The sequence below is a fragment of the Triticum aestivum genome, chromosome 3D (assembly GCF_018294505.1).
Source record: "Triticum aestivum cultivar Chinese Spring chromosome 3D, IWGSC CS RefSeq v2.1, whole genome shotgun sequence".
Lineage (NCBI taxonomy): Eukaryota > Viridiplantae > Streptophyta > Magnoliopsida > Poales > Poaceae > Triticum > Triticum aestivum.
The window spans coordinates 229,587,037-229,875,394 of record NC_057802.1 but is presented as its reverse complement, the minus strand read 5'-3'; the positions used below and the strand labels follow the sequence as shown (position 1 = coordinate 229,875,394).

The window sequence follows — 288,358 nt, the reverse complement described above, 5'->3', positions numbered from 1 at the left end:
CCAACCAGTCAGGCGACATCTCGGCGCCCCGCTCGTCCAGTTCAGGGATGAAGATTGGTGTTGGCATACTCGGCGAGCGCCGCCGCGCGTTGAGAGAGCGTGCGCCACCGCCGCCAGCTCTAGCCCGGCCTCAGCCCGGAAAGTGGCTAGCTGGGCAAGATTCAGGCTTGGATACCACACCTTGGCAAACTCCAAGGCCGTCCGTGCACCCACCCGAGCCGCGGCGCCCTTTCCAAGCCTCGAGGCGGCCGACCGCTACGTCCAGCCAGTCTGCAGTCCGACTGGGAGTGCACGACACTTGAGCGTTCAGCCAGAGGGCAGCCAGCACCTGGGACCCGGCGCGCTGAAGGCGGCGGAGTAGGTGGTGGGCCGGCTGTAGGCGCGTCCTGACGGCCAGAAGCTACTCATTGAGGTTCTGAGGCGCGTTGGGCGGAATGTTCACTCCAAACCTCCTATGCCGCTCGCGCCACACCTCGATGGCCTGGCTCATGACGACGGAGTAACTGGGAAAGAATTCTGCGCAAGAAGAAAATCAAAGATTAGCAGCCGGAAGCCGACTCCTGCTGCAGTCGGCGTTTGTTCAAAGGAAAAAAGGGACTTACCATCGATCATGTCCTCGATCTCGCCATAGCCATTGGTGAGGATTTTCTCCTTCTCGGCCCAGTTCGAGCGTTGAGTCTCGAACTCGGACGTGAGGGAGTCGTCCTTCTCCTTCAGCTTTTGGAGCTCCACCTTGTGTCGCTCCGCCTGGTCCGCCAGCTCCTTGGTCAGGCGGTCGCACTCCCGAGCCGCCTTGCTGCACTCCTCTTCCTTGGCGCACAACTCGGTTTGGACCTCGCCCAGGCACTGCTGCAGTTCGGCGGCTGCCCATGCAAAGATAAGAAAGAATGGACATCAACAATCAACAAAGAAGATAAGTGGTTGCCGGGAGATCTGGCCTGACTACTCAACAGTCGGCCCGAATCTCGGGGGCTAAACCCAGCGGGTGCGCTGACACGCCCCCGCGAGAGAGAAGACGGAGTGCTTACTCTGGCTCTCGGTCAAGTCAGTGGCCCGCTTGGCCAGCTCTTGGACATGGGAGTTGAAGGCGGCTGTGCGGATGTTGTGGTAATCCTGCAACAAAGACAACAGAAGAGGAAATAAGTTAGCACTCAGAACTTACCTTGAAGTTCCGAGCCGCCTGCTCAGCAGCCGGCCCGGAACTCGGGGGCTAGACCCAGTGGGTGCGCTGGCGCACCCCCACGGAAGATTACAAGAATAAAAAACAAGAAGCATACACGGACGGCCGTCCACGTCGCCAAGAACGCCTGCGTGTACTGCTGGAGGGCGGCGCCTTGGGCCTAGAACCGGGCCTGGATGTCCTGCGCGGCCGTATTCAGAACACCCGTTCCACCCCCAGGCGTCCACTTTGGTGCGGCAGCGCTGGTAGCCTCGGCATCGTGGGCCGATGAGCTAGCGGCCCTGATCTCCAGCGGCCGTGGCGCGGAGGCCGTCTTCTCCGCATGACGGCACACCGGAGTTTGGACCGCGGGGGTCGGACCCACCACCAACTCGCAACCAATTGGCGGCACCAGTGGCGCGTCAGGCCGACTGCTCCGGGTGTCGGCAGTCGGCGTATGCTGGGGCACCTCCGCCTACAAGATAACGGGGTTGCCTCCTCCCCTCTCCAGGGCCGACTGGTCGCCGCCGGCTCCTCCAGTCGGCGCCTGGCCATCCGGCTCTTGCCGCTCCGCATGCTGCAGGACGGAGGACTCCGGGGCACGGCTGTGTGCCGCCTCTTCCGCCTGCGCCTTGGCGGCCGCGTCCGCCCGCTCCTTGGCCGCTGCATCGGCCTGAGCCTTAGCTGCGGCATCGGCCTCCGCTTGTGCTGCCTTGGCCGCCTCCGCCTTCTCCCGTTCTTCCCGCGCGTTCCTCTCTGTCGCCTCCTAGAGGTCGGTCAGTGGATCCACGCGGCGGGGGCCCGCGGAGCCGTCTGCCGCCCCAATCACCGAAGCATACGGGGCCCGCGCGAGAGAGAGAGAGAGCGGGGCCCTATAAAGACACAACAACAAGAAAAACTACTAAGAAAATTGCGAAGAAAGAAGAGCAAGCGCAAAGCGACAACGGAAAGATCAAAGTACTTACGCAGACACCATAGGGCGCTGCTTCGAGGCCTTCTGGAATTGGGCCGCCTTCGCGGCAGCCTCCTGCCGCCTGGTCGAAGCGGGCGTGTTCTTGGGCTTCTTGGGCCAGCTGCCGTACAACCCGACGTCGGCTCGGTGCTTCGGTGCGCCGCCTGGCGCAGTCGGCACGGCCGAGGAGCTGGCATCCGCCCTGTCGGCACCACGGTTGTGGCACGACTCGTGGTCCTCGTCATCATCTGGCCAATCCTCAAGGTCGCCTCCTGAGGAGACGCCTGCTCCATCACCACCGCCGCCAGTGGCGTCGTCGTCCTCCATGGCGGCCGCCCCCAAGTCGGGGTCGTCCACATCACTCACCGACCGGTCTGGCAGGTACTGATGACCCAGCTCCAGGGCATCGGCTGCTGACTGGGTCGAGAAGATCTGCACCACGGCCGACTGGTCAGGCGGCAAAAAAAGAACTCGGACGAACGAAGAAGCAAAAGAATTAAAAGACCCATCGCAGGCGGCGGGTGTGCGCGGCTGTACGGCGGCTTGCCGAACTGCCACTCCTTCTCCGAGAGCTTGCAGTTGGAGAAGTAATTCACCAGCCGGACCACCTCCACGTCCGGCAGCTCCTTGGTGCACATCCGGCATGGGTCCTGGTGCCTGCTCATGCGACTGATGATATGGGGCCGGGCTTGGAGGGGCAGCACCCGGCGCGCCATGAAGGCGGTCAGGAGATCCGAGCCTTGAGGCCCTCCGACTCCGTCATCACCTAAAGCCGGGTGAGAGCGGCGGAGGAGGCGGCCGACAGGTGCTTCGAACGAATTGCCAGTTGGAGCGGGGCACGACCGGTGGGACGACCACATAAGGCGGCAGGTTGACGTAGTCCATCGTTGGGTGGATGTTCTTGGCGGAGAAGTAAGATTTCTGCCACAGCTCGGCTGACTGCAGCAAGGCGAGGGAGGGGAAGCGGACCCCGGTACCCGAACACTGCACTGCGACGTAGGCTCCGCACTGGGCCGCCTCGTTCTTGGCGGCGGTGCCGAGCTTGAGGTAGAAGAACCCCCCCCCAGAGCTCGAGGGTGGGGTGTGCCGAGGTAGCCTTCGCAGAGGGTGATGAAGGTGGCCAGCGGCACCACCGTATTCGGTGTGAGGTGGTGCGGCTGGACTTTGTAGAAAGTGAGGAAGGAACGGAAGAAGCTGCTCGCCGGCAGGCCGAAGCCGCGAAGAAAATGCGACCGGAAGACGATGTGTTTGCCGTCTCTGGCGCCGGCGAGATCTCCGCCTTGGGAGGAACATGCACCTTCACGTGCGTATCGCGAGGCAGCCGCCACGTATGGCGAAGGAAAGTGAGGTGGTCTTCATGGACGTTGGAGCCATCCCAGTCGCCGGCCCGTTTGCCCGCCATGGATATAGATGCTCGACGGAAGCGCGGCGTGGTGGTGAGCGGGGGAATCTGCGGCGGAGCGAGGAAGCCGTGGTGCGAGGAGGCCCGGCAACGGCAAGCTGCTGCAGCGCCTCGGTAAGAGGAAGGGGCGCGGGGACAGCAAGGAGAAGAGAAAGGCAAGGATGAAGGGAGAGGAGGGTGCGCGTGCGTCTGCCTCCCCCTCCCCCTACTTATAGTCCCCTGGCGGCGGAGCCGAGGGGGCGAGACGTGGGGGGTCGTGGGATTAACTACGCCCACTCCTCCACAACCCCGCACCTTCCGCGCCTTAACAACATGCGGTTAATGCGCCATAGAAGCCCAACCGCCCGCCTAGGCCGCAGCAGATCCGCGCGCCCGCCGAGGCCCTGTACTGGCGGGCCCCGGCCTGCGGCAATGTCCCGTCGCGCGCGTGGGCTGGCAGGCCGGCCTGGCCTGCTGGCTCCGCGTGGCGGGCGAGCAACAGGCGGCTAGCCTGTCATCCGGCTGGCGTGCCTCCCGGCCCCCACCACGCCGTTTCGAATTCACCAGGCGGCCAGCCTGGCCACGGCCGGCTCCTAGCTGCCGGCGCCTCCAGAAGACGGACGAAGCAAAGCTACCAGACAACTCAGAGTAGGAAGCTGCTGAGGCTCCTCGCCTCTTTAGCCACGACGCCCCACCAGCTTCGGGCACTAATGTCGGAGTAAATGAGCACGGGTGGCCTCATCAGCCCCCCATGGTATTTCAAGACATCGGGGCCGAGTGCGCCCCTCACACCTCCTGGACGAACGACTGCATTCCTGGACCGGCTGTTCCAAGCGGCCGGCTGCTAGAAGGTGGCGGAGCTCAGAAGGCGGCCACGAGGGAGCCCGACTCCTAGCAGGCGGCCCATCGTCCCCTCAAAGTTAGCACCTCATTACCATGAAAAACAGGGCGTGGCTACAGTACAACCTGCCACCCCTGAATCCGGGGCAGATAGTGGCCACAGTGCGGTGTACTAGGCGGACACTCCTCGCCCGACGCGGCACTGTTGCCATGAAGCCCATGACATCATCCACGCTAGAGGGAGCCATGCTCCCCACGACGAGCGGTCGGTACGGCCCGCAGGCGACGGGCCCTACCTGTCCGAGAGCCACCAAAAGGCGGCGAACCCCGAGCAGACGACGCGGGGGTGGCCGACTCCTAGCAGGCGGCCCTCCCCCTACATCGGAGTCTGTGCGCCATTAACCAGATAAGACGGGATGTGGCTACAGTGAGCGCCCGCCAGGCGGTAGGACTGTAGCCACGCTCCCCCGACAAAGCCTCCGTCATCAGGGGCGAGGCTACAGTACAGAGCGGCCGACACGACCCGCAGGCGGCGGGCCCTACCTGTCGGCCGAGAGAACGACAGTCGGCGGGACCCAGCAGCCGGCGGAGAAGCCGGCGACCAGAGACACCGGCCGGGTCCTACACCCGGCTGGATTACCATTGTACCCCTGGGGGGTAGGCCTATCTAAACCCCCAGGTTACCCATGCAAGGGGTTCAGAACCTTAGTTGCCACACACCCACGTAGAGAGAGTGAAGTAGGGCTAGCCTTGTTCTTCTTCCTTCTCTAGCCAAACAGCTCAAGGAGCAAGCTTGTAGCTACCTTGTTGAGATGGTGATCATGCGGAGACCCCGCAGAGCAGGACTAGGGGTGTTATCTCCTAGGAGAGCCCCGAACCTGGGTAAGATTCGCAGGCGTATGCGGTTTCGCTCACTCCCGCCTCTAGAGCCCGACGACGTACTCTTGTCCCCATCCATGATAAGCCACCCCCTGGCATATGTCGCACGATATCCCCGATAGTTGAATAAGTTGAATTGCAATTGTTTGGTGACTAAGAATATAGGTTGTTGAGTTTCAAGAGAATTGATTGTTTGAACCTTAACATGTGAATTGGTTGCTAGTTTAACATGAAAAGTTATATGATAAAGAATTGCTGTTATGATGCTAGGAAAATTGGTTGAAATTATCATTGATCAAACTTATGCACTTTCCTAGCATTCACACTTCATAAATTATTTATTTTATCATTTACTTACCCGAGGACGACTAGAAATTAAGCTTGGGGATGTTGATACGTCTCCAATGTATCTATAATTTATGAAGTATTCATGCTGTTACATTATCATTCTTGGATGTTTTACAATCATTTTATAGCAACTTTATATCATTTTTTGGGACTAACCTATTGACATAGTGCCTAGTGCTAGTTGCTGTTTTTGCTAGTTTTTTACATCGCAGAAAATCAATACCAAACGGAGTCCAAACGCAGCAAAACTTTTTATGGATTTTTTTATGGACGAGAAGACATCCAATGGGCCAGAGCAGCACCTGGGGGGTGCCCCGAGGGGCACAACCCACCAGGTCGTGCCTAGGCCCTCAGGCGCGCCCCGGTGGGTTGTGCCCACCTTAGTGGCCTCCCACACCGCCTCTTCGCCCTATAAATTTCCAAATATTCCAAAAACCCTCAAGAGAATCCTAGATTAGAAGTTCCACCGCCACAATCCTCTGTAGCCATGAAAAACCAATTTAGACCCATTCTAGCACTCCGCCAGAGGGGGAAATCATCACCGGTGGCCATCTTCATCATCCCCGCGGCCACCATGATGAGGAGGGAGTAGTCCACCCTCGGGGCTGAGGGTTTGTACCAGTAGCTATGTGTTTAATCTCTCTCTCGTCTTCTTGAGATGGCACGATCTTGATGTAAGTGGGCTTGGTTAATATATTTGGATCATATGGTGTTTTTCGCTCTCTATCTTGTTGTGATGAATTGAGTATTCCCTTTGAGATTTCATTTTGTCGGATTGAATACTTTTATGAATTTGAGAACACTTTATGTATGCCTTTCTATGAATACCCGTGGTGACAATGGGGTATCGTACTGATTCACTTGATATATGTTTTGGCACTCAACTCGTAGATTCCTGAGGTGACATTGGGGAAATCTATGCATAGGGGTTGATGCACGTTCTTGTCTTTGTTTCTCCAGTAGAAATCTTGGGGCATTCTTTGAGGTTCTTTGGGTTGGATTGAGTATTATGAATCTAAAATTATTTGGTGTTATTTTAGTACGAACTCTTGGATAGATTGATCGGAAAGAATAGCTTCGAGGTGGTTTCGTACCATACAAACAATTTCTTATGTTCTCCGCTAGATAGGAACTTTGGAGTGATTCTTCATCACACTTTGAGGGATGGTTATATGATCCAATTATATTAGCATTGTTGAGAGATTGCACTAGCGAAAGTACAGACGCTAGGCCTCATTTTCAAGCATTGCAATACCGTTTGTGCTCTGTTTTATCAATTGCTACCTTGCTGTTTTTATTGTTCTTATTACAAAAATTAATATCTAATATCCATATTACACTTGTATCACCATCTCTTCACCAAACTAGCGCACCTATACAAATTACCATTGTATTTGGTGTGTTGGGGACACAAGAGACTTTTTATTATTTGGTTGTAGGGTTGTTTGAGAGAGACTATCTTCATCCTACGCCTCACACGGATTGATAAACCTTAGGTCATCCACTTGAGGGAAAATTTCCACTGTCCTACAAAACTCTGCGCTTGGAGGCCCAACACGTGTCTACAATAATAAAGTTGCGTAGTAGACATCAGGCTCCAGGCCAGCTTACGTTAACGGCCCTAGAGGGATGTCAGATAATGAGAATCCCAAAGATCTCGAGGATAGAGAGGATAGTAACTACCTCCCTGAGTCTGAGGAGGATGTTAGCCTTGGACCTGAGGACTTCATAGTCCCCAAGGACCCATATGAGTAGGAGAGATTTTGGTGGTGCCTCGTTGCAACCACCCGCGGCATGAAGAAAAAGCAGCACCATCTTCAAGATGATTAAAACATGCTAAATGATAAGTGGGTATAGATCCTCGTAGTTCAACAATACCTCGAGTTACGACATGAAGGCCAAGCTAAATCTTACCCACATCGGCTTCTACTTCCAGAATTTGATGATGAAGTCGCCGAAAAACTGCCATTCAAGCACGGCCGAGCTGATCAAGCTGACTGTCCTCCTAGGGGAAGGGACATGCCAATGGGGGAAATAGAACCCCCCCATAATACCTCGCCGTGAAGGGAAGGACCTGGACCAATACCCTGAGCCGTATGATTCCCGAAAGGAACTAAAGGAAAATCTGGCACCGGCGCAATCCATTTACGGATCACGAGGATACGCGCCTGCTGGACAGGTCCGCTATGGGGCCTGGCTAGACAGGCATTGTAGGGCTCGGGAGAAAGCACATACCCGGATGCCAATCGATATTCGAGATGAAGCGGCTCGTTTTTGAGAGCCCGTGGACCCAATTTTCTTTATAGACGAGGTCATGGAACATCAGTTCCCGAAAGGGTTTAAAACCGTAAACATCGAAGCTTACGATGGAATAGCTGACCCGAGTATGTTGATTGAAGACTTCCTTCTTCACATTCATATGGCCCGTGGAGACAATCTCCATGCCATCAAGTACCTTCCGCTAAAGCTTGAAGGACATACGAGGCATTGGCTCAATAGCTTACCCAAAAACTCTATCGGGAGCTGGGAGTAGCTCGAGGATGCCTTTCGAGCGAATTACTCCTAGTTTTATTCTTGCAAAGTAGTTCTAGCATTACACCTACAACGTACTTCTAGTTTCGTACTTGTTCTAGGTAAAGCGAACATTAAGTATGCATAGAGTTGTATCGGTGGTTGATAGAACTTGAGAGAATAATTTTTTTACCTTTAGCTCCTCCTTGGGTTTGACACCCTTATTTATCGAAAAATCTACAATGGATCCCCTACACTTGTGGGTTATCAAGACCTTTTTCTGGCGCTGTTGCATGGGACAATAGAGTGGGGTGAATATTCTCTTGTGTGCTTGTTTGGTTTGCAATGGAGAGGTGCTTTGTGATGGGTTCGATCTTGCGGTGCTCAATCCCAGTGACAGAAAGGGACATGACACGTATTTATATCGTTGCCATTAAGGATAAAAGATGGAGTTTATTCATGCACGAGTTTACTTTGTCTACACTACTGCAGGATGCTGCTAACACGACACTACAATCGGAGACCCTTTGACGAAACTGTGTGCAATGCATTAATCGCAAACGGGGATGTAAAAAACCCGTCAAAAAAGATGCAAAACGTTTGCGATGGCAGAGACATCAAACACGGTTCATATTTTAATTATGTGTGCGATGTGGGGCATACGGTTGATCCATATGAACTGTTTGCGATGAGTCAGAACAACAGAAATGGGCAACCTTATCAATCTATGTGCGATATACGACATACAGTTTGCTCGGATGATCCATACGAACTGTTTGCGATGTGGGGCATACGGTTGATCCATACGAACTTTTTGCGATGAACTGTTTTCTATGAGGGAATGCAACAGGAACCGTCAGCCAGATCAAGGTATGTGTGATATATGGCATACGGTTCACTCGGATGAACTGTTTTCGATTAGGGAACAGAACAGAAACGGTACTTAACAAGATGTGTGTGATATGCGGCATACAGTTCACATAGATGAACTATTTGCGATGAGACAAAAGAACATCAACAATTCGTGTAAACAAGATGTGTGTGATACGTGGCAAACAGCCCACTCGGATGAACTGCTTGCGATGAGATATTATAAGACAGACGGTTACTACAGTTAGTTCGTGTGCGATTCTGTTTGTACAAAAAAATTTGAAAAATGCAAACTAGTTGCTTGCGATGGCTAGGAGTATCGCACACGATGCGTCTGCGAGTACTCGTGTGCGATGATTAGTAAGTTACACATAAGGTCAAACAAACCCTAAATAATTTCAAAGTTCAGCGCGAATCTCCCATTGTTCCATGTTGCGTGTAGAAGAAAATACAAGGTTAGAAGAGGGAGCGATTATCGTTTCACCCACAGGGGACACCTTTCCCTATCGAAACCACGCGGGTTCTTGTGACAGGCTCCGGTTTGTAAGAGGTTTGTAATAAAGCTTGGCCCAAATTGGACAATGTTTTACCATTGCATATATGTGCCATGACGTGACACCATGCCAACTTTCACGACTTTCTGGTGAGTTTTGGATTTACGGGGATTTAAAAACCGATATTCCAAATATTTGAGGACGAGCCAGGACGCCGGTATGGTTGTAACTCATTCCCGTTACTTGCATGGGACCTAAACATGGACCCAAAGGACACACGTATGATTTTTCTAGCCATTTTGGTGAACTGGAGCATGTATTTCTAGTTCAGATTTGAATTATGGACATTAAATGCCTAGGAAACTCAATTAATGTATAAAAGGCCAAATGAACCCTGAATAATTTTAAACTTCAGGACGAATATCCTGTGGTTCCATGTTGCCTGCAGAAGAAAATACAAGGCGAAAAGAGGCGGTGATTATCGTTTCGCCCACAAGGAGGACACGTTTCCCTATCGGAACCACGAGTCTTCTTGAGAGAAGCTCCGGTTTGTAAGAGGCTTGTAATAAAACTTGCCCCAAAATGGACAATTTTTTTAACTCCACATATATGGGCCATGTTGTGACACCATGCCAAGTTTCACGATTTTCGAGTGAGTTTTGGATTTACGAGGATTTAAAAACCGAGATTCTCACGAAATGTTTTCAAATAGCACATAGTTCACTCACGAAAGCTGTGTGCCTACCAAATCGTGGCCGATGCTCCCCTGCTGCACGCGCGATCTGAGTCGTGCGTTCTGATTGGCCAGAACCCAAACCCCACGGATTGTACGTCTGCACCGCTGGATGCTCCTAGATCGAGTGGCAATCCTTACCCCTTTCAACAACACATGCAGTTCCGGTTGTGATTTTATTTATATGGGTAAGCACTGTGTGCATGCGTCGTGCTAGCTCACGCTTCCTTCTCTACTAAGTTTTCCATATTAATGTTGTTATATATCCAAACACGCTACCGTTTCCCGCCACTCCTCCCATCAGTTTCCCGCCTATTCTCCCATCGGTTTCCCACTGCCTGTGTCAGTTCTCATAGAAGGCTAGGCGGCGACACACCGGCCATGTAAATATTGCACACAGTTTCTAAAAGCACAATCGTGTGTGATAGTAGGGAGTAGGTCCCATAGGCTGACCAGCGTGAAATGGCTTAAAGGGAAGGAGGCAATTCCTATCAGCATGGGGAGGCTTCCCATCCGCTAGCCTAGTCGAATAGAACGCAAAAGTTAAGCATGCTCGGGCTGGAGTAGTCTAAGGATGGGTGACCCGGTGGGAAGTTGCATACCTCAAGATTCATTTAAATTCTATGATACAGTCATTATAGACATTTAGACGATAAATTTCTCTATAGTGACATGCCATGAAGATTATATAAACCCTGGGATCCTAGTTTTTCTAATTTGTAGAATATGTTTTTTATTGGTTATTTTTTGTTCTAAAAAATCAAAGAATGATCAACATTTGTAGGCCCACACAAATTATACCTTTGACCCAACGCACGAGAAGGGTTTACTCTTTGCTCCATGTGCTATGTGAGAACAAATCAAGTTTCAGCACATGCGCTAGACGACACCCGACCCCTAACCCCCCCACCCGCCTCGAAGTTGCGTTCTCGACATCGTAGGTCTTTAACCTGGCCGCGGGGGTACAATGTTTAGTTTGTAATGTTACTGATGTAGTTGGTGCCCCATCGAACTTTTGCCTTCGGGATTTGAACAAATCACACACCAGACCCATGCATTTTTTGGGCCGCATGAAGGGTATAGGGGGGCGGGTGTTCTAATCGAGCATGTCTCCCTTGTGCAGTTTATAGACACCGCACATATTTGTGGGCTCCCCGAGGTATATATCTATACCCCTATATAGTGTGCGAATAACTTTGAAAGATGGTCGTTGCCAATCCGATAGTGCAGAGATGGCTATGTGTGCCATGTTAGACCAAATAAAGTTTGAGCACGTGCGTTAGATGACACCCCCCGCCTCGAAGTTGGGAACTGACATCGTACGTATTGAACTTGGCTCGGGGTCGGGTATGGTGTTCGGTTTCTAATGTAGTTGGTGCCCCATCGAAGTTGTGAATTCGGGATTTGAACACATCACACACCACCCACACATATTTTCGGGCCACATGCAGTCTATAGGGGGTCTTCTGATCGACCACATCTCCCTTGTGCGGTTTTTTTGTGACGACACGCATATATGTGGGCTCCCCGAGTGTATATATATATCATCCCTTTGACCAATAACGAGGGGTATTTGTTGGCCATGAATGGATTCCTCCTAGTTCGTGTTAGGGAGTGTCACCGCCAGATGTCGTTCAACCAAAGATCGAGCTCATGCGTTGTCAGGATTCCCTCCCACACGCTCGGATTGATGGGTTCGACCGACACCATACCTTGCGTATCTCGTCCTTAACTACCTAGCTTTCATGGTTGTTGTCTGTATCGAGAGGCAGGTGTCACATCTGAATTGTACATTATTCGATATTGAAAACACACATCACCCCTTCCAACGTACATCATTTTGGGCCGCATGCAGGCGGTGCTAGTTTTGTGGTCCCTCTCGTGCGACTTTTTATGATGGTTCAATCTATTGGCCCAAGCGGTTTATATATATAATCCATTTTTATCGACAACAATAGTTGTCGTTTGACCAAGTGATAGATTCACTTGTCCGTCTTATGGTAGATCATGGCGACATGCATGTATGACCAAAGTATCATTACGTGCATCCGCCCCCCTGACATGAAGTGGGAGGTGGGGTCAAGCACCCTAGCCAGGTAGCTACGACATTATGTCATTATAGATATATCCAAGGGTGCTCTCGGGTTTGTGAGGTAGGTGCCACCAAAGTTGTGCATTGTGTATTTAAAGTATTAAACATCACACCCTATTTTCCTACATATGTTTGGCAACTTTGAGGTGGTTCTTGACTTCTGGCCCCTCTCATTGATCTTCGACGACGCGCCCAAGCATGGGCCTACGCGGTCAAAGTTGTGCATTGGAATTTTGAACATCACAGACCACCCTTTTCACTCATATATATTTGGGTCACATGCTAGTGTGGCTGTATTCTGACCCTCTCCGACGTTTTGTTTTGCTGCAAAGACTGGGATGACGGTCAACGGACACGGGTGTACTGGATTAACCATGTGCGATGCAAGTGCGTTGTGAAATCACCACGGCTGCGCAAGCGCAATCAAGGGTGTAGGTAGTGATTAACCGTGTGCGATGCTAGTGGGCTGGGAAATCACCATGACAGCGCAAGCGCGAGTCAGGAGTCGGTCTACCTGTCTCGGACGTGATGCCTATATACATGATCATTGCCTTGGATATCATCATGATTATTCACATTTCTATCAATTGCCCAACAGTAATTTGTTTACCCAACGTATGCTATTTTCAAGAGAGAGGCCTCTAGTGAAAACTATGGCCCCGGGTCTACTTTTATGATATATTAAAATCCTAAAAATACTTTGCCACAATTTTTGTTACTTTATTTTATTTTGTATTTTTTGTTCTATCTATCTATCTATCTATCTATCACTACACAATTTAATATTGCAATTAACTGCCAAGGGATTGACAACCCCTTGTTCGTGTTGGGTGCAAGGATGTGTTATTTTGTGTGCAGGTTCTACTAACGAGGTGTTGTGTGGTTCTCCTACTGGATTGGTAACCTTGGTTCTTAACTGAGGGAAATGCTTATCTCTACTATACTGCATCAACTTCTCCTCTTCGGGGAAATCCCAATGCAGCTCACAAGTAGCAGTCACCACCAACTCTCTCCCCCTCTATGCAGCGGTGTAACACCTCTTCTCCCCACTGTAATATCTACTTAAACATGGTGCTTAACGCTATATATTATTACCCAATGATGTATGGCTATCCTATGATGTTTGAGTAGATTCATTTTGTCCTATGGGTTGATTGATGATTGTGATTGGTTTGAGTTGTTTTCTTTATTTTGGTGCCGTCCTATGGTGCCCTCGGTGTCACGCAAGCGCGTGGGATTACCATTGTAGAATGTTGCAATATCTTCATAATTTGTTTATTGTGGGTGGCGAGAGTGACAGAAGCTTATACCCAAGTAAGGGGGTTGTTGCGTATGGGAGTAAAGAGGATTTGTTACTTAATGCTGTGGTTGGGTTTTACCTTAATGATCTTTAGTAGTTATAGATGCATGCTAGAGTTCCAATCATAAGTACGGAAAGTATGTTAGCTCATGCCTCTCCCTCATATAGAATTGCAATAATGATTACCGACCTAGTTATCAATTGCCTAGGGACAAATCTTTCTCTTTGTGTTACAAAAAACTTTCTACTAAAGAACTAACTTTTATTATCTCACAAAGTACTCCTAGTTTTATTCATGCAAAGTAGTTCTAGCATTACACCTACAAAGTACTTCTAGTTTCATACTTGTTCTAGGTACAACAAACATTAAGTATGCGTAGAGATGTATCGGTGGTCGATAGAACTTGAGAGAATATAAATTTTACCTTTAGCTCCTCCTTGGGTTCACATTAAAATGTTGCGTTGGTATGCTTGGAATTTATGCTTAAGATATGATTATTCTTGTTGCTCGAAGTTGAAGGCTCCACACCTTTCCTTTCAATGTGAATTTAATGATAATGAAACCTTGCCTCTTATGCTAATGGTGTATATGATTACTATGATGTAGAACAAATAGAAGCATTTGTTACTTTTAAGGGTGCTTATGAAATTGATCCTTTGTTTGCAAAGTATGAAGATTGTGATGATGCTCTTTACAGATCTAAAAATTATGTGATACTTATATATTGCTATGAAAATTATGAATACAATGCCCATATTGATGAATTTACTGAGAAAGTCCGTACTGCCCAAGAAGAGATCAATATTTTGGAGGCTCCTATGGAAGAAGAAATTGCTAAAACTGTGAGATCATTAGATGAAAAAGTTGACGAGGAGCGTGAAGAACAAAAGGAGGAAGAGCGAATTAGCTACCTGTGCCCACCTTCTAATGAGAGTAACTCTTCAACTCATACATTGTTTAATTTCCCTTCGTGCTTACCGAAGGATGAATGCTATTATAATTGCTATGATCCCTTTGATTCGTTTGAAATATCCCTTTTTGATGAAACTGATGCTTGCTATGCTTGTGCCCATGATGCCAATTATGCTTATGGAGATGAACTTGCTATAGTTCCTTATGTTAAACATGAAATTATTGCTATTGCACCCACACATGATAGTCCTATTCTCTTTTTGAATTCTCCCAAATACACTATATCGGAGAAGTTTGCGCTTATTATGGAATATGTTGATGGGTTCCGTTTTACTATTGCACATGATAAATTTTACAAATATAATATGCATGTGCTTGCTGATCCTAATTGCAATTATTATGAGAGAGGAACTACAACTCCACCTCTCTATGTTGACAATATGATAAAATTGCAAGAAACTGTTTATGCTATGTATCGGCTTTATTATGTGTGCATGAATTGTTCTTTTATGACATGCCGATGCATAGGAAGAGAGTTACACTTCGTCATTGCATGATATATGTTACTTTGTGCTCACTACTAAATTATAAATCATTATTAATTAAAAGTGGATTTGATATACACTACAAAAAAAAGACACATCCGTGACATTTTGGGCCGAACGTATTTTTTTCTATCATACTTATGACACTTCTATGACGATAATTGTGACAAAACCCGGTATCATCATAGATGTGGTGGGGTCCTACTTCTATGACAAAAGATCATGACAGAAAATGGGCTTTTCGTCCTGGGCGGGCCGGAGACGCAACTGCATGGCATTCTTTCGGTCGTCCATGACAGGAAAAACCGTGGTAGAAGCGAGGGCGAGGAAAATATCGTGGTGTTCCCGGTTACGGTGGGTGGTCGGGGGCCGAGCGATGCGCGTTTCTCTCGTATGTACATGCGTGTGTGTGAGGCGTTGGGCTCTAACTGAACCCGAGCAAGGCGTTGGGCTCTAACTGAACCCGAGCGATTGCACTGCAGGCTACGCGTTACTGAACCCGAGCGATCGATCGATCCCTTGCTGTTAACTGAACCCGAGTGATTCCTTCTCTACTGCTGCTAACTGAAGCCGATCGAACACTGCTGCCTCCTTCCCTTGATGAACAGTGAGCGTTGTTGAGGGGGTTTGGATGAACAGTTCCCGATGGGGGGTTGGATGAACAGGACCCCGTGGTAGTAGAGGCTGTTGCCGCTGGATGAACAGTACCCCGATCGATCAAGCCGGTGGATGAACAGGACCCCGTGGAGGGCTGGATGAACAGTAGCCGGTGGAGGGCTAGTTGAACAGTAGCCGGTGGAGGGCTGGATGAACAGTAGCCCGTGGAGGGGTGGTTGAATAGGACCCCGTGGAGAGGGCTGGTTGAACAGTAGCCGGTGGAGGAGCGTGCGGTGGAGGCTGGATGAACAGGAGCCCGTGGATGAACAGTCGCAGGTGGAGGCTGGAGGAGGTCGACGGAGGATGAACAGGAGCCCGTGTAGGCTAGAGGAGGTCGACGGTGGGGATGAACAATATCCCGTGGAGTCCTGTTTTGCGGTATGCCACACCCCTCCCGATGAACAGGACCCCCCTTCGACCGTAGCGCTCCAACACAAGTCTGTTTCCTCCGTTTTGCGGTATGCCACACCCCTCCCGATAAACAGGACCCCGTTTCGACCATAGGAGGTCCGTTTCCTCTGTTTTGCGGTATGCCAGACCCCTCCCGATGAATAGGATCCTGTTTCGACCGTGCCCGGTCGAACACAAGGCCGTTTCCTCCGTTCTGCGGTACGCCAGTCCTCGTTTCCATCGGCTATTCCGTCCAAGCCGGTTGGCTCCCGATGAACACGACGACGCATTCCGTTCCGACCCAGCCGGTTGCCTCCCCATGAACACAACGACGGCGCAGCTTCTCTGTTCCGACCCAGCCATGTACACGAGCCCTGGCCGTACGTATGCGGGAGTAGGCATTCGAGACCCCGCCCGTATGTACATACGTGACCGTATTTTCTTTCTTGCACCCTGGCCGCTGTACGTACGTGTACATGCTATGTGCGCGCCTCTATGATGACACGTGCGCGCCTCTACTACGACACGTGCGCGCCTCTACATCGACCAGCATGTACGTACATGTTTGCGACCATAATGACAACGCTACGTACGCTTCGACCAGGTGGGTCCCGACTGTCAGGCACTTCCTTCCGTGCGAAGATGTAGCTGGTGGGTCCCAGCAGTCAGGGGGGAACATTTTTTTCATGAAATACGGTGGCCCATTCGGTGGGTCCCTTTTGTCAGGTGGAGGAATCATTATTTTCCACGTAATAAGGAGGCACTTCCTTACTGCGGCCGTGGATCCAGCTGTCAGCCTCTCCATGTATAGTACTCTTCCGATGGAAGTCGTTCCTTGACCATGTTGACCACGCCGCGCCGAGAGCACCAGTGCAGTGGACGACGGCAAGGCCTAGGAAGGGGACGACGCGGAGCCAGGGAAGATGCGGCAGTAGTTGCCCTCGCGGAGAGGAGTACGAGGGTTCACTGGTTCGGCTGCGGTGTGAGGCTGCCGTCGCCGCAGAATAATATGGGGTGTGGGTGAGTAGAGGGATGGCCAGGCCAGCGGCGGGAGTAGTAGGGGGCGGTGAGGCCTCCGCGGCATGACAGCCAGCCACGGGAGGCAGGAGCACGCGGCACGACCGGCGCTGCTTTGGGTGGCTAGAGCAAGAAGACCAGAGGTTGAAGAAGCACTAGGGCCGTTGGATGGACATCGTACGGTCATTGGAGCTAGAATCGTTCATATTAACTAAGTTGACAAAGCCCTCCGTCCCCGTCAACTTAGCAGGCCCACAAGTCAGCCTCCCATTATGCTGTGTCCCACCTAGCAGGGGGAGTATTCATTTTTTGTGCGTAATAAGGAGGCACTTCCTTGCGTGCAAAGATATAGCTGGTGGGTCCGAGCTGTCAGCGGCAGGAACATTTTTTTCACGAAATACAGAGGTCCTTACGGTGGGTCCTAGATGTCAGGTGGAGGAATCATTATTTTGCGCGTAATAGGGAGGCATTTCCTTGCGTGCGGCCGTGGACCCAGCTGTCAGCCTCTCCATGTACAGTCCACTTCAGATGCATGTCAGTCGTTGACCACATTGACCACGCCGCGCCGAGAGCACCAGGGCGGTGGACGACGGTGAGGCGAAGGGAACGACACGGAGCGAGGGAAGACTCGGCAGTTGTTTCCTACGAGGAGGGGAGTACGAGGATTTACTGGTTCGTCTGCCGTCGCCAGAGAATAAAAGCAGGTGTGGGTGAGTAGAGGGATGGCTAGGCCAGCGATGGGAGTACGGTGGGGCGGTGAGGCCTGCGCGGCAGCACAGCCGACCGCGGGAGGAGGGTGCAGGCAGTATCGCCGGCTCTTGTTTGAGCGGCTGGAGCAGGAAGAGCAGAGATTGAAGAAGCACGACGGCCGTTGGATGGACATCCAACAGTCACTGCTTGTGCGTCAACCTTTTTTTAGGAAAGCCTCAAATCTGTGGAAAACATCATACAACCCATCTGCCATTATTTCTAATAATTTACAGCCCATTTGCTAATTCTTAAGGGTTTTTTTGGAGCCCATATTCTTTTTGTTAGCATTAGAGCCCATATTGTGGCCACAGTTAAAATATTATACGAAATTTTGCATATTTCGGTGCGGTCCGAACTGTTTTTAATCCCGAAATTTCGAGTCACATTCAAACTGATTTTAGAAATAAATTTATATCAATATAAAATCCAACAAATTGTCCACGCATAAAAATCAATGCAATTTAAAATCTCGAAATGAAAAAAAAATTGAAACTAATTTCCCGTTTGATGTGTTTTAAAAATGTACTACCCATTTCTCATTGCTGATAGGCCATTTTCTCGGCCAGCCGAATGAAGCTCTCCTCGTCTTGAAAGATTTGCAGCCCAACAGGCCTGACAAAGCGACTTACTTGACAAATCACAAAAAAACTGGGCTAGCCATTTTGAGAAAGAAAGAAAAAAACTAGTGGCTGGTCTGTGGTAAACATAAAAGAAAAGGTTGTCTAGACAGGCCAGAGTGCCCTGCACAGCCCAGTTGACACCCTGCTTCCGTCTCAAAAACAAATTAGATAAATGCCACTCCAATTATGGCGATTCATAAAAATGCCACTGCAATTTCCAAACTTTGAAAAATGCCACTGCAATTTTTGCAAACTTTGAAAAACGCCACTGCAATTTTTGCAAACTTTGAAAAACGCCACTCCAGACTTCGAAAAATGCCACTGGAAATGGCAGGAAATGGCATTTTCTAAAGTTTGGAAATTGCAGTGGCATTTCTCGGAATCACCAGATTTGGAGTGGCATTTATGAAATTAACCCAAAACAAAAATAACTGGGCGAGCTGCTGGGTCCCTGGTGTCAGCCGCTTGTTGTGCAATTCTCTCGTTTATTGACTACGTTGACAATGGCATGGGACCCAGATGTCAGAAATCCATTAGGAGGAGCCATTTTTTTATTGGCTTGAAATAAGGAGGCACTTGCTTGCGTACTGCCATAACCTTGGTGGTCCCTGCTGTCATCCTCTCCACGTACAATAATCTCTTGATTGTGTATGCGTCAACCTGGTAGGCCCACAAGTCAGCCTCTAAACCTGTGGCGGACAAATACAACCCATTTAAAAAAATAACAGCCCATTCCATACGTTCAAACGGAAAGTTCAACATTCAGAGCAAAGTAACAGGTCTGATCCAGATATAGAGTACTGAACTTCCAGGTTGACAACCATCATAGCCAAGTTAACTATCTACTCCCACTAATACTCTAGTAGTGTACAAGTACTAACTTACTCTTAACTAACTAGACGATGCCGGCCGCCATCTGCGGTACACGCTAAACGCCGGCACCGGCGTCCTCCGCCTTGCCTCGGACTTGCCAGAGGTGCAATAGGGCGCGCTGCTCGCGCGCGTTGGCCCTTTCCATGCCGGCGTGGTCCACCGAAGCTTCGGCTTCTAAGTGGGAAACCCACTTGACGAGCTTGTAGTAAAATTTGGCGTCACGAACGCGTGCGTGCCCGACAGCCTCGAGGGCTATTTGCCGGGCGCCAGCCTCCACGTAGTCGGCCCAGTTGCGGGCGCTCTACTCACGACTCAGAGCGTCGGTGCGCTGCTACTCCATGTCCCGCTGGCGGCGCAAATCGGCGATACGCTGCTCCTCCGCCAGGCGGTCGCGCTCCAACAACTCCTCATACTCCGCATTGCCATCTAAAGACCGATAGAATGCCTCCTCCCTCCGTCTGCCTTCCAGTGAAAAACCGAACACTAGTTCCGGAGGTGACCGCCTCTGGCGTCGCCTATCGCAGACGGGCGGGGGCATGGCGGACGTGGCGAGAGCGAGGATAAGTGGCGAGCTACATTGGCTGGTGGGGGCTTATGAGGATAGGGCGAGTTCGGTGATGGTGCCATCGGAGAAGCCTGGGAAACAGTAATTATAGGCGGAAGGTAGGTGAACCAGCGTGTCGCGGGAAACACGACGGTCATCGGAATTCAATGCATAAGCAGGCATGGTTTAGCGCGCCAGCTTGACGTGGAAAACTAGAAAAACTGAAATTATGACTGTGCCGTCCCGTACCGTCAGTGGTGCGTCCCGTCCATGCTGGGTCACACGCCGGCATGATGGTCAAACGAGTGCACTCGAATCATCCAGATGAGGTACTCCATCCTTGTCAAAAATGATACCACCACTCATCATCTACCGTGGTTGGTGAGATTTTTGAATTAAGCCCTGCAAACCGGAAAGGAGGTAGTACGTGCGTGATCCGCTATTTATTCCTGTAGGATCGAGTAGGTCCTTTTTTAATTGAGCCCTGCAAACCGGAAAGGAGGTAGTACATGCATGATCCGCTATTTATCCGTGTAGGATCGAGTAGGTCGGATAGTGTACGTGTAGGATCGAGTAGGTCGGATGGTGTACGTGTACAATTACATTAGCTGATGAATGTTCGCTGGGAGATATGGCATTTGCGAATGTTTTTGCTGGCAGTTTCTTCAGATTCGCATGGCATTTTCTTCAGAGCAGCTTGTCAGTTTCTTCAGAGGTAGGCATTTTTATTCAAAAAACTGCCACTTCGGATCTTGCGTCGCAACTAAAACTGCCAGGAGCGCATTAGTAGGCTAGCTAGTGATTGATCAGTAACTTGTAAACACTGAGCGAACAGAAATAAGGAACTCTTAGTAACTTGTAAACACTGGATCATGCTGTGCACAACAGTAAGAGAAGATCTGTTCGAAATGTTCACATGACACTCACAGGCCTGGCATTGTAATATGTTCACATTAATACCCCAAATTCAAAACCAACTAGTACGATTCCTATACATAAGATCAACATGTTAATGCATCTCAATGATTCATAGATCATATAAAAATATGTAGCTCCAAAAGCAAAGATCTAGAAAAAAAATCTGTTCTTCCTACTAAGATGGATGATTCGCTTGGCCAACATTCAGTACAGAGTGAAAGACAAATTTGTTTGTGAAGTCTACAATTCCTCTTGCAAACGTAACTAGTTTCACCAACAGCTGGAGTGACTATGTTGGCCAATAAAGCACTGAAGCTCCAAAAGCAATGAAGCACCTAGTGTTGGCCAACAAATAGTACAGTACTACTTTTCTGCAGTCCATGAAGTGACTATCCAATCTTTCTGTGTCTATTTTCAAATGGCACTGCATGCAGTGACTATACTATTCTCTTGTGCAGTTCAACCAAAATTGCGGTCACTTTGTTTGTTTGCCAAATAGCAACGGGCAGACATCTCTGTCTGCACAAATATCAAGCAGCTAGTAAACATATACCCCACCTTGTATTTTTGGTTTAAACACGTCTCTTCGCTTAGCATCTGTCATGTTTTGCACTGGACAATTTGATAGAGTCATGTTTTGCCCTGGAAAATTTCATACTGAATTAATTTGCTGGTTCAGAGCAGAAATATAGTGCCTATTCTTCATCAGACCAAGTATATCCATGTTCGCAGTGATGGAAGAGGTGAAATCGATACAACCGAAATAGAGCATCCAATCATTGAATCCTGTCCTGCACCTCCAATGTAGGTCCACCCTGTCAATAAATTCACATGCAAACCACTAGTATTACTATCTAATATCAGTACAAAAAGAGTAGCAAGATAGTAGCAAACCATGTACCTTCGTAATGAACAGCTCATAGTGCCACCAATTGGATATAACAGCTCGTTTGGCTCCCCTGATTTCATTTCATTTGGCTGAAATGAAATGAAATGAAATCTCTATCAAGACTTCATTTGGCTGAATCTAGATTCCAAATCCAAATTTCATGTTTGGCTGTCACTAGGATTTTGAAGTCAAATCTGTACCAGAACCAAAATGAGCATGAAACTATACCAGCACCAACGCACTAGCCTTTGTGCTAGGAATAAATAGTATGAACAAATCTGTACCAACACCAACATTGACAGCTCGTTTGTTCACACATGGCAATGTTTTGCATTAAACTGAACCATGCCAATACATATAACTTAAACATGAGACTTTGTAAAAAGTTAATCTTTGTAATACGACAAAGGTTCACAACAACATCAAATGATCATAATCTAGTCAAGGTTACATAAAAACTGAATCTTTGCATTATTAGCACCATCCAAGAAAGATTTTCATTGCTCAAGGATATTCATTTCTTTGTTTTGTTTGTTCAACATCACACTTCACCCAATATTTCCTGCAAAATATGATGAGAAATAGTGACATATGGTCTCATAGGGCAATAAACAATCCTTGAATACAATGGTTGGTTGAAATTGCTCAAAGTGAAAGATGAGGATAGCCAAGAAGACAAATCAAAGTGTCACACGATAAGCTTTAGCTTGCAACAATCTCTAGGAAGGGTAAGAAAACTCAACTTGATATAGAAATTTTTCAAAGGTTAACTTGCACTTCATTTGCACAATTATCATGAATCGAAAGGTAATAGCAAAAAATCATCAACTACCGAGTAGATTAAGTAGGACCGAAACTAAGTCGATAAAAGACTACAACCACTAAATAAGCAGATCTGGTTGATGTATTCTAGACTAATAATGCCACCTCTTAACCGAAGAAAAAAAGACTAGTTCATAAGAGTCCTTCAAACACACTGAATATTTATGTGCATGCAAAATATGTGCATAAAACCTTGTTTCGGGAGACATGGCAGATCAAGTTGTTCTCAAACATGGCAGGAAAACGTTGTTTTATCAAGCCATGTTTGGGAAGACCTGGCAGGAAAACCTTATTAAGATGATAACATAAAACCTTCTATCATGCTAATCTCAAACATGGAAATAGGTAAGTACATAAATATGATGAAAAGCAAGCAAGCTGCTGCCTCCTCTGCTCCTTATTGGCATGACAAAATTCAGGACACCCATAATATTGTACTATAACAAACAACTAAGGACAAAATGCAGCAGAGCTTGCTAGCTGGTAACTAATCACAGAACAAGAAACATACCTTCATTGGTTGATTTGCTTGAGGATCAATTTCTTCTTCATCCTTTCAGGCAGCGCCATAAGAGCCTTGAACTTGCGGTCATCTGCTATGAGGATATCATAAGCTGCTAGCAAGCCATCATCATCCAGTCCCACAATTGCATTGAGAGCATCAAGTATTTCTTCAGGAGAGGAGGGTTTCTCAGGAGGAGCAACTTGAGCGATATCAGCTTTGTAGGCACTGGTAAAATTATCCAGTTTCTCTCCAAGCATAGATGCAATTGAGTCATCCGATCGATATCTTTTCCTCTTCTGTTCCTCGCCGGTTTGGGTTGAAGATGTTGCGGCAGAATCAGTGCTGATGTTGTTGACATTCTCTGCAGCCATTTCCGCTGCACTTTCACCAGTAGTTCTGGCTCCGGTTCCGGTGGCATGATCCTTCGAGAAGACAAGGCTGATAGAGTCCCAAAACTTTATGACCTTGTGCCTGTAGCATGTGGCATCTTTGTTTGCCTGCAACCCATGAAGACAAATAGTCTCATGTCATGGTGGAAAATGACCACACATCCATCCAAACACCAAACATCCAAAGAGAAAATCGTAGACTACAGCTAAGATGTAACTCATGTCATGGTGCAAAATCACATAAATAATGGGGAAAACAAGTGCACTGCTGCAAGTTGTGATTGTTTCTCAAGAGAAGGCTGATTACTAATATAATAGCAAAACATAGGGGAAATGATGAGTAAACTACTGATTAGAAGGCTATGCATGAACAATTATAAGTGCATGTTTTCAAATAAACTTGGCTGAATTCCACATCATGATGGAGAAGGTGTATAAGTGCATGTTTTCGAATAAACTACTTGACCACATGAATCATGAAAATGAATCTCGTGGCCATGCCATGAATACATAGATGCTCAAGATGTAGTGCTTACCTTGACATAGTTGCTCCACACGTCCTCACTATCAACCATAAGCTTTTTATGGATCCAATCCCACCCAAAACCACTCGTTGACAACATCTTGCTGACATTGACATTGTGTGTATCAATAGTCTTGCACCTTGATATGACATTCTCCTTTGTGATATCCACATTGCACTTGGCTCGAACATTCTTGACAACTGCAGTGTAAACATGTGGCTTCCACCCATTTTGAGCACGATCCCCTCTATTGTAATGCTCCATGAACACATTCAGCATTGCTTCATCCATTTCATCCGTCCAGGTAAGGTAGTTTCTACCTCCTTTATTCTCCACATCCATATCTTCCTGCAAGCAACAATACATGTATGAGACAAACGTAGAATCCCAAGAGAGAGAGAGGGTTCAAAAATAGGCATATGAAATATATGAACATACAAATGAATGAATTCAATGATTGGCTCCCCCGCGTCTCCTTTGGTAATCTGCCCACATTTGATTAGCTAAGGTATCTCGCTTGTTGTTCCACTCAGTTGTTGATTCAACATGTCTAATCATGTTTGGTTCTTCAGGATGTTCGATGGCATCAACATTTAACTGATTATCCACGTCAATTAGCATTATATCATCCATCTCTCTCTGCCTATCTCTTAGAAAGTTATGCAATATGCAGCAAGCATTAATGACATGGATCTGTGAGATGGTATTATTGGCGTGTTAATAAAAACTAAAAATAAACGGAGGCTTGGTTTTGCAAAATACTATGTGATACCTGATTCCGTATGCGGAAAAATGAACTAGTCCTCAAAATAGCCCATCTCATCTTTAGTAGACCAAAAGTTCTCTCTATGACATTCCTAGCTGATGCATGTCGCAGATTATATAACTCTCTTGGAGTTTGTGAGTTATTTCCATTAGCCGCCCATTCTTTCAAATGGTACCGGACTGACCGGTATGGAGCAAAGAAGACCAGACCATTAGTGTACCCAGCATCTACAAGGTAGTATTTTCCTAATGTTTGCAAAAATAACAAGTATTAGATATTATATTTACATTGAAATATCATAACTTAGTTGTTCTACCATACCAAGACAGAGAATTACCATGTGGAACTCTAAAAGCGTGTTGTCGTGACATTGCATCTCGCAACGCTCGTGAATCAGATGCAGAACCTTCCCATCCAGCTAAGACATACAAAAACTTCATATTCCGGTCGCAAACACCAAGCACATTAGTGGTCACATCTTGCTTTCTATTCCTGTATCTGCCTTGCTTGAGAGCGGAAACATGGACATCAACATGTGTGCCATCTAAAGCTCCTAGCCCATCTGGAAACCATTTCCATCTACTATCCTCGGGCTGCTCAGCTGAAGGGGTTGGTAGCTTTATAAACTCATGAGACAAGGAAAGGACAGCTCTTAAGATCTCATTGAAATGCCTACTGATGGTCTCGAGTGCCCATCTGTATGTGCTTTCAATTAACTGGTATTTCATCCCATGGCTTAGCACTAGCAGAAACATTGTGACTGATTCTTCAACCGACACATAAAATGTGTCCCCCAAACCACATCTTTCACGCAAGATAGCGCACAGGTCCACAAAGGACCGTTTAGTTAGGCGCAAACTATCAAAACAGTGCTTGTTAGAACCCTGATAAATTGATCTAAGCATCTGCTTTCTAATCCTAATCTTCGCCTCATCCTCACTGAAATCATCAAGCTCTCTAATCTTCCTCTGACAATACGTGTGTTGAACTATCGCAACAACCGACACAAAAAATCCAGCAGCTGCCCTCTTCCTTTTCTTTCTCCTCTCATCGCCATGCAATGTGTTAATGTACAAGTCCGACATCTATATTAAGATGAAGAAAATAACAATTGAGAAAGAACTCAAGCTCAATTACTAGTGATACACAAAAAACTCATGCTTATTACTAGTGATACACAAAAAAACTCATGCTTATTACTAGTGATACACAAAAAACTCATGCTTATTACTAGTGATACACAAAAACAGATGCAGTTGCTTGTCAAGAAAGCTTAGATGGGGGAAAAAGATGGGCAAAACCCAAACAGGGTTTATGCTACTTTCTGTTCCACTTTTTTCAGGTGGAGGAACAGACCTGTGCCCCCATACTTTTTGCAAAAATAGATCATAACAAACAAAACCATCAAGCATTAGAGTTTCACATAAAAAGAAGCTTCAATCGCCATATGATACAATTGACACAGTCTTACAAACATTGAACATGCTATTGACACTCTCTCCTAAAACGGAGTGAATCAAAACTATGCTGAACTTGTATTTCAAAACACTATGCTCAAGTATCTAGCTTCAATAACAAGCCCGAATATAAAAATCAGCTCAGTCTGAAAAAAACCCAGTCTGATTCAGACAAAAAATCATTATGCAAGCACACTGAAATTGTTCTATACTGAATTCAGACAAAAAGTGTGCAAACATATTGAAATCAGGGGTCCATGTCTGCTTGCGGCCCATACTGAATTGTTCTATACTGAATTCAGACAAAAAAATCACTGTCCAACCACACTGACTTTGTTCTGTACTGAATTCAGACAAAATAAGCAGTGTGCAAAACGCATTAAATTCAGAGATCCATTCTGCTTGCATAGAGGGGACGTAGACACGCTAACCACGTACCACAAAAAGGTCGATCTTCCGGGGTGTGGAGCTGACCGACCGTGGGCTGGCGGAGGAATCGTTAAGAAGTTGATCTTCTGTCCGGATCGGGTGGCTGGATGGAGGTGGGTTCAGGTTAGGGTTAGGGTTCAAGCAGAAAAGATCCACCAGAGAGAGGGAGGGGGAGAAGAGAGGTGGAGGGAGAACCTACCAGGATTTGAGAGCTCGACGACGGCGCTGTGGTCACCGGAGGCAGCACACCATCGAACAGAAAGCTTCGCGTGTAGAGGGGACGGGGGAAGAGAACTCGGCGAGAAGCTATTCACCGGCGGGGGGGTGCATCACCGGCGGCCGAGAAGGAGGGGCTCATGGCGGCAGCGGCGGTGGGCGTCGGGGTAGGGTGGGGGAAGGGGCAAGAGACGAAGGCGTCGGGGTAGGGTGGGGGAAGCGAGCGAGTGGAATCCGGGAGAATGACGGGCGAGGGGCTGGGATTTGGCCTAGGCCAAGTTTACATCCTCTGGAATCTTAGAATGAAATCCACCGTCAATTCCGTGGCAGCCAAACAAGTATATTCCGGAATTTGCAAATGAAATCCACCAAATCCGACCCAAATGATGGGTACCAAACGACCTGTAAAGGTTTTGAAGAATACGTGCTCCTAATGTTGAAACATTTGGACTTTTTGTGCAGTTCCACTAAAATCGAGCATCCCTGTTTGCATAGATATTGAAAGTGTGATTACTATAAAAGTGGGACTAGTTGAAGCATAGGCTCACAAATATAAGCATTCCAATTTCTTAATGGGAAAAGGTAGCAAGACTGTTTCTAACCACCTGTTTGAAGGAATAAATAAGGCAACAACGGATGATGTCACGAAGGCATACATAGTTTTTTCTGAAAAATTGAGCCATTCCTGACCTTTCCTCTTCTTAAGCATATTTTGTGCAGTTCAACTAAAATAAAATGCCATCACCGCCTTGACAATTCAGTGACATTGTACACAAGGAAATGACTTAACATTACATCATGATGTCAGGTATGTAGTCGGCAGGCATTAGAGACAAACATACAGACCTCCTCCGATAACATAATGAACATTAATTTTAACAAAGGTGTGACTAGCTTTACCGGGATAATTTGAGTGAACTCCACACCCTCTGTTCCTTAATATAAGACGTTTTCGCAGTTCAATTTAAAGTACCAAACGTCTAGTATTTAGAAAAACAGGTAGTACTTTTCTTGAGCACATATCTGGGAAAGCTTGCCACACATTGTATACGTCCATACGCTAATGCAACACCATTCGAATAGTACAAATATACACTAATCCAGTGGCTAGTGCAACAGTAGACTAGTTATTTTATTACAGGGTATAGTACAATGGTTTTACTGAACAGATTTCCATAAGCTCTAGCACTGGAAGATTTCTATAAGAATTAACAATACAAAATGTAAAGGTAACAAGTTTCAGCATTGGTATACTAGTTGTGCAAGAGCATTAAACCAAATACAAAAGTCTGAAGGTAACAAGCATTATTAACTAATGACAGTATAAAAAATTTGCAAACCATGTACCTTCAAGGTAAATATCATTTCGAACTCGAAGGGACCTAAAAATTGCTATCCCAATCTTGATAATCGATCAAACATAAAATCTTGATCGAACGAATCAAGAGAACAGCCAGAGGAGGAGGTTCCCAATCTTGACCTTTCCTCTTGACACTGTACAAAAAAAATTGAGTTATCTCATGAAACTGAGGTTTGTAATCTATAAGCATTAACAGTGCAAAAATTTGAAGGTAGTAACAAGATTCATCGTTGGTATACTAGTTGTGCAACAGCATTAGAATACCTTAGCTGAAAAATCTTTAATACATCCACAATCAACAGCTAACCCTGAAATAATCCAGTGACATTAAATGGCATTGCTTAAATTTATCGATGGCATTAGACTGAGTGCGGTATTAGTTAAATGTGGCATCACTTTAGCAGTAGCATTGCTTGACTTGACCTATGGCGTTATACTAATAGCAAAAAAGTGGCAATAAGAGCATGGGAGGCCCATTTGGACAGTGGGCGCACCAGTATGATGTACCTCCACGGACGCATAGAGTGGTGAGGGAGGTATGGTTGCCCAGAGCAACAAATATCCAGGAAGCATATGTGGATTACGTCCCATTTTTGTTCTCTTTAGCTACTGATTTTCCCCTTTCCAACCTAGATGCGGGTTCGATGCCTAGTCTCTTGGACAGTACAGTCTCCCTTCCTTTCCTTATTCAACCCAGCCATGGATTAGTCTGCATGAAGTAGGGTTTCCTTTAATAGTGCAAGTTAAGGTTTTTGTCTGCGTGACCAGCAGAGCAGAGGATAGCAAATTGGGAAGATGGTGGAGTGGAAAAAGATCCACATGCAGTGACGTGGCAGATGGGGCAATAGAACAAGGGTATGGTTCGAAAAGAGGTAGCATACCTGAGGGTCGGCGGGAAGTGGCTTCGCTCGTGGTTGTCGTCCTCCGCACACACTACGGCAGCGAGCTTCAGGACGGAGGCCATCCCGCGTGGGCGCTAGGTTTGAGAGGACGGCCTTGTCGTCAGTGCGTGACCTCGCTCGCCGATGATGAGTGCGTCAACGCTGCACGTCCTTTTCTTCCCCGGTGGATCTGTGACCAACGGTGAGGAGGGAGAGAGAGGCCGTCTTTTCTAGATCTGGAGAGAGGGTGATAGTGTGAGAAGCAAGTGGGCAGCCCTTAGCAAGAAAGCGCCGAAGCTCCAGCCTATATATCTTTTTTATACTACTAGTACTAGAGGTGGAGTAGTGGTAGAGTAGTTTATATTTTCTCTGCATACAGTACCAGTTAGTCGTGCTTCAAAACTAAACGACAGGCCATTAAAAAAATAAAGGTCGATAACTGATGCGGCACCTCGGGCCAACATGGCCAGATAGCATTTTGCACGAGAAATTACACACCATGTTTCGTTGACATGTGGCCCCGTTCCAACATGTCAGTGAGACGACGGCGAGTCCTTTTGTACAATTTCTGAACGGACGTCTATGTAGGCCGGGTCGCCTCTTCGTGTACCGTGGCAACCGTCCACCGACTCTTCGCCTTTCCCTCTTGATTTGGAACTGTTGTCGCATGCTCTTCCTCCCTCCTCCATTTGCATTCACCCTGCCTTCTGCCATTGTTCGATCGTCTTCTCCATGGAGGGAACAGGCCGGAAATGACCCCGTTATTCTTGCCCTGATCTAAAAGATGACGTGGTGGAGGAACTCATTGATCGGTGCGACGTCATCACCTCGGCTAGCATGGCAGGTTCGTTCAAGACCATTCTCGACTCAACTAATAACATCATTACAACGAACCCAAGGGTCCAGGAGCGGTTTGATCTCCCCTATCTTCTTCACCGTGACCCTGTTGACTGGCGCGCGGACGACGGGGGCATCGCCTTGTGCAAGTTGGTGCCGCTTGATAATGATACGTGTGATGTTAAGATGCAATCGCTTGAGGGTAAGGCTTGGGCATGTGCAAATGGAGATTGGGTTGTTTATATTGGGTACAACTGCGAGTGGGAACTTGTGAATGTGTACACTCGTCACCGGGTTCCACTTCCAAAAATCCCAGACCGCCCAGAGGTTGAGCACACCGGTATTCTACGTACGTTCAACTACGATCATGGTAACTGTCGTCTACAGAAGATAGCAATTTTCGAGTTCCCGACCACTCTTGGGGTTATAGGAATGCTTGTGTTGTTGCTATCTTCGACAAGCTTGTTGTCGTCCTTCATGGTTCGACTCGATGGATATTTCTCAAAAATCAGTTTCTATACACAAATGAGTATTGTGATGCAATTCAATATGAGGGTCTTGTGTTTGCTGCCACCACTCGTGGCACTGTTTTTGCATGGAATCCTTATGCTTTCGGTACGTTTGTCTTCCACCGTAATTATAATTGTTTCATCCACATGCATGCGGGTTAGCTAGTTTCCCTTTACTAATTTACCTTCTTGTCTTTCCAAGGTCCTGTGAACATTCCACCACCTATACTTGAAATTTTTTATAACCAAGGGGGAGATGACGATGATGATGATCAAGAGCATGAGGACCCATATACTCAGTGGCGCCTGGCAACTTATTCCGATGGATCACCTCTTCTTGTCTGTATATAGGGCACTGCTGATATTACTAAGGAAGTAGGTTTTGTCTCCCATGGTCGCACTCTCTGGACCTATTCCAACATCCGTTGCAGGGTATTCGGGATGGATACTACTGTGCTAGTGCCAACACCTTCTCCCTAGTTTAGTATTAATACTCTTGGAGGAAACTCGCTCTTCCTTGGACAAAACTATCCAATGATGGTGAAAGGCGATCCAACTACTGTTGACACAATGTTACTACCATTTATGAGAAGCAACTGTACTATACCTCGGACATTGCTATGGTTCCCTGCCGTGGCTATCACAATATGCGTCCTGACATAGGCCGCTTCAGCCTGGATGAGCAGTCTTGCGTTGGTCTCGAGATTGACAGTAGCTGCCCCTTCCCAGAGAATCACTTCTGGTTCAAAGAAAGCGTTTCCAACGCCGAGGATTAGTTGAGCTGAAGTTCATTTCATTGCTTGTTATTGTTGTGTGATGAAAACTTTAGTATTTACCAGAATGTATCGTCGTTGTCGTTGTGGGTTCATGACCTGTTGTATGTAATAAAATGATATGCATGTGATAAACTTACTAAATTTATGAATGGCTTTCGAGTCGCTTCTCTGAGTGGGTGCTGCGACGAGGCAAAAAAATATTTTCCGAATACATAATTGTACGTGCATTGCAACAGGTTATCGAATGAGTCCAATCAACAATAGTACTACTACTATTCATACTAGCTTCACATGCTTCGCGCGTCGGCCGGGTGTTTTTACTGTAGCTGCAAATCCCATCATCCTAGGTCCTCGGATGAGTCCAGTAGAAATTGCATTCTGATGTTTGGGTTCAAACTTTCAAAACTGCTGCACTATCTCTACGTCTACGTATACGTATACGTAATACAACAAGTTTTAAACTTGAGACCAGCCACCCACCCTCACAAAGAACACTTTTTAACCTAGCACAGACTCCAGGAAATTTGGCCACAGTGTGAGGTGGTCCATATGTTAATATTTTCGCTGTACGTAACCAGCACCTCAAATGCTCGATATATGTAGGAGGGTGGCATGGGCCAGAACAAGCGTTCACGTCCAGGAGTACGACACACGCCACCAACACGACTTCCATCTGACACCATATTTCTTGGAGTCGGTGCTACAACTATCTCTTCAACCTCGTCGTTTCTCTAACTCAGCCAGCGCACGGCGGGCGAGGTGGGGGTTTGCCGATAGTCGGTTTCCTCAACTGCGGTCCCACTTGTAAGGCCAACTCCAATGCACGACCCCAAACAGACCTCCATTTTTCCCGGATTCTGTCCATTTGGGTAGGGCAATGGGGTCGTGTCCGGGCCATTTCTCGGATGCGGTGGCCGTGCGTCCAACGCGCGGACGCATCCTGGCTGCATACATTTTTCTTTGCAAACACATATCTTTTTTTCATCATTTGATTTTTGGTACATGGAAATACATCACCAAAATTTGACTAGAAAAGCAAGACCAAAGAAAACAAGAACCACAAGAATACATTTTAGAAGATTTCCAACTTCCATAACTGCTCCTGTAATTGGATTAGTGCTTTCTCGATGCATTCATTGTTGATCTGCGGAGGCTCGATCTTGCGTGCTTCTTTCTTCTTCGAGTGTAAAGAAGTAGACGTTGCTTCCTCACATCTAGTCTCATGTCTAGCCTCTATTCTATCAACAAGTGCACTGGTCTCATCTCTAGCCTCTATGCTAGCTAAAAGTGCTAGAACATCTACTAAATTGCGCTCTATCAATATATCGATGTACTCTTCTTCCCAATACCAAAACTTGCATCCATTCTACACAATAAAATTTTAAGTTAGCACAACTAGTCTAATCCGAGAGCACAACCGAAGCTAAAGTAGCACATACCCCATCGGTCGAGCACTTGATGAACATCCATCCGGGATTTTCCGGTGTTGTAGACACGAGGCGCAAGACCTTCTTTGGGCAGTCGTCGCACGTAATGAGTGGCAACGGTGCGCCAACGAGCTTTTGGGCCAGCACCGAGCCCGGCCGACCGCCATTCATGTATCTGCAGGCGGACCACCGATGGTGTAGATCCAAGCGGCTAGAGGAGGAGTCAGTACCTGCATGCGGCCTTGCTGTGGCCTTCCGACCTGGTCCCCGGCCAATCCATGGCGCGGCGCGGTCTCCCATAGCCGGACGAGCTCAAGCCTGACCGTATCCGCTCCAAATCCGGCCGCCGGGTGCGCAAAGCACGTAGCCGTGGTTGGGTAGATCCGGGGTGTCGAGAGTAAGGGGGCTGAGCGAGCACGCGTCCGAGCTGCACGCACTGGAGTTGGCCTAGCGGCGTGGCGGACCAACCGTGTGGGGGTGCGAAGTGGCTTCGCTCGTGTGGGGGACGGAAGCCACCCCGCGCAGGCGCTATGTCCGATAGGACGACCTTGTCGTCAGTGTGTGACCTCTGTGGCAACCGTCCGCTCCCCACTAGCCTCTTCGTTGACATGTGGTCCCGTTCCAATATGTGAGTGAGACGACGGCGAGTCCTTTTGTACAATTTCCAAACGGACGTCTATGTAGGCCGGGGTGCCTCTTCGTGTACCGTGGCTACCGTCCACTGACTCTTTGCCTTTCCCTCTCTATTTGGAACTGCTGTCGCATGCTCTTCCTTCCTCCTCCATTTTCCTTCACCCTTCCTTCTGCCATTGTTCGATCATCTTTTCCATGGAGGGAACAGGCCGGAAACGACCCCGTTATTCTTGCCCCGATCTGAAAGATGACGTGGTGGAGGAACTCATTAATCGGTGCGACATCATCACCTAAGCTAGCATGGCAGGTTCGTTCAAGACCATTCTCGACTCAACTAATAACATCATTACAACGAACCCAAGGGTCCAGGAGCGGTTTGATCTCCCCTATCTTCTTCACCGTGACCCTGCTCACTGGCGCGCGGACGACGGAGGCCTTGCCTTGTGCAAGTTGGTGCCGCTTGATAATGATACGTGTGATGTTAAGATGCCATTGCTTGAGGGTAAGGCTTGGGTAGCCGCAAATGGAGATTGTGTTGTTTATATTGGGTCCAACTGCGAGTGGGAACTTGTGAATGTGTACCCTCATCACCGGGTTCCACTTCCAAAAATCTCAGACTGCCCAGAGGTTGAGCACACCGGTTATGACCGTACTTTCAACTACGGTCATGGTGACTGTCGTCTATAGAAGATAGCAATTTGTCAAGTTCCTGACCGCTCTTGGGATTTAATGGAATATGTAGTTGTTGCTATCTTCGACAAGCTTGTTGCCTTCCTTCATAGTTTGACTGGATGGATACTGCTCAAAAATCAGTTTCTATACAAGGATGAGTACTGTGATGCAATTCAATACGAGGGCCACTACTGCAGGATGCTGCTAACGCGACACTACGATCAGAGACCCTTTCACGAAACTGTGTGCGATGCATTAATCACAAACGGGGATGTAAAAAAACCGTCAAAAAAGGTGCAAAACACGGTTCAGATTTTAGTTGCGTGTGCGATCCAGGGCATACGGTTCAGTCCAATGAACCGTTTGCGATGAGGTGGAACAAAAGAAACGGGCAGCCTGATGAAGTCGTGTGCGGTATACAGCATACGGTTCACTCGGATGAACTGTTTGTGATTAGGCAACACAAAAGAAACGGTCAGCCAGATCAAGGTGTGTGCGATGTATAGCATACAGTTCACTCAGATGAACTGTTTGTGATTAGGCAACACAAAAGAAACGGTCAGACAAATCAAGGTGTGTGCGATGTACGACATGCGGTTCACCCGGATGAACTGTTTGCGTTGAGACAAGAGAACAGAAATGGTTCAATATAACAAATACCATAAATATTGCATGGTTCACATTCAAAGATTACAATGCCCAAATTCAAACATTGCAAGCTGCGTCATTTCTGAAAAGGGATCAGCCGCTGACAAGTCATGTATGGGTTTGACACAATAACTTCCAATTGCTTTGCCATATGCTCTTCCAATACGAAATTTGGTATTTTTGGAGGCACTTCCATTCCACAGTACCAGTCGCCTCTGATATCATACCATTGATCTTTCCTAATTAAATGCGTGTTCAACCTCACTACCCTCAGCACCTTTGCTCTGGCAAGAAAGAACATGGCAAGTGTAATCTCTGGTGGGGTCCCTTGGTAGGAGTTCAAAGTAATATTTGAGAGATGCAGATCCAGGCATTCGATGTGATTGTCGTTATCAACATATTCCACCCGGACTAATATGCACCGCTAAAGAAGAGAACGTGTTAGTGCCTACATGCAGTTTTGAACACTGCTACGTGCCCATTTGGTTTGCAGGATTTGTAAAATGCACCAACGTGCCATCTTCGATCTGTCATGATTAACATGGGCATTAATTTGATTACAATCTAGAAACATGTAGCCTTCTTCACAAGAGGTTGGATTGGATGAAAAATTCCCTAAGAAAACTAGTACAGATGAATCCAAAGGAGAAATGCTTATGGACGATTGTAAGCATATGAATGAAGCAACCAATATGGGGTGGGGGTGTATGTCCTAAAATCCTCCAAAATTCCTTCTAAAATCGTAGTACATAGTCATTGTAAACTTGGGAAAAGGTGCAAAAAATTGAACTCCCTTATGGTTAACATTTAACTGGAAAGGAACATCACCTCAATATACAGCTTCTTCAGGCACGGAAAGCATCTCAGGCAACTGAAAACTTGGTCCAGGTTGGGGACGACAGATCCTAGTCCCAAGACCTTCACTGTGCCCAGAGTCTGGGTGAAGCTTCGCTGGATGATAGACGAACATACGTCTTCAAAACTAGAAATAACGTTGATATAAAGAAGGAGAGGTATATAAGGCGACTGGTGTACCTGAAAGTTGTAGTATTTGATAGACGAGTGGCCCACCACTTTCAATTTCGGCGCAGAAATGACATTGATTCTTGTTGGACCTTGTTGATCAACTACAAGTAATCTCTCAAGTGATAGTGTGTCCTGGATGACCATATTGTGGTCCACCTTTTGTGATCTCTCATTGCAGCACCAGCAACACACATAAATAGTGCGGAGAGTCCTGGAGGTGACGTGCAAGGTACTCGACCAATTCATCGCCTGAAGACAAAGGAACTCGAGTGCAGTACAACTGTGGAGCAGGCGTTCCATGTCATCCTTTGGGATGCGGACAACGACGAGCTCGAGGTGCTTCAGTCGTGGTAGAAAAAGAGCGGGCGCGTCATTAAGGGGGGGTGCAGTTCATGAACTTGGCGAGGCGTAGCATGGGCGCGAAGCGGAGCGCAGACGTTGGCAGCAAGCTCATTATAACTTAGCTTCTCGAGCTGATCTATGGCGCGGGATCGGAACCACTCGTCAAGCTTGGCTCGCTCCTTGCCATTGGAACGGAACTTACCCGCGATAAGGCCTTTGATTGGGCCATGGTGACTGCCGAGGATCTGGGAGAACGCATCCATGCTTTGGCGATAGCCATGGCAGAGCTTGTGGGCGTGGAGGAGGTCGGCAGGGGTGCGGAGCCATAGGGTGCGCCACTGCCAGGAACGGCGGCTGTCCTTGCCCGATTTCTGATTGGGAGGAGGGATATGATGACTATCAACATGTCATCGGGGAGGTTGTTGATGAAGTCTAGGCCTGCTGGAGTTGCTTGCGGTTCTTTCTCGACCCGCCTCCGCTTGTTGGCAGCCTCGTTCTCCACCTTGTCGGCGGGGACGGGAACCTCTGTCTCCATATTCACGCTGTGCTCCGGTGCTTCAGCAGCCCCGGCGTCACCACTCCCTCCGATAGGGCGCTTCGGCGGCATCCTCGTACACTGACGGCTTTGAGGACTCAGAGCGGCATCGAGGATGCGGGCGGAGAGAGAGGAATTGTGTGTGTGGCGAGGATGGGGGGGTGCGGCCACTCGGCGGCGCCATTAATATAGACCAGTGGGAGCGAGGCGGGCGGTGGTCCAAGATTTTCTCGCTTCCCGGTGAGAACGACTGCTTAATCTCTAGTATGAATGAAATCTATGCTTAATTATTGAATTTTAGTTGCAAAAAATAGATATTGATATTGATTTTTAGCTGCATATTTTGACAAATCGCAGTGTCTCCTCGATTAGCGCCGAAGTCTGGCTTTAATTTACATACCGTAATCTGAACCGTTTGCATTGAAGAGATGCACAGATCCTGTGCTGAACAGCTTGTACGCTTCCCGGTGAGCCTGCGCACCGGACTACGCTCGCACACGTCCCGTTCAGTCAAGCAGCTGTCCACACGGCACCTCCTATAGCCATTAAAACCAAGACACGTGGTGCCACGTGAATGGTTAACCGAACGCACACGGTTTAAATTATACAAACGTTTGAGATATTAAAGTGGCAGCTATTTTTTTCAAAATGCCTTTGTTGGCTGTCATTATTAGAGTGCCCCTTCTCTCAAAATGGACATGAAAAATACCACAGCATGTCGGGTTCCCTTCCGTGATAGCATGCCAAGTTTCATGAATTTCAGACGAGTTTTGGATATACTAGAATTTAAAAACCAGGAATCTCAATGTTTTGTCGGCAATCAACAGTGCCCTGGTGTTTGAAATTCATTCCCATTTCTTGCATGGGACCTAAGCATGCACCGAAGGACACAGATTTGATTTTTTCAACCAATTTATATGCACTGGAGCATGCGCATGTAGTTCAAATTTGAATTATGCACATAAATGCATTTAAAACTCAGTTAATGCATAAAAATGTCCAAAAGAACCCCGAAAAATCACAAAAATTCACACAACACTCCTATTGTTCTATGTTGACATGAGAAAAAAACTTGAAAGCAATAAGAGGCAATGGATATCGTCTCGTCCCCAAAGGTGGGACGTTCCCTACCGAAAACCATCATGCTTGTTGTGAGAAGCTCCGGTTTGTGAGAAGCATATACCCAAACCTACCCCAAATGGGACAAAATTTGTACCATGGCATGCGGGTGCCCTTCCACGATAGCATGCCAAGTTTCATGAATTTCAGACGAGTTTTGGATTTACAAGAATTTAAAAACCAGGCATCTCAATGTTTTGCCGGCAATCAACGGTGCCCCGGTGTTTGGAATTTGTTCCCATTTCTTGCATGGGACCTAAGCATGCACACAAGGACACATATTTGATTTTGCAACCAATTTATATGCACTGGAGCATGTGCATGTAGTTCAAATTTGAATTATGCACATAAAATGCATTGAAAACTCAGTTAATGCATAAAAATGTCCAAACGAACCCCGAAAAATCACAAAAAATGGTGACGTTGCAGCAGCGACTAAGCAAGTATGGTGGCTAACATACGCAAATAAGAGCGAGAAGAGGAGCAACGGAACGATCGTGAAGCTAGCAATGATCAAGAAGTGATCCTGAACTCCTGCTTACGTCAAACATAACCCAGAAACCGTGTTCACTTCCCGGACTCCGCTGAGAAGAGACCATCACGGCTACACACGCGGTTGATGCATTTTAAATAAGTCAAGTGTCAAGTTCTCTACAACCGGACATTAACAAATTCCCATCTCCCACATAACCACGGGCACGCCTCTCGAAAGTTTATACCCTGCAGGGGTGTCCCAACTTAGCCCATTATAAGCTCTCACGGTCAACGAAGGATATTCCTTCTCCCGGGAAGACCCGATCAGTCTCAGAATCCCGGTTTACAAGACATTTCGGCAATGGTAAAACAAGACTAGCAAAGCCGCCCGAATGTGCCGACAAATCCTGATAGGAGCTGCACATATCTCGTTCTCAGGGCACACCGGATGAACACTACGTACAACTAAAACCAGACCTCAAGTTTCCCCGAGGTGGCGCTGCAAGTGGCTCTAGTTCGGACCAACACTCAGAGGAGCACTGGCCCGGGGGGGCTAAAATAAATATGACCCTCGGGAGCGCGACTCCCAAGGGAAAAAGGCTTAGGTAGGCAAATGGTAAAACCAAGGTTGGGCCTTGCTGGAGGAGTTTTATTCAAAGCGAACTATCAAGGGGTTCCCATAACACCCAACCGCGTAAGGAACGCAAAATCAAGGAACATAACACCAGTATGACGGAAAAACTAGGGCGGCAAGAGTGGAACAAAACACCAGGCATAAGGCCGAGCCTTCCACCCTCTACCAAGTATATAGATGCTTTAATTAAATAAGAGATATTGTGATATCCCAACAAAATTCATGATATCCATGTTCCAACATGGAACAAACTTCTTCATCTTCACCTGTAACTAGCAACGCTATAAGAGGGACTGAGAAAAAGCGCTAACATAGCCAAACAACGGTTTGCTAGGAAGGGTGACAAAGGTTAGAGGTTCATGGCAATTTGGGAGGCTTGAAGAGCAAGTGATAGGTGGCGCATCATAGCGGTAGAACGAAACAACTAGCACAGTAATGATAGTAATGAGATCCAAGGTGACGGTCATCTTGCCTGAAATCCTGCTAGGAAGAAGAACGAGTCCATGAAGAAGATGAAGCCACGAAGACGAACCAAGCGTAGACGAACGAATCCCCACGATCGCAACGAAACGGGAACTATCGAGAAGAAGCACACAACATGGTAAACACACCACACATGAACAAGGCATGATGCTCAATCAAGTATGATGCATGACAAGGCTATATGAGGCTACGCATGGCAAGAGATGATGCATTCAAGAACAACACATCAAAGCAAGTTTAAATGAGGGCGGAAACAACATATAACAATTTCGGTAAGTCCTCATATGCAAATTTCGAAATTGGTCCAGATCTGAATAAACCTTATGTTCAAGTTGTTAAACAGCAAGTTAATATGCACCAAAATGATCTACACGAAATTCTAGTCAAGTTACATATAAAGTTCATTTAGTTCGGAGCTATGGCCTAGAAGATATGAGCAAAACAAGTTACACATGACATTGATGCAAAATGCATTGAAACATCAAGCAAACACCTCAAAACAAGGATGCAACAAGGCAATATGAAACTACATGCAAAACTAAGCAAGTTTAATATAGAGCATGCTCAAAACGGAGCAACGGTGCAACACATACACTCCAAACAAGACATAACAACAATCTATCCAAAACAGCAACTAGGCATTTTGCACGCATCAAAACAATATGCTACAGCATCCTAATATGAGAGCAAAAGGCATGGACATGATGTACAGGTAAATCATCACAAAATATGAACACTGAGCTATCTCTAGAAATCACAAGAGCATGCTCAAAAGGACATGGAAAGATTGCAAATAATAACAGTTTCATAGACTTAGCAGAAATCACCGGACATGGCAGAAATAACATCAGGTTGCTAAGTTTAGAGCTATCAAACAACATACTACAGGAACCGATCATAGTAAAATAGGAAGGGAATGAATCTACTAATTGGATAGAACAAAAGTCCCTTACTGATCACGAGCAAAAAAGGAACAGAATATATGATGGCACCCATGTAAACATAACAAGTTTCATAAACCGATTCAGACAGCAGAAAAACTGAGCATGGCATAAACAGAATTATGAAGGCATCTTTGCGAGCTCAAATCACTCATCACAAAGCCTTTCATGGCATGTGAAGGAATCCAACAGTAAGATGGCATAATTATAAAGCTAATAATGGCAATAGCATAATCATAGGGTGCATGGATCACTAGCAAAACACATGGCAAAACTGAACTTAATGTTAACAGGCTGACAGCAACATTATTTAGCAATTTTGGAGCAAGATAATAACACGCTACATTAGGCTATAAATCAAACAAGGGCATGGACGGATAGATCATAATATGTATAACATAACATCCTTAGTGAACATCTCCATATTATGCATAGAACTCATGGTGACAGCAGGTTTACATGGCATCACAATGTTACAGCTACAGACTTAGTAGAAATGACTAAGTCACAGAAATAAGCAACATCAATGAGGCTACTTTGCATGCTTGTGCTAGTCACCACAAAGATCACAAAAATACAAGACAAGCACCCCTGTAAAGAAGGCATGATGTAGTACAAAGCACATGTAGTGCTCATGCTCATAGGATGCACACACAAAACGCAATGAAAAAGACAAATCATCAAGTTCTGTTAACAGACAGCAGATAACATCATATAGCACTCTTGCAACGATGATTTGGGCATATAGATGTACTCAAATATACATGACACAATGGAACAAAACTAAGAGCAGATCATGAGGAACATTTTGATATATAATGCATGCAAAACGGAGAACCGAGAATCCTGTTAGGACAGGTCAAACTATGCAACATAATATGAGTTTTTGGGGACTTGGACGAAAATAACCACCTCGCAGAAAAGTCAACGGGATGGAGCGGTTCGGGACGGAGAGATCCAGGCCGGGGATGGCGTGTTTGGATCGGGGGACGGGTGGATCTCATCCACCCCGGCCCGATCCGGCGAGGAGACGGCGCCGACGAGCTCCTGGGTCCAGCGAGGAGCGCCAGGCGCTGGCGGGGAAGACCGCGGCGGAGCCGGCGAGCTCTGGCGGCGGCGGGGATGGAGGACGGCGGCGGCGGGGCGGCGCGGTCCGGTGACGGGCGTGCGGGGCAGCGCCGGCAAGGCGGCGGAGCGGGATCGGCGGCTCGGGCCCGGAGGCGGAGGCGCTGGGCGGCGGCGGGCTCGCGGGGGCCCTACCTAGGCTCCGTGGGCCGCGGCGGCGGTGGGCGGCGGAGCGCCACGCGGCATGCCCGGACTGGCCGGGAGCGACGGCGGTGGACGTCCGGCGGCGGGTCGGACATGTCCGGTGTAGGATTCATCCGTGATTTGGGGAGGGGAAGGCCTTTATATAGGTAGAGGGAGCTAGGAGAGTCCAAATGTGGTGCGGTTTTCGCCCACACGATCGTGATCGATCGACCGAGAGCATGGAGGGGGTTTGGATGGCTTAGGTGGGCTTTTGGGAGGGGTGCTGGGCTGCAAAGAGAAGGGGTTTTCGGTTAACTCGGTTAACCGTTGGGGCATCAAACGACCTCCAAATGGAACGAAATTTGACGGGCGGTCTACCGGTGATATACCAAGGCCACTCGGCAAATCTCGACCCATTCCGAGAACGTTTTTCTCCCACACACGAAACAAGGTCTGAGAGGGGCGACGGGTGCGGCGAGTGTGACTGAACTCCGAACGGACAACGGAGAAAATGGGGGAACCCGAACGGATGCAATTTTTTGAAAAACATGCAGAAGAAATGCAGATGATGACATGGCAAAATGCAACACGCAAGCAAATGACATGGCAACAACAACGAATAACTGTAAGACACCTGGCGCATCGAATCCGGGGCGTTACAACACTCCTCCACTAACAAGAGATCTCGTCCCGAGATCTTAGGACCGAGATGGAAGGAAAAAGGGATGAGGTGGAATAAGAACAAAAGAGGGAGGATGAACAAAGTCAAGAACACTCGAGTAGGAAAGAGGAATGTTGAAAGAGAGAAGAAGCAAAAGCTCAAGGAATAAGACTGAATTTGAAACCACACTGGTTAGAACAAGATAGAAGCGGAATAAGAATGAAAGAATTTAAGCAGAAGTCTGGCTGAACAGGGAAAGAATAGAACATGAACTTAAGAAGATGGAATGATACTTGACGAGAGGAACAATACAATGCCTCCGAAATACTTGAAAGATTGGAATGAGAAGAACAAGGAAGAAGATGACAACTTCTACCACGAATGAAATAGAAAGCAACCTTAGAAGGAAGGATTGAACGGAGTTGTTGAGAAAATCCACAACGAAAAGAATAAGCTTGTTATGGACTTATGGATAACATCTCAAAAAAATTATGAGGTGATAACCGACCACAATCGAAAAAGATTGAATCGCTGAGGAGAACGAAGAAATGCAAAACTCCACTTCAAAAGAATACGGAGAATTAAATGCACTTCGAGATGCAAGAAGAAAAGATACTTGAGCTCCCACTAGAATCTTGATGAACACTTGAAGAATGAATTAAATACTGACGAACCACCGTGAAATTCTCCGGTAACAAAGGATGACGTGATTGAATTGAGGGGTGGAAAGAATAAGATAAAAGTCTTGTGATGATTAAGATGGAGCTTCGCGACGAGACATGCGAGAAGACTAGGGACTCTGGAAAATAAAAGATGAAAACACTTTGAACCGAGAATGTGATAAGATGAACAAACTCCGAAAAGAAGAGATTAATCCACTTGAAGGAAGAAGAATAAGAATTATGTTATGCTTATCCTCCATCAATTATATTGATGAGAAGCAATGAATTGCATACAACTTATTCCCATTGGAAAAGATTAAGGGGGGGATATAGCACGAAATTTGGAAAAATCTTCAAGAACCACCGGTAGGGCTGGAAAGAACGAATGAATTGATATGATAAGAACATAAGTGAAATTCTCAAACGAACCACCATAAGAATTGAAACAAATGATGAAAAGAGAATGAATCTCCGGGAAGAATTAGAAAAGCACGAAGATACTTGAGGGAATTTAGAGACAAGAGAACGAAGAGATCGCGAACTGATTGAAGATACTTGAACGAAGCACCGGAAGAATATAGGGACGAACGAAGGGGCAAGAATTTTTGAATAATCGGAGAACTAATTTGAAAACTTAGAACGAAGAAATCTTTTGAAAAGATGGCCTTCAGATGATCGAGAGAGAAAACAACTCCTGAAATACTCCGGATGTATGAAAAGAATTGCACGACTAGAAACAGTTTGAGAGGATAACATGAAGCTAGCACCACGAATCTCCGAGAGAACGGGCAAGATTTAAAAGAAACTCTTCTTCGGTCCTCAAATGTTGAGAATGACGACGAGAAACAACACCAAAATTGATGAGATACTTTGGGAGAATGAAAAGAGGAAAAGGTTGACCCGATCATGAAAGAATTTGAAAGCGATCTTGGAGAAGCATCTGACTGATGAAATTCATACTTACGTCAAACTTCGAAAAGGATTTGAGAATAACTCCGGGAAACTTAGAAGAGTGAGGTAAGATCCTGGGAAAAGACCTGTGCGTTAGGGCCCACTAAAAAGAAACACCGTTGAAAAAGATTGTTGCAGAGATAGATGATGCACCGGAACAATTGAAATATTTGAATGAGGTGACAACCTCGAATTAATTCGAACACAGCCGAATCTCCTGAGATGTCTTGAGCACTCCGGAAGGATAAACTGGCGAGAGGCGAACGAGCAAGGAAAACACTTGATCCAAGGAAAAGAATATGATCAACCCAAAAAACTTGAATTGAGTCCACCGAAGAAGAAACAAGACGAATCAATGATGAACTTGACAAGAATTCACTGGTTGAAATGATTGAGGAAAGACTGAAGAAGCTCCGTACGACTGAAAATTGATGCTCAAAAGAGACTCAGACTCCGGGAAGAAGAGGGTGGGAGGGCGGGAAAAATAAAGGCAACTTCGAAGGGAGAACCGACGAATAGCGTGAAGAGAAAACACCGATTGAAATAATGCAAAGGCTTCGCACGAGTAGGATGGATACTCGATTACGGACTCCGGCTCCAAGAAGAAGAAGGGTGTGCGGGTGGGAAAAACAAGGACAACTTCGGATGGGGAAACAACGTCGGTTGAGAAAGCACCGAGGACTGATCTTGCAAAAGATGCGAGGAGCGAAACCACTCGAAGAAAAATGCGCCGGATTGAAAAGAGGATGGACAACGAACGAAAACTATCCGCGTGATCCTAAAGAAAAAATTGAAGGGGAAGAGAAGTAAGTCGAAACACCTACGTCAAGATTCCTCACCAGAGCGACGAAAGGGGCTGAGGAGTAAAAAGAATTCCTATTCTATGATATAACTAGACTCAGAAATAGTTTTCTTCTAGACTCAACAACGGCCAAACTACACGATCAATCAAGGGGGGCTCCTATAGTCGGTCGAGGCTCTGATACCAACTTGTCACGCCCAAAATGCGACCCTATCCTAAAGGAACTCGAAGGTCCCACCAAGGATAGAAGCGCATCTTGAAGACGCTTTTGTAAGGTGGATATCATTACATCAACATTACATAATAGATGGGGATACATACAAAGCATACAAATGCTGCAAGAATACATCAATATACATGAGAACAACATCCGACTACGGATGAAACACAAACAGAAGCTCAAACAACATCCACCCTTCTAGCCTAGGCTGCCGACCTGGAACCTATCCCCTGATCGAAGAAGAAGCAGAAGAAGAACTCCAAAACAAGTAACATCGCTCCCGCGTCATGATGATCGCAAAACCTGTACCTGCAACTGTTGTTGTAGTAATCTGTGAGCCACGAGGACTCAGCAATCCCATTACCATGGGTATCAAGACTAGCAAAGCTTAAAGGGTAAGGAAGGGGTAAAGTGGTGAGGTTGCAGCAGCGACTAAGCAAGTATGGTGGCTAACATACGCAAATAAGAGCGAGAAGAGGAGCAACGGAATGGTCGTGAAGCTAGCAATGATCAAGAAGTGATCCTGAACTCCTGCTTACGTCAAACATAACCCAGAAACCGTGTTCACTTCCCGGACTCCGCCGAGAAGAGACCATCACGGCTACACACGCCGTTGATGCGTTTTAAATAAGTCAAGTGTCAAGTTCTCTACAACCGTACATTAACAAACTCCCATCTGCCACATAACCGCGGGCACGCCTCTCGAAAGTTTATACCCTGCAAGGGTGTCCCAACTTAGCCCATTATAAGCTCTCACGGTCAACGAAGGATATTCCTTCTCCCGGGAAGACCCGATCAGTCTCGGAATCCCGGTTTACATGACATTTCGACAATGGTAAAACAAGACCAGCAAAGCCGCCCGAATGTGCCGACAAATCCTGATAGGAGCTGCACATATCTCGTTCTCAGGGCACACCAGATGAACACTACGTACAACTAAAACCAGACCTCAAGTTTCCCCGAGGTGGCGCTGCAAGTGGCTCTAGTTCGGACCAACACTCAGAGGAGCACTGGCCCGGGGGGGGGCGGCTAAAATAAAGATGACCCTCGGGAGCGCGACTCCCAAGGGAAAAAGGCTTATGTAGGCAAATGGTAAAACCAAGGTTGGGCCTTGCTGGAGGAGTTTTATTCAAAGCGAACTGTCAAGGGGTTCCCATAACACCCAACCGCGTCAGGAATGCAAAATCAAGGAACATAACACCGGTATGACGGAAAAACTAGGGCGGCAAGAGTGGAACAAAACACCAAGCATAAGGCCGAGCCTTCCACCCTTTACCAAGTATATAGATGCTTTAATTAAATAAGAGATATTGTGATATCCCAACAAAATTCATGATATCCATGTTCCAACATGGAACAAACTTCTTCATCTTCACCTGCAACTAGCAACGCTATAAGAGGGACTGAGCAAAAGCGGTAACATAGCCAAAAACAGTTTGATATGAAGGGTGACAAAGGTTAGAGGTTCATGGCGATTTGGGAGGCTTGAAGAGCAAGTGATAGGTGGCGCAGCATAGCGATAGAACGAAGCAAGTAGCATAGCAATGATAGTAATGAGATCCAAGGTGACGGTCATCTTGCCTGAAATCCCACTAGGAAGAAGAACGAGTCCATGAAGAAGATGAAGCCACGAAGACGAACCAAGCGTATACGAACAAATCCTCACGATCGCAACGAAACGGGAACTATCGAGAAGAAGCACACAACATGGTAAACACACCACACATGAACAAGGCATGATGCTCAATCAAGTATGATGCATGACAAGGCTATATGAGGCTACGCATGGCAAGAGATGATGCATACAAGAACAACACATCAAAGCAAGTTTAAATGAGGCCGGATACAACATATAACAATTTCGGTAAGTCCTCATATGCAAATTTTGAAATTGGTCCAGATCTGAATAAACCTTATGTTCAAGTTGTTAAATAGCAAGTTAAGATACACTAAAATGATCTACACGAAATTCTAGTTAAGTTACATATAAAGTTCATTTAGTTCGGAGCTACGGCCTAGAAGATATGAACAAAACAAGTTAAACATGACATTGATGCAAAATGCATTCAAACATCAAGCAAACACCTCAAAACAAGGATACAACAAGGCAATATGAAACTACATGCAAAACTAAGCAAGTTTAATATAGAGCATGCTCAAAACGGAGCAACGGTGCAACACATACACTCCAAACAAGACATAACAACAATCTGTCCAAAACAGCAACTAGGCATTTTGCACGCATCAAAACAATATGCTACAGCATCCTAATATGAGAGCAAAAGGCATGGACATGATGTACAGGTAAATCATCACAAAATATGAACACTGAGCTATCTCTAGAAATCACAAGAGCATGCTCAAAAGGACATGGAAAGATTGCAAATAATAACAGTTTCATAGACTTGGCAGAAATCACTGGACATGGCAGAAATAACATCAGGTTGCTAAGTTTAGAGTTATAAAACAACATGCTACAGGAACAGATCATAGCAAAAAAGGCATGGCATGAATCTACTAATTGCATAGAACAAAAGTCCCTTACTGATCATGAGCCAAAAAGGTACAGAAGATATGATAGCACCCATATAAACATAGCAAGTTTCATAAACAGATTCAGACTTAGCAGAAAAACTGAGCATGGCATAAACAGAATTATGAAGGCATCTTTGCGAGCTCAAATCACTCATCACCAAGCATTTCATGGCATGTGAAGGCATCCAACAGTAAGATGGCATAATTATGAAGCTAAGCATGGCAATAGCATAATCATATGGTACATGGATCACTAGCAAAACACATGGCAAAACTGAACTTAATGTTAACAGGCTGACAGCAACATTATTTAGCAACTTTGGAGCAAGATAACTTTGGAGCATAACATGTATAACATAACATCCTTAGTGAAAATCTCCATATTATGCATAGAACTCATGGTGACAGCAGGTTTACATGGCATCACAATGTTACAGCTACAAACTTGGCAGAAATGACTAAGTCACAGAAATCAGTAACATCATGGAGGCTACTTTGCATGCTTGTTCTAGTCACCACATAGATCACAAAAATACAAGAAAAGCACCCCTGTAAAGATGGCATGATGTAGTACAAAAATCATGTAGAGCTCATGCTCATAGGATGCACACACAAAATGCAATGAAAAAGACAATTCATCAAGGTCTGTTAACACACAGCAGATAACATCATATAGCACTCTTGCAACAATGATTTGGGCATCTAGATTTACTCAAATGAACATGACACAATAGAAAAACATGAAGAGCCTCTTATGATGAACGTTTTTATATATCATGCATGTAAAACGGATCACCGAGCATCAAGTTATGACAGGTCAAACTATGCAACATAGTATAAGTTTTTGGGGACTTGGACGGAAATAACCACCTCGCAGAAAAGTCAACGGGACGGAGCGGTTCGGGGCGGAGAGATCCAGGGCGGGGACGGCGTGTTTGGATCGGGGGACGGGTGGATCTCATCCACCCCGACCCGATCGGACGAGGAGACGGCGCCGGCGAGCTCCAGGGTCCGGCGAGGAGCGCCAGGCGCAAGCGGGGAAGACCGCGGCGGAGCCGGCGAGCTTCGGCGGCGGCGGGGACGGAGGATGGCGGCGGCGGGGCGGCGCGGTCCGGCGACGGGCATGCGGGGCAGCGCCGGCGAGGCGGCGGAGCGGGATCGGGCGGCTCAGGCCCGGAGGCGGAGGCGCTGGGCGGCGGCGGGCTCGCGCGGGCCCTCCCTGGGCTCCGCGGGCCGCGGCGGCGGTGGGCGGCAGAGCGCCACGCGGCGTGCCCGGATTGGCCGGGAGCTGCGGCGGTGGACGTCCGGCGGCGGGTCGGACATGTCCGGTGGCGTGGAGGGGATTTGATCTAGGGTTAGGGTAGGATTCATCCGCGATTTGGGGAGGGGAAGGCCTTTATATAGGTAGAGGGAGCTAGGAGAGTCCAAATGAGGTGCGGTTTTCGCCCACATGATCGTGATCGAACGACCGAGAGCATGGAGGGGGTTTGGATGGCTTAGGTGGGCTTTTGGGAGGGGTGCTGGGCTGCAAAGAGAAGGGGTTTTTGGTTAACTCGGTTAAGCGTTGGGGCATCAAACGACCTCCAAATGGAACGAAATTTGACGGGCGGTCTACCGGTGATATACCAAGGCCACTCGGCAAATTTCGAGATCGTTTTTCTCCCGCACACGAAACAAGGTCTAAGAGGGCCGACGGGTGCAGCGAGTGTGACTGAACTCCGAACGGACAATGGAGAAAACCTGGGGAACCCGAACGGATGCAAGTTTTTGAAAAACATGCAGAAGAAATGCAGATGATGACATGGCAAAATGCAACACGCAAGCAAATGACACGGCAACAACAACGAATAACTGGAAGACACCTCGCGCATCGAATCCGGGGCATTACAACGGTACTAACTATTATACCTTGCCTTTTTGTATTCCTTTGCCCCATTTCCAATATAGAGAAGATATTTATGCACATCCTTGTTTTCAGGCTTCACTGATGATTACCTCTCAAACCACCTCTGTGGTCAGGAGGCAAGGAAAGTTTTCATACAACACCCACGGTTCAATATTGAAGTGTTCCTGAAGAGGTCGGAGGATGGCAGTCAATCATCCACAGGCACTGGCCTAAAGTTGCAAAGACCTTCAACATGAATGAAGGCTCAATATTCGCCTTCTGCTTCAGCAGTTTTCCAGATGAGATGCATCTCTCTATGTACCGTCTATGATGCTAATTTCGAAAGGTTCTAGATGTTGCATGTCAAACTTGCTGCTGGTGCAGTTGTGTAATGGGGTAGCTAAGTGCTGAAGCTATATCATGTTCTACTCTAATGTATTTCAATTATGAAATCCTGCTTCCTTAATATGGAATTGGAATATATTATGTCCTTAATATGAATGTCAATTAGATTAGTAAATGGATTATTAATAATAGGGCAATTAGCCCGCTAATTGCCCAATTACCTTGCTAATTGGGTTTTCCTATTGCAAACGGCTAATGAGAAACCACCGTGGGCGATGACCTCAGGCAACGCACACAGTTTCTAGGAATAAACCGTGTTGGATCAATGAACAATCACACACGACATTCTCTTCAAAACTGTTTGTGTTACGCCACCTTGCGCACACGTTTTCCTTGGAGCGACTGTGTGGGATGTACATACGAACGGAAACGTTTAGCGGGGACTGACTGTGCGGGATGTACTTGTGACCGGAAACAATTTTGCCGTATAATTGTATTTTTTTAACTCTACTGTACGTATTTCCGTATTTGAGCGCTCGTCGGTCGCACACGAACTCATTTTGCCGAGCATGTGTGCCAAGAGGGCACATCCCCAACGGTTTCTGGGTCGTGTGGGAAGGACCCCCTATCGCCCACACTCACTTGGCGACGGTTCCGAATGCCTTCGCAGAAAGGGGTTAAAAACCGTTTGTTTAGGACCGACGCGCACCAGTGGGTCTTGTGTTTGCTGCCACCACTCGTGGCACTGTTTTTGCATGGAATCCTTATGCTTTCGGTACATTTTTCTTCCACCGTAATTATAATTGTTTCAACCACATGCATGCGGGTTAGCTAGTTTCCCTTTACTAATTAATCTTCTTGTGTTTCCAAGGTCCTGTGAACATTCCACCACGTATACTTTAAAAAAATTATAACCAAGGGGGAGATGACGACGATGATGATCACGAGCATGAGGACCCATATACTCAGTGGCGCCTGGCAACTTATTCCGATGGATCACCTCTTCTTGTTGTATACAGGGCACCGCAGGAAGCAGGTGTTGTCTCCCATGGTCGCACTCTCCGGACCTATTCCAACATCCGTTGCAAGGTATTCGGGATGGATACTACTGTGCTAGCGCCAACACCTTCTCCCTGGTTTACTATTGATACTCTTGGAGGAAACTCGCTCTTCCTTGGACAAAACTATCCAATCATGGTGAAAGGCGATCCAGCTGCTATTGACACAACGTTACTACCATTTATGAGAAGCAACTGTATCTATACCTCGGACATTGCTATGCTTCCCTACCGTGGCTATCACAATATGGGTCATGAAATAGGCCGCTTCAGCCTGGATGATCAGTCCTGCTTTGGTCTCGAGATTGACAGTAGCTGGCCCTTCCGAGACAAACTCTTCTGGTTCAAAGCAAGCGTTTCCAACGCCGAGGAGTGGTTGAGGTGAAGTTCATTTCATTGCTTGTTATTTGTTGTGTGATGAAAACTTTAGTATTTACTAGAATGTTTTGGTGGAACTAATCTATAATCCAACATGTATCCTCGTTGTCGTTGTGTGTTGATGACTTGTTGTATGTAAAGAATGGTACATTTGCATATGCATGTCATAAACTCAATTTATAAATGGTTTTCGACTCACTTCTTGGAGTGTTAGTGTCGTAGTAGTATAGCCAGCATCCGTAGTACTATGAAGTTGCCACATCACATAGAGCCAACCAATAGTTAGTTCTAGTTAGATCAACTAGAGCTAGGTGTCGCACAGAGGCCGAGAAATATGGTGATAGCGTGACTGCGTGAGGTGGGCTTGTACGTAGTATGATGTAGGCACAGGTCTTGCCGTGTTTCCTATTCCTCTAGTCTAAATGTGGAGAAGATTTGGTCTAGTTCTTCCTCCTTATGCCGACACGTGGGACATCCAGCATCCAGGTCGTGTTATGCAAGAAAATGGAGTGGTAGTTGAAGCCACGTGATGTGCATCTTGGGTTAAACTGTAAATAGAATCTTACTACTCTTGAGTAACTCCAAAAGCGGCCACCGAAGATCTTTATTGGATTTGTTTTTCATCACCAGCACGTCGAGGTGAAAGATGTGCAGGTTCAGTGGGTCCTCGTGCGTTTTCACTGACATGTGGAACCGCATGTGAGCAAACAGACGATGGGCTCCGCGCGTCTGCTGGCTGGCTGAGAATAGAGATAGAGGAGGGCTGAGCACGGACTCCAGGAAGTTTGTTCTACGTAACCAGCACCTCGATATAGGCTCGATATAGTGGGGTGGCATGGGCCATAACTAGCATTCACGTCTAGCAGTACGGCACACGCCACCCACACGAGTCCCATCCGACACCAATTTTCTTGGAGTCCATGCTAAAACCATCTCTTCTCCCTCCTGTTTTCTCAGCCATCGCGTGGTGGGCGGGGTGGGGGTTTGCCGATAATCGGTTTGCTCAACTGCGGTCCCACTTGTAAGTGAAAATGCAACACAACACGCATTCCCCGCGTGCCGGAACAGCCGTGTGGGGGTGCGACGCGAACATGGCAGGCTTTTCCTTTTGAACTTGTAACTTGTAAAATTTGGTTCTGCTCCATGGCGCGACCGATAGATAGAAATAACGATTCCCTAGAGTAATGAGAAGTTTGGTTCTGGCGCGGTTCATGCATGGAGTATGTATGAAAATTATGAAGTTGATGCGAAAGGTAAGATAATTACTAGTAGTACCATATACTACTACATGGATTTGATGGAAAGATAAAGATACATACGGATCCATCAACGACATCCTCACGCCCTAGTGCGCCGGGTCACAAACTGACGTGTGAGGAGCAGCGGCGTTGGCGGCGAGCTCAACGTGCTTCTGAACAATGCCATCCAAGTTTGCCCTACGGCTCAAGAAGGCTAGCAACCTATCGTCCTCCTCTGGCATGTAGTAGTCCTTGTGGACGATTTGCACGTAGACATGGGTGATTATGTCGACGGTGTATTGCTGCGCAGGGCGATGCGTGACGAGCACGACCTCGAGGTGGACATTCTCCGGCATGACAGCGGGCAGTCGCAGGGCCACCAGTGCGTCGAAGAGGTTGTCACCATAGAGGCCGTTGAGGGTGGCGGGCATCGTAGAGCCTGGGCGCGTGGGCTGGAGGCGTACGTCAAAGTCGTCCGCGAGCTTCTTGACGACGGTGAACATGTCAAGGAAGCCGACGAGGACCTTGTCGAACAAGGAGACGAAGCTGTCGTCCAAGCGGCCTCTCGCCCTGGTGGCCTCAAGCATGACCTGGAGACATTCCTCGGTGCTGGGCCACAGGCCGGCGTCGTGGACCATCTGGCACAGCCGGCTGATGCTCGCGCTCATCGCCTCCATGGGTGTAGCTTCTAGTCAACTGATCCTGCGATTGGAGTGATCACTCTTGCCCTTGGTTAGGGTGCGTAGGTGCGTAGGATTTCATAGATTGGACTGGCGGGGAGCCTTTATATGAGAAGTGCAGACTGCGTTGCATTCACGTGTGTGTTGGCCATCTACTCCTCGGCCCTCTACTGCACCTGCCTTTGGCTGTATGACAGGTGGGCCAGCCACCTGTTGGGCCCACGTGTCATTCACCCAAACGAAGGTGCAGTAAGTCAATGAAGCTGCGTCCCCCTCCGTGCCAAAACACTTTGGCACGGTACATTAACTCCCTCCTCGTTTCTTATTTCGTGACATATCAACCAATGAGAGATGTGGGCCGTGCATGCTTTCAATGACTTGAGACTACCAAACATAACATGCAGTGGTTAGTTCATTGCATGTAATCCTATTAATTAGCAAAAAGACATTAAGTTCTCTCGCTTTCCCCTTTTGTCTTGGTCATGGTGCACAACCTAAGAGCATGGTTAATACTTAATAGTATCTCCAGCAGCTGGCTATATGATGTTGCCATGTCATAGTAGAGCCATCACTTGTAGCCACTCATACAATAAGGTTAGCTATAAGGCTGGCTATAAGAGTACTACTTTTTCTCATCTTCTCTCTCTCTTTCTCAATATTTATTGTATATCGGCCTAGGAATCTGCAAATAGCTAGGCTCTTGCATGAGAGCCCACTCCTCTTTTTTACTTGCTCTAAGATGACTTAGACTAGCCATAGTGGGAGTAACTTCAGCAGTAACATCGAGTCCAACTCAACAAATTTTCTTATGTGGCAATGAGTTATTGAGGAGAGAGGTAGTTTGAGTAACTTAGCTCGGTGAGTATAATAGTAGTCTGATTGTTGAGACTTCAGATTTGAGCCATCTACCGGAAGGAATAAAACAATACACCATGTATTTATTTACAGAGGGAGTAGTGCATTTTTTGTGACATGCATTACTAGATATTGCTAGTCAAATACTAAATCCAGATGGACGTGGTAGTACTACTAAATCCAGACGGTGGTGCTAGTACTAGTAGTAGTACTACCAATGTAGTAGCACTGTACTACCCGTTTGTCAAATTATTACGTGCTGCTCGTCGCAGTGAAGTGACAAGACCCTGCATCAGAGATGACACCTGAGTATAGGCACCGTGTTTGGCATAACATAAGTCAGCCTCACCGTCTACAGTCACTATCATCATGGCTATAGAGCTAGCCTGCTTACAACTAGCTGTGTTGGACATAATTTCCCGTGCGTAGATGCTCGTGCATTGCACAGAACACCAAGATTGGGGGTGGACGGTGCCGGCAGCGGCCATCGTGCCAGATTTTTCCATGGCCTTCTAGATGTGGTGGGAGGAGATAAGGCTGACTATGAGAGACAAGGAGTTGTTTGTAAATAGGGAACACGTGCGGGCATATTTTTGCAAAACTGGAGAAGTTTGGTTTGTATGCGTCAGATCTAGATCCGGCGGCTATTGGTGAAAGATGGCAGGCACAACATTCACCAACTCAGGACCTCTTTGATTCGCAGGATTTTGAAAACACAGGAATAGGACACAGCAATATTACAAGTTTCAAACTGATATTACAAATGTTAGGAGTAATGCTGCACCTACGAAGAGGGAATCTAGGAAGTTTATGTAAGAACTTTTGTTACTTTAGGTGGTGCAGCATTATCGTACAAACTAAAATCCACCGCCCTGACAAGTCACTAATGGGCAAATAAATTTTCGAGTCTCTGGCCACTTGATGTTTCAAAAACAAATTCACCTTCTGTGGAGACTTTGTCATTTAGGCTTAGACGCTTGCGGTGATCAACACGCCATTCATTGTTGTGCTAGAGAACGCCAGACCTCATTACCTTGAGCACACTTGCCTACAGAACAAAGAACCTTGCCAATTTAATCTCAGATGTGCTACCTCGGTAGTCGATCAAATCAATTTTTGTAAGATGGAGATAAAGGCATTCGATGAGATTGTTATAGTGCAACACTTTTGTGTCTTTTTTATCTGCAAAAGAAGAGAACATATTAGAGCAGGTGGTTGTATAAGATTGTCGTGTCATCAAGAGGTACCAATATCATTCGCTCATACGATAGGGTTGGCTGGCTAGTGATATTTTTTCACTCTCTCTTTCTCTTTCCTCTCATTTACCTAGCAGCATGTGAAGAGCTTGGGCATTTGTTGCCTTCCACTATGTGGTTGATGCCATATTTCTCAAAAGTATGCCACATAATACACATCGATGTCAAATCAAAAGATTTTGGCACCGCTCTCGTGATGTGAGAGAGGTGGCACCGCTGTGCACACATACCCACATGTATAAACAAATCAATCAAACCAACTACACCAGCCTCTCACTCTCCCAAACAAGTGTTTTTATTGCCTCAGTCCTCTCTCTCTCCCACGCAAGTGTTTTTTCATTGCGTGAGTTAATTTGGCACCGGAGCAAAGTAGGTGATCCAAATTGGGGCCCCGGGTGAGCAATGGAGGGGCATCGATGCCAAATACATCACAAGTGAATTTGGCATGTGTTTTTGGCCTATATAGTGGTGGGCTGTTATAGCCCACTTTTGTACTACCTCATATTTAGTGTAAAATTTTGACCATAGATTTACCTAAGATGCCAAGATGGCGGATTCAGGCATATTGTTGTTCTACTTTGTAAGGTCCTCGAGAATAATCAATAAAATGGCCGCATGCATCTCCTAGATGCAGAGGCCGGGGGTCATCCTCCTTTTCTAAAAAAATAGATTTACCTAAGAAAATGCCAATGCATGTCACCAAAAATTATACCATTTGAAATTATGTTCAAATACGAATCCAACGATATAATTTTTAGAGACATGCATTAACATTTTGTCTGTTAAATCTATGGTCAAATTTTGATACTACAAAATAGGAAGAATAAACCAGGACGGAGGTAGTACTTGCTCTTAGGGTAACAATGGAGTTACTAGTCTAAGTTACTTTCCACTATGACTAGCCTAGCCTACTATAGTAGTACAACAACAAAAACGATGCAGGTGATCACGTGAGAAAAAAATACTAAAAACATTTCTTTCGGTGCAGTGCGTACATGCAGTTTTGAACACTACACTTGTCATCGTAATATGGGAAATTTTCGAAAAAATTGAGCTACGTTGTGATTACCGTTTACTAATAGGAAAGAAGTTTCTCCTCGATGAGTAGCTTCTCTGTGCACGGAAGCATGTAAGGAATCCAACAACTTGATCCAGATTGGGGCCGATAGATTTTATTGCCAAGATCTTCACTGTGCGCATAGACTGGGTGAAGCTTGTGGGAATCATTTTTTGGATGACGGTTGTAAATACATCAAGAAGAAATTTAAAAATGTGAATTTCAAGAAGACGGAGAAGAAGATGAGTGTTGTACCTGAACAATTACGGATCCAATAAAGAGTTCGGAGAATTTGGCAGACGAGTACACCAACGCTGTCAATTTCGGCGCGTCAATGACCCTGATTTTTGTTGGACCTTCTAGATCAGATACAAGCAATCTCTCAAGGAAAGGTGCATTCTCAATGACCATAATGTGGAATAGCTGGAGTGATCTCTTCCCAATTGATGTCTTGTTGCGGGGCCAGCAAGACACATAAATCCATCAGAGATTCGTCGAGGCGATGTGGAGGCTAATGAACCTGTGGATCTGCTCAAGACGAAGGTACTCGAGCGCAGTACTGCTGCGGAGCAGGTGCTCCATAGCCTGCTTCGAGATGCCAACGTCGAAGGGGTCGAGCTGCTTGAGTTGAGGGAGAAGAAGGGCGGGCACGACATTAATCTGGGGAAGATAGCAGGAGCTGAAGCTGGCGCGGCGCAGCATTGGCGTGAGGCGGAGCGCGGACGGCGGCAGAGAGCGACATCGTCCAGCTTCAAAGCTGAGCTCCTCGAGCTCATCTAGGGCGGGGCATAAGAACCACTCGTCGAACTTGGCTTGGACCTTGCAGTTGGTACTGAACATGCGGATGTCAAGGCGTCTGGCTGGCCCAGGATGCGATTAAAGGATCTTGGAGACTGCGGCCATGCGTTTGCAATCCCCGTCGCAGAGGCAGCTGTCGGCGGTTAGGGTGAGGGGGACACGGCGCCAGAGGAGGCGCCACCGCCGAGAGAGTAGGGCGGTCCGCGCGGCAGATTTGGTGGGGAGGAGGCCGATGATGACGAGCAGCATGTCGTCGGGGAGGCTGCTGATGAAGTCCAGGCTCGCCAGATGCGGTTTTGGCTTGAGCCGCCTCTGCTTGTTGGCTGCCTCGCCGTCCATCTCAACCGGCGGCGACACCGGTGTACACGTGTGCTGGTGTGTGTTGTGTGCTGGCCTGCTGGGTGTGCGCGAGTGCGTCCTTTTGTGCATGCCGCCGCGCAGTGGTGACTTGTGTGCGAGTGCGTCCATCACGCGGAAGAAGTGTGTCCTTAGTGCGCCCTCAATTTACTAGCGTGCGGGGTGCTACCCCGAGTGGTTTCAACTTCGTTTACTTCACCGCGTGTCAGATGGGCCTCTAGTTTACTTATTTTCACCCACTGCCACATGGGCCAGCACAAGAAGATAGAGAACATGAGCTGACAAGGCAGCATGTGGACTGGTTGACCGGTCAACTAAACAATATACGGAGCTATACACTGACACAATGAGTGTATAATCCGTCGTTATAGAGAGTTCGAGTGAGAGGGGAGGATAGCAGAGAGAGAGAAAGAGCTACTCCCTCCCTTCGATAATGTAGTGCCAACATTTTTTTTAAAGTCAACCTTTTGAAACTTTGACCAAGTTTCTAAAGAAATTACTTATATCTACAATACCAAAGATAAATGATAGTGTGTAGTAAGTACATGTTGTGATGAATCTAATGATCGTTCCAGATGTAAATGTTTTTCTCCACATATACCTGGTCAAACTTTTATGACGTTTGACTTTTCAAAACATCCATATGCTTATGAACGTGAGAGAGTCCCTAACTAGAGAGAGAGCGAGTGTGTGTGAGAGAGAGTGTCTGTGAAATAGAAAGAGTGACCATCCTTAGATCTCGGGACGAGATCTCGTATAAGTGGAGGAGTGTTGTAACGCCCCGAGACCGACGCTTCAGACGCCTTCCAGCTATTTCGTTGTTGCCGTGTGTTTTATTTGCTTGTTGCATTCAGCATCACATCATTTGCATTGCATCGGCACTCATTGCCGTCATTGTCTTTAAAACTTGCATCCGTTCGCAGTTGCCGCTTCTTCCTCGTCTTCGTTGACCTTTATTGGGACCTTTTTTCTTTGTCGACCTCCCTCAGATCCCCTCTCGGGCGCGTCCGAAACTGTCCCGAACCCGACCCGGGCAGTCATCACCGTTGGATTCGGACCATCTCCAAACATCCCTCTAATATCTTCGGTTTATTATTTGATCTCTCTGAACCTTTTATTATCGACCGCCCGTTCCCGATCTGATGATCCCAAATACCCCCTCATACCTATCACCTACTATAAATATCAGCCTAACCCTAATTTTTAGGAGAGCTGTCCCAGCAATCCCTCACCGTCGCCACTCCTCGTCCTCCTCGGGATCCCTCACGATCCACCCATTCCACCAACCATTGACTTCCCTACTCGATCCAAGGGGATCACGAGCAGCTCATCCCCGCCGTCGCCCAACCACAGCAAAGCCGCGCCTCCTCGCAACCCGCCGGCGACCGGACCTCGCCGGAGATGAGTTCCCCGCCGTGCCCTGCTCCGTTCCTTCCCCATCTGCTCTCTCTTTTCTCTCCCTCTCACGCTTCTCTCTGTTGTCTTCGCAGCGCCGCTATGGACAGGAGCCCCGCCATGGATCTCCAAGTCTGCGGCTGCGTTGTCCCGCCCCCCCCCTCGTCGTCGTCCCCGCAGCCAAGTCCCGTGCTCCTCTGCATCCAGCAACGATGAGTCAGCCGCAGGACTCGTCGCTGCAAGCCCAGCCTCGCGCATAGAGCCCCGCACATCTACTTGTGCGCTCGCCCTGACTCTGCCCACCGAAGCCACCAGGATCCCGCCGCCGGAGCAAGCAGCTACTCCTCGCCGCCCCATGTGCTCCGGTGAGCCCTGCCGCCGCTTTCCTCTCCCTTCGCCTAGCGCTCTTTCTCCTTCCCTCATCTCTCCATCGCTCGTGTCTCTCTGTTCGAGCAGGACCACCGCTGCCACCATGGATGGCTATGCCCCATGCCCGAGCTCCGTCGGCCGCCGCCGTTGCCCGGAACCGATGCCGGACGACTCAAACCGCACCGTTCCGGCCAGTTCCCACCGACCCCGTCGCCAGAACCTCCCCTGGCGCCGTCTTCTGCATCGCCATGAACCTGGTGCTGCTTCTGTTCTTCTTTCTTCAGTAACAAGTAGCTCGCTTGGTAGAGCCGCACGTTGACCGCGACCCCAAGGCCCAGCTCCCAAGCCTGCACCCCTTCGACCTGTCTCCTCCTGAACTGGGCCGAAGCCCATGGTGAGCCAGCGCCCAATCCCCTCTATTGTGCACCCTAGGCGATGTTTTGTTGTGTTGCGCCCAGTGCTCTGTTCCAATTTCGGCCCAGTGTTTTTTTTCCAGTGCTGCGAATTTAGCTATTTATCCAGGAGTTTAGAGTTTTGCATAAAACCCCTCCATGTTCATGCATATAATAACTAATTAACCGTGCATTGGATTAAAATGTTTTATATATGTAAAATGCTTAGATTTCCATCTAGTTTCATAATATGCTGCTATCATCCATGCTTAAAATGTTTAAACTTGTTGTTTGTTTAATTTTGCATAAATGCCATGCTAAAATGATTTATTTCATATCTAATTAACCGTAGCTCCAAATTAAATAAACTATATATGTAAATGGGGTAGAAAAATGCATAGTTTAACTTGGTGCACTTTATTTCCCTGTTTAATAACATTAAAATGGTGTTTTAGTCAGAACAGTACCAACTTTGAAATATGCATATGGGGATTTTTCGGAATTGTTGTTTGCTACTTCCGGCCTCATTTAAACTTGCCTAGATAGGTAGTTTCCATATACTTCACTCCTTGCCATGTTTAATAACATTTAATATTATTGGGTACATAAATGAGAGAGAATCTAAATGCTTGTAGTTTTGTTTGTGCACTTTTCCATGCCATGCCTCATTAAACCGGACATGCATCATACTTGATTTTGCATCATGCCATGCTTATGTGATGGTTGTTTACCATGTTGTTTGCTTCTTTCCAGTTGTGCTTCTTCTTGATAGTTCCGGTTATGTTGCGCTTGTGAGGATCCGTTCGACTACATTGGTTCGTCTTCTTCTTGGACTCGTTCTTCTTCCCTGCGGGATCTCAGGCAAGATGACCATTACCCTCGATATCACTTCTATCTTTGCTTGCTAGTTGTTCGCTCTATCGCTATGTCGCGCTACCTACCACTTGTTTATCATGCCTCCCATATTGCCATGTCAAGTCTCTAACCCACCTTCCTAGAAACCCGTTGTTTGGCTATGTTACCGCTTTTGCTCAGCCCCTCTTATAGCATTGTTAGTTGCAGGTGAAGTTGAAGTTTGCTCCATGTTAGAACATGATGATTTTGGGATATCACAATATCTCTTATTTAATTAATGCATCTGTATACTTGGTAAAGGGTGGAAGGCTCGGCCTTATGCCTGGTGTTTTGTTCCACTCTTGCCGCCCTAGTTTCCGTCATACCGGTGTTATGTTCCTTGATTTTGCATTCCTTACGCGGTTGGGGTTATGGGAACCCCTTGACAGTTCGCCTTGAATAAAACTCCTCCAGCAAGACCCAACCTTGGTTTTAACATTTGCCACCTAAGCCTTTTCCCTTGGGTTCTGCAGACTCAAGGGTCATCTTTATTTTACCCCCCCCCCCCCCCCCCCCCGGGCCAGTGCTCCTCTGAGTGTTGGTCCAAACTAGAGCACCGTGCGGGACCGTCCCTTGGCAACTTGGGTTATGTTGGTACTTGTACGCTTAGCTTATCCGGTGTGCCCTGAGAACGAGATATGTGCAGCTCCTATCGGGATTTGTCGGCACAGTCGGGTGGTCTTGCTGGTCTTGTTTTACCATTATCGAAATGTCTTCTAACCGGGATTCCGAGCTGACCGGGTCTTTCCGAAATGTCTTGCTGGTCTTCTCGCTCTTATTTGCGTATGTTAGCCACCATATTTTCTTAGTGCTTGCTGTAGCTCCACCCCATTACCCCTTTCCTACCCATAAGCTTAAATAGTCTTGATCTCGCGGGTGTGAGATTGCTGAGTCCTCGTGACTCACAGATTCTACCAAAACAGTTGCAGGTGCCGATGATACCAGTGCATGTGATGCAACCGAGCTCAAGTGGGAGTTCGACGAGGACCTTGGTCGTTACTATGTTTCGTTTCCTAATGATCAGTAGTGGTGCCCAGTTGGGACGATCGGGGATCTAGCATTTGGGGTTATCTTCTTTTCTTTTGGTTTTGACCGTAGTCGGTCTATGTGTGTGTATTTTGGATGATGTATGTTTAATTAATGTATTGTGTGAAGTGGCGATTATAAGCCAACTCTTTATCCCATTCTTGTTCATTACATGGGATTGTGTGAAGATGACCCTTCTTGCGACAAAACCACCATGCGGTTATGCCTCTAAGTCGTGCCTCGACACGTGGGAGATATAGCTGCATTGTGGGTGTTACAAGGAGATAGTGTGTGGTTGTGTGCAACCGAGAGAGAAAGACCCCTAGCACATGGCCAAGAGGGGTCTGACAAACAAGGGAGAGAGGTCGAGAGAGACATACGGAGAAAATGTAGACATGGGGAGGAGAGAGTGTATGTTTGTCATAGAGAGATCCTCTGGAGATCATGATGGGACTACATGGGTGGGAGATCGAGTGACAAGGTGTGTGCGCGATACAAGATACCCCGAGAGATATCGAGATAGATGTATGGATGGAAGGAGACAATACATGTGTTCCAGATGGCTAGTGAGAGATAATCATACTTAGGGGGGGAGTGCGTACGCCTATGACGGAGTGAGGGATTACGGTACTTAGGGGGGTGCGTGTCACATAGAGAGAGAACAAGGGCAGAGAGTGTTGGATGGGTCTATATGTAGCGCGGGCGAGACATGTGTATGTGTGAACCAGGGAGATATAAAGTTTGAGAGAGATAGAGGAGCCCCGATAAGGCTGAGTCGTGCGTCAGATAGCTGAGAGGGGGAAAGAGATATTCCATCCGCTCGATAATGCAGTGCATGTAAATTTTTTAGAAGTCGAACTTTGGAAACTTTGATCAGGTTTACGCAAATGTTATTTATATCTACAATACAAAAGATACATCATATGAAACTACATCTCATGATGAATCTAATGGTATATGTTTGCCGTTCTAGATGTAAATGTTTTTCTCCATGTACATGGTCCAACTTTGTGATGTTTGACTTTTCAATAAATCTATATGCTATGGACCGAAGAGAGTGCGTAAGTCGAGAGAGATCAAGTGCGTGTGAAGGAGAATGAGTGAGTGTGCAGAAAGAGTATGTGTGTGAAAGAGAAAGGGACAACAAACGATAAATTAGAGAGAGTGTGTGTTTTTTCGTTTCCTATGCAAACATATCACGCATGCATCTCCGAGATAGAAAAGCGAGGTGAGGAGATACACGAAGATAGCTAGTGCATGATTGTTTGCAATGGAGAGAGACAACCCTATAGCACATGTCCAATAGAGGTCTGACCAACAAGGAACAAAGGTCGAGAGGGACACATGGAGAACATGGACACATGGGGAGGGAGAGAGGGTGTGTTTGTGATAGAGAGATCCCCTCGAGATCGTGAGGGGACTATATGGGTGGGAGATCGAGGGAGGTGCATGCGCGATAGAAAGATGCCCCGAGAGAAATTGAGATAGACCATGCACATGTTTGTGATGGAGACTAAGATTAGCTAGTCATACACATATAGGGGGGACTACGTGTGCCTACGTTTGAGTGAGAGACCATCATACTTGGCTAGGCATGAGATTGTGTGTGTGTGCTTGTGAGATGGAGAGAGAACGAGGGAGAGAGGTAGAGTTTTAGATGGGTCTATCGAGTTCGAGTGAGATATGCATGTGTATGTGTGACCCAGGTAGATGGAGAGTTTGAGAGAGAGAGAGAGGGAAGAGCTCCGAGATGACAGAGTGGTGCGTGAGAGAGTTACGGGCAACGAGCCAAGGAATTTGTGTGCGTACGATGAGTGCGCCCAAGATATTTAGCTTGGACTAGAGAATCATACATAGTGTGCGAGAGAGACCTATAGATGGAGTATATATGCATGCGAACTAGAAAGATCCCCCCCCCACACACACACACAAAGAGAGAGAGATGCGGAGAGAGAGGGATAGGGACCAAAAAGGTTTGTGTGTTGGATGCGTGCGACATAATTGAAGATTGTCGGCGTGAGAGAGAGAGAGCAGGAGTCCGAAAGAGGGGAGGTCGCGTTTTATGCATTAAAGACTGATATAAACCATGTTTCGATATATACTTGCATTCAAATATTTAAATTGGAGAACATGTTGTCTGCAATCCACACATGAACGGAGATATGCGTATATCAAACAAGTTCATTAATTTGACTTTCAACATGTTCATGGAGTACTATAATACTGTAAAACATGCTACTCGATTGAGGTGTTCAATTTTGGATTTAGTTCACTACTTTGACCTGGTGAACGAGCTATTTCATTGAATCGAGATATTTCATTTTGGGTTTGATTCTCGTTTTTGAGTGCGTCAACTATTTTTCATATAGTAAATCGCTAGCAACGAGCATGTAAAAACACATAACTCCCGAGCATCATCTCTCCATCTAAAAAAGAAGTTGCAAGCTAATATTTCAAAATTTGATTCGAATCGACTTGGTAAGGTAGACGTGCATGCTCGTTCTCCCAAAATTTGAATGAACCGTTAAACACCCTCTGCTCGGTGGAATTCGCCCGAGCAAATAAATGGGAGACGCGAAATTACAGGCCTGTGTGGGACACGCATCAATTGGCCCGTTGTACATCGAGGGTAGGTTCGTAACTTCATCCAAGCGCGCCTTCTCCTCGGCCGAAATGACATGTGCCGAATAATTCATAAACCATGGTCGGCAAAACACCCTCTCCTCGCCCGAAATAGCTCGCGCCCACTATTTCAAAACACGCTCTCCTTGCCCGAAATCGCTCGCGCCCACTATATTTGAAAACATGCCCTCCTCGCCTGAAATCGTTCGCGCCCACTATATTTCAAAACACGCCCTCCTCGCCATAAATCGCTCGCGCCCACTATTTGGGAGAAGCAAAGTTACTCTACTATCCCCGACCCTCAGTACACAGACCCAAGCCGAGAAGCCTAAAGGCAGGGTTTGAACTGTAACTCCCCCCCACATTTCAGACAAATGCGTCCGTAAGACATGGTTCCCCCTCCCAATTCCCCATTCATACCTCGTGGGCGCCAAATCACCTTCTCCCCGGAAGCTCCCTTCTCCCGAGCCGCGAAACCTCAGCCCCTCCTCCATGGCGCCCCCACCGCGCCTAATTCACAGCCGCCCTCCTCTCTAATCCCGGATACGCTGCCCATTTGCCGTCGTGCACTGAGCCGTGTGCCTCTTACTCCGTGTTGCCGGAGCTGCCTCGACGACGGCCGCATCAACCATACCGGACCCGATTCACCCCCGCCGTTGTTCACGGCGCCGGAGCGGCTCCAACTTTGGACCGTCCAGAGCCCCGGCGCTGCTTCCCCGTAGCCGTCAACCATCGCGACATCTCTGCTTCCCTGCCGCCAGTAGCCACCGCAATCGTGCCGGCCTCACCGACTAGGCAGCTGATACGTCTCCAACGTATCTATAATTTTTGATTGCTTCATGCTATATTATATTCTGTTTTGGATGTTTAACGGGCTTTATTATACACTTTTATATCATTTTTGGGACTAACCTATTAACCGGAGGCCCAACCCAAATTGTTGTTTTTTGCCTATTTCAGTGATTCGCAGAAAAAGAATATCAAACGGAGTCCAAACGGAATGAAACCTTCGGGAACGTGATTTTCGGAACGAACGTGATCCAGAGGACTTGGACCCAATGTCAAGAAAGCAACCAGGAGGGCACGAGGTAGGGGGCGCGCCTACCCCCCCCAGGCGCGCCCTCCACCCTCGTGGGGCCCACGTTGCTCCACCGACATACTTCTTCCTCCTATATATACCTACGTACCCCCAAACCAACAGAAGCATCCATGAAAACCTAATTCCACCGCCGCAACCTTCTGTACCCGGGAGATCCCATCTTGGGGCCTTTTCCGACGTCCTGCCGGAGGAGGCATTGATCACGGAGGGCTTCTACATCAACACCATAGCCTCTCCAATGATGTGTGAGTAGTTTACCTCAGACCTTCGGGTCCATAGTTATTAGCTAGATGGCTTCTTCTCTCTCCTTGGATCTCAATACAAAGTTCTCCACGATTCTTGTGGAGATCTATTCGATGTAATCTTCTTTTGCGGTGTGTTTGTTGAGACCGATGAATTGTGGGTTTATGATCAAGTTTATCTATGAACAATATTTGAATCTTCTCTGAATTCTTTTATGTATGATTGGTTATCTTTGCAAGTCTCTTCGAATTATCAGTTTGGTTTGGCCTACTAGATTGATCTTACTTGCAATGGGAGAAGTGCTTAGCTTTGGGTTCAATCTTGCGGTATCCTTTTCCAGTGACAGTAGGGGTAGCAAGGCACGTATTGTATTTTTCCCATCGAGGATAACAAGATGGGGTTTATATCATATTGCATGAGTTTATCCCTCTACATCATGTCATCTTACTTAAAGTGTTACTCTGTTCTTTTGAACTTAATACTCTAGATGCATGCTAGATAGTGGTCGATGTGTGGAGTAATAGTAGTAGATGCAAGCAGGAGTCGGTCTACTTGTCTCGGACGTGATGCCTATATACATGATCGTACCTAGATATTCTCATAACTATGCTCAATTCTGTCAATTCCTCAACAGTAATTTGTTCACCCTCCGTAATACTTATGCTCTTGAGAGAAGCCACTAGTGAAACCTATGGCCCCCGGGTCTATTTTCCATCATATTAATCTTCCAACACTTAGCTATTTTTATTGCCTTTTATTTTACTTTGCGTCTTTATCATAAAAATACCAAAAATATTATCTTATCATATCTATCAGATCTCACTCTCGTAAGTGACCGTTGAGGGATTCAAAACCCCTTTATCGCGTTGGTTGCGAGGTTCTTGTTTGTTTGTGTAGGTGCGAGGGACTCGTGTGTGGTCTCCTACTGGATTGATACCTTGGTTCTCAAAAACTGAGGGAAATACTTACGCTACTTTACTACATCACCCTTTCCTCTTCAAGGGAAAACCAACGCAGTGCTCAAGAGGTAGCAAGAAGGATTTCTGGCGCCATTGCCGGGGAGTCTTACGCGAAGTCAAGTCAAGATTTGACTCCCAACAACGAGCCATTTCTGGCGCCATTGCCGGGGAGATCAACGCCAAGTCAAGTCAAGTCAAGACATACCAAGTACCCATCACAAACTCATCTCCCTCGCATTATATTATTTGCCATTTACCTCTCATTTTCCTCTCCCCCACTTCACGCTTGCCGCTTTATTCGCCCTCTCTTTTCCGTTCGCCTCTTTTTCGCTTGCTTGCTTGTCACGCTGGCTCTACCTAGATTTGGTGATCTTCACCTTAAAAGGTTAGAAGAGATCGAAAGCAACGCCAGGAGTTTTATGGTTTTACAATTTGAGAATAATAATTTTTTAGGAACGAGCTTAAGGAACAAAAAAGCTTTATGGGTTACATGAATAAAGAGCTCGATGCTATGTCTTAAGAATTTTATGGTTTGAAATCTCAGATTGCTCATCTTGAGAAGTTAATAGCTGAAGTTTCGGATAAGCAGGCCACCTTAGTTAATAAGATGGCCACTAAGCCGGAAAATTGAAAATAAAGATGAAGATCTAAAAGTTATTGATGTGTACCCTATTAAATCTTTGTTTTGCAATATGAATCTTGATAAATGATGGGACTGAATATGATCCACCTTTACCTAGAAGCTGTTCCAAAAATTCAGAGTTTTTAGATCTTGATGCAAAAATTGGTAAAAGTGAGACTGAAGAGATCAAAACTCTAGATATTAATGAACCCACTATTTTGGATTTCAAGGAATTTAATTATGATAATTGCTCTTTGATAGATTGTATTTCCTTGTTGCAATCCGTGCTAAATTCTCCACATGCTTATAGTCAAAATAAAGCTTTTACTAAACATATCGTTGATGCTTTGATACAATCTTATGAAGAAAAACTTGAGTTGGAAGTTCCTATCCCTAGAAAACTTTATGATGAGTGGGAACCTACTATTAAAATTAAAATTAAAGATCATGAATGCTATGCTTTGTGTGATTTGGGTGCTAGTGTTTCCATGATCCCAAAAACTTTATGTGATTTGCTAGGTTTCCGTGATTTTGATGATTGCTCTTTAAACTTGCACCTTGGGGATTCCACCATTAAGAAATCTATGGGAAGAATTAATGATGTTCTTACTGTTGCAAATAGGAACTATGTGCCCGTAGATTTTATTGTTCGTGACATAGATTGCAATCCTTCATGTCCTATTATTCTTGGTAGACCTTTCCTTAGAACGATTGGTGCAATTATTGATATGAAGGAAGGGAATATTAGATTCCAATTTCCATTAAAGAAAGGCATGGAACACTTCCCTAGAAAGAAAGTAAAATTACCTTATGAATCTATTATGAGAGCCACTTATGGATTGCCTACCAAATATGGCAATACCTAGATCTATCCTTGCTTTTATGCCTAGCTAGGGTCGTTAAACGATAGCGCTTGTTGGGAGGCAACCCAATTCTCTTTTTAGTTGTTTTACTTTTTGCTTCTGTTTAGGAATAAATATTTGATCTAGCCTCTGGTTAGATGTGTTTTTATGTTTAAATTAGTGTTTGTGCCAAGTTAAACCTATAGGATCTTCTTGGATGATAGTTATTTGATCTTGCTGAAAATTCCAGAAACTTTCTGTTCACCAAAACAATTGTTAAAAATCACCAGAACGTGATAAAATATTGATTCCAATTGCTGCTGATCAATAAACAAATTTTCTAGGTCTTCCTATTTTTGCTGAATTTTTTGAGTTCCAGAAGTTTGCGTTAGTTACAGATTACTACAGACTGTTCTGTTTTTGACACATTCTGTTTTTTTGTGTCTTGTTTGCTTATTTTGATGAATCTATGGCTAATAAAATAGTTTATAAACCATAGAGAAGTTTGAATACAGTAGGTTTAACACCAATATAAATAAAGAATGAGTTCATTAAAGTATCTTGAAGTGGTGTTTTGTTTTCTTTCGCTAACGCAGCTCACGAGATTTTCTGTTAAGTTTTGTGTTGTGAAGTTTTCAAGTTTTGGGTAAAAGATTTGATGGACTATGGAACAAGAAGTGGCAAGAGCCTAAACTTGGGGATGCCCATGGCACCCCAAGATAATCTAAGGACACCAAAAAGCCAAAGCTTGGGGATGCCCCGAAAGGCATCCCCTCTTTCGTCTACTTCCATCGGTAACTTTACTTGGAGCTATATTTTTATTCACCACATGATATGTGTTTTGCTTGGAGCGTCTTGTATTATTTGAGTCTTTATTTGTTAGTTTGCCAAAATCATCCTTGCTGTACACACTTTTTGAGAGAGACACACTTGATTGGGAATTTGTTAGAATACTCTATGTGCTTCACTTATATCTTTTGAGCTATATAGTTTTTGCTCTAGTGCTTCACTTATATCTTTTAGAGCACGGTGGTGGATTTGTTTTATAGAAACTATTGTTCTCTCGTGCTTCACTTAGATTATTTTGAGAGTCCTACAAAACAGCGTGGTAATTTGCTTTAATTATGATAGGCACTCAAGATTAATAAAAAAATTCTTATGAGTGTGTTGAATACTATGAGAGGTTTGATGCTTGATAATTGCTTTGAGATATAAAGATGGTGATATTAGAGTCATGCTAGTTGAGTAGTTGTGGATTTGAGAAATACTTGTGTTAAAGTTTGTGATTCCCGTAGCATGCACGTATGGTGAACCGTTATGTGATGAAGTCGGAGCATGATTTATTTATTGATTGTCTTCCTTATGAGTGGCGGTCGGGGACGAGCGATGGTCTTTTCCTACCAATCTATCCCCCTAGGAGCATGCGCATAATACTTTGCTTTGATAACTTGTAGATTTTTGCAATAAGTATATGAGTTCTTTATGACTAATGTTGAGTCCATGGATTATACACACTCTCTTCCTTCCACCATTGCTAGCCTCTCTAATACCGCGCACTTTTCGCCGGTATCATACACCCACCATATACCTTCCTCAAAACATCCACCATACCAACCTATCATGGCATTTCCATAGCCATTCCGAGATATATTGCCATGCAACTTACCACTATTCCGTTTACTATGACACGCTCCATCATTGTCATATTGCTTCGCATGATCATGTAGTTGACATCGTATTGGTGGCAAAGCCACCATTCATAATTCTTTCATATATGTCACTCTTGATTCCTTGCATATCCAGGTACACCGCCGGAGACATTCACATAAAGTCATATTTTGTTCTAAGTATTGAGTTGTAATTGTTGAGTTGTAAGTAAATAAAAGTGTGATGATCATCATTTTTAGAGCATTGTCCCAAGTGAGGAAAGGATGATGGAGACTATGATTCCCCCATAAGTTGGGATGAGACTCCGGACTAAAGAAAAAACAAGAAAAAAAGGAAAAAAAAAGAGGCCATAAAAAAGGAGAAAAGGCCAAATAAAAAAATGAGAGAAAAAGAGAGAAGGGACAATGTTACTATCCTTTTACCACACTTGTGCTTCAAAGTAGCACCATGATCTTCATGATAGAGAGTCTCCTATGATATCACTTTCATATACTAGTGGGAATTTTTCATTATAGAACTTGGCTTGTATATTCCAATGATGGGCTTCCTCAAAATGCCCTAGGTCTTCGTGAGCAAGCGAGTTGGATGCACACTCACTTAGTTTCTTTTGTTGAGATTTCATATACTTATAGCTCTAGTGCATTCGTTGCATGGCAATCCCTACTCACTCACATTGATATCTATTAATGGGCATCTCCATAGCCCGTTGATACGCCTAGTTGATGTGAGACTATCTTCTCCCTCTTTTTGTCTTCTCCACAACCACCATTCTATTCCACATATAGTGCTATGTCCATGGCTCACGCTCATGTATTGCGTGAAGATTGAAAAAGTTTGAGAACACCAAAAGTATGAAACAATTGCTTGGCTTGTCATCAGGGTGCATGATTTAAATACTTTTTGTGGTGAAGATAGAGCATAGCCAGACTATATGATTTTGTAGGGATAACTTTCTTTGGCCATGTTATTTTGAGAAGACATGATTGCTTAGTTAGTATGCTTGAAGTATTATTATTTTTATGTCAATATTAAAGTTTTGTCTTGAATCTTTCGGATCTGAATATTCATACCACAATTAAGAGAATTACATTGAAAATTATGCCAAGTAGCATTCCGCATCAAAAATTCTGTTTTTATCATTTACCTACTCGAGGACGAGCAGGAATTAAGCTTGGGGATGCTTGATACGTCTCCAACGTATCTATAATTTTTGATTGCTTCATGCTATATTATATTCTGTTTTGGATGTTTAACGGGATTTATTATACACTTTTATATCACTTCTGGGACTAACCTATTAACCGGAGGCCCAGCCCAAATTGCTGTTTTTTGCATATTTCAGTGATTCGCAGAAAAAGAATATCGAACGGAGTCCATACGGAATGAAACCTTCGGGAACGTGATTTTCTGAATGAACGTGATCTAGAGGACTTGGACCCTACGTCAAGAAAGCAACCAGGAGGGCACGAGGTAGGGGGTGCGCCTACCCCCCAGGCGCGCCCTCCACCCTCGTGGGGCCCATGTTGCTCCACCAACGTACTTCTTCCTCCTATATATACCTACGTACCCCCAAACCAACAGATGCATCCACGAAAACCAAATCCACCGCCGCAACCTTCTGTACCCGTGAGATCCCATCTTGGGGCCTTTTCCGGCGTCCTGCCAGAGGGGGCATTGATCACGAAGGGCTTCTACATCAACACCATAGCCTCTCCGATGATGCGTGAGTAGTTTACCTCAGACCTTCGGGTCCATAGTTATTAGCTAGATGGCTTCTTCTCTCTCTTTGGATCTCAATACAAAGTTCTCCATGATTCTTGTGGAGATCTATTCGATGTAATCTTGTTTTGCGGTGTGTTTGTTGAGACCGATGAATTGTGGGTTTATGATCAAGTTTATCTATGAACAATATTTGAATCTTCTCTGAATTCTTTTATGTATGATTGGTTATCTTTGCAAGTCTCTTCGAATTATCAGTTTGGTTTGGCCTACTAGATTGATCTTTCTTGCAATGGGAGAAGTGCTTAGCTTTGGGTTCAATCTTGCGGTGTCCTTTCCCAGTGACAGTAGGGGCAGCAAGGCACGTATTGTATTGTTGCCATTGAGGATAACAAGATGGGGTTTATATCATATTGCATGAGTTTATCCCTCTACATCATGTCATCTTACTTAAAGCGTTACTCTGTTCTTTTGAACTTAATACTCTAGATGCATGTTGGATAGCGGTCAATGTGTGGAGTAATAGTAGTAGATGCAGGCAGGTGTCGGTCTACTTGTCTCGGACGTGATGCCTATATACATGATCGTACCTAGATATTCTCATAACTATGCTCAATTCTGTCAATTGCTCAACAGTAATTTGTTCACCCACCGTAATACTTATGCTCTCGAGAGAAGCCACTAGTGAAACCTATGGCTCCCGGGTCTATTTTCCATCATATTAATCTTCCAACACTTAGCTATTTTTATTGCCTTTTATTTTACTTTGCATCTTTATCATAAAAATTCCAAAAATATTACCTTATCATATCTATCAGATCTCACTCTCGTAAGTGACCGTTGAGGGATTGACAACCCCTTTACCGCGTTGGTTGCGAGGTTCTTGTTTGTTTGTGTAGGTGCGAGGGACTCGTGCGTGGTCTCCTACTGAATTGATTCCTTGGTTCTCAAAAACTGAGGGAAATACTTACGCTACTTTACTGCATCACGCTTTCCTCTTCAAGGGAAAACCAATGCAGTGCTCAAGAGGTAGCAGCAGCTGGAGCTGCCTACTTCACCAGGCCGCCAGATAGGTCGCACCCTCATCTCGAATCACTTTATTTAGGCGTCAGTTGTCTCAATTTTTATTCTGGGCTAATCGATTCCCAATGGGAAGCAACACCCCTCGAGCTGGCAGAGCTCCTAGGCTGCCGGTTGGCTGGTGTCTAACGTAAGGGTGCGGGGGTGCAAGTTCGCCGCGGAAGCAGCACTTAGATGACTATCTTAGAGTTGCGTGGGTTGAAGGTACTGCCGCCACCGGATCTGGATGACGGCGAGTCTTTGTGGATTGGCCCGGGGGCGGCGCAACCACGGCAGTGCGGTGGGGCAGGGAGCGGGGTTTTGGTCGGGGCCACAGACGGCGGAGGCAGGCTGCTCTGCCGGTGGTCGCTAGCTCTTCGTGGAAGATTCCACATAGTGTCAGCTGGGAGGCACAAGACGGCCATCAAGCCATCCGGCGTAGACCGGATAGTACCAAAATAAAATAAATCGTGTGACCCCTATTTAGTCTTCAGTCAACAGACGTGTGACCACTCTTGTACCTTACTGTTGATCTCTTAGGGTATTTCTTCAGATCAGAGAGATGTGTCATTCTTAACATTATGCATTTTCTGCATCTTCAGCCACACCGTCTTCCGACTCACCGCTGCTGCTCCAACAAGGGAAGCATACACCAGAAGGGAGCTATAGTCCCCACTCAACAGTTCCCTGCATCGATGCGCGTGCCCGACATGGATAGGCACAACAACTGTAGGGCCATCAACAAGTCAGCACATGATGCTCACTCCTATGGATGGCGGCCAGATAGGTTGTACCCTCATCTTACTTGTGTGCAACATTTATGGCTTTGTTATTCATCTAAGCATGGAAAATTGATTATCACATTTCACTGTATATTCATGCTGATCTCTTACAGGTCTTGTTCAGGAGTTAACGTTGTTCCATAGTTCAGCTAAGAGACTTGTTCTTTAGGTAACGTTGTTCCATATTTATCATCCATCAGCCAATGCTATCCCACAGGCTGGTGATTATAGTATTATACCACTTCTAGTATAACCTATGTTGTTCCTTAATACTTTTGTGTGCCATCTAGTTAATCTCGAGTACAAACGATACATATTTTGTATCTTTTATCTGTGTTCTCCCTTTAGTTTTTGAGACCTGTTGCTGCTAGATAACCCCAGTCCTACTATTTATGTCATCTCCTACAGGCACTCATTACATAAATCTAACTACTAGTTGTCTTCATGCATGTCAGATATAATTGCACACACTGATTTATCCACAAGAACCTCACGGAGCAATGTAATGGCCAACAAACTAGACGTCAATGATACCCAATATGATGGAACATGTAAAGGCAGTTCTTCACAAGACTTGCGGAAAGATGACGAATCCTATTCACCCCATAAGGTCCTTGCTCTAACATGGCTCTTGATATGGGTACAACATGCATATAATGTCCTGGAGTGCATCTACTGTGTTGCAATGCCATGTGCTTAGCCTGTTGATCATGCATATAAATATGGCATGCCTTCCTGTTTTTCAGTACCTATTCCATTCATGATAACATGTTTTCAAATTCAAGTACTGTCATTCTACTCTATCGCAATGCCATCTGCTTAGTTTGGACATCATGCTTCTCAATATCTTATGCATTGTTATTCATCAGTATATACTTCATCTGTCTACCATACCATGTTTTTTCACATTGAAGTGTTGTTCTCGTGGTCTCTTGCAATGCCATCTTAGTTTCCCAATCATACACGCATATGTTGCCTTAGTGTTTTTCTGTATGTATTCCGCTAGCATACAGTTTTACATTCAAGTAGTGTTTTTTTACACTGTTGTCCTATCGTATCCCTAGCTCTTACATCATACTCCCTCCGTCCGGATTACATGTCATAGAAATGGATAAAACTGGATGTATCTAGAACTGAAATGTGCCTAGACCCATCCATTTAATTCCGGATGGAGGGAATACATGTCAATATGTCATGCCTTTCTATTCTTCAGTACCTATTCCATCTCTGTTGTAGCATGTTTTATAATTGAAGCACCATTCTTCTATATAAGGCATGCAAAGGGAAGACGTCTATGTTAGAATCTGAAGGGTTACAAACCAGGTCTTTGCAAAAGATCCAAACGCCAGGAGATAATAAACCAACTCCACTTTTCATAGATGCTGCTCCAGCACAGAGAAACCCAACTCCCACTGATAATAAGCAGATTCCAGTGGCCAAAGAACTAGTCCGCTCCAGTCCAGCAAAAATATGTCAACTCCATTCTAAGAAGCGTGTGTGTATCCTCGCATCATGAAATTTTATAGCATTCTGATCATATTTTCTACATGTTTCTTACACATCTCTCTTTTAGAAAATAAGGTTAAACGATAGAAGACTTCCTCCATTGGGATCGTATTCGAGGAAAATATCTTGCGGGAATTCTCTCTGCTCCAATGCTGATGTAAGTACCTGTTGTATATCACTATATTTTTACATTAGCATGTATTTTGTTAATCTACGTGAATCCAACCTTTATCTGGTCTAAAATTAGTTGTAGCAAAATGTTAAAGGCGCCAATGTTGATTTTTGTAAGGAAAACTGCCTGGTAGTTTTGCATACTGAGCTACATGAGTGTACTATCTCATATCATGCACATTACTGAATTGTAGTGCTGCTCTGGTTGCCCATTCATTCATTTTGTCAATGTTTCTTTCGTATTACCTTACCTGGCTGATGATAGCTGTGCCATATTGTGTTAATTTGGTGTAGGCTAGTTGCCCAAACGTTCGCTGTGTCAATGTTGCTTTCCTATTATCTGACCTGGCCAATGATAGCAATGCTACTGTGTTAATTTGGTGCAAGATGCTGAAGATAAGAAGACAAACTCTGAAAACAGCAAGGCAACCCCATTGTTTCTTTCCAATAAATCTAGGCCAGGTAATATGGCAATAACTCATGATTAATTTGTTCGGCTCCCCTCCTAATTTATGTTATGATGCAGTGGTCGAGACACTCTCCACTATCAATAATACAAGCCTGCCAAAATCTCCATCTAAATCTGTTCAGTTTCCTCTGTCTCGAATGCAACGGAAAAAATGTATGTTTGTGAACCAATTAATGGTGAAGCAATGAAGGAAATGGTGGAGGAATCAGAGGTGCACATTCATGCACAACAACAACTGATCAATGTTTTCAGAGACAGTGTAGCAAAGCAGCAAGAACTTGCCCACATGCTTATGGGCGTCATCCGCGCTGAGGTTGCAGATTGTGACGTTGTAGATCATTAGTTCTGTTCATTTATTTGCATTGGCATCAACCTTTGATTGCCCAGTGGATGTAATTTCCTGTAATATATGCTGGATGTGCAACGTTTTTCCCTATATGTCGTACCTTTGCTTGATCGGTTTTGGTCCTGTGCATAATTGCTCGTCGTAATGGGCTCAAATTATCTAATTGGGACTAAAGACATGTACGAACGTTAGTGGGCCCATTAAGTTAATGGGTCGTTACCAGGCCGAAAGTTAATGGTCGGCCCCCTTACCTCCCGGGTCGTTAACAGGCCGACATCGAAGCGGGTGACAGGTGGGCCCGTTTGATTTCACGGGCTGTTAGCAGGCCGTTACTAAGGTCGGGCTACATATGGCCCAACTATACTGTGGGCCTTTAGCGGGCCGAAAGAGACAGCGGGCTCGTACTGGACCATGAAGAGCATGTGCCGCTAAGAGGACGAAAGTCAGGTCGTACGGTAAATGGCCCAACTGTGTTGTGGGCCTTTAGCAGGCCGAAAGAGAAACCGGGCTGGTATTGGACCATGAAGAGCATGGGCCGTTAAAAGGCCAAAACTCAGGTCTGACTACAAATGGCCCAGCTCATTTATGGGCCGTCAATAGGCTGAAAGACACACCGGGCCGGGAATTGGCCCAACACTTAAATGGGTTGCTAAGAGGCCAAAACTAAGGTCCGACTACAAATGGCCCAACTCATTTATGGGCCGTCAACAGGCTGAAAGACACACCAGGCCGGAAATTGTCCCAACACTTAAATGGGTCGCTAAAAGGCCGAAAGATGTACATCCTGAAAATTGGCCCATCCCTTGAATGGGCCGTTAACAGGCCAAAATCACATCGGGCCGATATTGAGCCCAAATATATAGCGGGCTGTTAACGGGCTCGAACTGACGATGGGCTGCAATGGTGTCTAATCTTTAACGGGCCGTTGACGGGCCGAATTGGCACATCTCGTATGGGCTGTGGGCTTAAATGGACCTGACACAAGTAGGCCTTCTATGGGTCGGCCTGCTAATTTTTACTGGGCCTGCCTTTTTCATCGGAATGGGCCACTGTTGGGCCATGCCACGTGTCGACCTATCATAGGCACCTCCTGTCCAATGAGTGGATGACATCTGTCCCAACGGTGAGCCAACACGTGTTTCCTCCGGCCAATGAGAATTTTACATGTGGAAAATCCCCATTGGTCCGGGCTGTTAACGGGTTATCAGATCTGAAACCGGACCTGATAGCTTAACGGCGACCCGTTACGGTGGATGCCACGTGTCGGTCACCCTTGACGAAAGCACTTTCATGACGCGCCATTTATCGTCATGGAAGTGGACACTTCCGTGATGATAATTTTGGTAATGTCATGGAACACTTCTACGACAACACATGTATGACTATCTTGATTATGTCATAAAATCGTCATGGATGTACATGCATGACAGAAAACGTGACCTACTGTGACAAACACGTATCATCACGGAAGTGTCTTTTTTTTGTAGTGATACCATGGGATCCGGGTCGATCAATTACTTGAGCACTATATGCCTAGCTTAATTGCTTTAAATTAAGCGCTGCCTGACAGACTACCAGAAATTTTAGAGAGTCATTTTATTTTGTTATGTGCTTTCAACAAGTTTAAAAATAAATAAATAATATAGAGGGGAACCTAATTTTTTTTCAAAAAGAAAAGTGAAAGTAAGAAAGACAAGCATTGTTAAAGTGGGAGCTAGCCTTCAACTTTGTCCATGCCCATGGAATTTGTGAACCTTGATTACATAAACTTTTCATCAAAAATAATTATCCACTTGTACAAATCCATTCTATTATAAAAATAAAGTGCCAAGATTTACCTTTAGGGTGTTTAAATTGCTTGTTTGGTGTGTGCAGTGCAAAAATACAAACTTTTGCTGTAGTGCTTGAGTTTTCATATTTTACTGGAACGTGGAAAAATTCTGAATTTTTTACACATTACTTCTATGCAAATTTTTTTATTTTGTTCTAGTGTTTCAGAATTTTTTGATTTACAGAAGTATGTGTACAGACGGTCCTATTTTCACAGATTCCTCTTATAGTTTCGTTATTTGCTTATGTTTGAAATCTTGTTGAGCCCCATTGTCTTGGGAGCCATAGAATTGTGATAGCATACATTGGGTAATGTTTGATTATAGTTATACAATCATGTTATAGAAGGACATGATGGGATTTGATGTTATATGTACTAACCCGGCTAATAAAAATTTCTGTTAAGTCTTGTGTGGATGAAGTGTTCGAAGATCGAGGAGGTATCCATACGAGGAGAATAAGGAGAGGCAAGATTTCAAGCTTGGGTATGCCCAAGGCACCCCAAGTAAATATTCAAGGAGATTCAAGCATCTAAGATTGGGGATGCCCAGAAGGCATCCCATCTTTCGTCTTAAAAAATTATCAGTATGTCTTGGTTTTTGTTTTGTTCACATGATACGCGTAAATTGTTGGAGCGTCATGTGCTTATTATTTTTGTTTTAATAATGCACCATGCTAGTATGAGATAGTCATTGGTTGATTTATAGAATGCTCTTTGCACTTCACTTATATCTATTGAGTATGGCTTTATAAAATGCTTCATATGCTTCACTTATATCGTTTGAACCTTGGATGCCTGTTTCTCTACATATAGGAAACCGTTATTTGTAGAATGCTCTTTTGCTGCACTTATATTTATTAGATTGTGGGAAAGTCTTTCGTAGAAATAATTAAACTCTCATGCTTCGCTTGTATCTATTTCGAGAGTAAACGGGAATTGGTCATTCACATGATTAGTCATAAAATCCTACATAAAACTTGTAGATAACTGAATATGATATGTTTGATTCCTTGCAATAATTTTGCGACATAGAGATTGTAATATGTGGGAGGTACTAGTGAATGATTGTGGTTTAGTAAGAATATTAGTTTTAAGGTTTGTGATTCTCGAAGCATGCACGTATAGTCTCTAGTTATGCTAAGAAGTTGGGGCATGATTTATTCTTGATTGTCTTCCTTTACGTGGAGGTCATGGGCACGCGATGGTTAACTCTTACCAACCTCCCCCCTAGGGTCATGAGTAATATTACTTTGCTTTGAGGTCTAATAGACTTCCGCAATAAGTATGTGAGTTCTTTATGACTAATGTGAGTCCATGGATTATACGATACGCTCTATCACACATAAGCCTCATTATATCTTCCTCAAAACAGCCACAATACCTACCTATTATCGCATTTCCATAGCCATTCCGAGATATATTGCCATGCAACTTCCATCATTGTATTTGTGGCTCAGCCACCATTTATCACACATGTTACGCTAGTATCATTGCACATCCTGGTACACTGCCAGAGGCATTCATATAGAGTCATATGTTTTAGTTTTATTGAGTTGTAAGTAAATAGAAGTGTGATGATCATCACAATTAGAGTATTGTCCCAGTGAGGAAATAAAAAAAGAGGCCAAAAAGAGCCCAACAAAAAAATGAAAAGCCAAAAAGAGCCCAGTAAAAAAATGAGAGAAAAAAGAGAAGGGACAATGTTACTATCCTTTTCCACACTTGTGCTTCAAAGTATCACCATGTTTTTCACATAGAGAGTCTCATATGTTGTCACTTTCCAGAACCGTCCAATTGAGATCGGAGGGTCTGATTGGTCCATAACCAAATCCACCTGCTATGTATACATGAGGTCCAACCCTAGAATCTAGGCAGCTTGTCCCATCGTCCTCATTGTGCCGCCACCACTCCTCTTGGCTCCCATTCCTCGGGATCCCTCCCGATCCACCAATCTGCCCAACCTGCCTCCTTCTTGGATCCACCGCAGCCTCCTCATTCCCGATCCAGACAGCCAGTCACCTCCCTCCCAATTTTCAGCGCCGGCCACTCCCCACCGAGATCCATCCATCCAACCAACCACCGTAGCGCCCCGCCTCCTCTCGTGGCACCTGAGAACCTCTTGGAGTTCAACCTCGCGTGCTCACCTCCTCGTCCCCGAGCAACTCGCGAGGCATCGGCCTCCTCAGCACCTCCGTTCCTGCAGCAAACTCGTCGGAGGCCGATGCCGAAGCCCAGCTGCAAGTCCCCGCCGGTCTTCCTCCATGACGCTGCCACCTTGAACCTCTTCTACCGCGCCTCCGTTGACCCTGCGTCGCGCCTTCCACCTGGATCCGCTGTCTTCGCCCGTTTCCCCGTCGTCTGGCATCCTCCGCTCCCATGGGAACCGCCTCCTCGCCATGTCCCGCGCCAAGCCAGCACAACGCCGTCCCCTGCTTCTGTCGTGCGAGCACGGGAGGACGACGACCAGCGCCAAGTCCTGCTCGAGCACCTGCCTGTGTTGACCCACCTGCCTCCGCGTGGAACGGTCCAGCCGCGCCACCGGGCCTACTTCCTCTACATATCCGGCCTGCTCCAGATCTGCCTCAGCCGCCAGCACTGACCTGGGCCTCAGCCCATGGTGAGCAGCCCAGTCGATCTAGATTTCGATCTTATACATGATTTTTTCCATGGAACGATTTATCCATTATCCAGAGTTTGCACTATTGCAGGAAAAACCCTCCTTGTTCATGCATATAATAATTAATTAACCATGCAACGGATTAAAACAACTTATATATGTAAAATGTTTAGAATTTCATGTACTTTGACAATATTCAACTTTCATCCATGTTAAAAATGTAAAAAATTGTTGTTTGCATTAATTGCATAATTAACATGTTAAAATGATTTATTTAATAACTAAATAACCGCAGCTCTGAATTAAATAAACTTTATATGTAAATTGTCTAGAAAAATGCATAGATTAACATGGTTGCATTACTTTGCATGTTTAACAACTCTAAAATTATGTATAGGGCAGAATAGTAGAAAATTCGAAATATGCATATGGGGATTTTCCGGAATTGTTCTGAGTTGTTTTATTCCTCATTTAAACTTGCCTAAATAGGTAGTTTACTTATGCTTCCCCTCTTGACATGCTAACCAACATTTAATATTGATGGGTAGCATAAATGAGAGTGAACTAAATATTTAAATGTGGTGTTTCGTCAATATGCAACTCGTTGCATACTGAGCTCCACTTAATTTGTAGTATTGTTTGTTGCACTTTGCCATGCCATGCCTCATTAAAATGGACATGCATCATACTTGATTGTGCAATATGCCATGATTATGCTTGGTTATTTACCATGTTGTTTGCTTCTTTCTGGTTGTGCTTCTTCTTGATAGTTCTGGTTATGTTGTGATTGTGAGGATTTGTTCGACTACGTTGGTTCGTCAACTTCATGGATCCGGTCTTCTTCCCAGCGGGATTTCAGGCAAGATGACCATCACCTTGGATATCACTACTATCTTTGCTTGCTTGTTGTCTTGATGCTATCACTATGTTACGCTACCTACAACCTGTTGATCAAGCCTGCCAAATTGACATGATAAGCCTCTAACCTTTTCCACCATCGCAGCAAACCGTTGTTTGGCTACATTACCGCTTGCTCAGCCCCTCTTATAGCGTTGCTAGTTGCAGGTGTAGTGTAGGTTGTTCCATGTTGGGACATGGATATCATAGGATATCAAAATATCTCTTATTTAATTAAAGCATTTATATACTTGGTAAAGGGTGGAAGGCTTGGCCTTTTGCTTGGTGTTTTGTTCCACTCTCGCCGCCTTAGTTTTTGTCATACCAGTGTTATGTTCCTTGATTTTGTGTTCCTAACACATCAGGGTTTATGGGCCCCCTTGAAAGTTTGCTTTGACTAAAACTCTTCCAGCAAGGCCCAGCTTTGATTTTACCATTTGCCTAATAACAACTAAAACTTGCATAGGGACCGGCTAGCACCCAAGGATAAGTAATCAACAACCCAGGCCAGTGCTCCTAAAGAGTGTTTGTCCAAACCGGGCAGCCTGTGGGGCCACCAACGGGAAACTCGAGGATTGGTTTTACTCGTAGCTTAACCCATCCGATCGGGAGGTCTTACTGGTTTTGTTTTACCATTGTCAAAATGTCTTGTGCACCGGGATTCCGAGTTTGGTCGGGTTGTCCCGAGATGGAGATTTGCCTCCGCGGATCGTGAAAGTTTGTGATGGACTAAGTTGGGACACCCCTGTAGGGTTTTAATCTTTTCGAGAGCCATGCCCACGGTTATGTGGCAGATTGGAAATTTATAATATCCGGTTGTAGAGAACTTGACACCATATCCAAAATAAAATACACCAACCGCATGAGTATCGTCTCTTTCTAAGGGAGTTCAGGAAGAGAACACGATGGGGTTATGTTTGACTCGTAAGTAGTTCAACATCACTTCTCAATCATTACTAGTTTGCGACTGTTATGCGTAGTCACTCTTCTTATTCTTGTACTCGTAAGTTAGCCACCATACAATGCTTAGTGTTGCTACAATGTCACCACTTATCCATTCCATACCCATTAAGTTTTGTTAGTCTTGATACCCATGGTAATGGGATTGCTGAGTCCTCGTGGCTCACAGATTACTACAACAACAGTTGCAGGTACAGGTAATACAATGATCTGACGTGAGAGAGATGCTTGCTTGTTTGGAGTTATTCTGCTTCTTCTTCTTCGATCAAGGGATATGTTCTGGGTCGGGAGCCTAGGATTAGCAGGGTGGATGTCGTTCTTCTTTTTTGTTTGATTTCGTCCATAGTCGGATCATGCTCTTCTGTATGCTGGTTGATATGTATTTATGTATTCATGTATTCATGCTATAGCTTGTGGCGAGTGTAAGCATGTATCTGGTATTCTCATCTATTCAGTACATGGTATGTTGTAATGATATCCGCCTTGCTATGCGCTCGAAATGTGGTTGTGCCCCAATCATGAATTCATCACGTGATTGGGATAGAATCACATCGTGGGCACAACAAGTTGGTATCAAAGTCTTACCGACCGCAGGAGCCCCTTGATTGACCGAGTCATTGCCGTTGTTGAGTCTAGGAAAAAACTATTTTGAGTCTAGTTATATATCGAAGAGTAGGAATTCTGTTTACTCCTCATCCCCATCATCGCTCTGGTGAGGAATCGTGACATAGGTGTTTTTGTTTCCATTACTCTCCTTTTTTCACTCAATTTTTTTTAGGATCACGCAGGTATTGTGGAGTCGGTCCGATATCATTGTGACGGGAATTTTGTTCTTGGTGCCTCCTGTCATTTAGGGGTTGTGGCAGTGTCCCGGGGAGTTGAGGTCCAAGGTGTTTTCATCACAGCTGTTATCGTTTCAGTTCCGGAATACCAGAGGACGCCAACATAAAAAATGCTTCTATACTCTTTGTGGTGAGAGTAGTTTGGCGCCACCCAGTACTGGGGAGAGCGATCAGATGTATTGCGACAGCTAGTATAACTACTGTCTTTCGAAGGTCTGAGGTACACAGTTTCCGAGGTTCTGTGTTGATGGAGTCAATACATTTGGAGTGTAGAATTCTGCTAGGCGTTGTGTGTTGATATTTTGCTCCCTGTACTTGTTGTACCAGATTGCATAACCACAAATTTTGGGAGCTTTTTGGTGGGAATTCAAGTAGTTTACCTAGGTTTATCCTTCCAACAAATGCATGAGGGGTTATGTATTTGTTTCCAGCTTATTTCCCAAGCCAATCCTTTGTTTTGTTTTGAGTTGTGGTATTCGAGTTGCTTCAATGTCAAGTGTTGATTCCATACCTTTTTTTCTAAGCGGTGTTCTCATATTTTTATGCGAGTGCTAATCCTTCTTGATCATCAAGATTTTCATGTCAATTCCTTTTCAACCAGTGCACTTCTCTTCAAGTTATTCCATACAGGCGCCGTTGAGAAGCCTGAGGATTATCCGTTTCATCCATCCCAAGTTGCCTTTGTTTTTTCCACCAGCCCACCCTTTTCTTCAAGGACTCAGATCTCTCAATCAAGTATCCATTTATTGTTGTGTAGTCTCTTCATTCCTTTCCTTCAGTGTTCTCACCCAGTGATTCTCCTGAAGATGCTCAGGAGCTACAAGTTCATCATTCTTCGTTATCTTTTCTTCCACGATGGACTAAATTCAAGCTTCCGGTGTTGATCGTATCATTTTAATTGGTTCACATGTTTTCCAATGTTGGAATGTCTTATCCAAGGCTCTCTTATTTATTCACTTCTCTATATTCATATCCGAAGTGCCGAAGATATCTCAGAAGATTCGCGTTTCCATACTCAATCCATTCAAGCTAATTCGAGGTTGTTATCTCAATCAAGCCATTTAATTCAACCGGGGCAATCTCTCTTTAAGATCGTTCAATGGTGTTTCTTTTGAGTGGTCTGTAACTGATAGGTCTTTTCCCAGGATATTACCTAGCTCTTCTAATTTTTCCAGAGTTATTCTCAAATTCATTTCAAAGTTTGATCTACGAATGAATTTTCATCAGTCAATTGCCTTATCCAAGATCGCTTTTAAATTATGTTCATCTTTCGCTCAACATTTCTATTCTTCATTGTTCTGGAATGTCTCAACAATTGTAGTGGTGGTTCTCGTTGTCATTCTCAGCTTTTGAAGACAGAAGAAGAGTTTCGCTTAAATCTTGTCCGTTCTCTCAAACATTCGTAGTTCAAGCTTGATGTCATCCTCTCAAATCATTTTCGATTGTGAGAAATTCTTTTCATACTCGTCCGAAGCACTTCAGGAGTGTTTTCATTTTGATTCTATGGAGGCCATCATTTCACAAGATTTATTCATTCTCAGTTTTCAGGCTCCGTTCTCCGATTATTCTAAATTGTAGTTTCTTCATTCATCTCCAAATTATTTTGGTGCTTTGTTCAAGTATTCTCTAGTCAGCTCGTGATCTCTTTGCTCTCTTGCATCTAAATTCTCTCAAGTATCTTCGTTCGTTTTCTAATTTTGCCCGGTGATTCATTCTCTTTTCTTCGTTCATTTAATTCTTAAAGTGGTTCGTTCAACATTCCTCCTCCTTTATTATCGTATCAATTCATTTGTTCATTCCAAAATCCTACCGGCTGTTCGCTAAGTGTGCGCTATATCTCTCCTCAATCATTTTCCAGGGGAATAAGTAGTATGCCAAATCCATTGCTTGTCATCATTTTAAGCTGATGAAGGGCAAGCATGACATAATTCTTATTCTTGTTTCATCCAAGTGTTTACTCCCTTCTTCCGGAGTTTGTTCACGATATCAATTTCTCGATTCTAAGTTGTTCATCTTTTCTTTTCCGGAGTTCTTCCAAGAGGTCCTACGTGGTGGTTCATCAAGATTTAATTCATTCTCGAAGTGTTCGTTAAGATTCTGGTTAGAGGAGTTCAAGTATTCTTCTTCTTGCATTCCGAAGTGCAATTCTTTCTACCTTATCTTTTGAGGTGGTGTTATGTCATTCTTGACAATTTCCCTTCATGTTTCATGGTTCACAACTTGTCAGGAATGAGGTATTTTAAATCCATCAATCACTTCGTTGGAGTTATTTTGGTAAAGATTTCACCAAAAAGACTTCCAAAAGGAATGTTGCTATGTGGTGCTTATCAATGATCTAAGTTTTCTCCTATCCTCTCGGCGCAAGAAGTTTTCATCTCTTTGTTGGTCTCAAGCAAGCAATTGTTCCCGTTAGTGGCAGAATTGCACCCCTAGTTTGAGATGTTTTCATAAGCCCATGGGAATCATATCTTGTCATTGTTGTTTCTTCAACAATCCACTCAAACCTTCTTCATAAGCTTGCTCTATGAAGTCCCTTGTGGTAGAAGATGTTTTCTCTTCTTCGTTCTATTCATTCCATTCTTTCTTTTCTTCCGAAGGTATTGTGTTGTTGCTCTCATCAATTATCTTTCCATCTTGTCTAGTTCATACTCTATTCCTTCCATTTTTCTACCGGAGTGATCTCAACTTCATTCATCTCCATTGTATTCTTTCTTTCTAACTGTTTAACCTCTCAAGGTCATTACTTTCACTCATTTGTCCAAGAAGCAACTTAGTATTACCTCTTCTCTCCGTTTTTCATCCCTAGATCTCAGGGCAAGATCTCTTGTGACAGCCCGAGACCGACGCTCCATACGCCTTCCAGTTTTTTGTTATTGTCGTGTGTTTCATTTATTTGTCGCATTCATCATCGCATCATGCGCATTGCATCCACATGTTTTCTTAAAAACTAGCATCCGATCATAGTTGTCACTTCTTCCTTGTCCCTGTTGACCTCCTCTAAGATCAACCAGATCGCTCTCTTCTCTCTCTTGTCTGAGCCCTTCAAACCCCTTGTCTTCGTGGTCTTTTGTCAGACCCCTTGCGCGCTTCTGAAAACTTCCCCGAACCTGAACCGAGATGTCGTGACCGATGGGTCCGGATCATGCCCAAACATCCCTAAAATATCTTTGGTTCATTGTTTGGACTTCCTAACCTGTTTATCCAGAACCGTCCGATTAAGACCGGAGGGTCCGATTAGTCCCTAACCAAATCCACCTGCTATATGCACAAGGTCCAACCCTAGAATCTCATTCTGCCGCTGCCACTCCTCTTGTCTCCCCTTGTTCGGGATCCCTCCCGATCCACCAATCTACCCATAGCCTCCTTCTCGGATCCACCGCAGCCTCCTCCTTCCCGATCCAGACAGCCAGTCACCTCCCTCCCAATTTTCAGCGCCGGCCATTCCCCACTGAGATCCATCCATCCAACCAGCAGCCACAATGTTGTTCCTCCTCCCGCGGCACCCGAGAACCTCCTGGAGTTCAACCTCGCGTGCTCACCTCCTCATCCCCGAGCAGCTCGCGAGGGACCGGCCTCCTTAGCACCTCCGTTCCTGCAGCAAACTCGTTGGAGGCCGACGACGGCGACGTCCAGCCCCCAGAACGGCTCCGTTTGCTCCTACTTTCTACTTCCTCCTCATCTCTTTCTCCCTGCTCAACCTCTCGTCTCAAAACTCTCTCTGTCTTTGAACCAGGAACACGCCATGGCCTTGGAGCTTCACCACCAGCCCGTCGCCTAGATCCACTACGCCTCGATCGTCCAAGGCCTTCCTCGCCCGGATCCACCAAACTCCAGCCTCCCTCGCCTTTCCCGTGCTGCCGGAGCCCCACTTCAAGTCCTCGTCGGTCTTCCTCCATGATGCTACGGCCTTGAAACTCTCCTGCCGCACCTCTGTTGACCCCGCATCGAGCGCCTTCGCCTGGATCCGCTTTCTCCGCCCGTTTCCCCGTCGTCTGCCGGCCTCCGCTGCCACGGGAACCGCTTCCTCGCCAAGTCCCGCACCAAGCCAGCACGACGCCGTCCCCTGCTACCGTCGTGCGAGGACGCGAGGACGACGACCAGCGCCAAGTCCTGCTCGAGCACCCGCCTGCGTTGACCCACCTGCCTCCGCGTGGACCGGTCCAGCCACGCCACCGGGACTGCTTCCCCTCCAGATCCGGCATGCTCCAGATCTGCCTCAGCCGCCACAACCGATCTGGGCCTCAGCCCGTGGTGAGCAGCCCAGTCGATCTAGATTTTTTCCCGATACATGGTTTTTTCCATGGGACGTTATCCATTATCCAGAGTTTGTAGTATTGCAAAAAACCCTCCATGTTCATGCATAAAATAATTAATTAACCATGCATCGGATTAAAACAACTTATATATGTAAAATGCTTAGAATTTCATATACTTTCACAATATTCAACTTTCATCCATGTTAAAAATGTTTAAAATTATTGTTTGCATTAATTTCATAGTTAGCATGTTAAAATGATTTATTAAATAACTAAATAACCATAACTCCGAATTAAATAAACTTTATGTGTAAATGGTCTAGAAAAATACATAGATTAACATGGTTGCATTACTTTGCATGTTTAACAAATCTAAAACTATGTATAGTGCAGAATAATAGCAAATTCGAAATATGCATATGGAGATTTTTAAGAATTGTTCTTTGTTGTTCCGGCCTTATTTAAACTTGCCTAAATAGGTAGTTTACTTATGCTTCCCCTCTTGACATGTTAACCAACATTTAATATTGATGGGTAGCATAAATGAGAGTGAACTAAATATTTGAATGTGGTGTTTTGTCAATATGCAACTTGTTGCATATTGAGCTCCACTTAATTTGTAGTATTGTTTGTTGCACTTTGTCATGCCATGCCTAATTAAAATGGACATGCATCTTACTTGATTGTGCAATATGCCATGATTATGCTTGGTTGTTTACCATGTTGTTTGCTTTTTTCCGGTTGTGCTTCTTCTCGATAGTTCCGGTTATGTTGAGATTGTAAGGATTCGTTCGAATACATTGGTTCGTCTACTTCATGGATCATATCACTACTATCTTTGCTTGCTAGTTGATACAGAGCATCCTATGGACATCGCCATGTCAAGAGTCCGTTTGGCGAGGGACACGTGCGACATCTACTTCACATACCGAAAGGTGAATCATCTCCTTTACACGTGCTCACTTGACCCCTTCGAGGATGGTATACTACTTGACACTCCACTCGTGTGCACACATAGGTATTGTCGGAACGCTACGGACGATGAGGAGGAGTGCAAGCGCTAAGGAACAACTACACCATCCGCGAGGGAAGCATGGAATCGAAGACAGAAGAAGATGGAGCTGCGGAGTCTAGAGCGGTCGGACGACCAACGTGCCACCGCACGTCCGACACACCCTCCACCCAGCCAGAAGAACAACAGACGAGACCTACAGCGGCCAGACGACCGACAACCACCGGACGTCCGACAAGTACCAGTGACCGGACGACCGACGCCGACTGGACGACCAGTGCCACCAGTCCAGAGAAGAAACGTCAGAAGTCCGACGCCCTCCGGGAATCCGGACCCCCGCGAGCGACTGGACGTCCGACACCGACCGGACATCTGACACTGCCTGTGCGCAGCCGGGCCTTTGTCCTTGTATCTCTCTCCCACTTACCCCTTCGTGGACTATAACTAGACCACCTCCACCTCCTTTTTATGGTTAGCAATGTGATAGCTCATTTGAGAGATAGGGCTTTGCTCATCCATCCGGATCTACTCCACCGAGAGAGGCCGTGACCTCTACGGAGAAGATCCATCTTGGATTCAAGACCCCTAACGGGAAGATCCGTCTAGGATATCATCAAGACCTCCTCATGGAGATGAACTTTACCTTGTATCTTTCCCTTTGTTGTTCATGTACCTTGTGGATCTTGTGTGTTTGATTATCTAGTGGATGTGTGATTGGACTTGTTCTTGAGTGTTGCCCCTTGTGATTTCTCCCCGTTCTTCCCCGTGTTCATCGTGTTCTTTGTGTTCTTCGAGGGAATCCACTCCAATCATGAAAGATCGACCTACACCAGGTTAGCCCCGTATCATATGGTATCATGAGCCACGTTTATCACGAATTTGGAGTCTTCCCCCTCTGTTTCTAGCCTTGTTTTGTGTGATTTCGTCCTAAATTCGAAAATCCCCACCAAAAATAGCCCCCAATTTTTTGTGATTTGTTGGTTTGATGATGTTTTTTTGATTTTGATCCATGGATTTGCTTGGTTTCGAGTGGATCTAGCATCTCCCAAAGTTTCAAACTGTCCATCCACAAAATCTCATCAATTTTGACCCCAAAATCCCCAATTTCTACCCAAAATCACGTCCCGGATCGGAAATCCCGAGTTGACCCAGACTTGTCGGACGTCCGACACTTTTCCGGACGTCCGGATGCCCCGGAACCACCGGACGACTGGTCCTTACCGGAAATCCGACGCCCCTAACCAGACCCAAAACCTCAGAAGTCCGACGTTTCTCGGACGTCCGAGACCTGAGAAAACTGACTTCGGCTGAAATTTGTTTTGGCCATAACTAATTCATCTAGACTCCAATTTTGACATTCTTTAGCTTGTTTTGAAGCTCTTGACATCCCCCATCCCACAAAATACCACCAACACCATTTGACTTCATCAAAGTTTGGAAACTTTGGCAAGTTCTCCTAGGCCCTCCACCATATCATCCGCATTACCACCACCGACTTCCGCAACCTAACCCATCTTGATCCCCATTGCATTAGTGGTTGCTTGAGTAGTTATTCGAGTCTCCTAAGGTGTTTCGGCTACTTAGGGACGGTTGCTTCTTCATCAACCACCACCATACCTTCCGCATAACCTTGCCAACCATACACTTCCACCACCTCAACTTAACCCAATTTGTTTGAGCTTGTTTGAGTTGTGGCTCGTGTCTCCTAAGGTGTTTCGACTACTTAGGGATGGTGACCTCAACTTCGACTCACATAACCGACCACTCCACTTCTGCATTGCCAACTTCGAAACCACCACCAATTTTCCGCTACCACCATTTGACATTCGCATTTGAGGCTTTGAGTTTACGGTTTTTACGTTTCCTAAGGTGTTTCGGCTAAGTAGGAATGGTTTGACATCGAGAACACTGCCACTTATCGTTGCCACGAGGTCTTCATCGTACATAAGGATGGTAACCTCGAATTGTATATTCCCCTTGCAATTGCGTTGATAACCCCTAGCCCATTTTGCATTACTTACCTGTCGAGACTAGCCATTGAGTATTGCCGGCAACAATACTTGTGCACATTAGTGATCATCGATCCGCCCTTCCATTGCATACATACCATATCATCTTGGTATCATCATATCATCCCTTGTGTCACAAGATTGTTCCCACATATACACAATTGCTATCTTGGTTTGTTCATTTCGCAAAGTGGCCATACAACAAAAAGATAATAAGTTGTTAAGCAGAGAAAGAGTGAAGAAAGAGCTTGTAAGCAACAGCCATAGCATACCACATTGAATATCATTTACCATCATTGATCATCTTGGATCATCGTGTGAGAAACACTGGGAACCATACATACATAGCATACTTGCGATAGAAAGTTGATACATTTTGCATCTTATAGGTTGTGCACAAGTGTCGTATCAGCCTATTGAGCAATCGTGCTAGCGTCTCTCTTGATTTGTGCAACACGAGCGTTTTCCATGGATTCCACATTTTGTGCTCACTCCTTGGTTGCATGACCCCATTTATCTATACGTGTGTGTGTGTTTCCGTGTGCCATATTGCTATTGGTTTACTTGTTTCACTTGCGAATTTGTGAATCTCTTTCAACATTATTGACTCTTGCTAACATTTTGCATCAAAATTTGTGTGCCACTATCCTCACCAAGCTACTCCATGAGCTTTACTTGATAGATGTGAGTGAACAAGTCCGGTACCAATTCCACTATTCTTTCATTTCACATTGAGTGAAACGAGATACATCCTCAACTTTGGAAAAAGGTAACTTCGTATTGTTTATCTCATTTCCTACTCACCTCTACTCGAGTCTTGTGATGGATAGGCAAAGCACACCACCTTCGATATACAAAAACAACGACGAGTTGTGTGCCATGAAAAACAACTTGGACGCCAAGATGGATGCTCAAATGGAGGACATCAAAGCCCTCAACAAGTCCTACAAGCGGTCTTCCTTATCTTTGAGAAGACGCTCAAGAGCACATGCCTCCAAGCTACCATCTCCGGCAAAATCACATCGGCATCGACACCACCACCGACAAGAACGTGAAGGTCAAGATCTCAACACCAAAAACCGCTCAACGACTTCAACAAGTCCCTTGGCATCTTCACTAAGAGACTTCAACGCATCTTGTCCTACGGACATACGGCATCTTCGCCAACAAGCACCCCAAGACTACTCTCACGAGAAGCTTCCCAAGCTCAAGTCCATGACTTCCACGAGCTACTACAATGTTGACACCGACCACAATATTCCTTTCTATGGGACTCAAGAACCCGAGGACAATCTCGAGTGGGAGCGCCAAATGGACGACTACCTCAAGCTACATCAAGTTCCTCGCGAAGATCAAGTGAAGTGTGTCACAATGAACTTCCATGACTATGCATCGGCATGGTGGCTTCACACACCTTCGGCTTGCTATGACATGAGTTGGCCCAAGACGAAGAGGGATTTGTGGGAGTTCATGCCTCCAACCTACACTGAACAACTTCTATGCCAATTGGAGAACACCATCCAAGGAACCAAATCCATCGATGCGTACTTCAAGGAGATGAAGAATGCCTTGCGACGAGCCGGCGTGGACGACCCCATTTCGATGAAGTTCCACTTCATGATAGGATTTCACAATGACATCTCCAAGACTATCTTCCTCGAGAACTACAAGTCCCTCGACAACAACTACATTGGTGCTCTCAAGGCGGAACAAGAACTCATGAAGGCTAATGCTTCTCCACCCCAGGCACACTTCTCGAAGACCAAGCTCCAAGACGACGAACATGAGGCTAGTACCATGACGATGTACAAGCCCGACGAGCTCCAAGACGACTCTCGCAAGTTCGACTCCACCACCATCCCTCTTTGTGGCATTGATGGTGCCGAGTCTACTTTGACTCTTTTTTAAGATGGTGCGGCGACGACTACGACTATGGAGCCAATCAAGGAACATCCTTTGGAGGCGAACGACATGGTGATGAGCAAGGATGATGCTTCCATCTTTGGAGGAGAGAGTGATGATGTGCCATCGTCGGCCTTCATCCACGGAGACAGTGACAAGATGATCGAGCATGGGATTTTCCCATCGGTCATGGAGAAGAGTGATGATGTGCCATCTTCGGCCTTCATCCACGGCGACGGTGATGAGATGGTTGAGCATGGGATTCTCCCTTCGACCACGACGACGTATGATGACTTGAGTGACTTTTGCCACCATATTGAGAGTGAGAGTGACTTCACCACTAGCCCCATATATGACGAGTTGCCCCAATTCCCATGTGAGTAGAGCCACAACCCCCACCACTTAAGTGAGATGAGTGACTCCACCATATGTGAGTTTGAGTGCACCTATTTTGAGGGAGTGAGTGAACCACCACATAGAGAGAGTGAGATAGTTCATAGGTATTGTGAGGCCAATTTCAACACTAACGACTTGAAGTCTACCTCTATTGTGTCTTCTCATTTGGTGCTAGGTCCCATATATGATGATGCGCCGATACTCGACGACATCATCTTTCATTTGGACAAGACGATGGCCATGGTGGAATATGATGCACCCCCCCACATGGTTCCATCAAGTTGATGATGATGACCACCATTTAGTCTTTGCCACCTCACCTATACCACATGAGTGGAATGACAACGGTAACATAGGTGAAGGTGATACTCTTGTCCCACTAGTGGACGTTCTTGACATTCATTGCTTGCATGATGTTGATCCCCCTATCGACATGCTTCATGCTAGTATGATTTCCCCATGCGATGATTTACCCATTTATGATGAGTATGATGATTTCCATGTGGAGTCTCTTAGTTGTGATGCCATGTTACATATGATTTCTTGTGACAATTCTATAGGTCACATCATGTTTGACAATCTGCTTGACTTTTCATATACTATGCATGAGATCAACCATATGTCATATTTGCAATCTCTTCATAGTAACTATGCATGTGCCATTAAAATAAACCCAATTTGCACTTATGGCATAAATGACAAGCCCATGGTTATTGGCATTTGTTTTTTTGTGATGATATTGATATGCTACCTTTGCATCATTTACCTCATATGCCATGCCATGACCACCTAGCTTCGGATATGCATTGTTTTGGATGTTGTCCATATTCTCCGCATGATGTTTCCGATATTGCTCATGAGGAGACCCCATAGTTTCCTCATATATTTTAGGAGATTTATTCATCCCATGCATTGCATGATCCCAATACTTGTGTGCACAATATGCTCCCCATGAATAAACATGCTATTGATGTGCCATATACTTGCATTCTCAATTTGTGTCCCCATCGTGTTATACACAATAACTATTCTTTCATGATGGATGCCATGTTCATATACCATGCATCAAATTTCTCTGAGCAATGCTTATCTTGTGCTAACTCACTCGTGCACATACACATCATGATGGATGATGTTTACATTTACCACGCACACAATTTCTTTGGTTTGTGTCTATTTTGTGTAGGTACCCATGAATACTTGTCAACCTGACAATCGCATGATTTGACAAAACGAGCTCTACAGAGCAACGATGACTTGGGATCACGTGGATTATATTTCACACCGTTCCCATTGCGCAACAACTTCGCGCATTTATTCTACATGGCCCTCACATGGTTATGGGTTATTGTCCATTTCATATTCTATGCCCATCTTTCCATGTTCACTTCGCATGATATGCCCATTCCTATGCCTTTGCCATGCATTTCTGACCCATTGTAACGCCCCGAGACCGATGCTCCAGAAGCCTTCAATGTTCTTCGTTGTCGTTGTGTGTATTTATTTGTTTGTTGCATTTCATCATGGCATCATCCTCATTGCATCGGCACCTCGTTGCCGTCATTGTTTTTAAAACCTGCATCTGCTCACAGTTGCCGCGTCCCCCCTTGCTATCGTTGTCCGTTTCGAGACCAACCACACTTGCAACGTTGCTCCTCGTTTTCTCTCTTGTCCTCTCCGGGGCCTTTTGTCAGACACTTTGTCTTTGTCGACCCCTCTCAGACCATCCCTCGCGCGCGTCTGAAAATTGTTCCGAACCCGACCCGGCTTGTTGTTACCGATGGGTCCGGATCATCCCCAAACATCTATAAAACATCTTCGTTTTCTCAATTGGACGCTCTAGCCTACTTATTCTCGACCGCCCGATTACGATCGGACGGACCAAATATCCCCTAACCTAACCCACTCGCTATATATAGTCTAAACCGAGACCAAATCCCTAATTTCTAGGGATCCTCCTAGCCGCCGCCGCCACTCTCTCCCGCATCTTCCTCGGGATCCCTCCCGATCCACCTCCACCCAACCAGATCGCTGCAGCCATCCTCCTGCCCAAATCCCCTCGCAGCCAGCCTCCTCCCCTCGATCCACCCATCCAGCCCGCAACAGTGTCTCCCCTCGATGGCTCCATCGCTCATGCTCGAGCCCCTCTGCCTCGATCCACCAGGCGCCTAGCTCGCAGCAACCAACGCACAGGAGAGGAGCTCCTTGATCCCCTTGACCCCGACCTCTGCGCCCCACGGCCTCCTCCCCGTCGCCTTGGAGCCCGAGTGTGCCACCACCTCCTAGCGCCGCTGCCGGCGACCTCGCCGAACTAGGCCACCCCGGCCAGCCTTCGGCCACCTGCAGGCCAACCCCGTCGCCGCTCCTTCCCCGCTCCGCTTCCTTCCTCCTCCTCCCAACCTTACCTCGTTTTCCCCTGTTAGTTTTCTCCATGGACAGCGAGCGCCAGGGCATCGCTTCAAACCTCTGCGCCACCCGGAGCTCGTCGACACCGGCCAGATCCGACGCCCCGGGGACCCGCGTCCCGCCGGACCTCCTTCCTCCGCCCCAAGTTCCGCCGCCACTGCCGTTCCACTGCCATGGCGCCTCGGCCTCCACTACTTCCCGCATCGCCCAAGTCCCCCTGCCTCGCCGGACCCCGCTGCTGCCTTCCTGTCCAGTGCCGCCGCGCCCTGCTTCCTCTGCATCAAGGACGAGGCCAGCGCCAAGTCCAGCTCGATCCCCTACCTGCGTTGACTGCGCGCCGCCAACATCTCCACCTACCAGGCCAAGGCCCACTGGGTGAGGCCACACCCTAGCGCCCTTCCTCTGTTTTTCCTCCTGTTGGGCCAACCTGCCAGATTCGGCCCGAGACACTGTTTTTTTCCATGGACGAATTTGCTAATTAACTGAGAAGTTGTTGTTTTATAGAAAAACCCCTGTTCTTCATGCATTTAATAACTCAACAACTGTGCATCGGATTAAAATGTTTTAAACATGTAAAATGCTTAGAATTTTGTGTAGATTAATATTGTGCAACTTTCATCCCATGTTAAAATGTTTAAAAATGTTGTTTGTTTAAATTTCCTTAAATGCCATGTTAAAATGATTTATTTCATAACTAATTAACCGTAACTAGAAATTTAATAAATTTTATATGTAAATGGGGTAGAAAAATGCCTAGTTTAACATGGTGCACTTTATTTTGCTGTTTTACAACATTAAAATTGTGTTTATGGCAGAACAGTACCAAATCTAAAATATGGACATGAGGATTTTCCAGAATTGTTTTTTGTTGTTCCGGCCTCATTTAAACTTGCCTAAATAGTTAGTTTACTTATGCTTCACCTTTTGCCATGTTTAACAACATTTAATATTGTTGGGTACATAACCGAGAGAGAACTAAATAATCGTATGTGGTGTTTCTTCAATATGCAACTCGTTGCATATTGAGCTCCACTTAATTTGTAGTATTGTTTGTGCACTTTGCCATGCCATGCCCCATTAAACCGGACATGCATCATACTTGTTTGTGCATCATGCCATGTGTATGTGGTGGTTGTTTACTATGTTGTTTGTTTCTTTCCGGGTTGCTTCTCTCGTTAGCTTCGGTTTCGTTCCGGAGTTGTGAGGATTCGTTCGACTACATCCGTTTGTCTTCTTCATGGACTCGTTCTTCTTCCTAGCGGGGTTTCAGGCAAGATGACCATACCCTCGAAATTACTTCTATCTTTGCTTTGCTAGTTGTTCGCTCTATCGCTATGCTTGCGCTACCTACCACTTGCTTATCAAGCCTCCCATATTGCCATGAACCTCTAACCTTTGTCACCCTTCCTAGCAAACCGTTGTTTGGCTATGTTACCGCTTTTGCTCAGCCCCTCTTATAGTGTTGCTAGTTGCAGGTGAAGTTGAAGATTGCTCCATGTTGGAACATGTTTATGTTGGGATATCACAATATCCCTTATCTTAATTAATGCATCTATATACTTGGTAAAGGGTGGAAGGCTCGGCCTTATGCCTGGTGTTTTGTTCCACTCTTGCCGCCCTAGCTTCCATCATACCGGCGTTATGTTCCTTGATTTTGCGTTCCTTACGCGGTTGGGTGATTTATGGGACCCCCTTGACAGTTCGCTTTGAATAAAACTCCTCCAGCAAGGCCCAACCTTGGTTTTACCATTTGCTACCACCTTTCCCCTTTTCCCTTGGGTTCTGCAGACTCAATGGTCATCTTTATTTTAGTCCCCCCGGGCCAGTGCTCCTTCGAGTGTTGGTCCGAACTGAGCTGCCTGCGGGGCCACCTTGGGGAAACTTGAGGGCTGGTTTTACTCGTAGCTAGTCTCATCCGGTGTTGCCCTGAGAACGAGATATGTGCAGCTCCTATCAGGATTTGTTGGCACATCGGGCGGCTTTGCTAGTCTTGTTTTACCATTGTCGAAATGTCTTGTAAACCAGGATTCCGAGACTGATCGGGTCTTCCCGGGAGAAGGAATATCCTTCGTTGACCGTGAGAGCTTATAATGGGCAAAGTTGGGACACCCCTGCAGGGTATTATCTTTCGAAAGCCGTGCCCGCGGTTGTGTGGCAGATGGGAATTTGTTAATATCCGGTTGTAGAGAACTTGACACTTGACTTAACTAAAACGCATCAACCGCGTGTGTAGCCGTGATGGTCTCTTTTCGGCGGAGTCCGGGAAGTTAACACGGTTCTTGTGTTATGTTTGACGTAAGTAGGAGTTCAGGATCACTTCTTGATCATTGCTAGCTTCACGACCATTCCGTTGCTCCTCTTCTCGCTCTTATTTGCGTATGTTAGCCACCTTATATGCTAGTGCTTGCTGCAGCTCCACCTCACTACCTTTTCCTGCCCATAAGCTTAAATAGTTTTGATCTCGCGGGTGTGAGATGGCTGAGTCCTCGTGACTCATAGATACTTCCAAAATAGTTGCAGGTGCCGATGATACCAGTACAGGTGACGCAACTGAGCTCAAGTGGGAGCTCGATGAAGATCTTGTTTGTTGTGTTGTTTCTGTTCTTGTTGATCAGTAGTGAAGCCCAGTTGGGACGATCGGGGATCTAGCTTTTGTGGTTGTCTTCTTTTCTTTTGGTTCCGTAGTCACACCTATGTGTGTACTCTAATTGATGTATGAATTCATTTATGTATTGTGTGAAGTGGCAATTGCAAGCCAACTCTTTATCCCATTCTTGTTCATTACATGGGACTCTGTGAAGATGACCCTTCTTGCGACAAAACCATAATGCGGTTATGCCTCTAAGTCGTGCCTCAACACGTGGGAGATATAGCCGCATCATGGGCGTTATCGTTCAAGTATTCTCTAATCAGCTCGTGATCTCTTCGTTCACTTGTATCTAAATTCTCTCAAGTTTCTTCGTTCATTTTCTAATTCTTCCTGGTGTTTCTTTATCTTTTCTTCATTCATTTTCAATTCTTACGGTGGTTCGTTCAAGAGTTCTCTTCCTTCGTTATCATCTAGATTCATTCATTCTTTCCAATCCTACCGGTGGTTCGTTGAAGACCTTCCCAAGTTTGCGCCATATCTATCTTAATCCTTTCTACGAGAATAAGTAGTATGCCAAATCCATTGCTTGTCATCAATTTAATTGGTGAAGGATGAGCGTAATGTAATTCTTATTCCTGTTTCCTCCAAGTGATTAATTCCTTCTTCCGGAGTTCGTTCATGATATCAAATTCTCGGTTCCAAGTTGTTCATCTTTTCTTTCCGGAGCTCCAAGTTATTTCAATTATATAATTTCAAAGCTTCATCTAATCATTGCAAGGCTTCTCCCTGAGTTCTTTTCAACTTCCCCTTTCGTTTGATCATTCTTTTATTACCGGAGTTCTTCATGGAGGCTCTACATGGTGCTTCGCCAAGGATTCTTTTCATTCTTCAAGTGTTCTTCAATATTTCTCTCGAAGTTATGTTTCGCCTAACTATACTGTGAAATAAACATGGTGTTCAACACATGTCTTGTTTTGTGGAGTCCAAGCATTCTTCATCTTGCATTCTAAAGTGCAATTCGTTCTACCTTATTATTTGAGTTGGTGTTTATGTCATTCTTGACAATTTGAGTTTGCGTTTCATGATTCACATGTTGTCAAGAATGAGATATTTTAGATCCACCAATCTCTTCGTTGGATTTATCTTGTGTCATGTTTCACCTAAAGCTTTCCCTAAGGATTTTTGCTATTTATGGTGCACATAAATGACCCAAGTTCTTCATTTATCCTCCCAGCGAAATAAGTTTCTCGTCTCCTTGTTCATATCAATCCAATCTATTGTTTTTCCGTTAGTGGCAGAATTTCACCTCAAGTTTTTGAGATGTTTTCCATAAGCCCACAACAAGCTTGTTCTTTTCATTGTTGATTTTTCCAACAACTCCGTTCAATCCTACTTCGTAAGGATGCTCTTTAAAATTCATTTATGGTAGGAGTTGTTGGTTTCATTCTTCGTTCTATTCGCTCCAACTATCTAACCATCATGCATTGTTTCCGGAGGCTTTGTGATGTTGCTCTCTTCGACCAATCATCTTGTTTTGTCAAGATCATGTAATTTTTTATTTCTTATCCGTTTAGCCGGAGCGTCGTGTTTTCATTCGATTTCTCTCATCTTATCAAGTTTTGTCTCCTTCCTCAACCGGAGTGCTGTCTAAATTTTTTCTTACCCCTTGTGCCATTCTTTCATTAGTTCTGGAGGCAATGTGTTGTTAATTTCATCAAGTATCCTTTCATCTTTCATCAACTATCCTCTCATCTTGTCAAGATCATGTTCTTTCCTTGCTTATTCCATTTCAACCGGACTGGTTACATGTCCTTTCTCAACGCTGGAACTCTTCATTCATGTCTTTCAACCCACAAAGTTCTCATATTCTTCCTTGTTCCTCTTGTTGAACGGAGTGTTTTAAATATTGTTCACCTCCGTCGTGTCATTTCTTCAAGCTTTGCGACCTCTCTAGGTTCGTGGTTTCACTCGTTTGTCAAAGAAGCAACTTTGTTTTACCTTTTCCTCTTCCATTTCTCTCCGGTGCCATCCTAGATCTCGGGACGAGATCCTCTCGTAGTGGTGGAGTGTTGTAACGCCCCGAGACCGATGCTCCAGAAACCTTCAATGTTCTTCGTTGTCGTTGTGTGTATTTATTTGTTTGTTGCATTTCATCATGGCATCATCCGCATTGCATCGGCACCTCGTTGCCGTCATTGTTTTTAAAACCTGCATCCGCTCATAGTTGTCGCGTCCCCCCTTGCTATCGTTGTCCGTTTCGAGACCAACCACACTTGCAACCTTGCTCCTCGTTTTCTCTCTTGTCTTCTCCGGGGCCTTTTGTCAGACACTTTGTCTTTGTCGACCCCTCTCAGACCACCCCTCGTGCGCGTCCGAAAATTGTTCCGAACATGACCCGGGTTGTTGTTACCGATGGGTCTGGATCATCCCCAAACATCTCCGTTTTCTCAATTGGACGCTCTAGCCTACTTATTCTCGACCGCCCGATTACGATCGGACGGACCAAATATCCCCTACCCTAACCCACTCGCTATATATAGTCTAAACCGAGACCAAATCCCTAATTTCTAGGGATCCTCCTAGCCGCCGCCGCCACTCTCTCCCGCATCTTCCTCGGGATCCCTCCCGATCCACCTCCACCCAACCAGATCGCTGCAGCCATCCTCCTGCCCAAATCCCCTCGCAACCAGCCTCCTCCCCTCGATCCACCCATCCAGCCCGCAATAGTGTCTCCCCTCAATGGCTCCATCGCTCATGCTCGAGCCCCTCTGCCTCGATCCACCAGGCGCCTAGCTCGCAGCAACCAACGCACAGGAGAGGAGCTCCTTGATCCCCTTGACCCCGACCTCTGCGCCCCACGGCCTCCTCCTCGTCGCCTTGGAGCCCAGGTGTGCCACCACCTCCTAGCGCCGCTGCCGGCAACCTCGCCGAACCAGGCCACCCCGGCCAGCCTTCGGCCACCTGCAGGCCAACCCAGTCGCCGCTCCTTCCCTGCTCCTCTTCCTTCCTCCTCCTCCCAACCTTACCTCGTTTTCTCCTGTCTGTTTTCTCCATGGACAGCGAGCGCCAGGGCATCTGCTTCAAACCTCTGCGCCGCCCAGAGCTCGTCGACGCCGGCCAGATCCGACGCCCTGGGGACCCGCGTCCCCGCCGGACCTCCTTCCTCCGCCCCAAGTTCCGCCGCCGCTGCCGTTCCACTGCCATGGCGCCTCGGCCTCCTCTGCTTCCCACGTCGCCCAAGTCCCCCTGCCTCGCCGGACCCTGCTGCTGCCTTCCTGTCCAGTGCCGCCGCGCCCTGCTTCCTCTGCATCAAGGACGAGGCCAGCGCCAAGTCCAGCTTGATCCCCTGCCTGCGTTGACTGCGCCCCGCCAGCATCTCCACCTACCGGGCCAAGGCCCACTGGGTGAGGCCACACCCTAGCGCCCTTCCTCTGTTTTTCCGCCTGTTGGGCCAACCTGCCAGATTCGGCCCGAGACACTGTTTTTTTCCATGGACGAATTTGCTAATTAACTGAGAAGTTGCTGTTTTACAGAAAAACCCCTGTTCTTCATGCATTTAATAACTCAACAACTGTGCATCGGATTAAAATGTTTTAAACATGTAAAATGCTTAGAATTTTGTGTAGATTAATATTTTGCAACTTTGATCCCATGTTAAAATGTTTAAAAATGCTGTTTGTTTAAATTTGCTTAAATGCCATGTTAAAATGATTTATTTCATAACTAATTAATCATAACTCGGAATTTAATAAACTTTATATGTAAATGGGGTAGAAAAATGCCTAGTTTAACATGGTGCTCTTTATTTTGCTGTTTAACAACATTAAAATTGTGTTTATGGCAGAACAGTACCAAATCTAGAATATGGACATGAGGATTTTCCAGAATTTTATGTTTGTTGTTCCGGCCTCATTTAAACTTGCCTAAATAGTTAGTTTACTTATGCTTCACCTTTTGCCATGTTTAAAAACATTTAATATTGTTGGGTACATAACCGAGAGAGAACTAAATAATCGTATGTGGTGTTTCTTCAATATGCAACTCGTTGCATATTGAGCTCCACTTAATTTGTAGTATTGTTTGTGCACTTGGCCATGCCATGCCCCATTAAACCGGACATGCATCATACTTGTTTGTGCATCATGCCATGTGTATGTGGTGGTTGTTTACTATGTTGTTTGTTTCTTTCCGGGTTGCTTCTCTCGTTAGCTTCGGTTTCGTTCCGGAGTTGTGAGGATTCGTTCGACTACATCCGTTTGTCTTCTTCATGGACTCGTTCTTCTTCCTAGCGGGATTTCAGGCAAGATGACCATACCCTCAAAATCACTTCTATCTTTGCTTTGCTAGTTGTTCGCTCTATCGCTATGCTTGCGCTACCTACCACTTGCTTATCAAGCCTCCCATATTGCCATGAACCTCTAACCTTTGTCACCCTTCCTAGCAAACCGTTGTTTGGCTATGTTACCGCTTTTGCTCAGCCCCTCTTATAGCGTTGCTAGTTGCAGGTGAAGTTGAAGATTGCTCCATGTTGGAACATGTTTATGTTGGGATATCACAATATCTCTTATCTTAATTAATGCATCTATATACTTGGTAAAGGGTGGAAGGCTCGGCCTCATGCCCGGTGTTTTGTTCCACTCTTGCCGCCCTAGTTTCCGTCATACCGGTGTTATGTTCCTTGATTTTGCGTTCCTTACGCGGTTGGGTGATTTATGGGACCCCCTTGACAGTTCGCTTTGAATAAAACTCGTCCAGCAAGGCCCAACCTTGGTTTTACCATTTGCTACCACCTATCCCCTTTTCCCTTGGGTTTTGCAGACTCAAGGGTCATCTTTATTTTAGACCCCCCCGGGCCAGTGCTCCTTCGAGTGTTGGCTGAGTTGCCTGCGGGGCCACCTTGGGGAAACTTGAGGGCTGGTTTTACTCATAGCTAGTCTCATCCGGTGTTGCCCTGAGAACGAGATATGTGCAGCTCCTATCAGGATTGTCGGCACATCGGGCGGCTTTGCTGGTCTTGTTTTACCATTGTCGAAATGTCTTGTAAACCGGGATTCCGAGACTGATCGGGTCTTCCCGGGTGAAGGAATATCCTCCATTGACCGTGAGAGCTTATAATGGGCTAAGTTGGGACACCCCTGCAGGGTATTATCTTTCGAAAGCCGTGCCCGCGGTTATGTGGCAGATGGGAATTTGTTAATATCCGGTTGTAGAGAACTTGACACTTGACTTAATTAAAACGCATCAACTGCGTGTGTAGCCGTGATGGTCTCTTTTCGGCGGAGTCCGGGAAGTTAACACCGTTCTTGTGTTATGTTTGACGTAAGTAGGAGTTCAGGATCACTTCTTGATCATTGCTAGCTTCACGACCGTTCCGTTGCTCCTCTTCTCGCTCTTATTTGCGTATGTTAGCCACCTTATATGCTAGTGCTTGCTGCAGCTCCACCTCACTACCTTTTCCTACCCATAAGCTTAAATAGTTTTAATCTCGCGGGTGTGAGATTGCTGAGTCCTCGTGACTCACAGATACTTCCAAAACAGTTGCAGTTGCCGATGATACCAGTACAGGTGACGCAACTGAGCTCAAGTGGGAGCTCGATGAAGATCTTGTTCGTTGTGTTGTTTCTGTTCTTGTTGATCAGTAGTGGAGCCCAGTTGGGACGATCGGGGATCTAGCTTTTGGGGTTGTCTTCTTTTCTTTTGGTTCCGTAGTCGGACCTATGTGTGTACTCTGATTGATGTATGAATTCATTTATGTATTGTGTGAAGTGGCGATTGTAAGCCAACTCTTTATCCCATTCTTGTTCATTACATGGGATTGTGTGAAGATGACCCTTCTTGTGACAAAACCACAATGCGGTTATGCCTCTAAGTCGTGCCTCGACACGTGGGAGATATAGGCACATCGTGGGCGTTACACCCATGCTTTGCATTACACATGATGATAGATTCTCGTACTTGTATGTGTATTTGCAAGCTTGGTTGAGATATCACTTGTTATTGCCATGTTTTCTTTGTGCCTGTCGGATCACGGGTTCCGGCAAAACCCTCAAGGTTCGAACACTGGGGTGCGTGCGAAGATTTCCTCCCCACCGTTCCACGCCCTAGCTCGCTAAGATCTCGCGGACGAACTCGACGAACTCACAGCACAAAGGACACCAGATTTATACTAGTTCGGGCCACCGTTGTGGTGTAATACCCTACTCTAGTGTGGTGGTGGTGGGTTGCCTCTTAGGCTGATGATGAACAGTACAAGGGGAAGAACAGCCTCCTGAAGTTGAGGTGTTCTTGTGCTTGACGAACTTGTGTGGGTGAGATGCCTCTCAATGAGTTATCAGATGCCCTCTACTGTGGTGGCTAGTTCTACTTATATAGGCCCTGGTCCTCTCCACAAATATTGAGCGGGAAGGGAGCCAACAACGGCCAATTTGAAAGGGGACAGCTAGTACAGCTTATCCTGACAAAAGCGGTCTTCGCCTGCGAAAGGCTCTAGTGGTGACGCCGTCTTGGGCTCCATGGTGACCTCTGTCCTGCCGTCCTGCTGGACTTGGTCTCGTTGCACTGATATGGAAACCTTTGCTTGATGTCTTGGTACTCTACGCCTGCGCTTGCCTCCTTAGCACCAAAGAGGAAAACAGGACAGCGCTGGCGCCCGCCTGATCTTGATCGTCATGGCTCACGTCACGAGAGCCTCGCGATGTTTGCCCTGCCTTGATTTCTCCGCTCCTCGCGAGGCAGCCTGGTGAGGCCGCTCTTGAGGAGGTCTTGTGTCGTCCGCCCACGAGGCTTGGCCCCTCGCGAGGGTCTTGAATGTCTCGTTGATGAAGATGGGCCGTACAGGCCTGCTAGCATAGCCACACCGTGAGCCGCAGGCAGGCAAGTCTGGGGACCCCTGTTCCCAGAACGCCGACAGTAGCCCCCGGGCCCAAGGCGCGCTCGGGCTTGGCTTCAAGGCGAAGCCAAAGGTCAAGCACGGAGCGCCGCGGGCCCCAAAAGCCTGCGGCCTAGGTCGACGCGTGGCAGTTGATTGGACGTGGGCGTCTCCGCTTCCCCATGCTGCCTTGGAATCGGCCTGGCTATGCGGCCCCCGCAACCTACACAGTTATTCTTCCATTGCCCACGCCTTGCTTCCCCAATCCCCCTGCTTTCTCAAGACTCTACTCTCCTCTCCAATCTGACCTGCACCCTGCCCGCTTTGTCGCCATGGCGCCGAAACAAGCAGACAAGGGGAAGAAGCCCCTGTCTTCGCCAAGTGCGCCTCTGGCCGTCGAGCCTGCGGTCGGCCGATCCTTGGTGCTCAACGATGAGGCCATGGACAAGGTGTGTCCAATGCTCACTTCTAGCTTCAACGAGTGGGGGGAGACGGTGGCTTGGCCCGCGTCTCGCGCTTGCATTGCCCGGGCAGCCACCGAGGTCCCAATCTTCATCGATGCCCTTTGGGCTGGCCTGATTCCTCCTTTCTCCGCCTTCTTCAACGCGGTGCTCGAGCATTATCAGATCCACTTGCTGCATCTTGACCCTCAATCCATGACTCTCCTTGCCGTCTTTGCCTTCGTGTGTGAAGCCATGGTGGGCATTGCTCCTTCTGTGGCCCTCCTTCGTCATTTCTTCTCATTGCATCTGATTGACCATCGGCAAAGCTCGGGGTGCGTGAGCTTCCAGGCCGTGGCCGCGACGGCGGCCGCGGGGATCGACTTCGAGCTTCCTCCATCCACGAGCGAGTTTCGGACACGGTGGGTGTTTGTCGGTGTGCTCAGCCCTCTACTCCGCTCCCCGTCGGCAGCGCCTGCCGTTTCCCACTCCGGCTGGGGCCACGAGAGGCTCGCGAGCCCCCGTCTTGTCCCCGTCTGGCTCAGGCTGAGGAGGATGAAGGACCGCGGCGTGACCGCGCCTATGGTGGTGAAGGAGTTCATCAAGCGCCGGGTTGCTCTGCTTCAGTGCCATTCTTGCCCGATGTGGACCTTGCTCAGTAGTCAGGACCACATGAGGTCTAGGAGTCCGGGCTCCCCCTTGGGACGCGGCAAATGGTGCTCGAGGTCTTGACAGGTGTCCCTTCGCCGGATGACTTGCCTGGGAAGAACTGTCTGTTGTACTGCTGCAAGAACAAGGCTGAATTTGCAGGGAGCATGCCTCCCTTTGACGAGTGGGGACTGCGTCCGGACGGCCTGGTGGGGTCCCGCGAGAACCCTGTCAACATGGTTCCCTTCTTCGTCACCGGCGCCGAGCTCGTCCCGAATGTGGGTGCAGGGGGACGAGCGCCACCAGAGGCTGGCGGCACGAGTGCTGATGTGCGGACGCCGCCTGGGGCTCCTGGGGCGTCATCTTCAGGAACCCATGATTCTGGGACGTTGGTCGCTGAGACGATGCAGCTCGCGGCTCCCGAGGCCGAAACTCCGGAGGCCTCAGGAAGTCGCGGTGAGACGGCGCCCGACTGTTCCCCGCAGCCAGGCACCCCTGAAGTTGTTCTCTCGAGCATTTCTCCGGCTGCACCCCGTACTGGCCGCCACGTTCAGCGCTTCGGTCGGCTTTGTGTGGACTTCGAGGAACTCCGCAAGAGGAAAGGATCTCCGAGCGGCAGCGGTATCTTCGGGCCGTTGAAGCGACGAAAGTACATCGCCGTCGACGTGTAAGTACTGCACTGTGATTTCTTGATTGCTGCTTTCCTCCCTGACGCTGGCTCTTCAGGACCCCTCCTGCCAGGGCCGTTGAGTCCCTCGAGAAGCAATCCCCGCCTTCTTCGGCATCCCCATCGGCCTTGAGCATCCCGAGCCTGCATGTCGCACCTGGAGCTGGGCCGGTCGAGGGGGTGCGCTCGCCTTCATGGCGCTTTGAATCTGCGGCTCCGTCGCCCTTTCTCCACGGCCTAGCTTGGAGCTTGGCGGTCATTCCCCGGACTCCTCCTCTGGTCATGGACAGCAGCTGGTTGGCTTCGGTCTTCAGCTCCTCCTCAAGCAGCGGGCCCCGACTGGCCGGGGCCCCTCGTGAGGTCGGGCTGGCACCTGGAGCGGCACCAGCCCGCAGCCCCCTGCAGAGAGGGGGTGCGCCGCTTCAGGTCCCGCCTGCAGCCCCCGTGGCGGAGGACGAGGTGGGCCGTGCGTTGGAGTTCGAGCGCGGGCGGAGCGTCGTTCATCATGAGCTCTTCCAGGAGGTGATGGGCGCGATGAGCCGACTTGGTGAAGAGCTCGCGGGTGTCGACTCGTGCCTTGAGGCTGAGGGTCTTCGGCTGGTGGAGGAACGGCGTAAACTAAGGGTGGCCATCAACCTTGGCCGCTACCAGCATGATCTTGACATTGCGAAGGCCGACGCGTCCCTCAAGGCTTCCATTGAGGCTTGCTCCCGAGCCCTGGAGGAGGCTCGCGAGGCTGACCGCCGTCGCGAGGTTGCGGAGAAGCGCGCGTGGAAGCTCCAAGCCTGGAGTGCGTCCCTCGAGCGGAAAGTGGAGGCCCGCAAAGCCGCCCTTACGTTGCTGAGGGGGACGCCTGCCGAGGAAGAGGAGGTCCGGAAGCGCGAGGAGGCGTTGGCTCTGGAGGCCGTGGAGCGTAGCCTCGAGCTTGAGCAACTGGAGACGAGGGAGCGTCAAGTTGCCCAAGCGGAAGATGCCGTCGGGGCTTGCGAGGCCAAGGTCCAGGAGGAAGTCGACCGCCGGGTGGCCGAGGTTCGCGCGGATCTCGAAGGTTGGCATGACCTGAAGCTGAAGCTTGCGTGAACTGAGGCAGCGGGCAGGGCCGCCGCCCTTAGGCCCATGTTAGATGAGGCAGAGAGGTGCGAGGAGGCCACGGTCGCCGCCCTGGTCACGGCGTAGGCGGACTTGGCCTCCGCCCGCGCCGAGTTGCTTTCTCTTCGGAAACGGGTTGATGACGCCGAGGCCGTCGCGCGGCAAAACAGGGAGGAAGTGCTTCAACGGCGGACGCTGGAGCGCGAGCACGCCCCCATGCTAATACCGCCTTGGTCTACATCTGTGACGAGAATGCACCGCACCCCCACTAGAATGACTACACCAGTCACCTAAACTTCTTCACCAACGTGGTGACGCGCCTAGAAGCCCGGTCTTATAGGGCTCGCCAGCTTGTGGAACAGAGAAGTTGGGGCCTGCTCGGGCGCGCGTTCTCCCGTGTCTTTAGCCATCTTCGGAATTCCTTCCCCGACTTCGACTTCGATGCCGCCATTGCCCCTGTACCGCAGGCCATCCGTGGTGACCTGCCACGGTGGGTGGAGGACAACATGGACGTGCTGGTCAGGGCCTTCACTTCTGAAGACGAAGCGGTGGTGGTCGTGGCAGACGAAGGTGACGTGGTCAACGACGGCGATGGAGGCGTCGCCGAAGGCGGCGACAATGCCGGCAAAGATGATGATGACGCGACTGACGCGTCCGAAGGCGATGCGGCGAGCGACATATCTGGATGATCCCATGTCCCCCTGCTGCTTTATCCTGTATGCAAAAACTCGAGCGTGGCCCCTAAAGATTGTCAGAGCATTTTGAGAGGGGGAGCCCCTCGTGTAAACAAACCGCTGCCTTCATTCTCTTATGTCAAACTGAGTGTGCGCCTTCGCGAAACCGTAAATCTGGCGGCAAGTTCCCATCGTGGCTTACCTTAGTCGGGGCGGGTCACGAACCGAATCATGAGGTCATGAGCTTTCGGGAGTTCTGGAGAGCCCGTCAATCCACCCGAGGGGGGCCTCGTGAGAGGCGAGCACCATCTGTGGTGTTAGCGAGCGCGCGCGGCACACGTGTGCCTCGCCCAATCCAGCTCGCGAGGGGCTCGTGAGTGGAAGGCGTGGTGCATGAGTCCAAAATAAGGCGAGAACCAGATAACGAAAAATCGCTCCGAATGAGAAAAGGCACCCCCCAGCGTGCATCAATGAAAACTCAACTTCAACTTAAATCCAAATCCAAAGAGCAAGGCTATAGAAAAGGGATTCAAAGCAAATGGCCGCGTCCGGCACCTAGTCTAGTCTTCTTGTCTTCAAGTCTTCTCACCAGCGCAGAGCTAAGTGCTACCACTAGGCGTGGGAGGGAGCCCCCGAGGCCTGAGGGCGGCTCTCCGGAGACTGCGGGGCGTGTACAGCCCCACTCATTATTACGTGAGAGTGTCATGGGGGGCGATCTTCACAGGCACTGGGCCTTCTTCACAGGTACCGGCCTTGCTTCATATCGCCAAACGAGGGCCCTGCCTTGCGCCACCCTCGACCACCTTTGAGCCGACCGGCAACCAGGACGACACAAAGGGGGGAAAGGGGACGCCGGCGGCGCCCTCGGCGACCACAGGTCCTCTGCCGGGGGAAGGCTCGCCGGCACCTCCCCAGCAAAGGGCCTACCTCTGGGTGACGCCTGGCTTCGCACGCCGTGGGGAGGGGCCTTGCTCCTGGCTCCCTCCATGTAGCCCCCAGCATGCTTCCCCCGACGGAAGGGGAGCCGCCGCACCGGGGTCGTCGGCCGACATTGTGACCTGATTCACTTGCAGCCCACAGTTAGCATAAGCCTGCTCTTGAGAGATTAGTGGTACCCTATAGTTGTTGTTGCAGGCGCGGTCGTCGTGGTTCCCCGTCAGCTCCCGGAAGGCCTCAGCTTCTAGCGCCTCTTCTTCGCAGCCTTCTCCGAGGAACGAGCCAGGGTCGTCTACCGGCATGTACTCTTGGTCCATCATGCGGGGCACGTACGCTCCGGGGCTGTTACCCCGAACACCTCGCCGTAGTGCCCCACACTCCACGTTGCCCAGCCCAGCGTGGCGTCCTGAGGATGGTAGCGCGACATCTCGATGGGACCACGGGAGGCGACGCTCGTGCCCACGCTTGTCGCAGGCGGCACGGGGCGGCGGGGTCCCCGGCGCCGCCGGTCGTGCTGGTGTCGATGAAGCCCCCAGGCACACCTGAGGGCGCGTGGTTGCGGCGAGGCCCGCAGTGAGATCTCGTAGTGGCCTGAGAAGGAAGCAGACAACAGAAAGGCGGCGCTCCTGACGCCGCCGCATCCAGCAGCTCAGTGGCGCATTCCAGCAGTGCATCCCGGCCGGTCTCCATCAGTCGGCACCGAAGCAACTCCCGCGCGACCGTGAGCGCGGCCCGCATGTTCGCCTGCTCCCGCCATGTGTGAGGCGCCGTTGCTGCGGCATGGCTTGCGGCCCTTGCAGCGGCTCGCGCTTGTCATGGAGTGAGGGTGGACGGCGCCCCGCCACGCCGCCCGTGCCCTGCGGCGTTAGGCGGCGCTCGGGCCGCCCGAAGCGCGGGGTTGAGGTCTTCATGGGCAGGTGGCGCGGCCCGGGCTGGCCAGGCTGCCCAGCGGTCGGAGTCGGCCCTCGGGTCGCCGCACATCGGGGCCGCGGAGCGTCGACGGGTCGATTGGCGGGGAAGAGGCTCCGGCACACCCCTACCTAGCACGCCAAATGTTGGATCACGGGTTCCGGCAAAACCCTCAAGGTTCAAACACTGGGGTGCGCGCGAAGATTTCCTCCCCACCATTCCACGCCCTAGCTCGCTAAGATCTCGCGGACAAACTCGACGAACTCACAACACAAAGGACACAAGATTTATACTGGTTCAGGCCACCGGTGTGGTGTAATACCCTACTCCAGTGTGGTGGTGGTGGATTGCCTCTTGGGCTGATGATGAACAGTACAAGGGGAAGAACGGCCTCCCGAGGTTGAGGTGTTCTTGTGCTTGACGAACTTGTGTGAGTGAGATCCCTCTCAATGAGTTATCAGATGCCCTCTACTGTGGTGGCTAGTTCTACTTATATAGGCCCTGGTCCTCTCCCCAAATATTGAGCGGGAAGGGAGCCAACAACGGCCAATTTGAAAGGGGACAACTAGTATAGCTTATCCTGACAAAAGCGGTCTTCGCTTGCGAAAGGCTCTGGTGGTGACGCCGTCTTGGGCTCCATGGTGACCTCCGTCCTGCCATCCTGCTGGTCTTGGTCTCGTTGCACTAATATGGAAACCTTTGCTTGATACCTCGGTACTCTACGCCTGCGCTTGCCTCCTTAGAACCAAAGAGGAAAACAGGACACTGCGCGCACTGGCGCCCGCCTGATCTTGATCGTCATGGCTCACATCACGAGAGCCTCGCGAGGTTTACCCTGCCTTGATTTCTCCACTCCTCGCGAGGCAGCCTGGTGAGGCCGCTCCTGAGGAGGTCTTGTGTCATCCGCCCCGCGAGGCTTGGCCCCTCGCGAGGGTCTTGAATGTTTTGTTGATGAAGATGGGCCGTACAGGCCTGCTAGCGTAGCCACGCCGTGAGCCGCTGGCAGGCAAGTCTGGGGACCCCTGTTCCCAGAATGCCGACAGTGCCCAATGCTTACGATCATACTTTTCTCTTGATTTGCGTTCAGGCTTGTGATATGTCTACCATTTGCTCACATGATATGATTGCCATGATGTCCTCTAGTGTGTTGCATCTTCGCTCCACTAGTTTGCACGGCATAATTGATATGCTTGCTTATGTTGCATCACCGATGATTCATACTTGCTCATTTCATGCGGTTGATGACAACCATTACCATGCTTTGCACATGATTTTTTTTGACTGGAAACTGTAGGGAAACTCCCCACAACCTTTGCAATTTTATTCCAGAAAAATACAGTATTTACAAGTGGTTACCAAAAGTAACCAACAAAGGAGAAAGGGGGAGGGGGGAGGACTACTCACCTAATTACAAAAGAATGAAAAGAAAGTATACATCAAGGGGGCAGGTAAGTCACCCACCTAACTAGGTCATCCCTGAACCTAGGCTTGATTCTATGAGTAAGCAGAGACATATCATGAATAAAATCACCCCTCCAACGGTTGAAATTTGGCCTTTCCTTCCTGAATACCTTTCCATTTCTGATCAACCAGATATTCAAGCATGCAGTAAAGACCACCTCAGCAAAGAATGGCTTGGCAAAATCCCTCCTAGCGTGTACACCAATTTCAGACATAGTAGTGCCCAAACCCAATCAATCTGCAAGTAGTTCCATACACGCTGACTGAAATTACATGTGAAGAAAAGATGGTCTCTATCCTCCCGAGACTAAGTTGGGCAGAGCACACATTGTATTCCGTCATCAATATGCCAGTGTCTTTTCTCCACCATATCCTTAGTGTTCAATCTGTCCACTATAAGCATCCAAGCAAACACTTTAATCTTCATTGTGTCGCAACTCATCCACACCCACAAAAGCAACGGGTTGAATGAGAGGTGAGAGTGCATGGCAGTGTAAAAAAGCTTTGGGGTATATGGCTTGACAGTACCATGCCAAAACCAGACATCCTTAGAGTCAGGATTCCTCTCATGAGATACAATGAGTGACTGCAAAGAGTTAAATTCTTGAAAAGCTTGCTCAGAAAGAGGGAGGTTAAACCAGGCAATGAGATCAGAACAAAGAAGGCAATCTTTAACAGAAACCATAGGGTCCTTGACATAAGAAAATAGCCTTGGAAATCTGTTCTGTAAAGGCAGCACTGAATCACCAATTTTCAACTTATCAAACTAGAATAGAGCAGTATCTCCTTGGTGAACCTGGACCCATGAAAACTCTCTGAATTGATCAAGCAACTTGAGTATGTCCTTCCACCAAAAGGAGCCACAGGGGGATATTCCTTAGGGTACTAATTCATGATAGTAGGAGTTCCAAATAAGATTAACCCAAGGAATATTAGCTCTATTAAGGAACTTGTGTAGATGCTTCATCAGAAGGGTAGCATTTTGTATACCCAGATTTAAAATGCCCAGACCTCCTTTGTTCTTTGGCCTACAAATAAGCTCCCAAGCAGCAAGGGAGGGAGCAGGTTCTTGCCTGTTTTTCCTCCAAAGACATTGCCTCTGAATTCTTTGCAATTGCTTCATAATGCCTGGATTGATTAGCAAATTGCAGAGGAAGAATATAGGCGATGAGGACAGAGCAGAGTTCAAATATTGTAATCTCCCACCTTGAGCAAGGAAGGAGGAGCTGGCAGACATTCTTCTTTCCATACAATGAACAAGGGGCATAAGATCAAACATCTTAGGTTTAGTTATTCCAACAGGGAGGCCCAAATAGGTGAAGCAGGGTGCCCACCTGACAACCAAACACAGCAGCTAGCCTAGTAGTTTCCTCCTGGCTAACATTAATGGGGATCATAGAGGATTTGTGATAATTCACATCCAGCACAGTAGATTGGGAGAAGACCAGTAGCATTTTCTTTAAGGCCAACAACTGAGCCTCATCAGTAGGAACAATGAGCAGTGTATAATCTGCATATTGAACAATAGCATGGAATAGGCAGCTGAAGCTCACCCCTATGCAACATAGCATTTACCACAGACTGAAGAAGATCTGCAGCAAGGACAAAGAGAAGGGGGGACACAGGATCCCCTTGTCTCACACCTTTTTTGCACTTGAACTGCTTGCCAGGCACCCCATTTAAAAGGACAGAAGAAGTACCAGTTGAAAGGAGTTGCATTACCCAGTCGATCCATTTGGCATTAAAACCATTGTGCTTCATAATCTCAACAATTGCTTCATGCTCAATTGAGTCAAAAGCTTTTTCAAAATCAAGCTTCAGAATTAAGATTGGCCTCTTAGACTGGTGACACTGATGAAGATATTCCAGTGTCCAACCTATGCAGTCCTGAAGTGTCCTGGTTTTGATGAAGCCATACTGATTCTTGTCGATGTAGAGCATGATTAACTCCTGGAAGCTATTAGCAGCCATTTTGGACAAGAATTTGACTCCCATACCTGTGAGGGAGATTGGCCTAAAATCCCCAACAGCCTCAGGAGATTATTTTTAGGGACCAGAGTGATGTAGGAACCATTGATATTTTCAAGCTGGGCCTTACCATCATAAAAATCCTGAGCCAGCGCATAGAACTCCTTACAGATAATATGCCAACACTTTTTGAAAAATAGACCATTGAAGCCATCGGGTCCAGGAGATTTATCCACTGGCATATGCTTGACCACATTGTCCATCTCCTCCACAGTGAAAGGTTTAGTTAGTGCCTCCAGACCTGGCACAGGCTGTAGCAAGGATTTCAGGTCAAAACCCATATTAATACCCCTAGAGGTGCCCATTCTTCCTTTAAAAGCAGCCAAAATAACACCCTCCATTTGAGAGTGATCAGAAGTGACAGTACATCAGGTAACTTCAGGCTGGAAATAGAATTTCTTCTAAATCTTTCAGTGGCCATTGCATGAAAGAACTTAGTGTTCTCCTCACCTACTTTAATGTGCATGATGGGGCATCGCTTCTTCCAATATAAGAACTGCAGATGTAACAGGTGTTCCACATGCAACTTAACAATCTTCCTGAAGTTAAACTCTTGCCTGAACAAGGGCCTTAATTCCTCCAGTTTGTCAAGAAAAATAATTATATTGTTACATTTTGCAATAAGCAGCTTCAACTTAGAAATACCCAGCTTCCACGTACTCAAATCCTACCTTAGAGTTTTCAACTTATCAGCAATGACAGCAGTGTTGTGAGATTTATGGGAGGGTTTAGCCCAGGATTTTTCCACACATTCAAAAAAACCATCCATCATCACCCAAAAGTTTTCAAACCTGAAGATTTTACACTTTGGCATGTTGGTCTTAATCACAACCATACATGGGACATGATCAGAAGCTGTCCTAGCTAAAGGCAAAACTTCAGTCATAGGGTACCTTGAGATCCAATTTGAAGAAGTGAAGAACCAGTCCAATTGCTCTAACAGAGGGGAATCTTGCATGTTAGACCAAGTGAAAGATCTCCCTTTGAGGGGAAGTTCCAAAAGTCCCAAGTGCCCAATTATTTCATTAAATGTGAAAATGTCATTAATGTGTCCCCCGGGTAGGTTTCTATTATCCAAAGATCTTATAAAATTGAAGTCACCAATGATCAGCCAGTTCTCATCCACAGGAATATCAATGTTATAAAGCCAGTTCACAAAATTGTCTCTAGGTTCACCTTGGCAAGGACCATAAACAGACACAAGTTTCCATTGCTCATTATTCTGCCTAGAAGTGAAATTAATGGTGACAGCAAAAGGTTGGACTTCCACCAGGAGACCATAAAGAATTGCAGAATTCCAAACAACTAAAATCCCACTAGATGCACCCACGGAAGGGGCAAAAGCAAAAGTGTCAACTTGTTTGGGGCAAAAGGATTGTATCCCTCTAACATCAAAGTTCATGCACTTGGTCTCTTGAAAACAAGCCACCACACACTGGCTTTCAATAATTTTCTGCCTAATAGCACGTTTCCTATCAGGAGAATTCAGCCCCCTAACATTCCAACATAAGACGGACCAGCTCTTAAAGTTTTTGCTACTCATTAATAAGCTGAGACAATAAAGAGTAGGAGCACGCTACATAATAGTGTCTTAAGAATCCCAAACATAACAGGCAGCCGAGCATGGTCTCAGAATTATTACAGATCCCAACAAGTTCAAAGCATAACAGTTCACAGACATAAAACCAAAATAAACAGCCAAATTATAGGCTTTCCGAACCCAACATATCATGGAGAGATCAATCATCAGACAGTTGGTCATTGGCATCATCAGGATTGGCCATAAGCCTTTCCACAGTCAGCTTCTCAGCTGGAATTCCCAGGTGTAGGCCCACTTCTTGGAGATCTCTGACAGGCGTGGGGGTGGAATATCTCCAACCCCATGAGCTTCACCAATAGGCTAATCTTCCTCAATTGGTTTGTTGCGAGGCTTCTTCTTCTTGTGGTGGTGCTGCAGTTCTTGGAAGACGGGCTTAAAACCATCACGCTTCACTGAACCCCGAGTGCAGCGACGAACAGAGGTCTCCACAACAGGAGTTGGGGCCATGGTCTTGCGGCGCCTGGTCTTCTTCTTGTGACACTGCGCTTCAAAAGTAAAGGAAGCATCAGTCCCAGGTTGAGAGGGCACAATGTCAGTGTTTCCAGAGGTCTCCACAGGCAGATCACAAGAAGTGAGTTCAGAAAACAGAGCACGAGCAACTGGCCGGGGTCTGGCCGGCGAGAGAATCTGAGTCTCCTTCCATTTAAATGAAGATAGGACTTGCACATCATCAAAAGCAATATCCCAGGAGCGCTTGGACAAAATGATAGGCTAAACTTGAGGCAGAGGCATCTGTAGAGGAACTTCAGTTAAAGGGCAGAGCTTGAACAGAGCTTCAAATGATCGATGCCAGGCCATCTCCGGAGGAAGCACCGGGCCATAAACAACTTTGATGCCACCCACCACAATGCGATCATACTGAATCAGAGGCGGATGATAAGGAACAATCGCCCAATCATTGGGATTGAACATCAACGACGGAGGCTGCTGAGGCCCAATTACTGCCTCCTTAACATCTGGGGTCTGCACTTCTGAGTCTGACTGAAGAGAAACATTAATGACAACAGATTCCTGATCCTGGGCCACGAGCACCTCATTCTGCTGAACCTCATCTTCATCACCCCCAAATAGCATTGCCCCAGTTATCATTATCAGCATGATCATCCATGGGAGATGGAACTGGGGGCAGGTCATTCCAACCAATTGCCGGATACGGCGGCAAAACAAAGTTATGAAAATCTGGCCATAGAGCTCCTGGCAGAGGGTGCAGGTTACCATCTAGGGGCATAGGATCTTCATCGCCAGGCATCTGATCAGCAAAATTTGGTCCAAGAATATAGCAAGGAGCGGTCCAAGAAACCTTTGCCCCCCCCATAGGTAGCATAGTCAGTGAATACAACATCATGAGGGACCAAGATGTCCTTAGGGAAGGAGGCAAAAACAATTGATCTGACCAAGTACGTATCATCCTCTACCCAATGCTGGAACTTGCCAAATGTGTTAACAGCAGCCCAGATGTTATCTGTAGTATGCAAATCCAATGATATACCAAGAAACATAATACAACCATCCTAAACCCCTGGGTGCACCTAAAACCAACCCCTTCATCATGCTTGAGGAAACGCACAAAAGTATCATCACCCAGAGTCTGCGGTGGAAGTTGGAGGAGCGAGAAGCGAACTGCAGCATCCCTGACCTGGAACAGACCAACACCAAAGACCCAGGGCTGTGCTGAACAAACCTGAACACCGCGAGCTTCCAAGAAATCCACAACAGCTTCTCTGGCCGGGCCAATCTGGTCCAGCGGCGGCAGCGGCATCACGTCAGCAACCATAAAATCTTCATGTCGCTAGACAATTGGCGCCGGCGGGGTGACGAAGGTCTGAGGCAGGCGGTTGGCACCACCATCAATAATGTGGTGACCAGCAGGCACATACCGGAGCGGATCAATGGCAAAGACGGCCATGCTATCCGGGGGTGCAGGCGGTGGAGAAGATGGCAGCGGAGGCGTCGCCGGAGGGCTACCAAAGGGGGGTTTTGGGGCAGAGCTGACGGGACTTGGCAAGGGAAGCTCGTCAGAGGAACATGACGAGTCAATAACGTGGAAGGAGGCAGGGTGGCAGCCGTCCCGATACCAGTATTGGGAAGCGGAGAAGCCGGGGCATATTTCTGTTTCCAAAATAATCCCTTCTCAATAGCAAACTTGTTACAATCCCTTATTTTATGGCCCTGGCGTGAGCATGCCAAACAAACAAGATTCGATGGACAATTCCTTTCAAAGTGGCCAAATAAATGACATTTTGGACAAGTGAGAATTTCGTCAACCATATTATCAATTAGAGCAGCAAAAGCGCAATTAGCATCTTGCGAGGACGGGATTTCCAGAGGAGGAGCGCGTGGGCTGCCCTCATCCACATGCCCAACATGGAAAGGGGCAGAGCATGGGCTACTCACTTCCATTGGCCCAACATGGCTACTAGGCCCAACATTGATATTTGAACCAGGGGACTGACATGCATGCAACAAAGGAGGCGAAGATTGCGTACCCTGGCGAGAATTAAGGCGGTCACGAACCACCGGAGAACTCACCGTGCCAAAGATGATTGGCGGTAAAGCCACCGTCCACTACAGATCAGTCGTGGCAGGAGGATGAATAATCACACGCTCATTCGCCACACATCATAATTTTGAAATGTAGCAAACGATAATTTCTTACGAACAGCAAGGGAAGACTTGAAAGAAGACTTCGCTGGTGGGCGATGCATGGCCAATAATCCCAGGGAGGCACAGCGTTTCGACGGACTAACCAAAATCCACTCAGCATCACATTCCTTCTTCCAAATCTTGAACTCCCGACCCCAATTTGGACCTCCATTGCCCCAAAGGTGAAAGTAGCATTTGAATTGCGGGCAAGAGACAGATCTGAGATCGACAATATGAAAACCAACCTCCTTGCACGAAACATTAAAAGAAAAAACCTTGTCACTTATAGTGCAGACCAGGAACTCAATGGCCGAACCACCAAGAGTTGATTCAAGAGCAATCCCCATCGAATCCTCAGTGAGACGGAAACCATGCCTACTGAATGATACCACCAGGGTGAAAGAACCCATATGCTCCATGGGATGTACCAGAAGACCAGAAGCATTATAGATCTCATCTGCAAAAACTCTACCCTTGGAGAAATCCAAGCCAAGGGTAGATCCAGAGGGGGAACCCATGAAAAGGGTATGGGGGAATAGATCAGAGGGCGCCGGAGAGGATGATCGGAGCCAGACACCAATTTAGTGGAAGGGGGTGGAGATCGCCGATGCACTATGGTTTAGGGGTGGGTGGGTGGGTGGAGGCGCCATGGGATCGCCGGTAATCATGTGGTGTTGCCTCTCCATATGTTGTCATATATCTCCATATGTTGCCTCTCTCATGCTAGATGATTTGCCATGTACTGAGTGCAACAATGCTCTTAGTCTTGCTAATGAGATCGCCCCCATAGCATTCTCGCATATATTTGGAGATTTTGACATATTCCCTGTGAAGCATGCTTGTCTTACCTCTTTGCACCATATACCTAGTGCCATGAATATAGCCATTGTTGCATCATATTGTTCATGCACTTGTGCTAATAATGGTTATGTGCAAGAGAAGAGAACCATCATGATGGATGATGTGTTCATCTACCATGCGCATACGTTCTTTCCTTTTGTTTGTCCATGTGTAGGAAACTTGGACATCGTGTCAACTTCCACGTCACACGAGTTGACAATCCGAGCTCTTGAGAGCGAACCACCTTCTACCACGACAGTTCTACATCATACTTGCTTGTGTTTCGGCATTGTGAAGGACGCACAAGGACATGCTTTCACGGTAATATCCTTCTATTTTGAGAACTCCCAAACCATGAGCATGCATATTGTGGTTCATACTTCATGTGTTGCTTGGACATTGACATATTGCACACATGCTAGAGATCTTGCTTCAACTTATCATTGCCACATTGCCATGCCTCATGACTTATATACCTTGTGTGTTGCATCCAATTCTTAGATTACTTGCTCCTATCATATGTTTGGTTGCAACAATGCCATTTCTTCACATATGCCATATCCCATTGATTGCTACATGATTGCCTTGATTGCCTCACACATGATGAACAATTTCTCTTTCTATTGTGTTGAGTGCCATACTATCTTCACTACACCCTATGCACGTTATGCTTGGATTGTCTAGCACTTGATCCATGTGTTTAGACACTTCATTTTATTTGGTGTTGTGAATGATTCCTATGCCTACCATATACCTTTCATTGAGTGCTTTGTGAATGCTTGCTATGACTTTGAGGTAGATGCGTATTCTCTTATTACACATATTTGCATCTCTACCTCACATTTCCATGCTTGTTTCCATGATGACCTTGATTGTGCTCAATTCATATGCTTACATGCCATGTCACAATCCTTTGTCACGCCATATGCAATGCTTGCTGACGACACTTGTCGGGTGAATCACCTCTTGAATGCTTGGTTTTGCACTAATGCTAACCACATTTGTTTTTCCAAGTGTTTGTTGTCCTTACTCCTTTTGAAGGAATCACAAGACGGTGCGACATTGGAGAGTGCCCATTTCGAGCTACTAGATGATGAGTACTTGGTGATCGTCCACTTCTACATGGAGAAGCCATCTCTTTCACATGGTTATTTGGTTTTCGATCCGAGGTCGGATCTTTCCGAAGGGGGGGAGATGATGTGGAGCATCCTACAGACACCACCATGTCAAGAGTTCGTTTGGCGAGTGACACGTGTGACATCTACTTCACATACCGAAAGGTGAATCATCTCCTTTACACGTGCTCACTTGACACCTTCGAGGATGGTATACTACTTGACACTCCACTCGTGTGCACACATAGGTATTGTCGGAATGCTACGGACGACGAGGAGGAGTGCAAGCGCCAAGGAACAACTACACCATCCGTGAGAGAAGCATGGAAGCGAAGACGGAAGAAGATAGAGCTTCGGAGTCTATAGCGGCCGGACGACCGACGTGCCATCAGATGTCCGACACTCTACAGCGCCCGGACGACCGGCGTCCACTGGACATCTGACACACCCTCCACCCAGCCAGAAGAACAGCCGACAAGACCTACAGCGGCCAGACGACTGACGACCATCGGACGTCCGAAAAGTACCAGTCACCGTATGACCGACGCCGACCGAACGACCGGTGCCACCAGTCAAGAGAAGAAACGTCAGAAGTCCGACGCCCTCCGCACGTCCGGACCACCGCGAGCGACCGGACGTCCGACACTGCCTGTGCGCAGCCGGGCCTTTGGCCTTATATCTCTCTCCCACTTACCCCTTCGTGGCTTAGACTATAAATAGACCACCTCCACCTCCTTTTTAGGGTTAGCAATGTGATAGCTCATTTGAGAGATAGAGCTTTGCTCATCCATCCGGATCTACTCCACCGAGAGGGACCGTGGCCTCTACGGAGAAGATCCATCTTGGATTCAAGACCCCTAATGGGAAGATCCGTCTAGGATATCATGAAGACCTCCTCATGGAGATGAACTTTACCTTGTATCTTTCCTTTGTTGTTCATGTACCTTGTGGATCTTGTGTGTTTGATTGTCTAGTGGATGTGTGATTGGACTTGTTCTTCAGTGTTTCCCTTCGTGATTTCTCCCCATTCTTCCTTGTGTTCATCGTGTTCTTCAAGGGAATCCACTCCAATCATGAAAGATTGGCCTACACCGGGTTAGCCCCATATCTCTAGTTGCCTCGATGTTATCACTATGTCGCGCTACCTACTACCTGTTGATCAAACCTCCCAAATTGCCATGATAAGCCTCTAACCTTTTCCACCATCCCAGCAAACCGTTGTTTGGCTATGTTACCGCTTGCTCAGCCCCTCTTATAGTGTTGCTAGTTGTGTGTTTGATTGTCTAGTGGATGTGTGATTGGACTTGTTCTTTAGTGTTTCCCCTCGTGATTTCTCCGTGTTCTTCCCCGTGTTCATCGTGTTCTTCGTGTTCTTCGAGGGAATCCACTCCAATCATGAAAGATTGGCCTACATCGGGTTAGCCCCATATCACTAGTTGTCTCGATGTTATCACTATGTCGCGCTACCTACTACCTCTTGATCAAGCCTCCCAAATTGCCATGATAAGCCTCTACCCTTTTCCACCATCCCAGGAAACTATTGTTTGGCTATGTTACCGCTTGCTCAGCCCCTCTTATAGTGTTGCTAGTTGCAGGTGCAGTGTAGGTTGTTCCATGTTGGGACATGGATTTCATGGGATATCACAATATCTCTTATTTAATTAAAGCATCTATATACTTGGTAAATGGTGGAAGGCTTGGCCTTTGCTTGGTGTTTTGTTCCACTCTTGCTGCCATAGTTTTCGTCATACCAGTGTTATGTTCCTTGATTTTGTGTTCCTAACACGGTCGTGGTTTATGGGCACCCTGTGACAGTTCGCTTTGAATAAAACTCTTCCAGCAAGGCCCAGCTTTGGTTTTACCATTTGTCTAATAACAACTAAACTTTCATAGGCACCACCTAGCACCCGAGGATAATTAGTCAACAACCCGGGCCAGTGCTCCTCATGAGTGTTGGTCCAAACCGGGCAGCCTGCATGGCCACCACGGGGAAACTCGAGGATTGGTTTTACTCATAGCTTGACCCATCTGGTCGTGGCCTGAGACAAGATACGCGCGGCTCCTATTAGGGTGTCGGCACGTCGGGAGGTCTTGCTGGTTTTGTTTTACCATTGTCGAAATGTCTTGTGCACCGGGATTCCGACTTTGATCGGGTTGTTCAGAGATGTAGATTTACCTCCTCGGATCGTGAGAGTTTGTGATGAACTAAGTTGGGACACCCCTACAGGGTTTTAATCTTTTTGAGAGCCGTGTCCGCGGTTATGTGGCAGATTGGAAATTTATAATATCCGGTTGTAGAGAACTTGACACCAGATCCGAAATAAAATACACCAACCGCGTGCCTAACCATGATCGTCTCTTTCCAAGGGAGTTCAGGAAGAGAACACGATGGGGTTATGTTTGACTTGTAAGTAGTTCAACATCACTCATTGTTCATTACTAGTTTGCGACCGTTATGTGTAGTCACTCTTCTTATTCTTGTACTCGTAAGTTACCCACCATACAATGCTTAGTGTTGCTGCAACCTCACCACTTATCCATTCCATACCCATTAAGCTTTGTTAGTATTGATACCCATGGTAATGGGATTGCTGCATCCTCGTGGCTCCCAGATTATGTCGGGGAAAACAAACAGGGGTAAATGTTTTCCCTTGACTCGTGCACGGACAAGCCAAGACCGAGCCAAGATGTACAAGGGACCAAGAGATTCGAAGGACTAACATGCAGATTAGATGGACCAAGACCAAGCCAGAGAAGCAAGATATCATCAAGGGAAAGGCCTCCTTTGCCGGGCAGGCGAGCCCGGCAAGGGGCGAGGCCACCCCAAGAAGCAGACAACCAAGGCATCCCTGCAGGATCTACTGGGACTCACGGAGGCAAAACCACCTCGCCAACCACTCCACCACGACCCACATTGTCGATTAGTGCGGTATCAAGCCACAGAGTGACTAAGTAGCAGCCATTCGCCACATGGCAGCCTCTCCCTACAGGAAGAACCCACAGATGACACCCGCCCTCTGACGTGTCAAGCGAGCATGCGTGGAGCTGGCAAGATAGCCCTGCAAGCCTTGCCGGGCTACCAACGATGTGACATTGAGCGGTGCATTTAATGCGCCATGTCAGCCTGCAGAGTTAGGTATGATAGCACTGTTTGCTATCTTAACATTGTGTAATGACTACTTTGCCATTGTGGTAACCCCTAGGTCTATAAAAGGAGGCTCATGGCAACCGTAGAAAGGGTTAGAAGGTTGGATAACTCACACCCCCATATGCGCGTAGCCAATGTCACCCTGAGACAACCCTTGCCAGGCAAGTGTACTATGCTCCACCACCATCTTTCCACCATCAATCCACCAAAGCAGGAGTAAGGTTTTATGCCTCACGGCGGCCCAAACCTGGGTAAAACTGCACGCGTGATCTCTGCCATGCTGCCCCACGCTCGTCTGCTCCTTGTGCAAGGCGACATCCCCCCGCCGAACTAGCAAAGGGGCCTTCTGGTCCCATAGGTGGCCGCGGTTTCCCGTGACATCATTGGCGCGCTAGGTAGGGGGAGTCGCTTGTGCGAACCTGAAGGCGGGTGCAGCACAGTTTGCCCATGGTCGTCCGCTTGAAGCCTCTGGCGTTCGCGGCGCCCACGAAGACACAGGAACAAAGCGGGGCCATCCCCGCGCTATTTTATTGGTCTCCACACCTCACCGTAGTCACGGCTATGGCGAAGATCACTGCTGGTGGCGATATACCCATCTCAGCGGCCCATACGGTGTACCCACCATTCGAGCGCCGTTCGGAGAAAAGACACAAGATGTGCGGAGCGAGCTCCTTCCTTCCCGTCCCTTCCCTTCGTCAGCAGTTGAACTGCTTTAGCCCCGGCATCGTCGACATCAACGATTACCGCACAACGCTCGGTTCAGTATTCCCCCTACTTTGGGCAATCCTGAGCAAAGCGCTGGTATGAGTCTGTTGATTGATGCCCCGGCAAGCATACCCCGGCGAGGCTGCCTGCATTGGCATGATTCATGCAATGGCAGCCGCCAGGCTGACTCGAAAGGAAAGGAAAAAAGGGGAGGAGAACTAGAGGAGCCCGACACTATACCCCGATGCCCGCCAGCCACAAGAAATACATGTCGGTCCCTGCCGGGAACGAAGAAACCATCTGATTCTCTTCTGCTCCTCCAGGTGCCGCAGCTGCATCATACGCGCGCATCCCGGCAGAGGAGAAAGAAGCTCAAAATTAAAGCCAAGTTTACGCTATCAATTCTTGTTGATACATTTCAGATTTTTGCAGTTGTTTATCCCTTAACTCTAGTGAGTGTTCGTATCGTGAAAACCCTCATGTGATGGAACCTAGGCTAGCTTATTTGATCGCACCTTCGTCCTGTCCAGAGCCATGCTCGCAGGTCGAGAGGCTGCATCGAGAACTACCTAGGAAAAACCTGCAGGGACGCATCCACGCCAAGATGATTGATAATGGCCGGACCCTTACGACAATTATGGCAATATGATACCGGCAGGAATCCAGAGCATACATAGGGATTGATCATACAAACACAAACATATGGAGCTCAAAGGGATAAACACGCATTTAAAATCAAGCAAGGAACATCAGTTTCACGCAAACACTAGAAATAGAATGACTAAACACAAAATATACGTCATGTTTCATTACAGGGCAACGCAGAAGCGACAGCGGCCCGATACTCGGTCTGACGGCCAGGAGGAGCAGTTCAAACATGGAGAACCCTGTCGGGCCGGGGAGCAGCTTTTTCCTTGGCGGTTGCAACGTCGGCACCCATTGGCGGCTTCTTGAATCTGTCATCAAGGTCCGGATGGCGGCAGGCAATATTGCTCAGGACCATGAAGAGGGTGTCATGGGCAAGCTTCCGGGACTCGGTCGCAAAACACTCGGCCCTCCCCTCTTTGTGCACCTTCAGCTTCTCGACCAGCTCATTGAAGAAGAGTCCCAGCTTGACGCTTGCGACCTCATGCTTGCTGACCGAGAAGACTGGGCCGTCCATGCCCATCGCCGCAGCCTGAGCACCGAGACGCTCGGCCATGTCGATCAGACTCTTGATCCAGCGGTTGCCTAGATCGACCTTGTCGGATTTTGGGTTCCGCAGACCCTTGAGAGGTTCGAACTCTGGGGTGCGTGTGAAGAACTCTCCCCTCCGAGTCTGCCAGCTCAATGATTCCACGGCCTAGCTCGACGAACCCAAGGGACAAGAGACACATCAGTTTATCCTGGTTCGGGCCACCTTGTAGTGTAATACCCTACTCCACCTTTGTGGTGGATTACCTCGAGGGGCTGAGGATGAACTAGTACAGTGGTGGAACAGCCTCAGGAGGTGAGGTGTTCTTGAGCTCGATGAGCTGGTGAGGTGGTTCGGGTGGAATGGATCTGTCCCCCTCTATGGTGGTGGCTAAGTCCTATTTATAGTGGCCTTGTTCCTCTTCCCAAATGTAGGCGGGAAGGGATCTCACAATGGCCAAATTTGAAGGGATACAACTAGTACAAGCTATCCTGACAAAAGTAGTCTTCGCCTGCAAAAGGCTCTGGTGGCGACGCCATGGTGGGCTCCGCGATGACCTCCGTCATGCCGTCCTAGCGGTCTTGGTCTTGTTGCACTGATATGGAAACCTTTGCTTGATTCCTCAGGACCCCGCGCCTGCGCTTGCCTCCTTAGCACCAAAGAGGAAACTGGTACGCTGCGCCCGCTGGCGCCCGCCTGGCCTTGGTCGTCATGGCTCACGTCATATGAGCCTCGCAAGGTGCACCTTGCATAGATATCTCTGCTCCTCGCGAGCCAGCCTAGTGAGGCCGCCCCTAGGGAGGTCTTGGTGTCGTTCGCCTCGCGAGGCTTGGCCCCTCGCGAGGGTCTTGAGTTGTTGTTGCTGAAGCTGGGCCATACCGAGCCGTTGATGGAGCCACGCCGTGGGCCGCAGGCAGGCAAGTCTGGGTACCCCCGTTCCCAGGACACCAACAATAGCCCCCGGGCCCAAGGAGCGCTCGAACTTGGCTCCGAGGCGAAGCCAAAGGGCAAGTGTGGAACACCGCGGGCCCCAACCCCTGCAGCCTCGGTCGACATGGGCGCCTCCGCTTCCCCACACTGCCTCAGCAACCATTCGACTTGACGAGACTCTGCTGCATGCAGAGAAAAACCATCATTACATGTGATCGCGGAGGCCGGCGGTTGGCCTCCTCTTGGCTATAAATGAGGAGAGGGCCGGAGCCCCCTTTGCTCGTCTCCTTCTTCTCGTCGCATGCTCTCTCTTCTTCCTCTTTGCCTCGTCGTCTTGCTGCAGCTCCCATGGTGCCGATTAGAAGGTTTTCCACAGCGGAGAAAGGGAAAACTCCCCGCGAGGAGCAGGGGCCTCTCCCGCCGAAGAAGAGGCTAAGCTGCCCCCGCGACGCCGGCGACAGGCCAGTGGTGACGCGGCCCTAGTACGAGCGACCTCCGCATGGCTTCCCGCTTTCTTTATACGCCTAGGCGCAAGGCTCCGGAGGAGGCGGCAGTGCCCCGCGCCACCCCAGCCACGGCCGTGGTAGCCAGGCTGAGGTCGCACGGGCTGCAGGCCCGCGGACCCACGCCGAGGGCTCTTCATGCGAGTTTCTGGTGTGGGCGGTGATTCCCCCACGGATGTGGATTCAGCTCCCACGGTTCTTCGCCGAGGAGATGCCACCGAGAGGGCTACTCGAGTTGTGGCTGCAGCACATCGGGTGCTGCAGTCTGGCCATGGGGGCGGAGGTCGAGGTCATCCCCCTGGGCAAGATCTTCATGACCCGAGGATGGGGCGAGGTCGCCCGTGCTTGCCGTGCGGAGGGGGTCCTCGCCATCCATTTTGAGTACGACAGTGCCTCCACGTTGTTCTTCAAGGTCTTCGACGAGGAAGGCCGCCGCCTAGAGTGCTGCGCCGGAGGGAGCCGCTAGGATGGCGCGGCAGCAGGCATTGAGCCTGTCCCCGGTCCTGCCGATAGCTCCTCCAGCAGCAGCGATGATTCCTAGGAGTCCAGCGACTCTCCCGAACCTAGAGAGTCCCCAGAGTCGAGCGACGACAGCTACGTGCCTCCGAGCTCTCGCCGTGCTCGGAGCGCAGCAGCGGCATCCGCTCGGCGTCGTCGATGACCTGGACGGGGTTGGCGTCAGCCTCTCGTGGCCCACTATTGATGATGGAGTCGATGGTGACACCCGTAGTCAGGGCTCCTTGAGGTTTTTCTTCTTTTCTTCCCTGCGAGGAATCGAGACGAACCCCGTGGGGTGTGTAAAGAACCTGTAATGCTTTTGCTCCAATGTTTTTTATTCCTATTATAAGGTTGTGGCTGCGTATCTTGCTTCGGCATTGTTCCCCCTTTTCATCCTCGCGGTAGCTTAGTGCTCTACGCCGGCAGATCCCAGTCCCCAGGCAAGCTTCGGCCGTCGCTGGTATGCCAGGTCGCGATGCCGTGGTCAAGGACAGGAGGTTAGCGGCCCAAGGTCCGATAAGATCTCCTGAGGCTCGATGCTCAAGAGGCCTCCTTTGGCATGCAAGAAGCTTCCTGAAGGCCGAAAAGGAAGGCGGCATTGCCGGAGCAAGGCTGCGAGAGTCAAAAATTACAAACAGCGGCGTCGCGCTAACTCAAATAGGTGAGTTATCTTAACGAGCCTGAGGTGATTCCTTCCACGGCGTCCGATTCGCATTTCAGCGGCGGTGCTACTAGGTAGGGTGAAGGAAAGATGCCCTAGAGGTAATAATAAAGTTATTATTTATTTCCTTATATCATGATAAATGTTTATTATTCATGCTAGAATTGTATTAACCGGAAACATAATACTTGTGTGAATACATAGACAAACAGAGTGTCACTAGTATGCCTCTACTTGACTAGCTCGTTGATCAAAGATGGTTATGTTTCCTAGCCATAGACATATGTTGTCATTTGATTAACGGGATCACATCATTAGGAGAATGATGTGATTGACTTGACCCATTTTGTTAGCTTAGCACTTGATTGTTTAGTATTCTGCTATTGCTTTCTTCATGACTTATACATGTTCCTATGACTATGAGATTATGCAACTCCCGTTTGCCGGAGGAACACTTTGTGTGCTACCAAACGTCACAACGTAACTGGGTGATTATAAAGGTGCTCTACAGGTGTCTCCAAAGGTACTTGTTGGGTTGGCGTATTTCGAGATTAGGATTTGTCACTCCGATTGTCGGAGAGGTATCTCTGGGCCCACTCGGTAATGCACATCACTATAAGCCTTAAAAGCATTGTAACTAATGAGTTAGTTGTGGGATGATGTATTACAGAACGAGTAAAGAGACTTGCCGGTAATGAGATTGAACTAGGTATTAAGATACCGACGATCAAATTTCGGGCAAGTAACATACCGATGACAAAGGGAACAACGTATGTTGTTATGCGGTTCGACCGATAAAGATCTTCATAGAATATGTAGGAGCCAATGTGGGGATCCAGGTTCCGCTATTGGTTATTGACCAGAGAAGTGTCTCGGTCATGTCTACATAGTTCTCGAACCCGTAGGGTCCGCACGCTTAACGTTCGTTGACGATATAGTATTTATGAGTTATGTATGTTGGTAACCGAATGTTGTTCGGAGTTCCGGATAAGATCACGGACATGACGAGGAACTCTGGAATGGTCCGGAGATAAAGATTGATATATGGGATAATAGTGTTTGGACTCCGGAAGGGGTTCCGGATGTTTCCCGAAATGTTTGGGTACGAGAACACTTTATTTGGGCCAAAGGGGAAAGCCCACAAGATTTTTGGAAAGCGCAAAAGGAAGTTTTGCGGAGTCCAGGGGCCAGACGCCAGGGTCCCTGGCGTCTAGGTCCAGACGCTGGGAACCCTGGCATCTGGTCCTCGAGTCCGAGAAGGACTCTTGCCTTTCGGGTGAAACCGACTTTGTGGAGGCTTTTACTCCAAGTTTCTACCCCAAGGCTCAACATATAAATAGAGGGGTAGGGCTAGCACCCAAGACACATCAAGAAACACCAAGCCGTGTGCCGGCAACCCCGTCCCCTCTAGTTTATCCTCCGTCATAGTTTTCGTAGTGCTTAGGCGAAGCCCTGCGGAGATTGTTCTTCACCAACACCGTCACCACGCCGTCGTGCTGCCGGAACTCATCTACTACTTCGCCCCTCTTGCTGGATCGAGAAGGCGAGGACGTCATCGAGCTGAACGTGTGCTGAACGCGGAGGTGCCGTACGTTCGGTACTTGATCGGGACGGATCGTGAAGGTGTACGACTACATCAACCGTGTTGATAAACGCTTCCGCTTATGGTCTACGAGGGTACATAGACAACACTCTCCCCTCTCGTTGCTATGCATCACCATGATCTTGCGTGTGTGTAGGAATTTTTTTGAAATTACTACCTTCCCCAACAATGGCATCAGAGCCAGGTTTTATGCGTAGATGTTATATGCACGAGTAGAACACAAGTGAGTTGTGGGCGATACAAGTCATACTACTTACCAGCATGCCATACTTTGGTTCGGCGGTATTGTTGGATGAAGCGGCCCGGACCGACATTACGCGTACGCTTACGCGAGACTGGTTCTACCGATGTGCTTTGCACACAGGTGGCTGGCGGGTGTCAGTTCTCCAACTTTAGTTGAACCGAGTGTGGCTACGCCCGGTCCTTGAGAAGGTTAAAACAGCACTAACTTCACGAACTATCGTTGTGGTTTTATGCGTAGGTAAGAACGGTTCTTGCTCAGCCCGTAGCAGCCACGTAAAACTTGCAACAACAAAGTAGAGGATGTCTAACTTGTTTTTGCAGGGCATATTGTGATGTGATATGGTCAAGACATGATGCTATATTATTGTATGAGATGATCATGTTTTGTAACTGAGTTATCGGCAACTGGCAGGAGCCATATGGTTGTCGCTTTATTGTATGCAATGCAATCGCCCTGTAATGCTTTACTTTATCACTAAGCGGTAGCAATAGTCGTAGAAGCATAAGTTGGCAAGATGACAACGATGCTACGATGGAGATCAAGGTGTCGCGCCGGTGACGATGGTGATCATGAAGGTGCTTTGGAGATGGAGATCACAAGCACAAGATGATGATGGCCATATCATATCACTTATATTGATTGCATGTGATATTTATCTTTTATGCATCTTATCTTGCTTTGTTTGAGGTAGCATTATAAGATGATCTCTCACTAAATTTCAAGATAATAGTGTTCTCCCTGAGTATGCACCGTTGCGAAAGTTCTTCGTGCTGAGACACCACGTGATGATCGGGTGTGATAGGCTCTACGTTCAAATACAACGGGTGCAAAACAGTTGCACACGCGGAATACTCGGGTTAAACTTGACGAGCCTAGCATATGCAAATATGGCCTCGGAACACTGAGACCGAAAGGTCGAGCGTGAATCATATAGTAGATATGATCAACATAGTGATGTTCACCATTGAAAACTACTCCATCTCACGTGATGATCGGACATGGTTTAGTTGATTTGGATCACGTGATCACTTAGATGATTAGAGGGATGTCTATCTAAGTGGGAGTTCTTAAGTAATATGATTAATTGAACTTAAATTTATCATGAACTTAGTACCTGATAGTATTTTGCTTGTCTATGTTGATTGTAGATAGATGGCCCGTGCTGTTGTTCCGTTGAATTTTAATGCGTTCCTTGAGAAAGCAAAGTTGAAAGATGATGGTAGCAATTACACGGACTGGGTCCCGTAACTTGAGGATTATCCTCATTGCTGCATAGAAGAATTACGTCCTGGAAGCACCGCTAGGTGCCAGACCTGCTGCAGGAGCAACACCAGATGTTATGAACGTCTGGCAGAGCAAAGCTGATGACTACTCGATAGTTCAGTGTGCCATGCTTTACGGCTTAGAACCGGGACTTCAACGACGTTTTGAATGTCATGAAGCATATGAGACGTTCCAGGAGTTGAAGTTAATATTTCAAGCAAATGCCCGGATTGAGAGATATGAAGTCTCCAATAAGTTCTACAGCTGCAAGATGGAGGAGAATAGTTCTGTCAGTGAACATATACTCAGAATGTCTGGGTATAACAATCACTTGATTCAACTGGGAGTTAATCTTCCGGATGATAGTGTCATTGATAGAATTCTTCAATCACTGCCACCAAGCTACAAGAGCTTCGTGATGAACTATAATATGCAAGGGATGGATAAGACAATTCCCGAGCTCTTCGCAATGCTAAAGGTTGCGGAGGTAGAAATCAAGAAAGAGCATCAAGTCTTGATGGTCAACAAGACCACCAGTTTCAAGAAAAAGGGCAAAGGGAAGAAGAAGGGGAACTTCAATAAGAACAGCAAACAAGTTGCTGCTCAAGAGAAGAAACCCAAGTCTGACCTAAGCCTGAAACTGAGTGCTTCTACTGCAAGCAGACTGGTCACTGGAAGCGGAACTGCCCCAAGTATTTGGCGGACAAGAAGGATGGCAAGGTGAACAAAGGTATATGTGATATACATGTTATTGATGTGTACCTTACTAATGCTCGTAGTAGTACCTGGGTATTTGATACTAGTTATGTTGCTAATATTTGCAACTCGAAACAGGGGCTACGGATTAAGCGAAGATTGGCTAAGGACGAGGTGACGATGCACGTGGGAAATGGTTCCAAAGTCGATATGATCGCGGTCGACACGCTACCTCTACATCTACCTTCGTAGTTTTAGACCTGAATAATTGTTATTTGGTGCCAGTGTTGAGCACGAACATTATATCTGGATCTTGTTTGATGCGAGATGGTTATTCATTTAAATCAGAGAATAATGGTTGTTCTATTTATATGAGTAATATCTTTTATGGTCATGCACCCTTGAAGAGTGGTCTATTTTTGTTGAATCTCGATAGTAGTGATACACATATTCATAATGTTGAAGCCAAAAGATGCAGAGTTGATAATGATAGTGCAACTTATTTGTGGCACTGCCGTTTGGGTCATATTGGTGTAAATCACATGAAGAAACTCCATACTGATCGACTTTTGGAATCACTTGATTATGAATCACTTGGTACTTGCGAACCATGCCTCATGGGCAAGATGACTAAAACGTCGTTCTCCGGAACTATGGAGCGAGCAACTGATTTGTTAGAGATCATACATACTGATGTATGTGGTCCAATGAATGTTGAGGCTCGCGGCGAGTATCGTTATTTTCTCACCTTCACAGATGATTTAAGAAGATATGGGTATATCTACTTAATGAAACATAAGTCTGAAACATTTGAAAAGTTCAAAGAATTTCAGAGTGAAGTGGAAAATCATCGTAACAAGAAAATAAAGTTTCTACGATCTGATCGTGGAGGAGAATATTTGAGTTACGGGTTTGGCCTACATTTGAAACAATGCGGAATAGTTTTGCAACTCACGCCACCTGGAACACCACAGCGTAATGGTGTGTCCGAACGTCATAATCGTACTTTTCTAGAAATGGTGCCCGGCACCCCATGCCTTGCGCCCTCATGAGGGAAGCGTGCGATGAAGCATGCCTCCATGTGGTGCCCGAGCGCCTCCCTCGTGACATTGGCTAAGTCAGAAGCCCTCCAAAAGAGAGCCCCCGAGCCCAGCTTGAGCAGGGCCCCGGGCGCACCTTCCTATGCGCGAGAGGGAGGCTCCCCATTCATGGGCGCAGGTCCTGAGGTGGTGCCGCTGGAGACACCGCTCTCCGAGGGTCTTGGCAGAGCAGCTTCTTCTTCTTCTTGGGGACAGCCTCAGGAGGATAGATGGCACCCTCGTTGTCTGGGTCTTCGACCGCCGCGGCCTGGTAGGCGCGCTTGAGAGAGCACACCGCGTCCTTCTCCTCGCAGGCCAACGTGATGGTGTCGTGGTTCCCTGACATCTTGAGGACATTGTAGCCATGATGGGTCACCGCCATGAACTTGGCCAGGGCTGGATACCCAAGGATGGCATTGTATGGGAGGCGGATGTGGGCGACGTCGATATCGATAAGCTCAGTGCGGTAGTTGTCGCGTTGACCGAAGCTGACAGGGAGGCGGATCTGCCCTATCAGGGTGGTGGAGCCGTCGGTCACTCCTGAGAAAGGCTTGGTGGGCTGCAGCTGATCATATGGCACTTGGAGGCAGTCGAACGTCTCGATGGAAAGAACATTGAGCCCCGCACCACCATCGATGAGGGTCTTGGTGACAAGGACATTGCTGATGACGGGCGAGCAAAACATCGGGAGGGCGCCGGCAGTTGCCGCGCACTTGAGCTGGTCAGACGAGCTGAAGGTGATGGTGCACATGGACCACCTGAGCGGACATGTGGCCTCGAGCCTGGGGAGGGCCGCGTTCACCTCGCGAGCGAACTGTTTGAAGATGCGCTGAGAGGCTGGGGCCTGAGCGCCACCTAAGATGCAGGCGATGGCGCCCGGCTCCTGGAAGCCCCCAGCCCCTCGTCCTGGTGATGGTCGTCGTTCCTTCTTGGTGGTGGTGGCAGCGGAGGGAGGCCGGCATTTCCCTGAGGACGGTCCTCACGAGGTTGATCTCTCCAGGCGCCCTCGCGAGGCTGGTCCTGGCAGCGGTCCTCACGAGGCTGGTCACGCCACTCCTGGCGGTGGCCGTGGTCGTCCCAGCGTCCTCCACTTCGACCTCCTCCGCGGTCGTAGCCTCGATCGTTGCGCTTGGGGCGTCGACCGGGGCGTCCATCGCGTATGGCCTTGAGCTCCTAACAATCATTGGTGTTGTGGTTGTGTACGTTGTGGAAGACGCAGAACGGATGGCTGCCCTTAGATGACTCTGGGTGGTCGCAGCCGGGCTTCATCTCTGGCTCAGCCGCGAGCACGGTCGTGCCCTTGCGCTTCACATCCTTGGACTTGGCCTTCTTGTCTTCTAGGTTGGCCGCTGGGAGTTCGAGGAGGGAGAGGCGCCCTTCCTCAGCTCTCGCGCACTTGGTTGCCATGTTGAACATCTCTAGAGCCGTGCACAGGTCCTCATGGATGGCGAGCTCCTCCATCTTGACGTAACTGACCCCATCAGAGAACACCGAGATGATGGCCTCGTCCGAAACCTTGGGGATCTCGAGGCGAACGTTGTTGAAGCGCTGGATGTACTTCTGTAGGGTTTCCCTTGGCTGCTGCTTGATGCGTCGCAGGTCACCCGCGGCAGGCAGGCAGTCGCGAGTGCCCTGGAAGTTGGCGATGAAACGCTCGCGCATCTCGCCAGGAGGAGATCGATTCTGGCGGCAGGTTCAGGAGCCACGAGCACGCGCCATCCTTGAGAGCCATGGGGAACCAATTCGCCATGACCTTCTCGTCGCCGCTGGCCGCCTCGATGCTTAGCTCATAGAGCTGCAGGAACTCGGCAGGATGGGGGTGCCATCGTAGTGCGGAGGCAGGTCGGGCTTGAACTTGCCCGGCCAGACGACGTTGCGTAGCTCGGGAGTGAAGGCTCGGCAGCCCGCGGTGGTCACTAGAGCTCGGCGCGGAGGTGGAGCCTGGTCTTGGTGCGGACGGGCCGCCACCGCAAGCGGCGCACGGTCTTGACGCGGTGGTCCAGGGAGCGCTGGAGCACCTTCTTGCGGCCGCTGGACCTCCTGGCAGCTTTCTTCTTCGTGCGCGCGTGCCCTGCGTGGCGGGTCACGCCGTGGGGCCGCACGCCTTGGTCCGAGGACGACGTCTTGACGGGGAGGTGGCGGAGGCGCTCCATGGGCTATGTTGCCCGCGGCGGGAGGCGGGCAAGGTAGCGAGAGGGACGGCGCAGGAGAGCCCCCAGCGGTGCTGACAAGCTCGGCGATGCGGTCCAGCCAGTCTTCGTAGGGTTCGTCGACGGGGCGGTAGCGCAAGAGCTCGCGCGCCATGAGCAGCGCAGCCTGCGCGTCCGCCGGCCCACGATGAGTGTGAGATGACGAGCCGGCCGGAGTCAGCGACAGGGTGGCGGTGCGCCCGTCACGCCACATGGAGGGGTGCTGCGACGAAGCTTGCTGCTCAGGGCCCGCCGGGCTGGTGGCGGCAGGTGATGGAGAGCGATGGGGAGGCCCACCGACGGGCGCCGTCTGGGTGACGCGAGCGACGAGGGAGGCCCGACGCTCAGCACGGCCTCGACGGGCGTCAGCCATGGAAGTAGTGGAGCGGTGGTGCGTCGATCGACGGAAGAGAGGCTTCGGCGCACCCCTACCTGGCACGCCAAATGTCAGATTTCGGGTTCCGCAGACCCTTGAGAGGTTCAAACTCTGGGGTTCGTGCGAAGAACTCTCCCCTCCCAGTCTGCCTGCTCAATGATTCCACCCCTAGCTCGACGAACCCAAGGGACAGGAGACACAGCAGTTATCTTGGTTCGGGTCACCTTGCGTAATACCCTACTCCAGCTTTGTGGTGGATTGCCTCGAGGAGTTGAGGATGAACTAGTACAGTGGTGGAACAGCCTCAGGAGGTGAGGTGTTCTTGAGCTCGATGAGCTGGTGAGGTGGTTCGGGTGGAATGGATCCGTCCCACGCTATGGTGGTGGCTAAGTCCTATTTATAGTGGCCTTGGTCCTCTTCCCAGATGTAGGCGGGAAGGGATCCCACAATGGCCAAATTTGAAGGGAGACAACTAGTACAAGCTATCCTGACAAAAGTAGTCTTCGCCTGCAAAAGGCTGTGGTGGTGACGTCACGGTGGGCTCTGCGATGACCTCCGTCCTGCCGTCCTGGCGGTCTTGGTCTTGTTGCACTGATATGGTAACCTTTGCTTAATTCCTCGGGACCCCGCGCCTGCGCTTGACTCCTTAGCACCAAAGGGGAAATTGGTACGCTGCGCCCGCTAGTGCCCGCTTGGCCTTGGTCATCATGGCTCACTTCATATGAGCCTCGCGAGGTGCACCTTGCATAGATATCTCCGCTCCTCGGGAGCCAACCTAGTGAGGCCACCCGAGAGAGGTCTTGGTGTCGTCTGCCTCACGAGGGTCTTGAGTTGTTGTTGCTGAAGCTGGGCCATACCGGGCCGTTGACGGAGCCACGCCGTGGGCCGCAGGCAGGCAAGTCTGGGTACCCCCGTTCCGAGCACGCCAACATACCTGGTTCTTCAGCTTGTCCTCTACATCCTGCCAGAGGCGCTTGGTGGTGTCCAAATCCTTGGACAGCAACTGCTGGCGGGGTTCAAGGGACTCCGTCGAACGCTCCAATGTGCCGATCCTTGCCTTCATGTCTGAGATGTTGCCGTTGGCAGTCTCAAGGCTCTGGGTCTTGGACGAGAGCTGCGACTGTACGTCAGCCAAGCGGATCTCTGCCTGCCGCGCTCCCTCTTTGAGTGCCTCCACCTCCTTGGCACCCCTGGCGAGATCCTCATTCAGCGTGGCCACCTACCGGCCAAGGTCAGTCTTGGCGGCATCCAGATCATCAATAAGCTTCTTCAGCTAACCAGCGTGATCAGCGGCAAGGGCGTCCAAGGCGGCTCTGTGCTTGTCCTCCAGTTCCTTGGTGTGCTACCGCACAAGAGCCTCCAGATCTTCATCCTTGGCGCGGAGAGTGGCTTCGAGCTTCTCCTCCCGGAGGGAGATCTCTCGCTGTCTGGCGTCCAGAGATGCCTTGTGGTCCGCCAAGCACGCCTCCCGAACCATGACATCCTCCCTCGTCATCAGGAGCGTCTCTTGCTACCTCATGAGCACCTTGAACTGCTTATCGTTCCACTCGCACAACTCCAGACACTTGTCCTTCAACTTCTGATCCACCTTGTTGGCAGACTCACGCCGTTCCTTGAGTGCCTGCCATTTCTGGTTGTGCCGGGCCTGCATCTCCTTCACGCCTGCCGCCATGGATTACATGAAGGACATGTCCATTGCAACGACGGATGAGTCGTCGGCCTCTCAAGCTCCCTGATAAAGCGGAGCCAAGAGACGTTGGAGCTCTTCATCGAGCTCAGCGTCCGTCGTCAGAGACAGGCCGGGGGCTCCAGCTCCGAGTGGCAACAGCACCATGGCCAGCGTGCTCGAGGAGGGTGGCGGAATCTCAGCGATGGTCCCGGTGGAGGGGAGTGAGCCCATAGTCTGGAGTGGGATTTTCACCTTGACGGCCACTTCCCCTATCGGGACGTCCTCCGAAGAATGCTCCATCACTGCCAAGGAGGCCTGTGCATCCCCGACAGCAAGATCCTATCCCTCGGCGGCAACAATCTCTACGGCCTCAACTGCGGCAGCCCTTCCTATATCAGCCACCACCTCCAACAACACTGGTTCCTCGGCTAGAGGGGCTGCACATGAAAGGGCCAGTGAATAACGAAGAAATAGAAGTCTTAAGCAAATGGCGAAATCAGGAGAAGTAGTCAAAACAAGAAAGAAAAGAAGAAATAAGTGAAGTACCTGGAGAAGTCTGTCGGGCAGGAATCTCTATTTCCGCGGCAACAGCTGTTTCCGGGCTATGAACATCGCCCTCTGCCATGGTAGTCCCGGCGGCCTTCTGCGCAGCCTCATCCGCGGAAGGTTCCGTGGGGGTCTCTTCAGCTCGGGCGGTGGGGGAGGCGTGCCCCTCAGGGAGGGGATCGCCCTGTGACATCTCACTTCCCCCTTCGCCAGGGGGAACAGGAAGGCCGTCCCCATCGCCTCCGGTGGATGGGGCCAAGTCTCCGCTCCCGGGACGAGGGCTGGACTAGGGGCTCGGCACGGTGTCCTCTGCATCATCCCCCACCAAGGCCGAGCCCTCTACGCCCTTCAACGACCCGAGAAGCCGGAGCCTCTTCCGGGAATGATGGACGAGACTTTCCGTGTCCTCCTCCACTTCCCTGCCGGCAACAACAAGAGCAAGAGGTTAGTCAGCAAGAGTAATTAAGATATGCGCAATCTCTCCACGAAAGGAGAAATCCTCCTTACTCTTCTGCGTTGAGCATGGGGTTCAAGTTGAACTCCATGCGAGGTGGAGACTCCCATCCTCTCTTTATAAATGGAGGGGCAGAACTCCCCGGCAGCTTTGGTGCTTGACGTGGCACCAGGGGCTTCGGGGAAGATGAGCTCTGCGAAGAGCTCGAGCCAGAGTGGGGACTGGACTCCGCCTCCACGGCCACCGGCCGCTTGGCGGAGGAGGCCTTGGTCTGAGCGAGACGGGGAGATTGGTGGCATGCCACCTCGGCCTTGGTAGCCTTGGTAGTGGTCTTCTTCACCCCCTTGGCGGCTGGCGCTGGGTTGGAGGCCGCCGCCCCTCGGGTAGCGGCGCGCCTGCGGGTGCGCTGTTCTGGGTCGAGCTCGGGAGCTTGCGGCCCAGCCGTGAGCCACTCCTCATCGAGCCCCGCTACCTCGACGACATTCTCCTCCTCTTGAAGCTCTGTTGCTTCCATGGCTAGGGCTTCTAGCCCGGCAAAGTTATCCCCGGCAAGCTCTTCCTCGGCAGCCCCTTCCGTGGTTTGCGCCTCGCTGCCGCCATGGGAAGAACTCCCGTACTCAGCCTTCCCCTTGCCCTTCCCAGCCTTTGCAGGCTTATCCATCTCCGCGAGGCTGGCGGCCTTATCCTCCTCGACCCTCCTCAAGATATACGCCACCTCCGCAGAGGAGGTGCGCTTGTAAATTCCAGTTTCAACCCTGGTAGCCTTCTCCACCAGGGTCTTCGACCACTGGAGCTCTTCATCCAGGATGGGTAGCTGCCAAGTGCTCGCTACCCCTTCGACATTGCAGTCCGGCATCCATTTCAGTATCTGGTCCCGGGTTGAATTAATGTTCAGAGGGATCACGGTTGTCGGGACCTTGAACAACTCGAAGCGACCAAACAGTTGGTCGCACAACCAGCCATGGCCATAAACTGATAAGTTATTGGCCAACCCTGGGAGCAGCCTCATCCTGTCCGCAGCGTCACCATACAGCCATGCGGGTCTGTCCCTTTCCTTCAGCAACGAGATGCGGCGGAGAAGAAAATCTGCCCCCACATGCTTAATGGTTAGACCGGCAGCCTTCAAACGGGTAATCATGTTGATTGCCGGGTGCAACCTATCCTCTGTGAGGCCCTTGGCGCTCCAATCCTTACCACACTCAACACATCCTTCCATGCTTCATAGAATTCGGGGGCTTCCTTATGTTGAATCCAGCACCAATCCCCTCTCCATTCATCCCACCTCTCGCGCTGGTACCCAAGGAGGTAGTCCTAGATCTTCCTCGCCCCACGTGGCATCCAGCTAATGACTCCGGAGCGGTGGCCCTTGTTCTCCACCCACGGAACGAAGTAATGCCGGAACAGATCCACATTGGGCCTGACTCCAACAAAGTTCTCGCACAAATGCGCGGAAATGGCCATGGTCGCCATTGCATTTGGCGTGAAGTCGAGGAGGTGGAATCCATAAATACTCATGATTGCCTCAAAGAACTCAGAGAAGGAGGAGCAGAGGCCGCAGATGAAGTAAGCACAAAAGAATCGGTATGAATCCGGCAGATCTTCCTTCTCCACCGCATAAACTACGGGCGCTCCATATGCTTTTTCGACGGGCCTCCCCCAAAGATACCCATACCTTGCTTGAAGGACTGAGCCGCTCAAGTTCGACGGGATGAAGATGACGTCTTCGCTCCGCTTCTTGTTCAGCTCTGCCCCCCTCTTGCTTCCCTCCGCAGCAGCCGCCTTCGCCGCGGCCGTCGGATTTCCCTTCTCCGCAGGTTTCTTCCCCATTCCCGCGGTAGCGATGCGGAAGGAAGAGGGATTCAATGGGAAGGGCGGCGGCGGATGGGAGAGCGAGAGGAGGAACTGTCGCTTGGCTTGCGGAGGAAGAAGATGGGAGAGCGCGGCAAGAGACAGGTGAACCGTACCGCTCTTTTTCCCCTGTTCTTTAAGGGGGGAAAGCGGAATAGGGGCGCGATGCTTCAGAAAGTTACCGTTTCACCTTAACTGCAACAGCCCCACGACCCCACGACGCACAGTAATTGCGCAAAGTGGACGTTGGATTGACTAGTCGTCGTGGCAAACCAGCGTGCGCAGCCCTCTCCTGCCACGTGTCCGCGCATTGTTTGGGGCCTAACCCGACGTGCCATGCGACACCTATGGCTCAAGATCGGGGGCTTATGTCGGGGAAAACAGACATGGGTATATGTTTTCCCCTGACTCGTGCATGGACAAGCCAAGACCGAGCCAAGATGTACAAGGGACCAAGAGATTCGAAGGACTAACATGCAGATCAGATGGACCAAGACCAAGCCAGAGAAGCAAGATATCATCAAGGGAAAGGCCTCCTTTGCCTGGCAGGCAAGCCCGGCAAGGGGCGAGGCCACCCGAGAAGCAGACAACCAAGGCATCCCAGCAGGGTCTGCCGGGACTCGTGGAGGCAAAACCACCTCACCAACCACTCCACCACGAACCACATCGTCGATTAGTGCGGTGTCAAGCCGTAGAGTGACTAAGTGGAAGCCATTCGCCACATGGCAGCCTCTTCCTATAGGAAGAACCCACAGATGACACCCGTCCTGCGACATGTCAAGCGAACAGGCGGGGAGCTGGCAAGATAGCCCGGCAAGCCTTGTCGGGCAACCAATGATGTGACATTGAGTGGTGCATTTAATGCGCCTTGTCAGCCCGCAGAGTTAGGTATGATAGCACTGTTTGCTATCTTATCAGTGTGTAATGACTACTTTGCCATTGTGGTAACACCTTAGTCTATAAAAGGAGGCCCATGGCAACCGTAGAAACGGTTAGAAGGTTGGATAACTCACACCCCCATACACGCGTAGCCACTATCGCCCTGAGGCAACTCTTGCCGTGCAAGTGTACCACGCTCCACCACCATCTTTCCATCATAATTCCACCAAAGCAGGAGTAGGGTTTTACGCCTCACGGCGGCCCGAACCTGGGTAAAACTGCCCGCATGATCTCTGCCCGTGCTGCCCACGCTCGTCTGCTCTTTGTGACACGCGATGTCCCCCTACCGAACCAGCAAAGGGGCCTCCTGGTCCCATAGGTGGTCGCGGTTGCCACGACAGATTACTACAGCAACAGTTGCAGGTACATGTAATTCAATGATCTCACGTGATAGCGATGCTTGCTTGTTTGGAGTTATTCTGCTTCTTCTTCTTCGATCAAGGGATAGGTTCCGGGTCGGGAGCCTGGGATTAGCAGGGTGGATGTCGTTCTTCTTTTTCGTTTGATTTCATTCATAGTCGGATCCTGCTCTTCTGTATGATGGTTGATATGTATTTATGTATTCATGTATTCATGTTGTAGCTTGTGGCTAGTGTAAGCCTGTATATGGTATTCTCATCTATTCAGTACATGGTATGTTGTAATGATATCCACCTTGCTATGCACTCGAAATGGGGTTGTGCCCCAATCATGAATTCATCATGTGATTGGGATAGAATCGAATCATGGGCGCAACACTAGGTGAGCACAACCCACCAGGGTGCCCCCCTCCAAGCGCGCCCAGGTGGGTTGTGCCCACCCGGTGGCCCTGCAGACCCTATCTAGGATTCCTTAAATACCTATATTTGGAGAGAAAAATCAGGGAGGAAGAATTATCTCGTTTCATGATACGGAGCCGTTGCAACCTCCTGTTCTTCATCGGGAGGCCAGATGTGGAGTCCGTTCAAGGCTCCGGAGAGGGGGATCTTTGATCTTAGTCATCACCAACCCTCCTTCATCGCCAATTCCATGATGCTCCCCACCGGGAGTGAGTAATTTCTTCATAGGCTTGCTGACCGGTGAGGAGTGGAATGAGGTTCATCATGTAATCGAGTTAGTTTTGTTAGGGCTTGATCCCTAGTATCCAGTATGTTCTGAGATTGATGTTGATATGACTTTGCCATGCTTAATGCTTGTCACTTTGCGACCGGGTGCCATGATTTCAGAACTAAACCATTTATGTTTTCATCATTATATCTATGTTCTAGATCCGATCTTGCAAGTCATATTCACCTATTACGTGTTATGATCTGTAAACCCCGGAGTGACAATAGTCAGGATACTTTCCGGTGATGACCGTAATTTGAGGAGTTCATGTATTCACTATGTGTTAATGCTTTGTTCCTATTCTTTCATAAAAGGAGGCCTTAATATCTGTTAGTTTCTTTATGGACCCCGCTGCCACGTGAGGGCATGACAAAAGATGGCATACAAGTTCTTTCCATAAGCACGTATGACTATTTACGGAATACATGCCTACATTATATTTATGAACTGGAACTAGTTTGGTATCGCCCTAGGTTATGACTATTATATGATGAATATCATCCAACGAATTCACCGATCCAATGCCTACAAATTTCTCATATATTGTTCTTGCTAAGTTACTACTGGTACTGTTACTGTTACACTTGCTACAAAATCACTGCTATCATTGTTACCATTACTGTTACTGCTACCACTATTATCAAAACTATCATACCATTTTGCTACTGATCACTTTGCTGCAGATATTTAATCTCTAGGTGTGGTTGAATTGACAACTCAGCTACCAATACTTGCATATATTCTTTGGCTCCCCTTGTGTCAAATCTATAAATTTGGGTTGAATACTCTACCCTAAAAAACTGTAGCGATCCCTATACTTGTGGGTTATCAAGACCTTTTTCTGGCGCTGTTGCCGGGGAGCATAGATATATTTGTTGAGTCACTTGGGATTATTATCAATTTATCACTATGAAGAATCTGAAGGATACTAAAACCAAGATCGTTCCCTCTAGGACGAGGGGAGGTAAGGAACTTACATCACACTCTGCACTTGATTCACCTTCTGTTTTGAGTAGACTTGCAACGCCCCCACATGCTACTAATCCTAATATGCCGCAAGTCATTGATGATGCTACTTCTACTCATGATGATGCTAGTACCTTGCTTGATGATAATGTGCCACTAGGTGAATTTCTTGATGAACAACTTGCTAGAGCTAAACTTATTGAGAATGTTGAAACTGATGAAGTACTTGAAACTGTAAATCTTGAAACACCTATTAGACCTAGCTCTCCTAGATATGAATTGCCTGAGATACCTGAAGGATATGTTATGGATGAGGAGACAACTAGAGACTTTCTTGCTCGCAATGATAGGGATGATCTTAAGAAATTACTATGCAAACTAAAAGAAAAATATTTGAATGCTAGAATGAAATGCGATCCTAAGTTTGCTACTTCACCTATCTTTGTTGATGATAAGGATTATGAATTCTCTGTTGACCCCGAGTTAATTACTTTGGTTGAATCCGATCCTTTCCATGGTTATGAAACTGAAACTGTTGTGGCACATCATACTAAGTTGAATGATATAGCCACCCTATTTGCTCATGATGAGAAAATTTGCTACTATTATATTCTCAAGTTATTTACGTTCTCATTAAAGGGTGATGCTAAGATATGGTATAATACTCTTGCTCCTAGTTGTGTGTGTAGTCCCCATGATATGATTTATTACTTCTCTAAAAAATATTTTCCTGCTTATATGAAACAAGCTGCCTTACGCGAAATATTTAACTTTGTGCAAATTGAAGAAGAGAGTCTCCCACAAGCTTGCGGGTGGCTTCTCCAATTGCTGAATGCTTTGCATGATCATCCTCTTAAGAATAATTAAATACTTGATATCTTCTATAATGGACTAACCGATACTTCTAGGGACTTCCTAGATAGTTGTGCTGGTTGTGTTTTCAGGGAACAAACTGTTGAACAAGCTAAGGAATTATTGAATAACATATTGACAAATTATGATGATTGGACTCTTCCCGAACCACCGCCTAAACCCACTCTTAAGAAGAGGGGTATCTTATATCTCAGTCCTGAAGATATGCAAGAGGCAAAGAAATGTATGAAGGAAAAAGGTATTAAAGATGAAGATGTCAAAATTTACCTCCTATTGAAGAAATCCACCACCACAGGTGGTAGAGGTAAACTCTTTAATGAAATTTGATGAAAGTGGCATCCCTTACAATAAACATCCTAGTCAATGCCTTTATGAGTTTGATAACTACATTAGAGAACAAGATCACTTCAATGCAAATGTTATGAAACAATTGAAATACAATTCTGATATGATTGGTCGCTTGAGTAACTTGTTATTTATAATCATTAATGATGTTAGAGGTGTAGGAAAACATGCCTCTATGGTTCATACCCAGTTAGAACAAGTTGCTAAATCTCAAAAAGAATTGCTTGATGAAATGAACAATAATATAAATGACTTTGCTGTTAGAGTAGCAATTAGAGGAGGTAAAATGACTCAGGAACCACTTTATTCCGAGGGACATCCTAAAAGAATTGAACAAGACTCTCAAAGAATTAACACCGATGCACCTAGTACTTCTAAAAAGAAGAAGAAAAAGAAAAATGACAGGACTTTGCATACCTCTAGTGAACCTGAAATAGAAAAACCTCCTGAAGCTAATAATGATGTTTCTATTTCTGATGTTGAAATTCAATCTGGTAATGAACATTAATCTAGTGATAATGAAAGAGATAATGATGATGTTCAAGAAGACACTCAACTAGACAAAGATAAAGAACCAGATAATGATGTTGAAATAGAACAAACTATTGATCTTGATAACCCACAACCCAAAAATAAAAGATATAATAAAAGAACTTTGTTGCTCGAAAACATGGAAGGGAAAGAGAACCATGGGTTAAAAAACCCATCCCCTTGCCACCTAAATCAACTAAGAAAAAAGATGATGAAGAATTCGAACGCTTTGCTGAAATGATTAGGCCAGTCTTTTTGCGCACTCGCTTGACTGATATTTTAAAGATGGCCCCTTATGCAAAATATATGAAAGACATCATCACTAATAAAAGGAAAATACCTGAAGCTGAAATCTCCACCATGCTTGCTAATTATTATTTTAAGGATGGAGTACCTAAAAACTTGGAGATCCGGGAATACCAACTATACCTTGCTCCATCAAAAGAAACTATGTGAAAACTGCTTTGTGTGATTTAGGAGCTGGTGTTAGTGTTATGCCATTCTCCTTATATAAAAGAGTTGAATTGAATAAACTCACACCTATTGAAATATCTTTGCAAATGGCTGACAAATCAACAACCATACGAATCGGTATTTGTGAGGATGTGTCCGTTGTTGTTGCAAATGTTACTATCTTAACAGACTTTGTTATACTTGAGATGCCCGAGGACGACAACATGTTGATTATCCTTGGTAGACCCTTTTTGAATACTGCAGGGGTTGTTATTGATTGCAATAAAAGCAAGATCACTTTTCATATCAATGTTAATGAGCATACGGTGCACTTTCCGAAGAAACAATTCCAAGTGAATGGTATTAATGTTATTGAAAAATCTCCGACACTCACTATTAATAGTTTTCAACTACCTCTACCTACTGCCAAAAAGAAATATGATATACTTATTGTTGGGGACATGCATATCCCCATTGAGGTAACTTATTGTTTTACCAAAGTTCTTCGGTTTCATGCTAATCGAAGGTGGTTGTTAATAAGACTTGATCAACCTTATTAATGGATCATGTTTGAGAGGTATGCAGTTGATGAATTTAGTAGGCACTACCTCTGTCCTTACTTTTTGTTTTCTGATTTTCTTAGTTAAATAAAATAAAATGCCATGTTTATCCTATTTTTTGGATTTTCCATGCAATAAAGAAATGACCCAAAATTAAAAGATCTCAAAATGTCCTGAAAATTTAATACAATTTTTTTTCTGAATTTTTAGTGCAAATAATATCAGAGGGGGGTGCACCAGGTGGTCACAACCCACCTGTGCGCAACAGCAGCCCCGGGCGTGCCCTGGTGGGTTGTGGTCCCAACATGGGCCCCCTCACGTATCTCTTTAGCCCATGTCATCTCCTACCTCCAGAAAAAAATCACCATTGATCTCTCTCTCTCTCGTGTTCTTGCTCTCAAACCCACTGCTTTCGATCTCTTTGCTCGAAGCTTTGTTTCCGAAACTGTTTTGGGGGATAGCTACTTGGTATGTGACTCCTCCATTGGTCCAATTAGTTTTTGCTTTAGTGGTTTATATTTTGAATAATTAGCTACTCTTGGTGCTACTGTAAATGATCTTGCATGTTAAAATTCTTGGAGTTCTAAGTAGTTTGAATGCTCAATATAGCCTCTATGCATGATTATGAGTAGTTGCTATCAATCTTGCGAAGTATTATTGACAAAAATTTTGTGGACCAAAAATTTCAGAATTTTATTTATAGGAATAAGATGAGTTTCTTTAGGAAGTTTGCCTCCAAGAAAAGTGCCAAGGAAGTCATTGGGGAATCATCAGACAATGACCTCCATACTCGGAGAAGGGCGGATGTGCGGCCATGCGAATGGCCGCATAACCCTTTCATGGATGGAGCCAGAATCCGTCAATAGTTCGCACAATTTGCTGCTAATGTTGGTCTCACTGACTTCACCGCAACTGAGTGTGAACAATATCATCTCCTTACAAATTCCTTTGTGCAAAATTTTCATTTTCTGCGTAGGAGTAACCCCCCTGAGGTGCAGTTTAATTTATATGCTGAAACCCGTCAGATACCACTTACTGATTTTTGTGATATATGCTTCATCCCTTCTGAGAGCCTAGACCTGCACAGTTTGAGGACTTTTATCATACTTTGTCAGTGGGAGATGAGAGAGGAGTATCGGATGTTACTGCCACTAGCTTGCTGTTCCTTCTGTGCATTATTTTGCTTTATTTATGGCAAAGTGTTTACTTGCTAGAGAGAAGGTTGGTGCACTTAGTGCCCCCAATTTCGCTGTACTACGTTGAGCACTATACGGCGATAACACCTTTAGACTAGGGGATATTATTGCACGTCGTCTACACCTTAATAGGACCAAGGGTAAAATTCATGACGATATTTATGCTACTTGCTTAGCGAGTCACTTTAATGTTCAGATACGCCAACATGATCATCGTTTGCCCAAGGTTTACTTAGATCATCAGGCGATGGCAGCTCATTAGTTTATTGGTGGCGAGGACACTATTAATAATATTCCTTACAACCTGGTTTTCAGTGTAGATACCCATGATATTATTCTGTTGCCTGCACCTGCTTTGTTTGATCCTATTTCCATGGGAGGATACAGGATCATGCCAGATGACATCATTGCCTACGGGCACGCCCAGGCAGTTGTAGAGGAGGAGCCTCAGGAGTGGGACACTCAGATGCCCACTACACAGCACTTCAACGTGGGAACGGATGGCTACTACGAGAGGTGATTACCTAGCTAACCCAAAAGCCTAAGCTCGGGGGAGTACGTATTTCCACCGACATTACATTCATGTTCACACATTTCATTCCAGTTGTCGGTGTTCACACTTTTTCATTGTATCATCCATGCTAGATTTATTTTCTCGCTTACTTCTTCTGTGTTTGAAAAACTTTGAGAAAACCAAAAAAATATTTCCTGCTACTTTTCGGTTTTTCTTTCTAGTTTAATTAGTTGTAGTATTAAAAGAAAATCCAAAAGATATCTCAATTCTTCTTTTGCCTGTTCAGAGCTTTCCCGTGTAAATAGTTTTTCTCATTTTTGTTTTTCCCTCTTTAATTTGCTTTCTTCTAGAAAAACTAAAAGTTCCAAAATTATTTCAGTGTGTTTCTCTGAAATTCTTTTCTGTTTATTGAGTCACCCCAAAGAGAAGACCACGATGAAAATGTTGAGTGGCTCTCATATGCATTATCGTTAATCTAACAAAGAGCCCAAATTGCTTTCTCTTCTCCTTTTGAATAAAATGTTTGCAGATTCCATCTTAGTCCACGGCACTCTTGCACTAGTATTATTTTCATATCATTCGGTCGTGCAAGGGAAAGGCAATAATGAAGATATTTGAGGAGCTGGCCGTGGCAGAGAGAAACGGGTATGAACTCAACTTGTTCTGTTTTCTTAAATACGTTTAACCTAGTATGCATGATTCAACATATTATGATCAAACATGTTTGCAATGACAATTAGAGATTATAGTTTCTCATGCCATGCTTAAGTAGCTAGGAGTGGATAATGATTTATCTTTGATGTCAACATTGCGTTAAAATGATTGTGATGTAGTATGATGATATGGTATCCTCCTCTGAATGTTTCGAGTGGCTTGACTTGGCACATGCTCATGCATGTAGTTGAATCAAAACCAACATAGCCTCTGTGATATTTATGTTCATGGTGTTCATATCCTACTCATGCTAGTATCCAATGTTCATTATGCATAATGCATGTTCATGACCGTTTTCGCTCTCTAGCTGGGCGCTTCCCAACCTATTTGCTCGCCTTCACCTGTACTAAGCGGAATTACTGCTTGTGCATCAAAATCCTAAAACCCAAGTTATTCGAGATGAGTCCACCATATCTACCCATATGCGGTATTACCCTGTTGTTCTAAGTAAATTTGCATGTGCCACCTCTAAAAACTTCAAACAAATATCTGTTTTTGTGTGCCTGGATTGTTCATACAGCGACAGGGGGTAGTTGGTATCTTCCATGCTAAGCGGGTTATTCTCATGATGAGTGTTTATTCACTTGTCTTTGCACGAGAGGGGCGGTAATAGGGATTCCAAGTCCCAAAATAAAAAATTGCAAATAATTAAACAAAACACCTCTAGGATTGTTGTTGGTAGGGACAGTACTCGTGGATTCGGCTAGCCGTGGAGTGTGATTGTTGGTGAAGGGGGAGTAAACCTTTACTTTTACCGCTTGGGAACCGCCAGTAATGTGTTTACACTAGTACAATGAGGTGCTATACAAACGGTTTTTAACCCCTTTCCGCGACGTCATTTTGAACCGGCGCCGAGTGAGTGACTTCAATAGGGGGGTCCTTCCCACACGACCCAAAAACCGTCGGGGATAGTGAGCCATGATGCATAATATTGTCCCTATAAAATTGTTTCTTATATCTCAAATATCCCAAACGCTTCATCCTTGCAACTCGTTTATGCTCGCATTGCCATCGCGGTCGGTATTCTGTGGTGCTACGTTTATGATGCGCGACGCATCACAAACAGTTCACGATTATAGAAGCAGACAATCACACATATTTACTTTTCCTCGACTGTATGCGATTCGATGTAAGAGCGCATACAATTGTCCCTATAAAACTGTATCCGAAGCTTGAATACATCCCACACGATTCATCTATTGTACCCGCGTCGGATGAAGACCTATCGCACGCGTTCTTCTATGACCAAATGTTTGCAATGTACACAACATCATAAAGAGTCCATAACTGCAAAGCGTGTGTGATAAGGTGACTTTCGCAAACATTTAATAAGAAAGAACTATGTGCGATGCTGTTGTTAGTCGCACATGTTTTTCCTTGGCTGATCGTGTGTGCAGTAGACATTGATCGCACACGTAGTGGATCCGAGAAACGTGTCTGATCTCCACGTCTATCGCAGACATTTCTCTTTTGCAAACCGTGTGCAGTGTAATCCCTAATTAATCCCTAATTTAATCCCAAACTAAAAATCACATATTTTGAATTTGAAAGTAGGCAATCACTTATTTCATATCAAACCATGTTTATTACAAATATAGGTTCAACCACGAATGCATAATTTGATGCACAGGTACATATATTGAAGAACTACAGAAGCACCAAGTAAAGAATGATGAACCACATCTGTACTAAAGACTATAAAGAGAGAGGCGAAAGACATTCTGGTTGCTGGAGAAGGTGAAGCGGAATGTCCATATTGTGCCCTCCTCCATGCGTAATCCACGCACGACTCTAGGCCAACCCCTTTTGATGGCTGCTCGTCCATCCTTTACTGTCTTCATTAGGACTTCTTGATGCTCATTGTAGTCTAGATGAAATACTTTAACCTTCATTTCATGTCCACCAATCATGTACTTTGCGAGGTAATCTTGAGTAACCTGCTTCGGGAACCACTTCGAACAAAAAAGATTCAAACATTGTTGTCTAACAACTCATTATGGGCAGTAAAAACAGAAGGTTGCAAAGTTTGTAGTTACCATCCTACAGGTCACTGTTGTGTTGGATAAAGCGTAAACAAATAATTTGCTTGCCACCATTCGTATCTTTTTGCAAATAATTTGTGACGCCCCCTATTTGACCGTACACTAATCATGCACGCAAATGTGTACGATCAAGATCAGGGACTCACGGGAAGATATCACAACACAACTCTAAAACATAAATAAGTCATACAAGCATCATAATACAAGCCAGGGGCCTCGAGGGCTCGAATACAAGTGCTCGATCACAGACGAGTCAGCGGAAGCAACAATATCTGAGTACAGACATAAGTTAAACAAGTTTGCCTTAAGAAGGCTAGCACAAAAGTAGCAACGATCGAAAAGTCAAGGCCTCCTGCCTGGGACCTCCTAACTACTCCTCGAAGCTGAACTCCATGTAGCATCATCCTCGGGATCTCTAACTCCTGGACTCCAGCATCTGGTTGCGACAATCAGGTATAGAAAGGGGAAAAGAGGGAGAAAAGCAACCGTGAGTACTCATCCAAAGTACTCGCAAGCAAGGAGCTACACTACATATGCAATGGGTATATGTGTAAAGGGCCATATCAGTGGACTGAACTGCAGAATGCCGGAATAAGAGGGGGATTGCTAATCCTGTCGAAGACTACGCTTCTGGCAGCCTCCATCTGGCAGCATGTAGAAGAGAGTAGATTGAAGTCCTCCAAGTAGCATCGTATAGCATAATCCTACCCGGCGATCCCCTCCTCGTCGCCCTGTTAGAGAGCGATCACCGGGTTATATCTGGCACTTGGAAGGGTGTGTTTTATTAAGTATCCAGTTCTAGTTGTCATAAGGTCAAGGTACAACTCCGGGTTGTCCTTTTACCGAGGGACACGGCTATTCGAATAGATAAACTTCCCTGCAGGGGTGCACCACATAACCCAACATGCTCGATCCCATTTGGCCGGACACACTTTCCTGGGTCATGCCCGGCCTCGTAAGATCAATACATCGCAGCCCCACCTAGGCTCAACAGAGAGGTCAGCACGCCGGTCTAAACCCTATGCGCGCAGGGGTCTGGGCCCATCGCCCTATGCACACCTGCACGTTGCCTACGCGGCCGGAAGCAGACCTAGCCCCCTTAATACAAGCGTGAGCTTACGGTCCAATGCGGCGCGCGCCACTCAGTCGCTGACGTCAAGAAGAGCTTCGGCTGATATCACGACGCCGGGATACCCATAACTACTCCCGCGTAGATGGTTAGTGCGTATAGACCAAATGGCCAGACTCAGATCAAATACCAAGATCTCGTTAAGCGTGTTAAGTATCCGCGAACGCCGACCAGGGCCAGGCCCACCTCTCTCCTAGGTGGTCTCAACCTGCCCTGTCGCTCCGCCACAAAGTAACAGTCGGGGGCCGTCAGGAACCCAGGCCCACCTCTACCGGGATGGAGCCACCTGTCCTTTCAGCCCCCTCATCAGAATCACTTGCGGGTACTCCTCGAGCCGACCCAACTTTAGTCACCACATGTGTCATGTATATAATGTATATAGTATATACCCGTGATCACGGCCCAGTAGTATAGCATGGCAGACGGACAAGAGTGTAGGGCCACTGATGGAACACTAGCATCCTATACTAAGCAGTAGGATAGCAGGTAGGGGTAACAACTGTAGCAACAATGACAGGCTATGCATCAGGATAGGATTAACGGAAAGCAGTAACATGCTACCCTACTCTAATGCAAGCAGTATAGAGAAGAATAGGCGATATCTGGTGATCAAGGGGGGGGCTTGCCTGGTTGCTCTGGCAAGTAGGAGGGGTCGTCAACTCCGTAATCGAACTGGGCAGCAGCAGCGTCGGTCTCGTAGTCTACCAGAGAGAAGAGGGGGAAGAAATAGTAAATATAAAGCAAACATAGCATCCCAAAGCATAACGTGGTAATACGACGTGTCGGGTGTGACCTAACGTATGTCTGCACGAATAGGTGAAGGGGGAAAATTCAACCGGGAATGTTTTCCCGGTCCCGGACCTGTGCCAGACAGATGACCGGAGGGGGAAAGTTCCATGTTCAGCATGCTAGAGGCATGTGACAAATGAACGGACCGCTTATTCGGATTCGTTGGATTTTTCTGAGCAACTTTCATATAGAAAACATTTTCATCCGAGCTACGGATTATTTTATATGATTTTTGAAAGATTTAACAATATTCTGGAATTATTTATATTAACAGAAAAGGAATATGACGTCAGCATTGCGTGGGGATGACGTCAGCAGTCAACAGACTCGCTGACCAGGGTCAAACAGGGCCTGTGGGTCCAGTGGGACCCACATGTCAGCCTCTGTTAGTCTAACAGTAATTTAAACTAAACTAACAGTCTAATTAGAGGGGTGGGCCCCATATGTCAGTGAGTGTTTAGGCTAGTATAGTTACTTTTTTTTTAAAACGTTTACTAAACTAATTATGAGAGCGGGGGCCCACATGTCTGTGAAAGAAGCCGGCCCAGTCAGCATTGACCTCAGTCAACTGGTCAAAGTGGGGCTCCTGGGCCCACCAGTCAGTGGCTAGGGCCTGCCCAGTCAGCAGTTGACTAAAGTCAACAGGGCAGCCGGGTCCTAGGGGCCCACGGGTCAGCGACCCAGGGGCGGGGCCCATCGAGCCACGTCGGCGTCGGCGCCGGAGAGAGCTCCGGCGACCAAAAACGCGGTGGAGCTCGCCGGACTTGGCCGGAAAAACGCTACGGTGCTCCGTTCGGGGCGTGCTTAGGCTCGTTCGAACGAGCGTCCAACGCCGCATCCATTTACGGGAGCAGTGCGGCCGTAAACGGCCGGAAGCTACGGCGGTGAGCGGCGGAGCGGACGCCGGAGTTTGGCCCTCGCGCGAACTGCGGCTAGACGGCACGGCAAGACTACTGGGGAGGCTCTACGGGGTGCTGGCAAGGCCTAGAGCACGGTGGCGAGCTCGGGTGAGCACGACATCGACGAGGACGACGGTGACGAGCTCCGTTGTGGAGTGGGCTTCGGGCGGCGATGGCAACGGCGGCTACGGTGATGAATCCGTGCGGGGGAGCGAGGGGGGGAGACGTGGTGGCTCACCGGGAGCCGTAGGGAAGTGGCAGTGTGCTCGGGGAGGCGCGGAGCATCCGGAATCGACGGCGATAGACGGCGGCGACCTGAGGAAGGAGAAGAAGATGGCGGCGGCGTGGAGGCCTCCCAGCTCGTTCCGTTCGGCGTAGTCGACGTAGTCGACGGCAGGGAGCCGTTCGGGCACGTCGGCGGGGCAATCAGGGCACGGTGGCCGCGGGATCGAGCGTCGCGGCGGCGAGCTCTCGGGCAAGCTCACAGCGGGAGCGATAGAGGGAGCGAGGGGGGAAACTGGGGTAGCTAGGGTTTCCCGGGGGTACGGGGGCGGCCTTAGCCGTGCGGGGGCTCGGCGGATGGTCGCCGCGTGGCCATCCGCGGCCTGGACGAGCGCCCGGCGGCCACCGAGCTCGGATGAGCAGTAGGAGGAAGGAGGGGACTCCAAGTGGGCTGGGCCGCACCTGTAGCTAGTAGGCCTAAGTGCACAGTAGAACTTAGGCCCCTTTTTATTTTCTTATTTCTGTGTTCTGTTTTTCTTTTACTGTTTTATTTTAGTTCCTCTTTTATTTTTATTTTTTTGTTTTACAAAAATTACCACTAGTGCCTAAATTTGTATTTATCAACAAACTACTGTGAGATTAATCCTTAACCCATAATAAAATAGTTTTAGCATTTTATAAATTCAATAGGCATTTGTTTAATTGTTTTCACTATTGTTTTAATTGTTTTAGAGCCTTTAAACATTTTATCAAAGCTTGGTTCCTCCACCATAATTACTTACGATTTATTTGACACAACCCAAACATTTTAGTTTTGATATTTGAAAATTTCACTGTTTGCCTATATTTTATATTTTAACTTGAATCGTTTTTGAACTAACTCGAGTTTATCAATAGTAACTGAGATGACGTGGCACCATCAGCAGAGGTTTACTGTAGCTTGATTATCCGGGCGTCACAATTCTCCTCCACTACAAGAAATCTCGTCCCGAGATTTAAGAGGGAAGTAAAGGGGGAAGGTTCGGGTTACGAAATTCTAGGGAGTGTTCTTGGTCTTGGTTGTTCTTCTCGAAGAGGTTGATCCATTACATTGATGTCTTCATTCTGCTGTTTCAGGTCATCATGATAAAGTTGTCGTCCTTTCTTCGGGAACTCCATCGTACTTACGACAGAGTAAGGGGGTATTCTGGAAGAACGGACCTCTGCAAGGTTGACTATCTGGATAATATCACCGGGGAAGGTGGCAGAAAGTAACTCTCGAACTGAAACTTAAGAAAATATCGAGAGCAAAGTAAGGAGGTACCATGGGAAGTTTCAAGCGGGCAGGCAATCGTTCGATGCCTGAAATAGGGCGTGAAAGGGGTTCAAAGCAATCGGAATAAGTATTATGTCTCATGCCAGTATAGATCAGTAGGACGGTGGTCCGTGAATTACATACGAGGCCACGCGTGATGAATAAATTTGAGGAACAGGGGGTGCACAGGAGAGTCAGGTTTTGATCCTGTGGAACTATGGGTTATGGGCCCACCATGTGGTTAAAGTAGGAAGGGCGGTGACATCTTGCACGATCATGATAGCAAGGCAAGTCAGAGGGTAGCCTGTCAGTTATATGTCAGCAACATCGTCGGTACCAAGGGCGAGGGACGAAGAGAACCATTTTCCTGCTCGTTCAAACAAGGCGGACCATTAGGCAAGGTTCTCGTCCATCGGTGGTTACCGAAATGTCACCAACAATAGTAACAGGGTCTTACTGACAGAGTTGTAGACCGAGGTGTTTACATAAGCAGGAGAATATTACTGCTTAGGTCATATAGATCACCAGAAAGGTTAAACCAAACAATGGAAAGAAAAATATTATTATCAGATTAAACAGAAGAATGGAAAGGAAAATGGGTTTAAACACATAGCTCAATGGTATATCCTTCCCAAGGACAAGCTGAGCATTATATTCATGACATGATATAATGTAGAAAACTCTTTAGGTACGGGAGAGAAATTTCATGACATTACCCATACAACGGTGTTTGGATAATTGAGCATGAAACAATTAGTTTTGGGCCTCAAATGTTCCTGTTGAAAATCATAGTACCATAGACAAGCTTCGAGATAGCATTGACATGGTCAATAGGTAAGATCAGGCCATGGATACACAAAGGATCCATCAGGAACAACTTATAGAATAAGTCTTACAATTTCCTCATGAAAGAATAGCTAACCTTGCTAAAAGGAAAGCTTATAACAATAGGTCCTCCGGACAGGTGTGTTAGGCATGACATCACCTTACCGGGTCATAAATAGGCCAATGTTATAACTCTTGGAAATATGTTCCAACCATCATATCTGACCGAGATTCAGATCTGATAGGTGTCAGGATAACTCAGACTCAGGATGCCTGAGAAGAAGGGTGCAACACAAATTGTCGAAACGACATCGAAGATTCTCGGGAGATGAACTATGGAAGCGAGTTCCGAAACAAGAGTTCATCATTAAACCAATGAAGGGATAAGGAGGTAGCTGATGAACTCAGCGACAATTCATCAAGACTTCCAAAAGATGGGTTTCCACAATTATGTGAACAAGGAGATAACATTAGTCAGATCAATGATATAATGATGTATGCTCGAGGAAAACATACACAGTTAAACATTGGTTGAAAGGCGCACCCGAAATATGGGCTTAGATAGCATGATCAATGTTAGAATGGTGATTTGATAACCAATGGTCTAAGAATGAAATATCGACCATTAACTTAAAAGCAATAGGGTTGCTAGAAGAGCAGGATCCAAACATCACCGCTCACTCGTTGGTACCCCGGTTGGAATCAACACGAGGACCCAAGAAGGAATGGTGATGGTGAGAAGTATCACCATACCAAGATTTCTTAAGAGGTGGTGAAATTCTCACAACATTGAGGACAAAAGAGATGTTAATGTTCCAAGGTAAAGAAGAACAATTGCTGGATAGCAAGGAACTTAAAGTTCATTCAAACAAGACCAAGTCTGTGTTTGAAAGGAAGGCATGGATGTGGTCGATGATAACACAGATCATCGAGGGACAAGCATGGAATTTCCCATCATGAATTCAATTGATATCTCGGACAAAGTTAAAATGTTGACGATGATCACGACACACTTGTCGAGAGGTTCCTTGAAGATGTAATCGATCGGCAATGACATCAAGTCAAAGGAATGGTGAAGCGAAAGGTTATTGGAACCATGGGTACGACACAAACTCGAAATCAAGCTTGCTGTTCAAGGCGAAATGATATGACGAGGAAAATCGACGTAAGCTTAGCTCATCGTCGAAAGTTGTGCTCCGGGGTTAAGGACCAGGTAGCACAGTTAAAATCATCAAGATAATGATATAGCCAAACAGGCTAGGAATGACGCAATCGGGTACAAACTCGTAAGTAAGGAACATTACTAAAAGTTGTTGAACCGTAGTGCAGACTCGATTCAATTATCGGGGTACTCGAGTGATTAACCACTCAAAACCCAGGAAAAATAGTAATCCGTGAGAATGTAGTACTTGATGAAGAACTCATAAGAAGTTATGCGGTTCCGTGATAATCTCGAGATACCAGGGGGGCAATACTCGACGACAGATCAAAGTAGAGGGTGGATTGGGGTATTGCTCTATAGAAGACAATTACTTAAACTTGCATAGGAAATGGTATTTAAAGGAAAACATGGTCGGAACCACGATCGCAAAGGATCAATTCACCGATACCAGATGATATTATACCAGGGAAATAGTATTATTATAAGAAGCTTCCATGATAGGATCTACATCGTGCCATGGGCATGAACACAAAGTTCAAGGTCGACTCCCACTTCTCCAATGCATATCCTTTCATTTACTTCTCGCGTTCGATGAAGTTGTAGTGTTGAAATTTTATATGCCAAAATACCAGGAGAGTATGACTCGTGAAAACTTTCGAGTTCACACATATTAAGGAAGGCATAGGTTCAAGCCATCGGGGCTTCTTAGAACATATACCACGAACTTCGTAGTAAATAATACAAGCTCGAAAGTAGAGCATGGTTCACAAAGCAGAGGATACAATTTACCAAAGGCATCATGTATCCGAGGAAAAGCTCACCAGCTTATTTAATATGGAGGACATTGTCGGATAAAATCCGACAAAAGGGTCTGGTGGTCCACAAGGGATCTGATGTGAGCATCAGTACTCAACCAGAGGAAGAAAGAATGCAAGGAGATCAGATTATAGAAACAACTGACTAACTCAAAAGCTCAAATGCAAAGGAATTATGAATTCCAAGACAAGGGATCAGAAGCAATGCTCTGATTAGGGAGGGATAAGTTGAACAGCCTTAGGGGTACAATCGATGACGATTTGATTGGTCGATACTAGCTCATGTTTAAAATGACGTTTGAGCCGGAAGGAAGAATTCTAGGATTTGATTGAGGATTGTGAGCATTCGCAATATTTTGAATCAACAGACTCAAAAAGATAATGACAAGGGGTGCCAATAAGATTTCGAGACTTATGGGATTAATCATAATGCTAGTAAGCAAGAATTTCAAGAGCAATAGGCTCCTGAGGATTTTCGGAAGATCGAATGGTATTCTGAACACTTTTGTGATATACTTGAATCCACTGGGGATGAGCGGATACTCGGTAAGTGCGAGAATTATCCGTAGGGGTATTCAGGTGACAAAGAACAGCAAGGCAGTAAGCTCAATGATTCTCGGAACAACAGAGATAATTTCGGGGTATCTTGTAATAACAAGATCAACTGGGAAACATTGTATGAATGGCGAGTATACGCAGTTATCCATAGGAGTTTATCGATGAAAGGGAATTGCAAAAGCGATGAACACAAGTTCTCGGGTTATCAGCGGAGAGTATCTTCAGGGTCTTCACGTGCAGCAGACGATCATCAGTAATAAGGGGCTCTCCGGGTGAAAGCGATAACGAGATCCTAATGTTAGATTTAGCAAAATTCACTTAACCTGAATAGAAGAGAGATCAGAGTCCTAGAGTATAAACAAGGAGTAAAAGATCCTAATACCACCCAATGGCGACGTGGGCCCGTAAGCCACACGGCCATGTTAGTAAAAGTTTTTCACTGACTAGACTCGACTTTGGCCAAGGAGTTGGAAGGGGGGATTCCTACAGGCAGTTGGCTCTGATACCAACTTGTGACGCCCCCGATTTGACCGTACACTAATCATGCACGCAAATGTGTACGATCAAGATCAGGGACTCACGGGAAGATATCACAACACAACTCTAAAACATAAATAAGTCATATAAGCATCATAATACAAGCCAGGGGCCTCAAGGGCTTGAATACAAGTGCTCGATCACAGACGAGTCAGCGAAAGCAACAATATCTGAGTACAGACATAAGTTAAACAAGTTTGCCTTAAGAAGGCTAGCACAAAAGTAGCAACAATCGAAAAGTCAAGGCCTCCTGCCTGGGACCTCCTAACTACTCCTCGAAGCCGAACTCCATGTAGCATCATCCTCGGGATCTCTAGCTCCTGGACTCCAGCATCTGGTTGCGACAATCAGGTATAGAAAGGGGAAAAGAGGGAGAAAAGCAACCGTGAGTACTCATCCAAAGTACTTGCAAGCAAGGAGCTACACTACATATGCAATGGGTATATGTGTAAAGGGCCATATCAGTGGACTGAACTGCAGAATGCCAGAATAAGAGGGGATTGCTAATCCTGTCGAAGACTACGCTTCTGGCAGCCTCCATCTGGTAGCATGTAGAAGAGAGTAGATTGAAGTCCTCCAAGTAGCATCGTATAGCATAATCCTACCCGGCGATCCCCTCCTCGTCGCCCTGTTAGAGAGCGATCACCGGGTTATATCTGGCACTTAGAAAAGTGTGTTTTATTAAGTATCCAGTTCTAGTTGTCATAAGGTCAAGGTACAACTCCGGGTCGTCCTTTTACCGAGGGGCACGGCTATTCGAATAGATAAACGTCCCTGCAGGGGTGCACCACATAACCCAACACGCTCGATCCCATTTGGCCGGACACACTTTCCTGGGTCATGCCCGGCCTCGTAAGATCAACACATCGCAGCCCCACCTAGGCTCAACAGAGAGGTCAGCACGCCGGTCTAAACCCTATGCGCGCAGGGGTCTGGGCCCATCGCCCTATGCACACCTGCACGTTGCGTACGCGGCCGGAAGCAGACCTAGCCCCCTTAATACAAGCACGAGCTTACGGTCCAATGCGGCGCGCGCCACTCAGTCGCTGACGTCAAGAAGAGCTTCGGCTGATATCACGACGCCGGGATACCCATAACTACTCCCGCGTAGATGGTTAGTGCGTATAGACCAAATGGCCAGACTCAGATCAAATACCAAGATCTCGTTAAGCGTGTTATGTATCCGCGAACGCCGACCAGGCCAGGCCCACCTCTCTCCTAGGTGGTCTCAACCTGCCCTGTCGCTCTGCCACAAAGTAACAGTCGGGGGCCGTCAGGAACCCAGGCCCACCTCTACCGGGATGGAGCCACCTGTCCTTTCAGCCCCCTCATCAGAATCACTTGCGGGTACTCCTCGAGCCGACCCGACTTTAGTCACCACATGTGTCATGTATATAATGTATATAGTATATACCCGTGATCACCTCCCGAAGTGATCACGGCCCAGTAGTATAGCATGGCAGACGGACAAGAGTGTAGGGCCACTGATGGAACACTAGCATCCTATACTAAGCAGTAGGATAGCAGGTAGGGGTAACAACTGTAGCAACAATGACAGGCTGTGCATCAGGATAGGATTAACGGAAAGCAGTAACATGCTACCCTACTCTAATGCAAGCAGTATAGAGAAGAATAGGCGATATCTGGTGATCAAGGGGGGGGCTTGCCTGGTTGCTCTGGCAAGTAGGAGGGGTCGTCAACTCCGTAATCGAACTGGGCAGCAGCAGCGTCGGTCTCATAGTTTACCGGAGAGAAGAGGAGGAAGAAATAGTAAATATAAAGCAAACATAGCATCCCAAAGCATAACGTGGTAATACGACGTGTCGGGTGTGATCTAACGTATGTCTGCACGAATAGGTGAAGGGGGAAAATTCAACCGGGAATGTTTTCCCGGTCCCGGACCTGTGCCAGACAGATGACCGGAGGGGGAAAGTTCCATGTTCAGCATGCTAGAGGCATGTGACAAATGAACGGACCGCTTATTCGGATTGGTTGGATTTTTCTGAGCAACTTTCATATAGAAAACATTTTCATCCGAGCTACGGATTATTTTATATGATTTTTGAAAGATTTAACAATATTCTGGAATTATTTATATTAACAGAAAAGGAATATGACGCCAGCATTGCGTGGGGATGACGTCAGCAGTCAACAGACTCGCTGACCAGGGTCAAACCGGGCCTATGGGTCCAGTGGGACCCACATGTCAGCCTCTGTTAGTCTAATAGTAATTTAAACTAAACTAACAGTCTAATTAGAGGGGTGGGCCCCATATGTCAGTGAGTGTTTAGGCTAGTATAGTTACTTTTTAAAAAAACGTTTACTAAACTAATTATGAGAGCGGGGGCCCACATGTCTGTGACAGAAGCCGGCCCAGTCAGCGTTGACCTCAGTCAACTGGTCAAAGTGGGGCTCCTGGGCCCACCAGTCAGTGGCTGGGGCCTGCCCAGTCAGCAGTTGACTAAAGTCAACAGGGCAGCCGGGTCCCAGGGGCCCACGGGTCAGCGACCCAGGGGCGGGGCCCATCGAGCCACGTCGGCGTCGGCGCCGGAGAGAGCTCCGGCGACCAAAAACGCGGCGGAGCTCGCCGGACTTGGCCGGAAAAACGCTACGGTGCTCCGTTCGGGGCGTGCTTAGGCTCGTTCGAACGAGCGTCCAACGCCGCATCCATTTACGGGAGCGGTGCGGCCGTAAACGGCCGGAAGCTACGGCGGCGAGCGGCGGAGCGGACGCCGGAGTTTGGCCCTCGCGCGAACTGCGGCTAGACGGCACGGCAAGACTACTGGGGAGGCTCTACGGGGTCCTGGCAAGGCCTAGAGCATGGTGGCGAGCTCGGGTGAGCACGACATCGACGAGGACGACGGTGACGAGCTCCGTTGCGGAGTGGGCTTCGGGCAGCGATGGCAACGGCGGCTACGGTAATGAATCCGTGCGGGGGAGCGAGGGGAGGGAGACGTGGTGGCTCACCGGGAGCCGTAGGGAAGTGGCAGTGTGCTCGGGGAGGCGCGGAGCATCCGAAATCGACGGCGATAGACGGCGGCGACCCGAGGAAGGAGAAGAAGATGGCGGCGGCGTGGAGGCCTCCCAGCTCGTTCCGTTCGGCGTAGTCGACGTAGTCGACAGCGGGGAGCCGTTCGGGCACGTCGGCGGGGCAATCGGGGCACGGTGGCCGCGGGATCGAGCGTCGCGGCGGCGAGCTCTCGGGCAAGCTCGCAGCGGGAGTGATAGAGAGAGCGAGGGAGAAAACTGGGGTAGCTAGGGTTTCCCGGGGGTACGGGGGCGGCCTTAGCCGTGCGGGGGCTCGGCGGATGGTCGCCGCGTGGCCATCCGCGGCCTGGACGAGCGCCCGGCGGCCACCGAGCTCGGATGAGCAGTAGGAGGAAGGAGGGGACTCCAGGTGGGCTGGGCCGCACCTGTAGCTAGTAGGCCTAAGTGCACAGTAGAACTTAGGCCCCTTTTTATTTTCTTATTTCTGTGTTCTGTTTTTCTTTTACTGTTTTATTTTAGTTCCTCTTTTATTTTTATTTTTTCTGTTCTACAAAAATTACCACTAGTGCCTAAATTTGTATTTATCAACAAACTACTGTGAGATTAATCCTTAACCCATAATAAAATAGTTTTAGCATTTTATAAATTCAATAGGCATTTTTTAATTGTTTTCACTATTGTTTTAATTGTTTTAGAGCCTTTAAACATTTTATCAAAGCTTGGTTCCTCCACCATAATTACTTACGATTTATTTGACACAACCCGAACATTTTAGTTTTGATATTTGAAAATTTTACTGTTTGCCTATATTTTATATTTTAACTTGAATCGTTTTTGAACTAACTCGAGTTTATCAACAGTAACCGAGGTGACGTGGCACCATCAGCAGAGGTTTACTGTAGCTTGATTATCCGGGCGTCACATAATCGTTATCAGTTTCCTCACTTGATGCTTGTTCATGAATACCTCATTGCCCCATACGCAAAAAGGGTCGATGTGTGGATCCTTGCCAAGGGAATATGTACCTACAAGCAACAAGTCAATATTAGAAGCTAACAATTGTCCCGGCCTGGATCTATTTGCACTACATTATGGAACGACGGGGGGAGTACTAGCTGAGGGATGAAACTAACCTTGGCGGAAAATGGTGGCCACTCCCGTTGTTGTCCTACATAAGTAGTGGAAAGGCATGATAAGTACAACAACCATAACATCAAACAAATATAGAAACGGTAAACAACATCATCTCCAAATGATAGCTTGAATGTGTTGGTTTCAGCATGCTGTTAAAGCAGATATAAAATGGAAGGGAATGTTACCTACAACAGGCTTAATAACCGTTAAATATTGCAATTCAAACTATTATTTTTGAAAATGAATAGAATGTAGGTCATGCTTAAACATCACACTGGATAAATGTGTAAAAATGAAATAAAGGGCATGTGTTAACTACACCAGACATAACTGGAACCAAATATAGCCGTTCAAACTGGTATTGATGCAATCGAGCGGCACAGTTCTGACTTGCACACAATGAACATCACATTGTGAATGGCTGAAATAAACAAGACATAAATGATCAGTATAACAACCAAATATAGCCATTGAAAACTGGACAGAGTCTCACTGCAACCAACCTAACAAGCAAATACAGATAAACAGGGGATATGCTTGAAAACTGGATAAATGCTCACTGCAACCAACTTAACAAGCAAATACAGATAAACAAGGCATCTGCTTGAAAACTGGACACATGCTCACTACAACCAACCTAACAACCAAATACAGATAAACAAGGCATCGGCTTGATAACTGGACAAATGCTCACTGCAACCAACCTAACAACCAAATACAAATAAACAAGGCATCTGCTAGATAACTGGACAAATGCTCACTGCAACCAACCTAAGAACTAAATATAGATAAACAAGGCATCTACTCACTATAAACAACCAAATATAGCCATTCGTGAAACTGAAGTGGAAAATTCATACTTAAACATCACATAACCCTATTGAACATTAGATTTTTTACATAGCTGAAATAATTAAACATGGCACAGTTAAAATACCGCATGACAAAAGCTACTACAACAAAGAGTATGGGTTGGCAAGCTAGAAAAGGTAAGATTTGCTGATAGGATGTTGCCTCACATGTCATGGACGGGATCCTTCTAGTTGGAAGAGCACAGACCCATGGTGCGCTCTCTGATGTCACAGATGGGCTGCTTCACCTTGGAATAACCTTTGTGGGTGCCCTCCTCGTGGTCGCGGTCGATGAGATCTGACATGGCAATTGAGGATCCCAAGTCGCCGTTGTAGAACGCGTCCTTCAAAAATGGGCAAATGGGCTCGATGGCATATGGCATACAAGGATCGCAAATCCTTGACCACTTGGCGGAGGAGATCAGCGGCAGGGCAGTTGAAGAGATCGACGGTGGTTGAACCAGAGGGGTTGGGGATGGACCACTTAACCTGTGACATGGCTCGCGTGAAGCCGTCGTTGTCGACGAGCTTGATGTTGTAGCCAGCTTTCCCAGGATACAGTAATACGCTAGCCCACTGACGTGAAGCCTTCGGCATGGCAACGTTGTCAACATCTTCGCTGGCTTCCGCGGCGAGGTGTTGCTCCGGATCGACAGGTCGGGGCGAATGGCGGTCACCTCGCCAATGTCCGTCGGAGGGTCCATGATAAACCTCTTCTTGGCCGAACGCTCGTCGGGCTCCCCGGGATATGTGGTCGAGCTTAGGCTGCGACATTCTGGAGCAGGGGATGTGGATCTGGCGGGGAGGGACACCAGAGGCCTCATCTAAATACTCAGGGGAGTAGGGCGACGGTATTGGAATCGCTGGGTAACCTGAACTTTATTATCTAAGCTAGGAGGAACGGGCAGACCGGCAGGGGCTGGAGGCGGTGGCAGCAAGCTAGGGTTCGAGGGGGGGAGGGGGCCAGGTGGGGAGACTATGTGTGTGTGTGGAGGGGGCGGGGTGGTGTTTGAGGATACGCCGCGGCTACTGAAAATTTTAGTAATGGTGGGTGGAGATGGTGGTGGACGAGGGAGGGCGACAGTTCAAATGCCTCGGCTACTGCAATTTTACTATAAGGTCGGTGCTGGAGGAGTGGGGGCGATGGTTGAAGTACGACGGCTACTAAAATTTGGGTAAAGGAATTGGTGCGAGGCAGGAGTACCCAAGAGCGCACACGGTTTAATAAGAATATGCGTGTATGATAATAAGGAAAAGCGTGGCCAAACCGCTGATTTTTGCAACGCTCAAGGCACGTAGTTTGTCTTTAGATTTGACATGGAATTCAATCTAAATAAACTACCTGCCTTTAGCTTGCACAGGTGGTGATTTTACACGGCACTAGCATCGCACACGATTAAGCCAGTACCTCCACCTTTGCTGGCGCTTGCACATGCATGGTGATTCACAGCGCACTTGCATCGCACACGGTTAAGCCAGTACCTCCACCTTTACTCGTGCTTGCGCAGTCGTGGTGATTCACAACACACTTGCATCTCGCACGGTTAAACCACTACCTCCACCACTACTAGCGCTTGCATAGTCGGGGTGATTTCACAGCCCACTAGCATCACACACGGTTAATCACTACCTACACCCTTGATAGCGCTTGCGCAGCCGTGGTGATTTCACAGCGCAGTTGCATCGAACACGGTTAAGCTAGTACACCCGTGTCCATTGGGCGCCATACGAGTCTTTGCAGCAAAAAAAAGTTAGCGAGGGTCAGAAGACAGCCACACCAGCATGTGGCCCAAATATATATGATAGAGGCAAAGGTGTCCCGTCTTTCGATGAGATGGTGGCTATCGTTTTGGAGGAAGTCGACTTTGACGATCCGACTACGAACGTGCGAGGATGTCGCGCCTTAGCAATCGCTAAACCAACTCCGAGAGGTTATGACCACGCCGGAGCACGATCAACCTGACCACGAAGGTCTGTTTCCTGCAGGCAAACGAAGAACAAGCAAGAAACTAAGATTGCAATCTGGATATTGCGAATATAAGAGGAAAGCTTTATTGATCAAGGTGGGGTTCTATGACGCCTTTGTCTGGTCGTTGAACACAAACGAAGTACGCGAAGTCGCAGCTATGGCGAACTTTTAATCTAAACAAAACCCAAAGTCTAAACGGCGCCCTAAGGGCTGTATATATGGAGGAAGAGGAGGGAATTTCGTGGCCCTTGAGGGAGGGGTCCGAAACCAACCCTAACTCTTGTTTCCCCACACATACGGACTCTAAAAACAGCCTATACTTAAGTATTTTGAAATTACATGGGTCTGGCCCAATAATAAGGTGACGCAGCACCTAGAATAGCCTATGGACGAATATTATGAAGTGGCATCTTGTATATTTCGTCCAAGGCTTCATGCACTCATTATGGTGGCCTCAAAGTCCTGAAATCATCACTTGTAACTCCGTTCTTGTTCCCCTCGCGCATGCCATCATCTCCATGCTTGGTCTTGCTCCAGTGTTCATCCCTATTATCCATGACAGGCCCTTCATTTGTAAGCAAAACAAATGTATCCAATTTAGGCAGCATCATATTCTCATGAACATTAGAATCATTACCAAGAAACGAAAGTACCTGATAATTTAATTGGCGTGCGCGAGCTCTAGTAATTGGTCCAGTATGTATAGCAGCAGGGTTGTGGGTGTAACAATGGTATTGATGTCCTCATCAACATATGAGTGAAAATGGTGGCTGTGATGTTCAAAATTCCAATGCACAACTTTGACCGCGCGGGCCCACGGTTGGGCGCATCGTCGAAGATCGATGAGAGGGTCCAGAAGTCAAGAACCACCTGAAAGTGACTAAATATATTTAGGAATATAGGATGTGATGTTTTTAAATACACAATGCACAACTTTGGTGGCACCTGCCTCGCAAACCCGAAAGCATCCTTGGATATATCTAAGGATAATTATTTCTGTGCCCTTAGTTGAGTCCCACTCGGCAGTTTTGCCCATAATTTTTGAAAACACCCGGTCCTGCCCAAGCAACTTTGACTTTTCGTTGGACCAGTTTGCCCATGCTTCTTCACTATGTTGTGAGACAATGCCAAATGGGACCCATCACTCACAAAACCATCACAGTTCCTTTTATTTCTCTCCCGTCGGTCAAACCCTTGTCTGTGATCCCCTCCCCCTCTCTCTCAAGTCTCAAGTCCCATCGATGGTGGAGCCACAGATCCCGTCCATGCCAGCGGGGGAAGGCCAGCAGGGCCCCGTCGGTGGTGGAGCCACAGATCCCGTCCATGCCAGCGGGGGAAGGCCAGCAGGGCCCCGTCGGTGGTGGAGCCACAGATCCCGTTGGGATTAGGCTCGAGCGCCCGCAGGAGGAGAACTGCCCTGATCCGCCTCGTCTCCACGCCCGAGTTCCGCCTCGTCTCCTCTCCGTGCTTGATCCGTCGAGTTTGGGTGCGAGCGCCGCCCTGCTCGTGCTCCTTCCTCTCCTCTTCCCTCTCCCTTTCTCTCGCGGCTCTGTTTCTCTCAGCCTCCTCTTTTCTCTTCATTAACAGGAGCAGCGAGCTGCAAGAATGCCACCATGGCCGCTGCCCATGGAGGTCCCCCTCCCGATTCGTTCGCCGCCGCCCTCGATCCGTTCACGCCGACATCTTTGTGGATTTGTGGTGACGAGCTGCGCCGCCGCGACCCAGTTCGATCCAGCACTACATCATGCGAGCGAGGCACGAACCGCAGCGCTGGTGTCCCCGTTGACCCTTCGTCCACGCCTACATGGGCCAGCCTCCACCGACGCCTCCAGCTGCCCAGATCCAGGGGGCCTCCCGGCACCAGCATCGGGCCAGGCGCGCAGCAAGCCCAACACCGCCGGCTCACGTCCCCGCGAGCTGCACCTACTCCCTCTCCTCCCTCCGTTTCAAAATAGACTAGTAGAATGGCAGTGCGTTGCTACGAGCTACGGTGCATATAAATAAATCAAACACAGACATCAAACGGGGCGCCCAGCAGGTTTCCAAAAATTCATCCACGTGGACAGTCCAAACTCCCCCGAATAGCAGCAACAATACCATAGAGTAAAGAATTTCATCTCTCTCACACACTCTTTTTTTGTCAAACATCTCTCTCCCATTGGGATCTCTCTCACACACACTCCCTTCTCTATGTATCAGTAGCAGCGGCATGAACATCAACAGTAGTGTAGCAGCAGCGGCACGAATATCAACAGTAGTGTAGTAGCAGTGTCGCCGGTACGCACGGGCCGTCTCCCCTGCCCTTCCTCGCTCGAGCGACGCTATCCCCTACCTTTTCCGCCACATTTGCTTGGCACTGTGCTCCCTCTTCCTACCCTTCTATCTGGCTCATAAATAATAGCAAAGGATATAAGATTTAGAATGCTTAAGGTCTGAAATACTTTAATCTCTACCAACTAGAGGCACAAATAACTACATTTAAAAGCAAGCACAGATAACTACATTTAAAAGCAGAAATATATGCTATCTTCATCAATAAATAAAGAGTAAAAAAGCAGAGGACCGAAACCAAATAATTAGGCATGAATGTTATAGGTCATTTAAAGGCACCATGAAAATGTTGCAAACCATTGTACTGCTACCACTTACAAAAATTTAACAACAATTCTCAACTCCGCCAGCATGCAATACATTTATTACTATAGGAGACTGGATACAAATTTCTTTGTAAAAGGTTTCATACACTCTTGTTAATGTGTAAGTACATCAAACATGTTCGAACAAGCAGGAATGATGAGGTAAAATTAAACCATGGATATCAGACTACCAACTCCCATTTAATAGTAGAGATAATTCTGGTGCACATGAGACGGTGTCATTATTTGTTTACCCGTTAAAACTCTTTTCCTGTTGTTCCTCGTCTATCCACTATCTCCCCCTCTCTTATCCAAACTTATCAACTGGTAATCTACATCGAAGACCACACCAGGGTTTCAAGGGGGGGGGGGGGTACGCATCAAGAGTTGGGTAAAGCAAGACCCGATTTTATTTCAGATTGAGCCTCATAATAGAATTTAAAAAACTTCCATGAAACTTGAAGCATTATGTGCTCTTGTCCACGAAGAGAGATATAGCCTTATAGCACCAGCATGCCTGTCTATGTTACTCCTCAAGCCAAACTATAGAACTTTTATCTGTCGACAACCTGTCCAAAGACACTGGCTAATTACATTTAAGCCTTCCTCTTCGGTCTTCTCATCGACGTGACCATCGTCGACATTGCCCACCATGCTTGCTCGCATCTACTTGGTCCTTGTCAAGTACATCCACGCTTCCAACTCTCACCTCATCACCATGCTCGCTGATGCATATGTCAAGTCCAGACACACATGTGGGTGTACTATTTTCATCTGACACATGAATGGCCATTGCCACGCCCGCCCTTCTTGTTTGTTACGCCCCTACTAACCTCGCCGCCGTGTGCGTCCTTATCCTGAGAAAAATACATTCAGAACATTATAAAAATCATAATATTTAAATGTATTTTTTGAGTCAATGGAAGATGCGGTTCTGCACCTTCACTTCATTATCAGAAGAGTCAAAAGTTAGGATTTAATATACTCCCTCCGTCCCAAAATTCTTGTCTTAGATTTTTCTAGATACAGATGAACCTAAAATGTGACTTGATACATCCGTATTTAGACAAATCTAAGACAAGAATTTTGGGACAGAGAGAGTAGCTTTCAACAGGAATAATGTGTACTATAATCAAGCATGGGCTAGGTTATCAATGAGAAAGCATAATACAGAAGCAAGCTGAAGCTACCCACTCTTAGGTTTATAGTGTATATTGCATACTACAGAAGCATAATTTTTTGAGATTAACGCTACAACTTTGTCATGCATCAGGGTATCTTTGTTTTGAAAAGAACACATCCTGTGTGGAATGTGGCTGGTAACATGTGCTCATTGTTCCGGGTGTGTCGAGATCTGCAAGTATTAGCATAAGAAACTCTTCAGTTGTACCACAATCTACCAATGCCTGAAACAAATAGAATTATTGAAATGGCCTACTCATCAAATTATTACCCAGAGTGTATAACTTATCTTTCAAGTAAATAAGATCGCGTGTGAAAAGAGATATGTCCAAGCTTTCCTTATAGATTACTACATGAAACTTAGCTCTCTCAGGAGATGAACCTATGATGAGAAGTTCATACCGATCATGTACATGAAAGCATTGACTATAGCCACTCCTGAAATGTAGATTAGAAAAATAATGCAGACCAAAAAAACATGGTGAGCGAGTGAAAGACTGAACTTACCTTTACCAAGATTTCCGCATCTGCCAAACAAATTCCAACACTGACTTTTATCCAAGCGCTGCTCTGGCTCTTTTCCTTCATACGTATCACCCTGGAATGAAACATATCACATTAGAAATACTTAGATGTATCCTGAAAAATAAAATGATAGCAATTAGTATTATTCAGTAAATGAACAATGAGATTTTTGGAAAATACATTGTAGTAACATATTAGCATTTTTGTAGTACCATAAGAACATATTAAATTAGGCCAAGCTCTGGAAACGCCCATTCTTTTCATGTTATTATTCATATAATGGGATTTGAAAAGAAGAGCGAGAGAGAAGGAAACATGATGGAATTATTAGTATGCTTTCCATGTTACAAGCACATGCTTATAGAAGAACACATTTCCGCATCTATCATAGATTCATAGTATGTCCTAGCTCTGTCGCTACAAAATGTGCGTGCATTATAGTTAGCATGGAAGAACACCGTCTGGTAACATCACCATGCCAAAATGTAGTGCAAGATGATGAATTGACTTGAATTAACTGTCCTCTGTAATCTTTTGGTGATAAGATGCATTGCTCTATCTATTATATCTCGTATTCTTCATGTTCTTTGAGCCATCAGTAGAGAAGGCAAAATAATTTCAATAGTTCCAAACATAAACTCCTGATGTTGCTCTCTGATCAAGTTCATTTGGAATTTCTACCAAAAAAATGTTCCCTGTTCAAAGAGATGCTTGACACAACTTGGTTTGATTTAATATAACCATCAGAGAGTGAGGGACGAACCTGCATGCTCTCAGCTCTCATGTCCATGTCAGAACTTGCATGTTCCTATACAAAGCTGGGGGCAGCAACACCTTCCCAATGAAGAGTAGAGGCAAATCTGTGACCGATTGCGCCTCACAGACTCAAGGTTTCTGTAAACTGTTAAATTATTCAGAGCATGATGACGGGGATGATATCCCATATATCTTTTGCGTACTGTGTATCATACGGTCACTGCTGAACTTGGGGGAACCAGCTGTGTTGAGCATAAATGTTTTTGTCCAAAGCTGCAGGTAGAGACGGATATGATGTGATTAGGAGGATCAAACAGTCTGAGTGACTATCTACCAGTCTATCTGTCTATGTGGAGTTAGTAATGAAATAACAAACTAAAAATGTTAATGACACATGAAACAGAGTGGAAAAATCCACGATAACGGAATAATGTTCAGAAATGAAAATCAGTTTTCTGAAGTTATTTTTGGATTGGAATGCATAGAATGACTCTCCTGAAGCTAGGTTCATCAAAGCTCATATATCAACAGCCAACATATGAGTAATTATAGCACATCTAGCACATGTATTCTCTGATTGGCTATGATGTTCTTCCAACATACTGATAAACGCTTCAGTGTGAAATAAGAAATATTCCTAACAATCAGTGAAGTCGTTCATAGTGAAATACTGATGTACCATTGGGTAAAACTTGCACAGAGGCATAGGCATATAACTGTCATGTTCAAATGCATTGAAACCTAACGAATCTAAATCTAACAATGTCATTCTTGTGAAATATCATCCAAAAATAGTTAATATAATAGAGAAGAGAAGTAGACACACTGAACAAAACATGAGAAATATTTAGCTTTTCGTTAATACAATGATCAAGATACAAATGCAATGATTAGAGGGGACACAAAAAAGGCCTTGGCATTAACTCACATGAAGTGAAATAAATAACAGGTTTGTGGTAACACTCCAATCTGATGCACAAGAACTCTGAATAAAGCATCACCAGATCGAGAAATACTTGGTTCTATAGTCCCATGCATGAACATTTCTACACTTTCAAGTTTTTGGATCAACGACACTAAATAAACAGAGCATCTACCAAAAAAACATTATGTCACGAAAGCATTTCCCATGTCTTCTGTTATTAGGTCTATACAGGATAGTATTAGGCCAAAAAAGTGAAAGAGTGTAATGAGAAGGTCTAGCAAGTATATATATACTTTTTCTAAGCTGCCAATTTATGGTTACAGAGAAGATCCTAGAACTGTAGAGTCAACTCACAGAAAAGGGAGCCAAACAGGGAAAGCCATCAGAGACAAATAGTCCTTAAATCATCCTTCAGATAGCAATGTTGGAATTGATATATATATATATATTGTAATAATTTCCTTTAAACTGCAGTTTTTTAAAATGAGCTCATTTACTGTCGGCTTCGTCATATTTAGGTGCAGTCGAAAGAGAATCCAACTCAAAAGCTAGCAAAGCTCCATCCTGGATACGACAGAGTACGGGCATATTTAAGCATTGACTGCTTGATCAGTTGTGGCTTGTTAAATATTAATTGTACCTAGTTAAATAGTAATTGTCCCTACTTACATGGTACAAGGAACACTTTCTCAACAAATGCAATGTACACAACCAAAAGGAAGCGAAGTACGTACTATTATGCAGCTTCCAGAATGATAAAGATCGTGTGGGTCACTAATATCAAGTTCAAAAATCAAACATGCATCAAGTGAGCGAGTTTCAAATCATCTAATCACTTACAAAGAGAACTCTGTCATGTGACTGAATACCACGTCTCAAAGATGACCATGTGGGTTGAGGCACAAGCAAGGGTGAAGGCACCATTGTTTAGACCATGGCGTGACAAAAAGAGTGATGGGAAATTAGGAGCACAAGCAAAGGTGTTTGGATAAATTCAAGAAATCAATCCAAATCACAGAGTGGGGAAAGTAATCTGACCTTGTCAAGGAAGATATTTACGTAATTGAACTAATATAATCAATTTTCAAAGAGAAATAGCCAAATCTTAGACTACTTTCATCAACCACATCAAGAACTGTATGTTTGCATGAGCACACAGGAAGGGGATGCCGTACCTTGTAAGGGAAGAGCAACAAACTGACAAGTTGTCGGCCGGCCTGGAGGAGGACCAGAGGACGTTGTCTTCTCCACTCCTTCACGAGGTGGTACTTGACAGCCACGGCGAGAAAGCGGGCATCAGGATACATGTGCAAACAACGGAACCAACATCTCTGTAGGCGGCGTCTGATGAGATATCTTTGGCGTGTTCAACATTTCATGAGATTTGTTCGTCGGGTTCGGCATACCTGTGTACCGCTGGCATGGTCTTCTTGCGCCGCTCGTCGCAGCCTGCCTTGGGTTGAAACTGCCCTGCCCTGGGGTTTAGCGCAGGTGGCGGCGACGCCTTCAGGAAGGTTGAATGACACCCACGGGCGCCATCATCGTAGGGCTTTCGGCCAAATCCACTGCTGCACTGGGGCTCCACAGCAGCGCCTCCAAGAAGGGAAGCGGCGCCAAAAGCGTCGCCGTTGCTGCCGCTAGCAAGGAGCTAGCGAAGGGATCTCTCTCGGAGACAGAGCAGCAGAAGGTCAGACACCACACCAAATCCATCAGGTACCCAAGCCAATGGATGCGATGGGTGGATGCATTTATCATATCTGAGGGGCAACAGGGAACCCGGCGATGGTGCATCTGGACGTGCGAGAGCAAGCCACACAGGAGCCTGGTGACGAGCCAAGGGCAACCACGGCGTGGGCCAGGGCCGGCAGAGCACAGCGGACGGAGGGCCAAACGCGGCTGGCATACGCAGATCCGCGGAACTCCGGGCAGAGCATCGCCATCGGCGCCCCCCGTGGAGTCAAGCGGGAGTGGGGGAAGCGGGCGGTGGAGGAGGGCGCTGGGGTTGGGTCGCGGTCGGACGAAAGGACAGGTCCGGCGATGATGTAGCCATCGCACGCGATATGATCTGTGCGCCGCAAGCAGGCCCAACGGCGGCCATCGAGTGCCGCGCAGAGTGCCACGATGGGGAGGAGGTGGGCCACGCGAGCAGCCGAGTGCCGCGCAGATCAAGCTGGCCGCCGGTGGGAAGCCAGCTGACGGCCACCATGAGCGAAGGTGAAGATTGGATCGAGGGGCGGAGAAGCTCGCGCGAATGGACTTGGATTTCGACGGGAGACGCGTCCCTGCTTTGAGGAGCCGCCTTCGCCGCCGCCGGCGACAGCTGCCGGCGACGGCGGCTTGGTTGTGGTGGGGGTCTGTGGCGGCTAGGGTTGGGGGGCGCCCCGGTGTCGCCCTAGGAGGAGAGCGACATGGGAGCGAGCTCACGCAAGGTCCTCTCCAGACTGATTTGCAATCTCGCAGTGGCACGGCTGCGTCAGGAAGATCGAGGGGATCGAGAGGAGCGGAGTCGTAGGTTTTTCTTTGTTTCGGTGCTGGGTGCGTTTTTTTGCGTGCGAGGGGGAGGGCAGACGAAAAAACCAGCGAAAAAAACCGGACGAAAGTGGTGGGATGTTTTCTGAGTGATTGGTCCCATTTGGAAGTGTCTAGTGAGACAGTGAGGAAGCAAGGGCAAATAAGTCCAACGAAAAGTCCATAGACGGTCAACACACGGTCAAACGACACTAACTGGATGGAAACAGGACGGAAGGGCAAAACCATAAGAGGAGCAAACGGGCTTGGGCAAAACCGAGGGTTTTCAAAAACTAGGGGTAAACCTGTCGAGTGTGACCCAACTAGGGGTATAAAATCAATTATCCCATATATCTATAATGACATAATGTTGTAGCTACCTAGCTAGGGTGCTTGACCCACCTCCCACTTCGTGTCAGCGGGGCAGATGCACGTAATGATACTTTGGTCATACATGCATGTCGCCATGACCTACCATAAGACGGGCCAGTGAATCTATCGCTTGGTCAAACAACAACTGTTGTTATCGACAAAAAATGCATATAATCCGCTTGGAGCAATAGATTGAACCATCATAAAAAATCGCACGAGAGGGACCACAAAACCAACACCGCCTACATGCGGCCCAAAATGATGTATGTTGGAAGGGGTGATGTGTGTTTTCAATATTGATATGGAAAAACGATAATATGGAACCGTGAGAAGGAAGCGTGAGCTAGCACGACACATGCGCACAGTGCTTACCCATATAAAAAATCACAACCAGAACTGCATGTGCTGTCGAAAGGGATGAGGATTGCCGTTCGATCTGGGAGCATCCAATGATGCAGATGTACGACCCATGAGGTTTGGGTTCTGACCAATATGAACGCACGACTCAGATCACGCGCGGAGCAGGGGGCAACAGCCACGGTTTGGTAGGCACACGACTTTCGCGAGTGAACCTTGTGCTATTTGAAAACATTTCGTGAGGTTTTTAAATCGTCGTAAATCCAAAACTCACCCAAAAATCGTGAAAGTTGGCATGGTGTCACGACATGGCCCATATATGTTGAGGAAAAAAATTGTTCATTTTTGGGCAAGTTTTATTACAAGCCTTTTACAAACCAGAGCTTCTCTCAACTAGCCTCGTGGTTTCGGTAGGGAAATGTGTGCCCCTTGTGGGAGAAACGATAATCATTGCCTCTTTTTGCCTTGTATTTTCTTCTACACGCAACATGGAATGACAGGATATCCGTGCTAAAATTAAAAATTATTCAGGGTTCGTTTGGCCTTTTTATACATTAATTGAGTTTCCTAGGCATTTAATGTCTATAATTCAAATCTTAACTAGAAATACATGCTCCAGTTCACCAAAATGGCTAGAAAAATCATATTTGTGTCCTTGGGTGCATGTTTAGGTCCCATGCAAGGAATGGGAATGAATTACAACCGTACCGGCGTCCTCGCTCGTCCTCAAACATTTGGAATCTCGGTTTTTAAATCCCCGTAAATCGAAAACTCACCAAAAAGTCATGAAAGTTGGCATGGTGTCACGTCATGGTAGATATATGTCATGGTCAAAACATTGTCCAATTTGGGCCAAGCTTTATTACAAACCTCTCACAAACCAGAGCCTGTCGCAAGAACCCTCGTGGTTTCGATAGGGAAACGTGTCCTCCTGTGGGTGAAACGATAATCACTCCCTCTTCTAACCTTGTATTTTCTTCTACATGCAACATGGAACAATAGGAGATTTGCGCTGAACTTTGAAATTATTCAGGGTTCATTTGACCTTTTTATTCACTAATTGAGTTTTCTAGGCATTTAATGTCCATAATTCAAATCTAAACTACAAATACATGCTCCAGTGCACCAAAATGGCTAGGAAAAACGTAAATGTGTACTTTGGGTGCATGTTTAGGTCCCATGAAAGGAATGAATTCAACCGTCTCGGCATCCTGGCTCGGCGTCAAACATTGCGAATCTTGGTTTTTAAATCTCCGTAAATCCAAAACTCACGAGAAAATCATGAAACTTGGCATGGTGTCACTACATGACACATATATGTCGTGGTAAAAAAATGTCCAATTTGGGACAAGCTATATTACAAACCTCTTACAAACCGAAGCGTCTCGCAATCCTCGTGGTTCCGGTAGGGAAACATGCCCCCCTTGTGGGTGAAACGATAATCGCTGCCTCTTCTCGACTTGAATTTAGTTTTCTACAGGCAACATAGAATAACAGGAGTGTCATGTGGAAATTTGAAACTGTTCATGGTTCGTTTGGCCATTTTATATATTAATTGAGTTTCTAGGCATTTAATGTAGTCCATAATTCAAATTTTAACTACAAGCACATGCTCCAGTGAAGCAAAATGGGTGGAAAATCGTACATGTGTCATTAGGTGCATGTTTAGGTCTCATTGAAGGAATGGGAATGAATTACAAACATCTCGTCGTCCTGAAACATTGAGAATCTCGGTTTTTAAATCCAAGTAAATCGAAAACTCGCCCAAAAAACATCAAACTTGGCATGGTTTCATGACATGGCACATATATGCCATGGTAAAAAAATCGTCCTGTTTGAGACAAGGCACACACGTTAATAGCCAACAAAGTCCTTTTGAAACAAATAGCTGACACGTCAATATCGCAAACGGTTGTATTATATGAACTGTGTGTTCCTGTAACCATTTAAGTGCGGCCACACGTCCCTCTTTTCTTATGGGATAGTACTACTCCGTCCTCGTTCATTGGTTATCTTTGTGTTTTGTGCCAAAATTTAACCATACTCGGTGGCGTGCGTGCAACTATTTGATTAGGCAGGACGAGCGCGAGAAGTCCGCCGTGCAGGCTTGACGGGATGCGTACATCCTGTCCACCTCACAGGCTTGATGGGACATGTGCTAGCAGCAAGGCCGCCCAGCCTCACTGGGAAGCGAGCTCTTTGACCTCCATCCACCAGCTGCCCACCTCGCTCACAACTTCTCCATTAATGGCGGCCGAGCCGCTGCTTAACATGCGGTTAATTAAAGCACCTGGACGGAGGGTGTTTGCTTGTCATCCCATGGCCCCGCTTAACGTTAGCATTTGCTTTATTCGTGTTTGCAACTCGTATTCCGGCCTAATTTAAAATGTCACATAGGGCAACGGATAATACGACGATAACTAAAATGGCAACGGATAATACAACGATAAATTTACAATGGCGCAGATAATAACTGTCTTACATATTCCAGATAATTTATAATGCCACATGCGGGATAGCCCGGAAGACACGGGGGCAAGGAAGAAGGAAATCACAGACAACATTCTGGGTCGCTACTGTCTCTACTCCTCGATGGATCACCGGGCGATGATATCCTCTAGCTCCTTCAATTCCTCATGACTAGACTTAACAGCAGCCGCGGATTCCTCCACCTCCTTCTCGCGCTCGATCTGGAGCTTCCTCAAGTCACCCATTAGTTCCTCGCCGACCGCTTTCAGCGTCATCCTCGAGGCACTGCTCTTCTCATGCAACATCTTCCAGCCGGCGGCCTCCACCTCCTTCTCGGTGAGTGCCTTGAGGTTCTCGATGTGGCTGGTCGCCTTCTCAACGGAGGCATCGCTGATCTCGAGAAGCTTCATCAAGCCATCGACCAGCTCCTGCTGCTTAATGAGGCCAGCGAGAATGTCGTCGTCGCTGGCCAAGGACTTCACGAATGCCAGCTCATCGCGATTGCCGACGTGGCGAGTGCGCTTCTGAGAGTCCTCGCGTGCTGGTAAGAGATCATCCAAGGGCTCCGCGCCATGCCGGGACATCTCTGCTGCGGCTGCCGCGTAGCAGCAGGACCTCTCTAGTGCTTCCGCGGCCTTGGTCTTTGCTCCCTGGTTATATGTCCACCCGAAAGTCCTCCTACTGGTCATGGCGGACCGAATTGACTGGAAAGACCAGTTTTGTGGGTGATGAGGAGAGGAACTGTGAAGTAATTTTTGAGTGGGTAGTTTTTATAGCCCGGTGCTAAGTGTGAACACATATTGGTTTGATTGGTGTGAAGAGATTTGCAATTACTTATTGCGTTGTAATCTGCAATGTGATGAGAAACAAGGTCAAAATTTATTGATGGTTCTGGCCCTACAAAGCCCGTTTCTGTAGTTCTGGCTCATCGCAAACAATTCTTATGGACCAACTGTATGCCATGCATCAGAAGGCCGAAACGGTCCCCGGATGGCGTACGGGGGCCCGCGTTCTTGGATGTAAGTGTACGTGTCTGCCACTATCACACACGGTCAAGATATCACCATCATGTCCGATGGATGCGCCGTCGTGCCTCCCACGGGGTGCTAGAAGGTTGACCACATGGTTGCTTGCCGTTGAGGCGGCCGTGGCACGCTCTGCTCGCGTCCATCTGCGCATTTTGCTCACCATTGAGGCGGCCATGGCGCGCTCCGCTCTGGCGTCCCTGCGCGCGCTCTGCTCGTCGTTGAGGCAAATTTATAATGGCAACGGTTAATAATTGTCTTACATATTCAAGATAATTTAAAATGCCAAATGCAGCAACGCCCAAAACACTCACGACCTACATATGCATACACTTATAATAAAATATAGGCTAAAAGGCTGAGCTGGCAGCCTTCCGGCAACGGTCTTCTCGGACTCCATGATCAGCATAGCACCCTTGCGGCCGTTCATTCCAAGTGTCCCGACCCGCCTCCGCCTATGGAGCTGCTGGCGCTGGGAGGCTCTTGGGGCTACTGGGCCTCTTCCAAAAGAGCTTGACAACGTGCAATCGCGCGCATCACATCTCCGCGGAACCGCTCCATTTCCATGTCTCTGGCCTGGTAGCAAATTCCTTCCATCACCTGCATCCTCAAGATACCATGTTGCCGATGCCCTAGTTCGTCCGGGACATCAACTCTGCCAAGGATGCGCTCGAGCCTGGCCACCACATCATCGGGATCGAGGTTGACACAGCCGCCGCCGGCAATGATGAAGCCGCATGCTGGCTGTGTCTTGACTGAATGGCAGAGGTCCTCTTCCCATTCCTTCTGGGGCATCAGGCTCTTGATGAGCACTTGTGATGGAGGCTCTTCGGTGGGTCGTCGATCATGCTGCCGAGTAGCTCTGGATCTTTTGCATGGTGGATGTCAAACTGCTCATCACACTTCCTCTACAATATGTCGATTGTGAGCCCAAGGACTGTCACGCTAGTATTGTTGCCGATGGGCCATGGTGCCTGCACCAGCCGGTGAAGCTCTTGCTCCTCGACCTGCTCCGGCTCGTTCTCCTTGCCGAAGATGTAACACAAGTAGGGGTCGATGTCGAAGTTTTGGTCATTGCCTGGCATGCTTGGAATAACTAATGGTAGACGGGTGAGGACTAGATCTGTGCAGAGTGTCGCGATAGTGCATTGCCGCCTAGGTTATATGCAGCAAGCCATTAGGTGGTGGCGGGAAACCAATAGGGAAGAGGCGTGGATTTTACAATTCACCCATCTGGAGTGCGGGAAGCATTCGCTGGAGTGCGGGAAGACTAAGTGGATCACACACACAATTTGAATACCGTATGCAGTGACACGTGTTATTTATCACACACGTGTTAACATAAGGAAACGTATGTGTAACTTACTAATCATCGCGCGCGAGTACTCGCAGACGCATCATGTGCGATACTCCTAGCCACCGCAAGAAACTAGTGTGCATTTTTCAAAGTTTTTTGTACAAACAGAATCGCACACGAACTAATTGCAGTAACCGTCTGCGTTATAATTTCTCATCGCAAACAGTTCATCCGAGTGCGTTGTTTGCCGCATATCACACACATCTTGTTTACACCAATCTTTTGTGTTCTTTTGGCTCATCGCAATCAGTTCATCTATGGGAACTGTATGCCTCATATCACACTCATCTTGTTAAGTTAAATCATTTCTGTTCTGTTCCCTAATCAAAAACAGTTCGTCGAAGTGAACCATATGCCGTATATCACACACACCTTGATCTGGCGGACCATTTCTGTTGCATTCCCTAATAGCAAATAGTTCATCGGAGCAAATTGTATGCCTTATATCGCACACACATTGATATGGCTGCCCGTTTCTGTTGTTCTGTCTCATTGCAAATAGTTTGTATGGATCAACTGTATGCCCCGCATTGCACACGTAACTAAAATTTGAACCGTGTTTGATGTCTCCGCCATCACAAACATTTTGCATCTTTTTTGACGTTTTTTTACATCCCTGCTTGTGATTAATGGATCGCACACAGTTTTGTCAAAGGGTCTCTGATCATAGTGTCGCGTTAGCAGCATCCTGCAGTAGTGTTAGCATGGAAGATATTAATAACTTTCGGTCATGACGTAAACAGGAAGAGTGCATTTCCCAAAATATATTTACCTCTATTTTAAAAATTGAGCTCTGGCACCGCTGCAAATCTCATGCTTCCCTCTGCGAAGGGACTATCTATTTAATTTTATGTTGAGTCATCACCTTCTCAAATAAGCACCAGATTCTGAGAGCACTATTATCATCCTCATGCATTGTGTATAGTTAATGTTGGATGCATCATGACTGTATCTTTTCTACCATGAATTACAATGTTTAGTCACTGCTTGAACTTTGGAGGTGCTCTGCGTTTACATTTTGTGGTCTCAGAAAGGGCTAGCAAGATACCACTGTTGTCATATTATATCACAGTTGTTTTGACACAATGTTGTCATTTGAGATATTTTATTATTGCTCGCTAGTTGATTATGTCATTGATATGAGTTAATATAATTTTCAAGAGTTATTGTTGACATGGTTAGTTATAATCTTTGCTGGGTGCTACTTAAGCTTATTTATGTAAACAAGAGCAAAAGATTTCGTAAAAGTTTTTCTTTTTCACTTTCAGTTTATCAACTGAATTGCTTGAGGACAAGAAACGGTTTAAGCTTGGGGGAGTTGATACGTCTCTATCGTATCTACTTTTCCTAACGCTTTTCCTCTTGTTTTGGACTCTAATTTGCATGATTTGAGCGAAACTAACCCGGACAGTCATTGTTTTCAGCAGAACTACCATGGTGTTGTTTTTGTGCAGAAATAAAAGTTCTCGGGATGGAGCGAAACTTTTTGGAGATTTATTTCATAATAAAAGAAAAATACTGGAACCAAGAACCACCGGAGGGGGGGCCCTGGGTGAGCACGACCCACCAGGGCCCGCCCCCTCCAGGTGGCTCCGGAGACACAATCTACGACTCCTTAAATACCTATATTTGAAGAAAAAAAATCAGGGAGGAATAATTATCTCGTTTCACGATATGGAGCCGCTGCCACCTCCTATTCTTCTTCCGGAGGCCAGGTCTAGAGTCCGTTCAGGGCTCCGGAGAGGGGGATCTTTGATGTTCGTCATCACCAAACCTCCGTCATCGCCAATTCCATGATGCTCCCCACCGGGAGTGAGTAATTCCTTCATAGGCTCGCTGGTCGGTGAGGAGTTGGATGAGATTCATCATGTAATCGAGTTAATTTAGTTAGGGCTTGATCCCTAGTATCCACTATGTTCTGAGATTGATGTTGATATGACTTTGCCATGCTTAATGCTTGTCACTTTGGGCCCGGGTGCCATGATTTCAGATCTGAACCATTTATGTTTTCATAATTATATCCATGTTCTAGATCTGAACTTGCAATTCATATTCACCTATTACACGTCATGATCCGTAAACCCCGGAGTGATAATAGTCGGGATACTTTTCGGCGATGACCATAATTTGAGGAGTTCATGTATTCACTATGTGTTAATGCTTTGTTCCGTTCTCTATGAAAAGTAGGCTTTAATATCCCTTAGTTTCCTTATGGACCCCGCTGCCACGGGAGGGTAGGACAAAAGATGTCATACAAGTTCTTTCCATAAGTATCTATGACTATTTACAGAATACATGCCTACATTATATTTATGAACTGGAGCTAGTTTTGTATCACCCTAGGTTATGACTGTTATATGATGAATATCATCCAACGAATTCACGGATTTAATCCCTACGAATTTCTCATAGATTGTTCTTGCTAAGTTAATACTGCTGCTGTTACTGTTACACTTGCTACAAAATCACTGCTACCATTGTTACCATTACTATTACTACTACCACTATCATCAAAACTATCATACTACTTTGCTACATATCACTTTGCTGCAGATATTTAATCTCCAGGTGTGGTTGAATTGACAACTCAGCAGCCAATACTTGCAAATATTCTTTGGCTCCCCTTGTGTCAAATCTATAATTTTGGGTTGAATACTCTACCCTCGAAAACTGTTGCGACCCCCTATACTTGTGGGTTATTAGGCATGAACAAAGTTCAAGGCTAGCTCCCACTTTAATAATGATCGTCTTTCTTACTTTCACTTTTCTTTTTGAAATTTTTTTAAGGTTCCCCTCTATATTTTTTGTTTTCGAACTTTTTGAAAGCACACAAAAGAATAAAATTACTCTCTAAAACTTCCAGGTAGTTTCCCAGGCATCGCTTTCTTTAAAGCCATTATGTTAGGCATGTAGTGCTCAAGTAATTGATCCACCCGGATCCCAAGGTATATCAAAGCCAGTTTTAATTAACAATGATTTATAATTTAGTAGTGAGCACAAAGCAACGTATATCACGCAATGACGAAGTCTAACTCTCTTCCTATGCATTGGCATGTCGTAAAAGAACAATTCATGCACATATAATAAAGGCCGGTATATAGCATAAACAATTTCTTGGAATTTTTCGTATTGTAAACATAGAGAGGTGGAGATGTAGTTCCTCTCTCATAATAATTGCAATTAGGAGCAGAAAAAACATGCATATTATATTCATCAAAATTATCACGTGCAATAGTAAAATGTAACCCATCAATATAATCTTCAATAAGCACAAACTTCTCTGATATAGTGTAGCTGGGAGAATTAAAAAAAGATAATAGGACTATCATGTGTGGGTGCAATACAAACAATTTCATGTTTAACATAAGGAACTATAGCAAGTTCATCTCCATAAGCATAATTGGCATCATGTCCACAAGCATAACAAGCATCAATTTCATCGAAAATTTATATTTCAAACGAATCAAAGGGATCATAGCAATTATCATAGCATTCATCCTTCGGTAAGCATGAAGGGAAATTAAACAATGTATGAGTTGAAGAGTTACTCTCATTAGAAGGTGGGCACGGGTAGCTAATCTGCTCTTCCTCCTTTTGTTCTTCACTCTCCCCGTCATCTTTTTCATCTAATGAGGTCACATTTTCAACAATTTCTTCTACCATAGGAGCCTGCAAAATATCATTCTCTTAATGGACAGTAGAGACTTTCTTAATAAATTCATCAATATGGGCATTGTATTCATCATTCTCATAGTAATATTTAAGTCTCGCATAATTTTTAGATCTGTGAAGAGTATCATCACAATCTTCATACTTTTCAAACGAAGATTCAATTTCATAAGCACCCTTAAAAGCAACAAATTCTTCTATTTGTTCTACATCATAGTGTCGGCGTTCGGGGAACCGGGGTACCCAGACTTGCCTTCCTGCGGCCCGTGGCGTGGCTCCATCGAAGGCCGGGTACGGCCCATCTTCAGCACCAACAACGCAAGACCCTCGCGAGGGGCCAAGCCTCACGAGGCGGACGACGCCAAGATCTCCAGAAGGAGCGGCCTCCTTAGGCTGGCTCCTGAGGAGCGGAGATTTCTATGCAAGCCCTCACCTCGTGAGGTTCAGATGACGTGAGAACTGACGACCAAGGCCAGGCGGGCGCCAGCGGGCGCAGTACAGCAGGTTTCCTCTTTGGTGCTAAGGAGGCAAGCTCAGGCGCGGAGTCCCGAAGAATCAACCAAAGGTTTCGACTTCCGTGCTACAAGACCAAGGCCGCCAGGACGGCAGGACGGAGGTCATCGCCGAGCCCACCACGGTGCCAGAGGCTTTGCAAGCATGGACCACCTTTCATCAGGATAAGATGTACTAATCATAACTATCATACTACTTTACTACATATCACTTTGCTACAGATATTTAATCTCTAGGTGTGGTTGAATTGACAACTCAGCAGCCAATACTTGAAAATATTCTTTGGCTCCCCTTGTGTCAAATCTATAATTTTGGGTTGAATACTCTACCCTCGAAAACTATTGCAACCCCCTATACTTGTGGGTTATTAGGCATGAACAAAGTTCAAGGCTAGCTCCCACTTTAACAATGATCGTCTTTCTTACTTTCACTTTTCTTTTTGAAATTTTTTAAGGTTCCCCTCTATATTTTTTGTTTTCGAACTTTTTGAAAGCACACAAAAGAATAAAATTACTCTCTAAAACTTCCAGGTAGTTTCCCAGGCATCACTTTCTTTAAAGCCATTATGTTAGGCATGTAGTGCTCAAGTAATTGATCCACCCGGATCCCAAGGTATATCAAAGCCAATTTTAATTAACAATGATTTATAATTTAGTAGTGAGCACAAAGCAACGTATATCATGCAATGACGAAGTCTAACTCTTTTCCTATGCATTGGCATGTCGTAAAAGAACAATTCATGCACACATAATAAAGGCCGGTACATAGCATAAACAATTTCTTGGAATTTTTCCGTATTGTAAACATAGAGAGGTGGAGATGTAGTTTCTCTCTCATAATAATTGCAATTAGGAGCAGAAAAAACATGCATATTATATTCATCAAAATTATCACGTGCAATAGTAAAATGTAAACCATCAATATAATCTTTAATAAGCACAAACTTCTCCGATATAGTGTAGCTGGGAGAATTAAAAAAAGATAATAGGACTATCATGTGTGGGTGCAATACAAACAATTTTATGTTTAACATAAGGAACTATAGCAAGTTCATCTCCATAAGCATAATTGGCATCATGGCCACAAGCATAACAAGCATCAATTTCATCGAAAAGTTATATTTCAAACGAATCAAAGGGATCATAGCAATTATCATAGCATTCATCCTTCGGTAAGCATGAAGGGAAATTAAACAATGTATGAGTTGAAGAGTTACTCTCATTAGAAGGTGGGCACGGGTAGCTAATCTGCTCTTCCTCCTTTTGTTCTTCACTCTCCTCGTCATCTTTTTTCATCTAATGAGGTCACATTTTCAACAATTTCTTCTACCATAGGAGCCTGCAAAATATTATTCTCTTAATGGACAGTAGAGACTTTCTTAATAAATTCATCAATATGGACATTGTATTCATCATTCTCATAGTAATATTTAAGTCTCGCATAATTTTTAGATCTCTGAAGAGTATCATCACAATCTTCATACTTTTCAAACAAAGATTCAATTTCATAAGCACCCTTAAAAGCAAAAAATTCTTCTATTTGTTCTACATCATAGTGTCGGCGTTCGGGGAACCGGGGTACCCAGACTTGCCTGCCTGCGGCCCGTGGCGTGGCTCCATCGAAGGCCGGGTACGGCCCATCTTCAGCACCAACAACGCAAGACCCTCGCGAGGGGCCAAGCCTCACGAGGTGGACGACGCCAAGATCTCCAGAAGGAGCGGCCTCCTCAGGCTGGCTCCTGAGGAGCGGAGATTTCTATGCAAGCCCTCACCTTGTGAGGTTCAGATGACGTGAGAACTGACAACCAAGGCCAGGCGGGCGCCAGCGGGCGCAGTACAGCATGTTTCCTCTTTGGTGCTAAGGAGGCAAGCTCAGGCGCGGAGTCCCGAAGAATCAACCAAAGCTTTCCACTTCCGTGCTACAAGACCAAGGCCGCCAGGACGGCAGGACGGAGGTCATCACCGAGCCCACCACGGCGTCACGGCCAGAAGCTTTGCAAGCATGGACCACCTTTCGTCAGGATAAGATGTACTAGTTGTCTCCCCTCGAATTTGGCTATTCTGGGATCCCTTCCCGCCTTCATTTTGGGGAAGAGGACCAAGGCCACTATAAATAGAGCCTAGCCACCACCGTAGGACACACGGATCATTGAGACCATCCTCTCCCTCACCAGCACAAGAACACACCTCCTGAGGTTGTTCTCCCACTGTACTAGTTCATCCTCAGCCCACCTCGAGGCCAATCCACCACAAAGTAGGAGTAGGGTACTCACTACAGGAATCAGGCACTTTGCTGTCAGCCATGGCTGACGGCAAAGGCATGGATGGCTGTGTCCGGCTGAATAGGCTACGACAAAGGCCTCTTTGCCGTCCGCTGGCGGACGACAAAGATGCAAAAGGCTTTGCCGTCTGCTGACCGACGGTAAAGAGCCTGGACGGCACACGTGGCAGTTCAGGTCCGTTAAGTGGTTAACGGCGTGCTTTGCCGTCAGCCAGCAGACGACAAAGGCCTTTGCATCATTGCCGTCAGCCAGCGGACGACAAAGATGCAAAGGCCTTTGTCGTCTACTGGCCCACGGCAAATCTGCCAAATAGGCCAGCCCCCTACACCCCAGGTTGCACAGGTAGCTGCCACGTGGCCACTTTGCCGTCTGCTGGTGGACGACAAAGACCTTTGCCGTCAGCCAGCGGACGGCAAAGTCGCTATATAGCCCCTGTTTTTCCTATTTTTTCCCCTAAATTCATTCAATTTGACGGAATTTTACACACACACACACACATTTCAACATAATTTCAACAATCGTACCAACAATAAGTTTCCAACAACATATACACGTTTCAAACAACATGAACATATATATACAAGGTTCCAACAACATTTCGAACAAGTTTGCAACAAGTTTCCATAAATAAAAAGGAAGCACAAGCACAAGTAAAAGTTTGCAACAAGTTTCCACCATTGCTAGCAGCGTCCTCATCTCAAGCAAATCTGCAAATTAGGAAAGGTGAAAGTTAGAAGAAGAAGAAGGCTAGCTAGAAGAAAAAGAAGAAGAAGAAGAAAAAGAAGAAGAAGAAGGCTTCTTCTTCTTCTTCTTCTTGTTCTTCTTCTTCCTTCTTCTTCTTCTTCTTCTTCTTCTTATTCTTCTTCTTCTTCTTCTTCTAACTAAGGTAGGTAAAAATGCCATTTTTTATCTAAGGTAGGTAAAAATGCTAAGTGTGTATGTCATTTTAGAGCTAAGCTAGGTAAATAGGTCATTTTGGAGCTAACCTACGTAGTTATGACATTTTTTAGCTAACTAAGCATATTTATTCATTTGTAGGACAAAATGGTAAGTGTAGGCCATTTTAGATCTATCCTAGTTAAAATCGGTCATTTTGAAGCTAGGTAAGGTTATTTTGTCATTTTGGAAGAAAATAAACTAATTATATGATAGTTTGGAGCTAAACCAAGGTTATTATGCCATTTTTTACCTAAGTGCGCTATTTATGTCAAAAATGAAGTAGCTAAGCTAATTATAGATCATTATTGAGCTATCCTAGGTTGTTATGCCATTTTTTACCTAAGTGCGCTATTTATGTCAAAAATGAAGTAGCTAAGCTAATTATAGATCATTATTGAGCTATCCTACGTTGTTATGCCATTTTTACCTAAGTGCGCTAATTATGTCATAAATGAAGTAGCTAAGCTAATTATAGATCATTATTGAGCTATCCTAGGTTGTTATGCCATTTTTTACCTAAGTGCGCTAATTATGTCATAAATGAAGTGCCGAAGCTAATTATAGATCATTATTGAGCTATCCTAGGTTGTTATGCCATTTTTAACCTAAGTGCACTATTTATGTCAAAAATGAAGTAACTAAGCTAATTATAGATCATTATTGAGCTATCCTAGGTTGTTATGCCATTTTTACCTAAGTGTGCTAATTATGTCATAAATGAAGTAGCTAAGCTAATTATAGATCATTATTGAGCTATCCTAGGTTGTTATGCCATTTGTTACCTAAGTGCGCTAATTATGTCATAAATGAAGTAGCTAAGCTAATTATAGATCATTATTGAGCTATCCTAGGTTGTTATGCCATTTTTTTACCTAAGTGAGCTAATTATGTCATAAATGAACTAGCTAAGCTAGCTATAGATCATTATTGCTCAATCCTAGGTTGTTATGCCATTTTCTAGCTAACAAAGCATTTGTTAAGCAAACACTTGGGAAAACTTACTATAATCTGGGAGGGAAGGACCGGTCGGGGTTGCGCCACCGCGAGACGGAGAAGGATCAGTCAATCCTTTATGGGAGGCGTGCTGCACAAAAGATCATTTGCAATGTTAAGTTAGCATGATGCAACTGAAATGTGAATACTAGTAACTAATGACCATTCAAATGAAACTTACCATGTCCGCTATAGCAATCTGGGGCATCGGCGGAGGGGTCTGGCCAGTTTTCTCGAACACGGACTGCACATTTTGTTTTCACGAGTCGGTCATATTAGTTAGTAATGAAACGAACATCGCGTGCATGATTTGGCTAGTATGCGGGAGAAACTTACCACGAGGAGCTCGTATAGGGCCCGTTGACCCGCGTCGTTCCGGTTCATCTCTGACTCCAACAGAATAGCCGTCCTCTCCTCCATCTCCCTCACCTTCTCCTTCTCCTTCGCCTGCCTGCTTGCCTCCGCCACAAGCTCCTTGGCCCTAGCCTCGATAGCGAGCTCCATTGGCCGTGGTCGAGGCCTCATCTCGGGAAGAGACTTCGTCTGGCGCTTCTTGATCTCCGGGAGACATCTAGGACAACGTATGAGTCCATTCCCAATGTCTACTAAGCCATGTTTCCTCCCATCACCAGATATCATCACGAGCTCAGGATCAAAAGTACTCTGGCTCGGGTTAAACTCCTCACCTTTCATCTTCTTCCCCCAGTCTCTGTACCTCACAAGCTTGTCGTGGGAGGAGATGTTGGTGAAGCTCTCTAGATGATCGAGGTCATCCTCCGAGAATGCCGTGGCCTTCTTGTACGGGGTACTATGGGCCATGGCATAGAGGTCGTACAGCGGCAACACCTCCTTCTTGTTGTGTCGCGCCTGAAAGAGAGGAACAGGGTAAATTAGTAATTAAAGCAAGCACGAAGAATGAAATTGCATGAATCATTAAGGGCTCGAACCACATACCAGTGATCCCCGTACTCAAACAGGTTGTAGCTCCCTTGATGGTGCGGCACACCTTGCATCTAGGCACGCTTGTCCCTGTTCTTGTTGTGGACGGCTAGCCATTAGGGAGAGCACCATCATCCACCAACCTCTGCCAACAGTCCATCTTATCCGCACACCATCTCGGGGGCGCCTAAGTTAGAAAAAGAGAAATTTTAGCGCTACGCCTACCAATCAAATCAAGGAAACTAGTACAAGGCCTTAAGAATAGGTAATTACCTTCATGTACTTGTCCTTACTCAGATACTTGGCACGGCACTTCTTCTTCTCCCTCCTGATGTTAGTCGAGGCATAGTAGTCTCGAACACACTGCACCCGAGCCTCGTCCGTAGGTTCTGAAGTAGGCGCTTGCACTCGGCTTCGAGAACCATAGCCGCATCTGCCTCGTCTTCCTCAAGACACCTGTAGAAGGTCTACAATCAAACAAGACAACACTGATTAGTACAATCACTAGGTACTGTTGTTTTTTAATTTTGTAAAGGAGAAATTACCCAAAACCGCCGTCTCACAATGTCGGCCACTGTCTCGCACACGATACCATCGACCATCTCCCCGGCTGGGCCGGGGCAGCCTCGTATAGCTCCCAGGTCAGTGCTAGCTGTAGAAGGTCACCCTCATCGGGCAACGTGACCCACCCCGGGAAGTGGTACCGGACTAGAGTACCAAGGACCTGGTTGGGCCTGCCGACCTCATCTGCGTGTATCCAACCCCTGCAGTATGACAAGGCCAACACATTAGATATTAATTTGAACAAACATGAAGGCAAAAGGTTAAAAAGACTAAATGCACTTACTTCTCCCCGTTAGGCTGAATCAACCACCTCTGGTCACGGGTCGCCGGCACGGACAGTAGCTTAGTAACACCACGCTGGTAGACCTTCTTCCCTCCTCAACTAGCTCGCCCTTGCTGTAGCTATCCTCAGATAAGGTCTCATCGACACCATCACCATGGTCGCTAGTCTCCGGAGTCATGTGTGATGAAGACTCTGGGACCGGAGTCTCCTGGGAGGAAGACTGTGGGACCCGAGTGTCCTGGGAGGAAGACACTGGGACCCGAGGCTCGGCGACCAGAGTCTCGTCGACCCGAGGCTTGTTGACCCGAGGCTCGTGGACCGGAGTCCGACACGGGTCCAGATCAGACGGGTCCACCTGAGACGGAGCACTCCGGTGGTCTAGAGACTGTCACGACCGGTTTTTCAATAAAATAATTATTGAGAAACCAATCCCTGTTACGGACCAGCGAGGAAGAATTCCTTCTCACTGATAGACAATACATTGGTCACAGAAGAAAAATACCAGGAGTACTAAATATAATACAAAGTTGAGCAGAGACTGCCCAACAATTTATTACATGCACGCCGATAAAACAATACGGCGGATAGGGTGGCAAACTTCTAACTCACGATAATAACGGTGGTGGAAATATCACTGCCAAGCGAGTGACATGATTCCAGAAAACTACAACTCATCGAGCGTCGGAGTGAGGCTCGAGAAGACTTATTGCGGGGGGCGGAAGCGTAAACAACATAAGTGACCAATATCCGGGATCGCGCAGGACTGACTGGGACTCCTCTAGGCATCGGACGCGCTATCAAACTCTTCATCCAAGAGATCGCCTTCGTCAACATCTGGCCAAATCAACAAGCCAGGTGAGTACTATGAAAGTACTCGCAAGACAGTTCGGACATAAGGTATAACAAATGCAAACATGAAACACATGAACAAGTTAACCAGAGTGATCAGACATAGAGATAATAAATACTGGGTGCCAAGCGAGGGTCTGAATGACGCCTCGAGCGGAAACTGCAGAATAGTAATGCGGGTGCCAAACGAGTGTCTGAAAGACTCCTCGAGAGGAAAATGCGGAATAATAATACAGGTGCCAAACGAGTGTCTGAAAGACTCCTCGAGCGGAAAATGCGGAATAATAATACTGGTGCCAAACGAGTGTCTGAAAGACTCCTCGAGCGGAAAATGCGGAATAATAACACTGGTGCCAAACGAGTGTCTGAAAGACTCCTCGAGCGGAAAATGCGGAATGATAATGCCACAGTCTGGCGTCGGGGCGACACCACATAAAGGGCTTATAACAGAAAATAAAGACAGTACATGCCACAGTCGGACGTCTGAGCGACATCGCATAAAGGGCTTATATTTAAAGTGAGAAACGAGTACACGCCACAGTCGGACGTCTGCGCGACGTCTCATAAAGGGCTTATATTGTAACACAACAATACAATAGTTCGGGAATATAACTTATCACAAGCACGAGACAAATATAATGTTAGTCCATCCACAGGAATAACAATGAAATTGAATTTACCACTTGAGCTTGTTCACCGGGGGCAAGTTTTTCACACGGATAGATTTGGATATAAAGTCTACATTACTGATCATGGATACGATGATTTGGAAAGAATTGACTCTGCAGAGTTTGTACTTAACCACAGCCAACGGATTTCAGTAGTCACGGGGACTAGTTCCGTCTACGGTGTTCTGGAAGGAACACGTCTAACCAGTACACACCCAATTTAACCATCCGAAGCCAGGGATCACCCTCGGCAACATTCAAGAAAAACCTTGAGTCGGGGAGGCTACAACCTCGCGTAGCATGGGATCAAATTTCTATACGCGCGCTATAAGGGGGTGCCCCCCCTCTCGGTCCCAACCGGAAACACCCATGCCCCCTGACCGAATGACTGGCTTTAATCCTGGGCCAAGGTACCATCATCCCGGCCTCTCTGTTTGGTGTGTACACGGAAAGAGGTTACCAACTTACTAAACCGTATCCTGGCAATGAGACATGTGGTAGCACGGAAAGGGGAAGGGACGATAACACGGCTCCAACCATGTTAACGTCGGAAAAGTCGGATGACACAAGGCTGGCATGCTACAACAGTACCACCTTGCTGCCCTTCATGTCACCACATGATTAGGCCACCTCTCATCAGAGGTCATCGCAACTTTGGAACATGCGGGAAAAGATCGATAACGTGGCTCCAACCACGTTAACGTCGAAGAGAGTCGGATGACGCAAGGCTGGCATGCTACAACAGTACCACCTTGCTGCCCTTCATGTCACTACATGATTAGGCCACCTCTCATCAGAGGTCATCGCAACTTCGGAACAACCGGGTCGTTGCCTTACAAGCAACGAGGTATTTATCGACACTCACATGCCACGCACAAACTTTCACGTGAACATGCAAAACATCTGCCATATCAAATGTTCAAACATGCTTGCCTGGTTCGGAGAAGCCGGAGTCTAGCTCGGCGAAGTTCGCGGCTCCGTCGCCTCTCCCGGAACCTACGACAATCACGAAACGGGTTCTAACGTGAAAAACCAACACATGCACAGAAACTTTTCCAAATATTTTTCAAATAAATCCCATAAAAAACTAGACAAAATTTGAAGATTGTCAGAAAAAGAATCACTCAAAAATACCTTTTTATTACAAAGTTATAAAGGTTTCTGTCCAGGGACTTATCTGTAATGAAACAGAAAAGTTCCAGGGTTTTAACTGAGAAAACAGAAAACGCTTCGGCTGGGAATGCGCAAGCGCAAAGGGGAAAACGTATTTTGCCCGAAGGCGCCAATAGAAAACGGTTCGGGGAAAATAAAACAGAGGCTGACACGCGGGGCCCGCATGTCAGGTTTGAAAAGGCTCGCCGGCGCCCGAAGACGGCGATGGACGCCGGCGTCGAACCACGGCGAGTTAGGAGAAACGGAGGGTACCAAGAGCTTCAGTGTCTTCTTCCGCGTCGGTGGGTGGTGGACTCGTCCAACGGGGAGCACCACGTCGACGGCGACACTTTCTCCGGCGGACGGCGGTTCGGGTGAGGATGGGGAACTCCGGTGGAGGGCTGCAAGCTTCAAATTGAAGTGCGGGTCAGAACGAGAGATGCATGGTGAAGTTACTGGCAAGAGAATGGAGGCTGCGGAGCACACACGGGGGCGAATCGGGCTGGATCCCGTGGCGGGTCGCGGCGGCCGGAGTCGAGGAAGGAGACCTCCTCGGGGCTCTTCCAGTGGCTAGGCGTGCTCTAGGGGAAGTGTAGGGCTGGTGGGTGCTCGAGTTGAAGCTCGGGGCCCCTATTTATAGGCAGATCGACGGGGTGGCCGTGAACGGAGAATCTCCGGCGAGCAATTACGGCGGAGCAGTGGGTTGGCAGGGGGTTTGAGCGGTCGAGCAGCATCAGTGGATGTTACTGGACTCGATTTGCAGCTGAACGGGGTTGGTCTTGGCGTAATGGCGTCGGTCCACGGTGAGGTGACCGCACGGGCTCAACGGCGGCAGAGAGCGCGCTCCGCGCCCTGCGGTTCACGACGAGAGCGGCAACGCGTTCGGGGGAGTGGAAGGCCACACGGCGGGCTCCGGTGGTTTGGGCGGCGCTGGGTGGCGTCGTCGGCGCCGTGTCTCCTGCTGGCGCCCGCAAAGCCGCCGCCGGCGTCGGTCACGGGGCGGCGCACCTTCTGCTGCTCGTCGCCGACGCCCGCAAGATGCCAGGCACTCATGCGGTGCAGGAACAAGAGGGCGAGGACGAGGAGCAAGGCGACGCGATGGCACTGGCGAGATCGATGCCCGTCTCTGAAGAAAACGACAGTGAGCACTGACTGAACTCTGAAGTTAACTGAACTTGACAGTGACCATGCACTGCAGGTGTTCGACAGAAGGATTTGGTAAAGAGATAAATTTTTCTGGAGCTGTAACTTGGTGAGACGATCACTCAAAGCACCCAGGGGCTGCCTGAATTTACTTGGAATTTTTGGAGAAGGTTTTGAATGAATTTCACCAAATTTGGCCAAATCTGGTCCAAACTTGCAGCTGATGTAGTTTGAAAATTTTGAACTGGAGACCAGTGGATCTTCATGGTTCTAGGTTGAGGGTTCAAAGGACTAGGAGGGGAAAGAAGTTTGGTGGTAAAAGTCCAAACAGAAAATGGAGTTCCTTTGTAAATCTCCAAGAGGTAGAATAGAAGGCAGAAAATATTTGAATGAAATTTGAATGGAAATAAATACATGGGGAGGTTCAACTTGCTGGATTTGATGCAAATCATGATCCAGAGGTGAGGGAAGGGTTAGGAGAGAGGATTTGCACTTATGCCATGGCAAGAAGGAATAGTTGAAAGTGGCAAAGTACTTTCCAAAAGCCATAGTGCAAATTCAAGAAAAGGTTTTCAAAAGTTATTCTCTCAAATGAAAAACATTTTGTCTTGAGCCCAAATGAAGAGCAAGAACTCCCAAGGTCAAAGGCAGATCTTGGGTGAATCCAAATAAAATTTTTGCCATAAAGAAAATATATGAGAGGGAGAGTTCTCTTGAAGAAATTTTTTTAAATCACTCCCTTCAAGTCAAAAAAAAATCTTTTTGAAAAATTCAATAGAAACTTGGGTGTCACAGAGACTCAGCGGGGGGTGGCGGCGAGGAAGGCAGAACAACATTCCTACCTCTCCCAGCGCCCCGTCCACCTCTACCTCCACCCCTCTTCTTCCCTCGACCTCCTCTACCGACCGAAGAAGAAGCGCCCGCCAAAGGTGTTGGGGGTGTATGCATGCTGTCTACCAGCACTCTCAGAAGGTTCTGGGGTGCAATAACAACACCCCTCCCATGTGCCAAGGTAGGAGGCTTGGAGCGCTCTCGGCCCAAGCCCACCATCTGTCAACACCTGGAATGCCAAAGAGTAAACGAAATTAGTACAACATAAACATAATAAAAAAATAGTGTGTATCATCATCATGAACATGATAAAAAATTAAATACTTAATAACATTAACTAATTAATATTGGGGTGTCGATGTCGGGGGTGCCGTGTTGGGATCTCGGGTTTTTGTGTCGGGGTCGGGGTACCGGTGGTGTCGTGTCGGGGTGCTGTGTCGGGGGTCGGGGTGTTGGTGGTGTCGTGTCGAGGGTCAAGGGGTCGGGGTGTCGTGTCGAGGGTCGAGGGGTCAGGGTGTCGGGTGTCAGGGTGTCGTGTCGAGGGTCGAGGGGTCAGGGTGTCGTGTCGAGGTTTGAGGGTTCGGGGTGTCGTGGTCGGGATGGCAAATCCTCGACCACTCGACCCCTTGACCCTCGACACGACACCCCGACACCCCGACCCCTCGACACCACACCCCGACACCTCTTCTTCTTCCTCTTCTTCTTTTACTTCTTTTTTTTTCATCTTTCTTGTTTATTCTTAAAAAACTACCTAAATTAATTAAACAAAATAACCTAAACTAACTAAACTAAAGAACCTAAACTAATTAAACTAAAACACCTAGACTAATTAAACCTAAACTAACTAAACTAGAAAACCTAAACCAATTAAACCTAAACTAACTAAACTAAACAACCTAAACTAATTAAACCTAAACTAATTAAACTAAATAACCTAAACAAATTAAACCTAAACCTAAACTAATTAAACCTAAACTAACTAAACAAAAAACATAAACTAATTAAACCTAAACAAAAAACAGAAAAAAGGAGATGGGGTGGCAGGGGCTCACCGTGGGGGAGGGGGCGGCGGCAACGGGTCGGGGAGGGGCGGGAAGGGGGCAGCAACGGGCGGCACTCCTCGGGGGCGGTCCATCAGCAGCGGCTGCGGCAGGGAGGCTCGGGAGGGGGGTGGGGAGGCAGGGAGGGGCGCCGATTGGGAGGGGGGGGCGACGGGGCGTCGAGGGACAGGTGGTGGGCCGGTGGGGCGGCGGGGCTGTGGGGCGACGGGGCAGCGGCGGTGCTCGTCGGGCGGAGACGAGAGGAGAGGAGAAAGAGATAGGGCGACGGCGGGTGCGCGGGCCGTTAAGTTATTTTGATGCTTTGCCGTCCATGTCGCCTTTGCCGTTCGCAAGCTTAGGGCAACGGACGCTTTGCCATCCGCTGGCGGACAGCAAAGAGGGGGCCCATTAGGGCTTAATAGCCAGTGGGCCCAACACCCTCTTTGCCGTTAGCTAGCGGACAACAAAGAAGCTTTGCCGCCAGCTAGTGGACAGCAAAATGTTGGCTGATGGCAAAGCCTTCCTTTGCCGTCCACTGCCTCTTTGCCGTCGGCTTTCCGCTAGCTGATGGCAAAGCCATTCTTTGCCGTCCGCTAGCTGACGGCAAAGATGGGGCAGACGGCAAATCTTCTGATTCCAGTAGTGATTACATCGCAAGGTGGCCCGGACCTGGGTAAACTGCTGTGTCCCATTTCTTCCCAGTTCGTCGAGCTAGGCCATGGGATCGACGAGTGGGCACACTGGGGAGGTTGAGTTCTTTGCACGCACCCCAGAGTTTGGATCTATCCAGGGTTTGCGGAGCCCTGAATTTGACATTTGGCGCACCAGGTAGGGGTGCGTCGAAGATTCGCCTCTCCACTTGCGATACCGTGCTCACGCCGTTTGACTCTCATGGCGAGCGCAGCTCCACTGGCCGGACCGGCGAGGGCGTTCGGAGGTGCCATGGGTCTCCGGGCTTTCACCCTCGCCTTGCGGCGAGTGAAGTGGCCGCCCAAGTTCAGGCCAGAGCTGCCGCCTCGATACGACGGCGCGGCAGAGCTGGCAGGATTTCTCCAGGCATACAGAGAGGCTGTTTGGGCGGCTGACCGCGACGACAAGGCCATGGTGAACCGGCTACCCATGGCCCTTACGGGTGTGCCACGCGCCTGGCTCCTAGGCTTGCTGGAGTCCTTAGTGGCCTCCTGGGAGGAGCTGTGCGGCCTCTACATCGTGCGCTTCCGGCGCCAGCACCCCACGCCATCACGGCCCTCCTCGGTGGCTCGCAGACGCCAAACTCGGACTGCCACGCCAAGCAGTTCTTTCACCAGATGGGCACCGCCCACGTGCGGCGGGAGCTCCTCCGGGCTGGGCGGTGCCTAAGGCCGACCTCACCTTCGACACGAGAATCAATGATGACCAAGGCCAGCCGGGCGCCAGCGGGCGCAATACAACAGTTTCCTCTTTGGTGCTAAGGAGGCAAGCGCAGGCACGAAGTCCCGAGGAATCAGCCAAAGGTTTCCATTCCCGTGCTACAATACCAAGACCGCCAGGACGGCAAGATAGAGGTCATCGCCGAGCTTACTACTGCATGACGACCAGAGGCTTTGCAGGCGAAGACCACCTTTTGTCACGATAGGATGTACTAGTTGTCTCCCTTTGAATTTGGCCGTTGTGGGATCCCTTCCCGCCTCCGTTTTGGGGGAAGAGGACCAAGGCCACTATAAATAGTGCCTAGCCATCACCGTAGAAGGGGACGGATCATTCAGATCATCCTCTTCCTCACCAGCTCAAGAACACACCTCCTGAGGTTATTCTTCCACTTTACTAGTTTATCCTCAGCCCACCTCGAGGCCAATCCACCACAAAGCAGGAGTAGGGTTTTACACCGCAAGGTGGCCCGAACCTGGGTACACTGCTGAGTCCCATTTCCTTCCAGTTCATCGAGCTAAGATGTGGGATCGACGAGTAGGCAAACCGGCGAGGTTGAGTTCTTCGCACGCACCCCAGAGTTTGAATCTCTCCAGGGTCTGCAGAGCCCGAAATCTTACACAAGCCGAATGCTTCCACTGAGAGGACATTGAGGCCGGCGCCGCCGTCGATGAGGGTCCTGGTGACCGCCACGTTAAAGATGGTGGGGGTGATGAGCATCGGGAGCACGCCGGCGCAGGCCGTAGTTGTGGGGTGGTCTCTCGTCATCCGAACCTCATGAGGTGAAGGCTTGCATAGGAATCTCCATTCCTCAGGAGCCAGCCTGAGGAGGCTGCTCGTTCCGGTGGTCTCGGTGTCGTCTGCCTCGCGAGGCTTGGCCCCTCGCGAGGGTCTTGTGTTGTTGATGATGAAGGTGGGCCGTACTAGGCTGTCGATGGAGTCACGCCTCAGGCCGCAGGCAGGCAAGTCTGGGTACCCCCGTACCCAGAACACCGATAGTGGCCCCTTGGCCCAAGGCGCGCTCGGACTTGTCTTCGAGGCAAAGCCAAAGGGCAAAGGCGGAGTGCCGCGGGCCCCAACCGCCTGCGGCCTCGGTCGATGCGTGGCGCTTGATGGGACGTGGGCGTCTCCTCTTCCCGACGCAGCCTCGATAAATGCCAAGCCCGATGGCTGCTTGTTGCAGACGCAACTTTGCCATCATTGTCCGCCGTGTTCGCCCTTTTGGCTCCCCTTCTTTCTTGCGAACTTGCGGCTCTTCTCCCAGATTCGGCGCCGCGCCAATCCTTCCCTGACGCCATGGCCCCGAGGTCAAAGAAGAAAGGGAAGGCCTGTGCCCCCGCCGAATCTCGGCCGGGCTTGGAGCCCGCCCCTGAGCGGTTGAGGGTGATCAATCGGGAGGGGTTGGACATGGTCTGGCCAGCCCTTGCCTCCGATTCCAACGAGTGGAAGGCGACAACAGTCTGGCCTACCTCCCAGGCCATGATTGACATGGAGGCCGCCGAGATCCCCATCCATCTTCATGCTCTCCTGGCTGGCCTGGTCCCCCCTTTCCCTGATTTCTTCAATGCCATAATTTCACACTACCAGATCTAGGCGCTGCATCTGGACCCCCGGTCCATCATCCTCCTTGCTGCCTTCGCCCTCCCGTGCGAGGCTATGGTGGGCATTGCTCCATCCATCACCTTGTTCCGCCATTTCTTCTCGCTTCACCTGGTTGACGACCGCCAGCGCTCAGGATGCGTGGCATTCCAGGCCGTGGCAGCGACAGCTGGTTCAGGCGTCGACTTCACGCTCTGCCCGGATGTGAGGGGATTCCGAAAGTAGTGGGTGTATGTGGACGCCGGCATGCTCAACCCCCTGCTCTTGCTCCCGGGAGTGCCGGTGGAACCTAGCTCCGGCTGGGGGCACATGAAGCTCGTCGACAGTCGGCTCGCCCACGTCTTGTCCAGGCTGGCCAAGTTGAAGAAGGTCGGGGTGACGGTGCCGATGGTGGTGAGGGAGTTCGTCCGGCGGCGCATCGCCCCGCTCCAGCGCCATTCTCACCCAATGTGGACCTTCACTGCCCCAAGGACCCCATATTGCTCCAGGTGCCTTCGCTCCACTCCAAGACGCTGCGCGCGATGCTCGGGCTCTTGACGGGCGACCCAGCGCCTGCCACGCTTCCGGAGGATGGCAGCCTCTTGTGGCTTTTCTCGAACAAAGAGGACTTCATGAAGAAGATGCCCCTCTTTGACGAGTGGGGTCTTCGCCTGGGGGGCCTTGAAGGGCCTCATGAGAATCCTATCTTTGTGGCTGCCGTGCTTGTCGACCCCGTGGCGCGCGCTCCAGATGTGGATGCAGGGGGGCGAACGCCGCCGGGTACTCCTGGGGCGACCGCTGGAGAGCGGATGTCGTCAGGTGCTTCTGAGGTAGCCGCTCCTGAAGTCCCAGCGAGTGCTCCCGAGGAGGCCGCTGGAGAGCTGGTGTGGCCCGATGCTCCTGAGGCTGCGCCCCTAAAGCTCTGGCAAGTACTCCCTTGGTAGCGGCTGTTGAGGGAGTGCGGCCCGGCGCTCCTGAGGCAGCTGCCCCCGAAGCTTCGGCAAGCGCTCCCGAGATGGAGGTTGGCGACCCAGCTGCTGATGCCCACGCGCTGACCCTTGGCTCGCTTTGTCTGAACCTTGGAGCACTCTGGAAGAGGAAAAGTCTCCAGAGCTACGGTGGTGACGCCTACCGGCCCCTGAAATAGAGAAAGTACATCACCATAGACGAGTAAGTGCCTTATCTTTATGGTTCTCCGCGTGTTGCATCCTTCCCTGACCCTGGCTTCTCAGGATCCCTTCGGCTGCGATGGCAAAACCTCTTGGGGAGCGGCCACCGGAGGTCGTTGGTCCGCTCATGATTCCGAGCCCCCGCGCCAGACACCAGCGCGAGGCACAGGGCCAGTCCGCGAGGCGGATGCACCGCTGAGAGGCCATGAGCATGTGCTCCCAGCATCCTTCCCTTGTGGTCGGTCCTGGGGCACAGGATGCGTGCCGATGGCCCCTCCATTGGTCATCGCCGGTGGCTGGGCAACCCTAGCATTGGCTTCATCTTCGAGCAGCGAAGCCGTGCCGCCCAGCGCCTTCGCCGAGACCCAGGGAGCGGCCTGGGAAAAGTCTGCCACCAGCCCCCTGTCGCAGACGGATGGGCCACTCCGCGCCTCTTCGGCAGCCCCCGGCGCGGAGGACGGGCTCGGGCGTGCGCTGGAGCTTGCGCGCGGGCGCATCACCGTCCGTCGTGACCTTCTCCAGGAGGCGATGAGCATGCTGAGTTGGCTTAGAGGAGAGCTTGTCGATGTCGACGCCTGCCTCGAGACGGAGGGCCTCCGCTTGGTGCACGAGTGGCACCAGTTGAAGGTCGCCATCAACCTTGGGCATCTTCAGCACGAGCGCGCCCGCGCAAGTGCCGCGGTATCCCTCGCAACTTCTCGTGAGGCGTGCGCCCTTGCTCAGGAGGAAGCCAGGGCTGCTGACTGCCGTCGTGAGGCAGCCGAGGAGAGGGAGCGGGAGCGGGAGCTTCGAGCCTCGAACACCGCCCTTGAGCGGCAGATCCAGGCACACAGGGCTACCCTGGTGGCACCACTGAGAGAGCCCCCCTCCAATGAGAAGGAGGTTCAGGCACGCGAGGACGCGCTGGCGCTTGAGGTCTTGGAGCATAGCTTGAAACTCGAGCGGCTGGAGGTGAGGGAGCGTCAGGAGGCTGCGGTTGAGGACGTCGTTGCCGCTCGCAAAGCCAGGATCCAGTAGGAGGTTGACCAGAGGGTGGCGAAGATTCGCGCGGCTCTCGCCGACGAGCAAAGCCAGAAGTTGGAACTCCAGGAGGCCTGCTTCGAACTGCATCAGGCCGAGCTTGAGGGCAGGACCGCCGCCCTCAGGACAAAGCTGGACACGGCAGAGCAGTGCGAGAGGGCTGCCAAGGAGGCTCAGGCCTCCGCTCAAGCCGACATGGCCTTCGCTTGCGCCGACCTGTCCTCACTTCAGAAGCAGGTTGAGGGCGTCACGTTCCTCGCAGAGAAGATCGTGAATGAAGCATGCCGCTGCCGGACAATGCAGCGCAAGCGCGCCTCGATGTTCAAGGACCTCAGGGTCAGGGCCAACCAGGCCTTGGACACCATCTGCAAGGAGAGCATCCCCCACCCGCACGAGGATGGCGACGCCAGCCACCTCAGCTTCTTCACTGAGATCGTGACCCGTCTGGAGACTGGGCCGCGAGGGCTCGCCAGCTCGTCGAAGAGAGAAGCAAGGGTCTTCTCGGGCGTGCGTTTCATGTGTCTTCAGTCACCTCCTCAACCTTGACCCCCACTTTGACTTTGATGCTGCGATAGCCCTCGTGGCCGGGGTCATCCAGGACAATCTGGCATGCTGGATGGATGACCATGTGGATGACCTGGTGGCGGAGTTCGCTCCTGAGGACGACGCGGTCATGCTTGCGGCTGAAGGAGGCAGTGCGGATGATGACGATGAGGACGACGCTAGTGGCAGCGTGGGTGGTGCGGATGGCGACGATGAGGACGACGCCGGTGGCAGCGCATCCGGCTAGGCCTGCATTTCCCTCCTGCTCTGACCTGTATATAAAGAACTTCCGGATATGGCCCTACGGGGCGTGAAAGCATTTTTGAGGTGGGGGCCCTTATAATGTATGAAACGATGATATGCTTTTGAGATAGGATTTGGAACGTGCCGTCATGAGCCTAAAGGCTCCTGAGCGGAGTAGTTGTCGCAACTTATCTTTGGTTCCGTAGGTTCTGAGCGGGTCCTGATGCTGCGGAAGCACCCCTCTACCGAGGTAGGCTTTCCGAGGGCCCGCGAGGGTTTAAGCCTCCTGAGGAGCCTGCTGGCCCACCCAAGAGGGCCTTGTGAGGAGCCGATTGCTGGATGACAGCAAGGTGTGCACGCGGTGGTCCAGCAGCGGTTGTAGTCCTGACCCCGACGGGGCCTCGGCGCGCGCATACCACGCCTAGCCCCCGCTCGCGGGGTGCTCACAGGGGGGTAGCAGGCTCAGCCTTGCTCTTAACACAAATCAAAATGCGAGAAATCACCACGAACCAAGAAAAGTTCCCCCATTTTTCTTTTGATAAACACACGGAAGTCCAAATCTCATTCCAAAAGATGGCAAATCGGGTTACAGAGAAGAGGGCAAGAGCAAACAGCCGCGTCCGGCACCTAGCTAGTCTTCTCACGAGCGCTGAGCTAAGTGCTTCCACTGGGCGTGGGCATAGTCATTGGGGGACAATGTCGACGGCCAGCACGGAGCATGGTGCTTCCACTTGGACGTGGGTGGGAGCCCCCGTGAGGCCCGATGGAGGCACTCAGGAGACTCCGGGGCATATACAACCCCAACTCACTATTACATGAGAGTGTCACGAGTGGATATCTTCACGGCTTCTTGGCGCCTGACGAGGGCCCCGCCCTACGCCTCCCCCGACCACCGTTGGGGCGTCAGGAAACCAGGACGAGACCAAGGGGCAATGGGGACACTGGCGGTGCCCCCGGCGCCCGCAGGTCCTCCGCCGGGGGGAAGGGCTCGCCGGCGCGTTCCCCGGCAGGGGACCTACCTTCGTGCAGCGCCTTGCTCCATGCTGTGTGGAGGAGGCCCTAGCACCGCCCCCCTGCGCATCCCCCAGTGTGTCTCCTCCACCTGCAACGGGGCCATCATCCTGAGGTCCATGGCTGCTGCCGTGGCTTGGTTCACCTGCGGTCCATGGTTAGCGTAATCGTGCTCCTGAGATATCGGCTGTACCCAATGATTATTGTCGTTGAAGGCATTGGTGAAGTTCTGAGGCGGCTCGCAAAGAGCCTCCGCTCGGCATGGCCTCAATGCCCATGCTGGCGTGGGGAACCGGTAGGGGCTTCCTCTTTGCACGTACGGCGAGTCCGTCAGTGGAGGCGGAGTGGCGCCTGAAGTTGCCACGCCGGAGTCATCGCCTGGCCATCCCGATCGTTGGTCGCCAGGCTCTGCGCCAGGTCACGACGGCCGTAGGGTGGCGTCTCGGCGTGGCCCCAGGAGGGACCGCTCGAGCTCGCCACACCCAGACGCGGTGTACCCTGGGTAGGATGAGCGGCGTTGCGGGCCGGGTTGGTGCCGTGGGGTCCTTCGGGTCCCCCGAGGAGGGGCGCGCGAGCGTAACAAGGGCTGGCATGCACCCCCGGCACTGCTTGCAACGTGGGCAGGGTGCAGAAAGGTGTCGCGCCCCTGCAAGCGGCATCGAGCAGCTTGGCGACCCGCTCTAGTAGGGCACCATGGCCGCCTTCCGCCAGCCTGCATCGCAGCAGCTCTCGTGCCATGATGAGTGAAGCCCGCGTGTTTGCCTGCTCCCGACGGGTGTGCAGCGCCGTTGCCGCGGTATAGCTTGAAGATCGCATGGTGGCGCGGTTGCGGCGCAGCGCGAGAGCGGGCGCTGGCGGTCCATGCCGCCCGCGGCTGATGACACTGGGCGGCGTGCGGGCCGCGAGGAGCGCGAAGTGGAGATCTTCTTGGGCAGATACTGCTGCCCGGGCGAGCTAAGCGGCCCAATGCTCAGCATGAGCCCGCGGAGCGTCAGCCATGAGGATGGCGAAGCAGTGGCGATGACCGTAGGAAGAGAGCCTCCGACGCACCGCTACCTGGCGTGCCAAATGTCAGATTTCGGGCTCCGTAGGCCCTGGATAGATTTGAACTCCGGGGTGCATGCGAAGAACTTAACCTCCCCAGTCTACCTAGTCGTCGATCCCACGGCTTAGCTCGATGAACTGGAAGGAAATGAGACTCAGCAGTTTACCCAGGTTCGGGCCACCTTGTGGTGTAAAATGCTCCCCCTACTTTGTGGTGGATTGGCCTCGAGGTGGGCTAAGGATGAACTAGTACAGTGGAAGAACAACCTCAGGAGGTGTGTCCTTGAGCTGGTGAGGGAGAGGATGATCTGAACGATCCGTCCCATTCTACGGTGGTGGCTAGGCCCTGTTTATAGTTGCCTTGGTCCTCTTCCCCCAAAACGGAGGCGGGAAGGGATCCCACAAGGACCAAATTCAAAGGGAGACAACTAGTACATCCTATCCTGACAAAAGGTGGTCTTTGCATGCAAAGCCTCTGGTCGTGACGCCGCGGTGGGCTCGGTGATAACCTCTATCCTACGGTCCTGGCGGTCTTGGTCTTGTAGCACGGGAACAGAAATCTTTGGATGATTCCTTGGGACTCCACACCTGCACTTGCCTCCTTAGCACCAAAGAGGAAACTTCTATACTGTGCCCGCTAGTGCCCGCCTGGCCTTGGTCATCATTGCTTGCGCCATCCGAACCTCACGAGGTGAAGGCTTGCATAGGAGTCTCCGCTCCTCAGGAGCCAGCCTGAGGAGGCCGCTCCTTCTGGGGGTCTTGGCGTTGTCCGCCTCACGAGGCTTAGCCCCTTGCGAGGGTCTTGTGTTGTTCATGCTGAAGGTGGGCCGTACCAGGCCATCGATGGAGCCACGCCGCGGGCCGCAGGCAGGCAAGTCTGGGTACCCCGTTCCCAGAGCGCCAACAGCCTGCTTCATGTGCCCCACGGCTGGCTCCGCCCCACCAAGCCTTTCTCTTGGGCCGTTGACGGCTCCACCTGCCCCCTAGGGTAGATCTGCCTCCTTGTCACCTTCGGCACCTGCGACAACTACCGCACCGAGCTCATCGACTTCGACATCGCCCGCATCGGCCTTCCGTACAATGCCATTCTCGGGTACCCGGCCTTGGCCAAGTTCATGGCAGCAACCCATCCTGGCTACAACCTCATGAAGATGCCGGGAAGTAGCGGCGTCCTCACCGTGGTGGGGGACACCAAGGATGCACTCTCGGCCCTCAAGCTCGCTCTCAGACCGCGGCGACCGCGCGGTCAAGCAAGGAGGGAGCCCCGGAGGCCCCGGGGGCTACACCAGCAAAGAAGAAGAAATTGTTCTCTCAAGACCAGGCCGAGATGAAGCAGGTGCCAGTTGATGAAGATGGGGCATCAGGCTCCACCTTCACCATAGGCGCCGACCTCCCGCCATACCAAGAGGAGGCGTTGGTTAGTTTCCTACGTGCGAAGACGGATGTGTTTGCATGGGAGGCGGCGGACCTGGTCGGGGTTCCACATGGAGTAATCGAGCACCACTTGATGGTTTGCCCCAACGCACGACCAGTAACGCAGAAGGCGCGCCGGCAAGCCCCGGAGAAGTAGTTGTTTATCACCCAGGAAACCTGCAAGATGCTGGAGGCTGGCATCATTCGAGAAGTGCGGCACCCGGACTGGCTCGCGAACCCGGTCATCGTCCCCAAGAAGGGCCGGAAGGAGCGCATGTGCGTCGATTTCACCAACCTCAACAAAGCCTATCCTCAAGACCCTTTCCCTCTCTCGCGCATCGACCAGATCGTCAACTCTACCGCCGAGTGCAATTTACTGTGCTTCCTGGACGCCTTCTAGGGCTATCACCAAATCAAGATGGTGGTGCAAGATGTTGAGAAGACAACCTTTCTAACCCCGTGTGGGGTGTACTGCTACACCTGCATGTCGTTTGGTCTGCGCAATGCGGGAGCGACCTTCCAACGGTTGATGCATATCGCCCTAGGACAGCAGCTTGGGAGGAACGCGGAGGCGTACGTCGACGACATAGTGGTGAAATATCGGGAGGCGAGAACTCTTATCGAAGATCTAGAGGAGACGTTTGCTAGCCTGCGCCAAGTGAACCTACGACTGAACCCGAAAAGGTGGGTGTTTGCCATCCCGTCTGGCAAACTGCTGGGTTTCCTGGTGTCGCACAGAGGGATCGAGGCCAACCTAGAGAAGGTCATGGCCATAAAAAAAAGAGTCCGCCGCAAACCCTCAAGGAAATGCAGAAGCTGGCAGGCTGCGTAACCTCGCTCGGGCGTTTCATCTCCAAGCTAGGAGAGCGTGCCCTCCCCTTCTTCAAGCTGATGAAAAGAAAAGGCCCGTTCGAATGGACTCCGGAAGCCGACGCAGCCTTTCAAGACCTCAAGAAGTACCTCACCAGTTCACCGGTGATGGTGGCAACGCGCCCCCTTGAACCAATCGTGCTTTATCTGGCTGCCACGCCTCACTCCGCCAGCGCAGTGCTGGTGGCGCTTCGGGAGGAGTAGCCGATCAAAGGGTCACGAGGAACCACCTCGCGGCCGGTTGGGGCACCGCGGCCTCAGGACAGCGCTCTTGAGGCCTCGGCCGCCCCGCCGGACAACGGCGCTCCTGAGGCTCTGGCCAATCCTCCAGACAACGAGACTCCTGAGGACGGAGTTCCCGAGGGCACAGCTGCCCCGCCAGATGACAAGGCTCATGAGGACCCTCAGCCCTGGGAGGCGCAGGATTCCGCCAATGCTTCCACCCTTGTCGAGCACCCGGTGTACTTCGTGAGCACGGTGCTACGTGATTCGCGGGCGTGCTATCGCATGCCGCAAAAGCACTTGCTCACGCTCCTCGCCGCTTCTCGGAAGCTACGCCACTACTTCCAAGGCCATGATACGTCTCCAACGTATCTATAATTTATGAAGTATTCATGCTATTATATTATCTGTTTTGGATGTTTATGGGCTTTACTAAACACTTTTATATTATTTTTGGGACTAACCTATTAACCGGAGGCCCAACCCAAATTGCTGTTTTCTTGCCTATTTTAGTGTTTCGAAGAAAAGGAATATCAAACGGAGTCCAAACAGAATGAAACCTTCGGGAGAGTTATTTTTGGAATGGAAGCAATCCAGGAGACTTGGAGTAGACGTCAGGGAAGCTTCGAGGAAGCCACGAGGCAGGGAGGCGCGCCCTACCCCACTGGGCGCGCCCCCACCCTCGTGGGCCCCTCGTGGCTCCCCTGACCGACTTCTTTCGCCTATATATATAGGGACAATTGCATTTTTACCCCTAGTTGGTTCCTACCCACGGGTTTTGCCCTTACTTTTCGAGCTTGCTCAGTTTTGCCCTTAATTTTTCTGTCGAGGTCCCTCGAATGCCCTTTGACCGTTTGACTAAAACTTTGAAAATTCATAACTAATTCTTATGAACTCAGAAAAATGCAAATAAGATATCAAAATGTTCAGATAAACATTACCTTTATGTGCACATCATTTGCATTGAGGACAAAAGCATCGTTTAAACTACCTAAGGCAATAATGTTATTAAACTTATTAAAAATAAAAAGGTATAAACAATATTTTTTTCATGAATAAAAATTACATGGAAATGTAAGTGATGTTTTCTGAACATCCAGATATCTTATTTGCATTTTTCTGAGTTCGTATCATCTTGTTATGAATGTTCTAACGACTTTGACCATTATTTGGAAACTTCATAACAAGTTGATATGAACTCAGAAAAATGCAAATAAGATATCAGGATGTTCAGAAAACATCACCTACATTTGCATGTAATTTTTATTCATGAAAAAAATATTGTTTATACCTTTTTATTTTTAATAATGTTAATAACATTAATTACCTCAGGTAGTTTAAACGATGCTTTTGTCCTGAATGCAAATGATATTCACATAAAGGTAATGTTTATATGAACATTTTGATATCTTATTTGCATTTTTCTGAGTTCATATGAATTAGTTATGAATTTTCAAAGTTTTGGTCAAACGGTCAAAGGGCATTCGAGGGACCTCGACGGAAAAAGTAAGGGCAAAACTGAGCAAGCTCGAAAAGTAAGGGCAAAACCCGTGGGTAGGAACCAACTAGGGGTAAAAATGCAATTGTCCCATATATATATATATATCCATATACCCTAAAAACATCAGGGAGCAGAATAGATCGGGAGTTCCGCTGCCGCAAGCCTCTATAGCCACCAAAAACCAATCGGGACCCTGTTCCGGCACCCTGCCGGAGGGGGGAACCCTCACCGGTGGCCATCTTCATCATCCCGGTGCTCTCCATGACGAGGAGGGAGTAGTTCACCCTCGGGGCTGAGGGTATGTACTAGTAGCTATGTGTTTGATCTCCCTCTCTCTCTCTCTCGTGTTCTTGAGGTGGTACGATCTTGATGTATCGCGAGCTTTGCTATTATAGTTGGATGTTATGATGTTTCTCCCCCTCTACTCTCTTGTAATGGATTGAGTTTTCCCTTTGAAGTTATCTTATCGTATTGAGTCTTTAAGGATTTGAGAACACTTGATGTATGTCTTGCATGTGCTTATCTATGGCGACAATGGGATATTCACGTGATTCACTTGATGTATGTTTTGGTGATCAACTTGCGGGTTCAGTGACCTTGTGAACTTATGCATAGGGGTTGGCACACGTTTTTGTCTTGAATAATATCCCATGATCTGAAATTCTTAAATGAGAGAGAGTCTTCACATAGCTTCATAATTATTTAACTTCTCATTGATCTTCGCTTATATCTTTTTGGAGTAGTTTGTTATTTACTCGTGTGCTTCACTTATATCCTATGAGTAAATGGTTGAATGATTTGAATGTCATAAATCTGAAATTATATGTGTTTCATATGCCTATCCCATGGGGAGTAATGACTTCACATATAAGAAGTAGAGGTGGTAAATTTATTGAAGGTTAGCAAACATTGTATTGGTCACTTGAACAATTCACGAAAAAATATTGAGGGAAGAGAGATTTCACATATAAATATACTATCTTGGACATCTTTTATGATTGTGAGCACTCATTAAAATATGACATGCTAAAAGGTTGATGTTGGACAAGGAAGACAACGTAATGGGTTATGTTTTCTTATATCCGAAATAAAGTATATTGTCATGGATCATTCAACATGCCGAGCTTGCTTTTCCCCCTCATGCTAGCCAAATTCTTTGCACCAAGTAGAGATACTACTTGTGCTTCCAAACATCCCTTAAACCAGTATTGCCATGAGAGTCCACCATACCTACCTATGGATTGAGTAAGATCCTTCAAGTAAGTTGTCATCGGTGCATGCAATAAAAATTGCTCTCTAAATATGTATGATCTATTAGTGTGGAGAAAATAAGCTTTATACCATCTTGTGATGTGGAAGCAATAAAAGCGACAGACTGCATAATAAAGGTCCCTATCACAAGTGGCAATATAAAGTGACGTTCTTTCGCTTTAAGATTTTGTGCATCCAACTATAAAAGCGCATGACAACCTCTGCTTCCCTCCGCGACGGGCCTATCTTTTATTCTTGTCTTATACCTTATGCAAGAGTCATGGTGATCTTCACCTTTCCTTTTTACATTTTATCCTTTGGCAAGCACAGTGTGTTGAAAAGATCCCAATATATATATCCAATTGGATGTAAGGCATCATGAACTATTATTGTTGACATTACCCTTGAGGTAAAAGGTTGGGAGGCGAATCTATAAGCTCCTATCTTTCTCTGTGTCTGATTAAAACTTTGAACCCATAAATATCACGTGAGTGTTAGCAATTGTGAAAGACTAAATGATAGTTGAGTATGTGAAGTTTGCTGAATCAAAGCTCTGACATAGACCCTTCCTGAAAATAAGATGAATTGCAATTGTTTGATGACTAATAACACGGTTTGTTAGTTTTCAAGAAAGTTTATGATCTATAATTTAACATGTGAATAGCTTGTTACTTGATCATGAGAAGTTCCATGAGTTGAGCTACTGTTATGATATATAATGATGCTAGAAAAGGTGATTGAAATTATCACTGATCAAACTTGTGCACCTGCTAGCATTCACACTTCATAAATTCTTTCTTTTATCATTTACCTACTCGAGGACGAGCAGGAATTAAGCTTGGGGATGCTGATACGTCTCCAACGTATCTATAATTTATGAAGTATTCATGGTATTATATTATATGTTTTGGATGTTTATGGGCTTTACTAAACACTTTTATATTATTTTTGGGACTAACCTATTAACCGGAGGCCCAGCCCAAATTGCTGTTTTCTTGCCTATTTCAGTGTTTCGAAGAAAAGGAATATCAAACGGAGTCCAAACGGAATGAAACCTTCGGGAGAGTTATTTTTGGAACGGAAGCAATCCAGGAGACTTGGAGTAGACGTCGGGGAAGCTTCGAGGAAGCCACGAGGCAGGGAGGCGCGCCCCCACCCTCGTGGGCCCCTCGTGGCTCCCCTGACCGACTTCTTTCGCCTATATATATATCCATATACCCTAAAAACATCAGGGAGCAAAATAGATCAGGAGTTCCGCCGCCACAAGCCTTTGTAGCCACCAAAAACCAATCGGGACCCTATTCCGGCACCGTGCTGGAGGGGGGAACCTTCACCGGTGGCCATCTTCATCATCCCGGCGCTCTGCATGACGAGGAGGGAGTAGTTCACCCTCGGGGCTAAGGGTATGTACCAGTAGCTATGTGTTTGATCTCTCTCTCTCTCTCTCTCGTGTTCTTGAGGTGGTACGATCTTGATGTATCGCGAGCTTTGCTATTATAGTTGGATCTTATGATGTTTCTCCCCCCTCTACTCTCTTGTAATGGATTGAGTTTTCCCTTTGAAGTTATCTTATCGGATTGAGTCTTTAAGGATTTGAGAACACTTGATGTATGTCTTGCATGTGCTTATCTGTGGTGACAATGGGATATTCACGTGATTTACTTGATGTATGTTTTGGTGATCAACTTGCAGCTTCAGTGACCTTGTGAACTTATGCATAGGGGTTGGCACACGTTTTCGTCTTGACTCTCCGGTAGAAATTTTGGGGCACTCCTTGAAGTTCTTTGTGTTGGTTGAATAGATGAATATGAGATTGTTTGATGCATATCGTATAATCATACCCATGGATACTTGAGGTGACATTGGAGTATCTAGGTGACATTAGGGTTTTGGTTGATTTGTGTCTTAAGGTGTTATTCTAGTACGAACTCTATGATAGATCGAACAGAAAGAATTGCTTCGTGTTATTTTACTACGGACTCTTGAATAGATAGATCAGAAAGGATAACTTTTAGGTGGTTTCGTACCCTACCATAATCTCTTCGTTTGTTCTCCGCTATTAGTGACTTTGGAGTGACTCTTTGTTGCATGTTGAGGGATAGTTATATGACCCAATTATGTTATTATTGTCGAGAGAACTTGCTCTAGTGAATGTATGAACCCTAGGCCTTGTTTCAACGCATTGCAATACCATTTGTGCTCACTTTTATAGATAGTTACCTTGCTGTATTTATATTTTCAGATTACAAAAACCTATACCTACCATCCATATTGCACTTGTATCACCATCTCTTCGCCGAACTAGTGCACCTATACAATTTACCATTGTATTGGGTGTGTTGGGGACACAAGAGACTCTTTGTTATTTGGTTGCAGGGTTGTTTGAGAGAGACCATCTTCATCCTACGCCTCCCACGGATTGATAAACCCTAGGTCATCCACTTGAGGGAAATTTGCTACTGTCCTACAAACCTCCTCACTTGGAGGCCCAACAATGTCTACAAGAAGAAGGTTGTGTAGTAGACATTAGGCCACCCCATCAAGGTTGTCTCAGCTTACCCCCTGGAGGGAGTGCTCCAGAGCCCTAATGATGCGGGGAGGGTCGCCGAATGGAACATTGAACTACAGGCGTTCCAGTTGGATTTCAGCACTACCAGAATCATCAAGGGTGCGGCCCTCGCCGACTTCGTGGCGGAATGGACTGACGTTCTCGACCGAGAAGTGGGTGAGGACCGTTCCCTCTTGCCGGGAAGCGAAACACCAGATGGTTGCGTCATGTACTTCGACGGCGCATTCGTGCGCCAGGCGCGCGGGCTGGAGCCGTGCTAATCTCGCCCACGCAAGACAAGCTCTACTACGTTGTGCAACTTTCCTTCCAGCAGGGCGAGAAGGTGTAACGCCCCAAATCCGATGCGCCAGGTATCTTCCAGTTATTCGCCGTCGTTGCCATGTCATTCGCTCGCGTGTTGCATCGTGCCATGTCATCATGTGCATTGCATCCTCATGTTTTCAAAACTTGCATCCGGTCTCTTTCTCCGTTGTCCGTTTCGGAATCCGACACTCTCACATGCACCCGGTGCCCCTCTTAGATTTTGTTTCATGAGCGGGAGAAAAACGTTCTCGGAATGGGCCGCGATTTGTCGAGTGGCCTCGGTATATCACCGGTAGACCGCCTGTCAAATTTCGTTCCATTTGGAGGTCGTTTGATGCCCCAACGGTTAACCGGGTAACCGCAAAAGCCCCCTTCTGTTTGTAGCCCAGCACCCCTACACAACAGCCCACTAGCCCATCTAAACCCCCCCCCCATGCTCTCCGTCGTTGGATCACGATCGTGTGGGCGAAAACCGCACCTCATTTGGACTCTCCTAGCTCCCTCTACCTATAAATAAGTCTCCTCCCCCGAAATTCGCGGATGAAACCCTAGCATCTTCCTCCTCGCGCCGCCGGACACATCCGTCCGCGCCGGACATGTCCGCCAACCACGTCGCCCAGACCAATCGTGCGCCGCCACCTCAGCCGTCACCGCCCCGCGCCCAATCCTCCGCCGCCATGTGGCACCCCCGCCGCTCCGCGCGCCACCGTCCCACCGAGCCCGCAGCGGGCCCGCGTGACCCATCCATCCCCGCCGCTTTGCTCTCCCCGCGCCGCCCGCACCGGAGCCCCGCGCCACCGCCTTCGTCCGCTGCCCCGCCGCCATTGTGCCAGTGCCGCTCGCCGCCTGAGGCCCGGCGAGCCAGCCGCCGCCGCCCGAGGCCCGAGTGCCTCCCTGGCCTTGCCCGGCTCGACTTCGCCCCGCCACCTCCACTCCGCCGGCCGGCGAGCCGCCGCTCGCAGCCGAGCACCTCCATCGAGCGCAGCTCCGCCGCCGCCTCGCCGCGGATCCGGTCGGGCCGGACCGGACCCGGCGCCCCCGACCATCGCCGGCCTTCCCCGACCTCCTCCGCAGTCGCGCGCCGCCGGAGAAGTCCCCCCTCGCCGGAGAAGCCCCCCATCGCCGGAGTTGACCTCGGTTCGCGCGCCACCGACGAACCCTAGATCTCGAGGTGGTGGAATTTTCCCCGTCCCCAAATATTTCTTCTCATATGTGCTGTTTGGACATGTCATATCTCCATGCATATAGCTCCAATTTGCACATATGATATATCGAAATATTTGTCTCGTGATGCTCGTCATGCTAGTGTCATTTGCATGCATGTTACTGTCCATATGGATGCCAATATCATCGTTGCAATAGTGCTATATGATGTTAAACCTGCTGAGATTGTCATAACTTGCTGTATTGTCTTTTTCATTGTATTTTGTTTGTGCATCTCTTGAGCATGATGTCTACATGCTTTAGGAGCATCTCCATGCCATCTTTACAGTGGTGCAAATATTCTATTTTTATAAACTATGTGGTGATTAGAACAATCTTGCAAAGTGTGCTACTTGATGTTGCTGATTTCAGACACTTTGTATTTCTGCTAAGTTTTTTCCTGTTATACTATGTTGCAATGTAACCTTGTTGCCACAAGTAGATACATGCATATTTTGAGGTAGCTCATTAAGGGTGTTTTGAAGATATGGTTATGCTCTATCCATTCGTGCCTCTTATTGTAATTATGGAGTAGTGTAGCTTGTCATTACCATGCTCTACTTTTGCTAAATATTGTTCCTGACAGTTTGTTAACATGAAGTTCATTTTTGCCATGTGTTTTGCTAGTGATCCATTCACCCTATGAACTTGCTCTTGCCATGTTTAGCATCATAAATGTGTCTTATTACTGTTGGTTACCTTGTGATGCCATGAAATGCTTTGTGGTGAGCGGCATGAGCTTGCAAAGTTGCTATCATAAATCTGTTTCTGCCATGTCATGTTCTTCTACCAAGTCTGTAACTGTCAATATCACTTGCCATGTCTGCCTTGGTGCTACCATCTATTCCATGCATAATATGGAGATTCCTACTTGAGTTGTTTTGATCTCCATGCTGTGCTCTATCATGCCATACCATTTGATGCCTTACACATGTCCTGTAGCATATGTTTTCATTGCCATGAACATGCCTAGATAATGTTCCAATTTTCTGTTAACTTTATGATGCCATGTTGTGAGCTTGGTATTGATTGATCTATGCCTCTTTTGGAGTTGCTCACATTACATGATTTGAAGTATGATATGAGTTCTTTGTCATTATGCCATGTTTGTTAATTTTAGACTTCTTATGACCTCTGTTCCACGCTTGCAAACATGCTATGTTGATGCTGCTCTTTGCATTCCCAGATTTCCTCTGTCTGAGAATCAGCTTATATCATGTTGCATCTCGTCTTGTTGTTTGCCATTGATCTATGGGTCATATTGAGATGCTTAGTAATCATGTTTTTCCATGCTTAATCTATACGTTAATGCCATGCTTTTGTTTTCCATGATCTTGCACCATATCATCACTGTTTCATGCCTCCAACATGTCAACATATTATTCCTGCTCACATTTATACTCTGTTTTTCACGGTCATAATCTGTGTTATTAAGTTGCCTTTTGCATTGATCATATTGGTTTGATCCTGATGCCTATGAATCTGAACCTTAAATGTTATTTGAAGCATGTTATCTGTACTTTGAGTGCATGTCATGTTTATGCCCATACGATTCCTGTAGCATGTTGATTCCTTGATTGCATAGTGCTTAGTTTCTGTTTTGGGCAGATTGTGAGTGAAACTTGTATTGAGTGTATGTGTTGAACCGTGGCTCCGTTTGGAGTATGTTCTATATGAAACTTGCTTAGTTTTGCATGTAGTTTCATGTTACCTTGTTGCATCCTTGTTGTGGAGTGTTTGTGGTGTTGTTTTGCCTGCATTTGCATCAATGCCATGTTTAACTTGTTTTGCTCATATCTTCTTGGCCGTAGCTCTGAATTAAAAGAACTTTATATGTAACTTGACAAGAAAACCGTGTAGATCATCTTGGTGCACCTTAACTTGATGTTTAACAACTTCAACAGTGTGTTCTAATCAGATCTGGATCAATTTTGAAATTTGCATATGAGGACTTACCGGAATTGTTATATGTTGTTTCCGGCCTCATTTAAACCTGCTTTGATGTGTTGCTCTTGTATGCATCATCTCTTGCCATGAGTAGCCTCATGTAGTCTTGTCATTCATGTCATGTTTATGTGTTGTGTGTTTACCATGTTGTTTGCTTCTTTCCGGTTGTGCTCCTTCTCGATAGTTCCTGTTTTGTTGCGATTGTGAGGATTCGTTCGACTACGTGGCCTCGTCTTCTTCATGGACTCGTTCTTCTTCCTAGCGGGATTTCAGGCAAGACTTGGATCTCACTACTATCTTTGCTATGCTAGTTGTCTTGATGCTATCGCTATGTCGCGCTACCTACCACTTGTTTATCGAGCCTCCCAAATTGCCATGACAGACTCTAACCTTTTTTACCCTTCCTAGCAAACCGTTGTTTGGCTATGTTACCGCTTTGCTCAGCCCCTCTTATAACATTGCGAGTTGCAGGTGCAGTTGAAGATTATTCCATGTCGGAACTTGGATATCATGGGATATCACAATATCTCTTATTTAATTAATGCATCTATATACTTGGTAAAGGGTGGAAGGCTCGGCCTTATGCCTGGTGTTTTGTTCCACTCTTGCCGCCCTAATTACCGTCATACCGGTGTTATGTTCCTTGATTTTGCGTCCCTAACACGGTGAGGGGTATGGGACCCTCTTGACGTTTCGCTTTGAATAAAACTCTTCCAGCAAGGCCCAACATTGGTTTTACCATTTGCCTAATAACAACTAAAACTTGCATAGGGACTTCTCGGGACCCAAGGACTTATTTAACAACCCCGGGCCAGGGCTCCTCATGAGTGTTGGTCCAAACCAGTCAACCGCTGATGGCCGCCAGGGGAAAGTCTGTTATTTTGGCCTACCGGAAGTTTGGACAATCCGGTCGTGGTTTTGTCACGGCAGATGTCCTAATGAAAGGACTTAGTCGTGGAGCCATCGCGACTGGTTAGCTTAAAGGGGTTAAAGCAGACAAAGGACGCAGGGAGTTTATACTGGTTCGGCCCCTTGCGGTGAAGGTAAAGGCCTAATCCAGTTGATGTGGAATTGCTAGAGTTTCGATGACCAGGGAGCGAATCCGCTATGCCTGGTTCTCGAGTTGTTGTTTGTTGTCCCTAAACCGCCGCCGGGTCGTCCCTTTATATACACAGGTTGACGCCCGGCGGTTTACAGAATCCCGATGCCGGCTCATCAACGTGTCTGGCTCGGTTTCTACCCTTTCTTATCTTACAACACAAGTTACACATTATATGGCGGTTTATGTCTACAGGCCCTAATCCGCCATTGGGCCTTGGGCCTCCGTGTTAGATCTCCTCCGTAAAGCGCCATACTCCTTGTCTTCATGGGTTTCAAATATAAATAACTCATTATGGGTATAACCCGGCCCCTCCTGGCCGGTTTATACTTAGTAGTAATATCCCCAACATTAGGCCCCAGATTGATTTGAATCTGTTCATGTCAATCTTCAACACTTAGGAAAATCCCCTTTTAGCGCCTTCGCATAACCTTGTAATCCGCCATGACGTCATCTTCCAAGATTGTAATAAACCGCCATGATGTCACCTGTTATAAAAATTGTATATATCTCCCCTTCATTAATGAGCCTCCGACAATCGAGGCGACAGCTCTGTCACATATCCAACTTTCGGGCTCCTCGATTTTCGTGCCTGTCACTTATCCCTTTGCCTCATAAATAAGACCGGGGGGTCCTTTTCATTTCCCCCTCCCGTGCCTCCTCGCTTATTCTTCTTCCTTGTGCCGCCCTGACCTTCACACGCGGCCGCCGTTGTCAAGCTCCGCCCTTGACCTCAACTCCGGCCGCTGCATCAACCTAAACGTACCAGAGAAACGCGGCGCTCCTCCGCTGTTTTGTCAGCACCAGTAAGTTTCCCTTTCCCTTGCTCTAGATCCGCCATTAGGGTTTTGGTGTTCATCGAGGTTCGAAGCTGTTCTTCCCTGTTCATCTCTGCGCCACAGTTCTAGATCTAAAATTTGATGTTTATCCTGTATAAAGATGGCCATAATCCTTCGTTTCCGCTAACGCATCTTTCTTTAAATAGAAAATCCCATCTGAATCCTTCGACTGTTCAAGTATCAAATTTTTTAACCCTGAATAATTTTCCATTTTCTGACACATGATAGATCCAGATTTGTAATACCAAGTTGTGGAAACTATTTCTCCATCACTTAGTTATTTCAGATCTGTACCTTCCTTACCAGTATAGGCGGTTTAGCTTTTAGAAAATGATAATCTGGTAGGTACCATTAGTCCCTTCTTAAACTGCCGATTTGTTTATCTTCATAACTCTTCCAATGTTAGACTCCGGTTTAACATGTGTATATGCCTCACCGTCTTTCCCTTTGATCTTGCAATGCTTTATACTTGTCAGTCATAAATCATAAACCGGCATTTAATCTTTTTCCAGCTGTCCACTGAAATGGCCAAACAATTTTATGCTTGTAACTGGGTCCCCTCCCGGGTTACTGAAGAAAAACTGAATGGGTGCGTTGCAACCTGCGCCTTAGCAAAAAAGGATGTCATACATTGGAGAGCCCCCGGTCCAGAAAATCCTCCTAAGCCCAAGGATGGAGAAGTGATTGTATTCATTGATCACCTGGGTCGAGGGTTCAGTCCGCCCGGATCAAAGTTTTTTCGTGATGTTCTTGCTAGCTTCCAACTCCACCCTCAAGATATTGGGCCCAAGTTCGTGTCCAATATCTGCAACTTTCAAGTGTTCTGCGAGTCTTATCTGCAGGAAGAACCCACGGTTGAACTGTTCAGAGATTTCTTCTATCTGAACCGCCACACTGAATTTACAGATGGGCCCAATACTGAACTTGGTGGGGTCTCAATTCAAAAAGGAAAGATGTCAGTTTTCCTCACGGCAAACATCATACTCATCCCAAAGATTGGAACCAGACTTGGTTCTATTGCCGAGATACATCTCCCATTGAGGAAAATCCTCTGCTGGGTTATCGTGCTCACCGGCTCACCAATACACATCCATTCCCTCAACGTCTGACTGCAAAGGAACGGTCCAACTATGCACCACAACTCTCCAAGCTCAGAGCCTTTGTTGCGAACGGTTTAACGGGCATTGACTTTGTCCGCTGCTGGATATCTTGGAGCATTCTGCCTTTAAGCCGTCGCTCCGGTTTAATGTGCGAATATACAGGGAACTTACAAGATCCTCAACGGCATATCAACATTCAGCTAACTGATGCTGAAATTACAGAAGCTATTAAAAAGATATTGGATGAACCGGTGGCTGTCTGCAGCAAAACAGGGCTTAGTCCCTTCTGTGTTTTCAATAAACTGCCAGCTGTAAGAATTGCATAACTCTTATTTTTAATCCGACCCTTATAATTTTCCCTTATAACTTTCATCAATCTCTGACAGGACGATGATCCGTTCTGGAAAAAGAAGTCGCAGGATAAACCGGCGAAGACACCTCGTGTCAAGACTAAGGTCACCAAGAAGCCTGCCAAAAAGAAAAATGCTGAACCATCTAAACCACTTGTTGATGATGATCTGGATAATCCGGATTCAGAGGTAGAACTTGACTCTCTTGGTTCGTTTTTCATACACCTCATTGACAATGACTATTACCAGGACGACGTTGAAGGCAGCCAAGCTGATGATGTAGAGGTAATTACTCTTTCCTCCGGTTCAGATCCTCTGCCAACACAGAAAATCCGTCAAGCAAACTGGAAAGTAAGATTTTCTCACCGCCTAGATCACTTGGACCCAAACTTTCTTTTGAAGAAGCAGCAACACGAAGCTCGCCGTACAACCCGGCACAGCGGCCAGGTAGTTACCTCCGCCGGTTTACCGAACACTCCAGTCCGGAAACATCGATCAGAGGTTTCTTATATTCCTGATACTTCTTACCCCAAGGCGGGTTGTTTCCAACATCCTCTTAATCCGTCTGATTCGACTTATCAGGGAACACCTCATTCATCCTCTCGCGAGTCAACGGCCACACAACTTCCAACCCTCAAGACGGTTCCTGGGTGAGTTATGCTTTTAATTTTATCCTTAATACATTATATTTGCCCAATGTATTGACCTTTATGTTTGTTCTCCTCAGTGCCAAGCCTAGACCCATCAAGAAGGCCCGGTTAAATAAACTGGCTGACGATAATGTAGTTATTGAACTTGAAAAAACTCCAGATCCGGAAGAAACAAATGCTGACGCCATGCTTGATGATCCGCCACCACAAGATTATGACTTTGTTGTTGAACAAGTAGAGGTTGATCCAACGGGCCATGCTAATAAAACGACAAGCCCGGTCTGAGCCACTGACAAACCATCAAGCCCAGTTCGCGCCGCTGGTAAACCGTCAAGCCCAGTCAAGGTTGCAGATGACAAGGCGGATGATGTTATGATTACTAGCTTTGGCCACACCACCCCTGGTAATCCTGTTGCTTTATCAAAGCCTAGTGCCAAGGAAGAGCTTTCTGCCATGGGCAAAGGCAAGTGGAGTGCAGACTTGTCAAGCTACGCCCATCTCAATGCCCAAGACATTCATTCTGGCTTCTTAAACCGTCTGTACACAAGCTGTGACTATGAAGCCGGTTTAGTGAACTTGATGAAAGAACGATATGAGGTAACTACTGCTTAACTCTGCATATCTGTTTCTCTTGTGTCCAAACATCCACTCCAGTAGCCCCCAAGGGCCGGTTTATGATATCAATCTAAACCGGGACTTTAGAGTACCTCAAGTTTTCCTTACGTAGCCCCCAAGGGCCGGTTTAACTTATTAAGATGAACCAGGACTTTTACCAATGGTTACTTTGAGCAAATATACATTAGCCCCCAAGTGCCAAGAATAATACTTGTATTGTGCTTGGGACTTGTAAAAATTTCTGATAACAAGCAAATAGGCATTAGCCCCCAAGTACCAAGTGTATAACTTGTTATGTGCTGGGTACTTCCAATATATACTGCCAACTCATGATATTTCTGTCTCTTATATGCTAAGCTGAGCAAAAAGGAAGCCCAAACCGCTGATCTTCAAGAAAACATCAAGTCCCAGCAAGCAAAAACCTCCAAAGCCAAAGATGAGCTGACCAGTGCCTTAGCAGCCATGGAGAAGCTGAAGGAAAATTTCAAGAAGGAGCAGGCGGATTGGGACATAGAGAAAAACACCTTGCAAAAGAGAGCTGAGGATGCAGAAGCAGCCCTTAAACCGATGGCAGGAGAGCTGACTGGTTTAAAGCGGCAGATAAATGCCATGACCACAGCTGTGTTTGGTAAATATCCTCACTTTAAGTTTTCAACATATATTATCCCATCAGTTGCCGGTTTACTGATGCTCGTTATGATGCAGGAACTCGCATTACCCATTTGGGCTGCGACATGCAGAAGAAATTGAAAGCTGCCTATACTCTTATAGAGCAATTGTATACCGGTGCGCAACGGATCATATGCACTGCTTCTCATAACTGTAGATCGTCCACACTTATAAGCGATGAAGCTGTATTCCAAGCCCTAACTGGGATCGATCACTACTACAAAAACAGCTATAGCCAATATGGACACTAATGGCGCACTGTACATGTGGTGCGCCATTACTAACTAGTAATGGCGCACCATGTGTTGGTGCGCCATTAGTGTGAAAATACTAATGGCGCACCACATCCACGGCGCGCCATTAGTAAAATATTTTTTTTTATTTTCAAAACTACTAATGGCGCACCACGGGATAGTGCGCCATTACTAGTTAAACTAGTAATGGCGCACCACTCCCACGGTGCGCCATTAGTAATTATGTTTCAAAAATTTTATTTTTATTTTATTTTTTAAAATACTAATGGCGCAACGTGGGTGTGGTGCGCCATTACTAGTTGAACTAGTAATGGCGCACCACGCCCACGGTGCGCCATTAGTAGTTTGGCCCAAACATTCCCCCGAATGCACCCCCCCCCCCCCCGTGGACCGCCTTTTCAGTTTCAAAAAAATAAAAGAAAATGATAGAAATGTCAAAAAAATAAAATAAAAATAAGATTCCCATGTGATATGTGGTCTAGTTGTTAGCAAAATTAACAAACATGAATTTTTGACTTTTTTGCAAAATCTCTCGAGAATTTGTAAAATGGGCATAACTTTTGCATACGAACTCGGATGAAAAAGGTTTTTATATGAAAAATCATCTACTCGAAAAGATACATCCGAATTTAACCGGGGGGAACCCCGTTAAACATTTTCAAAATCCTCAAAAACCTAACAGAAAAAAAGATACGGGGCTTTTAAGATCTGGAGAGGGAAAAAATTCAAAAAAATTCAAACTTACTAATGGCGCACCTGCCCATGGTGCGCCATTACTATCTTCCCGCCTTCAAAATTCAAAATAAATCAAAAAAAGTTAGTAATGGCGCACCTGCCCACGGTGCGCCATTACTATGCCGTATATATGGCTGTGCGTGGTCCTCTCCTCCTTACCTCTTCATTCTTCTCCTCCACTCCACCTCTCCTCCACTCCATCTCCTCCTCTCCTCCACTCCATCTCCCCTTCTCGCCTCCACCATACTACCCTCCTCCTCTCCGGCGACCTCCTCCTCCTCCTCCTCTCCGGCAACCTCCTCCCCCCTCTCCTCCCCTCCCCTCACGGTTTCTCCTACCTCCTCTCCGGTGAGCTCCTCCTCCCTCCTCTCCGGTGAGCTCCTCCTCCCTCTTCCCCTCCCCTCCCCTCATGGTTTCTCCTTCCTCCTCTCCGATGCTCTGGTGAACTCCTCTCCGGCGACCTCCTCCTCCTCTTCGGCGATGTAGGCGAGCGCCTCTTCGGTGACCTCCTCCTCCTCCTCTCCGGTGACCTCGGCCCTCCTCTCCAGCGAACTCCTCTCCGGCAAAAGAACACGACAAAAGAACGTACAAGATCCAAAAACGAGAACAAAATTTGAAAAAATATCGTGCAAAAAAACGAGCAAAAAATGGGCAAAAAAATCGCGATCCAGATCCAAATTCAAAAATACTAATGGCGCACGGTGGGGGTTAGACGGTGTGCCACTACTATTTTCCCGCCTTCAAAATTCAAAAATACTAATGGCGCACCATGGCCTATACTAATGGCGCACCAGTGGCCTATACTAATGGCGCACCGTGGCCTATACTAATGGCGCACCAGTGGTGCGCCATTAGTATTTAATACTAGTGGCGTGGTACTATTGGCGCACCAGTAGTGCGCCATTAGTAGGCAAAACTGGTGTGCCACTAGTAGGTCTTTTCCTAGTAGTGGATTGGGCAACCATTGACTTCCAGCCACTGGATAGAGACGAGGAAGGTGAACCGGCGCAAGATGATCCACAGCCGTCAAGTCAGCCTGGGGACGAGTCATGATCCGGAGGCCGGTTTAGCCTTCTACGTACTGCAACACTTGCTGAAAACAATTATTCTTTTGGGCATTAAAGCGCCTTGTAATAGGCTAGTTCAAACACTTGGCCTGTCATGCCATCGCGCATATTTATTTTGCCTGACACTGTTAATCTGCCATGCTTAGGATATATTATGCTCATAATCCGTAGCGATTTTATTCAAGGTGTTCCTGCATACAAGAAGTTGAAAGTGTCCTGGCGGTTTACCACCGGACGGGTCATGATGCCCAAATATATAGCCAAGGTTTATAACCAAGGCTCTATTTGAAAATAATCAAATATGAAATAGGTGATACCTGTGACATTGAATCACATCGTTGGTTGGCCAACTTTATTGTAGTAAGGGTGATAACCCCAATCTTGAGTACTGATAACTCCTTCCATATTGTGCCGGTTTATGATAAAACCGTACCAGATTGCGATAAACATCGGATTATCCATATATAACACTGGCGACTTATAGTCGAAACCAGACCGGGTCAGTAAACGCTGGATTATAACTGATCATGTACTGGCAACTTGTAGTTGAAAGCCAAGCCGGGTCAATAAATGCCGGTTTATCATAAAATATTATAAACCTCATCAAAGGAGAAAAAACTTGGCAAATAAAAGCATAAAAAGAACATGCAAGGCTTTTCATAGGCTGCCAGGCCCAAAATCGAGGCTTTTCATGGGCTGCCAGGCCACTGAGTTAAACCATTTTACAAAGCCTTTTAAGATGGACCTCACATTAACCAATCATCGTTTGAACTTTGACAAGTTCAGGGTCTATGAGATTGACTTGTCAAATGTTCGGCGGGTCATACCAGGATTACCTGGACGGAGTGGCTTACTTAAAGAGGCAGGATAACCCGGGGTTTTAGGTGAATACACCTGGCTTCCAAGCCTGGCTTGATAGCCTATTACAAGGGTGTAGACTCTTTGTTCTTTGAGAAGCAAAGAGCCCCCAAGCAATATTTTGAGCTGTGCTCAGTGGGTGCCTATGTTTGAGTTGTACTTTTGCAACACTCTCTTTGGCCCCTAAGTGATTTCCTGTTGGCCTTAAGCAGATCAAGAGGTGTAGCTATGGTTCGAATACGACCAAGCCCCCAAGTGATTTCCCTGGTGGCCTTACGCCGATCAAGAGGTGTAGCTATGGTTTGAATACGACCAAGCCCCCAAGTGATTTTTTTATATATGGCTTTATAAGCCGGATCAATGGGTAACAGGACTCCGCTTTATAAACAGAAGCCCTCATGTACTCACACATGATGTAAGAAAAACAACAGAGACCCCGCTTTATCTGAGGCTCTGGTTTATTATATTGATCATAATATATACATTGTCATAACTATGTACATAAGAAGAGCCTGTGGCTCAAGTATAATAAGGCCGAAGGTGAGCGATACTCCACGGACGGTGGGTCTCCTCCTCCGATTTACGTGAGTCTTTGTGCTCTCGAACATCAATAAGGTAGTATGACCCGTTATGCAGATTCTTGCTGCCCACAAAGGGTCCTTCCCAAGGCGGGGATAACTTGTGCATATCAGTCTGATCCTGGATGAGTCGGAGCATCAGATCGCCTTCTTGAAAAGTTCTGGTTCTAACCCGGCGGCTGTGATAGCGACGTAGATCTTGCTAGTAAATCGCCGAACGAGCTGCTGCAATGTCATGCTCCTCATCTAACAGGTCAAGTGCTTCATGTCGTGCCTTCTCATTGTTAGCTTCGACATAAGCCGTCACACGAGGCGAGTCATGACGGATGTCACTAGGGAGAACCGCCTCTCTCCGTAAACCATGAAAAAGGCGTGTAACCCATAGATCTGTTGGGGGTGGTATTAATGCTCCATAACACGGAAGGTAACTCTTCCACCCAACAACCCGGCGTCCTCTGCAGGGGAACCATAAGCCGGTGCTTGATGCCGCTCAAAATCTCTTGATCGACTCTCTCCGCTTGACCATTAGATTGGGGGTGAGCCACTGATGAAACGTCAAGCCGGATGTGCTCTCGTTGACAAAATTCTTTCATAGCACCCTTGGACAGATTTGTGCCATTATCAGTTATAATGCTGTGTGGAAAACCAAACCAGAAAATCACCTTCTTGATGAATTGAACCACCATAGGTGCATCACACTTACTGACTGGCTCTGCCTCCACCCACTTAGTGAACTTATCAACCGCCACCAGAAGGTGGGTCTTCTTACCCTTAGATCTCTTAAAGGTCCCAACCATATCCATCCCCCAAGTCGCAAATGGCCAAGTGATTGGAATCATCCTCAACTCTTGAGCCGGTACATGAGCGCGCCGTGAGAATTCTTGATAGCCATCACACTTTTTGACTAAGTCCTCAGCATCGGCATGAGCCGTCAGCCAATAGAAACCGTGACGAAAATCCTTGGCCACCAGAGACTTTGAACCGGCGTTGTGACCACAATCCCCTTCGTGGATCTCACGCAAAATCTCACGGCCTTCTTCAGGAGACACGCAACACTGAAATGCCCCCGTCACACTGCAATGATGTAATTCTCCATTGACAATGGTCATTGACTTGGACCGTCGGATTATCTGCCTGGCCAAAGTTTCATCCGATGGGTAACTCGCCCCGGTTCATATACGCCAAATATGGGACCGTCCAATCTGGGATGACATGAAGAGCCGCCACTAACTGAGCCTCCGGATCAGGAACAGCCAAATCCTCCTCTGTGGGGAGCTTGACCGACGGATTATACAAAACATCCATAAAAACATTAGGTGGAACCGGTTTACGTTGGGAACCAAAACGACTAAAAGCTTCCGTCGCTTCGTTCTTTTGCTGGTCCACATGGTCAACCTGATAACCTTTGAAGTGACCAGCAATAATATCCACCTCTCGATGATATGCTGCCATGAGCGGGTCCTTGGAATCCCAAGTACCAGACACTTGTTGAGCCACCAGGTCCGAGTCACCGAAGCACTTAACCCGGCTTAAGTTCATCTCCTTAGCCATCCGAAGACCGTGGAGTAAAGCCTCATATTCAGCTGCATTGTTAGTGCAAGGGAACATTAAACGGAGAACATAACAAAACTTATCACCTCGTGGGGAAGTTAACACGACTCCAGCCTCCGAGCCCTCCAATTGCCTGGACCCATCGAAATGAATAGTCCAATAAGTATGATCCGGCTTTTCTTCTGGCGCTTGTAACTCTGTCCAGTCATTGATGAAATCCACAAGTGCCTGAGATTTGATTGCCGTCCGGGGCATATATTTTAACCCATGAGGTCCAAGCTCAATAGCCCATTTGGCAACCCGACCAGTTGCTTCCCTGTTCTGGATTATATCCCCCAAAGGGGCAGAACTGGCCACAGTGATAGGATGACCCTGAAAATATTGTTTAAGCTTCCGGCTCGCCATAAAAACTCCATACACCAGCTTCTGCCAATGTGGGTACCTCTGCTTGGACTCGATAAGCACCTCACTGATATAATAAACTGGCCGTTGAACCGGATATTCCTTTCCAGCTTCCTTGCGCTCCACCACAATGGCCACACTAACTGCGCGGGCATTAGCAGCCACATATAACAACAAGGGCTCTTTATTAACGGGAGCAGCAAGGACAGACGGCTCAGCTAGCTTCCGCTTTAGATCCTCAAACGCTTCATTGGCGGCATCACTCCAGACGAAGTCATCCGTCTTCTTCAGCATCTGATACAAAGGGATGGCCTTCTCCCCAAGGCGACTGATAAACCGGCTTAAAGCTGCAATCCGGCCCGCCAAGCGTTGAACATCATTGACACACTTCGGTTTAGCCAGCGAAGTAATAGCCTTGATCTTCTCCGGATTAGCTTCAATGCCCCTGTTAGACACCAGAAAACCCAAGAGCTTGCCCGCCGGTACACCAAAGACACACTTGGCCGGATTAAGCATCATCTTATAAACCCGGAGGTTATCAAAAGTCTCCTTCAAATCATCTATCAATGTCTCCTCTTTCCTGGACTTCACCACAATATCGTCCACATAAGCATGAACATTACGCCTGATCTGATTATGAAGACAATTCTGCACACAACGCTGATAAGTCGCTTGGGCACTCTTGAGCCCAAAGGGCATAGATACATAGCAGAAGGCTCCAAAAGGAGTTATGAAAGCTGTTTTCTCCTGGTCCTTAACTGCCATTTTAATCTGGTGATAACCAGAGTAAGCGTCCAGAAAACTCAAACGCTCACAACCCGCTGTAGCATCAATGATTTGATCAATATGAGGGAGGGCAAAAGGATCCGCTGGACAAGCCTTGTTAAAATCTGTGTAGTCCACACACATACGCCAAGTGCCGTTCTTCTTAAGTACTAGCACCGGATTAGCCAACCACTCAGGATGAAATACCTCAATGATAAACCCAGCCGCCAAGAGCCTGGCTACCTCCTCACCAATGACCTTGCATCTTTGTTCATTGAAGCGGCGGAGAAACTGCTTGACCGGTTTAAACTTGGGATCGATGTTAAGAGTGTGCTCAGCAAGTTCCCTCGGTACACCTGGCATGTGAGAAGGTTTCCATGCAAAGATGTCCCGGTTCTCACGGATGAACTCAATGAGCGCGCCTTCCTATTTCGGATCCAGGTTACTGCTGATGCTAAACTGCTTGGATGAATCGCCAGGCACAAAATGAACCAGCTTAGTCTCATCAGCCGATTTAAACTTCAAGGCCGGATCATGCTCTGTAGTTGGCTTTTTCAAAGAAGTCATATCCGCCGGATCAACATTGTCCTTGTAGAACTTCAACTCTTCTGTTGCACAAACCGACTCAGCATAAGCTGCATCACCTTCTTCACATTCCAAAGCAATCTTACGGCTCCCATGTACCGTGATGGTCCCCTTATGACCCGGCATCTTGAGCTGCAGATAAACATAACAGGGCCTTGCCATAAACTTAGCATAAGCCGCCCGTCCAAACAAGGCATGATACGGGCTCTTGATTTTTACTACTTCAAAGGTCAATGTCTCTGATCTTGAATCATGATCATCCCCAAAAGCAACCTCCAGAGCTATCTTACCAACTGGATACACCGATTTACCAGGCACCACACCATGAAAAACGGTGTTTGACGGTTTAAGATTCTTATCCGTCAACCCCATGCGACGGAAGGTTTCATAATAAAGAATATTGATACTGCTCCCTCCATCCATGAGCACCTTGGTGAACTTATACCCTCCAACCTGAGGCGCCACCACCAACGCCAGATGACCCGGATTATCAACCCGGGGTGGATGATCCTCTCGACTCCACACAATGGGCTGTCCAGACCAGCGCAAGTAATGGGGCACTGCCGGTTGAACGGAGTTCACTGCCCTTTTATGAAGCTTCTGATCGCGCTTGCACCGGCTAGTGGTGAAGACATGATACTGCCCACTATTCAACTGCTTCGGGTTGCTCTGGTAACCCGACTGCTGCTGCTGCTGTTGATTACCCTGATGATTATAACCACCCTGGTTGCCCTGATTGCCTTGATTGCCATGTCCGCTTTGATTACCTTGAAATCCTGAGCCGGAACTGCCTCCACCATAACCCGGCCCATGAGAACCGGGGCCTGAACCGCCGGACGGTCCATGATCATAATGGAAAAGATCTAAATTTTTAAACTCCCGCATAATAAAGCAATCCTTCCAGAGGTGCGTGGTTGGCCTTTCCCGCGACCTGTGCTTTGGGCAAGGCTGGTTTAACAGGCGCTCAAGATTGGGACCTGATCCTCCACCCCGCGGGGGTGGTTTACCCTTGCGACACTGACCATTATCCTGCGTGTTGGTGTTAGCCACAAAATCTAAACTGTTATCCGCTTTACGCTTACCGTTGTTTCCATGGCCTGCCGGGTTATGCTGCTGCCCTTTGGTGCTGCCACTCTTCTTTCCCTTTCCCGGCTTTTCATCATCAGACTCAGGGTCCTTGGTACTATCAGAGTCGACATACTTAACGAGATCTGCCATAAGCGTCCCCATGTCATCGCAATGACGCTTCAGCCGTCCCAACTTCAGCTTCAGAGGTGCGAACCGGCAATTGCCTTCCAACGTTAAAACTGCTGTATCAGCGTTGATGCGGTCCGATGAATGCAAAATTTTCGAAACCCGGCGCACCCAATGGGTTGTTGATTCTCCTTCCTCTTGGACACAGGCAGCTAAGTCCACAATTGACATGGGCTGTTTGCAAGTATCCTTGAAATTCTGAATAAACTGGGCCCTTAATTCGGCCCATGACCCAATGGAGTTAGCTGGCAAGTTTTTCAACCAAGTGCGAGCTGTTCCCTCCAACATCATGGTGAAATATTTAGCACATGCCGCATCATCCACATCCAGCATCTCCATCGCCATCTCGTAACTTTCGACCCATGACTCAGGGGATAAATCGGCGGTGTAATTGGGCACCTTACGTGGACCCTTGAAATCCTTGGGTAGCCGTACGTTACGCAAAGCCAGGGTCAGGCCCGGCACCCCAAAGAACTGGAGGTAACTCCTGGCTCCACCGAAGTTGTTGGACGAACTGGAGTAAGCTGATGGGCCGCGTGCTGCGCTGCTAACTTGGCTTCTCGACGCGCCCTGCCATGATCCACCACATCCTGAGCATTAGCACCACCGCCCGCCGGATTATGCCCTCGAGGCGGGTTACGATTCCGCGCACTGCTCGGCACGGCCGGTTCATCAATACGCCTGCTGTAACTCCGGCTTGGGCGGGGAATAGAATGAATCCTCTCGCGGCTGTATGAATAAGCCTGCTACTGAGTTAAAGCCGTCTGAAGGAGCTCTCTAGCCCGTCGTGTCTCGACCGCTACTGGGGACTTGCCTTCGATCGGGAGAGCTGCCAATCGTGAAGCGGCGGAGACTATGTTATCCAATGGGTTAGAGTAATGACCCGGAGGCGTTGAGACGTGCCGCGACATGACATTGTTCTGACGAGGTGGGTCCATCGGACGTGACTGAACCGGCACCCCCGTTCCAGGTGCCTCCACCCGGTTTACCACTGGCTGATTACTGGTTCCTTCTCCTGGTGTATTAAAGAGATTCCTTGCCTCATAAACTGGAGGCAGGTGAGATCGATACCTTCTCCTCATGACATCGTTTGACGCGCTCTAATCTAACATAAGCAGGTAAGCCTGTGCCTCCAACTCGGCCCGCTCCGCGGCCATCCTGGTGTCCTCGGCCGCCAGGTCTGCCTTGGCCTGAGCTATCTGATCCTTCACTTTCGCAATTTCCGCGTTATGCTCATCCTGATTTTCCGGGTTAACTTCTGCTAACAACGCTGCCAGAGCATCGAATAAGTCGGATAAAACCTGAGCCGGCGGTCGCGCAGGGCCTCCTGCCCCGGCTGCTGTCGCCACCGCTAATCCGAAAACCATTGCCGCTGCAGTCGAGGAGTGCTGCGCAGGCTGTGTACCGGCCATGAAGATCGCAACCCGGCTCGGCGGATCGAAGGGGTCCGGAATACTGTCGCCACCGGAACAACCCCCAAACCGGCCATCTTGCAGCTGATACAATGACTCGGTCTCTCCAGAAGATGACTCATCATCAGAGTAAACAATGGTTTCTCCACCAGATGCTGATATAATCTCAGATTCTGCTCCGTGGATGACTCCCACGAAGGCACGCTTCATAGCGGGCTGAGCCCGGGCAGGTCTCACACACTGAGCCGTTTCAACGATGTCGGTGCAGAGGTCCAGCTCAGGGCCCGGCTCGCCAATCTTGCCAATGAAGACGTGAATACCGTCGAAGGGGACCCAGTATCCGTACTCGATTGGGCCGTCCTCGGGGCCCCAGCCTGTGTTGTCGATGTAAAGCTTGCCGCGATGACTCTTGGTCATCCTGCCCACAGCGTATCCCTTGAGCCCCTCGAAGCTGCCCTCTAAGAACTCGAAACCATCGTGCGATATCCCCACGGTAGGCGCCAACTGTCATGGTTTTGTCACGGCAGATGTCCTAATGAAAGGACTTAGTCATGGAGCCATCGCGACTGGTTAGCTTAAAAGGGTTAAAGCGGACAAAGGACGCAGGGAGTTTATACTGGTTCAGCCCCTTGCAGTGAAGGTAAAGGCCTAACCCAGTTGATGTGGTATTGCTAGAGTTTCGATGACCAGGGAGCGAATCCCCTATGCCTGGCTCTCGAGTTGTTGTTTGTTGTCCTTAAACCGCCGGCGGGTCGTCCCTTTATATACACAGGTTGACGCCTGGCGGTTTACAGAATCCCGAGGCCGGCTCATCAACGTGTCTGCCTCAGTTTCTACCCTTTCTTATCTTACAACACAAGTTACACATTATATGGCGGTTTATGTCTACAGGCCCTAATCCGCCATTGGGCCTTGGGCCTCCGTGTTAGATCTCCTCCGTAAAGAGCCATACTCCTTGTCTTCATGGGCTTCAAATATAAATAACTCATTATGGGTATAATCCGGCCCCTCCTGGCCGGTTTATACTTAGTAGTAATATCCCCAACAGTACCCAAGGACTTATTTAACAACCCTGGGCCAGTGCTCCTCACGAGTGTTGGTCCAAACCAGTTAACCGCCGATGGCCGCGAGGGGCAACTCTGTTATTTTGGCCTACCGGAAGTTTGGACAATCCAGTCGTGGCCTGAGACGAGATATGCGCGGCTACTATCAGGGTGTCGACACGCCGGGAGGTCTTGCTGGATTAGTTTTACCATTGTCGAAATGTCTTGTGCACCGGGATTCCGAGTATGATCGGAGGGTCCCGCGATGGAGGATTGTCTCCGCAGATCGTGAGCTTGTCATGGGCTAAGTTGGGACACCCCTGCAGGGTTTAAACTTTCAAAAGCCGTGACCGCGATTATGTGGCAGATGGGAATTTGTTAATATCCGGTTGTAGAGGACTTGAAGTAAACTCTATTAAAATACACCAACCGCATTGCGTACCCGTGATTGTCTCTTTTTGGGGAAGTTTGAGAGGAGAACACGGTTGGGTTATGTTTGAGTGTAAGTAGTTCAGGATCACTTCTTGATCATTACTAGTTCACGACCGTTTGTGTAGTTTCTCATCTTACTCTTGTATTCGTAAGTTAGCCACCATACATTGCTTAGTCGCTGTTGCAACCTCACAACTTATCCTTTCCATACCCATTAAGCTTTGCTAGGCTTGATACCCATGGTAATGGGATTGCTGAGTCCTCGTGGCTCACAGATTAGTACACCAACAGTTGCAGGTACAGGTAATGCGATGTTCATGACGCGAGAGCAATGTTTATTGTTTCGGAGTTCTTGTCACGCTTCTTCTTCGTGCGAGGGATAGGTTCCTGGTCGGCAACCTGGGCTAGCAGGGTGGATGACATTTGAGTTTCTGTTTGTGTTTCATCCGTAGTCGGATGTTGTTCTATGTATGATGTACTGATGTATTGTTGCGGCATTTGTATGCCTTGTATGTATCCCCATCTGTTATGTAATGGATCGATGTAATGAGATCCACCTTGCAAAAGCGTGTCAATATGCGGTTCTATCCTTGGTGGGACCTTCGAGTCCCTTTAGGATAGTGTCGCATATTGGGCGTGACAAGTTGGTATCAGAGCCTCGACCGACCATAGGAGCCCCCTTGTTTGATCGTATAGTTTGGCCGTTGTTGAGTCTAGAAGAAATTTTTTTCGGAGTCTAGTTATATCGGAGAGTAGGAATTCTTTTTACTCCTCAGCCACCTTCGTCGCTCTGGTAAGGAATCTTGACGTAGGTGTTTTGAACAACTCCTCTTCCCCTTCGATTTTTTTAGGATCACGCAGTTTGTTTTCGTTCGTTGCGATGTCAGCTCTTTTCATCCGGTGTTTTTCTCGTCGAATTTATTCGATCCTCCTTGTCTTTTGCAAGATCAGTCCTCAGTTCTTTCTCTACCGACGTTGTTCCTCCATGTGAAGCTGTCCTTATTTTCACCCGCCCACCCCTTTTCTTCTCGAAGCCGGAGTCCGTAATCGAGTATACATTCTACTCGTGCGAAGCCTTTGCATTCTTTCCTCAACTATTTCAACCAGTGTTTTCTCTTCAAGTTATTCGTCGGTTCCCCATTCCAAGTTGCCTTTGTTTTACCCGCTCTCCCATCCCTTTTTATTCCCGGAGTCCGAGCCTCTTTTCGAGCATCAGTTTCATTCGAGCGGAGTCTCTTCGGTCTTTCTTCAATTGTCTCAACCGGTGAATTCTCTTCTAGTTCATCATTGTTCGTCTCGTATTCTTTCCGGTGGATCCAATTAAAGCTTTTCGGTGTTCATCATATTCTTTTCATCAACTCAAGTGTTCCCTTTGCTCGTTTGCCTCTCGCCATTTAATTGTTCCAGAGTGATGAAGACATCTCAGAAGATTCGTGTTTGCATTCAATTATTTCGAGGTTGTCACCTCACTCAATTCTTTCAATTGTTCCAGTGCATCATCTCTCTCTCAACCGATCCTTTCCAAAGGTGTTTCTTTCAGTGGGCCTTAACCCACAGGTCTTTCCCAGGATCTTACCCGACTCTTCTAATTTTCCCGAAGCTATTCTCAAATTCTTTTCGAAGTTTGACGTAAGGATGAATTTCATCAGTCAGTTTCCTTTCTCAGATTGATTTCAAATCATTTCATTGTTGGCTCAACCTCTTCGCTTTTCATTCTCCCGGAGTATCTCAACAATTTTGGAGGTGTTCCTCGTCGTCATTCTCAACGTTTGAAGACCGAAGAAGAGTTTTTCTCCTGATTCTTGTCCGTTCTCTCGAAGATTCATGGTTCTAGCTTCATGTTATCCTCTCAGATTGTTTTCCAATCGTGTAATTCTTTCTTACCCATCTGGAGTATATCAGGAGTTGTTTTTTCCATTTCGATTATCCGGAGGCCTCCATTTCAGAATATTTCTTCGTTCCAAGTTTTCAGCTTCGTTCATTCCCATATTTGTACCGGTGCTTCGTTCAAGCATTCTTTAATCAGGTCGCGAGCTCTTCATCTTCTTGTCTCTAAATTCCTTCAAGTATCTTCATGCGTCTGTAATGCTTTCCGGAGAGTCTTTTTTTTCTTTTTTCTTTTTCGTCACGCGTTTCTATTCAGACGGTGGTCTGTTCAGGATTCCTTTTCCTTTGCTATCATATCAATTCATTCGTTCTCTCGAATCCTACCGGTGGTTCTTCAAGACATTTCTCAAGTGTTGCGCTATATCTCCCCTTATTTTTTTCCAACGCGAATAAGTTGTATGCAATCCATTGCTTCTCATCAATTTAATTGATGAAGGTTAAGCATAACATAATTCTTATTCTTCTTTCATCAACTTGATTAATTCCTTTCTTCGGAGATTTTCATGATGAATAATCTCTTGGTTCTAAGTTGTTCATCTTTTCTTTTCCGGAGTTCCAAGTTTTTCTCACTTGTCTCGTCGCGAAGCTCCATCTAAATCATCGCAAGGCTTTAATCTTATTCTTTCATCTTTCTATTCTATCTCATCATATTTGTTACCGGAGTTCTTCATGTGTGTTTAGCAGGATTTAATTCATTCTTCAAGTGTTCATCAAGATTCTTGTTGGAGGAGCTCAAGTATTCTTCTTATTGCTTCTCGAAGTGCAACTAATTCTCCATATTCGTTTGAAGTCAAGTTTTGCATTTCTTCGTTCTTCTCAGCTATTTAGTCATTTCCGGTGGTGGCAGAAATCACCGCAAGTGTTGAGATGTTTTCCATAAGCCCACGCAAATCAATTCTTTTCGTTGTTGAATTTCCAACAACTTCGTTCAATCGTTCCCTCTAAGCTTCTCTTTCTAATTCTTTCATGGTAGAAGTTGTCTTCTTCTTCTCCGTTCTTTTCAGTTCACTATTTCAATTCTTTTGGAGGCATTGTGTCGTTCCGCTAGTCAGCTATCGTCCCATCTTGCCAAGTTCTTGTTCTATTCTTTCCTTGTTTAGCCGGAGTGCTGCCAAAATCCCTTCGTTATTATTCCTTTCTAACCGGAGTGGTTTCAGAGTCTATCTTGTCCTTGAGCTCTTGTTTCTCGTCATATCGTCGTTCCTCTTTTCCTACTCAAGTGTTCTCGACTTTGTTCATCTTCTCTCTTGCGTTCTTGTTTCACCCCGTCCTCTTTTCTTCCGTCTCGGTTCTAAGATCTCGGGACGAGATCTCTTGTTAGTAGAGGAGAGTTGTAACGCCCCGAATCTGATGCACAGGTGTCTTCCAGTTATTCGCCGTTGTTGCCATGTCATTCGCTCGCGTGTTGCATCGTGCCTTGTCATCATGTGCATTGCATCCTCATGTTTTCAAAACTTGCATTCGGTCTCTTTCTCCGTTGTCCGTTTCAGAATCCGACACTCTCACATGCAGCCGTTGCCTCTCTTAGATTTTGTTTCGTGAGCAGGAGAAAAACGTTCTCGGAATGGGCCAAGATTTGTCGAGTGGCCTCGGTATATCACCAGTAGACCCCCTGTCAAATTTTGTTCCATTTGGAGGTCGTTTGATGCCCCAACGGTTAACCAGGTAACCGCAAAAGCCCCCTTCTCTTTGCAGCCCAGCACCCCTCCACAACAGCCCACTAGCCCATCTAAACCCCCTCCATGCTCTCCGTTATTGGATCACGATCGTGTGGGCGAAAACTGCACCTCATTTGGACTCTCCTAGTTCCCGCTACCTATAAATAAGTCCCCTCCCCCGAAATTCGCGGATGAAACCCTAGCATCTTCCTACTCACGCCACCGGACACATCCGTCCGCACCGGACATGTCCGCCTGCCACGTCGCCCGGACCAATCGCGCACCGCCACCTCAGCCGCCGCCGCCCCGCACCCAATCCTCCGCCCACACGTGGCACCCCCGCCGCTCCGCGCGCCGCCATCCCGCCGAGCCCGCAGCGGGCCCGCGCGGCCCATCCGTCCCCGCCACCTCGGTTGCCATGCGCCGCCCGCCCCGGAGCCCCAGGCCACCGCCTTTGTCTGCCGCAGCTCCGCCGCCCCGCCGCTGTTGTGCCAGCGCCGCTCACCGCCCGAGGCCCGGCGAGCCAGCCGCCGCTGCCGGAGGCCCGAGCGCCTCCCTGGCCTTGCCTCGCTCGATTTCGCCCTGCCGCCTTCACTCCGCCGGCCAGTGAGCCGCCGCTCGCAGCCGAGCACTGCCGCCGAGCGTAGCTCCGCCGCCGCCTCGCCGCGGATCCTGTCGGGTCGGACCGGACCCGGCGCCCCCGACCCTCGCCAGACTTCCCCGACCTCCTCCGCAGTCGCGCCTCCGCCGGAGAAGTCCACCCTCACCGGAGAAGCCCCCCCATTGCCGGAGTTGACCTCGGTTCGCGCGCCACTGACGAACCCTAGATCTCGAGGTGCTATTTGGACATATCATATGTGCTATTTGGACATATCATATCTCCATGCATATAGCTCCGATTTGCGCATATGATATATCGAAATGTTTGTCTTGTCATGCTCGCCATGCTAGTGTCATTTCAAAGCATGTTACTGTCCATATGGATGCCATTATCATCGTTGCAATAGTGCTATATGATGTTAACCTGCTGAGATTGTCATAACTTGCTGTATTGTCTTTTTCATTGCATTTTGTGTAAGCATCTCTTGAGCATGATGTCTACATGCTTTAGGAGCATCTCCATGCCATCTTTACAGTGGTGCAAATCTTGTATTTTTATGAACTATGTGGTGACTAGCACAATCTTGCAAAGTGTGCTACTTGAAGTTGCTGATTTCAGACACTTCGTATTTCTGCCGTCTTTTCCTGTTATATTATGTTGCGATGTAACCACGTTGCCACAAGTAGATCCATGCATGTTTTGAGGTAGTTCAGTAAGGGTGTTTTGATGATATGGTTATGGTCTATCCATTCATGCCTCTGGTTATAATTATGGAGTACTGTAGCTTGTCATTACCATGCTCTACTTTTGCTAAATATTGTTCCTGACAGTTTGTTAACATGAAGTTCATTTTTGTCATGGGTTTTGCTAGTGATCCATGCACCCTATGAACTTGCTCTTGCCATTTTTAGCTTCATACATGTGTGTTCTTACTGTTGGTTACCTTGTGATGCCATGAAATTATTTGTGGTGAGTGGCATGAGCTTGCAAAGTTGCTATCATAAATCTGTTTCTGCCATGTCATGTTTTTCTACTGTCTGCAACTGTTCATATCACTTGCCATGTTTGCCTTGGTGCTACCATCTATTCCATGCATAATATGGAGATTCCTACTTGAGTTGTTTTGATCTCCATGCTGTGCTCTATCATGCCATACCATTTGATGCCTTATACATGTCCCGTAGCATATGTTTTCATTGCCATGAACATGCCTAGATAATGTTCCAATTTTGTGTTAACTTTATGATGCCATGTTGTGAGCTTGGTATTGATTGATCTATGCCTCTTTTGGAGTTGCTCACATTACATGATTTGAAGTATGATATGAGTTCTTTGTCATTATGCCATGTTTGTTAATTTTAGACTTCTTATGACCTCTGTTCCAAGCTTGCAAACTTGCTATGTTGATGCTGCTGTTTGCGTTCCCAGATTTCCTCCAAGTCTGAGAATCAGCTTATATCATGTTGCATCTTGTCTTGTTGTTTTCCATTGATCTATGGATCATATGGAGATGCTTATTAATCATGTTTTTCCATGCTTAACCTGTACGTTAATGCGATGCTTTTGTTTTCCATGATCTTGCACCATATCTTCATTGTTTCATGCCTCCAACATGTCAACATATTATTCTTGCTCACATGTATGCTCTGTTTTTCACTGTCATAATCTGTGTTATTAAGTTGCGTTTTGCATTGATCATATTGGTTTAATCCTGATTCCTATGAACCTGAACCTTAAATGTTATTTGAAGCATTTATCTGTACTTTGAGTGCACGTCATGTTTATGCCCATATGATTCCTGTAGCATGTTGATTCCTTGATTGCATAGTGCTTAGTTGCTGTTTTGGGCAGATTGTGAGTGAAACTTGTATTGAGTGTATGTGTTGAACCGTGGCTCCGTTTGGAGTATGTTCTATGTGAAACTTGCTTAGTTTTGCATGTAGTTTCATGTTACCTTGTTGCATCCTTGTTTTGGAGTGTTTGTGGTGTTGTTTTGCTTGCATTTGCATCAATGCCATCTTTAACTTGTTTTGCTCATATCTTCGTAGCTCTGAATTAAACGAACTTTATGTGTAACTTGACTAGAAAACCGTGTAGATCATCTTGGTGCACTTTAACTTAATGTTTAACAACTTCAACATTGTGTTCTAATCAGATCTGGATCAATTTCGAAATTTGCATATGAGGACTTACCGGAATTGTTATATGTTGTTTCCTGCCTCATTTAAACTTGCTTTGATGTGTTGCTCTTGTATGCATCATGTGTTGCCATGAGTAGCCTCATGTAGTCTTGTTATTCATCATACTTGGTTGAGCATCATGTCATGTTTATGTGTTGTGTGTTTACGATGTTGTTTGCTTCTTTCCGGTTGTGCTCCTTGTCGATAGTTCCTGTTTCGTTGTGATTGTGAGGATTCGTTCGACTACGTGGCTTCGTCTTCTTTATGGACCTGTTCTTCTTCCAGCCGGGATTTTAGGCAATCTGACCGTCACCTTGGATCCAACTACTATCTTTGCTATGCTAGTTGTCTCGATGCTATCGCTATGTCGCGCTACCTACCACTTGTTTATCGAGCCTCCCAAATTGCCATGATAGCCTCTAACCTTTTTTACCTTTCCTACCAAACCGTTGTTTGGCTATGTTACTGCTTTGCTCAGCCCCTCTTATAGCGTTGCTAGTTTTTTTTGACTGGGAACTGTAGGGGAAACCCCCACAGCATATCAAAACTTTATTGATAAAAAGAGAGCCAGTACAAGCATAATGGGGGATTACAAGAGGTAATCAAAGTAAGCTAGGGGAAGAAGGAGAACTAACAAATTAAGAGATACAGACTATTGGCCTCAAGGTGGCAGAAATGAAATCCAGCGGAGGAGATCATCTTTGTAGGCAGCTTTCACTCTATATTGCATTAAGCTGATGTCATGGATGAATGCACTTCTCCATTTATTGAATCTAGCTCTCTCATGCCTGAAGACCTTAGCGTTCCTGATGATCCAGATATTCCAGCAAGCAATGAACACCACTTCGGTGAAGAAGGGCTTCCTAAAACTCCTGCTAGCATTAATAACCAAATGAACCATGGAGTCACCAGATGACCAATCATAGCGTTGCTAGTTGAAGGTGCAGTTGAAGATTTCTCCATGTCGGAACTTGGATATCATGGGATATCACAATATCTCTTATTTAATTAATGCATCTATATACTTGGTAAAGGGTGGAAGGCTCGGCCTTATGCCTGGTGTTTTGTTCCACTCCCGCCGCCCTAGTTTCCGTCATACCGGTGTTATGTTCCTTGATTTTGCGTCCCTAACACGGTGAGGGGTATGGGACCCTCTTGACATTTCTCTTTGAATAAAACTCCTCCAACAAGGCCCAACATTGGTTTTACCATCTGCCTAATAACAACTAAAACTTGCATAGGGACTTCTCGGGCCCCGAGGACTTAATTAACAACCACGGACCAGTGCTCCTCATGAGTGTTGGTCCAAACCTGTCAACCGCCGGTGGCCGCCAGGGGCAACTCTGCTATTTTGGCCTACCGGAAGTTTGGACAATCCGGTCGTGGCCTGAGACGAGATACGCGCGGCTACTATCAGGGTGTTGGCACGCCGGGAGGACATGCTGCATTAGTTTTACCATTGTTGAAATGTCTTGTGCACCGGGATTCTGAGCCTGATCGGAGGGTCCCGCGATGGAGGATTCTCTCCGCGGATCGTTAGCTTGTCGTGGGCTAAGTTGGGACACCCCTGTAGGGTTTAAACTTTTGAAAGCCGTGCCCGCGGTTATGTGGCAGATGGGAATTTGTTAATATCCGGTTGTAGAGGACTTGAAGTAAACTCTATTAAAATACACCAACAACGTTGCGTACCCGTGATTGTCTCTTTTCGGGGAAGTTTGAGAGGAGAACACGGTTGGGTTATGTTTGAACATAAGTAGTTCAGGATCACTTCTTGATCATTACTAGTTCGCGACCGTTTGCGTAGTTTCTCATCTTACTCTTGTATTCATAAGTTAGCCACCATACATTGCTTAGTCGCTGCCGCAACCTCACCACTTATTATTTCCATACCCATTAAGCTTTGCTAGTCTTGATACCCATGGTAATGGGATTGCTGAGTCCTCGTGGCTCACAGATTACTACACCAACAGTTGGAGGTACAGGTAATGCGATGTTCATGACGCGAGAGCGATGTTTATTGTTTTGGAGTTCTTGTCCCGCTTCTTCTTCGTGCGAGGGATAGGTTCCTGGTCGGCAGCCTGGGCTAGCAGGGTGGATGACCTTTGAGTTTTTGTTTGTGTTTCATCCGTAGTCGGATGTTGTTCTATGTATGATGTACTGATGTATTCTTGCGGCATTTGTATGACTTGTATGTATCCCCATCTATTATGTAATGGATCGATGTAATGATATCCACCTTGCAAAAGCATGTCAATATGCGGTTCTATCCTTGGTGGGACCTTCGAGTCCCTTTAGGATAGTGTCGCATATTGGGCGTGACAGAAGGTCTCCAACAACATCACGGAAAACAAAGGCCTGATCGCCGGCCTCAAGGCTGCGGCGGCTTTGGGGGTGAGGCGCCTCACCATCAGGGGCAACTCCCAGCTCCTCGTCTACTTCTCCAACATAGCGTACAAGCCGAAGGACGAGCACATGGAGGCATACCTCGAGGAGGTACGCAAAATCGAGAAACGATTCTTGGGCCTGGAATTGCGGCACGTACCACGCGGCACGAATAAGTAGGCGGACGACATCGCCAAGAGGGCGTCTTGGCGTCTACCTTAGGAGCCCAACGTCTTTGAGGAGCGTCTCTTCAAGCCGTTAGCAGCTGCCCCTACTGCAGGACCAACATCGCCTCACGAGGATGTCCCTCCAGCACCCCTCTCAGGCGCCCCAGCTTGCGGCCCGACCTTGGGAGCCCGCCTTCTCCTTGCTCTTGAGCCTCAGGAGGGGTGCTGGACTGAGGAATTCAAGGCATACCTGCTCCAAGGCACCTTGCCATAGAAGGAGGAAGATGCAGAGCGTGTGGCCCGCCAGGCCACCGCGTACTACATCCAAGATGGTGAGCTCTACCGAAAATGGCCAAACGATGTTTCTCTGTGATGCATCTCCAGGGAGCGGGGATGCGAGCTATTGGCTGACATACATGGCGGGGACTGCGGGCATCACTCTTCATCGCGCACCCTCGTGGGCAAGGCATTCCGCAGCGGATTCTACTGGCCCACAGCGCTCAATGATGTTACCGAGTTGGTAAGATCCTGTGATGCCTGTCAGTTCCATGCCAAGCAGATCCATCAGCCTGCCCAAGGCCTCCAGACCATCCCTCTCTCATGGCCGTTCGCGGTCTGGGGGCTGGACATCCTGGGCCCGTTCCGTTGAGCACCCGGGGGCTATCGCTATCTCTACGTCGCCATCAACAAATTCACCAAGTGGACGGAGGTGGAGGCCGTCCACACCATCCCGGCCGGCTCGGCCATCAAGTTCATCAAGGGCCTTGTGAGCCGGTTTGGGGTTCCTAGTCGCATCATCACCGACAATGGCTCACAGTTCACCAGCAAACTTTTCAAAACATATTGTGCTAACCTTGGAACGCAGTTATGCTATGCTTCGGTGGCACACCCTAGGAGCAATGACAAGGCTAAGCGCCAATGCAGAGGTCCTGAGGGGCCTCAAGGCAAGGACATTCAAGAAGAAGCTCAAGGCCTACGGCAGGGGCTGGCTCGAGGAGCTCCAGTCCGTGTTATGGTCCATCCGCACCACCGCGACCAAGCCGACGGGCGAGACTCCATTCTTCCTCATGTACGGAGCTGTAGCGGTTCTCCCACGTGAGGTCAGGCATCGCTCCGCGCGGGTCTTGGCGTTTGACAAGGCACGCCAGGATGCCTCGTGGGGGATGAACCTCATAATAGGGGAGGAACGCTGCCGCTAAGCCTCGCTCCGGGCAGCGAGGTACCAGCAGGCGGTGCGGCGGTACCACTGCCGCAACATCCGCTCCAGGACGCTCGAAGTGGGTGATCTTGTCCTGAGGCGGGTGCTCTCCAGGGAGGGCCTGCACAAGCTCTCGCTCATGTGGGAGAGCCCGTTCAGGATCGCCCGTGTCTCCAGGCCTGGCACAGCACGCCTGGAGACGCAGGACGGGATCCCCATCCAGAACGCCTCGAACATCCAGCACCTCCAGAAGTTCTACCCATGAAGCAACGCCCCACGCGTGTGAATGTCTCCGCTCGTGACACTCTCACGTAATAATGAGTTGGGGCTGTACATGCCCCGGAGTCTCCTGAGGTCGCCCCTGGGCCTCACTGGGGCTCCCACCCACGTCCTAGTGGAGGCCCCATGCTCCGCGCTGGTGGGAAGACAAGAACACTAGTCTAGGTTCCAGACGCGGATGTTCTTTTGCTTGGTTTCTGTAGCTGGTTTTCAACTTCTCGAATGAAACTTGGAGCTTTCGCATTTTTCGTTCGCCAGAGTTGGAGTTTTCTCTCTTGTTCGTTCACCTTTCCAAACTTGTCCTAGGAAGAGCGGCAGTTGCTCGTCGCTCTTCCTCGCGCGTCCCGCGCACGGGGGCTAGGTAGGTGTGTACGCCTGGGCTCGCTTGCAACCACACCTTGCCGAAACCTTGTTGCCCCAAAGCTTCGGCGTCCTTAATCCTCGCGAGACGCTCTCGAATGAGCTCGTGGGCATGAGCACCTTCCTAAGTCCGTGCCTCCGGGCATCGCGACGCGGTGTACCAGCCACAACCAACCCACACTCGGGGGCTTGCGCGAGGTAGGACGATACGCCTCATGAGGCCTTCTAAAAGCTCTACAACTATACAACGTCTCCTGAGGCTCTACGGCTCTTGAGTCGTCAGGAAGAAAGCCCTTGGAAGATACCTCTTGTTGGGGATACTACTACTGGGCGTAAACCGGCCAGGAGAAGCCGGGTAAACCCCATAATGGATTACTGTACTTGAAGCCCAGGAAGACAGACGGTGGTGCTTTATGAAGGCCCAGGGGTGCTTTATGAAGGCCCAGGGCCCAAATACGATTTAAGGTCTATAGACGTAAACCGACATTGATGTGTAAACTTGTGTTGTAAGATAGAAAGAGCAAAGACCGAGCCGAACACGTTTATGAGCCTGCCTCGGGACCCTGTAAACCGACGGGCGTCAACCCATGTATATAAGGGGACGACCCGGCGGCGGTTTAGGGACAACAGACAACAACACGAGACCCAGGCAAAGCGTATTCACTCCCTGGTCATCAAAACCCTAGCAATCCCGCAACAACTAGATCGTAGGCTTTTACCTTCACCGCAAGGGGCCGAACCAGTATAAACTCTCTGCGTCCCTTGTCCGCTTTAACCCCTTTAAGCTAACCCGTTGCGATGGCTCCACGACTAAGTCCTTTCTCTAGGACATCTGCCGTGACAAAACCACGACAGTTGGCGCCCACCGTGGGGCTATCGCACGATGGTTTCGAGTTCTTAGAGGGCTGCTTCGAAGGACTCAAGGGATACGCTGTGGGCCGGATGACCAAGAGTCGTCGCGGCAAGCTCTACATCGACGACGCAGGCTGGGGCCCCGAGGCCGGCTCAATTGAGTACAGGTACCGGGTCTCCTTCGGCGGCATACACGTTTTCATTGGCATGATCGGCGAACCGGGCCCTGAGCCGGACATCTGCACCGACATCGTCGAGACGGCTCAGCGTGCGAGATCTACCCGAGTTAAGCCTGTCATGAAGCGTGCCTTCATGGGAGTCATCCACGGAGTGGAATCTGAGGATAGATCAGAATCTGGTGGTGAAACCGTCGTTTGTTCCGGCGACGAGTCATTGGCCGGAGAGACCGAGTCATTATACCAGTTGCAAGATGGCCGGATTGGGGGCTCTTCCGATGGCGACAGTATTCCGGACCCCTTTGATCCGCCAAAACGGGTTGCGATCTTCATGGACGGTACACAGCCAGCGCTCCACTCTTTGACCGCAGCGGCGATGATTTCCGGATCAGCAGCAGCGACAACGGCCGGGGCGGGAGGCCCTGTGCGACCACCGGCTTAGTTTTTATCTGATTTATTTGACACCTTGGTGGCACTGATGGCGGAGGTTAATCCGGCAAATCAAGATGAGCATAATGCGGAAATCGCGAAGGTGAAAGATCAGATAACCCAGGCCAAGGCCGACCTGGCAGCTGAGGATACCAGGATGGCTGCGGAACGGGCCGCATTGGATGCACAGGCTTACCGGCTTATGTTGGATTAGAGCGCGTCAAACGATGTCATGAGGAGAAGGTATCGGTCTCACCTGCCATCGGTTTATGAGGCCAGGAACCTCTTTAATACCCCAGGAGCAGGGACCAGTAACCCGCCAGTGGTAAACCGGGCGGGGGCACCTGGAACGGGGGCGCCGGTTCAGCCACGTCCGACTGATCCGCCTCGTCAGAACAATGTTTTGTCACAGCACGTCCCAACACCACCGGGTCATTACTCTAACCTGATGGATAACAATGTCGCTGCAGCTTCACGACTGGCGGCCCTCCCGATCGAAGGCGAGTCCCCAGTAGCGGTCGAGACGCGACGGGCTAGGGAGCTCCTTCAGACAGCTTTGACTCAGCAGCAGGCTTATTCATATAGTCGCGAAAGGATCCATTCTACTCCCCGGCCAAGCCGGAGTTACAACAGGCATATCGATGAACCGGCCGTATCAAGCAGCGCGCGAAACCGTAATCCGCCCCATGGCCATAACCCGACGGGTGGCGGTGGTGATGTAATGGATCACCCTAGTTTCACAAATGTATTTCTAAAGTTTTCCTTGACATTGCTGAGAAATTTATCGAGGTATTTATGGACAAATTTTCTTTCCAAGGTACCTCTTTTGACAATTGTCTCTATAATCTTACGAAGGTTTTGCAGAGATGTGAAGAAATAGGTTTCGTGTTGAATTGGGAAAAAGCCATTTCATGGTCACAGAGGGGGTACTATTGGGGCACAGAGTTTCAGGAAGGAGCATTGAGATAGATCAAGAGATAATTGAGGTAATAGAAAATTTACCTTACCCCCAAGATATAAAAGCTATGTAAACTTTTATGGGACACACTAGTTTTTATTGAAGGTTTATTAAAGATTTCACCAAAATATCAAAGCCTTTGGCTGACCTTTAAAAAAAATATGTGCCCTATTCTTTTGACAAAAATTGTGTGCATGCATATGAGAAATTGAGGGATGCTTTAATCACATCTCCTATCATCCAACTTGCAAAGTGGGGTGAACCCTTTTGAGATTATGTGTGATGTTAGCCATTACACTGTCGGAGCCGGCTTAGGACAGCGAGATGATAAAAAACTCAATGTCATCTTTTATGCCAGCAGGAGCTTGGATGAAGATCAAATACATTTAGCTACCACTGAGAAATAATTGCTTGCTATTGTCTTTGCTTGTGATAAACTTTGACCTTATATCATTAACTCGAAAGTGATAATTCATACGGATCATTGTGCCTTACGATACCTTCTTACAAAGAAGGACGCTAAGCCCCGGTTGATTCGATGGATATTACCGCTCCAGGAATTTGATTTGTAGATAGTAGACCGCAAAGGAGAGGACAATCGAGTAGCATACCACCTGTCAGGCATGGAAATGATATCTTATGATCCAGTTCCTATAAATGAATCCTTTCCAGGTGAGAGTTTGGCTACGATAAAAAAATTAAACCTTGGTTTGCAGATTATTCTAACTTTCTTGTTGGGAAATACATGCCACCTGATATGAATTATCATCAGAGGAAAAAGTTCTCAAGTGACCTGAAGTATTTTGGAATGATCTTTTTCTTTATTGGCATGGACCGGATGGCATGATTAGGCGTTGTGTTCCAGAGCATGAGATGAATGCTATATTTGAAAGCTGCCACATCAGCCCTTATGCAGGACATCATGCAGGTGACAGAACTTCCACCAAGGTGCTTTAATCAGGATTCTACTGGCCTACTCTCTTCAAAGATGCCCATAGGTTTGTTAAAAATTGTGATGTGTGTCAACGCATGGGTAACATAGGAAGAAGGCAAGAAATGCCCATGAACTATAGTCTAGTCGGCGAACCCTTTGAAGTTTGGATTGGGCTATTTGGGACCTTTCCACATTACAAATGGGTATACTCATATTCTTGTGGCTGTAGATTATGTTACTAAGTGGGTTGAAGCCTTACCAACCAAACATGCAGATGCGGCTACTCCATTGAAGATGATAAAGGACGTCATATTACCCAGGTTCAGAGTTCCCAATGTCCTTATCTTTGGCGGTGGATCTCATTTTATACAGGGAATTTTTGGTAGAGTACTTTGCAAGTATGGAGTAACTCATCTAATAGCTTCGCCATACCGTCCACAAACTAGTGGTTAACTGGAACTCTCAAACCATGAGATAAAGATGATATTGCAAAACATGGTGCAGAAGTCCCGAAAGGACTGGGTAGGAAAACTAAATAAAACACTATATTCCTATTGCACCGCCTACAAGAATCCCATGGGAATGTCACCGTACAAAATGGTATATGGTAAGGCTAATTTACCTTTAGTATTAGAACATAAGGCTTATTGGGCAATCAAGAATATCAATTTTAATTTTTAGAAGCAGGAGAGAAGAGGTTACTAGATGTACATGCTCTAGGAGAACTTCGCAATAGTGCTTACGAGAGTGCGAGGTTATTTGAAGAAAAGGTTAAGATGTGACATGATTGTTAGATACTGAAATGAACTTTCACTTTAGGAGACAAGGTCCTCCTATTTAATTCTCGTCTCAAGCTATTTCCAGGGAAACTGAGGTCCCAGTGGAAAGGGCCTTATGAGATAGAAGAGGTGTATAACTCCGGAGCTGTTCGGTTAAAAGGAGGGAAAGATGGACCCTAGATCGTGAATGGGTAATGCTTGAAGCTGTACCTCGCAGATGAACAAAAGGAAGAACACAAAGTAGAAGAGGTATATTTTCTCATGATCGAGCAGGCCAAAGTGCTCCAGAAGGAACGAAAGGTATGAAACAACACTTCCGTAAAGTGGATAAATGTAAGAGTAAAAATTATATACTTCTCAGACCTGTTAAACTTGAATCTAAATCATTGGAATTCTGATCTATAGTTGGAAGCTTTGTCACTAACCTTTTAGAGAGATGAAAAAATTCAAAGGAAGAAGTTGACGCAATAGTTAACAGGGAGAAAGACGAAATTTCAAACGACCAGACGTGCCCATTTGGGTAGTCACATGGATGCCAAACAAAAGTGACAAAGAGTCCAAAGTGAAAGACGATGCTTCATATGGAGGCGAGAACCCGTTTGAGTTCTCCTCGGGGAGGAGCGTGACAAAAAAACGAACGACGGCTTCCAAATGACCAATGGCGACCATTTGAGTGATCATATAGATCTATCTGTGTAACAGGTATTATTCTTAAAAAAATGGGAAGAAAAGGGTCTCGGCGATCAGCCAAATGATCGGCCATACGAGCACGATCGCCTGTATGGGAGGCGGTCCTTTGGTCTGTCTTCGCGATTCTTTCCTGATTTTCTTTTGATTTTTGCCAACTAACTTTTTATCCTTGATCTCATGATTACCTGTAAACCAAGCCTTTATATGGAGGGAAGGGGCACATCATTAATCCCTAAACCTGTTGGGTTCTACGGTAGGGTGCATCGACTGCAAATTAAAATTTTCCTACGTGCAGAACAACCAGGAACATGCTATGGGAGATGGATCACAGTTCATTACCACTAGACGCGCAGTGCCGTGCAGCGGAAGAAGAGTTGGGCCAGCGCATCCGCGTGGTTCGTCTCCTCCTCGTCCGATCTCCCTCGAACAACCGGTCGTTGGATCCCTCGTATAGGTTCGCCGGAGCTGCGCAGGTGCACCGCCTCTAACGGTATCCACGCATGCAGGAGGAACGTCGTGCGGCGGACTGCTAGGTCTGATCACACAACCGGCGGCGAGTGGAGGTGTCTATTCGCAACACATGCAAACCCTAGTGACAGCGGCGAAGCGATCAACCCCTGAGTGTGCCGCACCTCCACTTTATATTGGTGTCCGTCGTGGGCTCAACACTTGGGCCTCGCACGGACCCTAAAGCCCATAAGTCTACTCGGCCACAATCCGAGTACAGCTCGGATCATATCCGACCAGTGTCCTCGGACCCGACGTCGTAGGTTCCTTCCCTTATGCGCGCGACCCCTTAGGTTCAAGCCGGCTTGGTCGCAGTTCGGATCACCTCCGAACTACACAGCTGGTAGCGGCCCCTAGCAAGGCATGCCGAACACCAAGCAGACTATGAAGCTGGTTAGGCGAACCTGTACATCATACTTCCATTCCTTTTGCCACACGATATATGTTGTCGGGCTCAAGGCGAGTCTCTCATCCTTGTGCTAGCTCGACCTCTTTCTCGTTCCTGTGATGCCGACCATCATCCGGATTATATCATAATCCTTGTCGCATGGCCATGCTTATCCTGGTCGGATCACAAGAGGGGCCCAGATTATATCTCTCCTGATCGGAGGCGCAAATCCCATCTTGCTCGACCACGTCTCGCAGCATGGGTCTGGACAAACCCGAAACCTTCCTTTGTAACTAACCAGTCACGGTGTAGCATTTGGTCGGCCCAAAGAAAGTCTGTCACCATCCCGAGTACATGCGTCAGCTCAGGTCTTAGGACATAGAACGTATGTTGTACTAGAGACTCATAGATGACATATGGATTTTGCCTTGTCTCTTTTTCCGGACTTGATTTTGCCTTTGCCTTGGATTTGAGTTTTTGGAATCAATTCAAATGAACTTATCACTTCGGCATGCCCTTGACCTTCACCCAAGTGACCCATCTACCTCTCATTCAATCTCATTTCTCTGAAAAATCCCAAAGCGGTCAAATGGATATTTTTCATAAAAGAAAAATATTCAATTTCTCTTCTGAAACTCATTTCAGAAACTAGTGCTCCAAAGCAACCCTCATTTTATTGCACCAAAAATCTTGAAATAATTCCTGAATATTCTTTGAACCTTGGCCCACCTCCCCAAGCAAAAATATTGCATGACTTTTTGTAATATTTTGGCTACAGAAAATCATTTCCCTTCTGGCCCAAAAATGCACTTTGTACAGCAAGTGTATTTTTCCTTGATCCTTTGGCCCTGGTTTTTCTTGAGCCTCATTACCCTCCTAAGTGAACCCTAACCCCAGAATATTAGCCCTAATGGCCTTCTAGAAGCCCTCCAAACGTAGCGGCAAAGTTTCTGACCAGAAACTTGCCAAGAAGCTTGAGTCACATCTGGTCGGCCTAGCAGTGAGTCCTCAGCCTCCCGAGACCTAACACTGCATGGACTATAGCCCAGACAAGGTTTGGCCGAGCGTGGGCATCGTTCTGACCATGCCAGTGCAGAGACCGCGTGTGGACACGGGGTCTGGCATATGTTCGACACGCTCTGCGTCGCGCCAACGCCTCTGTTCGGCACGTGCTCGAGCCAGAGCTCGCCGACGACTGCCGCGCCGCGCCACCAGCTTTGACTCATCACCCTTGACCTCTTCCTGGCACTCGCTGACACCGGAGACGCCACAGCGAGCATGGGCACATCGCGGCCAAAAGCCACAGTGCGCTCGTGCCCTTTTCTTCTTCTCCCCTGCCTCCTGTGCTCGTCCGCGAGCGTGGACAGCTCCCGCGATGAGCCCTTGCCCCCTCTCACTGGCGCCCTTCGTCGTCGCTCGCTGGCTTCTAAAGAACTCCGGCGGCACCACATACCCCCTCCTACTCTGGCTATATATAGAGCCCCTCCCTCCGCTTCGAAGTCTCACACCGCACCTCACAACCACCACCACCACGCAGAATAGCCGTAGCTCGGTCGGGCAGGCCTCTGGCCGTCGACCACGACCAGAGATCGCCGGCGATCCCCACAGCCCAGCCACCCTACTCCAGAGCCCCTCGAGCTCAACCAACCTCTCAGGCGCATCATTGGAGGTCCACTAGTGTCGCCTGGAAGCAACAGAGCCCCTGGAGTCGCCCTCGCCGTCGCCTTATTCCTCTCCGGCAAGCCCCGACCGCCACCGCCGCTTGCGAGCTTGGTTGCGAGCAGCTCCGGCCATCCCCCGACAAGCCACGGGTACGGGCAGGTGCGCCGTGACCCCCTCTCCACTTCTATCCCTCTGGCTTCGCCTAAGAACCTCTCATCGCCGGCGTAAGCTCCGACGGAGCACCGCCGCACTCTGTTTCTTCTCTCCCCCTCTCTCTCCTGACCGGTGGGGCCCGGTGTTAGCCTCTCCACTCGCACCCGAAGTGGTACGAGTGGAGGCGTATTCTGCCTTTACGCCATCGACGTCACCCCCTAGTTTTCCTGTTTTATTTAAATTAATTCAAAAATTTGACCACAACTTTGACCAGTGATAATTTCTAGCCTATAAGTCCAAATGCGTTGATTCTTTTTGCATTGTGTTTTTTTCAGAAAGCTCTAGCAGCACACCAAAATGTGGAATTTTCCTTGCTGTCTAGAATTTCTCGTGATTTTTAGATTGGTTTTTGACATTTTGTTTTGTGGTTTTTAAATATTTTCAGAAGGAGAGACTTGCCTTGAAGATAACTAGGAGGAGTGTGACCCTCCTCTGCACTAAGGCAAGCCGCACTAGCATTCTGATGGTGTCATTTAAATATCTATGATTTTTCTTACTTGAATATGAATTCTTTTATGCATTTAAAATTTGATAAATAAATTTGGTTGAAAATGCTAGTTACCTTGCCATGCTTGAAATGTTTGTTTAAGTTACTGGTTGAATGCATGGAGTAGTTTGGTCTAGTAGAATAGAGTTTGACTTAGTTATATTGCTATGATAAATAATGATAGTTCTTTATGCTTAATGAGAATTTCATATAAATTATGAGTTAATCATAACATTGCATGATCATAAATAGTGAGGTAGAACCAGTAAAATATAATGATGAGTTATTGATAGAAAGTTATATTGGTAAGGTTGATCCGTTCTTGTGAGTTGCATGTTTTGCATATCGATTAGTGCATGCTCATGGCACCGTATGACTTGGCATAGTAGTTTTTATTTTCAAGTTAAACCTGGTAATAATCCAACTTGAAGATAACGTTGATCAAGTCATGGTGCCACTGAATCGGGTTTTTCCTCAGTGCGACCACATTTACCTTTATGGGGAGTCTTGATTCGGTCCCTTGTCGTGCCTCTCGCCGGTGCCTCCAACGAGGGAAGGTTATGGGCGTGCGGTACCCTGGCCCGGTAAGCAAACATAACCTTGTGTGCCTGTTTGTTTTTACCTTGTCCCCGTTTGGGACCATTTTTGCCACGACGGTGGCCGTTGATGCCTTTGGTAGGCACGGGGCCACCAAGAACTTAGCCCTGAGAGGGAGTTGGTCGGAGTGGCCGGGAGAGTGTCATGGCAAGGGGAGGGTTTCGTTGGAACGCCGTTGGTCCACCCGAATGGGAGTGCGAGGCCATGGGTTCCGTGGTGTGGGTAAAGTGCGCTACCTCTACAGAGTGTATTAAATCTATCGATAGTCGCGTCCTCGGTTACGGACACAACTCGGGAGTAGGTCACACCATGGATCAACATTTATAATTAATCCTACACACTAAATATTTATTGTTGGCACTAGTTTTGTGATGATTTGTGAGATCATGAGCTGATCATGAGTGATTTGCTTTAGTTGTGATCTGGGTATGATCACCGTTTGGTTACGAGGTAACCCGTCTGGTAAGCGAGTCCGAGGGACTCAGTGCACATGTTGGTTTAATCATATTAGTAGCATTACTTGCATTGCATTAACCTGAATAATTTTCATGATATTGTTTGTCATCGTGCTTATGTTTGTTGTGAGCTTGCAAGTACATTCAATGTACTGACCTGGCGTGTCATGTCAGATTTCAGGCAAGTCGTACCGCATCGGAGAGCATCCCGCGTCTAGGCCGTGTCCACGTTGGTGTCCCTGTGCTGTGGAGTTCCTCTTCGTCGTCATTCCGCTCCCACGTAGTTTATGTGCTCGAGGCCCCTTCATGTTCATTAAATAATGTACATACTGTTCAGCTGCACCGTGTGTGCCGCTTGGCCTCTTTTCTCGATGTAATATCAGACTTATGTACCCGCTAGCATCAATAAAGAGGTTGTTTCCGTACCATGTTTTGGTGTGTTGCCAGAAGACTTGATCTCTGGGCTGGCAATGCAAGGTAAACCGGTTGCTCTGAGCCGGGGTGCCACAACGCTTGGTATCAGAGCCGTGCTGATTGTAGGACACGCTAGACCGTTAGTGCGTTAGTGGAACGGTAGATAGTTTCGTCTGAGTGCCGGTAGTTATAGAAATTGATTGCTGCATTGCATGCATGTTTATCTGTTGTTATTACTAACCGTATGGTAATTGTGAGTGTAGATGGCTCTAGTTCCGATCTTGTACCATCCTGAGCCAGCTCCGTATACATTGCCGCACCTGCTTCAGAACGTGTGGCGACTCTAACTAGAGGGTGCTGATACAGTGTATCAGGTGTATCGGGAGCATCTGGCCGGTTCTTTGTATGAGTATTATGCTGAGGTCACTTTACACCACAGTTCCCCTTCCGGCGCTTACACTCGTTCTTCTAAGGGTGGTCTCGCTTCTACGCCATCTCAGGCGGTCCAGTTTGCTGCAATCGAAGCTCTTGTAGACTTGCACTACAACGAGGTTCGCATGCACACCCACCCAGGTTCCTTTTACTACCCATCTCCGCATGAGAATGGGCGTATCCGCTTTAGTTTGATTAATCCGGCGTGCGATCGTCCTTCTAGCCACCTCTCTCGTTATATCACTGCCAGTTATCTCCTGATCTATGAGTTAGCTCTGGAGCTAACCCGAGTCCGGATAGCTCTCGCCACCGCTCGGAATAGGAACCCTCTACCTACTATCGGTTTCACTCCATACGTTCCTCTAGCCCCTACTACCACTCAGGGTACCGTTAACCCTTTGGCAGTGACCCCTCGCAGTGACCCTGCTGCGTGGGCTTCCCTTGTCGCTACTCCTATAGCTCCTATGCTTAGATCCCATCCCGCACCTGCCCCTGAGGGAGAGTCCTCGAGGCAGCGCCGTCGCGTCTCTCTTAACCCGGAGGTCACCACTATCAGTTCAGGATCTGGGTCCGGCTCAGGAGAGGAGCCCGCAGCAGCACTATCCGAGCAGTAGATCACTAGAGTATCACCATCATCATGAGTATGATGTATGGAGTTGTACGAGTTGTGATGGTTAGTTTCCTATATGCTGGTAGTAAACCCGTCATGATGTTTAACTCTTATGTTGGGTCTATGTATAATTATGTTGGAACTTTCTTTTTATTCGCCTTGGTTTCTTTCGCTGTTTTTTTCTGGGATTGTCGCTGGCTTTCCTCCCATTCTTGGATATTTCTCATCGTGGTTGCTGTGTATTGGGAAAATAAATAATAGGATGACGCGGGGAGGTAGCAACAGCCAAGCTTGTGAGGATGTCCCTGTTCGTTGCTCCGCAAGACAGGCAGGACATTCCCCCGAGCCGTACCAGCCACCTCCGCCTCCACCCCCACATCTGCCTTCCACTGAGCAAATCATGCGAATGTTTGAAGAAAGGAGGAGCAATGATCTGCTGGAACTATTGAAAAGTGTGAAAGTTATGGTTGGGAAGAATGGAAATCAGAATGGTCATTACTCCATGCTGTCAGATTTTCAGCGAACCAAGCCTCCCAGTTTCAGTCAAGTTATTGATCCATTGGACGCTGACGATTGGTTAAGGACTATTGAGAAGATACTGGAAATTGCTCGCACTGAAGACGGAGACAAGGTCCCTTTCGCAACACATTATCTCAAAGGAGCTGCCGCGATATGGTGGGATAATGCTAAATCCATGTGGCCCACGGATGAGGAAATTACTTGGACTAAATTCAAGGATCATTTCCGCAAGTATCATATTCCCGCCAGAATTATGAAAATCAAGCAGCGCGAATTCCTCGCTCCCACTCAAGGAAGCATGTCAGTAAGTGAGTATCTAAATAAGTTCAACCATTTGGCCCGCTATTCTCTCTATGATGTGGCCATCGAAGAACGAAAGATCGACAGATTTCTTGGAGGACTGAATCAGCATCTCAGGTCCACTCTCAGTCACTACAAAAAAATACACTTCCGTGATGATACATGTTTGTCACAGTAGATCACATTTTCTGTCATGCATGTACATCCATGACTAATTTATGGCAGAATCAAGATAGTCATACCTGTGCTATTGTAGAAGTGTTCCATGGCATTACCAGAATTATCCTCACGGAAGTGTCCACTTCCATGACGATAAATCGCGCATCACAGAAGTGCTTTCGTCAAGGGTGACCGACACGTGGCATCCACCGTAATGGAACGCCGTTAAGCTATCGGGTCCGGTTTTGGATCCGATAACCCGTTAACAGTCGGGACCAATGGGAAATTTCCACGTGTAAAATTCTGATTGGCCGGAGGGAACACCTGTCAGCTCGTCAGTGGGCCAAATGTCACCCGTCCATTGGAGGAGACATGCCTACGATACGTCGACACGTGGCTGGGCCCAACAGAGGCCCATATAGGTTAAAAAGGACGGCCCAGTCAAAGGCCCGTAGTACTTACTTAGGTACTAGTGGGCCAGCCCAACAACGGCCTGCTTAATAAAGGCCCATTTACGGCCTGAAGCCAGATCTGGCCCGTTAATTGTTTGCCGAATATTTGGGCCCATTTACGGCCCGAAGCCAGATCTGGCACGTTAATTGTTCGCTGAATATTTGGGCCCAATTACAGCCCAGTGACTTTCGGCCTGTTAGAGGCCCGATGTAGACAATGGCCCATTTCAGCCCGGTCTGACTTTCGGCCTGGGAATGGCCCGTGCTGCCCATGGGCCATATATGGTCCGACGGGACATCGGGCCCACTAATGGCCCGTGATAAAGGTGGCAATAGTTAAGCCCAACGTGACTTCGGGCCTGTTAAAGGCCTGTCGCATAATTCGGCCCGGTGATGTCTGTACTAAGCTTTCGGCCTCTTAAAGGCCCATGATATCAGTGGGCCAACTAAGGCCCGAGATATGTTTCGGCCTGGTAACTGCCTGTGATATAACTGGGCCCAAAAAGGCCCGGTCTACATTTCAGCCTGCTGAAGGCCCGTCGACGACTAGTGAAAATTGAGGACCAACATGCATTTCGGCCTGCTAAAGGCCCATGGTTTCATCTTGGCCGTAACAGGCCAGTACAATATCCAGCCTGTTAATGGCCCAACGCTACCTGGGCCAAACTAAGCGCTGGGTCCACAAAAGGCCCAACTAAAATATAGGCCGGTGTAAGTTGTGGGCCTCGCGCAAAGTGTGAAGGCCCCAATCATTCGGGCCCAAGAGAGATGCAGGCCAGCCCAATTATGGCCCACTAAAAACCAGGCCCGTTAGAGGCAAATGTTTCGGCCCGGTCGACTACATCTGATTTTTTTTCAGATAGCGAATGATGGCAGTAACTAGTAGTAATTAAGAAGAAACCTACTCTATACAATAAAGAAATTATGGCATAGTAACTAAGAATAAACCTACACTATACAATAAAGGATTTATGGTATATTACATCCACTGGGCATCGAAGTTCGCCACCAGTGATCATAAAGCGCAACGAAGAAGCAGATAACAAAAACTGGGCACCATTGCAGCGTAACAAAATAATACTGAACCGAGACCACTTCCAAGACAGTTCAAGAAAGGTTAGCCTTGCGCGGGAACTGCTGCGCAAGCTGCTGAGCAAGGCTGTGAGACCGGCCTAGCATGTTGGTCATAGCTTCCAGGTGTAGCTGTTTAGCGATCAGGTTCTCATTGGTGTTCTCCGCAATCTTTCTTAGAGATAGGACTTCAAGTCAAAGTTGAGTTGCAGAATGCCTTTCTGCTAGAACTTGGGACTGAAGAAGTCTAACTGATTCAGACAACGAATTCTGTGAGCGTGTCTGACTGCTAGTCTCAAATAACTTGAACACTGCATCAAGACAAGACTTTGGGGTTGTCTCGCTATCTTCAAGATGTTTTGCCTTCTTTGCTGCAATATATGTTGGGTTTGTCTCATAGCCTTCAGCAGACTTGTGCATGCCATCAGGCATATCACCCTGAAACAAAGCAGAGAGATGACATGTTTTGCACGTGTATAAACAAAAATGATAACTGTGCTGTCAATTCCATCCAATTTCAAATTAGAAAATAAAGAGTAAGTTCAAAATATCAATAGCATAATTTGGCATTGTTCATAATGCGGGGAGCTTCACCACACTACTGGATTACCATGTCAATATAACAATCATAGATGAAGGGCAAAGAAATTCATTGTATGTATTTTGGTTAATGTGCATGGCATGTTCATATCATCAGTCACATCAGTAAGATAAAACAGGAGATGACAAGGTGCAAACGTGGGCTGCTTCACCACACACTGGATTAAAGATCCACAAAAACAAGCATACATATACGGAGTATTGAGTAATGTGCATGGTATGAATAAGGAATTTGGTTTTACAGGTAAAACTTAGAACTTACGGTTCTTGCGAACATGCATTTTGGTAGAAACAGCAAACTAAACAGCAAGTAAACAATAGGGAGTATGAGGAAATTAAATAGCAGTTGAGGATAAAGGCTTTAAAGGACTGACTTACATTAATAATTAACCCCGGCTTTATAATGCCCTTCTCCATGTCAAGGGAAGGATAACTCAAGAATTTCAGCACAGAATCTTCTTCATAAGCATTGCCTGTACTCTACATTTTATAGATATGATAATACTGGAAGGGATAGAGGATAATGAAGATAAGATGCAGATTGATGCTACATAATCAACTACCAATCACTGGAAGTACAAGCGTTACAGGACAAAATGTACTGACAAGAGCAATGTGCTACACTTCTACACTGGCATTGTCTATGTATTCTACTTTTTGGTAAGATTAAATATAGATCTTATCTTTTTTAGTAAATGGTGGGAGAGGGAGATAAGATGTAGAATGCTACACAATGAACCAATCCCTCTTCCCATAATACAAGAGTGTTTTGAACACTGCTGTACTGTACAAAACGTTCTTATATTATGGGACAGAGGGAGTAGCTGTTAATGTAAGTACAGTGATAGATGACGTTTAGTCCTTACAAGAGGACTGCAGAGCTAAACCTCTCTTCAAAAGCATTATGTTGATTCCAAATTTATGTAAGAGTCCATACGGATCTAATAATGTCCACCAAATGGACGATAACGAGGCTAACATGTGCAGTGGTGCTACATAATCAAACAACTATGAAAGTAAGTATGGTCATACAGGGCAAGAGGTACTCACAAGAGCAATGCAGTGTGCAGTATAGTTGTGAGATTCTGTGGTCCCTTGAGAATGAATGCTCTTCTGCTAACAGTTTTCGTACAAGTGAGACGTTAAGGCAAATGCAGAAATGTAGTTCAAATTGTGATGTGATATCATAGACAGTACCATACGCTGCAGCCGAGACCAATGTGTAACAAGATTATTCCAGTCACCATCGGATAAATGTAGCACCGTAGACTTTACAGAAATTTCGTTTAGAGGCTTGCCATCGAAGTGCGCTTGCCTCAGGTAGGAACGATACTTCATCAACGAGTGCTTGAAAAGTGCAACCAACGCTTGCTCGTCTTCACAATCTAGCTTGGTCCTCGCCTATTTAAAAGAATGAAATCTTGTGTCTTTTGTCAGCAGAAACATATGCAGTAATGACCATGAATAACATTAGTACATTACTTACGCATAAGTTGCGGACGAAGACTAGAAATTGTTCTGTGTCTGCGGTATAATATTTCCATGAAGGAAAGATGCGCACAAAGTTCCTGACAACAATATAAGCTTCGTCTTCTAAACTGGGAAGAAATGGAACAGGGGTCCTATTTGCTGCAATTGGGGCTCTCTCTGGTTCGAAAAGGGATTTGACAACTGGATTTGGTGTACTCTTTGCTGGAATGGGGGTTTTGCGTCATAGAGCTGGTGCTATGTCAACTGGCATAATCATAATGTTTGCTGCAGTTGGGGTCTGCTGAGTTGGGGCATCAGAAATGACCAGTGTAGTAGGGCTAGAGTCTGCTAGAGTTGGGGTGTTTTGTGGGTCAGGCGATATTGCAACTACACCTAATGGGCTATTTGATTTATCAGGTGCCACTACCTTTTCCAAATACTTTGCTTGTGCTCCTCCACGATCAGCAATGGCCCTCTTCCTTTTGAACGTCTAATACACAAGAACAACATTTGAATGGATAAATATGGTATGATGATAGATGGAATATGTACTGAAAATGGATAGGCAGGGCGTATTCACATACACGATGCGTAAACTAAGCTAATGGCAGTTCAACAAAGTAGAAGCAATGCAAAGCATCAGTTGCAAGATATGTGCGACCAATATAACCTTGGAAATTTAGAGCAAGCACCTTGATGGGTGAATAAGATAGGGCATCTTCCTCTGACTCCTCCACTAGGGAGCTACATTGACTTAGGTCTCCCTCTAGCTCAAAATCACTGTTAGGATCATATTCTGAGCATGAATCTGTAGGTGGAGAGCGTTTGCATTGCATTGCATCCAGACTTGATTTCAGTCCCTTAATGCCAAGTTTGACAACCATGGCATTGTTCTACTTTATTCTTTTCATGCGCGCAAGCTCATAATCATTATGATGCTGTTCAGAATCTGAGATTCATGAAAACATAAAAAGTAGTCAGATTATCTATGGAATGCATTGCGGATTCAAGTCGAAGAGTGTCTCCCTATAAACCCCTACATATGCAAAGTTCACCCCCAACCGTGCTGACCAGACCACACACAGAAATACAAACTCCTTATGTCTCTATAACAGGCAGACACACATTTCAAAGCTAAAGTAGGAACATTAGAATCATATGAAATTCGTATTTGAACAAATAAACTAAGGAGTTATGAGTGGCATAAGGTTTAGCTTCAAGGGTGGAGTGTTCATAGTGCGACACAAAGCAAGGAGGCAGATTGTATTCCATGTAAAAGATCGAAGCCTATGTAGCTGGAGATGACACTTTTTTTCTATACAATGCAGTGTTCGTTGCCCACACATGATGGAAGAGATCACATAGAGAAATACTATTCACTCATGTCTACGGTTGTAGTATTTAGAAACAGGGTGGTCCACCCTAAAGGAATATTGACAACAAATATGACAAGGCAAGCATAGATGTAGTGAATCAATCATTTACTTGTGAGCTTACTAGGACAAGTATGCAGAATTGTAACTGCAGTAAGAGACCATCCAAAATATGAATCAATAAGTTTGTCTAGCACTTATTGTTTGCAACTAATCGATGTGAATAATTGGATATTATATCGAATGAGTAAGAAAGACAAGTAAAATTGTCAACAAACCTGTCTTGCAGTAGTAATCTGGGTCAATGTCACTACGACCAACAATCCAAAATGACTAGTGTCTGTTCCTAGGGCCGGAATTTTGAAAACCCTGTGAACTTTACAAGTACTAAAGATTACCGAAATACGTCTGAACCATTAAGTGTAGGTAGCACTGAGCACACAACAAACCCTAATGACAGTCCTGCCTAATGAGTAATGAATCAATTAGAAAATGGGTGATGAGGAGTGGCTGCTGAGTGTTGAGGACGTATCTCAGGATAAATCGGGTTGCCTTAGTGGGTGCTGCACGCCTGAACCCTGAACGGACTGGGAAGGTAGGCACGGCGGCGCGCCCGGGCAGCGGTGACGCTGTTGGGCGAGCGGCTCCTGACCTCCTGTTAGTCCGGCATCTCCTCCTAGAGTCATGCTGTCCGGGGACGGTAAGTCACCGGCGAGGCAGGCAGCTGGGGGCGAGTACAGATCGGAAGCGTGCAGCAGAACAGAGGGAAATCGGGGCCTGGGACGACCCAAAATCCCAGGGTGGGCCGGCCCACCATGGGCACCCTGTAGAGATACACACCCGAGTGGCGAACATGCATTTTTGAAACTAATTTAGGAACAATTAGCTGACCAATTAAATGACTTTGTTTTAATAATATCAGATTCGTATTTGAACAACTAAGCTTGTTTGGCTTGATGGGTGGAGTAGTGCTATTATGACACGAAGCACGTATTCTGATTGTATAGTGATCAAAAAAGGGGGAAACTCTAAGCATATTTTTTTAGCAAAAGAGGGTTTCCCCTCCGATTTCTATTAAAGAAACCACCACGGAAACAACATGATCAATTAAACCATATTATGACTGTGCCATGGCAGATTTGAAGCTGCAAACCAGAGAAATGATATTTAGCAGCCATTGTTTGCTTCGAACTAAGAACTAAATTCTAAGAGGTGAAAAGAAAGTAGAGTAACCAAGTTAAGATCTATTTTCTGGTTGAGATCAAAAAGTTGAGGAGATATGAAGTACCACCTCTCTTGTGGCGCCGTGTAGGCATCGGGGGTGCGATGGCTGTCGGTGGCGTTGAAGCAGATCTGCGACGGTAGACGGGTGCATCGGGGGATAAGTCCCGTTGCGGTGGAAGAGAAGGTCGTGTGAGCGGCCCCGGCAAAGAGGATGACGACGCCGATGAAGCGAGAGGACGTGATGCAAGGCTCTTGGTCCGTTGCCGTGGATGAGAAACGTCCATCTCTAGTAGTGGACGACGCGGTCTTGGTAGGCGCTCCGGCATGGTGGAGGACGGTGGTGATGGATGTGGTGGAGGACGGCGACGATGGATGGTGTGGAGGACGACGGTGATGGATGGGGTGCGGACAGAGGCTGGTGTGGGGATGGTGTTCTTGCGCGGACGGTGTATGAATGGGAAAATGGAGGGAGAGGTACGTGGAACCATGTTTTTGGGACGCGCTTGTCTGAAATATGGGAAAGTTACGAACTTAGCCCTCGTTTAAAATTTGGATGTCTCGTCGGTTGGGGATACGACGGTAATCTCGCATCTCGCCAATATTTTCCCAGAGCAATTTCGGGCGAGGAGAGGGTGGTTGGCGCCCACGGTGTATGAACGGGGCTGATAGGTAGGGCGGTTGTGTCACGTCTGAGTGAAGTTACAAACCTGCCCCTATTGAAAATATTTGCCTACATCGATTTTGGCCGAGTCGAGTTTGTTTTGCCGCCCACCGTGTATGAATGGGGAAATGGAGGGAGAAACAGAGGTCTTTCGGACGAGCTTGAATCAAATGTGTTTTTCCGCCCATGATTGGCGCCCACCGTGTCGGAATGGGCTCAGAGGCGATCATGTCACGTCTAATTGAAGTTACTAACGTACCCCTATTTAGAGTAGTGGAAATCGGGCCGATGGATTGTTCGTGTAATGGGTAGACTGTAATTTCCATCTCCCAAACACGTGGCTTCGGGCAGCCAACGTGGGAGTGAGACATTTTGCCGATTCTTTCTAATTTTGGGACAATAAGCATCCACGTTTATCCTGGCAACTAAATTCGAATCCATTTTGTATTCCTATACGAATCTTTATAAATCATTCTATGTGTTTTTATATATCTTCAAAAAGACGACAAAGATGTATTCCACTGTCATATATGAATATGGTTTACAAATGCTGATACTAAAATTCAGAAGCTAGAATCTAGTTTAAGGTGAATTCGAATATTTGGAACACTTCATGTCCAACTCAAATGTCACACGCAACATAATGTGTACTCCCATTTAGATATGTACACAAGCCATGTATCATGATTCAAATGCCGAGTCAATCAACCAAGAATGTACGGAACTAACAGACATATAAACACTTATAGAGTATATGGATCAATAATATCAACTAACATGCATAAGCCAGGCCGCTGTACTTTTTTTTGCTACAACAGCATCCTTTTTTTAGCCAAGCTACTACAACATCTTTGCCCTTTCCGATGCGTGCCACTTATGGTCCATCTATACTACTATTATTGCAGAATGCACATTCAGCCCGATTGGCATATTTGTAGGTCTGGCACAGCAATCAAACTGAAATGTCTCCGAGTCTTATCAATTAATACAGACTTGTGCTCAAATAAAATTACAAACCAAAAAACAAAAAACAAAAAACAATTATTACATGATCTCTAAAACAAATGGTTTGATTGATTACATGAACAAACAACACAAAGGTTATTCAACGATGGAAAGAACATTTCACCTATGATTTACCAAGTGGGAATTTAATTTCCTTTTTTCCTTCAGGACCTTAACAATGTGGTCAGTCTCAGCTTGCTTCGTTTTGAAATCCACCAAATATTTAATGGTTGTCTTGAGTACTGCTAGTGATTGTGCTGTTTGCTTCCTCAACATGTCAACTTCATCTCTAAGTGCAGAAGCAGAATCTCTTTCTACCACTAGTTTAGCCTCTAGAGCATCAACAGTTGGCAATTCATAATGCACGATTGGGCCGCTGCCACTGCTGTGGGATGATACAACGTCCATGGGGACCTCGCTCTTTGATCTTGGGCTAACCTATTTTGCCATGAAAGTTTCGATCTGATTCAAAAAAGTTGAAGTTAGCAAAACATCTCAACTAGGAGTTATAACCGCAAACCAGTTAAACAAACAAGGAATTAAAGAGTTTCAGTTGGATGCTGAAAAGTAGTTATTAACATCATTGTAACCCGTTGTTGCAGCAGCAAAGCAGTTAAACAAACAAGTAGCTATTTAAGTTCAGGCAAACAGGTAATTCTTAACAGTAAGTATCAAGCACATAGATAGGCGCAGTCTATAATAGGATTAACAGGCTGTGGCATTATGTAATCAGTAGCAAACTAAACTAAGCCAAGCAACGTAATTGAACAATTTTGCAATAAGTGGCTAACTAAAATTCCGAGAAGGAGGTAACTGAACTTACGCTAGTTCTTTGTACAGGCACACTGCAACTTCTTTATCGCTTACAAGGTTGTACGAAGGAGTCCATGGCATCAATTGCTTGGATACGCAGTCCCAATACTTCTTTCTTCCCACACTGCATTGGTAAGTCGAATGGTTAATCTGGTAAGATGGTGCGTCCTTGATATGTTATATGAGGACGTGTAGTTAGACTAGTTGTAGCCACACACATCACACTGGCTTTTACTGTATATTTCATGCGATTACTTTTGGCATATCGAGATCAGCAATCTACAATAGGATGAAAATACTGGCATCCTTCACATTATTGGCGAACTCAGTTCATAAAAACAAGCAATTCAACCATTTTGTGGGTAAATCAAAAGTGCCACTGGAATATTTTTCACTACCCCAATCATACACGCAAAAAGGGGTGACGCCACCATAGGGGCTGGTATGGGCGGCCGCCTCGGGTGGCTAGAAAGTGTGCACCTAGTTTGAGTCATCCAGGTTGGCCCAGGCTAGTTTTGTTCGTCCAATGCATGAGCAGGCAATTAAAAAATGAACAAAAATGTTTCAATTTGGATGGGCCAATAACATAGGTGCAAAGCAGGCCCCTATAGTAGGCTCGCAGCCCAAACGAGCGCCTCCCATATCGATCGACAGCAGGAAAAATTCCAATTCATCCGCTCCAGCCTCCAGCCTGGTTCGCTCCTAACCTAGCCGCCGCTGGACAGACCGACACAGCACTTCCTCGCGCCCTCGTTGGAGGGCGATTGTCGGGCTTCAAGCGAATGGAAGGACAAGAAGATGAAGATCCAACCCTGGGTGTAGCTTGCGTGGGAGGCAGCAGCGGCAGCACGGGCATGGCATCGGGCTTGCGCAAACGGACAGTCGCAGCTTGCAAGAGTAGCATGCGCAACGAGCAAGTACCTCACATCCCTGATTATATCTAATTCAACTCTTTAATTTCTGGCCAATAGTTAAATCTGACGGTGTTGTAAAACTTCTTGTATGTAGGGAATCTATGAGAAAATGAAACCAATTTCTACTTATTTTATAACTCCCCCAATCAATATTGAACTGAGTGAATCTGATGTATCTAATCAATTTTCCGGTGCAAACATCCAAGCTCATGTTGTTCTTGAGCGTGAAGTGTCTAATGAACAGACTGCTAATGAAGGATTTGATGCAAACATTTTACATGCTCCTGGTGATGAACATATAGTGTCTAATGAGGGATCTAATGCAAGCATTTTGCAAGCTCCCATTGAAGGATTTAGTGTCTAATGATCATCTGCTATGTTGAGAGAGACATAGAGATTTGCAGGCATTGATGACAAGCAAATTATAGTGCATTTTCATGGCTTGAGGAAACGTCGAGGCCATCTACCAGAAAGTCCCCTTATCATGACAACGTAGCATAAATACTTTTCTAATCTGTTGTTTGAAACTATTGGCATACTTGTGCAGGATAGATATATTGATATGCAGTTTGCGCACTGGTTATAGGTGCAATTACACTTCGATATTTTCAGCCAGAGAACGAATAATTCAAGCAGGTACAGACCATGTTTGTAGTCCTTGTACACCATGTTGCATTTTGTGTTTTTTGGTGCTTGCATCATTTAGTGTTTATAATCTGAACTACTTTGGATCTTTAGCTAGTTTTCAAAGTGCATGTGGCTTCACATTTCTCAAGTTATGTTGATTTCCGGAGTGCAAGTGCCTTCGTATTTTTTAAGTTAAATGTTCGCCCCTGGTAACTTGAATTCATGGATCCGCCACTTCACACAAATCATACACGAATTCCAGTATGAATTAAATGAAATGCAGGGACTTACGCTAGCTCGTTGTACAGGCTCACTGCAGCTCTGCTTGCGCTTGGAATGTTCCATGTACAAGTCCATGTTACCACTTGCTTGGATGTGCATGCCTTGTGCTTCTTGCACCCCCTCTGCATTTTGACACTGTGAATGGTTGATCAAATAAGAGGAATCGACCATGCTATGGTACCGGAGGACAGATACTTACAAGGTTATACGGGTGTGCAGGATGTGTACCAGATCCCATAGCGCCATCATGCTTCGCTGAAAAATGGATTTGCTTGTTTCAGATGATATCTCCAGAAGAAATAAGAGTTAAAGTCAGAGTTGGATAGGCGTGTAAGCTAAGAGAGCAGTGAAAGGATATCCAAACATCGTCAGAACAGTGCACAAGGGAGTGATGTGTGGATACCTAGTTCGGGCCGGCGTTTGGGCATGCTCGCCTAGCTAGAGTGCGGGTCACTTCAGAGCCGTTGAGGGTGATGCGCTGGCGTTGGCTGGCTGCGCACGGATGCAGATCTTGAGTGGCAGCGGAGCGCTACGATGCGGTGGACGAGACCGTTGGTGAAGCCCCATCGGCATCGGGGGGCGGAGGCGCGGCGATGTGCTCGGTCAAGTAGCCCCGGTTTATGTGCTCGAGGCCCCTTCGTGTTCATTAAATAATGTACATACTGTTCAACCGCTGCCACGTAGTTTATGTGCTCGAGGCCCCTCCATGTTCATTAAATAATGTACATACTGTTCAACCGCACCGTGTGTGCCGCTTGGCCTCTTATCTCGATGTAATGTCAGACTTATGTACCCGCTAGCATCAATAAAGCAGTTGTTTCCGTACCATGTTGTGGTGTGTTGCCAGAAGACTTGATCTCTGGGTTGGCAATGCAAGGTAAATCGGTTGCTCTGAGCCGAGGTGCCACAACATATCGCTGCATCTCATAGTTGGGTCTGCCGACTCGGACCTTATCTCGACTCGGATCCGACTACGTCGAATCCGACTAGATCCTTCCAAGTCCATATTATTTGGTTAGCATCCAATGCTCCATGGCTAGTAAGACCAAGCCATCGACCATGTCATATGCTAGTCTAGTTGGTTGCGCGTCCACACAGCCCTTTCGACTAGGGTCCTTTTAGGACAGTCATCATACAATGCATAGTCCCACAAACAAGTCATGTACTTGCTGATACACATCATTGGTAATGTCCAAGGACTATCTTTATTCATAAACACATAGGAAATATCATCATACATGATTGCCTCTAGGGCATATCTCCAACAGTCTCCCACTTGCACTAGAGTCAATCAAATAGACATCGAATGCCCATAGCTCTAACGTGCCCCTCATGCTTGGGTTGTGGAAGCGGCTTAGTCAACGGATCTGCAACATTTGCATCCGTGTGAATTTTGCATAACTCTACATCCCCATTCTTTATGATCTTTCGTATCAGGTGATATTTCCGATCTATGTGTCTGGTCTTGTGGTGATTCCTCGGCTCCTTGGCTTGTGCGATGGCACCAGAATTATCACAATAAAGGTCCAACCGTTTTACCGAGGCTGGGAAAATACCAAGATCATCCAAAAAGTTTCGGATCCAAACACCTTCCTTTGGAGCTTCACAAGCCGCAATGTATTCGGCTTCTGTGGTAGAATCGGCCACCGTATCTTTCTTGGTACTCATCCAGCTCACTGCTCCTCCGTTAATGACGTAAACGAATCCGGACTATGATCGACAATCATCTCTGTCGGTTTGGAAACTAGCATCGGTGTAACCCCTTACGACGAGCTCTTCCTCACCTCCATAAACTAGGAACATCTCTTTAGTCCTTTTCAGGTACTTCAAAATAGTCTTTACCGCTGCCCAGTGACTCTCACCTGGGTTGGCTTGGTATCTGCTTGTTAGGCTTATTGCAAAAGCAACATCTGTCCTTGTACATATCATGGCATACATGATGGATCTGATTGCCGAGGCATACGGAATCCTACTCATCCTGCTTCGCTCATCAGCTGTCGAAGGACTCTGAGTCTCGCTTAGCCTTATACCATGTGAGAGTGGAAAGAACCATTTCTTCGCCTCACTCATGTTGAACCTCTTCAACACTTTATCTATGTACGTGCTCTGGCTTAAGCCGAGCAGCCTCCTCGATCTATCTCTATAGATCTTAATGCCTAAAATATACACTGCCTCACCAAGGCCCTTCATCGAAACCTTGCCATTCAATGACTCCTTGACCGAGTTCAGCATCGAAACATCATTTCCGATTAGTAGTATGTCATCCACATACAAGATCAAAAACACTATCGAGCTCCCACTTAACTTCTTGAATAAACAAGAGTCCTCTTCACTTTTGATGAAACCAAGAGCAGTGACGACCTCATCAAAACGAATGTTCCAACTCCGAGATGCTTGCCTCAACCCATAAATGGATCTCTTGAGCTTGCATACCTTACTAGCGCTATTCAGATCGACAAAACCCTCGGGCTATATCATATACACGTCCTCGTGTTAAATTTCCATGAAGGAAAGTCGTCTTGACATCCATCTGTCATATCTCATAATCAAAATATGCAGCTGTAGCTAGTACGACCCTTACCGACTTCAGCATGGCTACCGGCGAGTAAGTCTCATCGTAGTCAATTCCTTGAACTTGTCCATAACCCTTAGCGACAAGCCGAGCTTTGTGGATCTGAACATTTCCATCCACATCGGTTTTCTTCTTAAAGACCCATTTGCAACCAATGGCTGTTACGCTAGGCGGCGGATCAACCAAGTCCCAGACTTGATTCTCATCCATGGACTTTAACTCGGATCTCATGGCCTCCAACCATGCCTCGGAATCTGGGCTCACCATCGCTTTTGCATACGTGGACGGCTCGTCGCTTTCTAGCAACAATACATCATGCACTCTGCGCAATCTTTCTGACCTCCGTGGTTCCGGTGCCGCTTCCACTACGGGTTCCCTGACTGACTCCGGTATGATCTCATCACCAGCCGAGCCGTCCCTGTGTGGTCCTCGAATTTCTTCGAGTCGGACGGTCCTCCCACTGGCCTCCTGACTAAGAAACTCTTTCTCAAGGAAAACCCCGTTCCGAGCAACAAACACTTTGTTCTCTTCCCGGTTGTAGAAGCTATATCCTAAGGTTTCCCCTCGGATATCCCACGAATATGCACTTATCCGACTTGGGTGTAAGCTTGTCTGACATAAGTCGCTTGACAAAAGCTTCACAACCCCAAATCTTTAGAAAAGACAAACTGGGACTCTTCTCGGTCCACATCTCATGTGGTGTCTTGTCTACGGATTTTGATGGTACCCTGTTAAGTGTGAAAGCTGCAGTTTCTAGAGCGTATCCCCAAAATGACAAGGGTAAATCCGATTTGCTCATCATTGACCGAAACATGTCCAACAAGGTCCTATTCCTCCGTTCCGACACGCCATTTCTCTGTGGCGTACCCGGAGGTGTGAGCTGAGGTACAATATCTCGGCTTTTCAGATGATCATCAAACTCCTGGCTCATGTAGTCACCTCCACGATCAGGTCGTAGAAGCTTTATAGTCTTGTCGAGCTGATTCTCAACCTTGTTATGAAACTCTCTGAACTTTTGAAAAGTTTCCGACTTGTGCCTCATCAAATAGATATATCCATATCTACTCAAGTCGTCGGTAAAAGTCACGAAGTACTGATAGCCACCTCTGGCAGTTGTGCTCATTGGACCACACACATCACTATGTATAAGTTCCAATAGCTCGGACGCCCTCTCGCAACTCTTTGTGAAAGGAGACTTAGTCATCTTGCCGAGCAAGCATGATTCGCATGTCTCGAATGACCCAAAGTCGGACGAAGTTAGGATCCCATCATCATGGAGCTTCTTCATGCGTTTCAGACTAATGTGTCCAAGCCGGCAATGCCAGAAATATGTTGGATTTATCTCATTAGGCTTATGCCTCTTGACATTCACGTTATAGACCGGTTCTTGTTCCAGATTCAATATAAATAGCCCATCAACAATGGGTGCATAGCCGTGGAACATACCATTCCAATAAAACGAACAACCATTGTCCTTTAAATTGAATTCATAACCCTTACTCATCAAACATGAGGCAGAAATAATGTTCCGACTAAGTGCAGGAATGTAATAACAATTATTCAATTTCGAAATAAATCCAGAAGGAACCTGGAGCTGCATCGTGCCGACCTCCAATGCAGCAACTCTTGCTTTGTTGCCGACCCTGATGTCAATCACCCCTTGTGCCACACGCCTAGTTCTTACCAGCCCCTGCATCGAGTTGCAAATATGAACAACCGATCCAGTATCAAATACCCAAGAGCTACTAGGTATGTCAGCAAGGAAAATGTCTATAACATATGCAACAAGTGTACCTTTGCCTGAAGAAGCATTTCCGGCCTTCTTGCCATGCTCTGCAAGCCACTTGCTATAGTTCCTCTTCCAATGACCAGTTTCCTTGCAATGGTAGCAAATGGTCTTTGAGTCCGGTCCAGACTTTGGCGTAGCGGCGGAGGTTACCGTCTCCATGCCCTTTGCCTTAGCCTTCTTCTTGGACCAACTCTTCTTGAACTTAGCCAATTTCTGCACCATCAACACTTGATGTGTGCCTTTCTTAATATCCTGCTCTGCCACCTTAAGCATCCCATGCAATTCAGTGAGCTTCTTATCCATGCCATGCATATGATAGTTCGAGATGAACGTCCCATAGTTGGGCGGAAGAAAACCCAGAACTGCATCAGTAGCCAGCTCATCCAAGAGCGGGAAGCCCAACCTATCCAAAGCTTGCACATATCCGATCATCTTGATCACATGTGGGCTCAGTGGATCACCTTCCTTCAGCTTGCAATCCATCAAGGATCGCCAGACATTGAACCTTTCGGTCCTAGCCTGTGTCTGAAACATGCTCTTGAGACTCTCGATCATATCGTAAGCCTTAACATTTTTCGTATGCTGTTGCAAATCAGGCTCCACACAAGCCAGCATGAAGCAGCAGATCTTCGTTGATTCATCAACGAGTTTCTGGTAGGCATTCTTAGTTGTGGTATTAGCATTATCGGCAGGTTCCTCTGGAAGTGGATCCTCTAGAACATGTTCCTTTTTATCATGCTTGAGAACAATTCTCAGATTTCTATACCAGGTGGTAAAGTTTGTCCCATTCAGTTTATCCTTTTCCAGAATTGATTTCAATGCAAAGTTGGATTGAGCAGGTGGTGCCATTGATCTACAACAGAAAATATGCAATCACTAAGCAATGTGTTTATGTAGAGTAATTCAAGCCTTAAATATAAATACTCCCACTGAAGTCAACATCCCTCCGCAAACTCTCAGTGATTCAGGATCCGACTAGCACATGCGACTAGTGAGCTTTAGCATCACTGCTAGACAACATGCCTATCCGGTAAGCAACTCCTTGCTAATCGTATCTCTATACGAGTCCTATTGGTCGGGAAGGTATCTCATACCCCGGCCCCCAACCTTCTTTGCCACAAGGCCCAAAACCGTTTTGATAGCCTTGTCAAGTTAACCTGATGCAGTGCATGTCCGACATGAACCCTTCAGTTCAAGGACACCTAGCAGCACCCCAATTTTATGAGCCCACTACTAGACGTACTTGACGTGCGAAGGTGCATCATCGGGGATGGCAATTCGCTTGATATTAACGAGGGATCTTTCTACCATTCTAACATTCATAGAAACAATGAAGCATAACAATCACAAATAAACATATATTGTGAAATAGTATGGCTCCTTCATGGATGTTCTTCTAGGTCGGCTCCGACTCCGATGACCATCTAGGAAGTCCATCTTGTTTGTCACGCTGGAACGCCAAGCCACGAACCTGATCTCTATTATCCAACTACTACAACGAGTAATGAATTTTACATAGAGTCACAAGTCGACAGCAGGTCGTTATACAATATAATGACAGCACTTTGGCTCCTGCCCGCTGACAAACATGACACACAGGCCATGTATAAATTTACACACATGCATCACATACACCTGAGCCATACTATTCACATCAAACCCTGCAAAATAAAGTTATGCAGAGAATTGCATTCTACCGGTTTGAGTGATCGTGTACGAAATACATGGCGCTACTCACACGGCGGTCCTCGATCATCGATCATCGCGAGTCTGATTCGGATTTATGTTTCACTGTTAACCCCGATGGCGGAAACCGACCGGTAGGGGTAGGTTGTGTCACGACCTCGTCGATTCCGATTGACAGAAAACATAGCCACATCGATCCCCATGTGCAGTTGATCTCATCAACCGTGCACACAGCCGATCTCATCAACGACAATAGATCTCATCTGCCGCCTCCACATATCTAATATGCATACGATCTGAATCCCAATCCTATAGCAGAGGCTCTGATACCACTGTTAGGTTCTATGGTAGGGTGCGTCGACTGCAAATTAAAATTTTCCTACGCGCAGAACAACCAGGAACATGCTACGGGAGATGGATCACAGTTTGTTACCACTAGACGCGCAGTGCTGTGCAGCGGAAGAAGAGTTGGGGCAGCGTGTCCGCGTGGTTTGTCTCCTCCTCGTCCGATCTCCCTCGAACAGCCGGCCGTCGGATCCCTCGTACAGGTTCGCTGGAGCGGTGCAGATGCACTGCCTCTAACGGTATCCGCGCGTGCAGGAGGAACGTCGTGCGGCGGACTGCTAGGTCCGATCACACAACCGGCGGCGAGTGGAGGTGTCTATTCGCAACACATGCAAACCATAGTGACAGCGCCGAAGCGATCAACCCCTGAGTGTGCCACACCTCCACTTTATATAGGTGTCTGTCACGGGCTCAACACTTGGGCCTCGCACGGACCCTAAAGCCCATAAGTCTACTCGGCCACAATCCGAATACAGCTCAGATCATATCCGACCAGTGTCCTCGGATCCGACCTCGTAGGTTCCTTCCCTTAAGCTTGCGACCCCTTAGGTTCAAGCCGGTTTGGTCATAGTTCGGATCACCTCTGATTTGCACAGCTGGTAGCGGCCCCTAGCAAGGCCTGCCGAACACCAAGCAGACTATGAAGCTGGTTAGGTGATCCTGTACATCATACTTCCATTCCTTTTGCCACATGATATATGTTGTCGGGCTCAAGGCGAGTCTGTCATCCTTGTGCTAGCCCGACCTCTTTCCCGTTCCAGTGATGCCAATCATCATCCGAATTCTCTCATAATCCTTGTCACATGGTCATGCTTATCCTGGTCGGATCACACGAGGGGCCCAGATTATATCTCTCCTGATCGGAGGGGCAAATTCCATCTTGCTCGACCACGTCTCGCAGCATGGGTCTGGACAAACCCGAAACCTACCTTTGTAACTACCCAATCACGGTGTAGCGTTTGGTCGGCCCAAAGCAAGTCTGTCACCATCTTGAGTACATGTGTCAGCTCAGGTCTGAGGACATAGAACGTATGTTGTACTAGAGACTCGCAGATGACATATCGCTGTGTCTCATAGTTGGGTCTGTCTGACTCGGACCTTATCTCGACTTGGATCTGACTACGTCGAATATGACCAGATCCTTCCAAGTCCATATTATCCGGTTAGCATCCAATGCTCCATGGCTACTGAGACCAAGCCATCGACCGTTTCATATGCTAGTCTAGTTGGTTGCGCGTCCACACAGCCCTTTCGACTAGGGAACTTTTAGGATAGTCATCATACAATGCATAGTCCCACAAACAAGTCACGTACTTGCTGATACACATCATTGATAATGTCCAAGGACTATCTTTATTCATAAACAGATAGGAAATATCATCATACATGATTGCCTCTAGGGCATATCTCCAACAAAACCATCTAATCTCATATCTCCTTTGCTTTTCATCTCCACCAAGAAGCTTTTTAGTTACAGATAACAAGCATGGTCGCCGCCATGAGTAACAATACCTCATCCATCCGTGCCCGCATCATCCCCTTCCCCAACTTGGATGATTACATGCCGTCGGGATTGGATGATTTGAGGAAGCTAAGCCGGAAGGACGAACCGTGCTCGGAGAAGAAAGGTCTCGATGAGAAGGTCGAGGTGGTGGAGATCAAGGAGGAACAAGCAAAAGAGGGAGATGATGATACCGTTCTAGATGAGTACCCTCCTAATCCCTACCAATCCAGTATCCATGGATCTATTCTGTTATTTCCTCTGCCCCCCCTCAAGGTGAGTGGGGAAAGGAGCCACCTACCCCAAAGTAGATGAAGGAAAAGATCAGGTAATTGTTTAAGGTTTCGACGGCTTGTGTGAATGTGATCTGATATCGTATTGATTCTTATTGGTTGATGAGTAAAGATTTGGAGGAAAGGGTTGATGGCCTTCTTCACAAGATCGGGCTCATGACTGACACTCTTAATAACAACACTGCACAACTTGTGTTTTTGACCCAGGTTGTAGATTATCAGCAGGCTGTGATCAAGGAGATGAAGAAGCATTTCAGGAGCATCTTCGCTACCTGCCAAGATACCCAGGAGTGAGCATATAACACTTAGTTCCAAGATCTCCCTGGCTTGATTGTAAGCTTGGGGGAGATTCACATGCACTTTGTATCTTAACCTTCTGCATTTCCTTTCAAGAACTTGAGAATAGGTTAGGAGTTTTATTTTCAGTAAGGTTGAACTATCAATTTTCCTCTGCAATAAGGGATGATCCTTTTCGATGAGTATACGAATATCTTGATATGTGAGCATCATTACTGTTTACTTGAGAACGTACCTGATGATTGGTGTGATTTAAATAGTAGCACATAATTACTTCCATGATGATTATAAGTACTCCACATTGCATTTGTTAAGTTTTTGAAAGGAGATGAAATAATTATATACGCTAGCTCATTGAAGGTTCAACTTTCAAAAGGGCAAGAAGAGTAATTAATCCTCTTCAAAATTAAAAAGTGCTCTTGTAAAAGTAAGTCTTTACGAGATTCATGTTCGGCTTGCATATCATACAAAAAGTGAAATGAGCCCTCAACATGTTTCGATGACAGGGAACTAAATCACTTGTAGAATATAATTTCTCTAAAAGAAAAAGAGGAAACGAATAACTACTTGCCCAGTTGAAATATTGATGAACTAGGGTATGAAGTTGTTATCTGTCCACAACAAAATTGAGTGACAAAGTGTAGATTCATGCATGATCATTGTCATAGTATGGATGAGCTACCATTTGTCATAAACCTTTTATCCCTAACCATTCCTCTTAAATACTGGTGGACTCATTTCTTTTTCATATCCGTATCTCATAAACACAAGGTTGATCTAGTTATTTACAAGCTACGGTACTTGCTCAGGGACGAGCAATACTTAAGCTTGGGGGAGTTGATGAGTCCAATTTATCGGATAGTTTTACTAAGTATTTTGTGCCTACATAGCGGGTTTGTGGAAATTTACCACATTCATGCACTTCTTTTTTTGATAATCATCAGGTAACGTCTTTTGGATCAATTATAACTTAATGGAGAAAATACTCAGAAATGGTAGTGGAGTAAGATATTTAAAGTGATAATCAACGCTACCATAAAATAATGAAGCAAGAAGGCTAAACAAACAAGCATCATCACGCATCCATAGAAAAAGACAGCGTTCCATACGACCACGAGCGCCCATATGAGTGGATGTATGGCACACTGCCGTCGTAGCCAAATCAACTATTTCCACCCCAGAAAATCCGATCGCGGATCAGAAGCCCAGAGACACCAGAAACTCATCCAGAAGGCATAACCCTAGCCCTCGGAGTTCATCCGAAGGAGGGATTGTCAAGGAGAAGAAGGGGGATCATTCCACCACGTGAAGGAGGACAACATCAGTGCCATTGGCATCATCGTCATCATCATCCACTACATCATCATCATCATCATCCACAACCTTATAATCTACAACATCAAGAACCCTAGTGGATCCTTTGGTTTATCATTTGAACCATTCATCCATGTATGCCATTGCCATTGTTGTGATGCTTATTGGTCTCATGTGTGAGTAGACCCATAGTTCTATGGGATATGGATGAACCTTGGTATGTGTAGAATCTCAAACGTTATTGTGGATATGAGATCCTCTATTGAGATCTTAGTTTAATAACTTCATGAATGTTGTGAAGGGGCCCCACTCAGCATTTGTGCCTTATGGCCACGAAATATATCATTGTCGTTGTAAAGGCCTAGGATGTGGAGGTAATTTGAGGTGACAATAAAATGCTAGCGCTCCTAACCTTTGAAATTCACCAAGGAGTTATGGAGAACCCTTAGAGATGTTGCTTCCATGGGGAAACCCTTAATTATCATGAGTCGCAACCCTCTGGGGGAGATTGGGATGTGGGCATGTGTGGCACGAAGTCTACCACAAGTAGAACATGTACTATACCCAGCTCCGCCCAGCATAATCACCAACAGTGGCTCCAGTATCCATTCCATACTATGCTTATGCATAGGTGCGCTAGAAAGACACAGATGAGGATTTCAGTCTCACTGAGAACGCCTTTCCATTCTGTTATTTCATTTGTTACTACAGTCATTGCTCTTTATTTACTTTATGTTATTTTGTTACCATTCACTACACCACTCCATTAATTTTTACTCGCCCTAACTCTGCTTTATGTTTGCAACTATCTGCAGGCACAAAAATATATAATTCCCTACAAGAGGCAAAAGTCTGATTCATGTGCTCCCTATGGGATCGATACTCTTACTTCAAAAAGGCTACAACTAAACCTTGTGCTCTTTCAGGGTTTCATGAATTGAGGAGTGAACCGCGGCTTTCGCAGCCGAGGCCCAGGTAGCCGAGGAGGCATCTAAGACCCTCAACGACTTAAAGGAACAAGGTTCCTCAAAACATACCCGAGGAGTTCCCTTAACCTCCCGGCGGATAGATCGTACCCACAAATAGGGGTTCGTGCTCTAGGACTCCCCCTGCTTAGCTGAGGATTACGTACCTTGAGTACCCAACTTCGCACTTGAAATTCCATGGGTGTCGTGAAGCATAACTAGGGTACACTACTCGGCTTCACCAAGGAGTGGCCTAGTGGTATCTTGGTCATATCTGTTGGAAAATGCCCTAGTGGCAATAATATTGTATTATTATATTTCCATATTCATAATTAAGTGATTATATTTCATGCTATAACTGCTATGATCATGGAATATGCGATTCAGTGCAAAACTCATATGCACGTGTGAAGTGATAAACGAATAAAATAAAGGTTCCTAGTTTCGCCTCTAAGACTAGCTCAAGTGTTGCTGGTGATCATGTTTTTCGGATCTTACGATATCGTAAGTGTAACGATAGTCCTAAAACAACATTCAGATTATGACGTTGGAAGAGCAATCATATTGAATCGACCCAAACTTGTTTGTTATGAATTGAGATAATCATTTGTAATCAATTGTAAAGACATGGAGTGTTAACATGTGATTTTGCTCCTTAGACCATGAGAGTATCGTGGTCACTTCTTACCGTATGGTGGACTTTGGGGTTGCTTAAAAATCATGTGTAACACGGTGATAATAATGACAGCTTACAGGCTCATCGAAAAGTTTGACAAGTGGCTGGATAGCTCAAGAGTGGGATTTGCTCCTCCGACGATGGAGAGATATTCTTAGGGCCCTCTTGGTGTGATGACATCCATCATCGTCTGTCCAGACACAGGTGACTACGTCACTGGTACGTCGGAACACAATAACGAGAAAGAAGAACAAAACCTGTAACAAGGATTTCTGTATAGTGAGCATGGTGATGACTCAGGAGGATACCAATGCATCCTGGGTTTTGTGAAGTATCACAAAGCAAAGGGAACATCACATGATAACCAAAGATTCACTCGAATATCATTTGTGTACTCACAGGGACCAATATAGACGTCCATTGCCCCGCCGTCAGTCATTGAAGGAACGGGTTCCTCCATTGATAACCCACAAATATAGGGGATCGCAACAATTTCCGAGGGTAGAGTATTCAACCCAAATTTATTGATTCAACACAAGGGGAGCCAAAGAATATTCTCAAGTATTAGTAGGTGAGTTGTAATTTCAAACACACCTGAAAGACTTAGTATCTGGAGCAAAGTATTTAGTAGCAAAGTAATATGGAAGTAACGGTAACAGTGACAAAAGTAACAGTAGCACTTTTGTAGTGATTGTAACAGAAGTAGCTATGAAAGTAACTTAGCAAAGATCAATATGTGAAAAGCTCGTAGGCAATGGATCGGTAATGATTATTGTGTCGGATGATATTCATCACGTAGCAGTCATAACCTAGGGTGGCACATAACTAGCTCCAATTCATCAATATAATGTAGGCATGTATTCCGTATATAGTCATACGTGCTTATAGAAAAGAACTTGCATGACATCTTTTATCCTACCCTCGCGTGGAAACTGGTCCTAGTGGAAACTACGAGATATTAAGGCCTCTTTTTAATAGAGAACCAGACCAAAGCATTAGCACTTAGTGAATACATGAACTCCTCAAACTGCGGTATTCACTGGAAAGAATCCCACTTATTGTCACCTTGGGGTATGCGGATCATAACTCATAATAGGTGTCTACAACTTGCAAGTTAGGATCAAAAACATAATAGGTTCAGATCTGAAGTCATGGCACTCGGGCCCTAGTGACAAGCATTAAGCATAGCAAAGTCATTGCAACATCATTCTCAGAACATAGTGGATACTAGGGATCAAACCCTAACAAAACTGACTCGATTACATGATAAATCGCATCCAACCCATCACCGTCTAGCAAGCCCACGATGGAATTACTCATGCACGTCGGTGAGCATCATGAACTTGGTGATGGAGGAAGGTTGGTGATGATGATAGCAACGAATCCCCCTCTCCGGAGCCCCGAACAGACTCCGGATTAGCCCTCCTGATGAAGAATAGTAGGCGTCGGTGGCTCTGGATCGTAAAATGCGATGACTCCTTCTCTCTGATTTTTTTCTCCGCGAATAGGTACTTATAGAGTTGGAATTAGGGTTTGAGATGCTCCGGGGGCCCCACAAGCATGCAGGGCGCGCTCCAGGGGGTGGGCGCGCCCCAGGGCCTGTGGCCTCTGGGTGGCCCCCCGTTGGTTGATTCTTTCGCCAATATATTTTATATATTCCAAAAATATTCTCTGTAAATTTTCAGGTCATTCCGAGAACTTTTATTTCTGCACAAAAATAACACCATGGGAATTTTGCTGAAAACAACGTCAATCCGGGTTAGTTCCATCCAAATCATGGAAATTAGAGTCGAAAAGAAGGGCAAAATAGTTTGGAGAAGTAGATACGATGGAGACGTATCAACTCCTCCAAGCTTAACCCATTGCTTGTCCTCAAGCAATTCAGTTGACAAACTGAAAGTGACAAATAATTTTTTTTTACAAACTCTGTTTAATCTTGTTGTTGCAAATATGTATAGCCAGTATTCAGGTTTTCAGCAAAGATTATGAACTAACCATAGTCACAATAACATTTAGGTCTCACATTTACTCATTTCAACGGCATAATCAACTAGCGAGCAATAATAATAAATATCGGATGACAACTCTCTCTCAAAACAATCATGATATGATATGACAAATGGTATCTTGCTAACCCTTTCTGAGACCGCAAAATATAAATGCAGAGCACTCCTGAAGATCAAGGACTGACTAGACAATATAATTCATGGCAAAAGAGATCCAGTCACACTCATACTCAATATCAATTAATAACAAAGCATACAAATGACAGTGGTGCTCTCTAACTGGTGCCTTTTATAAGAGGATGGTGACTCAACAATAAAAGTAAATAGATAGGCCCTTCGCGGAGGGAAGCAGGGATTTGCAGAGGTACAAGAGCTTGAGCTATTAAACGGAGATGAATATAATTTTGAGCGGTACGCTTTCATTGTCAACATAACAACCAAGAGATCTCGGTATCTTCCATGCTAGATACATTATAGGCAGTTCCCAAACAGAATGGTAAAGTTTTTACTCCCCCTCCACGAACAAGCACACTCCACGGCAGACACAAAACAACGGGTACCGTCCATACCAACAACAGTCCTGGGGGAGTTTTGTTTGGAATTTATATTTTGATTGGATTTCGAGCATGGAACTGGGCATCCCGATTACCAGCCACTTTCTCGTGAATGAAAAGTGAATAAACACTCATCGTGAGATTAACCCACCTAGCATGGATGATACTGACAGCCCAGTCGCTACATGAGCGATTCGGGCATACAAAACAAATTATTATTTGAAGGTTTAGAGTTTGGCACATGCAAATTTATTTGCAACAGCAGGTAAATACCGCATATAGGTAGGTATGGTGGACTCATGTGTAACAACTTTTGGTTTAAGGAAGTGGATGCACAAGCAGTATTCCTGCTTAGTACAAGTGAAGGCTAGCAAAAGATTGAGGAGCGACCAACTAGAGAGCGACAACGGTCATAAACATGCATTGAGATTAACCAACATTGAGTGCAAGCATGAGTAGGATATGAATCACCATGAACATAAATATCATGCATGCTATGTTGTTTTTGTTTCAACTACATGCGTGAACATGTGCCAAGTCAAGCCACTTAAATCATTCAAAGGAGGATACCATACTATCATACTACATCATAACCATTTTAAAAGCATGTTGGCATACAAGGTAAACCATTATCAACTCCTAGCTAATTAAGCAGGGCATGACTAACTATAATCTCTAATTATCATTGCAAACATGATTTATTCATAATAGGCTGAATCAAGGATCATGAGCTAATCATATTTACAAAAACAAAATAGGTCGAGTTCGTACCAGTTTTTCTCCATCTCAATCATTTCATCGTATATTGTCATTATTGCCTTTCACTTGCACGACCGAATGGTGTGAATTATAATAAGAGTGCACGTGCATTGGACTAAGCCAGAATCTACAAACATTTATTCAAAGGAGAAGACAAGGTAATATGGGCTCTTTGTTAGATCAACAATAATGCATATGAGAGCCACTCAACATTTTCATCGTGGTCTTCTCCCTACGACCCAAAGAAAGGAAAAAGAATTTCAAAGAAACACACTGATTTTTTTTGAGTTCTTGTTTTTCTGAAGAAAGTAAAACAAGAACGAGAAAAACTATTTACACGGGAAAGCTCCCAACAAGCAAAAGAAGAACGAGAAATCTTTTTGTATTTCTTTTAATACTACTACTAAATAAAATAGAAACAAAACTATAAAGAAGCGAGAACTAATTTTTTTGGATATCTCAAAGTTTTTCAAACACACAAGAAGAAAGCAAGAAAAATAAACTAGGATGGATAATACAATGAAAAAGTATGAACACCGACAATTGAAATGAGTGTGTGAACATGAATGTAATATAGGTGAGAAATACGTACTCCCCCAAGATTAGGCTTTTGGCCTAAGTTGGTCTAGGTCCAGGCTTGAAATAACCGTCTCCTCGATACTCCGAAGGGTCCTGAGGGTTCCACTCGTTGGCGAGCTCCTGTGTCTGCCATTGGAAAACGGGCTCCTCATACGGATCAGGAACTGGTGCTGGCTCAGGTACTGGGGATCGCATCCGCTCCCAGTATGCATAAATGTCATCGGGCATAATGATGTACCTGCCTGAATGAATGTCGAACAAAGATGGTGCAGTCAAAGTAATAATCTGATAAGTACCCTGACTGAACACTAAGTTATAAATGAGCCGCTTGTCATCGTCTTTAGTAATAAAATCATGTGCTACCATACTAGCATAGTCTAAGTACGTAGTGGGTAGCAGCATCTCCTCCTCCTCATCATGCCTAATAGGTATCTCAAAGAACCTAGCAAGGCGGGAGGTATAGATAGCTCCAAAGATGGGACCCTTCATGCGGTTTGTGTTTAACCAACGAGCAACAATGGCACCCAAACTAAAATTTCTATCACAATATAAAGCATGGCACAAAATAGCAAGGTCCGGGGCACTAAGGCCTCCGCTCTTCCCACATCCAATCAAACATCTCCCGACAAATAATGCATAATAGCGTAAAACAAGAAAATGCAAGATGGCCACTCTCGCTTCTGACACCCCTCTCTCTTCCCCTATGGTAGTTTCATCAATAAAGTCTTCGACGTCTCTAGGACGTGGTTCACTGACACTGCCATCATAAGGTAATTTGCAAACCTCGCAAAAATCATAAAGCGTCATCTCCTTATGCTAATCATATAAATAAAACTCTACCGTGGGTGGTGATTTCCTAGGATAGAAATGAAAGTTTTGCACAAAGGTGTTAGTGGGAAGAAGGTATTGTTCACACTTATCTTGGAGGAAGGCGGTGAGGCTGGCATTCTCCGCCAAATAATAGAAGTCATCATAAATTCCGACCGCCCTCATGAATGCATCGCTTGGCCATTCACATGGCCGATCCTCCGCCGTACGCGGAAGGTTATACTTGGGCTTCTTCTACTCCTGATTTTCATTTGAATTCCGGCTTGAAGAACCCCTTAGCCATTTCATCATCATTTCTTTCCCCTTTTATGAAAATTTCTGAAATTTAAGTGACTCAAAATAAAAGTGAACAAAACTCAACAAGATTGATAACAACTACTCCTACAAGTGCCTAGAGGCTATATCATGCACCAAAACTAGTTTGGACCATATAAATTTGACATGCAAGCTCAAGAACACGGTCACCACAAAAGCAAAAATTTGCTATGTATAAAGCACTAGAACAAAAACTAATTGGACCATTGTAGGAGTCACATACTGTTGAACAAATCCTCGAAACAGTTTGGGAAACGGAGTTCCAAGCAAGGAGATCGAAAATGGCAGCAAAATGAGCAAGAACACGAGTCTGAGCAATGGTGGGATTTTTTCTAGAGGAAGACGAAGTGGATGGGTGCTGGAATAAGTGAGGGGGGCCCACGTGGGACCCACAAGCCACCTAGGCGCGCCCAGGGGTGGGCGTGCCCTGTGGGCTTGTGGCCCACTCGTGCTGCCCCTGGTGTGTTTTCAGTGCCTAAAATTCTCAGATATTCTACAAAAAATCATACTAAATTTTCAGGGCATTTGGAGAACTTTTATTTTCAGGACATTTTTATTTGCACGGATAATTCAGAAAATAGATAAATAACAGTATTTTTGCTTTATTTATTCTAAATAACAGAAAGTAAAAAGTGGTTATAGAAAGCTTTGTTTATTAAATTCATCCATCTCATGCCCATCAAAAGGAATCCATTAACAAGGTTGATCAAGTCTTATTAACAAACTTCTTCCAAATGACATGAAACCGGAGAACTTTCGTAATACACTAGGTTACCTCAACGGGGATATGCATGTCCCCAACAATAAGAATATCATATTTCTCTTTGACAAAAGGAATAGGGAGCTCAAAACCTCCAATAGCAATAGTTGAAAAATTTCCAATAGAATTGATGTTATTAACTTGAGGTTGTTTCTTCAAAAAGTGTACCGTATGCTCATTACCATTAACATGAAAAGTGGCATTTCCCTTGTTGCAATCAATAACAACCCCTGCAGTATTCAAAAAGAGACTACCAAGGATGATCAACATACTGTCGTCCTCGGGAATATCAAGAATAACAAAGTCCGTTAAGATAGTAATGTTTGCAACTAGATAGATACATCCTCACAAATACCGATGGATACAACAGTTGATTTATCAGCCATTTGAAAATAGATTTCAGTTGGTGTCAACTTATTCAAATCAAGTCTATGATATAAAGAGAAAGGCATAACACTAACACCGGCTCCCAAATCACATAAAGCAGTTTTTACATAGTTTCTTTTAATGGAGCATGGTATAGTTGGTATTCCTGGATCTCCTAGTTTCTTTGGTATTCCACCCTCAAAAGTGTAATTAGCAAGCATGGTGGAAAATTCACCTTCCACTCTCTTTCTTTTATTTGTAACAATATCTTTCATATACTTAGCATAAGGAGACATTTTCAGAATATCAGTCAAACGCATACACAAAAATACAGGTCTAAGCATTTCAACAAAGCGCTCAAAATCCTCATCATCCTTTTTCTTGGATGGTTTAGGAGGAAAGGGCATGGGTTTATGAACCCATGGTTCTCTTTCTTTACCATGTTTCCTAGCAATGAAATATTTCTTATCATACCTTTTATTATTAGTTTGAGGGTTATCAAGATCAACAGGAGGTTCTATCTCCACATAATTATCATTACTATGTTGAGCATCAACATGAACATCATCATTAACATTATCACTAGGTTCATGTTCATCACCAGATTGTGTTTCAACTTCTGAAATAGAAATATCATTTGGATTCTCAGGTGTGTCTATAGCAGGTTCACTAGAAGCATGCAAAGTCCTATCACCTTTCTTTTTCTTCTTAGAAGGACTAGGTGCATCAGTATTAATTCTCTGAGAGTCTTGTTCTACTCTCTTAGGATGGCCCTCAGGATACAAATGTTCCTGAGTCATTTGACCTCCTCTAGTCATAACTCTAACAGCATGATCATTGTTCTTATTATTCAACTCATTCAACAAATCATTAACTTGTTCTACTTGAGTTTTTACCATGGAAGCATGCTTACTAATAATCTTAAGATCATTAACAGTTCTACACATATAGTCACCCAAGCAGTCAGGCATATAAGCATTATGTTTCAATTGTCTACTAACATATGCATTGAAGTTTTCATGTTTAACAATAAAATTATCAAATACATCCAAGCATTGACGAACAGACTTATTATGAGGAATATCTCCTTTATCAAATCTATAGAGAGAATTTACCTCTACTAACTGTGTCGGGTTATCAAGACCATGTATTTCTTCAATAGGTGGTAAATTCTTAACATCTTTAGCTTTAATACCTTTTTCTTTCATAACTTTCTTTGCCTCTTGCATATCTTCAGGACTGAGAAATAGAATACCTCTCTTCTTCCTAGTTGGCTTAGGAGGTGGTCCAGGAAGAGTCCAATCATTATCATTACTCAATATATTATTCAATAGCACTTCAGCTTGCTCAACAGTTCGTTCCCTGAAAACACAACCAACACAACTATCTAGGTGGTCCCTAGAAGCATCCGTTAGTCCACTATAAAAGATATCAAGTACTTCATTTTTGTTGAGAGGATGATTAGGCAAAGCATTAAGTAATTGGAGAAGCCTCCCCCAAGCTTGTGGGAGACTCTCTTCTTCAATTTGCACAAAGTTAAATATCTCCGGTAAATCAGCTTGTTTCTTATGAGCAGGGAAATATTTTTCGGAGAAGTAGTAAATCATATCCTGGGGACTACGAACACAACCAGGAGCAAGAGAATTAAACCATATCTTAGCATCACCCTTTAATGAGAAAGGAAACAACTTAAGAATATAGTAGTGGCGAATTTTTTCCTCATAAGCAAATAGGGTGGGTATGTCATTCAATTTAGTAAGATGTGCCACAAAAGTTTCATATTCATAACCATGGAAAGGATCAGATTCAACCAAAGTAATTAACTCAGGATCGACAGATAATTCATAATCCTTATCGGTAACAAAGATAGGTGAAGGAGCACATGTAGGATCATATTGCATTCTAGCTTTCAAAGAATTTTCTTTCCACTTGCATAATAATTTCTTAAGATCATCTCTATCCTTACAAGCAAGAAAGTCCCTAGCTACCTCTCCATCCATAACATAACCCTCTGGCATAACTAGCAATTCATATCTAGGAGAGCTAGGTTTAACTGATGTTTCAAAGTATTCAGTTTCAATAATTTCCTTAGTTTCAGAAATATCTTCATCTTCAGCATACTCAAAAGTTCTAGCTCTAGCACTTCACCCAGTGGCACAGTTATATGAAGCAAAGTAGTAGCATCATAAGCATCATTCATAGCATAAGTACCATCATCAATAACATGTAATCTATCGGAATCAATAGCAGGTATAGGTGTCACAAGCTTACTCAAAACAGAAGGTGAATCAAGTGCAGAGCTAGATGGCAGTTCCTTACCTCCCATCGTAGTAGAGTGATAAATCTTGGTTCTAGTATCTTTCAAATTCCTCATAGTTATCAACATATATAAATCCCAAGTGGCTCAGAGAATAGAGCTATGCTCCCCGGCAACGGCGCCAGAAAAGGTCTTAATAACCATAAGTATAGGGGATCGCAACAGTTTTTGAAGGCAGAGTATTCAACCCAAATTTATTGATTCGACACAAGGGGAGCCAAAGAATATTCTCAAGTATTAGCAGCTCAGTTGTCAATTCAAACACCCCTGAAAGACTTAATATCTGTAGCAAAGTATTTAGTAGCAAAGTAATATGGAAGTAACAGTAACTGTGACAAAAGTAATAGTAGTAGTTTTGTAGTGATTGTAACATCAATAGCAACGAGAGTAGCTTAGCAAAGATCAATATGTGAAAAGCTCGTGGGCAATGGATCGGTAATGATAATTGTGTCGTATGATATTCATCATGTAGCAGTCATAACCTAGCGTGACACAAAACTAGCTCCAATTCATCAATATAATGTAGGCATGTATTCCGTATATAGTCATACGTGCTTATGGAAAAGAACTTGCATGACCTCTTTTGTCCTACCCTCCCATGGCAGCGAGGTCCTAATGGAAACTAAGGGATATTAAGGCATCCTTTTAATAGAGAACCGGACCAAAGCATTAGCGCTTAGTGAAGACATGAACTCAAACTACGGTAATCACCGGAAAGAATCCCAATTATTGTCACCTTAGTGCATGCGAATCATAAATCATAATAGGTGTCACAACTTGCAAGATAGGGTCAAGAACACAAATATATTCATGAAAACATAATACGTTTAGATCTATAATCATGGCACTCGGGCCCTAGTGCCAAGCATTAAGCATAGCAAAGCCATAGAAACATCAATCTCAGAACACAGTGGATACTAGGGATCAAACCCTAACAAAGCTAACTTGATTACATGATAAATCGTATCTAACCCATCACCGTCCAGCAAGCCTACGATGGAATTACTCACGCATGGCAGTGAGCATCATGAAACTGGTGATGGAGTGAGATTGGTGATGATGATGGCAAGAATCCCCCTCTCTGGAGCCCCGAACGGACTCCAGATCAGCCCTCCTGATGAATAATAGGAGGAGGCGGCGGCTCCGTATTGTAAAACGCGATGAATCAGTCTCTCCAATTTTTTTCTCTATGAATAGGTACTTATAGAGTTGGAATTAGGGTCGGAGGAGATCCAGGGGGCCCACAAGCCTGCAGGGCGCGCCCCAGGGCTTGTGGCCTCTCGGTGCCCCCCCTAGTTGATCGTTTCGCTAATATTTTGTATATATTCCAAAAATATTCTCCGTAAATTTTCAGGTCATTCCGAGAATATTTCTGCACGAAAATAACACCATGGAAATTCTCTTGAAAACAGCGTCAGTCCGGGTTAGTTCCATTCAAATCATGCAAATTAGAGTCCAAAACAAGGGCAAAAGGGTTTGGAAAAGTAGATACAATGGAGACATATTATCCATCTTTGTGAGTTACCGAATCTACGGGGTCACAAGCTTAAGGCAATGATGATATTATGTGTGTTAGTAGGATGAGAGTGATGATAATATATTTGTGGAATTATTTCATGAGTATTCAGAAGAGTTTCGAGGGGATCTGGAAGAGTTTTGGAGCCACCGGAAGGGTTTCAGTGAGTATTGGGTAATATCGGGCATTACCCACAAATTATATATAGGTGGTAAAAGTTTCTGGAGATGTTAAAAAATATATATAATGGTTTAGAAGTATTTAGAACATTTTATATTTAATTTAAATATCAACGGGCCTAAAAGGGCCAAGAGGTGGAAGGCAACTTAGGCCAAAAAGGCCCAAGTTGAATAGTGCCTCCTTCCTAATTGGTAGTTGGCCGGCGCCCCAAGGAGGCTTTCCCTCGTTGGTGGCAGCCCTCCCTCTCCACTCCAACCTATATATACATGAGGATTTCTTCTCTTTTGAACATACTGTTTTTGGAGCATGCTTTAGTTCTTCTAGTTCTTGTTCTTGTTGGTCCTAGCTGACTAATTAGAGCTTCGCTAATCCCCTTGTCCTCATAATTAGAAGCCCATTGTGGTTCTAATCTCCTCCCTCGAAATCTCCAGCGACGATTAGCTCTGGACGGCGAAGTTTTGCCAGATTGTGAAGGTTGCACGCTTGTAACCAAGTATAGAGGTCATGCTTCCGATCTTCTGTTCGAGGGATCATTCGTGGGCTGTAGGAGGGTCTTCAAGTACGATCTACACTGACATGTTCTTCTTTCGTTGCAACTCGGTGACAGTAACGACCATGATCCCAACCTGTTATGCATCTTCATATTGATCTTGGCTGATCATAGGTGTGATTTTTTTGTTTTCTACTATCTTTCCCAACAGTGGCATCATGAGCAGTTTTATGAGTAGATGTAGGTTGCGATCTAGATCACATGTGATTGTGAGGGTTGATGTTCTTTGTATGATTCCCTCGAGTGTTGCTTCGGTTCAACTCATCAATTGCATGGTGTCGCCTCTTACAAGGTTCTGAATCGACCGGCTCTGGCTGTCGAAGATCTGCTAATAGTTCCGTGGGCTTCACCATAGTTGAGAACAGTGAATCATTGGATACACAAGAGGGTGCCGAATATGGATGATATTCTAGGGGGTCATGCATATTTGACGAAGTTTAGTGTGGGGCTAGATATTTTTAATTAAGTCTCTTGTTTCACACATCCGAAAACTTAATCTAGTGTCAAGAATCATCGCCTTAATTATGGACGTAGGTAGCTAGTTGTCGGCGTTCTAGGAACAGGGGTCCCCAGACTTGCCTGCCTGCGACCCATGGCGTGGCTCCACAAGCGGGCCTATACGGCCCATCTTCACCAGCAAGCACTCAAGACCCTCGCGAGGGGCCAAGCCTCGCCAGGAGGACAACACAAGACCTCCTCGGGAGCGGCCTCACCAGGCTAGCTCGCGAGGGGCGGAGAGATCAAGGCCAGGCAAACCTTGCGAGGTTCCAATGACGCAAGCCATGACGATCGAGACCAGGCGGGCGCTAGCGCGCACAGTGTCCTTGTTTCCTCTTTGGTGCTAAGGAGGCAAGCGCAGGCGAGGAGTACCGAGGCGTCAAGCAAAGTTTTCCATATCGGTGCAACGAGACCAAGACCAGCAGGACGGCAAGACGGAGGTCATCATGGAGCCCAAGACGGCGTCACCACCAGAGCCTTTGGCAGGAGAAGTCTACTTTTGTCAGGATAGCTTGTACTAGTTGTCCCCTTTCAAATTGGCCATTGTGGCATCCCTTCCCGCTCAATATTTGGGAAGAGGACCAGGGCCTCTATAAATAGGACTAGTCACCACAGTAGGAGGGGATCGGATCCTCACCCACCAAAACTCATCCTGAGCGATCCTCACCCACACACTAGCACAACAAGCACAAGAACACCTCTCCTCAGGAGGGTGTTCTTCCCTTGTACTATTCATCCTCAGCCCGAGAGGCAATCCACCACCGCCACACTTGAGTAGGGTATTACACCACAGCGGTGGCCCGAACCAGTATAAATCCTGTGTCCTCGTGTTCTTTGGGTTCGGCGAGCTAGTCCGTGAGGTTGTGGAGTGTGAGAGCGTGGGAGAGGAGAAATCTTCGTGTGCACCCCAGTGTTCGAACCTCAAGGGTTTTGCCAGAACCCTAAATCCAACATTCGGCGTGCCAGGTAGGGGGTGCGCTGGAGCCTCTCTTCCGCCAGTTGATCCATCGACGCTCCGCGGTTCCGATGTCCGGCGACCCAAGAACCAACGCCGACCGCTGGGCAGCTTGGCCAGCCTGGACGGCGTCGTTCACCCAGGAAGATCTCAACCCCGCGCTCCAGGCGGCACGAGCGCCACCTAACGCTGCAGGGCACAGGCGGCGGGGCCAGCCGCCATCCGCCCTTACTCTGCGATAGGCGCGAGCTGCTGCAAGGGCCGCAAGCCACGCCACGGCGCCGGCGCCGCACACCTGGAGAGAGCAGGCGAACATGCGGGCTGCACTCACAGTGGCGCGGGAGCTGCTACCGTGCCGACTGATGGAGAGCGGCCGGGATGCACTGCTGGAACGCGTCGCCGAGCTACTGGATGCAGCGGCCCCGGGAGCGCCGCCCTTCTGCTACCAGGTCACGCCCCAGGCAGCGTCCGGATCCCACGGCGGGCCTCGCCGTGCCCGCGTGCCCCCGAGTGCGCCCAGGGGTCTCATCGACATCAGCGCAACCCACGGCGCCGGCCGCACCATCGCATCCGCACCACCCTCGATGGGTGCGGGCACGAGCGTTGCCTCACACGGCCCCAGCGAGGCACTACCCTACCATCCTCAGGACGGCGTGACGGGCCGGGCGACATGGAGCGTGGGGCACTTCGGCGAGGTCTTTGGGGCAACGGCCTCGGAGGCCTACGTGCCCTGCATGATGAACCAGGAGTACACGTCGGAAGACGACCCCGGCTCGTTCCTCGAGCCAGGCTGGGAAGAGGAGGCGCTAGGAGCAGAGGCCTTCCAGGAGCCGCCCGAGAGCCCCGCCAACCACGCCATCGACAACAGCTACCGGGTACCACTAATCTCCCAGGAGCGGGCTGCCGCTAACCATGAATCGCAAGTGAATCAGGTCACAGCACCAGGCGACAGTTCCGGCATGGCGGTACCCGTCCCACCAGGAGAGGCTCGCTGGGGGCTGCGTAGGGGGAGCTAGGAGCAAGGCCCCTCCCCGCGTCGTGTGGAGCAAGGCGTTGCCCGGAGGTAGGCCCTCTGGCGGGGAGGCGCCGGCCAGCCCTCCCCCGGCAGAGGACCCGTGCTCGCCGAGGGCGCCGCTGGCGTCCCCTTTGCCCCCTTTGGTGCCGTCCTGGTTTCCGGTCGTCCCAACGGTGGTAGAGGGTGGTGCAAGGCCGGGCCCTCGTCTGGCGATATGAAGTAAGGCTCACGCCTGTGAAGGTCTCCGCTCGTGACACTCTCACGTAATAATGAGTGGGGCTGTACATGCCCCGGAGCCTCAGGAGTGCCGCCCTCGGGCCTCGGGGGCTCCCTACCACGTCCTAGTGGCAGCACTTAGCTCCGCGTTGGTTAGAAGACTCGAAGACAAGAAGACTAGACTAGGCGCCGGACGCGGCCATTTGCTTTTAAACCTCTTTTCTGTAGCCCTGCTTTCTGGCTTTGGATTTAAGTTGGAGTTGAGTTTTCGCTGATGCTCGCGGGGGTGCCTTTTATCGTTCGTGCTATTTCTTGCAATCTGGTTCTTGCCTTATTTCGGAGCCCGTGCTTACTGCCTCCCCCTCGCGAGCCCCTCGCGAGCGGGGCTGGACACAATGCACGCGCACCACACGCGGGTCGTGCCGCGGCTGGCGCAAGCCTCTCGCGAGGCCCTCTCAGACGGATCAGAAGGCCCCTCGGGGGCTCTTCAGAAACTCACGACCTCACGAGCCAGTTCAGAACCTGCCCAGGTTAAGGTAAATTACAACAACAAACTCGCCACGGGACTCGTGAGCTCATGAAGGCGCATATTCAGCTTGGCCCAAAAGAATAGGGGCAGTAATCTGTTTACATGAGGGGCTCCCCCCTCCCAAAATGCTCTTACAACCTCTGGGGCCGCGCCCGAGCTTTTGCATACAGGATAAACAACAGGGAAACATGGGATCAATCGGACATGTTGCTCGCCGCGTCCCCTGGGTCGCCTTCTGACGCGTCGCTGGAATCGTCGTCACCATTGCTGGCATCACCATCACCTTCAACGGCGCCGCCATCACCATCGTCGACCACGTCGCCTTCGTCTGCCACGACCACCACCGCATCGTCCTCGGAAGCGAAGGCCCTGACCAGCGCGTCGACATTGTCTTCCACCCACCGCACCAGGTCGCCCCGGATGGCCTCCGGTACCGGGGCAATGGCGGCGCAAAGTCAAAGTTGGGGTAGGTGTTCTGGAGATGGCTGAACACGCGGGAGAACGTGCGCCCGAGCAGGCTCTGGCTCCTGTCTTCAACAAGCTGGCGAGCTCTCTCAGAACGGTTCTACAGGCGCGTCACCACCTCGGTGAAGAAGCGGAGGTGACTGGCGTAGTCGTCCGCGTGGGGATGAGGGGCATTTTCATCGCAGATGTGGCCCAGCGCAATGTTGGCCCTGTTCCTGAGGCCCTGGAACATGCGGGCGTGCACTCGCTCCAGTGTCCGCCGCTGAAGCACTTCCTCCCTATTCTGCCGCGCGACGGACTCGGCGTCATCAACCCGCTGCTGAAGAGGGAGAAGCTCGGCATGGGCGGAGGCTAGTT

General features: G+C 47.2%; 2 protein-coding genes and 1 long non-coding RNA gene across 3 annotated transcripts; 1 reads left to right on the top strand and 2 right to left on the bottom strand.

Annotated features, from left to right (window-relative positions):
• Positions 1 to 23,010: 23,010 nt before the first annotated feature.
• On the bottom strand, positions 23,011 to 24,495 carry LOC123076248 (uncharacterized). Its single transcript, XM_044498604.1, has 3 exons — positions 24,354 to 24,495; positions 23,928 to 24,263; positions 23,011 to 23,499 (listed from the first exon to the last, which is right to left on the bottom strand). The coding sequence occupies exons 2-3, from the start codon at positions 24,255 to 24,257 to the stop codon at positions 23,011 to 23,013; spliced, it is 819 nt and encodes a 272-aa protein (XP_044354539.1). The 5' UTR covers positions 24,258 to 24,263; positions 24,354 to 24,495.
• Positions 24,496 to 165,093: 140,598 nt separating this feature from the next.
• On the top strand, positions 165,094 to 166,091 carry LOC123078291 (uncharacterized). The gene is made up of 2 exons (XM_044500747.1): positions 165,094 to 165,348; positions 165,450 to 166,091. Exons 1-2 carry the CDS (start codon positions 165,186 to 165,188, stop codon positions 165,815 to 165,817), a joined length of 531 nt encoding a protein of 176 aa, XP_044356682.1. The 5' UTR covers positions 165,094 to 165,185; the 3' UTR covers positions 165,818 to 166,091.
• A 794-nt stretch (positions 166,092 to 166,885) lies between these two features.
• Positions 166,886 to 172,381, bottom strand: LOC123078292 (uncharacterized). The gene is made up of 5 exons (XR_006437321.1): positions 171,293 to 172,381; positions 171,062 to 171,217; positions 168,969 to 169,234; positions 168,188 to 168,278; positions 166,886 to 167,355 (listed from the first exon to the last, which is right to left on the bottom strand). It is a non-coding gene; the product is annotated as an uncharacterized lncRNA (long non-coding RNA).
• Between the last annotated feature and the right edge of the window lie 115,977 nt (positions 172,382 to 288,358).

What these genes read in the sequence shown, in the direction of transcription:
- LOC123078291 (XM_044500747.1), top strand. Translation starts at nt 165,186, where the DNA reads ATGCCAGCGGGGGAAGGCCAGCAGGGCCCCGTCGGTGGTGGAGCCACA. An exon ending in GCTTGATCCGTCGAGTTTGG is followed by an intron (nt 165,349 to 165,449) that starts GTGCGAGCGCCG and finishes CTTCATTAACAG; the next exon opens with GAGCAGCGAGCTGCAAGAAT.
- LOC123076248 (XM_044498604.1), bottom strand. Translation starts at nt 24,257, where the DNA reads ATGGATGTGGAGAATAAAGGAGGTAGAAACTACCTTACCTGGACGGAT. An exon ending in TGTGGAGCAACTATGTCAAG is followed by an intron (nt 23,500 to 23,927) that starts GTAAGCACTACA and finishes CATGGGTTGCAG; the next exon opens with GCAAACAAAGATGCCACATG.